We start from the raw sequence: 264,873 nt of genomic DNA, 5'->3' as shown, positions 1-264,873 counted from the left end.
GCATGGCGGGTTGCCATGTTGTACTTGGTAAGGCCTGGGTAATATGGTTATATAACCTAGAGCCTATAGATATGAAGCTGAGTGCTTGGTGGTGGTGGGTTGCCATGTACATCTGTGGCTAGTTTGCTTTGTCCGTGTGCGTGTGTGTGTGTTTGCACAATGCCATGTGTGAGCAGGTCATGGAAACAGCGTTCTCCCAAGGAGACAAACAAAGTCAAATCCCCAAGTGCGGGATGGTTTCGAAGGCCTTACCCATGGGACACTGCCAAGAGCATTAGATAAACAAAGGAGCACTCTTCTCACCAACTTTTTGAACTGGTGAATAGAAGATACACAGCTCTGGGAAAAAATAAGAGGCCACTTAAAAATGCAAATTCTTTGATTTAACCAAATCGAAAATCTCTGGAATATAATCAAGAGGAAGATGGATGATCAGAAGCCACTGAACCAAGCTGAACTGCTTGAATTTTTGCACCAGGAATGACATAAAGTTATCCAAAAGCAGTGTGTAAGACTGGTGGAGGAGAACATGCCAAGATCCAGAGCTGTACTCCAGTAGTAGTAGAGGTTTGCAAGTTTTTAAAGTGACTAAATCAAGATTAGCTCCCACATGCAACAACCCCTGCCCATCCCTCACATGTGTGAGCAAGACCTCCCACCACTGTCTGCTCCATTCTATCCAGATATTCCAAATTGAGGTAAATTTGCAATTAAATTACCAATAGATCCAATATCAGAATGGAAAAGACACTACAGTCACTTGTTGACTGCCCTCAAATAGGCTGAGGCTTGCATTTCCGCTCCTGACATCACAGAGATCAGTCTATCCTATAAGACAGTTACCCTGTGACTGGCGGGTATTCATAGCTTTGCGTGTAAACGTGTTTGCAGTGACACAGATAATTGTTTTGTCTCGCCGTATTCCACTCCCTCTGACGTACATTTATCTTCCCCTCGCTAATAAGGATGAATTAAGGGCATTATGTAAACATTGCTATTGTTCTGTTCTAACACCCCTACATTGAGAAAGTGCACAGTACAATACAGAACCTTTTCTTTATATATACTGTAGATCTAGGCAAAGATACAACAAAACAAGCCCAAACCATAAAACTACCATCACCAAGTTTCACAGATGTAAGCATAGGTATAATGTATTAGACACATATGTATATGTGCATTATGTATGAAAAATAAATATGAATTTGTGATTGATTGGTAGAAAAAGTAAATATCACTCATATATAACATATTGTCATTGTATCTTCATGTTTGTTGTTTTTTTTTTTTTCAGAATACATGATTGGTCCATGATGACTTAAATAATAAAATATTTTTACATAGACTATTAAACATATTTAGTTACAACATGTATATTTGGTATATTTAGATGTATGTCTTAAATATACCACTTTAATTTTTGAATCAGCTTCTCTGATTTTGCTATTTATAGGTATATGATTGAGTAAAAAGAACATTGTTGTTTTATTCTATAAACTACAGACAGCATTTCTCCCAAATTCCAAACAAAAGTATTCTCATTTAGAGCATTTATGTGCAGAAAATGAGAAATGACTGAAACAACAAAAAGATGCAGAGCTTTCAGACCTCAAATAATGCAAAGAAAACAAGTTCATATTCATAAAGTTTTAAAAATTCAGAAATCAATATTTGGTGGAATAATCCTGGTTTTTAATCGCAGTTTTCATGCATCTTGGCATGTTCTCCTCCACCAGTCTTACACACTGCTTTTGGATAACTTCATTTCACTCCAGGTGCAAAAATACAAGCAGTTCAGGTTGGTTTGTTGGCTTGTGATCATTCATCTTCCTCTTGATTGTTATATTCCAGAGGTTTTCAGTTTGGTAAAATCAAACAAACTCATTGTTTTTAAGTGGTCTCTTGTTTTTTTTCAGAGCTGTATGTCCCTTATATAAAAATTTTAATTTTCAATAAGTTGCCTTATATATTGGTCTATAGACGAATATACTTTGGGTATAAGGAAATCCCAAGCATTCTAACACACTGTATGTAATATATTTAAAATCTGTATATAATTGCCACGTCTCAGATTTTCCTATGGGTCAATTCAAAGCATCGCATAATTAAGTTTGACATTTTCCTCGTCCCCCTCAATCCTAACGTATACTCCTGCTCACACAAAACAAGCTGAAGTAGGACAGCATGTTGCTAAGGTTCTAATGAATGGCTTCATCTGCAGGTGACAGAGTGCTTGTGACAGTTGTAGAGGGATTGAGGAAGGAAAGCCTCTTAGCCACTGCCTGCAGCACCTACTGCACCCGAGACACAGCAAGGTTACAGCCAAGCCTCCAACCTTCAGTCAATGCACCCTCCTCTGACTCTATACTGGCCACTCATTCATGCACTGGTTTAGATTTTTGTCTCAGATATTGTTTTTGTTAAAAACATGCTCACATACACACACAAAATGTTGTATTAATAGCTGGTGGGGTATGGAAAGTATTTTAGGGCGTAGTCATGTTGAGCAATTTTGTTTCGAACAGAAAGACGGAGTAAAAACTGTCAGTTGTTCTGTCATAAAAAACAGTTGTATTGTTGGAGCTCTTATCCACCCACCACCCCAACACCAGGAGATTGAATAATGCTGCACCAGTGGAACCATCACAACTACATTATACAAACAAATGGTACCACTTTAAAATAAGACTACCTTTATAAAGGGTTTATAAATGGTTTATAATTAGTTTATTAATGGTTACTAATTAGGTTGAAAATGCCTAATACGTAGCAAGGGCAACAATGACCTGTTGTTTGCCAAATAGTGAACCCACAGCATCTATATTGTTGCCCTTTCTAATTATGTGTTATAACTGGTTATTAATGATTTTAAGGCATTTACAACATAATTAGTAACCATTAATAAACTAATTGTAAACCATTTATAAACTCTTCATAAAGGTAGTCTTATTTTAAAGTGGTACCAAACAAACAAATAACCCTTCTTAGCCTTCTACATTTGCAATCTTTATTTGAACTCTTTATTTATTATAGCCCAGCAGTTCAGAACTGATCTGAAAATTTCTGGCGAAAGTCAAAAATAGAATTTGGAAGAAAATGTTATAACATCTTCCTCTATTAGACTTCAAATGTTAGTCAACATTTTCTGGAATGTAGATGTTCAAGGGATACAGTACTATAAATCTAAGCAAATTCTTTGTAAATGTGTGTCTTAGCTGACAGTAAGCGTAAATATTTATGCTTGTGAAAACACCAGTATTTGGACATCTGATTTATTATTTCTTTTGATGTGAACAGTATAAAAACGAGGTTAAAGCTTTATAATACAGCCCACGTTTTAGAGGGTAAGTTCTCTTTATTTACGGTGTAATTTTTCTGGATGTACCAGTACATTCAAAATACTTACCGGGTCCTACAGGTACTTTAACTGTACGTATAAATAATAAAGAACAACCAGGAACAGGAGTGTAACAACTACGTAACTTTCTGAAACTTACCTTATACTTTCCCAAAACTTATGGTGTAACTGTTCTCTATGAATCAGTAAATACAAAATACTAATGGGGTCCTACTCGTACTCAAATTTAGGTACAAATCAAGCATCGAAGAACCTACAATTTCCCTAAACTTGTGGTGCAATTTTCATATAAAATAATAAATAATGATTTTGCGCTTTGTTCATGGCAGTTATGAAAGCTTCATTCCAGTCATACTCCAGGGAATTATCATTCTAATCATTTTATGAGTTTAAGTAAGAAGATGAGAATGTATTTCATGCCAGGGTGGAGCAGCTAAAAACAATCAGGGTGGAGTAGGAAGAAAATGTATAGTCTGTAAAGTTTTAATGTATTAATAGTTAATAAACCCACACCTCACCTGATTTTTTTTACTGTTCTTACTCTATAAGTACACAGGGCTGTATTATGAAGTGTTACCAAAAAAAGTTTACAGTGCTTTTGTTGGAGTTACTGTCTCTACTATCCAGAGGCAGTACTGGCTTTCTACTAGACAATGACACAAGTACACACATATTGCAGACAAATATGTAATACAAAACAAAGACTTGGGTCTAATACAATCAAGAGGAAGAACAGAAACTGGTTAAATATTCAGAGGTAGCTGAAGACATATTCCTCTCATAACTGACAGAGATTGCACTGAGCATTCAGAGCAGGATTACTGGTTGAAGCTTTTCATATTCATCCATCCATCCATTTTCCTCCGCTTATCCAGGGTCGGGTCGCGGGGGCAGCAGCCTAAGCAGGGAAACCCAGACTTCCCTCTCCCCAGCCACTTGGGCCAGCTCGTCCGGGGGAATTCCAAGGCGTTCCCAGGCCAACCGAGAGACATAGTCCCTCCAGCGTGTCCTGGGTCTTCCCCTGGGCCTCCTCCCGGTGGGACGTGCCCGAAACACCTCACCAGGGAGGCGTCCAGGAGGCATCCTAATCAGATGCCCAAGCCACCTCAACTGGCTCCTCTCGATGTGGAGAAGCAGCGGCTCTACTCTGAGTCCCTCCCGGATGACTGAGCTCCTCACCCTATCTCTAAGGGAGAGCCCAGACACCCTGCGGAGGAAACTCATTTCGGCCGCTTGTATCCGTGATCTCGTTCTTTCGGTCATGACCCAAAGTTCATGACCATAGATGAGGGTAGGAATGTAGATCGACTGGTAAACCGAGAGCTTTGCTTTTTGGCTCAGCTCTCTCTTCACCACGATGGACCCGTACAGCGCCCGCATGACTGCTGACGCAGCACCGATCCGTCTGTCGATCTCCCGCTCCATCTTTCCCTCATTCGTGAACAAGACCCCAAGATACTTAAACTCCTCCACTTGAGGCAGGACCTCCTCCCCAACCCGGAGAAAGCATTCTACCCTTTTCCGGCTCAGGACCATGGCCTCGGACTTGGAGGCGCTGATTCTCATCCCGGCCATTTCACACTCGGCTGCGAACTGCTCCAGTGCGAGTTGTAGATCACGAGCTGATGAAGCCAATAAGACCACATCATCTGCAAAAAGCAGAGATGCTATCCCAAGGCCACCAAAACGGATCCCCTCAACACCTTGGCTGCGCCTAGAAATTCTATCCGTAAAAGTTATGAACAGAATCGGTGACAGAGGGCAACCTTGGCGGAGTCCAACCCTCACTGGAAACGAGTCCGACTTACTGCCGGCAATGCGGACCAAGCTCTGACACTGGTCATACAGGGACCTGACAGCCCGTATCAAAGGGCCCGGTACCCCATACTCCCGGAGTACCCCCCACAAGACTCCCCGAGGGACACGATCGAACGCCTTCTCCAAGTCCACAAAACACATGTAGACTGGTTGGGCGAACTCCCATGACCCCTCCAAGACCCTGCTGAGGGTATAGAGCTGATCCAGTGTTCCACGGCCAGGACGAAAACCACACTGCTCCTCCTGTATCCGAGGTTCGACTATCCGACGAACCCTCCTCTCCAGGACCCCCGAATAGACCGTACCAGGGAGGCTTAAGAGTGTGATTCCCCTGTAATTGGAACACACTCTCCTGTCCCCCTTTTTGAATAAGGGGACAACCACCCCGGTCTGCCAATCCACAGGAACTGCCCCCGATGTCCACGCAATGTTGCAGAGTCGCGTTAACCAACACAACCCTACAACATCCAGAGCCTTAAGGAACTCCGGGCGGATCTCTTCCACCCCCGGTGCCTTACCACCGAGGAGCTTTTTAACCACCTCGGTGACCTCAGCATCCGAAATTGGAGAGCCCACCCCAAGGTCCCCTGGCTCTCCTTCCTCAATGGAAGGCGTGCTGGTGGGATTGAGGAGGTCTTCGAAGTACTCTGCCCACTGGCCCACAACGTCCCGAGTTGAGGTCAACAGCACACCACACCCACTATAAATAGTGTTTGTGGGATACTGCTTCCCCCCCCTGAGACGCCGTATGGTGGACCAGAATCGCCTCGAAGCCGTACGGAAGTCATTTTCCATGGCCTCTCCGAACTCCTCCCACGCCCTAGTTTTTGCCTCAGCAACCACCCGTGCCGCATCCCGCTTGGACTGCCGGTACCCGTCAGCTGCTTCCGGAGTCCCACGGGCCAGAAAGGCCCGATAGGACTCCTTCTTCAGCCTGACAGCATCCCTCACCGCCGGTGTCCACCAGCGGGTTCGAGGATTGCCGCCACGACAGGCACCGACAACCTTGCAGCCACAGCTCAGGTAGGCCGCTTCAGCAATGGAGGTGTGGAACACGGCCCACTCGGACTCAATATCCCCAACCTCCCCCGGAACGTGTTTGAAGCTCTCCCGGAGGTGGGAGTTGAAGCTCCGTCTGACAGGAGACTCTGCCAACCGTTCCCAGCAGACCCTCACAATTCGTTTAGGTCTGCCAGGTCTGACCGGCATCCTTCCCAACCATCGGAGCCAACTCACCACCAGGTAGTGGTCAGTGGAGAGCTCCACTCCCCTCTTCACCCGAGTGTCCAAGACATACGGCCGCAGATCAGATGACACAACAACAAAGTCTATCATCGAACTGCGGCCTAGGGTGTCCTGGTGCTAAGTGCACATATGGACACCCTTATGCTTGAACATGGTGTTGGTTATGGATTATCCATGACAAGCACAGAAGTCCAATAACAAAACACCACTCTGGTTACGATCGGGAGGGCCATTTCTCCCAACCACACCTCTCCAGGTCTCACTGTCATTACCCACGTGAGCGTTGAAGTCCCCCAGCAGAACAAGGGAGTCCCCTGGAGGGTGGGTAGCCTGAACTGCTGTTCGGTGCATAGGCACAAACAACAGTCAGGACCCGTCCCCCCACCCGTAGGCGAAGGGAGGCTACCCTCTCGTTCACTGCGGTGAACCCCAACGTACAGGCCCCGAGATGGGGGGCAACAAGTATGCCAACCCCAGCTCGGCGCCTCTCTCCCGGGGCAACTCCAGAGTGAAAGAGTGTCCAACCCCTCTCAAGGAGACTGGTTCCAGAGCCAGAGCCGTGCGTCGAGGTGAGCCCGACTATTTCTAGCCGGAACCTCTCTAACTCGCACACCAACTCCGGCTCCTTCCCCTCCAGAGAGGTGACATTCCACGTCCCAAGAGCCAACTTCTGCAGCCGAGGATCAGATCGCCAGGGTCCATGCCTTCGGCCGCCACCCAAATCACACTGCACCCGACCCCTTTGGCCCCTCCCACAGGTGGTGAGCCCATGGGCCCCTTTTCATATTCATTCATATATTAAATTCAGTGACACAGACTTTTAATATTACTAACATTTTGTGAAATCATGTTGGTTATATTATTAATATTATTATTATATGATATTGAAGTAACAGATTAAAATGATTCCCCTGTATTGTTCATCAAATCTCTTGCATGATTGACTGGTACTCTCAGATTAATTTAATAGCATTAAAATCAGACTAATGGTGTGTCTGCTGTATCATGCAACCTGATACCAGCATCCGTTACAAAAGACAGAATGAATCTGTACAGAAGCTGATTTTTTTATATAAAAACTGACAATCTACCAGAGGGGTTGAGATCATCAGTTCCCTCTGCTCTTGTGTGTAACAATGGTTGGAATATATCTATCAATTAAAACAAAAATGTGGATTTAATATGGCTTCACACTGAACATGTTAACTGCATGACAAACGTATTTGATGATGTTATTCTGTGGTGAAATATTAAAAAGCAGAACTTTACTTATTAATTAATTATGATGTTGTCAAGAAAAAAAAAATATTCCCAAAATGGCAAGATAACAGGAGAAAAAAAAAAGAATAATCTTTTAATGGAAGTCAATGTAAAAATAAATTGTCTAAAGTTATTTTGGAACATTTCTATTTGTCTGTTCATGACAAATAGAACTTAATATTTATGTTAAGTTAAATATATGTATATATATGTATACTGTACCAGTCAAAAGTCTCACCACGCTTTAAAAATGTAAGGAATTATATATTATATTATATATATATATATATATATTATATATATATATATGGTATATTATATATATTACCATGAAGAAAAACATATTACTGAAAACAACAGTGCGGAGACAAGAAAGTATTTTTTTAAGTTATTATTTATTAATAACGTATTTATTATTATACAAGTAGTCAATTTCACTGATATAAAAATTACAATAGAAGGAAATTCCTTATATCCAATATGTATATATATATATATATATATATATATATATATATATATATATATTTGTCACATAAAAAAATTATCACTTTTAATAAGTTAAAATTAATTATTAACCTTTCCAAAATTCACTAGTTTTAAACATGTGGCAAACGTTTTAAGACATATATAAACATATACAAACATACATGTGTATTCAACATATTTATCAATTCATGAAAGAAAAATATTAAAAAGTATGTACTTTAATGTTTATGTGTACACAATGTGTGTACATACATCTATGAGCATTGCTCATATTAAGTATTAATTATTCCATAAGTATATTATAAGGCAGATGTTCAGCCAGCACAGGGTAAAAGACACAAACAACGTCCCAAACTCCGAGACAAACAGAGGAATTGGGTTATAAATTAGGAAGCTTATCAGTCTGTCGGATAAAGATGTAAGTGACTCTGTCAGGCGAGGGGCGGATATCCCAGAGGTCTGCTGATGACGTGACCAGTCCAAACACAAACAAAACAGCCATGTGCAGTAAATGACCATCCCAGGGGGCGGAGCTATGTGACATTAAGGAACCACTGATGCCTACAATTTACCTACAATCATTTTCCAGTTCTACAGTTAATCCTGCCTGTCTCTTCAAGCAGATACAGAGCACTGCTGAAAACTTCAGGACAATGTGTGTGTGAAGACACATAATTTACAGAATGTTACTGTGCTCATGATCAAACAAATAGTTTCAGGAATCTAAGGAATTTTAATATTGAGCATTGATTAAAAGCAATGTAGACAAGCAGGGATGCAGACAAACAACAACAACAAAAAAAGGCAAAATGATAGCAATGCTAATACCACCGTCGCAATTCCAACAGCCTGGCAGCAATGCTTACAGCACAGTATCAAGACCAATAGTGTGGCAGTGATGCAAAAAGTGTAATAGTGAGGCTATTAGTGGAGTGCTAATGTTTCTGCTGTTTGTATGAGTTTATAAATATTAGGCAAACAAGCTAACATTAAGCCAGCAGGGCTATTTAAGGTGGACAGGCTTAATTCCATTTGCAAGAAATAAACAAGTCACAAATACAGTCATGTCCCATAAAATTGTCTCTTTTAGAACTACATGTTATGCAGAAAACTGTGTTTAAAATAGCATAATGGGAGAAAAGTCAAATACTGTAGACTAAAATTCATTAGTAATGAACATTTCCTCTAAACAGCAGCCTTATTTTTGTTTGTAAGCTACATTTAAAACTCACTCAGCACAGCATACTGAAGCCACATATTGCACATGTCTAAAATTCCAACAGATTTCCTTCACTTTCAGTGTAATTTGTCTCTCTGTTATTAATTCCTGTTTCCATTTTCTCTATTCATCATAACAATCATGATAATGATTATAATCAGGGATTAAAATGCAGGTTTAAAAAAGGAAAAGACGTACTGAGTGGTCCAGCAGTCTAAAGTTCTGCCACTTTGACTAGTAGATCGCTGGGAGTTCGAATCCCAGTCATGCAGCTTGCCATCAGCTGTCGGAGCCATGAGAGAGCACAATTGGCCTTGCTATTTCTGGGTGGGTAGATGGCATGCTATTTCCCTTCATCACTCCAAAGGGTGATGTCGATCATTACAAGGCATCTGTGAGCTGCGCTTTCCTCCGAAGGCACTATGATGCTACTCTGCAATGCTGCATCAGCAGCAGTTTGAAAAGAGGTGGAGACTGACTTTACATGTATCGGAGGAGGCATGTGCTAGTCTTGTGTTGTGTTGTGACATCACCAACACCAGTGATGTGGGATATATAGCTAAGTAGCAGCTGAATGAGTGTGACAATTGACCTAGCTAAGTTGGGAGAAAATGTAAAACAATTAGAAACAAATAAAACAAACTCTAACTGAATGCATGCAGATCTTCACAAGAACATTCCAAAATCTAGTGTAATACTTTCCCTGTGAAGGAAAAACGAAAGTTACTCAAACAAAGTTTAGATAAACTCCTTTTTAATGCAACAAAACAATAAATGGGCATATACTGTAGTATACCAACAAACAATTCATAAATCTGTGATGATTCTGTTTTTTTTAGATAAATGCCACATTTGCTGGTAGACATGGATTTAGCATTTAATGTGAGTTAATTGGTTAATGCATTCACATGCACACAACATCAAAAAAATCCAAATCTATACTTTTTAATCAAAACTGTACAAAACTGTAAATTGGTGTTCACCTCCAAGCATGTTTATCTGTCTTGTGGTTCTGCATTAGCAACAGTTCTAATAGAAATGTGTGACTTCTTGTCTTGTAGCTATGGGGAAACACACGCTAGCTTTCACCCTGCCAGCACTGGTAGCATCACATGATAGGAGAAGGGCAATGATTGGACATGAATTATTGTGGATCAAATTTAGCAAAAAATAATAATAAACAAAACTCTGACATAAATTAGCATACATGGTACACACCTACATACATGGTTCAACCATTGGCTCATAAAGGTGCTACACACATACAGTTACAGATAAGCCAACAGAGGTAACACTTTATTTTAAGGAACACAAATTAGGCGCTTATTCATGTCTTATTATTTGCTTAATAAAGCCTTAATTAGACATTTGTAAACTTTTTATTCACTACTTGTTAGGCTTTATTCTGTGCAAGTGTTAGTGGTGCTTAATTAGGGGTATGTTATGTGGGAATGATTAATAATGGCTGTATTAGTTCTTATAGTGCACAATATACAGTTATGTTAGCACCCTGTTAAGCAGATTATTAAGCATTAACTATTAGCTAATTCTACATGTTATTAGTGTATAATTGGCAGCAGTTTGATCTATGTGAGTTTCTATGGTAAGGTTCTGGCTGTGCTGGAGTTTATTGAGTTATTAAGTGGTTATTAAGTCACTAATAGACCAAGATGTGAACCATATTCTAAAGTGAGGTTCTGTTCATCACTAAATAGACTAACACTAACAATAACTGAATAAATATTTAATCAATCAAAGACTATGTATTAGACCCTGTAATTGCCTAATAAGAAGTGAATAAATCATTTACAAATGTCTTATTAAGGATTTATTAAGTAAATAATAAGAAATTAATAAGCACCTAATTTGTGTTCCTTAAAATAAAATGTTACCCCAACAGCCATCCCACACTATTGCTCAGTAACGGAGGTGTGCACTGGTAATATTCTCAGCGCTTCAGCAGGACAGGCATTATACAGGTATGGATAGACTGGCTCAGTGAAAGTGTGTGTAAAGGTGTGCACATGCGTGTTATCATCAGGATCAAAGAACGACACGTGTCCTCTGTCCCAGTCCAGCTGCACCCTGATCTTCCGCAGCTTCTGCTTCAGTCTGAAAGGCGTGAGCATCTCTGACAGGCCCTTTCCGTACTCACCCTTATAGTAACCCACATGCCACAGCCCGTGCTCGGACAGGTTCTCTCTGTTCTTAAACGCAGACTCTGAGATCACTCCCACAGCCCAGACTGAGCTCTCTCCAACCTCCACATCCCAGCAGTGTGTTCCTGAGTCGAAGGCCTCGGAGCCCAGCACACTAACGTAGTCATCAAATCTCTCCAGATTAACTGGAAGCTCTGTGTCACGATTACACAGAGTCATTGCAGTCAGATCGTCAGATAATTGTAGACAGGGGTGAGCGGTGTTGGGGTTGAGGATGACAGGAGCTTCAGTCAAAGAAAAATGGAGAGAAAATTAAAAAACATGAATAAACAGAACGTTATTATATACATACAGCTCTGGGAAAAAAATAAGAGACCACTTAGAAATCATGAATTCTTTGATTTTATCAAATAAAAAAATATATATATAATCAAGATAAAGATTGATAATCATAAACAATCAAAAAAAGCTTAATTTTTGCACCATAAGTAAAGGCATAAAGTTATCCAAAAGCAGTGTGTAAGACTGGTGGAGGAGAGCATGCTAAGATGCATGAAAACTGTAATTAAAAACCAGAATTATTCCAGCAAATATTGATTTCTGAACTCTTAAAACTTGTGAACTTATTAACTTATTTTCTTTGCATTATTTCATCCATTTCTCATGTTTTATTTATTCTGCAAATAAATGATCTAAATGACAATATTTTTATTTGTAATTTAGGAGAAATGTTGTCTGAATTTTGTCTTTATAAATAAAACAATGGTAATTTTACTTAAATATATACCTATAAATAGCAAGATCAGAGAAAATGATTCAGAAACTGAATTGTTTTTTTTTTCCAGAGCTGTATATTGTAATAGTGCATTTATATATATTTTTGCTTTTAGTGGTGTAAGAAGTTGTATGCACCACTGATATGGCAGGGGTTCTCATTAGCATGTGAGCATCCCTGTCTAATTTGTTTTATAAATCTAGAAAATATATATTTTTTTGGTATTGTTGTATATGGTGTAGGTTAAATAGGTATGGGAATTCATTTGTACCTGCATCTATGACATTTTTTAATTTCTAATTGATAAGTACGATCATTTATTTATTTATTTATTTATTTATTTATTTTAAGTGTTTTCTGAGTATTGTATTGATGTGTTTCTGTTGTTTTATAATTTTACCTATTTTTGTTCCTGATCAAAATGAAATAAATATTCTCTTTTATGCCTGAATAAAATTATTATGACCCCTAAGTATGATGGTCCACAAGTAAGATGTCCCTTATGTCACCCAAATGTTCCAAACGGCACTGGTGACACTACTACAACTACTACTAATAATTATAATAATAATATAATAAAAATAAATTAATATAGCCCTAATTATAATTATTATTTGAATTATGTATGCATAATGCCCCAAAATATATATATATATATTTTTACATTGATTCAAGTCCCATGACTTTTGCCAATCCCACAGAAGCTAAAAAAAATGCTGAACTACCCTGCAGGAAATGCATGTAGGGATTGTTGCATTGAATGTGGATGCAAGTTTCTTGTCTGTTCACACTGATAATTCTAACCAGATGTGACAGTATTTTCTGATCATTTATATTGCGTAGCCATAGGCACGCTGGCCAGTGTACAACCTCACTTACAGGATAGCACCTCACAACAACTTATACAGGTGTGTGTGCTCCCAAGCTGCCACCCAATCAGGTAACACTTTGTGATGAATTTACATATTGTTATCTTATGACTTTTGGCATACCAGTGTGTATATATATATAGAATGTGGCAGTTGTTCTTTTTATACATATATTATACAATTTTTTACACTGCAAATGGGATTTGGACTCACTATATTGAATGATGCTCTGCATCTTCTTCCACACTCTGAACTTCAGGTTGCCCAGATGCTTTGCTACATCGATCAGCGCTCCACAGAGAATCGGTGGATCCTTCACATTACACTCGGTTCTGCAAGAACATTTATAAATCACTGTTACTGTAGCTTTAAGCAGAAGACAGACAGAAATACTATACTGTAAATAAGGTGAATCACTTACATTTTCACAGTGGCTTTGTAGTTCTGAAACAACAACACATAACAATTTCAGATTTGTGTTTATAATATAATGAATTTATAATGAGAATTTGTTAGATATCCTGTGTATGTTAGTCACCTGCAAAAATGAGATATGGCTGGCTTGTATTCCTTCCTCCAGGCCTGTGACCTTGTCTGAAAGGGTTAAAATGTCTCTGTTAATTTGTCTAATGTTCTTCTTCACTGCTTGACTCTTCTGCTCCTCTTCCTCCCTCAGTGCTGCCCTTGTGACTGCCTCTTCCTCCCAAAGGAACTGGTGAAGCTTCTCAAACTCCTTCGTAATCAGAGCCTCGGTTTGTTGGGTCTGTCTCTGTGTTAAGTGATATTAGCAAATGTGGTTATGCAGAGGTCTAAGGCACAGTTATATAACATCATCAATCACATTTATTCTGAACTGAACTGATATCATCCCAGAACTAGATGTTACCTTAATATGCTGCTCTGTTTGGACACAGGTGCGTTTGATATTTCTAAATTGATCCAGTTTCTCCTTCAGCGGCTGCAGTTTTCTTTCCAGGTCCAACTGACAATTAGAGGAAAAAACAAGCATATCTGCATACTGTATCTCAGAACATGGTTAAGCAAGCTTCTTTCTGTAAATATAACAAATATCCAAGTTTTGCAAAGCTAGAGCCATCCATGCTACACCATCCCTGAAGCAGAGATGGCTAAAAAGCAAGGGTTTAATAGTGGCAGTTTTTTACCAGACATGGGTATTGAACCCACAACCTCATGTTCAATAATCCAGCATTTTAATCATCATTCCAGCATGAATGTAGTAGAGGGAGCTAAAGGACAGGCTCAACAGTGCCAGTGTTTAGCAGACATGGATATAAATCCCACAATACTTGCGATCAATAACCCAGCACTCTAATCCCCAATCAGGCCAAACACGCAGTAGAAAGTTAGCAGATATAGATGTAGACCCCAAAACCCTGTGACCAACAGCCCAGCTCTTTATCCACTGGGCCTGTACCCATTGAGTAGAGATTTTTTCTCATTTTCTCCCCAAATTACATGGCCAATTACCCAACCCCTTTTACAAGTGATGCCCCAACACACCAGGGGGGTAAAGACTAGCACATGCCTCCTCCGATACATTTGGAGGAGAGCGCAGCGACTCTGTTCCGATACATCAGCTCACGGACGCCTTGTGCTGTGCTCATCACCCTTTGGAGAGTACCAGATGGAAAGCTACATGAACCGGATTCGAATCGCAATCTCCTGATCATAGTGGCAGCTCTTAGCCTGCTGGACCTCTCAGGGCCCCTGAGTAGAGATGATTAAGGGCAAATTCTCAATAGTATCAAGTTAGAAAAAGTGGGTTTTGAACCCATGACCCTGCAACTTTTTTCCATGCACTTTGGGTCTCGACAGACATGGGTCTCGAACCCACAATCTGTACTCTGCTGTAGTAAATTGACCATACCAACCAATGGTCAACAGCCCAGCACTTTAGCTACTGGGTCTGTACCTTTGGAGTAGAGAAGGTTAAGGGCAAATGCCCAACAGGGGCACCTTAGAAGAATGGAAATTAAAGACACAACCCTGCAACCCTGCAAGTAAGGACATAATTGGACAACAATTTCCATTTTACACAAGATTTTAGATTTAGATTAATCTCACTATTTTTGTTTGAGTACCCTACATGTCACTCTCCAGTATAATTGTATTTTAGTTATACATATACAATCACTAATGGCTTATTAATTTAAAAAAAATTGCTCTGATGGAGCATTTAGGGGCTTTAAATGTTTGTTCCATTTGTTTCCCACTGTGAACAAGTCGGTCTAAATAAATTAATCCAGAAGAGAGCATTTTACACCAAACCCAACACGAAATCCAAACCTCAACCAGAATGTTATGTTACTACCTATGTTATCTACCTTTAGATCAACTGCTGCTTCATCCAGTAGTTTTAGGCAGCAGTTGGTGTGCGAGTCAGACGTCAGACACTCCTCACACACTGGCTGTTTGTCGTCCAGGCAGAAGTGCAGGAGTTTCTTCTTGTGCTGTCCACAGAGTACTTCAGCAGAGCCTCCTGAAGCCCCCTTGCATCTCTCCAGCATGATGGCCTCGCACAGGTTCTTCAGGGCCAGATTACATAGAGGATTTTCCATGGAGCAGCTGGTTCTACAGAGTGGACAGATCTGTCGTTCAGTGTGTGTCCAATACTGCTCCAGACAGGCTCTGCAGAAGCTGTGTGAACACAGGAGCAGCACCGGATCCCTGAACACATCCCGACACACAGGACAGCACAGATTCTCCTCGAAGAGAGAAGTACACAAGGCCATTGCTGAAGTTCAGTCTTCTCCTTACACAGCGCTAATCCTCTCTTTTCCTCTCTGAAGCTCAGGGCAGGTTTTTAAAGTAAAGGTACTGAAGGGGGCATGGCTTTCCATCAGTTTGCATAAAGCGGTTCTCGAGAAGCATTCTTCCCGATATGGTGAATGCCAGGAGCCTTCTCCAGAACCAGCAGATTCAGATCAGATTACAGATAAAGACTTCCTCTGCTTCCTTAACTGACTTGTGGAGAATATGCAACTGCACAGAAATGTGACGAACCAGCCCTTAATGAAATATAATTACTACATTACATCTTTAAAAAGAAACATCCGACCAGTTAAACCAGGTTTTTACAAGTCCCATGACAATGGGGTTAATTAACTGAGCTGTGCTTCCGTATTCATACAGGAACTCATTCGGAAATCTAAGGATAATGTAATAAGCAGTTCCAATGCCAAATATGGTAAATATAATATACAGTAGTAATATTATACTGTATTTGAACATGAGGAAAAAAAATCAGTTCAAGATCAAGTTTTGGATGGTCTAAGATGGTCTTTGATGCTGAAAATGGTTAAAATCAAGTTAGTTAAGCTTAATTTTAATGTACTAGTTGATATATCTGCATGACCAGCTTGACCAAGCTGATTGTCAGGCTGGTCATAGTGATTATCTAGTTCAGTCAAGCTGCTAAAGATGGTAAACCTCTTTGTTCCAGGAAGTCCAGGAACATTTAGAATGTATCTCACATAAAATTCCCAGCTAGATAAATAGTAACCTTATGGACATCTTACAAATAACATTCCCAAAATTAAAACATTGACACAAGTGATGTTGCAAAGACATTACAATGATGTTTAAATATGCTCTAAGAACATCCAGGAAGCTTGACAAATTGAAAGTTCTAAGCATGTTAAATAAACCTTTAGCAAATGTCCTACTAACCAAAAATTGCTACCTGGAAGATTGGTCATGCTGGCAAACTATACTAAAAAGTCCTATACAGATTTAGAGCAAAAATGAGCAACCACCAAGTAAATTTTCCAGTGTTAAATGAACAATATTGGTGTTTTTAAAAAGAAACATCATCTGCTTTATTTACATCTGTTTTATTTAGCCCAGCTAAAAGAAAAACACTATAAAAACATTTAGCAATGTTTTGAAAAGGTTCAGCATCTAATGTTATAGAAATAATGTTTTAGTTACGTTCTGAAAACATGTGACGTAATGGTTTGCATCACAACATTATTAGAACATTTCTCACATAACGATCCCAGCTAGATGAATACTAACATTAGGGAAACCTTAAAAAAAATAATCATTCAGAAAAAAATAAATAAATAAAACATTGACACAAGTGACGTTGCAGCGACATTACCATGATGTTTAAAATGTTACATAAAAATGCTCTATTTTTAGTATTTTTAAAAAGATCATCTAGGATGCTTGACAGATTGAAAAAAGTATATTAAATGTAATCTTTAGAAAACGTTCTACTAACCAAAAATTGCTACCTGGAAGACCTCATGACCTGGTCATGCTGTAAAACTACACTAAAAAGTCTAGCTAACATGAAAAACATGCCCTATCATGCCCTATACAGATTTAGAGCAAAAATGAGCATCACCAAGTACATTTTTAAAAAGAAACATCAGACCAGTTAGACTAGGTTTTTACAAGTTCCATGACAATGGGGTTTATTATGTGAGCTGTGCTTCCATTTTCATACAGGAACTCATTCAGAAACTTAAGGATTGTGTAATAAGCAGTTCCAATGCCAAATATGGTAAATATAATGTACAGTAGTAATATTATACTGTATTTAAACATATTTAAGAATCAAGACCAATTTTTAGCTGGTAGTCGGATTTTTGGATGGTCTAAGATGGTCTTTGATGCTGAAAATGGTTGAAACCAAGCTAGTTATGCATAGTTTTAATAAACTACTTGGTCTATCTGCACGACGAGCTTGACCAAGCAGATTGTCAGGCTGGTCATAGTGGTTGACTGGTTCAGTCAAGCTGCTAAAGATGGTAAACCTGTTAAGTCATATTCGTTGACTGCTTTATTCAGCCCAGCTAAAAGAAAACACATAAGAACATTGCTAAATTCCAGGAAGTTTAGCCTCTAATGTTATAGAAATAATGTTTTAGTTACGTTGGTACCAACTTTTTGTTGGTAGTCGGATTTTAGATGGTCTAAGCTTGTCTTTAATGTAAGATTAATACTAAAAGTGGTTTATTTAACATTATCAATGTTGATTTAACACTGGAAAATTTAGCTTTGGCTGCTAAAAAAAAAAATTCAGTAGGCTAAAATAACACATTGTCAGCTACTGTACTGTTTAAGATTATATAAAATTTGGTCTGGAAAGTAATATTAGAACAAACACAATTAATATTAATCTATAGTGATGATTTATACCTGGCTAAATTATGGAAAATTCTCAAGAACTTTAAATGTGATATTGCAGAAAAATATTTAAATATTTAAAACAAACATAATAACAGTTTGGCAACATGCAAATGAGCTTCATTAACTAATCAGTGCTTCCATATTCATACAGAACCTCCTACATATAACTCCCAATTTAGAATCCATCCGTAACCCAATTTTTATTATTTCATTTGCTATAAACTGTGTGTGTAAATATAGTATACAGACTGTATGCCAGACACAGAACACATCATCTGGAGTGATACCCTGCTAAATCCAGCTTAAGACCAGCTTGGTTTTATTGGTTGACAGTTTTATTAAGGCTGGTCAATAAACTCACCAAAATTAATATAAAAACCTGTTTGATGCAGGTCAGGAGCAAAGCTGACCAACCAAGTTCACCAGCTTAACTAGATTTAACTGTCCTGGCTATTTTGTTCTGTTTTTTTGTTGGGTAAAAAAGAGCTAACTGCAGTAAAATAAGTCTTAAAAATAAGTTGTAGTGGTAAGTAAAAGTAGTAAAAGCAAATGTAACAAATCTGGCCAAAGTGGTTAATTAGTTTGGATGATCTGGTCATACTTGGTTGGGCTCATCATCACCAGCCATCAAACTTAAATGAAAATATATCCTATGTAGGTCAAGAGCAAAACAAGCCAACCAGTTTAACTAGTTTTACCAGCTTCCAGCTTACCAGATTCAGAAGGATAAAAATAACAGCAAATTAGATTAAAATAAGAACATCCATACATAAATCATAACACAACATAAATCATAACACAAAAGCACATGGTACACCAGTGTGAGAAATTTAATCTTCAGACTGGACAGTAATGTTAGAATAAACACAATTAACCTTCCTTCATGTTTTTAAGATTTTTTGGTAACACTTTAAAATAAGCCTCCTTTATAAATGGTTTATAAATAGTTTGTAAAAGTGTCTTAATGCTAATAATAAGGTTATAAACCATTAATAATCAGTTATAACACATAAATAGAAAGGGCAACAGTGGACTGTTGTGAACCAAATAGTGATTCCACATTCATTTATACTGTTAAACCTCACATCTTACTAGATGCTTATCTTACTTTTTCTTTTCCATCAGCTATCATTAACATTTCTGTTAAAAACTTTATTCATTTAACTAAAATAACATATTAAGTGACTAAATATATTTTATATATTTATAGATATGTTAAAAAAGTAATTGTCACTGTTGTTCTTCTATCTATGTGTTTATCAAGTGTTTAATAATGTTTTTAAAGAATTTACAACTTAATTTATACGCATTACAAACTCCTTTATAAAATATTTATAAACCCTTTATAAAGGAGCCTTATTTTTAAGTTGTACTGATTTTTTAACCATATATATATATATATATATATATATATATATATATATATATATATATATATATATATATATATATATATATATATATATATATATATATACTGATTAACAACCACTATTTAAGTGTGCTCAGTCTTATGTGTAGTAACTTCCAAAACCAGGTTTTGTTCATTATAACTATATATAGTAAGATACATCAAGTGTGCTGCTGCTGTTGGTGGTGCTGGATTTAAACAAATTGATTCAGTAACTGGATCTACAGGTTTGATGCCCTTTTGACATTTGATGCAATAATTCATGGAAGCGAGGCATCACATTTTCCAAAGAACTTAAAAACAACAATAGCATTTATCCTTATCTGTGCTGTCATGTATTACATTGTTGTTTCATGTAATATTACAGCACTATTCGGAGGAAGTCAGAGTGGGCGTTCTGACCTTTTACATGGAAACAACAAAACTTATTCCCATTTACAACAACAAGAGCTACAAAAAAGTCTCTCCACAGTTCACTGGTAGAATTCCAAGGGCCCTGACATTTAAAATAAGGCACGGAGAACTTAGAAAGTACACAGGTGGTTTATCAAAAACACTGTTTATACATACAGTAATGCTATTGCTGAAACTATCTGGTGACTGTCAAGATGAGAATGAAGATCACCATACAACAAATGGCATAAACGTGACTTATCAGCTGTAGTTTTGTTTGTGCTCATGGGTCGACTTATCGTGACTTAATTTTAAAATGGAGTTGCCCTGAGAACTACCTCAAGGTACTGTGTGTAAAAAATACTGGTGCATTTGAGAAGTTCTCAGTGCCTTGTTTTAAGTGTGAGGCCCCTCAGAATTCTACCAATGAAGTGTAGAGCTAATTTGAGCTTGTTATTGGTGTACAAATAGCAACACTATACTCATTGTAAGACTGTTGGGAGCATCAGTTAAAAGCACTGTATTTTGAAATGCTGAGGGTGAACAGAGGTGGGAATTCGACAAAAGTTTATACTCATTATCATGTTTCACTACATCCCAAGTCCCTTTCACACCAGATTTCTTGAGTTTACGTGAAAAAAAAATTAAGGCAGACATTGGTCAATTTTATGCTTTGTCTCTTTAAAAGATCACACTCCTCTGATTGGATAAAAGTTGAATCTTTTTTTCTCAGATTTTATGCAAATGGTACTGTGTTGGTTATATTATGAAAGTTATCAGAAAATTTGATTTAAAAAAAATGTAGTGTACTGTCTGCCATACAGCTCTGGAAAAAAATGAGACCAATTAAATCAATTTGATTTTACCAAATTGAAAACCTCTGGAATATAATTAATAGGAAGATGGATGATCACAAGCCATCAAACCAAACTGAACTGCTTGAATTCTTGCACCAGGAGTGGCATAAAGTTATCCAAAAGCAGTGTGTAAGACTGGTGGAGGAGAACATGCCACGATGCATGAAATCTGTGATTTAAAACCAGGGTTATTTCACCAAATATAGATTTCTGAACTAAAAATGTCAAAATCATATAAACTGATTCAGGAACTGAAGTGGTCTCTTAATTTTTTCCAGGGCTGTATATAATAATAATAAAAAAAACTTTGGATCAATGACAAGTTCTTGTCAATACTCAGCCCTATTCATAACCATTTACCCCTAATTTGTTTCAGATATATTTAGGCTAGAGATATTGTGCGAATCCTCAGAAATTAACAATAAACAAAAGCAGAAAAATGCCTACTCGCATCTTTCTAATCTGTCTTTGCTGTTGCGGCAATTCTCCACTCGTGCACTATAAAGTGAGCAGTTATTCTCACAAAGCAGCCAGTTGTCTACCTGCACACAAAGCCAAACTCAAGTTTATCTTTAGCTTTACACTGTACTGCTGTCCTTCAGGATTAAACAAGCCCTCAATGGCAGGATTCTCAAAAAATGGCTGGAACTACCATTTGCAAAGGTGGCGTAGACTCTCTCAGTGAAGCTGTGCGTGAAGCTGTGTAGTTGTTTGTTAGTCAAAGGGTCGATGAATAAGAGCTGTCCTCCACTCCAGTCCAGAAGCACTCTGACCCTCTGGATCCTCTGCTTCACTCTAAGGGTGACGTAGCGCTTTTCAGGCGAGTCAGCCCGGTACACTCCAGAGCAATACCAAACACGCCACACACCGCTCTCCAGGAACCTCTCTCCTCTGTGGGCAGACTCTGTACACACTCCTAAAGCCCACTCTTCACACTTTCCCACCTCTACATCCCAGTAATGACACCCTGGCCCAAAGACCTCAGAGCTCAGCAGGACCTGGTAGAAGCTGAATCTCTCTGGGTTGGCAGGACAGGCCTGTTGGACAGAATTCAGACGCATGCTGCTCAAATCATGAGACACGTAGAGACTGGAGTGTGCTGTGTTGGGGTCCATAGTCACAGGATCTACAGATATTGAGACATTGAAACACATGTAAGTGTGAGACATGTTTTATTAAGTAGTATTTAAAAAAATATCTGTGAGCAGGTCAGTTGACTATATGAGGTCAAAGGGCCAATTCTTGAGTACGGATGTACAGTACATGCATGTGTATGAATTTGTGTGTGTGTGTTCAACCAAGGAATTTTACTACATTAAGCATCTTGTGACATTGACTATGTCACAAAAAAAAATCAGTCAGTATTTATTTTATTTTTCTCTATTTTTTATATATTCTGTACGTAGCTTTAAGAGCCTGTACCATCAATGACAGTGTTCCTGGTTCAATACCCAGGTTATACAAGCTCTGTGCACATGTGTCAGTATTTTCCTGGATACAAATAAAACAGTTCATGTCCTCCATACCATTAGTTTTATTATGTTTAGTTCCGTCTAGTTTTTACGTCTATTTTTTTCAAACATGCAGAATTTGAGTTGATTCCTGTTACTGATCTGGAATTATTAAGTGGAGTAGAGAGTGAACAAGCAGCTTCTCCAAGTGTCCTGTAGGAGATTTCAAAGCCCTCAATTTTTTTTTAGAATGTAAAGAACTTATTTTACTGCAGAATAAAGGGGTTTTGTATCACCTACACCTGTAGCCTGTTCATAGGACAAGGCATTTTAAAGGGTTCATCTGCTGGTTTAGCATGTCTTGAGTTCTACTGTAGAACCTATGAAATTATGTTAATAATTCAAACCTTAATATATTTGTGCATAGAGCAATTTTTTTCAGGTACCACCTTTGGATACTTCACAAACCAGCATAAGTACATTCACTACAGTTTGTGAATCACTGATCTGTGCTAATTGGGCACACCCTTGTGGCCAGGTACTAGTAGGCTTGATTGATAATCATTTATGTATTCTGACAAAAAAAAAAACAAAATTGGGGAATTTGAATAAAACAATGACAGGGTCAACAATTTAGTTGTTGCCATATAAGTGATATTAAAAGAACAGTGCAGTATGGCTTTGTGTCTTTAAATAAATTAAGTGTGCAAATTGTGCTTAGTACAGGTATCTACACCAGCACAAAGTCAAACACTCTCAATACACTTACTGTATTTAACCATATCCTTCATCTTCTCCCACACTCTGAACTTCAGGTTGCCCAGGTGCTTTGCCACATCAATCAGAGCTCCAGAGAGGGTCTCAGGATCCTTCAGGTTACACTGCGTTCTGGAAAAAAAAAAAAACATTTAGGAATGCTGCTATCGATTTGGGTGCATCAAACCAGAAGAAAATTAAAATAGAAAGGGAGCAGCTGCTTACCTTTTCAGAGTGGCTTTGTACCTCTGAGAAAATACAGGAATACACAATTACATATTACTCATAATATGCATTAAATACTTTTAATATTCCAAGCATGCAGTATTATGTCATCATATGTCTTCAAAAATGACCTGTCACTATGATTTTCCCTTAATTAGAGGAAGTGAAACATCATCGTTGTTCATATTTCAGAGATATCAATGACAGTTTGTCCAGCTGTGTTATCTTAATTAAGTTGGAACTGCCTTTACTGTCCAGAGAAGGTTTCTCCTAGATCTTGGAGCATTGCTGTGAGGATCTGATTGCAATCAGTGACGAGAGCATTAGCAAAGCCAGGATGTTGAATTACCACAACATCCCACCTCATCACCCACAACTCCCCACTCAACACATCCCAAAAGTACTGGATGGAGCATCATCATTCCAGAGAACAGTGCTACACTGCTCCACAGCTCCATGCTTGGGGGCTTTTTTCCCCTTTTTACAGCCCATGCCTGGTATTGTATTGTGGCAACAGGTTAGGTTTGTGCAATATTTTACACAATAATATCGCCAAAATGATATTGCAATATTCATAAAAGTCTATTTTGTATTGTATTGTTTGTTTGCAGTTTGCATGCACTAAACATGCTGCACTTTAGTTTTGTGATAGAATTTTGTTGTTACTTTATTTTTGTTATTTATCATTTTATTTTGTTACACTATGTTTATATTATACAAAATCAAGGTCTTGGTAAGTTACAAAAATGGAAAAACATTTATATGTTTATGTTTTGTTTCTACTTAATATATGATGCTTTTATATTTATACAAAATGAAACTTTATATTTCTTTTTTTGTGCAGTATTCTATTATTTACATGAATTAAAAGAAATATTTTTTGGTTATATCCTCAATAAAATAATTATCACAAAAATACCCTGACATATCGTAAATATATTATTATTTTTGAGATAACAATATTCTTAGGGATAATACAAAAACAAATACATTTTTAAAGTAATGTCAAGAATAATACACTGCATACATACACATATATTATTTTATCCTCTACGACAGGTTTATGTTTATCTACCCCAGAGCATCATATTTTATTGTCATTACTTTGCATGTACATCTGTGTCAGCATTGAGTTCAATGTTATGTAGCTGATTAAATGCATTCATTAGAAAGGCTGTTCATATAATGTACTTTGAGTCATTTTTGACTCTTAGGATACAGAATATTAAGATTCAGTAGGTTTTACCTGTAGGAATGAGATGTGGTCTGCTTGGATCTGCTCAGTAACAGATCTAATGGTTGCTGTAAGGCACAGTATCTCTCTGTTCATCTCCTCAATCTTTTTCTTTAACATCTGGCCTTTCTGCTCATTTTCTGCCCTCAGCACTGCTATCCTGGCTGCTTCTTCTTGTTGTAGAAACTGATGAAGCTTTGAAAAGTCCTCCTTAATCTGCTTCTCCGTCTTCTCTGCCTGAAACTTGTTACACATTAGGAGATATGAAGGGTTTAGTTGCAGAACTCTTTAATGGTAATGATTATTACTGTGACCGGCGACGTTTGGCTAAAAGTATCCATGTGATCATGGACACTGTGAACTCTGACTGAAATCACTGGAGCTGGAGGTACTTTACCTTTGTGTGTTCTGCTGTTTCAGTGCATTTTTGCAGAAAATCTTCAAATACTTTTAACTTCTCCAGTAGAGGCTTCAGTTTACGCCTGAGCTCCTCCTTTAAATACAAAGGAATTTCATGAGATGATAGACTGATATGTCACATGCAAGTGCGCCTGACTGAGGGTGTCGACAATAAACACAGATTAAATGAATAACTTTAATTATATCATGAGAACAACTCTTGCAGATCTGGTAGATGGTAACTGAAGATTTAGCTGTGGAGAACTAGACCATAGCACATTTGACAACAAGATCATGGCATTTCTGCAACAGCAAAGTTTTGTGGGTATAATATATACATTTTATTCGAGACCCTGACACTGGCCAACAAAGCCAAAATTGGACTAGTCCCTCCATTCCTGAATACCAATGATCAAGAATGGCTTTATAATCTAAAAAAGACTAGCATTACATTGTTATCTTACCTTACACCCCGTGAACAGCCTATATTCATGCCTTTCACCTGATGCTTACAAATATATCTAATATACCTACAAAAAGAGGCGTCTGGAAGTAAGGTAAGTTCAGGTGAATTTCTGGCATATTGCTATCTTGGCAATGCAAAACACAAGTGCACCATTGACTGAAAAAAACATAGACAACAGTCTACCATCATACATTCATTATGCACAAACACAAGGACAAGCAGGAGTGCACAAACCCAACTTATATAACAAAAAAAAAAAACAGAATTCAAAGTTAAATAGCATTGCTGTTCCTGGAAATGACCTGCATGTGCACCTTCACAGCGTGAACGAGCAGCTCAGTTTCATCTGCTGAGAATCGCAGAAGAGCTGCTCCAATAAAATACTGAACCACTAGAGTCACTGCGCAGCTGGCTCCTAAAAGGAATTGCCAGTGACACACTGATTTTTTTGACTGGTTTATTTCATGTTACGCCCAAAACATACCCATGATTATATAATAGAATTAGTATATGCCTTTGTGCTTTTCCTCACTGTGCAGTTGTGTTTAAACAGAGGAAATCTCTACATTTAAAAAAAAAAAAAATAAATCAATGTTTTCTGGGGGGGGGAGTTAAAAATGTAACACACAGGAAGTGATGCAAGACAGTACATGCACCTAAACAATTTTCTTAAATAATATGCTCTTCCGTGTTGCACTGTTTAATAACATCACTCTGAACAGATTTCACTTATTCAAGCAACACGAAATTGTAGTTAAAAGCTCAGTTTTAAGACTCTACTTACTAAAAAAAGAAGGCCTGGTTCCCGGACAGAACATGCACAGGCTCGGGTGGAATTTTTGGACCTGATCTAAGCTCTGCCTGCAGCCCAGTGGACCTTGTCTGGACTAATTTGATTATTATTTTGAGCACATTTTGAACAAACCTTTATGGAACCCTTGCAAGAAACACTTTCCAGCCTGTTTCTTTTGTTAAATAAGCACACAATATAGTCAGCACCACTTAGTGCACAGGGGTTACTCAGAGAAACCGCTTTAGAAATGACTTTTGACCCTGTACTTAAAACATCACAACCCTAATTTGGTTTAGTTTAATACTTTGTAATGTGTCCCCATCAGTAAATCCAACAGTTTAAAAGAAATTCTCTGTGCTAAAGGAGTCTGACGGAGTTCATAGAGGTGAATTCTGTTTCAGTGTGGGCCAAACTCTGCAGTAGCCTTACCTTGAGATCAACTGCTGCTTCATCAGCTGTGCGACAGCTGTGAGTCTGATGCTTGTTAGAGTCCCGGCACACCACACAAATCGGCTGTTGGTCAACCAGGCAGAAGAGCTTCAGCAGCTCGTTGTGGAGGTTACAGCGGATCTCAGGACCCTGTGAAGATCTCTGGCTTCGCTCTTTCAGGAAAGCTTCACAGAGGTTCTTCAGAGCAAGATTGCAAGGAGGATCTGCAATCAGTGAGATTTTTCTACAAATGGGACACTCTCGAAAGCCTTTCTCCTCCCAGGAATGAGTCAGACATGCTTTACAAATGGTGTGAGAGCACAGCAGAACTACAGGCTCAGTGAAGATCTCATAGCATACAGGACAAGCAAAGTCTTCATCAGAGAACGATTTGCCTGCCATGATCTCTGCTCCAGCTTGAACGGCAGCTTCTGCTTCCTCAGAAACGAAACTTACTAATAACAAGGAAGTTCAGATTGTTTGTTCTCCTGTTGCGCAACGTCTCTCCTTCAAAACTGTGAAGAATGCAGAGAAGAATGGTAAGAGCATGGTTATCCACTAGAGGGCACAACAGCTCTGTATTAGCGCATAGAGTGTCTTCAGGAAAACACTGGGTCACATTTTTTTCCAGTGCACACAATATACCCCGAACAACCAGAACATTTAAACCACCAGTAATCACTAGTGATGAGTGTCTGTGTTGGTATTGATTATAGAATTAATACTAATACAATGCCATGCAACACAGGGTGAGATCTACATATTAAGCTGCAAGTGAATAATCACTTCTTTTTGTATTGGATGAAGCATCCTTATACCAAAGAACACTGTTCCTGGGGTTCCCCATGGCTCGGTAATGGGACCCCTTTTCTTGTCTCTTCTTTCATATACACCACATCTCTAGGTCAGGTTATTTGCTCACATGGAATCTCCTACCATTGCTTTGCCGATGACACCCAGTCAGCTCTATCTGACATACTCGCCTGATAACCCTTTGATCTCTGCACGGATATTACAGTGTCTCTAAGACATACAGCTGCAAGAAAAAGTATGTGAATCCTTTGGGATTACTTAGTTTTCTGCATAAATTGGTCATTACATTTGTTCTGATCTTCATCTAGGTCACAACAATAGACAAACACAGTCTGCTTCAACTAATACCACACAAAAAAATGATATGTTTGCATGGTTTTATTGAACACAACATGTTAACATTCATAGTGCAGGGGGGAAAAGTATGTGAAGCCCTTGGATTATGGCTAATTGAAGCCAGGATGTGATGAGATTTGATGAGTTGGTTAAAGCTGCCCTGCCCTATAAGAAACACAGAATCGTTTTGAGTTTGCTGTTCTTAAGAAGCATTGCATGCCAACCAGTTATTAAATCTAAAAGCTCACATACTTTTTCCACCCTGCCCTGTTAATGTTAACCTGTTGTGTTTAATAAAACCATGCAAACATATATATTGTTTTGTGTGGTATTAGTTTAAGCAGACTGTGTTTGTCTATTGTTGTGACGTAGAAGAAGATCAGAACACATTTAATGACCAATTTATGCAGAAACCCAAGTAATCCCAAAGGGTTCAAATACTTTTTCTTGCAACTGTATTCGCATGGATGAAGGAGCATCAACTCCTCCAGCTACACCTTTCCAAGACTGAACTTCTGGTTATACCTGCACAGACAAACCAAGTTTCCTTGAAGCTGCGGGAGTCTCACGCATTTCTGTAGTGGCTCCCTGATGCCCGCGAGTCACATATAATCTCCCGGAACTCAGAACGAGCGCCCCAAACGCGCACACAGGCGACAGACTTTTTTTCTCTAATCGCGTGTGGGAAGGAGAGAGAGAAAACAGAGAGGGATGTGATTGGCCTGTTCTCTGCAAAGAGTCTGTGAGACAGCCAATCAGTTTTTAGTGTGGGCGGGCAGTGTTTTCCCCCCTCCCGGACGGGATTTGTTCAGTGAGTGAGAGAAAGCAGATCATGGCGGAGGCAATATTAATAATTATTGTAATATGATATGAAATGTTTTTGATGTTGTGCAATTGTGTTGTGCAAACCTGGTTGTTATGGTTGACGACCAACTGTCCTTTACAAACCATGTGGCCTCAGTTGCTCGATCCTGACGCTTTGCACTGTATAACAATAGAAAAAATGACCATTTCTAACGCAACAGGCCACCCAGCTCTTGGCACAAGCAGTGGTAATCTCAAGCCTCGACTACTGCAATGCTATACCAACAGGCCTCGTGGCCTGTGTTGAAAAAACACCTCGGCTGATCCAGAATGCAGCAGCACGCCTGGTCATCAACCAGACAAAGCAGGCACAGGTCATCCCACTCTACTGGCTACCAGTTGCTGCTCCTATTAAACTCAAAGCTCTTACAATTGCCTACAAGGTGATGACAGTAAGGGAACGTAATGTTCCTCAGCTTAAAGTATGGGGGCTTTATTCCCCTTAAGCTCATGCCTGGCATTAGGCATTGTGCCAGTTGGATAATGTTTATCTGCTCCATAAAGACCTATTCTATTGGAAACACTTCTGTACAGGGACTAGGCAGGTTGTCTCAGCAATGGGTGCAACTTAAAGTAGCTGAATGCATTTGTTTGAGAAGATGTCCACAAATATTTTGGACATATAGTGAATTATCAACTGATTGTAGGCCAATGGGTTATTGATATGGACATCCTGGACACAGTAAGCAGCAGAAATACTAAATTAAATGCTAATGGAGTTGAGATGCTACTATGCCCTTGATCAAGGCATTGTCACAGCTTAGCCCATGTCTGTCTTGTGTTTCTCCCTCATTTGGTCCCTTGTGCTCCTGCCCTCTGTTTACCTGTCATGTGTTTCCCAGCCATGTGCTACTGTTGTGTTTTGGTCCTGTCTCCGCCCTAGCCCCACCCTGTCATCAGTTATTTGTAACCCTGCCCCCTCTTGATTGATCCTCAGGTGTTTCCAGTTTCATGCTCCCTCCTCGTGTATATAAGCCCCTTTGTTTCAAGTCTTCCTTGTCTAGTCTTTTGTTGGTTTGTTTGCCGTTCGTAGTCTTGACAGGTTTGTTTCTTGTCTCATGCTGTTTGTTAGGTTCCTGTTTTCAAGTTTAAGTCTTCTGAAGTTTTGTATTCAGTGTAAGTTTGGTTTAACATGTTTGTTTGTTTGTTACTTTGTTAGTTTGTTTATTTAATAAATATAATTATATTCTGCATTTACGTCTATCCCTCTCATCTGTAACTGGCATTAAGGTGTCCATAACTATTGTATCACTGATGGATGTATTACCATCTTCACTACAAGATGCACAAAATTGTGATGAGGTGAAGGCTAAATACACACAGGGCTGCCAGTTTATTAGGGTAAACTCTACAAATATTCCACTTAGATTTCTACTTGTACTTGCTATAAAAGCCCAGAGTGTATTGTAGCATCATTAGAGCAAAGTTACAAAGTCAGGCCACGTTTTGTTCAGTAATCATTATTATTATGCAACAGGAAAGAGTGTGACTGGCACCCAAACAAACATGGCTTCTCTCCTGTAAGAGACCCTTATTCACCCTCCAACCCAACATTAGGAGGGGGAACAACTAAATCCCTTTTATTTACACATGAACACATCTATGAGAAAACATTATAGAATACACATCATAGAATATTAAAAAGGATAGGTCTACACATAATATATACTGTAATGCCGCTGTCCAAATTAAAACGATTAAATATACAGTAATCTTACAGGAGAAAGGAAAATAACCATCTTAAATTTCCTCAAAGTAAAAAAGAAATTTATAAGTGTTTTAGGAACATTTCTTTTGTGTGATACATTGTGAAGGGCAGCTGCTGTGTGCAAGTGATGTAGTAATCTAAACAAAAGTGAAGATACATGTTTTTTTTTTTGGACGATAATCCAGATTTGCTGTGGCAGTTGTTTAGGCAGAACTTCTCTGGAACATGTTGTTATTGTTTTGTTTTTTTGTAGATATTCTATTGAAATTTAAGTAGTTGTAGGAAGTAAAGCACTTCTTTAGAATCACGACCCAGCTTATTTTTTATGCTGACACAAATCTAAAGACAGTATTTAAAGCGTATGTCCATGAGCAAGAAGACATCCGCTCAGAATCTCTTCAACAGCTTACTGGATCGTCCAGACCGCAGTGGAAAACCGAAGTCTGCACAGCGCACAGGTACACTTCTGTTCTTCTGTAGAGTTTATTACCACTAGAGTTCATGCAGTAGATGGAAATGTATCTTTTTACATGTCTATGAAATATATTGTGCTCTGGGTGGGACAGGCTAATGAACCATCATGGATTTGGATGCATAAAGTGTATATATATATATATATATATATATATATATATATAGATAGATACTTTATTGATCCCCGAGGGGAAATTCTAGACATCCAGCAGCAGGTATGATACACAAAGTTACAAATTGAATACACAATATATATTCGGTTAGCACTGTAATGATTTATAAATGTTTTAATACATGTTTTTTTAATGGTTAATAATTAGCTGATACACAAGGATTCAAGGATACTTTATTGTCATTCACATCACATGTGGTACGCAGTGTTAATTTCCTTGATGAATAATTTTCGTCACAGTTTTCGTCAATTAACCTTTTTTTAATGAAAATGAGACGATAAAAAAAAAAAATCCTGAGGATTTCAGATTTTCATTAATTAATTAATATATTTAATATTTGTATAAATTTGTCCTGGTGATAATAAATGAACGCTAACATATAGCTTTATATTTCTGTGTATTTTAACACCCAGAGGCCAGGGTGACAATGTGCTTTATTTTTCAGAATAATAATAAAATAATAATAATAATAATAAAAGTGAATTTTTAGTTAAATAATAGTGAAGTGAAATAAAAAAAATATATGTTTAGTCGATTTGTCCATTATGTTTATTTTTTTTATTTCTAAAACTCCAGCATTTGAGTGAGAATAAGCATCTGTTAAAATTCTCAAACAGCAGAATGCCTGTGTCTGCTGAAATTAAGTTACAGTTATTAACTGCGTACTGAACATAAATATAAGTCCTTATAACTGTTATGCAGATTTTTAAGTATATTTTATTTTTATAGTTAATTGCTAAAGGCTCTGGGTAAGTTTTTTTTTTTTTTGTACTGTGTTAAAGAAGTGATGGTATGGGTTTTTTTTGGAGCGCAGGGCGCAGGATGATCGTGATTCAGTTTTTGGTGCGCCACTGACCATTGAATTTCGATGTCCTTCCACAGGATCAATCGCGCATATTCCAGAAGTTCATTGCTATTTTAAGGACGCGTGCGCAAGGCGTAAAAATAGACTGTTGATCGGGTGTACGATGGCAACGCGCCACACGCCTTGCGCGGGGTGTAAGATAGGGCCCCATAAAGTCTCTCAGTACATCCTGAGAGCATCTCTAGAGGACATTGTGTGAATGTATGTTTTTCGCTCATTTATAGAACATAGCGAGGTGTGCTGGGTTAGTGCTGGAGATACAACTAGCTCTTTTAAAGCTGTGTTTTTGCATCTACAGCTCTGTATTTAATCATTTAAATGCTTTAATTTAGGGTTTTACATTCCACACATCTAATTATGACTTGATTTTGAAAACTAAATTTTTAATTAAAAATATTTTAAAACAGTCACATACCTACAATAATAATATATGTATTATAAATCATATATAAATATAAATATATTTCACATCCAAACATTCAATAATATTACACAGCTGGTTAATAAATGTTTCATTTTGTATGAGTCTATAGTTAATAATTCGAGGGAACAGATGAAAAAGCATTTATACCCTTTTATACCCATTTTAGTCTAGACTAAATCTACTGTAGTTTTAGACGACTATATTCTTATGATATTAAGTCGACTAAAACTAGACTAAAACTAAAAACATTTCAGATAACTAAATTATGACTAAAACTAAATGGCATTTTCGTCACAAACTAAATCAAAATGTGTTGTCAAACTTAACACTGGTGGTGAAATGAAATTGTAAATTGTAGTTGTAAAGTTTTGTTGAGTAATCATTATTTGGAACAGGAAAGAGTGTGACTGACTACCAAACTAGCATTGCTTATCTCTCTTGAGAAGGCAGCTCACGAGCAGAGACCCTTATTCACCATCAAACCCAACATTAGGATGGTGAACAATGCTCCATCAGTGGAACTGGTGTAAAAATAATAGGTCTAAAAGGTAATAGAGTGTGACACATAATATATTTTGCTGCCATCCAAAGAAAAACATGTAAATCCAAAAAAATATTTTTACAGGAGTTAGGAAAACAACAAAAGGTTATGGCTTAAACACTGTGGCCAAGCAGTCAATCATTATATTATGAAGAACTGCATACCTCAAACTACAAGACTATACACTGCTTACTTATCAAATTGAAAGTGTTTAAACTGCCTCAATTATACAATGGAGCACAGTTCTTTTGTCTGCAAGTCATTTGAAATAAGCATCCAGATATCCTAATATCCTAATATCAGCCTAATATCATGGCTGATCATGTTCATCTGTTCAGGTTTTATGGTGATTCATCAAAAATACTGTCCTGATCTATTTCAGAAATACCAATGGCTGTCTCCAAGTTCAATAAAGCAAATCGGAGCCTCACAAAAGCCCAGGATTTTAGAGATGACTTCTCAATGTACATGCAGCCCTATTGTAACTGGGAAAGGCTTCTGGAATCAGCACCCCAGTCCATCGCATTATTTGGAGAACTGATTCGTGTTTCGAGTGAAGAAGATTTCTCCATCAATAAAAATGCACCCAAAGATGGATTCCAATTCATCAAGTACCCTGAGTCTTTCAAAGCCTGCCTCTTGCAAGTATGCAATGTTGGATGGCAAGCTTTTAATGAAGCTCACAAGAACATGGACCAGATTCGTTTGTACACCGGACAGGTCCCAGATTACATCCGACACACTGTTGACATCCTGATCCAGGAAGACAATGATCTTGTCAAAGCATTCCTACCAGCTGTGCTTCAGAATATTGAAAACATATCATCAGAATGCTTAAAACTGGTGAGCGCAACTGAGGAAAAGTTCTCAGATGTCGTAAAACTGATGCAAGAATTTGTGGAAGCTTTAGTCAACGCAAGACAAGGTTACAACGTTGAGCTAGAAGAAATAAAAAAAAAAATTCAAGCCGAAAAGTTGAGAGAGAAGTCAGCGGAGGAAGCAAAAAAGAGGGTTCAAGCTGAGTATGAGAAGGTTAAAGATCATCTCGCAGAGGACAGGAAAAGGTATGAGAAAGCACTGGATGGTTTACCAAGTGGATGGAGCCTTTTGGGACAGAAGATACTGTCAAGTTTCACTGAGCAGGCCATGTCAGTCTCAGCTGGGATAGCGATCTCAAAAGGTGCAGGAGCTGTGGATGGATATATCCATGCTGGGGTTAATGTAGTCAAAGTCATAGGTGGTGTAGTCAATACTTTTGCAGGAATGTCTACCACAAGTCAAGCCACCCCTGAAGAAAATAATAAAACAGATGAGGAAATCGCAACTACCAAAATCCTTTCTCAATCTAACTACATTCTGATACTGAGTGTAGAAATGAACAGATTCTACACAGAGGACAAGATAAACTGGGCTGAATTGTATGACCAGAAGGAAAAAGCTGCTAGGTCAGATTATCTGAAGAAGAACTTTGAGAATGCAAAAGAATCCATAAACAAGGAAGGTGAATGCAAGGTTAAAAATGAGGCCTTGGACATCTGCAACAAAGGTATTGACATTTGCACTGAACTGGCTAAATATGCCCCTAAGGGGGAATGTGATGATGCCAAGGCGAAAGAACAGATCAAGGCCATTAAGGACCTAAACACTAAAGCACTGACCTTTGACTCCAAAAGCAAGGCTTACACCGGCCGTCCAGCACTCTCTGGAGCACCACCCCACTCAAGCAGACAGCAAAATAAGGAGGTGTCTGGAAAAGATTTTATCCAGTTACAAACTGAATTAGCTTATTTCCAAATAGAACAAAGTGAAAAATTGCTGAAGCAGACGACAGAAAGGTACGACAAGTATTTGGAGAACGTTGAGAGGTCGAGTAAAGAGCTGGACAACATTGTGATAGAGTTGCAGGGTCTTATACCCAAGGAGATGGACTTCAACAAGAAAATCAAGGTGCTGGCAAAAGGCCTGGCGGCAATGGGAAACGTGAGACAACAGTGGGAGAACCTGGTGTCCTTTTTCCAGATGCTTTCAAACTTGATCAAGACTACTCTGACTGTACACCTGAAGAACTTTAATCAGACTGTTGATACAACTGTAAAGTACAACTACACCTATTCTGAGTTTGTTAAAGATCAAATCTACATGTGCGCCTTAAATGCCTCTGCAACTGCCTATATGATTAACATGATCTCCACCACCTACACTGAAGTGTCTAACTCGTACCTGATGACAGGTATTAGTACCCTGGGAAGACTGATGACCATGGATCCTAATGGACAAGAATTCATTGCAACCATTGTCACCTTAAAGGGGAATTATACTTCTGCAAAAGACAACATCAGCAAACTTGTCACAGCAAACAAGACAAATTTCAAACTCAAATGCCAGAACCGAATAACTCAAATCCAGACCGTTCTGTATGAGGTCCTGCCCCAGATTTCTGAAGAGAAGAAACTGGCAATGAAGGCAGCTGTGAAGAATGGAATTGAGCCACAAAGTGAGAAACAAGAGGAGACCAAGTCAGCAGCTGAGATTAAGCCCATGACACAGGAAGAGGAAAGTCAGTTCTACTGATGAGCCTGTTCATGAAAATTTCAGTTTGATGATATTCCATCGAGTTTGAACTGCATATTGTCCTGTCACAGAAAAAAAAAAACTTTGTATCTCTACAAGGAAAGGAAAAAAAATCTTAACATTAAAGTGGCAGTCCCCAAAGATGCTTTCTGTTAAATTTGAAAGCAGTAAAATTACTAGGAAGAAGTAAGGAGGGGGGGAATCTTTCAGTGTAATGGCACAAAACAATAAACTTAGAAACGCAGAATTTTACACAGAAATGTAATTAAATTAAATTAAAGTATTCTAAATCTTAAAATCTTAAAAAATCTTAAAAAACTTACAGACTGCTGCACAACCTAAACAGTGCTGACAGCAGATTCCCAATGGAGATGCAGGGTTTTTGTGTGATAGCGATTAAACTTTTACTACATATATTCCATTCTTTCTTTCATTAAAGGATAAACGCAATTGAATATGACAAAACTAACAATTGAGACTATTTCTTTATTTGCACTGTTTAGATTATCAATCTCTCTATCTAATCATATTAATCCTGTCAGATTTTCTAATCAGATTAAAATTTCTGTTTTCATCCTGTTAACCAATAAAATTAACTGAAGCATCAAAACTATGTGCCGCATGTTTTTGAATACATCTCTGCTCATCATTTCTTTCGGAGGGGTCTTTGGTACATCTAAAAAGCTTTATTTATGCATACACTAATGTACAGCAGTAAATAAAAATTAGAAAGGAACAAACAAAAGTGCATTTAACTGGGCCAACTGGAACTAATGTGATTGCTAACATTTAGATCACCACTATGCCAAAGGTCCCCAAAGGACCCTGGAAATATTGGATGGAGCAGCACCATCATTCCAGAGAACACAGATCCACTGCTCATTGCTGGGGGTTTTACACCTCTTTAGCCTACAGCTGGCATTAGGCATGGTGTCAATAGTGTCCAATAGGTGTGCATTTTTATCTGCTTCAAAGAGTTCTATTCTAATGAATGTACCTCTCTAAAATACTAGATAAGCGATGTGTTGTGCATCTGCACATCAATGTCAGCAATGAGTGCTACATAACGTAACTAAATGCATTGATTAAAAGGAGTGTTCTCAAGTATTTGGACATATAGAGTTTTTATGCTCAGTAAGTTAAAGAAGAATCAGACTAAAGGCAATGTGTCTTTAATTAATCACCTTCTCTCATGCTTCCTTTCTCCTGTTGTGTCACTCTACTCCTTCCTAATTAATCCAGGTTGGAGTGAGAAAAAGAGAGAGACAGACAGAGAGAGAGAGAGGAGAAAGGAGAGAGAGAAAGAGAGAGGCCAGTTTGGATATTAAGTGGTAAAAGGAGACAAGCAACAGAAAAGAAAAGAAAAAAAAAAAACAAAAAAAAAAGAAAGAAAGGTGTTTTCGGGTTTGGTTTGACCATGTCTCGTGCATGTGTGTATGTGTGGGATGGAGCCTGTAGTAGTCATCTATTGATGTGTGCAGGAAGTGTGTTACATCCCTAGAGAGACGCAGCTGTTTCCTGGCCTCTTTTTGGTGAGGAATGAGAGGAGAGACACCTTACAAACACAGACAGACAGAGAGTGGAAATGTACCCACAGCCAGACTGACCACTAACCAATACCAATACCAGCAATACAGGAACTTCAAGGGGCTCAGCAGACTACGGCTACAGATCTACTTGTTGATAACTATGCGTTTCCATACGCACAATGTTTGCCTCCTAAATACTGCATTGTGTTGGTTGTACACATCCTAGAAATCTAATGCAATGGAAATGCAAACAGCACTTTTACTCAAAATTTACTGTCCTTTTTATGGTCAAATTAGGTAATATTTTCTTAAAATCTGAGGTCAACTCTATCCAAAGTGAAGGCAAAGTGTCAATTCAAATGTATTAAGATTATATAGGCTATTTTCTACAGTCTGTAACTTAGTAAAACCTTAGAAGCTTTTCCTGCTAAAAAATTGGGTAACAGTTTTACCTGAAATACCCCACGCAGTTGCATATTGAATATTTGAATATAATTAAATATTTTTCTGTAGAAAATGAAATAATAAAGAAAATGCTTTATTATGTTGATAAATTACAGGTATTTACTGTTACTGGTTAACCAACCACATTACTCACCTGAAATAATTTACATGTGAGGTATAATTATTTACTTTACAATTATTATGAAATTTGCTATAATGAACCCCGCCTACGCGATGCGGGGAGGGGAACTGTGATGATGTTGCTTGGGGTACAGTTCAGAACAGCTTGAGACGGTTCTCAAGCCAGGTCCCCCCCGCAGCTAGGAGTAATGAAGATGAGTGATGAAGATGAGAGTGAAGATGAGGGTGGTGATGGGGTGGAGGCGGGTGCGAGGTCGAAAGTCGCGTAGGTGAGCACCTGGAAGGTATATATATATAGGACGAGGGGGAGGAGCTCGGGAAATTGAGGCGTGGTTCATATCCCAAAATTTTGTTAATTCTTAACAACACTATGATGCAGTATGATACTGTTTTAAATCCACAGCCAGTTTGCAATGCAATTAGTCAGGCATAGATTTATTGAAAACATATTTAAAACCAAAGTAATGAGCACTTATGATCCAAAGAAAGGCAACACAAACCATTCATGTCAACAAGATGTTTATGCTAATGAATGGCCATATACCAAGTACATCTCTACCCTAAAAGGATTACAAGTCATGTGACCTAATCGTTAGCAGCTAGAGCCCAAAAGAGCACACCTGGCCATGCTCTTTCAGGGTGGATAGATGGCACTTTCTCTCTCATCATCACTCAAAAGGCTGACTGGCACAGGCATCAGCTGGCTTGTGTATCAGAGCTGGAAATTTGGTGCTATATGACTAGTGATGCTGCATTGGAGACAGGTCAAAAAGATGGGGTGCTGACTTTGTGTATTGCACATGTATTGGAGGAGGCATGTGCCTATTCTTACACTCCTACACTCCATTGGAAGTGACTGGGGAGTCTAAATTACTGGCTAAATTATGGAGACAAATATATGTCAAAATTAGTAACAAAAGCATAAGCATTAGCATAGGTAATAAAATCCCACTGCATCCTCAGCTGGCTGAAAAAATCTGAACTTGACTTGATTTTCTGTGGTTTTCTTTGATCCTCCTGAAGGATGGATGTGTTCTTTCTTTTTTCTTCCTTCGTCTTTTCTCTTTCTCTCATCTCAGTGTATAATTTAAGTAAAGTGTGTTTTCTGATATTTCATAGCACATTCTGTTCTTGGCTGAAATATAAGAATATGACTTGGTTTTCTTGTGTTCTTTCTTTCTTTCTTTCTTTCTTTCTGTCTCTCCCTCTCTCCGCTCAGTGTATAATTTAAGTAATGTGTGTTTTCCGATATTTCCTATAACATTCTGTTCTTGGCTAAAAATTAAAACCTGACTTGGTCTGACTTCTGACTTGGTTCTTTCTTTCTTTCTTTCTTTCTCTCGCTCTTTCTCTCTCTAACTCTCTTTCTCTCTCTCCCTCTCTCTCTCTCTTGTGTGTCTTTTAAAACTAATATTAAAATCCCAATGCATCCTCAGTTGTCTGTTCTTGGCTAAAAAATTAGAACCTGTTTTTTTTACCCTCCTGAAAGATGGTTGTGTTCTTTCTTTCTTTCTTTCTCTTGTTTATCTCTTTCTATACCTTTCTTTCAGCTCAGTGTGTAATATAAGTAATGCGTGTTTGCTGATATTACCTAACACAGCTTCTCTGTCTCTCTCTCTCTCTCTCTCTCTCTCTCTCTCTCTCTCTCTCTCTCAGTTCAGCAGAAACACAGCCTGTGTTTGCCAGCACGATCAGACAAATTCATGAGCGAGGGTGTGTGTATCTGCTCACTCGTGAGATGCTGATCTGTGCCCTTTCTCAGTGAAGGAGTGTGTATGGGTCTGTCTGTTTGTGTGCGTGTATGAGCGAGAGAGAGGGAGATAGATAGGGAGGGAGAGAGGGAGGAAGGGAGTGTGTGAATGTGTGTGTGTAAGAAGGAGGAGGAGGAGGAGGCTTTAACCGGCTGTTTGACATCAAAGAGGCAGCAGCGTGTGTAGAGAGGAGAGGAGTGTGTGAGCTCACCGAGCTGCTGCTGCTGCTGCTGGATCCCAAAGACAAAAAGCATCCCAGTAGCCAAGGTCAGCAGAGTAGCCCAACAGAGACTGACCACTGGGGGTGGAGTCCTGCCAAGAAGCGGGCAGTGCTACCTGAGCCTTTTCTGCACTGAATCTCTGGAGCTTCTGCAGGGGGTGCGAGATTGTCTGGACGTGGCTGGACTGCCCGTGTGTGTGTGCTACCTGTCTAGAACGCTGCGCAGTGGTGAAGGTCCAGTGGAGCAGAGGGAAAGCTGTGTATCACCTGTGCTGGACGCTGAGGACCAATGGCTGTGCAGTTGATGCCTGAATCTGCCGTCTGTCTCCTTATGGTAAGCATCCCATCCCTTCTCCGTGACTCCACACATAAAAAAAAACATAGCCACATACACACTCCACACTCAGTCTCACACACACACACACACACACACACACACATATATGCATGCCACACCCAGGGGGGACAGTCTCTTCAAATGTTGTCTGTCAGTCAGGATCTCTCCAATGGATTTCACTATTGTCTTGTCTTCTCACTCTACTCACTCTTTCCTACCACACACACACACACACACTAACACACACTAACACACAGTCTCTCTCCCAGCATCAGCACTTGGAGCACGTGCACCTCTGCAGTAGGACAGCGCAGCAGAACATACAATGCAACGTCGACAATTTTAGCACAGTGCCAGCGTGTGCCTTTACCAGCAATAACTACTATACATACACTGTCTAATGCAGAACACTTTTCGGAACAGAGTTGGAACTGATTTGAACTGATGTGCTGCTCTAGAAGTCATAAGCTTATGAGCACATGATAATATAAAATTGTTATCTGAACTGAGTATAATCTGAAATAATAATCTTGTGTTAACTTTTTTTTATGTGGAATAATAATAATACGGAATGAGACAAACCTGGAAAAATAGTTTGAAGTAACACAGAGCAATATAAATACAGAATAAATAATAAGAACAAACAGGAATAAGAATGATCTGAAAATCAAAATATTCGAAATAGAAATAGAATTTGGAATAATGAAAGTATAGAATCTGGAATAAAATCTGGAATGGTAAAAATCTGGTATAATACCCATTTCATATAGTATTTAGACAAATCTAGAAACGGTAGTAATCTGGAATATCTGTAGTTATACAAATCTGGAAAAGGCATTAATAATCCATAAGTCTGGAACAATACTGTAACAATAATCAAAGTGGACTTTCATCATTTATCATTTATCATCATTTTACTTTTTTTTTAACGCAGACTTGCCACATAGGTCTCTCTCTTTCTCGATGTGTGTGTGTGTGTGTGTGTGTGTGTGTATGTGTGTGTGTGTTCGTTCAGGCAAAGTGGCCTGGAACGGTGAAAGCATGCCATTGCCGCACCCCACTACATCACCTGGAATGGCTCTGTCTCCATGGCAATGAGCCAAGCATATTTCTGAGAGAGAAATAAAAAAGGAATGTCAAAGAAAGAAAGAGAGAGATGAGAAAGAGGAGTGTAATAAGCAGCAGATACCACATTTCCCATCCCCCCCCCCCACCTCCTCCCTTTTCTCTGATCTGTACTTGCCTCTTTCCTGCTCCACCTGGCTGGACTGATAAAAGCCATGGAGCGCTGCAGCCGGACGCTCGTTTATATGTCCTTTACTACAGATACACACCAGCACGTATAAGACCCTCAATGAATCACTCCACACTCAGCTCTCTGTCCTTAGCTCACTTCCTCTCTCACTTTCCTCACAGCAGTCCTGTGTGACAGGAAATATGCTGTAAAATTCAACACACTTATTCCCTCTTGGGGGTTTAAAATACTACTTTGTACTTCAGAGGAGTCCTTTCCTGTGAATCTGCTCGAACATAAGTGCAGTAGGGCAGTAAGATAAGATGTGGTTCAGCAGGAGACGGATCCACACAAAGTGAAATAACTGTGGTAGAAACTTCCCTGATTAAAAGTCCTGGTGCTCCCAAGTGGCACAGCAGTCTAAGCGCTGACCATGTCACTTTAAACATCATAAATAAATAACACATGCACACTATAGGTACAAATGTGTCTGGACACCTCTGCTAAAAAGTTGCACCCACATCGCTGACAATGATAAAACACACACACACACACACACACACACACACACACACACACACAAGCAAGTGTTTAATCCTTGTACAGAAGTATTGTCCATAAATAAATAAAAATACTTTCTGGAGCTGATAAACAAAACACATTGGCACCATTTCTAAAGCCAGTCATGGGTTAAAGAGCTATAAACCCCCAACATTGAGCTCTGCTCTTCAGAATGATAACGTTCCATCCAATACCTCTTTAATATGTCGGAGAGTCAGGAACGAGGTGGTGGTATATAGTGATCATTCAGTCCAATATCCTGCCCCCGCTAATGCTACTGTCTCAAGTGCAATCAAATCCTTACAGCATTGATCCAAAATCTACTAGAAAGTCTTCACTGGACAGTAGAGACAGGTACTACAACAAAAGCAGGAAAACTCTCTTTAATACCATTGATTTCAAAAGAAGCAGTGAATGATGAATGAACAGGTGTTCCAATACTTTTGTCCTGGTCCACTCAACGTTTAAACACACTTTTAAATAGTCTGGGCATCCATATCCAGCAACCATTGTGCCATCATGTCCATTTCTACACATTCTTCAAATATTTGCGGTTGCATGTTGTTGTTACATAATGCAAAACTGATCTTATGATGATGATACTAAATAAGGAAATCCATTGCTTGCTTATTTATGCACATTTATCTATGATACATATTTCATATACAGCTTTGGAAAAAAATAAATAAGAAACTACTTAAAAATGATGAGTTTTTTACCAAATTGAAAACCTCTGGAATATAATCAAGAGAAAAATCAAGGATCACAACCATCAAACCAAGCTGAACTGCTTGAATCAAGTTATCCAAAAGCAGTGTGTAAGACTGGTGGAGGAGAACATGCCAATATGCATAAAAGCTGTGATTAAAAAACAGGGTTATTTCAGCAAATATTGATTTCTGAACTCTTTTTTTCAGACTTAAATACTGGATGGTTCTTGTGTTCACAAAAAAATATAATCCAGTAAAACTGCTGCAGAGGGTGACACTGTTGATAGTGTTAGAGCTTCAGTTTTAATCTGAAGAAACAGTGTTGAAACAGAAAACTTGCAGTGTACAGTGGCACACAGGCTAGTGAATGTGTGTTATTCACACTTTGAGACATTTAATATTCATAGTTGGAATAGCTCTGATAGTTAATTCAGTTGTGTTGGAATGAAAAACATTATACTCTGTATTATACTCTCTCTCTCTCTCTCTCTCTCTCGCTCTCTCACTCACTCTTTTACTACAATAACGAAATTACACAAAATCACATTGCCTGGATACGCACCATCTTTCATATTTTTCAAGCTTTTTTATATTTTTTTCCATATATTTAATTACATTTAAAGGCAGCTTAAGGCATTACAGAGCTTACTTTTACTTTTAGCGGAGACACACTGCTCACTAGGGGTGTTCCATATCGTATCGTACATGATAATATTGTCAAAATGTTTAATATCGTGAACGATATTATACCCTAAAATATCGTGCCATATCTCCCATCCCATTTACCATTATATATCTACTAGAGACAGATTATATCTGTCCAATATCATTTATTTTACTTTAATCCTGGATAGATAAAGATATTTGGAGTGCTATATTATTAGCATCATGACATCATGGATCATTGACTTCTGTTACAAATCTGATAAAATTCTTGTATTTTTTAATCACTTAGGGGTGTGCAGTATTATATTGTGTGTAATAATATATATTTTTTCTTGCCATGAAATATTGTGATATTATTTTAGGGCCAAATCGCCCACCCCTACTGCTCACACATTTTAAATATTTTAAATATAACAGAGCACACACAGTAAAAAGTTGAGGTATGATACAAATACTGCTTTGTACTCAGAGGCAACCTTTTCATAAATGTAAGCTCTAAACAGTAGATTTATAGGGTCAGATTTTATGTTCAGATTTAATTATGGCTTTAATTATTTTAACATGAAAAAGTACACATTGGTACCATTTAAACACCAAGATATATTTGTATAAGTCCTACATGCTCTTTTGTATTAAGACCAAGCTCTTTCCGCTCTTTTAACAGGCAACGATTAACTAAGTCAACACTTAGTTAACTGTTTAGCTAGATTGTATACACTGTAATTGCAATTAACTGACTTTCTGAATGTCTAAAACACAACTGTTAAGTGATATGACATCAAAATTAAATTAAAAGAAACTAGCTAGCTATTTAGGTAACATAGCTCCTGATTAGATAGGTTAGATAGTTCGCTTGATTGATTTAACTATCCAAACAGGTAAAGATCATGTTAAAATAACTTTTTTTAAGATCATAAAGCAATTACCTCTAAAGGTTTTAGCCTCCTCCATTGTTGTAGAAGTGCTTAAATCCACCAATAAAAGGTCCTCCACAGAAAGTAGCCTCAGTCCATTTCTCACACAACCTCCCACGCAGGTGAGTGACCGTTAAACTTTGACCAGAAGTTGTTTTTTGTTTTTTTTAGAGAACATATATAGAGTAGAATACCCACTTCAGAATGCGTTCCAGGTTTGTAAGATAATTGATCAAAATTATAGATTATAAATGTTTGATCTTTTGTATACTGAAAAATTTACTAATTGTCTCAACACAGAACACTATCTTTCAACAAATGTTTCAGCACTGCAGAAGTACATTTTAAAGCTTTTAAATTCCAGTTATACATTTTTTTTAACACACTCTGGTTGTAACTCCAGCATCAGCTTACCAATCAGTCAACACACAGTAGCAGTAATGCTAACTACTGCCTTAAACCTGTTTACCGTTGAAAAGGGAAACACACAGGTATGTATTTTCTAAAATGAAAGGAGTATTTCTGACTCTATTTTTAATTTGAGTTTTAAGCTATTGAGCTCCTTTCAAACTCTGTACTGTAGTATGTTACTCTTCAAGATTAAGGAAAAACATTGCATTAATAAAAGTGTAATGTAATAATGGTTTGCATCACATCATTATTAGAACATTTCTCAGCTAGACGAATACTAACATTATAAAAAGTGTTCTTCTAACCAAAAAGTTGTTAGCTGTAATGTTCATTATTCACTTTGTTTTGCAATACTGTACTGTACTTTCGAAGCAACAAGAAAGATTGTTTATTAATAGTACCTTTGCATTTTAGTATTTTTATATGTATATATAATTTTATTTTGATTTCTTTTCCCATTTTTTCCCCAATTTATACGGCAAATTACCCAACCCGCTCCCATTATTACTAGTAAGACCCCAACACCAGGAGGAAGAAAAGACTAGCACATGCCTCCTCTGATACATGTGAAGTCAGACTCCGCCTCTTTTTGAGCTGCTGCCGATGCTGCATTGCTGAGTAGAATCACAGCGCACTTGGAGGAAAACGCAGCGACTCGGTTCTGATACATCAGCTCACAGACGCCTTGTGCTGAGCACCTTCTACCCACCCAGAGAGAGCAAGGCCAATTGTGCTCTCAGGGCTCCGGCAGCTGATGGCAAGCTGCATGAACAGGATTTGAGCCGGCGATCTCCTGATAGTTTAGTGTTTAACCTTCCTGCTATCCTCAATTTTACTAACACCCTTTATTCTTGGGATCAATATAATCCAGCACTTTAAACCTCCAGATTATAATGATTATGATTAAACATGTTACTAAAGTTTATGTGCCAGTGATTGTATGATTATTTGTTTTATATTGCAGTTCTGGCATTATTATAAGTGTTATAATACTAGTATAACACTAATATAAGTATTGTGTTGTTAAGTTAGGGCCTAACGTAAAGGGAAAATTAGAAAAAGATTATAGAACTAAACAAATGTGTGTGAATATTGATATTTCGTATGCTATATACATGTAAAACAGCTTTAATAAAAACAGACATTAAAATTATATGTTATATATATATATATATATATATATATATATATATATATATATATATATATATATATATAAAATTTTATTTTTAATCAATGTCTTCATCAAATTAGGACAAATAAGATAATAAATAGGAAGCACAAAATTAAAATTACAACATTTTTAGAGACTTTAAACTTGAATGTGGCCAAATTGACCCAGAACATAATAGCAGGGTTAAGCCACAGCCACTATATGGCAGTGCTGTACCCAGTCATAATTGCATACCTTCTTTACTCAGATGTTATAAATATGATTGTTAAATATAGTACATATAGTATATAAATATGCTTTATACTATATACCTATATAGGCTTGCTTACAGTATCACAATATATCAAGCTCTTGCCAATACACATCCTTAAGATTCGCATTATATCAAAAAGTACAGGGTTTTAAGAGAACAGTGAAAATGCATAAACAGATAAGCAGTGATTTTATAGCTTTTTTATAGCTTTATGATGCAGATGATCATTTTTCCTCGAAAACAGTCTTAAACATCATCTCTGTGGGTGTATTTTTATTAATGCTGGATTCTGCAGATTCATACACAGATACATAACACACACACACACACACACACACACATACACACACACAAGCACACATGCACAGACATATCATGTTAGAGTCGCTCTGCCTCATGAAATATTAACATGAGTTTGTGCAGCTTTTGCTGGCTGATGAATATTGATGATGCGTCTGCTGTGAACATTAATATTTCAGCTGGAGTGTTAATTAAGTCACTTGACATTTGTGAGACACGGACAGACCACAGCAAATAACACATCTCCTCACCTACACACACCCTCGCCCGTAACCCGCTCCGCAGAGATCGAGGAGAAGAAACACACTCTCGAGAAAAAGCACACAAATGACAATTAACCACCAAAAACCAAACCCAACGGCCCATGAGGAATTCTCTCTCTCTCTTTCTCTCTCTCTCTCTCTCTCTCTCTTTCTCTCTCTCTCTCTCTCTCTCTCTCTCTCTTTCTCTCAGTGAGCAGGACATCTGTTGATGAGTGTGTGCCAGGCTAGAGCTGATGAAGGGCTCTTACTCCTCTACCTCTCATTAGTGTGTAGTATTTAAGTAGCAAACAGAGGGGTCCTTCATCTCCATTCATTTATCTCTCCTGCTTTCATCCCCCCCACCATCCACACACCTCCCTCCACATCCCTCCAGAAAATACATCCCCCCGAGATTTCTCTCTCTTTCTTTTTACAGCCACAATGACATCATATCAGTTAGTGCACCACTCTATTGTTAGACACAGTCCCATTCAATCCTCATGCATTTATAAAACAAAGCCGCACACATTTCATTTCAGAGGAATCACATCATGGTATATTAAATGCACAATCAATACTCCCAGTGCATTAACGTATCTAATGCAGGCTGGATAAAGAACAAATTAAACGTGAAGAGAATACCTCATATCTATAAAACTGAGCAGCTGCTGTTGGCATTAAATTTAAAATTTCATGATAAAGGGACCAAAAAGATGTAATTACTTACGTTACATTAATTTCAATTATAGCCCATATGGAAATCTAATATATATGGCAATATAATTTTATAGGAGAAATATCGATAGCACATTTCGGACTTCTAAAACTAAAAATGAATATACATGCACATACCTCATATGATAAAGAATATATAATAAATATAGGTAAACATATATTGCGTAATAATATGTAGTGTCAAATATATGGGGCACAAATTTGTGTGCATAATATACTAAACATACACATGTTTTTGGTTGGCAAGTAAATACATTCACATTTATACATGTATATATGTGTAATAAACATAAATTATATTATACATTTTAAATATTAATGGCAATACTATACAATAAGGATACATTAATTAACCATATTTATGACAAGTAATGTTTAATAATGTCTTAACTAGTGATAATTAATAATAATTAATTGGGATTTACTTAACCATTAAAAAAGTATATTATGGTTATAAGTATACTGACATGCCATGTGATAATGTTACCTCAGAGGATGGCTTGGGAACAGTTTCTAAATCAATCCCTGATTTTGCTATCTGTAGGTATATGTAAAATATCATTTAAAGCATTTATTTGCAGACAATGAGAAATGGCTGAAATAACAAAAAAGATTCAGAAGCATGTTCTCCTCCACCAGTCTTACACACTGCTTTGGCTAACTTTATGCCACTCCTGGTGCAAAACCTCGAGCAGTTTAGCTTGGTTTGATGGCTTGTGATCATCCATCTTCCTCTTGATTATATTCCAGAGGTTTTCAATTTGGTAAAATCAAGAAACTCATCATTTTAAGTGGTTTTATTTTTTTTCCAGAGCTGTATATCACATTTTCGTATGGTGTGTCATGCTAATTGACGTACGAGTGCAGCTGGCGTCCAAATATGACAAAGCTTTTGAGAGATGAGCAATAATTACATGGATCATTGGAGATATTACCTCTACTCTGTATCCGTCGTGTCTATGATTTTCCTAATGTTTCTGTCTGGGATTCACACAGTGACACGCCCTTATCCATTCACAGACACCGCGCCTGCCCATCTGTTCCATTACTATGGTTACCGCTGCATCCTGCCCCACCCTCTGTCTCCTCCCTATGAACCAGGACAGCAGCAGCAGCCTGCAACCTGTGTGTTCAAGGGTGTGTTTTAGTGTGTGCATTATATACAACCTTGAGGTGCATAAACAAGAACATAAGTTTTAGGAGTTCAGAAATCAATAAGTTTTTGAATAACCCTGTTTTTTATTCACAGTTTTCATGCATCTTGGCATGTTCTCCTCCACCAGTCTCACACACTGCTTTTGGATAACTTTATGCCTTTACTCCTAGTGTGAAAAATTCAAGCAGTTCAGTTTGGTTTGATGGCTTGTGATCATCCATCTTCCTCTTGATTATATTCCAGAGGTTTTTAATTGTTAAATCAAAGAAACTCATCATTTTTAAGTGATCTGTACATTCACTTGTGCATCAAATGAAACTATAAGACACACAGACTGCAGAAGAAAACGTGTGAATGCTATTTCTGCTATATTGGGGTTAGCGTATCTGTGCTAGGAGGGCCTAGCACATGCAGGCTAAGAGGATTACAGTCAAGCGCTGCAGGGAACCTCTCAGAATACAAAGCACCCCCCTATCTCTCTCTCACGCTTTCTCACTCTCTCTCGCTCCTGGGTGAAATTCAAACGTAACTTACATGCTCTGGTATTTCCAGTTCAGTGCCGTTCAGCTGAGGAGTGTAGATTAGCATGGTGCTGTTTTCTTCCATTATTCACACTTGTGTTGTTTGAGATGGAGTTGTTTGGCTTGTAAACTAATTAGAATTTCACACTATCGATTACATAATAAGTGATCAGATATTAGAGTGGCTCCAAACTGGCACACAAAATATTGGCTGCACTTAATGTAAAGTAATGGGACACCTGTTAATTTACTTTTTCCTAAATTAATTGCATAGTAAAAGAGTTTATCTTTTCTGCTTTTGTTGGTGTCACTGTCTCTACAGTTTTTTGTCAGTTTTTTTACTAGATTCTGGAGCATCACTCTGAGGATTTGATTGCATTTAAGTTTAAGAGCATTAGTGAGTTCCAATGCTAAACATCTCAGTGTTTGGAAAGCTTTAAACCCCTCTGGAATTAGACATTGTGCCAATCGGTTAATGTATCTATCTGCTCTAGAGATTCCTATTCTATTGGCAAGACTTCTCTAAAGGGATAACTAGGCAAGCTGTGGGTGTGCATTTGCACATATGCATCAGCAATGAGATGAACATGAAATAGCTAAATGCATTCATTACAAGGAATGTCCACAATTTAGTGAATCTTTGCAGGACAACCTGCACAATTCCTGTACTTAAGTGAAAGTGGAAGTTGTGTAGATCCCCCTCAGCCCACCAAACTAGGTCTGACCCATCAAGGTATGGATTCCTAAAGACCTCTGAAGGTGTCATGTAATATCTTGCGCTAAGACATTAGCACATTAGCAGCAGATTCTTCTATAAGACCTGTAAGTTTTAAGGTAGAGCCTTTATTAGCATCATTGAGACCTGGGAGCTAATGACTGTGTTGACCACCTTTGGAAGGTACTGATTACTACATACCAGGAACACCACACAAGACCTGTCTGCTGTTTTGGGGATGTTCTTACCCAGTCAACTAGCCATCTTAATTCGTCTCTTGTCAAAATATTGTAAGATTGTGCATTTTTAGTACTAAAAATAAGAAATGAAGATAATTCCCAGATAAAGAAGAATTCCCAGAGTGGTTCAAAATTTCAGCCTAATTCAGTAAGATAGGATAAGATAAAATAATCCTTTATTAATCCCTCAATAGGTAAATTTACAATGTTACAGCAGTACAGATGAAAGGACAGAGAAACAGGTCAGGAAAAAATATAAACAAATAATGATTAATCTATATATACAAAAAAATTACAGGAAATATATAAAAAAAGATACTTAAAAATATATATATAGTAAGAAAAATAGAGCTATGATTATGGTAGGGTGGACCAGTATTATTGCACAAAGTGTAACAGTGAATAAATATAAAATAAATAGTAGATAAAAAAGGATACTAATTTTGGATACTTCACTATATGTTATTGAAATCTGAAACATATCCAATTCACAACAGTGTGATTCAGTCTGCAGAGTCAAGGAGAAAATGGATGTCAGTAGAAGGATAAAAGTACGACAGAGTGAGTGAGGGTTTTATTGGTGAGATAATGAGGTAAGCAACCCCATAAATATGTGGGGTGATGTTTCTGCTTCAATAATATTAGAAGGCTTGTGTCACAACTGGTGTGTTTCTAATGAAATAGCGAAATTCTGGCAAAGGACACTGCCGCAGTGTCAAAGGGAAATGAAATGCGTAAAAACAAAGTTTAAAGAAACCAAGGACGAAAAAAAAAAAAAATGGTTTGTGGCTTAATAAGAGGCCTTTTTTTGCCCAGCAGTCAGGCACCTAAACTACCTAGTAGCTTCAGTAATGCTCCCCAGGATGAAACCGAAACTTACTGTGAAGCGTTGCTCTTTTGCGCATGCACATCATTTAAACAAAGGTCGAATATGGGTCACATTAGAAAGATAGCGTAAATTGCCTAAAATAATAATCAGATTTGGGCCACATTCATCTATGCATAGCCTTAGATTGGATTGGTTTAGATGGTGCATGGTAGATAACTTATTTTTCCACACATTTCAGACACTGGTGGTCAAAGAAACCAGGTCTTTTTTTATCTATAGCAGGTTCTGATAGTACTGGCAGCAAACACATGGCTGCTAAATATGTCTACTACGCCTGGCTGTAGCAGTAAAAGTGGAGTGATGATTCAGTCAGAGGTTGAGATGGTCTATAGGGAGTCGTTTGCCAGAGTGGAGGAGTGGAGTAACCTCTTTTAAGTTCTCTGTGTTTGTGTCTACCTATCTGATCTGCTTCCTCACAGCAGCGCAAAGAGCTTTACACCACAACTGATCCAGCTGGAGAGGAAGTGTCTGTTCCTGAGGGAAAACACTCCTGGAGGAAGCTAGCATGTTGAGGAAAATATCTTTCAACAAGGCAACAGATTTTGTAGGCCTACTTGGCCTTAAAAAATAGTATCTAGTCCTAGATATGAACTTCATCCATGGATCTAACACATAAGAGGAGGAGAAACATGCAAATAGGCCCTCAAAGTAATTAAAGAGCCAGATAAAAGTAATTTTTAAATATTTAATAGGACAAAATAAGTGAAAATATCAAACATTTTTTCAGTGCATGAACACCCAACACTGAATGGTGGATACAAATACATGAGGTAAGTATGAAATATGTGTCGACTGTTTCTTGTACTATTCACACTACAGATCCCATTTACTGATTGTGTGGGCTGTTTTCCAAATACACACATCTCTCTGATATAAACTTGAAGAAGAATTGAGAAAACATGTGTCATTGCAGCTACATTCAGGCAGGTTGTCTCCATTATGATGCTTCTAAATAAGAAATTAATGAATTGAAAATCTTAACCGTAATAGTAACACTGGGTTAGGATTAGAGTTAGGTTACATTTAGTTTAGGTTTAGCTTACAATTAGGCTTTGTTTAGGTTTCAGGTAATACAAATACAGTTAATAAGTTTGTAACACTGTGTTTAAATCATTCAAGTTTGCTGGTCTTGGTTGTGTCAGTAAGTTGTGCACATCACACACTGTATCAACACATTTTGAGACCAGGCTGCGTTCTGATGGTAGATGCTGTACTTTGTAGATCCTATGATGGAATTTAAGGGCTGTTTATTGCACATTTTGTGGTTTTGGGTCAAACTTGGCCATATTGTTGGATGTGTCAGTTGTAAACTGTTTTGTAGATAGCGGAAAGTCTGATTTAATAATAGTTATTTTTCTGTCTTTCTTTGCTGATATCAATGGTTTTCTTTGGGTATCCAATTGTTTTTCACAAGCACTCACATGCTTCTATGCACTGAATCTATTTGGCCTTGGATTATAACAGACGTTTGATTCTTTTGATTCCGCAAACATTAGATAGACCATAATGATCAGCTTTAGAATGTCTAGTACAAGCAATTCTGTGCTCATTCATTCAGATCTTAAGTTGTCTGGTTGCCTTAGCAACGCACAGTACCGTGAAGTAGTCCACACAGGTCACACATGATTAAGTGCATCACATAAGTGATGACCTTCTTGATTTCTTCTTCCTTTTGTGTGACGCCACTGCTAAAAACATTAGTTCTCACAGCTTCTTCACATACAGACCCAATTCTACCTGGATCATGCTTAATACTGGTGGAGTATCGGAAATTACTGTGGATCCCTGAAATCCCCATGTTTGTAGTGTTTCACTGACAATGTAATAGAAGGAGCATGTTTGTATGAGAGCAAGCTCGCTAACTTTTTATTAACTATTAACTGTCTGGGTTGAAGAAACTAAATTTAACACATCCACCCAAATGTCGGTCCATCTGCTCATACCATCCTGTGGAGGAAAACACGGTTCTGAAGCTCTGTTGAAGCAGATGCATCTGGTTCTGTGAGGCTGTCAGAGAACACGTGTTAGCTTTAAAGCTAATCTAAGTGCACTGGAGCATAGGGTGTGTATGTAGCATGTGTAGATAAACCTCACATCAAACCCCCTACTGAAACTTCAGTACTGAGAATCCATTTCTCTGGGTTAAGATGGTCTGGTGTTGGTTTGTTCTCTATGAAACACAAAGAGCAGACGGTTGAATGTGTTACATTTTGCCTGTTAATTATAGAAACAGCTCCTCTACTAGGGAAGGTGGTGGATATAAGTTTAATGGGACTCCTCATGACCATGATATTTTTGTGTTGTGTTCAAAACACTGTTATTTAAGCAAAACTTTCCTATACAATATCCCTATATTAACTGCTGCATTTGATCAGGTCTAGGTTCAGCAACAGTATGTGCTGAAAGAATGAGGTCAGCTGACTACCTGAATATACTGAATATAGACCAGGTTATTCCATCAATGGATTTTTTTTCTTCCCTGTTGACACGGCCATATTCCAAAATGACGATGCTAGGATTCTTGGGGCTGGAATTGTGAAAGAGTGATTCAGGGAGCATCTTTTTTTTTTATACATGGATTGAGAGTTCACCACATGGTCCAACAAAATATTAGAGTGTGTGACCCTTTTTTTATTGGCCAGGCAGTGTATATCTTTGTTCTGCAGCTGCACTAGAACTTTTAACACAAAGTAAACAAATATGGCCCCTTCTTTGCCATGATGCAGATTGAGGTGGATATGGAGGCTCATTTTTCCAGGGAGAGGACCACACCCAATGTACAATGTGGAAAAAAGTGGATGTCACTGTTGATAATGCTGTAACTGTAGATGTGGAAATAAAAAGCTACAATATACGAATCACAGCTTAAAAATTAAAGCTATTATATTAACCTAAACATTTTGCAAATTTTTGCCATTTTAAATCTAAATTTAATGGAATATCTAAGATATCTAAGAATTGGAAAGTGTAAAATTTAAACAATACTTTATAAATTTATAAATTATTTTCATTGCTCTTGATTTCAGAAGAAACACTGGGTGGGCAGGTTTCCCGATACTTTTGTCCATATAGTATTAGAAAGAGAAATGTGTTGTTTGAACAGGAAAGAGGTTTTTCCTCCACCTCTCTCTCTCTCTCTCTCTCTCTAACTCTGTAGCTTCAACAAAAGCTGTATTTCAAGCTCCTAATGGGATATTCAAGACAGTGTTTCTGTCTCTCATCTTGCGCCTCTTCCATCTGCACGTCTCTCAAATGAGAACAAACAGCAGATCTGCTCTGAAAGATCTGAAGAGCTGATGTGTTTCTGAATGAGCCTCGGAGCTTTGGGCCGGCAGCGCTGCTGTCATTACAGATCCACCAGCGTGCTCTGTGATGAAGTGCATATGAAAGGTAATAAGCCTTTAATTAGGGCTGCGCTGGGCACTGCATCTTCGTTACGATGCCTTATAGGCTGAGACAGTCTGTGGGCAGTAGACAGGGGGCTAATGGAGAAGAATGACTCTGCTGTCTCTCTCTCTCTCTCTCACACACACACACACACACACAAACACACACAGACACAGACACAAACATATACACACCCACTGAGATCATCCTTCTCGCCAGCCTGCCTCTGCTATAACCTTGTTGTCCACTGTGTTTGTATAGAACATGCAGGGGCCAAATTAGGTTTAGACCTTGTTTAAGACATGCGCACGCCAGGGCATACACACATACACACACATGCAGTCGTACCAACACACAGACACACACACACCAGATGTCTCTTCCTCATTCGCTCTTAATCATGTTAGAATATTATTACAGCACTGGCCTTCTGTTGCGTTGGCTTCATGTTGGCTGTTTGTATATACAGGGTGTGTGTACTGTACGTGATAGCAGTGTTATGTTTACATGTGTGTATCTGTGTATGAATGTGTGTGTTTGTGTGTGTGCAGAAATGGGGGTCCATGGAGTCTTAACACATCTTCAGCAGTCCAACGGCTTGTCCGTTTATGAAGGATTTTGTGCACATACAGCTCTGAAAAAAAAAAAATAATAAATAGACCACTTAAAAATGACGAGTTTCTTTGATTTTACCAAATTGAAAACCTCTGGAATATAATCAAGAGGAAGATGGATGATCACAAGCCATCAAACCAAGCTGAACTGCTTGATTTCTTTGCACCAGGAGTGGCATAAAGTTATCCAAAATCAAAGTGTAAGACTGGTGGAGGAGAGCATGCCAAGATGCATGAAAACTGTGATTTAAAAAAAAACAGGGTTATTCCACCAAATTGATTTCTTAACTCTTAAAACTTGATGAATATGAACTTGTTTTCTTTGCTTTATTTGAGGTCTGAAAGTTCTACATCTTTTTTTTTATTTCAGCCATTTCTCATTTTTTGCAAATAAATGCTCTAAATGACAGTATTTTTATTTGGAATTTGGGAGAAATGTTGTCAGTAGTTTATAGAATTAAACAACAATGGTCATTTTACTCAAACATATACCTATAAATAGCAAAATCAGTGAAACTAATTTAGAAACTAAAGTGGTCTCTTCTATTTTTTCTCAGAGCTGGATATTGTGCTATTGTAAAATAAGATTGTAAAAAAAACAGTCTACTCTTCCTGGAACCCTTAAAAAACTTTGCTTAATGTTGTGTTAGCTGGGATGATAATGTGAGTTATGTCACATGAGAAATTGAAGCACAGTGTAGTATATCGTACTGTCATGCTATTGTCCTGTGAGTCACCTCACAGTAGGTCATTACATTATCAGGGAGCGTGTCCTGTCTGGTCTGGTGTGTGTGTGTGTGTGTGTGTGTTGCATGATATTCTGCAGTATGACATCATGCAGAGGGTCTGAGAAGGTTTCTGGGGTGAGGGGAATATGAGCATGGTACAGCTTTCTGATCAGAGAGAGAGAGAGAGAGAGAGAGAGAGAGAGAGAGAGAGAGAGAGGTTGGGAGAGAGAGAGAGGGAGAGAGAGAGGTTGGGAGAGAGAGAGAGATGGAGGAGAGAGAAAGAGTGAGAAAGAGCAACATGGCCTTAGGAAGAGTCTGAAATTGAAATTGACAGAAATAAAACTCAAAAGCTCTCCAATACCATCCGATCTATGTTATTTATATATGGGTCAATAGCACAGACCACTTTTCACTTCTGTGTGTGTGTGTGCGTGTGTGTGTGTGCGTGTGTGTGTGTGTGTGTGTGTGTGTGTGTGTGTGTGTGTGTGTGTGTGTGTGTGTGTGTGTGTGTGATGATCAATATTAATTGTGCATATAAAGCAGCAGCAGTGCCTCTAGATTAAATATCACTAGTGGATGAGCTGATCAATGGGGTGCTGCTTCCTGCTCTGTCTATTTATAAATCTTATGGATTAATGTGTGTGTGTGAGTGTGTGTGTGTGAGAGAGAGAGAGAGAGAGAGAGAGAGAGAGACAGAGAGAGAGAAGTGAAAGAGAGAGAGGGAGAGACAGAGAGTGTACGCTTGCAATGCTTGGACCACTAAATTGCATCAGATGCTCTGCTCTTTGAAGCTTTTTCAAAAGCGTAAATGTAAAAAAGGGCCAGCTGCTTTCCACTGTAGAGCTCCACTGCATTTCCCTACATTAGTCTGATTAGTACTGGCTGGACTGCAGGGCCACATTGTGTACATCTGTGTATAGGTTTTTATCCGGTATATTAGAAAATGTATTGGGACACCTATTTTATTGTTATTATTATTATTGTTTTTTTTTTAAGAAACAGTGTTGATCCTGCTTTTGCTGTGGCAACTGTCTCTAATGTCCATGGATGGCTTTCTACTGTTTTTTTTGGGCATTGCCGTATAGATTTGACAGCATTTATTGACCAGAGAGTCACCCACCATATTACCAATTCTTCTAATTTGTCCCATTTTCAATTAACCAACCCACTTGTTAGGACTCCCCCTATCACTAGTAATGCCACAACACACCAGGAGGGTGAAGACTAACACATGCTTTCTCCGATATATGTGAAGTTAGCCACCACAAGTGATGTTGGTAGAGAGCGCCATCTACCCACCCGGAGGAAGCAGGACCAATTTTGCTCCCTCTGAGCGCCGGCAGCTTGATGGTAAAGCTGCATGAGCGGGGGTTCGAACCTGCAACCTCCCGGTGATAGTCGCAGCACTTTAGACCGCTGGACCACTCGCCGCCCACTCTTCCCCAATTGAACCCAAAAAAATATTTGAAAAGAGAAAACACAGTTCCATTACTGCATAGCTCAGTGCTTATAAGTAGTATTCCCCTATACAGGGGTATAATAGGCATGCTTCCAATAGTTACATGCTTATCTGCTCCAGATATTCCTATTCAATTGTTAATACTTTTATACAGGGTCTATTCTGTATGCCATAAGCTGTGAGTGTGTTAGCAATGGTTGCAACTTCAGGTATTAGAAGGTCTATCCACAAGCATCTGGACATTGTTCTCAGTGCAGTCACTGTCATAAAGAACGGCTTTCATAAACAGCGGAGATATCTTTCTTTAAAGCTGGCTTCTCCCTCATCCAACACGTGTCTGATCATAATCAGCCCCCACTGTTTGCTATGCAGCGTTTAATCCTCTCACAACAACGCGCTCTGAATTGGTCACAGTGAATTGCTGCATTACAGTAAACGGTCTGGAGAGAATCGTCTTTCTTCTCTCTGAAGCTTCTGCTCTACTGATCTAAATGCTATAAATAACCCCCCTCGACTACACACCAGCCAAACTGAGCAGCCTCCCCGCCAAGGCTGTGATTTCATCTCCACACACATCCCTCCATTTCATTTACTCTACTCTCTACAAAACCTATTACAGCACGCAAACACACAAACACACATACACTCTAAGAAAGGGATGGGCTGAATTGACGCAATATAAAAAAAGTATTAAAGTATTTGACTCTGTTTGTGTGTGTGTGTCTTCAGGACCATTAGTTAAGGCACTGAGTTTCCATGTAACAGCATATATTTTTGTCCCATAGGAATTATTAGGAAACAAAGGTTTGTCACATTGATAAGAAAAAAAAAACATTAGCAACACATTTAGCAATAGATCATTCACTACATTATAGCAACTACTCTAAATACCTAAAAACCAGTAACACATTTCATAGTAATTTTGCATGGCTTGTTCCAGGGAACAAATATGTTCCTGTATGTTATATTTTAAACTACAAATTAGCATACATATAGTATACATTATATATATATATATATATATATATATATATATATATATATATATATATATATATATATACAATATACACAGTATTTAAATGGTGTAGTGGAACTGTGTTCCTTGCAATGATGGTGCTTCATTCAGTACCCTTGGGATGAGGTGGGTTTGTGTTCATTCAGCATTTTAACCTCTCTAATGCTCTTGTTGCTAAATGTATAGTGAACCATCTATTAAAACAGGATACACTCTTTTTTTAATTCTCTTGATTTCAGAATTTTTGAGTCCTAATAGGTTAGTCTGTATAGTGTATGGTTGCACACAAGTGAAATGTAAGTATCAGTGTAGCTGCTGCATTTAATATTGCTTCATCTGCCCACTGCAGTGCTGAAGTGACTCTGTGCACACTTTAATTATATGGAGTGTTTTAATTCATTTAATTAAAAACATTGTTTTTAAGTGTATTGCAATCCCACAAAGGTGTGTGTGTGTGTGTGTGTGCACGGCTAGGAGGGGTGGTGTGGAGTCTCTTTGTGTGGGAAGGCTTAATGCCTGAATGACAGCTGGGTTCAAGGTTTCCTATTTACATTCAGAAAGACGAGAGGTGAAGTCACGAAGACGAGCCAATTAAAATCAAAATATTTCACACACAGTTGACAGGAGAGAAAACAACACACACACACACACAGCAATCACGGAGCACTCACAATTTCTCAAATTGTACATGCATTTCGCTGACAACCCTTAATCAAACCTGCAAGGGGAAGGTGTGTGTGCGTGTGTGTGTGTGTGCGTGTGTGTGTGTGTGTGTGTGTGTGTGAGAGAGAGAGAGAGAGAGAGAGAGAGAAAGAGAGAGAGAGAGGCAGATGAGAAAGAAAGAAAGAAAGAAAGAAAGAAAGAAAGAAAGAAAGAAAGAAAGAAAGAAAGAAAGAAAGAAAGAAAGATAGAGATAAACATCTATAAAATCTGTGTTAGAGATACGTGAGATAAAAAAGAGAAAGAAGAGAGGGAGAAGAGAGAGTGCAAGTGAGATAGAAGGACAGAGAAAAAGAAAAAAGGGAATACAGAGAAAGAATATAAAAAATACGACACAAATAGAGAAAGAGAGAGAGAGAGACAACACAGTGATTGAGATGAGAGAAGAATAAAAAATATCTATATTTTTTAACCTCAAGCAAAAGACCAGCACAAATCATCATCTCCTGCACCAAACTCACAATCTGAAACGCTCTATCCTGGAGGCAGAGACATTGCTTCCTTTTTACATTCACTCCCCAACTCACTCGACCCCCACAGCTCACTCTCTTGCTTGCTGATTAACGTCTGTACTTCACTTCCACATTAAAAAATATTACATCAGTATTACATCATTTTAATTAAACTAAGTGAACCAGAAATGCTATATATTTATGAAATAAAACCAATAATAAGACAAATAATCAGGACAGACTATGTGCTTAAGTTTTATATGCACACAAGTCTGCACTTACAAACACAAATCAACCAATACCAGTAGGTATGAAGTAGTTTTTTCATTTATGGTTGAATGGTGTACATTAATATTTTTTTTATAACTACGTACTACTGGCATTTTATTTGAAAAGCAGTAGTATTACACTGACATGCCATATATCATGGGACAAGAACTGGTATAATTTCCAGTTACTTTTGCAGGATAAGTTTGTGGATTATCCTGGATTAAATGTGGATGTGATTTTGGCCAGAGGTGTCTTTCTGTATCAACAGTTCTAGCCAAACACTGCTGGTCACAATCCAGAAATGGAATGTACCATCCATCTTCTATCTGGCACCCACTATCACACCTCACTCTAACTCCAATAGTTCACATCACTCATCGGATAACACCTCAGTAATTAATGCTGTTCCCAAGCTGTCCCCTGAGGTAATACTTCATATCCAATTTATATACTGTCCCGTCACTAAAACAATTGCACCTTGGTGGCGCATGTCAGTATATATGTGTAATCAAAACCTTTATATACTTTTGGAAATATATTATGACTCTACAGTAGGTGGTATATGGAGTCTGTAAGGAGGCTGGCTCTGACAGAGGCACCAGCAGCAGAAGCAGCAGTAATAGTACAGTAGGGGGGAGTGCATGCGGAAATGACTCACGCAGGGTTAACAGCAGTAGGATGCATCGGGGGCATGAAGGTTGCACCAGTGTGTACACGAGAGGACCCATCTGCCTCCCCCACACAGCAGATGTCTCAGAAAGAACACACCCACCTGCTGTGTGTGTGCGTGTTGGTTTTTGTGCATTTTCAGGACCTAAAAAAAGTTCTGACTCCATTGTAAAACTAGAGTTTTACAGTAATACAGTTAACATATGTGGTCAAAAGTTTGTGGACTCCTGTTTCATCCAGAGTGAAGGATCTTATCTGTCTGGCCTTTGTAACAGTGTGCATGCGTTTCAGAGACAACCCATAATCAAACCTGCAAGGGAAAGGATAGAGGGAGAGAGAGTAAATGAGGTAGAAAGAGAAGATAGAGAGCAGGGAAAGAAAGAAAGAAAGAAAGAAAGAAAGAAAGAAAGAAAGAAAGAAAGAAAGAAAGAAAGAAAGAAAGAAAGAAAGAAAGAAAGAAAGAAAGAAAAGAATGTGATAAAAAATATAAAAAAAGAAATTGAAAATAAGATTTTAGAGACATTCATTTACAGAAAAAGAGTAAAATAGATAAAGATGAAAAAGAGAACGCAGAAGGGAGAAGAGAGATAGACAGAAAATGAAAGTGAAATAAAAGGGAAGAGAAAGAGAAAAGGAAAAGAAAGAGAGAAAAGAGACAGAGAAGACAAGAGAAACAGAAAGAAAAGAGAGATAATTTAGAGATGATATAAATGTACATATATAAAAAGGGTATGTGAGAAGTGTGAGATGAAAAAGAGAAAGAAGGGAGAAGAGAACGAGTGCAAGTGAGATAGAAGAAGAGAGAAAGTAATAGAGGGAAGAAATATATAGAAAATTATGACAATAATGATAAAAAAGAGAGAGAGAGAGAGAGAGAGAGAGAGAGAGAGAGAGAGAGAGAGAGAGAGAGAGAGAGAGAGAGAGAGAGAAAGGGAGACAGAAAACAGTGAGAGGGAAAAAAAGAAGAATACGAATAATAGAGTGTGATATAAAAGAGAAAAAAGAAGAGAGAAATTGAAAGAAAAGAGAAATAATATAAAGATTTTAGAGATATACATACAGTACACAGAAAAAGTGTGAAATAAAGAGAGAGATGAAAAAGAAAGTGAACGTGAGTTAAAAGAGGAGAGAAAGAGAAAAGAAAATAGACAGTAAGAATACCATCTACTGTAGGTGCTGTCATATCAAGTGGAAAACTATAGAGAAGTGGGGATAATTAATGTGGCTAACTCAAGTTTGTGGACACCTGTTTATTACATTTTTAATCCAGAATAAATGATCTCATCTATCCAGCTTTTGCTGCAGTAACTGCCTTTACTCTTTGAGGAAGCCTTTCCACTAGATTTTTAGTTTAGGACTGTATTGTATTGTATTGCATTAATAAGTTAATGTTAGATGATTAGTTCTAGATAACAAAGACTCAAATGAACTGTCCAGTGTTGGGGTCTTTATACCCCTCTAGCCACTTAACATTTGGCATGGAGACTTTCCCTGATGGTGTTTTAACATCAATGATGCCTGAATTCGGGCCACAGCTGGCATTTACTAGTGCCCCACATTCCACTTGGAGTGATGGCTCAGAAGTGGGCCAGATGTGGTTGCCAATCATTTTAAAATGGGCCTAGTTGTTGAATTTGTTGCTCAGTTCTGACAGTGTTGAATTAAAGATGGATGAGATGTTGTCCTTTCACAATTAACAACTATATTGTTTAAATATTTTAATTTTAATAGACAGCAACTTATCAACCAACCATTTACCAGAGCAATTCTGTAGAAGTTGTGTGATGGAATTTGAATGGATTATTATAGTTGAATTCACTCACTGGAAAGAGAGTCAATTAACTTTTGGACATGTGTTGTATTGTATGTGGGTGTGTACATTGTAGTATGTATTGTTGGGAAGTGTGAATTTGCTATTGAATTGAATGAAAACAAGCTTCAGCAGGATTTTCTGGCAGGGAGCAGAATTCATTGTTCCATCTGTTATAGCAAGTCTCACAGCCCCTAAAAAAATAAAGCAGCCCAACAAAATAACACTACCACCACCATGTTTGACAGTTTGTATGATTTATATTTGTGGAGTGCTCTGTTAGCTGTACATCTGATTTTACTTCGGTGTTCTTGCTGAAAATAGCTTTTTAAATATGTGTAGGGGTATATCATTACTATGAAGCATTCCTATGGTTTGATCCATTTATTAAGAAATTATACAGAAAAGAGAGGACAATGCAAAAGAAACAACTGCCAATCAAATTCAAGTGATATCAAAAGTAAAGTAAAGTAAAAAATATAAAAACACAAAAAAGGACAGAAGATATTTGCATGAAGGGGGCAGTTAATTTTATCCGCAGTGAGTAAGTGCGCATGGTTACACAGGGAAAATGTGAGAAAGTGTGTGATGGTTGTGCAGGACCTGAGCTGGACATCTGCCGGGGGCTGCGGGTGCTGCACTGTCAATCAGGATTAATACTGTTCAGAGTCATTTAAATGAAGGAGCACCGGGAGTCCATACTTAATACATCACACACACACACACACACACACACACACTGCTCATTTTTCTAGTTTCTTTAGTCCAGTATATTCATATAATTTATTCATTTTTGTACCCCTTTTGTGCTGATATGTTAATTTTTTTTTTAAAAAAGTTGTATAAATCCACATTTCACTGGTATGGAATGTCCATTACAGTGTCATTTTTACATTCTCCTCATGGAGACCGTCCCCTCCCCCTCCTCTTCTTAACACACACACACACACACACACACAATATGTATGCCGACAGCATTACCTGCCAAACCAGGAATGTGAAGAAAGACTGTCTGGCAGGCATGCTTGTGGGCTTGTGGCAAATAGCCTGCATTTAATCACGCAGACACAGACACACACATACTATCTCTATTCTTCTCTCTCTCTCACTCTGTTAGCGTAACAGCTAGTTCTGCCTTAGCAGCTCCCACACACTCAAACACAGTTATTGTACCTTTTACTGGTAGTTACCTCCATAACAGGAAGGATTTGTGTGATTGTCTGATATTACACCACTAAATCTTGAGGATTTTTATTCAAGTATTACATAAAAAGCTTTCATGTTTGATAAGGAACATTACTGGAAAGCATAATTGTAATTGTAATAGAAAATACAGAAAAAGATTTAATTCAATCTGCAAAATGTCAAAATATAATGAATAAAATCATAAAATTGTCTCTTTTCTGGACTACATTTTAAAATCAATATTTTCCTGAATATAAATCAAACAGTTCATGTCCTCCAAACCTTTAGTTTCGTTATGTTTGTCTAGTTTTTAGGTCAATTTTCAAACATGCAGAATTTGGGTTGATTCCTGTTACTGATCTGGATTATTAAGTGGATCAGAGAGTGATCAGGCAGCTTCTCCAAGTGTCCTGTAGGAGATTTCAAAGCCCTCATTTTTCAGAATGTAAATAAGTTATTTCACTGTAGAAAAACGGTTTTGTATCACCTACACATGTAGCCCGCATACAGGTCAAGGCATTTTAAGGGGTTTATTTAATGATCCAGACAGGTTTCCAAGACTGTGATCCTGATTACACCTGGTCACTTTAAGCCAGATTACACATGGCATTACCAGGCATTTTTGGTGTTAAATTAGCTTCAGATTTTCTTTTTCTGCATCACAAGCCAAGTGTGAACACACCAATATACATTAAAATCAGGTTAAATTTGGATGACTTAAACCACCTTCTGATTTGGTTAATCCCAATTCACATTTAATACAAGTATAAACAGTATGAGTACTCAGATACTATCCAGATACTATCTAGATACAAAGTGCATGTTAATGCCAAGTATAGAGAGGTCCTCTATGCATCTTGAGGATCAGGATTATGTTGAATGTTGGGTAAGGCCAAGCCACAGAAAAATGCAAGTATAAATGCACTCAAGACTCATTTCATTTCCATTCATTCAGGAGGTAGTCTGAACGCATTAACACATGGTCAAATGTGTGAAATTCAACTGCTGTGTGGGATGGAACATGCATATTCGCTTACTGCATGCCAATTATTACTGGTGTTTCAGTTGTACTGGGAGGAGTCTTGGTTGTAGGATGTGAATTGGAGAGGTGGATGAATTTATAAACTTTTGGATTCGAAGATCCATAACCATATATGTGAACATAAAAAATAGAGGGGTAAAAGTGTTAGGGTCAAGAGTTGAAATTAGCTTGGGCCTAAGTGATCAGGTGTAAATGGGGTCAAATAGTTTTTGAGCCATTAACTGGAGGAGCTGTATGTCTAAATATAAATGTCTAAATCAGTTGTACCAGACAATACCTGGAATGTTTCCTGTCTATCCCTTAGTCTAGGTAAAGTCCAAGTCTCTACATACTGACAATATAACTTACTATATCTTCACCAAGTTGATGTGTAGTTGTGCCTGTCTCCTCTAGAGGGAGCTGGAGGATAAGAAGAGAGCAGACTTTACCCATAAATGGAGATCCTTATTGTGTCTGGATCTTCTCCAGCATAAGGGTCAGTGTAGTTTTGAGGTGTATTACTAATGATAAAAAGTAGGATCACCTCACAAGCATCTGCTTCTGGGAAAGGCATTTAGTGTAAATCTACTTTTTATTGGTTATTATGGAATTTAGTAAAATTACAATAAAATAGTTCAGCAAAACAAAAATAATGATAACTGAACGTTTAAGGAATCAAATAATTTATTTAATGTGAATAAAACCTGTACAGTACAATACAAACAAAAAATAACAGGCTGTTCCTATTACTCCACCTTTAAATATATTATAAGATGAAAGATCTCTTCTGGGATATGTTTTGAATCTTTGAAACATTACATATTATGCTATTCTTTTCAAGATAGTAATATATTAAATGAATAAAATACAAATATTTTAGTACAGTGATCCATAAGGGTGTTAAACAAAATTGATATATCAAAGTTCATCCAATATCATGAGCTCTCTAAAGCTCTTGTTCTCACAACAACGCTCCAAAAATCTAGTAAAAATCCTTTCCTGGACGGACAAGACAGTTGTTCTAATAAAAGCAGAATAAACAATAAACAGGTTTTGTCTGAAATATTGTTCAAATGTACATATCTTCTGGTGCTGATATACGTATGTGTCAAAAAGCATATTTCTCCTGATATCAGACAACATCATGCATCCATATACTGTGAAATCCATTTTTAGGTTGGTTATTGTTTTTTTCTAGTTTGAGGGAAAAGCTTTCTTCCCACTGTTTCCACCACTGTTGGCCTTGCCTGGAAATGCATTTGCATGTGTCAGAACACGCATGCATGCATGCACTGTATGTGTGTGCAGACGTGTGTGTGTGTGTGTGTGTGTGTGTGTGTGTGTGTGTGCAGTCCCTCCTCTTGACAGTAATGATTATATGATAGGACCAGTGGGGCCAGCTGCCTGTATGATATCTTCCAGCTGTAGTCTATATGTGCTGGCCTATTTCAATATGAGTGCTTACATGTAAAAGATGTGTGTGTGTGGGGGTGTGTGTGTGGGTGTGTTAAGACAGGTTGTTTGCTTGTTACTGATTAATATGCTTGTGCTTGTAATTATAATTGCTTTATGCAAATCAGTTAGCGTTTGTTACAAATTCATTGCACATTGATTGCGTACCTGGACCTGAGAACCCTTTTATTAAGCTTTATTTATTTAACTACCTTGCAACAATGATTGCTGGTTCAAATCCCGTTTATGTAGCTTGCCATCGGCTGCCGGAGCCCTGAGGGAGCATCATAAGTGATCTTGCTCTCTCTGGGTGGATAGATGGTGCTCTTTCCCGTCATCACTCCAAAGGGTGATGTCGATCAGCACAAGGCGTCTGTGAGCTGATGTATAGGAACTGAGTCACTGCGTTTTTCTCCGAGTGCACTGTGATCCTACTCAGTAATGCTGCATCAGCAGCAGTTCAAAAAGAGGTGGTGGCTGACTTCACATGTGTTGGAGAAGGCATGTGCCAGTCTTCAGTCTCCTGGTATTGGGGCATCACTAGTGATAGGGGGAGTCCTAATGAGTGGATTGTGTAATTGGCCTTGTAAATTGGGGAGGAAATTATAAATAATATAATTCTAATCACCTTAGTCACCTCTTTGTTTGCTTTTGCTGTTGTTTTCAATAAAAAGAGCAGCTTTGTGCTAATAAAGGTTTTCAAATGTCAGAATGCCCAAAGAAAACTGGTTAGCTTGATTAAAATAAAGAGACTGGTAGGCCAAAGAAGCTCTCTAAACCTAAATACAGAATAATTCTCATTATAATGAAGAAAGATCCCAGTGCAGCTGTTCCAATAGATCTGAAGCACTCTTCAGGAGATGTGCTTCCTCCAGCTGTAGAGCAATTAGCTTATGCAAATAAGCTTGTGTTGGATAGAAACCCACTGTAGACTGCAAACATAGAGTACCTGAACCCGAGAAGCTTCTAGTTACAAAATGTTCACCCCAATACTGGGTTGAATACAGATACACAGTTTGTACACACATGTTGGAGTGTGAGTGTACAGGTGTGTGTGAATGTGTGTATTTGTCCATTTGATTAAAAACAATCCATCCCACCAAATACAGTCTCTTCGAAGCTGGAAGATCAGGGGTCACCAGGCCAAATGGATTGTTTTTTCTTCTCCGATTCTAAAGGTCATTCCATCTCTGGCCCTGCCCTGAGGGAGTGGAACCAAAGGACACATCAAACATGAAAATCACTCACATTATACACCCAATACACTCTTAGTGCTGTGTATTACAATGTCCATGAGGGATGGGCTTAATAAGGTTGAAGGGAAAAGCGAAGCGTGTTTGCACACGTAAGCCTCCGGGGGTCTGCACGTAAGAGGAATCCAGATAAGTACAAAAACACACACACACACACACCCCACCAGAGCCATTTCCATTAGAAGGAACATGCACCTTCAAGACCACTTTTCATTTCTCGTTACACAGATTCATTCACTGCTCAGCCTTTGTTCTGCCTCTGTCCTAGGCTTGCTGCCGGCTTCTGCTGAGTGTGTGCAATAGTGGCAGAAACATTTTATGGCATAATGGCCGTCTGACTTACGATGGAATGATGGGTGCTGAGGAGGAAAGTGCTTTCTGTTGATGGCAGCAAATCTCCTCTCCAAATGGCCAGAAATGGCTTCGTAAAAATGATATGTTGGGAATGGGCCTCACTGAAGGGGCTTTGGGCTGATGTGGGTTTGACCATTTAGTTTCATGTCTTTTTCTTTCCGTCTTTCCTCTATTTAGATGTTATACACTTGCTCTCTGGCCCTACAGTGAAGTCAATTATGCCAGCCAGTTACTCTTGATATTATTATATATCTACATCTTATCTATATTCTGATAAATGAGATTGATTAGCTTCTAGTGTTTCTTATAATATTAGAAGGTGTCAAGTATTAAAGTACAAATGCAGAAATGTTGGTTATCTTTACATTACTGGAATACTTATTTTTCAGACTACTTTTACTCATATTTTTACTCGAATATCTTTACATTCGACTCCTTGTGTTTAAAAAAAATAGTCCTGTTTTCATTCTGGCTTCTCAGAATGAAAATCCAGATAAATCTCTGCATGCCAGAGTGAATCTGATTGTGATTGGATGAGAAGTATAAACATATACCATTCCAAAACCCTATTGGTTCATATGATCCATCACACCTGCACACGTCACCCCCCTCCCCCACATACAATCCAGCAAGAACATAGCAGACGTATGTAGTCCAGTATGAAAATGATCTGTGCAGAGACTCAAGAGAACTCAAGATCTCTAACTAAGCATATCTGCAGCTGAAACAGGGAACAGCCTAGTGCATCCCAAATTTATCAACATTAACATTTTAATATAACATTATAGTTATTATGTCTTTTAGAACAATGTATTTTGGGAGGGGGGCGGGGAGTTGAAACCTAGGCTGTTATCCTTAATAACATTTTTTTACTTAAATAACTTTTACTTTTATACTTTAAGTAGTTTTTAAACCAGTACTTTTACACTTTTACTTTTTTGCTATCTTTTAAAGTATCTATACTTCTACCTGAATAATGAATGTGAATGAAATGAATGAAAATACTTTTCACAGCTTTGCATGCTGCTAAATGTAGAAATCAGTGTCTTTACTTTTTTAAAAACAACAAAAAAAGAATATTTAAGACAGTTAATAAATATAGATGTATAAATGAGAAAACACAAGAAACTAAGAATGTGTTTAATATCAAATTGTGGAACAAAATGAGGTACAATATGATGTACCCCTACAAAAATCTTTAATAGATCACATATTGGCTAATTTAAGGTCATTCCAGTCCTGATCCTTTGTTTTTACTGCTGTGTTCTGCAAGAGTTCCCTCTGGCATCTTCTTAACACCATTAACCACAATATTCCAAGCTGTGAGGAATATTCTTAGAAGATATTGGAATAGTTTAAAGTCTGGAATATATAACTAGTCTAGAATGGAATATAAAAAAAACCAAACCTGATATTTGTTCTGCTTAGGCTGAGTTTGGGCTGCTTTTCCACATCTTAACTAAATAATGGGACTGTTTTATACATAGAAAGAATAAAACAGTCCCATGATTTGGGTTGGATTAGTATTGGTTGATAATTAGCTATAAGATACTATAAGATATCAAATCAGGGCGTAAAAACCTGCATTAGGACATCCTTATCCCCAACACAATGTCAGCCCAGTCTATAAACAACAAAAAGAGCAGGCCAGATATTACCTATATGCAGGGCAGTGTGCCTCCAGAACCATGAACCTAGAATACAGAGCGAGGGATGGTCAGATATGATCTACTACTGCTTAGTAGTCAAACACAGATACAGAGTATGTTCCGTGTATGACGTAGTCACTAGGTTTGTGTGTGAAAGTGTGTGTGTGTTTGTGTGAAAGCGTGTGTGTGTTACAGAGAGAGTGGTTGGCAGAGAGGAATGAATTGCTGTGGCTCTGTGTAAGACAGACAGACCTCGGCATCCTCCATCCTTTCCCTGCGTCCCCCCCACTGTCCGCCCTGGCCAAAAATAGAGGGCCAGAAAAGACAAGAAACACAGATGCTGCCATCACCACTCGCCGTCTGGAGAGCCAGGCGGGGGTTGTCCCTGACGACGGTTGCTAGGAGACAGCACAGCAAGTGACTTCATGCAACCGTATTTGCAGGGTCTCCACTGAGAAAGAGAGGCAGTGTGTGTGTGTGTGTGTGTGTGTGTGTGTGTGTGTGTGTGTGTGTGTGTGAGAGAGAGTGAGTTTTTAGCATGTAGGACTATAAAAATATTAAAAAAATAAACATTCATCTAAAAGCTACTTTAAAGACAGTTTATAATTATTACCTATGACATTTCTGTAGTACTACTAGCAATATGTTCATGAACTGTTCATGAAGTTTTACCCCATGGTAGAGGTTGTGAGGTGTTATCTTGTGGGTGAGGGTAAACATTGGCTAGTATGCTCATGGCAAGGAAATTCGAATGATCAAAAATCGAGCATGGCCTGATAGTGGGTAACAGACGGATTGGAAAGTCTATTTTCTTTAATGTTTAGGCATCTAACATTCCTCAATCCACGAGTGAACCAAGAACATGTCATAGTAGACAGCACAGGGGGTGATAATGATCGTGACCAGCATCATCTGGCTTGAATTGTCCATGCATATAGAAATCAGGCAGGTCAGTGTAGTGTTTCTTAACTAAAGTGTTCTTTAGCTACATGTAAGTGTTCTGTAAAACTATTTTAATTAAACATTTTGTCTTTTTTGTTGTTTTTGTGGTTTATTTAAGTTTGATGTGTATAAATAAGCACTAATCTCATTGGCTGTCGTGTTTTTTCTATTTGTCATGTTTGCTTATTCAAAACGCAGTCAGGTGTAATACATACGTTATAACACCAGTCTAAATGGGTGGAGCTAAACTGCTGTAGGCTGAGTAGGTGTATGCATGTCAATGTCATCTTGGGTTTTGCAGCATAAACGGAACAATGAATTTTGTTTTGTTTCCCAATATGGATTGAACATTCATATATGCAATACATTAAACACATACTTCACAAAAAAATGAGAAATGTCTATAATATGTGTCATTTGAAGTTATTAGCTTTGATTTTTAGAGAAAGCAATATTATGATGTACTGTTTCCTTTAAGTATCAGCTTCAGAATCATGTAATGGTTTGGTACTTTGGTACTCTACTTTGGTAGAGCTGCACAAACCACTGGCCAGAAGTGTGAAAAACTGTGTAGTGAAAGGGGCAAGTGAATTACACTTCTCTGAACTGTAGGAGGAGCCCAAGAGTGAAGCATTACCAATTGTTGCATAAACTGTAGCTTGAATCACTGTTAACTAAACAGGCTCTGAGTATTAAAATGTGGTGAGAGTATGGTGAGAGTATGGTGCCTGCTGCTCTAACTCTCCCTGTCCCTTTGAGTGTGTGTGTGTGTGTGTGTGTATGTGTAAAGCTGATTGAAAATGCTTGCGGGCAGCACTGCCCAGTGTGTGACTGACGGAGCGCAATGTGGCAAAGCTCTGCAGGGAACACTGGATAATGAACTTTAGATTGAATAGTCTGCATGTTCCGACTCCCTGGGCTGATCATGTGTGTTTGTATGTTTGTTCCTGTGTGTGTGTGTGTGTGTGTGTGTGGGTATGTGAGAGAGAGAGTGAAAGAGTGAGTGAGAGTAAGCAGGACACATGTTCTTACTATCGTCCAACCCCTACAGGTTAAAAACAACGCCATCATCAACCAATCCTGCACACTGCCATCAGATCAATAACCTCCCACCCCACACACCAGCACAGCCCACCGAGCTCATTAAGCTGTGTTCGAAGCATGAGCAGGTCCCTGTTCATGTGGCGCTCATGTGCTGATCATTGATCATCAGTTGTCAATCAGCATTGATTCCTTTCCACTGTCAGCCCAACAGCTTTTCACATTACCTGATCAGAGGCTCGAACGAATGGCTTGTTTTATTGGGTCTTTAGGAAATTCTGAGTTCTCCAGAGGCCATGACTTATAATAATGGAGTATTGTGTATCAGAGCACTGCTATAAAGAATGATAAATAAATAAATAAAAGTTAGCATTTGTTTGTTTAGCAAAAGCATATTTGCAATTTTTTTACTGTGTAAATTTAATTACATTAAGTTACATGTGGTCTACTGTGACTTTCTGTGGTCTCAATATGGCTTTAATAGAATGCAGACAGTCTAAATGCTACATGATGCCCCTGAGAAATGTATGTACTGAAACACTGATTTTTGAATATTAATCTTGAACCATTTCAGACCCTGCATCCATTACAATTGGCATTACATAAACACTATTAACACTATTTGAATGCTGTTGTCTATCAGAATAGACCATGAACCAGAAAATGAACAAGTTTATAAACCAATGAAACAGTAGCTTGGCTCTGCCAAGCTATTGATGATTTGCTATATAGATTTTACAATAGAAAACAGACAGAAAACCACATTCCTTATCTTTTACATCACTGGAGATAATTCAGGTTAAAAAAAACTGAAAGGGTTAAATATGTTCAAAAAGATAAAGAAAAGGAGTCTGGCTGGGCTGCATAATATATTGTTTAAGCTTTGGTATCACAATGTGCACATGCTCAATGGTCACATTGCAGGGTATGCAATGTTATGTCTTGTGCGATGTCAAATAAAGTTTTGGCTACATAATATAAAATGGAAATGCAAATTATTCTAATTTTCCATGAAATATCTACCAGAGGTACATTATATCTGCCCAACAACATTTATTTGACCTATTTGGATACATAGAGTGCATCACTACTATTATGACATGTCGCATAATTAAAATTATTAAAATTTGTATATATTTTCAAAGTTGCAATATTTATATAAAAGTTGCAGAAATATATACAGCTCTGGAAAAAAAATAAGAGACTCTTTGATTTTATCAAATTGAAAAACTCTGGAAAAGAATCAAGAGGAAGATGGATGATCACAAGCCACTAAAGCAAGCTGAACTGCTTGAATTTTTGCACCAGGAGTGCAGGCATAAAGGTATCCAAAAGCAGTGTGTAAGACTGGTGGAGGAGAACATGCCAAGATGCATGAAAACTGTGATTAAAAACCAGGGTTATTCCACCAAATATTGATTTCTGAGCTCTGAACTTTATGAATATGAACTTGTTTTCTTTGCATTATTTGAGGTCTGAAAGCTCTGCATTTCTCATTTTCTGCAAATAAATGCTCTAAATGACAATATAGTTATTTAATATTTGAGAGGAATATTGTTTGTAGTTTATAGAATAATAAAACAACAATGTTAATTTTACTCAAACATATCCCTATACATAGCAAAATCTGAGAAACCTGAACACACTTAAGCGTGCATGTGTAACTTACAGTATAAAAAGAGAGATATTATGTTCTGGGGAGATTTGTAATTTAGATGAAATCCGCTTTAAGTGATTGGGCTCCTGCCGACTCCTTAATTGTTCTGTTTAGGGTTTCTGCATTAATGACAACTAATTAATGATTACTGGTATTAGAGTGGAGCCTTCCCATGGCGGAAGCTTTCAGATTCCCTGTTGTTGCCAGTCGCATACGGCTAATAGCGTGTGTTCTTTAGGTTCTAATTAAAGGTCTTTCGCTGCTCTACTTACAGCAAATTACACTCCTCTGGGTTAAGCAAGCTGGGCATCGCGGGAAACACTTTCAGACATTCAGCCCTCTAGCGCCAGGCCAGCCAATCAGCAGGCTTCATATGCAGCGTTATGGTTAGTGGGTTTTTGGTGCAGTGGTGTGTAGTGAAGTAGGTGTGATGGAAAAGCAGGAGAGTGAAATTTCTGTTATGTTATGTGTAATGGCTTACCAATTACCACCGCTGTCTGGTGCCTGAGTTGGACTGGAGTGTGTTTGGAGTGTGTGTACAGAGTGTGTATTGGCCTAGAAGAGAGGTTGTTTGTGTGTGTGTGTGTGTGTGTGTGTGTGTTTGTTCTTGGTTTTCCATCTTCTTTTTATGAGAGGACATGTTTCTGTGACACTTTAACACTTGCTGTCAGCACTTACACATTACCAGGATGGATGAGTCTGCTATAGAGCACACACACACACGTGCGCACACACACACATGCACACACACACACACACACACACACACACAGCCTTGCGATACAAATAATGTGCTGAAATGATGGAAGACAGGAATCCTGCTATTATTTTAAACAATGAATGCAATTTTCCTTATGTTTAATGTAATATGAATATTTAATGCCTTGTATTGTGTAAACCTACAGTATATAAAGGGATAACAAGCCATTACATTAAAACCACTAACAAATGACATGAATAACACTAATTCTCTGGTTCCAGTCAAGCTAACACAACTAAATGTAAAGGGGTGGAATCTACACACAGCATGGTGATTTAAGCAGTTATTCAAGTTTATGTGTTAAGTAAAGCTGAGTATAAGGATCTGAGATACTTTAGCGAGAACAATATACCAGTGATGCTCATAGACAGGGTCAGAACATTTGGAGTTTGGAGTGTTTTGGAGTGTTCCCAGTATTTAGTGATCAGTACCTACCAAACAATCAAAAGGGTTCCATGGAAGACTCATTGATACAGTATTGAGGCTGAACCCCACAATTTACAGGGCATAAATTATCTGCTACTAATGTTAATCTTGGTGCCAGATACCACAGGACACCTTCAGAGGTTTTATGGCGTCTATGCTTTATTGGTTCAGTGTTGTTTTGGTGGCACAAGACAGAGGTACACAGTTTTAGGTACAGTAGGTGGTTATAATATTCTGAATGATTAATGCCTATGTCTATGTATATGGAAACTAAGGCGCTATGAAAACAAGCACATTTACACACAGAATATCTACAGTATCTGCCTGTTTCCCAAAATGTTCTTAGCACTAAGATTAATCTTAAATGGTTGAACCAGCTTCACACTGAGCACTCTCTCTCCACAGATGTTAGCATTAATAGATCATTGATCATCATATTAATCAACAGCTGGTTTGGTAAATTGATCAATTTGGTAAATCAGGTGAGCTGCTGATGGAACTGAACATATACACATGCTGGCTGAGGGCATCCAGGAGAAATCTGGAACTAGAATTTGTTCTTCAGCTTGGATCACAGGATATAACATACTTAGTTAAAAATGAGAAAATTCCTTGTTACGTTTTTCTGTACTGTATGTTTATTTGCAATTATTCCATCAAAAGCAGATTAACTCATTTTTAATACCAATACAAGCATTGTGCAAGATACAATGCCTTAGCAGGTGTCCCAATACTTTTGTCCATATAGTGTACACTGTATAGAGATCTACAGTCAGAAAAGAAAAGTTGAAGGGAGATGGAGAGTGAGTAAGAGAGATAGAGAGAATAAAAGAGGGAGAGATGTATAATTGGACTGAACTCCAATCCCACAGTAACTCCAGCCTCAGGAAGCTCTAATGAGAGCAGCGGTTCACTGAAAAGCGGAGTTTTCCTTGAGCTGGAGTGGAGTTAGGGAAGTAGGTCAGCCCACAGAAAAGAGCAGCACTCCACTCACTCACTCACACACACACACACACACACACACACACACACACACGTGCTGTGGGAATGACACACAACAAACACACACCTCAAACAACCTGCACACAGCATGCACACACTCACACTCTCCACAGACCAGATAGAAGAACAGATCAGCCTGTTAAGCATGGGGGGGGGGGGGAGGTGCTATGACACCGTCGTCAAAACCATGTAAGAAATGCTGAACACAGCACTGACACCATCAGCTGCAGCAGAGCTGGAGTGTAAGGTGTAAGGTGTGCTGCTGCAGTGTTTTCTCAGAGGAGGTGCATGATCAGTGTGTCTCTGCTGTTGCTATGGTTACTGACACGCTGATCAGAAAAAGAAAAAAAAAAATATATATATATATATATATAGAGAGAGAGAGAGAGAGAGAGAGAGAGAGAGAGAGAAGATTTACGAGATAAACGAGAAAACTTGTGACAGTATGGAAATCTCTCAGTTATCTAAGAATCAGGGCTGCAGCTTAAGGGATGGTGATGAGAGATGGTGAAAGAGTGTGTGTGTGTGTGTGCTTGTTTATGTTTGTGTGTGTGTGTCTGAGCATGCTTGTTTAAGAGAAGACACATGGAGATAATAACTCAGAAAAGAATTGTTAATTTACAGTTGTAGACAGTGCATTTTCAACTAAGCAATTAATAATTAAGAAAATGATGCGTTAAAGCAGTTCAACCAAACACAACAGTAATGAAGAGACCAGCCACTGGTTGAAATATGACTGAGAGCTCTCGTACCGCCCCCTTCAAACAAAAAATATCCGATCAGCTTGCTGCTAATGCTGCAATTGGAGTAGCCTCAGGATGCTAATTGAGAAGCTCCCTCTTGATAAGGAGATCTGTGCAATCGCAGTAGCCAGAATGAGCCGAAAAATCACTTTTTTATGCATTATGGAGACAAGCGTTATAAACAAATCATAAGGTTTAAGTCAGATTTGATCAGTGATGTAAAATAAGTTGTTCCAATGATTAATAGGTTTAGTGTATTTCAGTCTCTCCCTATTTAAAACAGATAGGATGCAGGACTGAGAGGATACAATTACCCAACTGCATTAGAACTGACTTGCTTATAAAGACTTTGGTTCTACTCAGAGACTTGCATGCTAAACCAAAATGTGGAAGATGTTTAATAATGTAAAAACAAATGTGCAAATTAAATGTCCAAATATTTGTGGCCACCTGTGGCTAGCACAGGTGTGCAAATGCACACATATAGCTTGACTCATCCTTGTAGAAAAGTATTAATAATAGAATGAATAAAGTGATGTGTGTGGAGCACCTGGCAGACCCACTTAGTGCCCCAAGGTTAAAAATGTGTTACTTAAAGTGTCCTATTAACTGCATTTTTTCTGAGGAAAATGTTGATCTTGCTTATTGCAATAAATTCTGATAAGGTGCCCTCTATAAGTGCATTTCTGACCTTCTAGTAGAAGGTGCCCTTTCAAGTGGAGAGTGCTGATTTAATGAATGAAGTTTCCCATCAGTAAATAAAATGTGATGTGATGCACTATATAGGTGAATGGAGTGGAATAGATGCATGCATACAAATAAGAATGAACCCACAGTGGGTTAAAATGTTTTTTAATTCATTCTTATTTGTATGCATGCATCTATTCCACTCCAAGTCATGCAGAGGATATTAAAATTGTATTATTTTCTATAAACACAGAGTAGTGTCAATTAATAGTTTGACAGTTTGATTTAGAATAGTGACTATAACTCCCAGCACTGCAGGTGGCATTATTAATATTAGTATTTATTGGAAAAATCCACTAGTTGAAGTACTACTGGGATACCTGTATGCTGTAAAGTACCAATTCCCCAATATAAAGCCTTGTTATGTGGTGTGGTATTGGTGTGGTAATGCCACTGCCATCTGCCTGGGAGTATGGAGAAAAAAATATCCACACACATAAAGAATTCATTAATTTGGATGTTGTGTCCTGATGTTGCCCAGCCTGACTCTCCACTGCCTTGCTTGTTTTCAGCACTTACTCATACTCGTAATGACCTGTTTCTACATTAACTATGGCTGCCCGTTATCTTTCTGTACAGTTGTTGTTGTGTTGTTATGTTATTATTTGTGCTGGCTGGGTCGACCAGAGGAGGATGGGTTCCTCTTATTGTTGCCACCATCACCTTGCCACTGTTGCCACTATCAGTGTGGTGTTTACTCATAAGTGGTTTGGACCTGTATCTCTGTAAAGCCACTTTGTGACAACATTTGTTGTAAAAAAAAAAAGGTCTATATAAATACATTTGAATTGAATTGAATTAATGAATGAATGTAGACTGTGCCCCTCTACTGGTCACTGCATGGTGACCAAGCCTGTGGCCAGCAGTGATTCAGTCATGTTCTACACTCAAGCTCTACTCATTTAATGCTTATTATTAGCATTATTCAGATGCATGTATGCTGATGTGTGTGTGTTCGTGTGTGCGTGTGTGTGTGTGTGTGTGTATGTTTGTGTATGTGTGTGTGTGTACAGGGTCAGTGGGAGGAGTGCTAGATAGAGTGAGTCATTCTGAGTTAAAGGAGAGCGGAGGCAGATCAGGTTGCTAAGCAGTAAAGTAGCTCCTTTTGTCCTCACTAACAACTGAGCCACAAACACACACACACACACATTCACACACACATTCACACACACACATATTCACACACACACACTTAGAGGGTCAGTGGGATGGTGTGTGTACCTGTGTGTGTTATCATGAGAGAAGCAAAGGAAGACACATTGGGAAAAAAAAGGAATGATGGGGAGACAGAAAGTTTGCAATAAAGCAGACAAAAGAGAAAGAGAGAGGAAAGAAGAGATAGGGGTGAGAGAAAAGGAGGATAGATAGAAAGAGAGAGAATAGAAGGTGAGAGAAGAAAAGCAGTAGGAGACACATTAGAAGAGGAAGAGAATGAGGACTTGGAAAGAGTGGCTGCAATAGCAAGAAGAGGAAAAAGAAGAAGCAAAAGAAGTGATTAATGATGTGAGAAAGAAACAAGAGAAACAGATAGAAAGAGAAAGATAAAAAAGAGAGGATGAGAGTGGGAAGGAAGAAAGAGGAGGAAAGAGAAAGAGAGAGGGGAATAAGGAAGGGGAGACACATTGGGAAATAGAAGGAGTGAATGAGAGACAGAAAGGAGAGAGAGAGTGAGAGAGAGGGGGGACAGAAAGGATGAGAGATAGAGAGAAAAGGGAAAGAAAGAGAAAGGGGTTGGTAAATGGTGATAGAAAAGGAGAAAATAGAGGAAGAGAAAAAGAGGAGGATATGGAAGGGGAGAGGAAGAGGGAGACATTGATAAAGAGAAATTGGTAAAAAATATGATGAGAGAGAGAGAGAAAGAGAGAGATTGCAATAGAGCACGAAGGAAAGAGAATAGGAGAGAGAAAATAGATAATCAGGAAAAGAGAAAGAGAGAGGGAAAGAGAGGATGAAGGAGAGAAAGAGAGAGAGTTATAGTATGAAAGAGGAAAGAAGAAAAAATAGAAAGAGAAAGGGTTGGATGAAAGGGGTGAAGAAAGAGAGACTGAGAGGATGAGAAGGGGAAAGAAGGGAAAAGATAGAGAGATGGTTGAATTCGGGGTAAGAGAAAGAGAGGGAGAGGATGAGAAGGGAAAGAAGAGAAAAAGATAGAGAGATGGTTGAATTTGGGGTAAGAGAGAGGGAGAACATGGGAAGGGGAAAGAAGAGAAAAAGATAGAGAGATGGTTGAATTTGGGGTAAGAGAGAGGGAGAACATGGGAAGGGGAAAGAAGAGAAAAAGATAGAGAGATGGTTGAATTCGGGGTAAGAGAGAGGGAGAGGATGAGAAGGGAAAGAAGAGAAAAGAGAGAGAGAGAGAGAGAGAGAGAGAGGGAGAGAGGGAGGTAGGGTAAGGTGCTGTGATTCAGGCTGGGGGACTAAAAACCCCACTGATCGTTTGTCAGGCAGAGTGAACAAACATCGCTGCAGGCACACACACACACACACACACACACACACACACACACACACACACACACACACACACACACACACATATATATATAGGGGGAAACAATTGCCCCTTTTTTCTCACAAACAAACACACACACACACACATTGAGTCAACAATCAACACAATGCAATACATTTAACATCAATAGACAACCTACACATGTACACACACACACACACACACACACACACACACACACTCATATATACAGATGCTTGCAGTGAGGCTCCCCGGCGGGGGTGACGTGCTGACGTTGCTGAGAGTGTGTGTGTGTGCGTGTGTGCGTGTGTGCGCGCTCAGAGGCGTGTGTGTCCGGAGCAGCCGGGCTCATCCCTTGCTCTTTCTCTCTCCCTCTCTCTCTGTGAGTGTGTGAGTGAGTGAGTGAGTGAGTGTGAGTGTGTGTGTGGACTGTGCACTGTGCACTGTGGACTGGGAGAGGTACGGGGCGATGACACAGTGAAGGATTTTAGGAGAGGACTGTGGATAAAAAGAGGAAGACATGGAAGGACTGCTGTCTCCCATGCGCACACGGGTAAGTCCTGCGGTTGCCAAGGGAAACGGATAAAATGCTGAAAAGAGTGAGAGAGAGAGAGAGAGAGAGAGAGAGAGAGAGAGTAGGAGAGACAGTGTGTGGATGAGAGTGATAGTATAGTGTGCTTACACAATCCCCTTCTGCCTAGAGACAACACTACAGTAAGGGATGATAGAGACAGAGATGATGGTGAGGATGGTACTGATGAGGAAGATGATGAGGATGATGAGGAGGAAGATGATGAGGATGAGGACAATTATGGAACAAACATGATGCTCAATGTTATTTAATTTTTTCCTGCAGTGTTTTCTTGCTTTAGGAGATAACTGTCAACTTGGCCATCTGATCATCTCTTCTCTTATCTGTGTGTGTGTGTGTGTGTGTGTGTGTGTGTGTGTGTGTGTGTGTGTGTGTGTGTGTGTGTGTGTGTGTGTGTGTGTGTGTGTGTGTGTGGATAAGGATCTCTTCTCCTCTCCCTTTCTTGGCCTGTCTTGGCAGTGTGTTGCATTTTGGGGTACAGTAATGTATACAAGTGTATAATGTATGTAAATATATGCATGTATATATGTAGATATATTGTATTCTGTTAAGTACATAATGAAATATATTTTTGGGGGGTGGGAAATAGGACCACCAGAACCACTGTCAAATCCTGCCAGCTGGAATTGGAATTGAATGTGCAGTATACTATGAAATATATTGTAAATATAAAGACTATGTATAATGTATATTGAAAGTAAGAATTGTAACTAGAAAAGTATACAGTAAGTTATTATAATATTCAGTATATAAATAGATCATGAACTATATTGACATTACAGGAGTGTACAATACACAATTAAGTACTATGTATAAAGACATATACAAATATGTATATGTACACATACAAAAAAATCATATACTAATTGAATTAAATCTTTTAAGTTTTTTTTTATTAGTAGTGTGCACTAACACAAATAAGCACATAATGAATTACAATTACTTATTGCAAGTATAAGAATATATAAAAAAGAAGTATATGATGGAAAAATAATGATTAAGATTATTAAGAAATACATAATTTATGTATATTACACATTATCTATATTACACATTACAGACATTAAATATTTCTTGAAATATTTGTAAATATAAGAATGTATGAAAAATAAATACAAAAGTATAACATTTTGCAAATATATGAATCTGTATGAAGATGTACTGTATATAATAGAAATATAAGAATAAATCAAGATCTATATCCAAAGTATATATTAAAATAAAATATATATATGACCAGTAGCATATGTACATGGTATATGTTTGAATTGTATTATAAGCAGAATTTGAAATAAGAGCATAAGAGCGTATAAAATATAAGAATTACACACATACATGTGTTCTTAGATGTATAAATATATGTACATTTGTGCACATTTAATAAAGTTATATATTGATAATCTGTGGTACACTCAATGTATATTAATGTGGGGAGGGGAATGGGACCACTGAAACCAGTGTCAGACCCTGGCTGCTAGCTGATAAGCTGTAGCTGTAACAGGAATTGGCTGCTTTATGAAGACTGTGTGTGACAGCAGTATTGATTTTATAATGTGTTTATTGAGCTGAGAATGTGGTGGAGGGAGAGACACCTGCAACACCTCCATCACTGAACTGCTCTGACAACAACATGATGTATTGAATTTACTCCATTCAGATATCTACAGCATAGCTACATTTGTTAGATGAATTACTGTAACATAGAATAGTTTGGCTGGGTGAGGGCTGTTAATGTAATAGAATTTGTTCATAGTGAGGATGTTTCACATTGCCCATTATCTGCTGTTCTCTGCTGAAGACAGTGGTTATACAGTATATTGAACTATTGCAACTCAAAGAACCCTTTGTATAAGCTTCAGTTGTTTAATGGGTTTTTAGAATGTTAGAGAGCAGTGTACAACAATGTGGTTCTATTATAGTACCTTTAAATAATGGTTTTATTGACAAGTCAAATAACTCTAACTTGCATGATTTAATGGGTGTATGTCTGGTTAAAGGGTTCTTTAGATTGGTGGACAAACTTCGTTCGTACATTGTTCTAGATCAGGGGTTCTCAACTGGTCTCGGTATATTCAGATAAAGTTAGTAAAAAAAAACTCTCTCTCTTTTTTACCCTAATATAAAAGACGAGTACAAAATCAAATGAACGTTAATTTTCTAAATTTCTATTTTTTTAATGTATTTATTTTTTACTTTTTTATTTTATTTTTGGGTCCCGAACCACCAGTTGAAAAATGCTGTTCTAGATGGTTCTAATCAAATAACCATTTTTACTACTATATAAAACTGGTTCTTTATAGAACTATGGAACATCAATAAACTCTTTGTATGATTCGATGGTTCTTTGCCTGGTTAAAGTTTTTTTTCAGACTGGTGGAATACATATCTCTGCATAGTATCATATTTATAGAGTGATACTTTATTACATGTAAAAAACAAAACTATATACAGCTTAAAGAACAATTTGTATGCTTAAAATGTTCATTGCCTGGTTAAATGCTAATCCTTCAGATTAGTGGACAAAGAGTTATAGAGAGAAATATGGTTTTATAGTGTAGATTTACTAAATTGTTCCATATAGTGGCAAAAATGGTTCCACAGTCATTCAAGTCAAAGAACAATTTTGACTGTACTATACTATAATATCTGACTGTAACTACTATACAGCACACTTTTTGCTTACATATGGATGTAGGGGATTGAGAAGAAATTGAAATGTTTGAGTGCACCCTGTATATAGTATTAGGAGAGCAGCATACATATATATATATATATATATATATATATATATATATCTGTGCAGTTCACCCAGTCCAGAGTATTGGACACGGCAGCAGTGAGTGAGGCTTCAAACTTTAATGCCTAAATAAATATGTATGGAAAATATATATGCAATTGTGTGTGAAAGAGAGAGAGAGAGTGAAAGGTAGTGAGAGGCATCGAGAAAGAGAAAGAGAGGCAACAAGGCTGAAAGTGATTGGACTGATTAATGACCAAGGGGTGCAATTGTATTTCCACAGAGAAATTACCTTTTCCAACACACACCCACACAATACACACACTCTCACACAGATGGAATGTGCTACACTACACTCTGTCTCTCCTCCTCAAGTCCAAGTGTTACCTCATAATTATGCTAAATGATACTCACTGGCACAAATGTCCATAAGCATAGACCTGGAAAAGCTTTTGGCAAGGCGGTGGAGCTGTTTTCTATCAATTCAACCTGCACTGAAAGGGAAGTGATGCATTAAAATTACATTAAATGGCATTATATAGTCACCGCTACAAATTCTTGAAAAGAAATCAGTTTTTTTTAAAGCAACAGTCCATATATTTTAGGTATTTAGAGACATATCTGGTAAGACTGTATAAATTTACAGAGCATGTGGAAAAGAAGAGGTTACGTAAAAATTATATTAGACATTGCAGCAATGGTCGTGCCATCACACTGAAACCATTAATTAAAATATTATGCTTCCTTCTAACTCAAAAATACTACTTATTTCGATTTAAAATGAACCTTAGAGACTGCTGCTTTAAGTGCTCTCATTAAAGATATGAAACTCTGTCAAAAGAGCTGGAGTGATGGTTATTATCTAGAGCTGATCACTGAACATCAATACCATCATTAGCTATTTTAGCAACAGTGGTATCAAGTGTCAGTTCAGCATTTTTATTCTAATCCGTATTTCCCACCTGTACACTGTCCTTGTGCAAAGATACATGCGTACAAGTTTTAAGGTGTTATCTTGTGAGTAAGATTGTTTCTGTTATTTGTTTGTTGTTTGTTGTTTGTCATTTGTTTGTCGGATCAACCCGAGTAGGATGGGTTCCTCTGACTGAGTCTTGGTTCCTTCCAAGGTTTCTTCCTCTTAAAGGGTTTTTTTCCTTGCCACTGTGTCACCACAATAATTGGCATCTCTGTGGTGCTGCCCATAAGAGGCGTCGACCTGTTCTTTTTCTGTTAAGCTGCTTTGTGACGACTTTATAATAAAATAAGAAATAAGGGAGTTTGATTGAGGACTGATAGACATTACATTTCTAAATTAGTTCAGGCATTTAACACACCTCGATCCACAGTGTTACATATGAAGCAGGAATATGTCATAAAAAGATGAAATTAGTAATAAAAAAGTTAGAACTGGCTAGGATTGACCATGTATAAAGACAAATGACTATGGCAGAAATTACATCCACATCCACACGCATATCTTGCTGGTTGGTACAGCATTACTTAGCTTTCATGAGGCATGGCAAATGTCATGAGACACAATACTGATTCTGTTTCACAGCATGTAATTACGACATGTAATATCAGATGATTAGAACATGGTCAGAGAGGATTTTGGAGGAGCCTGTCTTATTTAAACTTTAAGACATTTACTTTGGTTTGCTCTTGATTGGTGAAATGAGTGGATCACCATGGACAGATCCAAAGAGCTCACAGCTCTTAAAAAAAACATGGCTTAAATACTGGAATCTGTACTTGAGATACTGCTGGGATGGAGGAGTGTGTGCATGCATGTGTTAAGAAGAAGAAATCCTCTGCCTTATCCTTTTGCTGATGCAGCACTTGTCAGTGACAGGTCTTCATGTGGAGTCCAGCCAAGCATGAAAGAGATAAAAGAGGAAGAGAGCGATCACTTCTGTGCTGCTTTGTCTTCTGGCACGTAAACATATATCAGAATAATGTAATATTTGTCTTCAGCCATGGCCCAGCGGGGCCAGAAAGCATTCAGCAAGCAAAAAGCTGAATTTAATATTCCGTCTTTTCCCACAGGCTATAAGAACAGCACGATTCTCTGCATAAATAGAGACATTCCTACATAGCTGATGCTAGCTCTTGAAGTTGATGTGTAAGAGTTTGAGCCACTTTGACAGGAGACAGTTTGTGACAGATGCTAATCGAAGTCAAACTCAAACTTAAAAGACATAAATTATTTAATGCTAATGTTTGTTTTGGTGCCAGATATCACAGAAAACCTTCAGAGCTCTTGTGGGGTCCATGCCTCAACAAGTTAAGAGCTTTTTTGCAGCCTCTTAATATTAGCCAAGTGGTTTTAATGATATGGCTGAGTCTAAATTATCGCTGTCCAATGGAATACAAGTATCTCCATTTTTGTCGATTTTCAGTTTACTACATATTTTTAACAAACAAACTGTCCCTTACACAATGGACCAATGGAAACACTTAAAAACTACCTGAAATAAACTCTTTTAACATTGAAAGTTTAGAAGATTTTTTCTCTCTCCTGTAAAGTTGCTGTTTTGGTGATTTGGAGAGGTTTTTGAGTTTTGTTCTTTAATGGACAGCAAAGAAATATTGTATGTATTATCTGTGTTGATGCTTTGAAGAAAAAAAGATCTTGCAAAACCATTTTTAAAACCATATTTTAGTGATTATTGACCTTATTAGGACAAATATATAGTATACACAGCTGGATTCGAATGTTTGTTTTTGTGATGTCAATTGCAAATAAAGCTATATACTGTCTATAGAGTACAGCGTTTCAGCCTAAAGCTGAATCAATCACTCTTTATTTAACCTCAGCCACGACAATACATATACTGTACAGTATATTGCAACCTATAAAAGTAATAAAATGATACATTTAGTAACTTAAATAAATAATAAAATAATAAAATGGATGTTTAACTCAGTCCATTCATATTAAAGTTAAATGAATGCTAAACATTGTTTATATGAGATGCAATACATAATAAAAGATGCCAATTCAGACATAATGACAATGTAATGAGTAATGATAATTAATGATAATGACATAATGATAATGAGTAAAAAGCAATGAAACCCTACTCAAACATTCAATGAACTGCAGGGAAAAGAGCACATTTATGTATAATGTGAAGAAAATATGTGTCCTCTAAGAACATAGTGTTTATAATTCTATATAAGAATATAGAATCACTTCTGTCATTCAGGAGCCTCCAAAATGTCCAATCTGCATAACCTTTAAAGCAAGTCAGCATAAAATTGAATTAAGGAGCATTTCTATTGGTCCATTCAACATGAAAATGTGACATATTGCAAAGAAAGCCAGCCAGATTCACATTATGACAAAATGTGGAATTACAAAATAGGAGATATAAGATTTTTGTGTGAAAGCATCAATATCACTGTCCGAACAGTGGCCTTATTCAGTATGTGTACGAGTGAGAATATATATATATATATATATAGCCAGCCTTGCTCACACTCACACTCTCATATAGTAATGTATGGATATAGGTCACTGGATCACAAACATGCCAGCAGGAACCTCTTGGTACTAGCCTACATATACACGTGCTCTGGCTCCTACATACACACACAAACATACACACACATACATGTGTATATACACACGTGTACGGTCTCTTTCTGCTCTTTCTGTGGAGGGAGTAGAAAGAGGTTGATTCCTATCAGTTCCTTTAGTCTCAGTGTAGATCAATGAGTGTTATCTAGGATTATGAATGTCAGAGCCTTTGAGACAGCGAATGAGGAACAGAAAGAGTGTGTGTGTGCGTGTGTGTGTGTGTGTGATTGGAGCTGATCGTTATCTGAGATTAGGGATGGCAGTGTTATCTGTCCGATTCTAATTCTTTTCGATCATTACTGCAGCCCAGGGTTCTGTCTGACACATCAATGCAATCAACTCTACTGAGCTACCTGTGTTCCTCACCATGAGAGTGTGTGTGTGTGTGTGTGTTTATGTGCGGTTAAGAGGGTGGGTGGGTGGATGTGTGTGTGTGTGTGTGTGGACTCCAGCATCATTAGTGTGAGGGTCTCAGTGGTGAGCTGTCCTGCAGCTGTCCACGCTAACTCTAGCAGATGGACCCATTAACTCAGACAGAGAGAGCCAGGCGCACTCAGCCAGACTACCAACCCCTACCTCTCTTTCGCTTGCTCTCTCTTTTCCTCTCTCTCTCTCTCTCTTCGCTTTATACTTTTTACCTCTCTTTTTCCATTGCCCCTTTTCTATCTTTCTATCCTTTTTTTCTTTTAGCTTTGTAGTATTTCACTCTTATTTTCCTCTCTTTCTCTCTCTCTTCTCTACTTTGACTATCTATTTATATACTTTTCTTTCTTTTTCTACATTTTTTCTAAATAACTGCATATTTCTGTCACTTTTTTTATCCCTTCAGTCTTCCTTTCTCTATTTCCATCTGTTTTCTGTCTTTTTCTCTACCTATGACTTTCTTTTCTAACTTTTTCATTTTTAATCCACTTTCTTTTTACCCCTCTCTCTTTCACATTCTCTATTTTCATCTACATTTCTTGTTGCCACCCCTTTATTTCTTTAACTGTAATTCACACAGTTTTTACTTCTCCTTTTTTTAAAGTAATTATCCCTCTACTTCCATTTATACTCCTTTCTTTCATTTCTAGCTCATTTTCTCTTTTGGTTTTATCCAAGTATCTATTTTTACCCTTTCCTTTTTCATTCTTTCTCAGTTCCCATTAAACTCATTTATCATATTTTTTTAACTCTAATTCTAGTTACCTTTCTATCTTTAAATGTTTATTCTCTCTGCTTTCCCTTATAACTATACCTCTCTTTTTACCTCATGTCTTTTTTGAATCTTTATTTGCCTCTCTTTTCTGTATTTTGTATTAGTCTCTCTTATTGTTTCCTTTTTTTAAACCCACACCTCTTTGGGCCTTCCTTGCTTTATATGCACACTTTTGACTCTTTTTTCTTCTTTTACAAATTTTTCTCTGTTAACTGTATACCACTCTCTCTCTCTCTTTTGTCGCATCGCATCCCCCTCCCTCTGGCACGGCTGTCTGTTAATTAACCGTAAAGAAAACAGTTGTTGTTATGATGGTAGTCCAGGTCAAGACAAGAGCAAACCCTCAGCGAAGTCAGGACCTGCTGATTAAATTAGCAAATAATGAAAAATTACCTCCTCCAATCTCCTCTCTCTCTCTCTCTCTCTCTCTCACTCTCTCTCTCTCTCTCTCTCAAGTGAAGCATGGCTGGCAGGTGGTTGCCATATTGGCTGCAGGATTGGTGAACTGCATCTCCCAGCTGTCCCAGCTTGTTCCAGTGATGAATATTTGAACAGATTAGAGGCCGGGGTCAGTCAGCAGCCCCATCACAGGGCAGCAATCAGAAAGTGTTTATTAGGTCAGATAACAGGAACACCAGGGATTACCGGGAGCACGAGCAGGAGGGATCTACTGTAATTGTGTGTTTATGAGGGGGATGTCTGTAAAAACCATCAGGTCATAACCTGTCTTCCAGTCTGTTCCAGCTTTTTTCTATAAACCGAAGAAATGCTGCCACACTGCTGCATCTTTCATGATCCAGTTTTTGAAGTGTTGTTAATGACCTTCAGTGAATTCCGTCCCAGCCACATTACATCAATCACTACAAAGTCATAAAGACCAAGCCAAAAACATGGCTAGCTTTCACGTATTTTGCATATTAAACACCCGGCAGATGTACATCCTATGTCCAAATATTTGTGGAAACCTCTTCTAAAGAGCTCATTTAGCTACATTAATTTGCAACCATTGCCGGCACAGATGCACAAATGCACACACAGCTTGCCTAGTACATGCATTGAAGCACTGCCAACGGAAAAGGACTTTCTGTAGCAGACAAATATGAACCTATTATTTTCATCATGTTTAATGGCAGGCATGGGCTAGATGGGCATAAAGCCCCAAGCATTGAGCCATGGAGCTGTGGAACTGTGTTCTCTGGAATGATGGTGCTTCATCCAATACTTTTGGGATTGGTTGGGAATTTGGGGAGAAGATGGGGTGGTGATCATCCAACATCCTGATATAACTAATGCACCTGTCACCAAATGCAGTCAGAGCTTCTCAGCAGTGCTATAAAATCCAGTAGACAGCCTACCCTGTATAGTAGATACATGTACTCAGACAAAAGCAGTATTAAGTAATTTATAATTTCCTTGATTCCTTGATTGAACCTTATAATAATAACTTTAAAGAGCCACAAATGAGGTTATGACCCAAATCTGGTAGATTGGTAGTTTCAAAAAGCACAGTTTTTCAGTTAGCCATCTAAATTAAGTCCAAATTTGAGGACTGTCCAATAGCAACATGTCTCACTTTTTTGACAGGGGTGGGGTCTACATATTAAGCAGCAAGTAAACAGTCAATTATTGAAGTGAATATTTTGAAAGCAGGAAAAATAAGAACGTAAGAATCTGAGACACTTTGACAAGAACCTGTTTGGACCATTATCTAGTCGACTGTGTCAGAAGAACATCTTCAAAACATAAGACGGGTCTTGTTTGTGAAGTTTCCCCAATATGCAGTGGTCAGCACCTACCAAAATTGCTTCAAGAAGGTACAAACAAGTGATTCTGCTTGGGACAAGGTTGTGGTTGAGCATCCAAGGCTCACCACTGATGCTTATGAAGATCCTAGATACTACCTCACAACTTATAGAAGGTAAAGGATCTAGTGTTAAACTTATTCTTGGTGTCAGATACCACAGAACATCTTCAATACCTCTTGTGGGTCGATGCCTAGATAGGCCAGAGCCAACCTCCACCCTGGCTTGTTCAGTAGCTCCTTTTAGAAAGTCACCATGGTGTTACCATGGTGATAATGAGAAGCATTCAAATAGCGACCAGGCACATAGTCAGCCAAGCAACAGGGGGTCCTGACAGATTGCTTGCAATGAGGGCAATTTACCTACCACCTTCCTGGAGGGCTTTAACTCACACCGGAGGTGGAGATGAGGTCAGAGCATGAGAGAGTGAGGCTTCTGCAGAGCTGCAGTGCTGAGTACTGTGGTGTTTAGAAAGAGCATGGTATTATTTGCCACACTGATTCTCCAGGTATCATTATAATGAATGCATTTGGCTATAAATCTATCTATTACCCTATCTATTTACACCTTGCCTACAGCATTCAGCATTGAGCTGTGAAACAGAAGAGGTGTGCTCTGCTCTCTGGAATGATGGTGCTCCATCCAATACATTTGGGATGATGTAAGGAGTTGAAGATGAGGTGGGGTCATGATCATCCAACATCCTTTCCTCATTAACACTCTTGTTGCTGAATGTAATCAATACTTTTGTCCATAAAGTGTAATCTGTTCTACTCTCAATTAGGGCTGCAATGATTAATCAATATAATCGTCAACGTTTATTTTTTTAATTTGTCGACTACCAATTTAATTGTCGACTAATCTTTCATTTGTAACAGTCCTGCATTACACAAATTGCTGGGGACACAAACGCAATGGGAGATGGGTAAATGGCTCACTCACACAGATTACAATCAACTCAATTTTTGTCTCCAAAAGTGCCCAAACACAACAGCTTACATATTCCCATGTTCCCACATGTTTTTTTCCATGTTTAAACAACAACTAGACATTTACATGCTGTTTAAATCTCATGTTCAGTTGTCTATTGTGTTTAGAGATGGAGAACATGGTAGAAATAATCAATGACTTATCGACTCGAAAAGTAATTATCAGATTAGTCGACTACCAGAATAATAATTGGTTACAGCTCTAGTCTCACTGAATCAAACTATTATGATCAAGAAACCAAAACATCTGGAAAAAGAGACGAACCTAAGAATCTGATTGACTTTGACAAGGGGCCCAATGTTACACGGCAACACCACTTCAGCTATGTGGGAAAAGTCTTGTGGCCAGTGTGCTAATGCTGCTGATGCAATGTGGTTCGACTTATTTTACTAGCATGCTAACACAGTATTAGCATTGTGGGACAAGCTAGTATGCTTGTTGCTATGTTGGATGAGCCCAGTTGGCACCATCCTAACACAGCAGTAGCAATTAGCGGTGGGCAGATTGATTTAAAATATTGATAGTATTGATACTAATGTTGGTATTTATGGGTATTTATCGATACTTGTGGGATGAGATCGATTCTTAGCCTCTTAGACTTTCACTGTAACTGAAAAATAGATATGCTACCTACAAAAAGATATTGTTATGCCTCAAACCTGAAATATGAATATAGGTGAATAAATATTTTATGTCAACTGTCAAAGGAACATTAGGGATTTTTTTTTTGTTAAATGCAAATGAAGATTACGACCCCAAAAGGGAAATTTAAGTTTTAAGTTTTCTATAAACATTTCTAAGTTACCTTATAAAAGTATTTGTATGTGCCTGAAAACTATGTCCTGTTTTATTATCATCAAAAGCGTGATTATTTAAAGGAAACTATTCACTTAATAAATTATGGTACATTGTTCTCCCCTTCACAAAGGTAGATGGGGGTAGTAAAATGTATCAGTATTGTTATCAGTATCGGCAATACTGGCCCTGTATTTACTTGGTATTGGATTGATACCAAATTTCAGACAGCTCTAGTAACAATACTGAACTAGACCGGTAGCTGACATGCTATGTAAGCCACAAGGCTGGTAGCTGGCATTAAAACTCACATATTTTCATTTAATAAGTATGCTCTGTTTGCTTCATAGAAAAACACAAAATATAAAAGTAGCACAAGGTTACAGCAAAGTGCAGCACACCAGCATGTGCAGATTCCAGCAGTGTGAAAATGAAAATGTAGTCATGTTATTTATTTATTTATATTTTTGTCATATTGCTTACCCGTAAGGTGTGCTGCCTGATTTGGCTGTTACCGGCTCTTTCTGGACCTCGCACACTCACTCACCCCCTACAGCAATGCTCTGCTGATGCTGGCGGTTGCCATGGGAACGCAGGGATTCCGTCATCGCCTCAGCTGAGACAGTTTCACGCTGGGACGTGATGATTTAACTGCCGTGTCTTCACTGACGCCCCTCACTTCATCACCTCCTCATGTGTGCATAAGTGCGCACAGGCCAATCAGATCACCCAACACTGTGGGGGGATTTTGGGGTCTGTATCATAGAAAGGTCAAGAGCATCTGCACTTAGAGGCACAGGACAGATTTTAGATGTTAGCTGTTAGTGTTTGTATGTGTGTGTGTGTGTGTGTGTGTGTGTGTTAGTTATGTTAAGAATGCAGGCCTTGCTTCAGGGTGAGGGAATGCGGTGTGTCTGTCACTAGCAATGATGCGTTCTATCAAGCACAGAGACAGAGGACACGGTGTACCGACCCATGAGACACCCATTAAAGGAACCAGGAGTGTTTCATCACTCACAGTGCTTATCAGAATACACACACACTTACACACACACACACACACACACACACACACACACACACACACACACACACATACTAATGTCACCTTATGCAGCTTTCCTCCTTTCCTCCCTTTTTATTAGACTCTACTGGATTTTTATTATTATGGTTGCACATTGCAAAGCAACACCCAAGTAACATCAAACTATCCACACGAGATACTACAGAAACTGCCTGGCAACCACCTAACAACTATTGAATGCAACATATCAACACCTTTGCGTACTACAGCATCCACTTTGCAACACAATAGAACACCATAGCAACCACTTAGGAAACCATAGCAATTGTCTAGCTACTTCCTAGCAATACCCTAGCAACCATCAAGCAGCACCATAGCTACTACCTTGCATCACGATTGCATCCATCTTAGATGCATCTATTAACACCATAACAACAAACTACTGTCACCACAGTGACCACCTATCAACAATTTAGCAACTACCTGGTATTTCCTAGCAAGTTTCTAGCAACAACCTTGCAACACCCTCGCAGTCACTAAGCAACACCATGGCAACCTCTTGGGATATACAGTAATAGTATCCACTTAGCAATACTTCTGGAATACAGAGGATGCAACACACCTATCTCATTTAGCCCAATCCTATGGCCTTTTCAGCTAGGTTTCAACCAAAATGAAAGGTGTCAAACAGCGTGAACCATGGTTCTGACCAAAATTTGATTCAATTGAAACAAATCAATTGAAACATAGTCTGGTTTATTTGCTGTGTAAAAAAATCTATCTTTGTTGGTTCAGACTTTTAAACCAGTTGCAGGATGTTATGGACGGAAATTGTTATCACTTAAACAATAGAAGAAGAAAAAGAAACCAGTGTAATGCTGCAATCTGTTATGCTGTGCACACATCACACAGCACTGTGGGTGCAATAAATTATGGTGGTGATTCTGTATCTACTGTAACTGTAGATTAATCATTATTTATAAACAGAAATGAAAAGGAATACATGGGTAATCTGCTATGCTCCTTCTGCTGCATGATGCGCAGGCACATGAAGGAGATCAGTCTCTGGCAGGGAGGCCGAATGCGTCACAACACCTCGGAAGGCAACTTGCTGAACTGACAACATGCTGATGTCCTGTGCACGCACATCTACAGACCAATCAAGATCAAATATATACATAACAAAATGCTTCTTTAGTACATTTACTGCTAAGTGCAGTGTGAAACCAAAATAAACCAAATCTAATATGGAATGTATACAGTGTTAACTAACACATGAGCCTTGGTTCAGACTTTAGTTCACACTTTCAGGATTGAAACCGACCCCTAACATTCTAACTTAACCATAATGTGACCACCAAGCAACACTGCAGCAACCTCCTGGGATACCACAGTGCTTAAACAGCACAACCATGCACACCCTTTTCCTTTAGGAATTGCAATTTTCTAGTTTAAATCTATCCTGTTTTACACAGGCAATGCCACAGCCTTTAGTATACATTTACACCCCTTTTGCAATAAATAACATTTACTCACATATTTAGCTGTGATTACATCAGCTCCACAGTTCTATAGGAGCTGGTTATGATGCTAGCTGGTTAATACATATTTAATAGACCTAACTGTGTATTCATTGAAATGCAGCAGTGTGAGTCAGGGTGTGTGTTGTCCTTTCTGTGCGCTCTGAACACCCCTTTAATTTCTGCAGTCTGTTTGTGTGCATTCCGCACATTTACAGCCGTTCAGCTCAGATGAACACATGAGTAATTGAGGCTTTCATTTAAGGGACAAGATGCATCTCTCTCTCTCTCTCTCTCTCTCTCTCTCTCTCTCTTTCTTATCTGTAATATAAATAAATATGTAAATGTTTCCTTTTTGTGTTTTTAGGTGATTGTGTGTGTGAGGTTCTGTTGGTGGCTATTTTTGGTCACAGAAAAAAACTGGATTTAATATGTCATATCCACATACCTCATATCATAACATCTTATCACATCTAGGGCTGTGTATTGGCAAAAACTTGACAATATAACATGTATTATAATAATAAAGTGGTTACAATTTCATATATTACAATATATTATGATACTTTAAGCAATACAGTATATTGCGATTTTTTTATTTAAAAAATCTATTTTAAATGTGGTTACTGATATGAAGATGTAATTAGTACTGCAATATTATTTATTAATAGAGTGTATTATTCAGAATAGTACAGTGTCTTTTATTAGTTTCTTTAATTCCTTTAATTACATCACCATACCAGCAGCCACAAACATAAATCACAACTCAAATCTTATATGTGGCAAAAAAGTTGTAATAAATAAAACAGATCTGTTGACACAACATCAATTTGTGATATATTGATACATCGTATAGACTGTTTCTTGTTGGAGTAAATGACTCTACTCTCCAACTTGAATTGGAGAATTATTATAAACTGGCTATTTTTGAGTACGGGACAAATTATTTCACTCATTTATCAACATATAGTATTGTGTTTGTGTATGTGTGTGTGTGTGTGTGTGTGTGTGACACATAAAATGTACAATATGCAATGCTGTCGCAAAATATGTATATATTATATTTATCTCATATCTGTAAAATTACAATTTAACAAGAGAAGGAAAAACCCTTACAAACATTCAATGGAAATCATTTTTACTCTAAATCAAGTTGGGCCATTTCTATTAGTCCTTATATTGGTTCTATTGTTTCATTAGTCATTTAAAAGCAGCACTTATGTAATTGTTTCATATCAGGCTCAGAGTTTAGTCCAGCTTCTTAGTATCTATTCACATTGCTCATATTGAGTCTCGGTCTTCTGAGTATACTCAATATTGTGGTCAATGCACCGATTGGTTAAAGGCGGAGGCTAAATTCCATCTGTGCCCAGCACGAGTATAGTGTATATGGTTGTCTTGTCTTTCAGCTGTTTATCTGTTTAGTTTATACTCTTTCGCTGCACTCTACTGCAGAGAGTGTTTGTGTGTTTACTCTTACATAAGGTTGGGTTTGTGGTGCTGTGACCTCTCTGGCTTCAAGTCATTTTTATTCAGAGACAGGAAGAAGGCCCATTAGGCCCAGAAGAAGTGGGTCAGCTCGGTCAGGGGCAGCAGAATTCTTCTGAAACCACAGAGCAGCCCTGCATTTACCCATCCTCTTCATGCCATCATATAATGAGATTCACATTGACATTACACTTAACTAGGCCTCAAGTGTACAAGTGTGTGTGTTTGTGTGTGTGTGTGTGTTTGTGTGTGTATGTGTGTGTATTGCCTGCTACTTCCTTCATTAATTCACTGCATACTGGTTGAAGATCAAATGAAGGGCACCATCTTTGGGACACTGTGGCACACACACACACACACACAAACACACACTAACACACAGAATACAGAAAAAAGTTTTCCTTTTTTTAAAGGGCAGCTGAAGTCCAAACACAGACCACGGTCTATTAGGATTACTATTACTACTGCTACTCCTATTATCACTACCATTGCAACTACACTAGGATACAACTACTACTAATCCTACTATCCCTACTAACACTACTAACATCACCACTATTTACAATAATACTGCAACTACCACCACTAGCATTTTGACAATTACTACTATTGTGGTATTACTACAGCTGCTACTCCAGCTACTTTTTCTAACACTGCCACTACTATTATTAGTATTAATGTTTATACCTCCACCACTATTACTACTACCACCACTACTGGTACTACCACTAATATTACTATTATTACTACCACCACCACCAATACTACTACTTTTGCTACTACCACTAATATTACTAATAGTATCATCACCACTACTATTATAATACTGTAATACTAATACTACCATTGTTGTTACTACTACCATTACTGTAATGACTGTTACTGAAATTCCCCCTGGTATAATTACTGACTATTACTACTTTTACTACTACCACTAATATTACTAATACTATCATCTCCGCTACTTTTATAATACTATAATACTAATACTACCATTGTCGTAGGTACTACCACTACTGTAATGACTGTTACTGAAATTCCCCCTGGTATTACTACTAATTACTATTACTTTTACTACTGCCACTAATATTACTAATAGTATCATCACCACTACTATTATAATACTATAATACTAATACTACCATTGTTGTTACTACTACCATTACTGCAATGACTGTTACTTATATTACGATTGGTATTACTACTGATTACTACTTTTACTACTACCACAAATATTATTACTACTACCACCACCACCAATACTACTACTATTACTACTATCACCACTACTAATAATAATACCACCATGCTGTTACTACTACCACTACTGCAATGACTGTTACTGATATTCCTCCTGGTATTATTACTATCACCACCACTCTACTACTTTAACTACTACCATTAAAATACTAATACTATTATCACCACTACTTATAATACTATAATACTAATACTACCATTGTTGTTACTACTACCACTGACTGTTACTTATATTACCACTGGTATTACTACTGACTACTAATTTCACTACTACCACTAATATTACTACTACTAGTACCTCTATCATCACCACTACTACTAATAAAAATACCACAGTGATGTTACTACTACCACTACTGCAATGACTGTTACTGATATTCCCACTGGTATTATTACTGACTATTACCACTACTACTACTTTTGCTACTATCACTAATATTACTACTATTACTACCACCACCACCTACTGCTATTACTATTACCATGAAAATACTAAATACTATCATCACCACTACTAATAATACTTATACCACCACTACTGCAATAACTGGAATGGTTCTGGAAGAACCTAATTTACACTGTGTACCTGTACTCAGATGTAATGACAATAAAAGCCTCTTGACTTGACTTGACTCTTGACTTTGCTACAGATATTCCCACTGGTTATAGTACTGCTGCCTCTACTATTGCTACTACCATTAATATTACTAATACTAACATTGCTTTTACTACTACTACTACTACCACCAGTACTACTACATTTATAACTCCCTTCAGACTGATGCACAACAACACACTGATCATCAGCCTCAGCATTCACAGAGTGTAAGTGTGTGTCAGATGGGTTGTGTGGGAGAGTGAGGACGTGGCCTTTAGTCTTTAAAAAGCTTTAATCCTAATCCATAATCCCTGCTCGCATCTGTAACCGAACACAGGCAGGTACTCTACTGTCGTGTGTGATCAAAGTCTGATATTCCTCTCCGCAGCGTAATAGAGGGATTTACAGCTTTAAACTGATTACTTTATGAGGTAGAAAGAAAAGAGAGAGAGAGGTCAGCATAAATGAATCTCTTGGCTTGCTGTTTACATGAACTGGTTAAAGAACACCTACTTCCACACTAACCTACAACTGGAGCTACACTGTAATCCTGAATGGGATCACACTCCAGTCCAAGCACATGCCAACACACACACACACACATAAATACACCCACATACACATACATGCACGATGCAGGACAGGGTGAACTGTTGCACAGATGGATACACACAACAGAAACATGTGTACTGTATACTGTAGGTCACTGGGATTTTATCTGTCTATCTAATGCATGTGTGTGTTTGTGTTTGTTATATTTAACAAAATATAGTATACATTTAAATATATTAGATATATAGCTCAGGAAAAAATGAAGAAGTAAAATTAACATTGTCATAAAATTATTGTCATTTAGAGCATTTATTTGCAGAAAATGTGAAATGGCTGAAATAACAAAAAGATGCAGAGCTTTCAGACCCGAAGTAATGCAAAGAAAACAAATTCATATTCATAATGTTTTAAGAGCTAAGAGTTCAGAAATCAATATTTGGTGGAATAATCCTGGTTTTCAATCACAGGTTTTCATGCATCTTGGCATGTTCTCCTCCACCAGTCTTACACGCTGCTTTTGGATAACTTTACGCCACTCCTGGTGCAAAAATACAGTTCAACAGTTCAGTTTGGTTTGATGGCTAGTGATCATCCATCTTCCTCTTGATTATATTCCAGAGGTTTTCAATTTGGTAAACTCAAAGAAACTCATCATTTTTAAGTGGCTGTATTTTCTTTCTTTCTTGGTGTTACAAATGTATCAGTCACTAAAATTTAAAGCTGTTCATCTCTGAAATGTTTAAATGTTTTATAAAAATAGATAAATTGAGTGGAGTGGTCAGTACAGGCTTTAATAGTCCACTGTGTGACCTACATTCAGTTTGTTAGGTCCAATGGCCAGGAGAGGGTGCTGCAGGGTGCTGCCAGAGTGCAGCCAGTCTTACACTGGCACACACTGGCACCACAAGAGGAAAGAGAGGACCATTACATCACACACAATTTACTTACACACAAAGAGAGAGAGAGAGAGAGAGAGAGAGAGAGAGAGAGAGAGAGAGAGAATCAATTTAACCAATTCAATCAATTCAGCTCTTCATTATACTGAACACTGGAGATCCACCATACAGCAGAACTGTGCTGAAGCATGTTCTGCTTGACTGGATCTGGGGTCAGCATCAGGGTCACAGGCAGCGGTCAGGGTCAGGGGTGAACAATGATCCCAGTGAGGTTGAAGCCTTCAGAGAAAGAGAGATGAAGCACATGAGCTAATGTGAGCCTGTGCGTGTGTGTGTGTAGGTGCATATTTATATATTTGTGTAGAACAACGGTAAGCCAGATTCCAGTCACCTGTGACATCTTCAAAGCTGTGTGTGTGTGTAAATAATATAGAGAGAGAAACACAGAGAGAGAGAGAGAGAGAGAGAGAGAGAGACAGAGAGAGAGACAGAGAGACAGGGAGAGAGAGAGAGTAGGGGGACAGAGGAATGGATGGAGGAAGAGCGATAGAGGGCCAGATGAGATGCAGGAAAAATGTGTAAAGTGTGTGAAGATTAATTTTCGGTGACCCTTAAAGTGGAGCACAGTGCAAGGCTTACCCTCAGACCCCTGCTCATCATTTATACCAGTCTCTCTGTCTGTGTGTGTGTGTGTCTGAGAGAGAGAAAGAGAGAGAGAGAGGGAGTAATTGATGCTCTCTGTCCTGGTGCAGCTGTCAGGGTGCAGCATATGTTAGTGAGGTGCTGTGAGATTAATAATTACTGCTGCTGCCCGGCCTACTGCACTACAAGAGGCTATTACAAAGAAAATCCCACCTTACCTCATCTCTCTCTCTCTATCTCTCTCTCTTTATTTCTGTCTGTCTCTCTCTTACATTAAATAAAGTGCCTATAAAATATCTGTGGACACGGTGCTTTAGACGCATTGTTTTCAAAACAAGCGGTTTAGTTTAAGGCAATTACTTACATATCATGGAAAACTGAATGGAAAACTGATTTCTTGTGTCGTATGTAAACACAACAACAGTTTCAAAAGGTACCAATAATTTTCCAATACATTTGACAGTCCAACGAAACTACAAAATTACAAAAACAGCTTCGGATTTATTGTTTTTGTGATCTCACAAGAACAGGACATAAAAACTTTATGGTTTATGCAGCCAATTCTGCCTATTTACACTTAACTCTGTATGTTTTTTTTATCTCGAAAATGGAAAAATACAGGCCCAACAATGTACTGATCAGTCTTAAAGACACAGAAAAAAATGCACATATTGGCACATTTATCCAATAACATTTTTTATAATACATTTATAACTGCCAATATTGTTGATAGTCAACACAAGTCAGCCATAACATTAAAACCACTCATAGGGAAAGTAAATTACATTGGTATCAATGCAATAGTCCCTTTTAAGAGGTGGATCTAATTATATAAGGCAGCAAATGAACAATATATTCTTGAAGTTGATGCTTCAAGAACTGGGTCAGATCATCACCAAAAGTGCTTTTATATAATATAAGCAGTGAACCGGAGACCCAAAGCACATTAATGTAAATATGAAAAGCTGGACGTAACACAACTAAACACATAAAACTGAAGAAATGTCTTTTAAAAATGAATAATCAGGTGCAGCACATCAGCAGCAGATGATAAAGAATATGGTTAGAGAGGATGTTGGAGGAGCCTGTCTTATTTAAACCTCAGACATTTAGTTTGAATTGGTTAGATATATTGATTGTTAAAGTGACAGGTTTCACCATAGCCAGATCCAGCTGTATAAGTCAGGCTGTCCTGACAAGTTCAGCCCAGAGCAGACCATTGGAGTGTAGGTGCTGGCAGTGGGGGTGGGGGTGGTGGTGGGAGGTTGTAGCTGGTCTATTGGGAAGACCATCTTCTCCTCAGTTCATTCTTTGTGTGTAGGAGTGGGGGGTTAATTTTGTGTTAAGGGAGGGATGGCTCTGGTTCATTGCTCATTACTCTGTACACCCCTTTGTGTGTGTGTGTGTGTGTGTGTGTGTGTGTGTGTGTGTTCGTATGCATCTGCCTATGGCAGTGGCAGTGCACTACTCTGATACAGAGTGTCTGGAGAGTTGATTGGCAGGTCCCTGGAGGGATCATTTATTGATGGGACACCCTGCTGATATACATGCATATGCAGAGAGAGAGAGAGAGGGAGAGAGAGAAAGAGAGATAGAGCATCTTTGATTCTTTTAAAAGTGAGGGAAGAGAGGAAGAGGGAAAAAATAGGAAAAAATAGCAGAAAGAGAGAACGAGAGAGCGAGAGAGAGAGAGAGAGAGAGAGAGAGAGAGAGAGAGAGTGGTACTGCAGTATAGTAATGAAAGTCATGGCATTGAGTACAAAGCCACAACAGACAGCTAGAACATTTTCCATCCGTCTGTCTGTCTTGGTTTTGTATGTTCTGGTGAAGGTGAGCACAGTCATGGAGGAGGGGTTTATGTAATTCCTTGTACACAGCCTAAGAAGTCTTTTTAGATTCAATTAATAAGCATGTACAATGTCTTGAAAAAGCTGCATTGACAATTCATTAAAACTGTGATATCAGGCTGGTTCGAATCCTGTTCATGTAGCTTCGGCCATCGGCTATCGGAGCCCTGAGAGAACACAATTGGCCTTGCTCTCTCTGGGTGGGTAGATGGCGCTCTCTCCCAACATCACTCCAAAGGGTAATGTTGATCAGCACAAGGCATCTGTGAGCTGATGTATCGGAACCGAGTCGCTGCACTTTTCTACAAATGCACTGTGATGTTATTCGGCAATTCTACATTAGCAGCAGTTCGAAAAGAGGCAGAGTCTGACTTCACATGTATCGGAGGAGGCATGTGCTAGTCTTCACCCTCCTTGTGTTAGGGCATAACTAGTGATAGGGGAAGTCCTAACGAGTGGGTTGGGTAATTGGCTGTGCAAATAGAAAAATGGGAAAAATCTAAAGTAGGGGTGTGCCATATCATATCGTACGTGATAATATCGCCAACATTTTTGAATATCATGAACGATATTATACTCTAAAAATATCGTGCCATATCACCCACCCCCACTTATTACATCAGGGTACTACTTTTTTACACTGTTTTCATTTTCCATTATATATCTACTAAAGATCATGTCTGTCCAATATAATTTATTTTACTTTAATCCTGGTTACATGGAGATATTTAGAGTGCATTGTAAGTCATCATGACATTCTGGATCAATTGACTTCTGTTACAAATCTGATCAAATTCTTGTATTTTTTTATATCTCAGGTAGGGGTGTGACATAAATCGTATGCAATAATAAAATGAAATTTTCATTTTGTTGCAGTAGTGTATTGTTGAAAAAAAAAAAAAAAAAAAAAAAAAAAATATATATATATATATATATATATATATATATATATATATATATATATATATATATATATATATATATATATATATATAACGCCAAGAGTATCGTTATGGTTATAATACCATGAAATATCGTGATATTATTTTAGTGCCATATCGCCCACCCCTAATCTAAAGTCAATTTCTCAATATACAAAATTTATTGTGATATGTTATAGTGTAGAATGTGCTGTTTAAATATGATCCCAAATCTAATACAGTGATTTCATTATTTGAAAATAAATACTAAATAATAGTAAATAACAGTCCATACTTGCATTCTTATTTACAGTGGGTGGGATAAAGACAGTGGGTGGTGTAAAGGCAGTGGGTGGGGTAAAGCCAGTGTTTAACAGTGGGTGGAATTTAACAAAAGTGGGTGGGGTACACATGTCCCTCATGCCATAAGATGAAGCAAATTTGTAATTTATGAGTTTAGGTCACAATTTTCATCTATTCAGCCAGGCTGTGGTCACTGAGTCAGTCTCTCACACTCTCTCTCTCTCTCTCTCTCTGCCAGGCCGGAGGGTGTGTAGTTGTGCTGATGGTGTGTGTAGGTGTTTGATGTGGTGTGTGCTCTTTTATTAGCCGGTTTAAAGGATCTCGGTAGGAAATATTAAAGCCCACCTTCCCCCTCAGCCCGACCCCCACCTGACCCCCTTCATTAAAACACAGACAGACAGATGGAAAGAGGAGTGTTCAGCTCTGATAATGAGAGGGTGAGGGAGGAGAAAGACCTTACCTGTCCCCCCCTCTCTCTCTCTCTTTGTTTCTCTATCGCTCTTATTTCTGTTTTGCTCTCTTGCTCATTAATTCTCTATTTTTACATTTTTCTCTTTCTTTTAACCTATTTTCTTTTATGTTTCCCTATTTTTCTTCGTTCTCTTTTGCTGTTTTGCTTATGCAATCTGTTTTTACCGCATTTTTATTTAAGCTCCCCTGTCTCTTTTATTCTCTGTTTCACTGTTTTTAACTCTACCTCCTTTTTCCCTATGCTCTCTCAATGTTTCTCTTTTGCTATATCTTTAGAACTCACTCTTTTTATCTTTCTTTTGCTTTCTCTCCCTTTTCTTCTTTCCTTTATAGAGTTTTTTTCTTTTCCTGTCTCTCTATTTCTCTTCTATCTTTTTTACTCTCCCTATTTTACATTATTTTTTCCTATCTATTGTATTCCTCCCTATCTAAGGGTATCTTACCCTATTTCTTTATGTCCTGCTCTTTACTCTTTTTTCTTATTTGCTCTGTGTCACTTTATTCCTCCCACTCTCACTTTTTTCTTTCTTTCTTTAATTCTCTCTAACTATCTCTCGCTCTCGTAGGATTAGGATTAGGATTAAAACACTCAGAAATTATTATTTTTACATATATTATTAGCCAGAAAGACAAAATCAGGTTTTTTTTGAAGGCCCGTCAAGTAGCAGTGCAGACTTCAAACTTCGCTCTGAAAGCAAATGAAAAGATTCTCTTCTGAATCCAAACCACAGAAAACACCAGAGGGACAGATGGATCCACCCATTTGCTCACACAACACTTCCAGTTAGTACTATCACTTACGCAAGAGCTGAAATCTCTTTGAAGAAGTACCGAACACTCACGCCGACCGGTAGCCTGATAGCCACAGCAGCATGTGAACACATGATTGTATTGTCAGAGCAATCTGAAACATGGGAGAATGCTGCAGGGCCAAGTTCAGTTTAGAGTTTATAATAGAGGAGGGAGGAGATCACCTCTGTTCTCACAAAATGCTCTCAAAAAAAAAACACCTGGATAATTACCAGTGCTGAAGGATAACCTGAACAACACAGAACAGGCATGGTTTCCTAATAAACACACAACAGATTTAGAGTATACAGCTTTTATACCGTTTCAGTTATAGTATTTACAAGTCAGGAAATTTAGAGTATAAGAGTAACCTATAGTGCATAGGTAAATTGCGTATCATGCAGCTGTATTTAAGGTATGTCGGTGTGTCTTTGGTGTCGTGAGGGTGCAAAAAATACGCCTTGCGCAGCTCAAAACGCGTTAAAGACACGTACTAATTCTCTTATTTAGTTATGAGTGTGTTCTGGGTACATCATGAAATAAACCAATCAGTGTGCCAGTTGTTATACCCTTGAAGAGCCTGGTGCACTCTGACTTTGGCGTAGCGCTCCTGCATGGCTAAGATATAATTGGGATAAACTGTTGACTGTTGTCATGGTTCAAATCAGTCAGTGGTGCACCTGTATTTACCGCTGCCAAGATAGAAACACACCAGATTTGACCTGAACCACCTCACCTACAGACCACCACACCCATCAGTGTAAATATACAGTATTCCTAAACTCTGACGGGATTTTAACATTGTGAAAATAGACTGTTGAGCAGTGTAGTATTGCCTAGTATTGTTCATGTTGCTGAATTCAATCAAATCCTCACAGCAGCGATTTTCCAAAGAAATTCTTGTAAAGAAAAGGACCTAGACAGTAGAAACAGTTACACCTACAAAAGCAGGATAAAGTCTTTATTTAATACCCTTAATTTAAGACAAAACAGACAATCAACAGGTGTCCCAATACATTTGACCATATAGTGTTTTTTTTTTTGTATTTACAGACTGTTTATGTTTTTTTTTTGTTTTTTTTTTTAAGTTCTTTTATTCTCATGTTGGACAGGAAACAGTATTTCCTAAACAGACTGGTTTTCTCAGGCTCACTATTTGCTCTAAGGTCCCTGGTGGCTAAACTGCCACAGCGATGAGACACAACATTGTCACTTATCTGTAATCGCTGATTGTAAACAAATATTTATGCAAATATGCTTTGCCATGTGACCTCAGCTGTTGACATAGACAGATTCTTGAAGTGCCAGCAGCTCTAACTCTAACTCTCTCTCTCTCTCTCTCTCTCTCTCTCTCTTTCTGTCTTTCTGTATTTCTCATGCTCTGTATTTATCTATCCATCTCTCGATCATGTGTTCTGTGTTCTTTGTTCTCAGTCATTTCCTTCTGCCTACAAATAGTCTTGTTATTCTTTTCAGCAGCTCCCTGAGGCTCTCTGCGCTTCAAAGTGACGGCTGAAAGGTTTGGAATGTCAGAAGGTCATGAAAAAAGAAAAAGAAACTGATACATACTGGTTTAAATGAGCGCAATATGGCTTTCCATTTCGGAATCAAATTAGTTAATGTTTAAAGGTCCTACACTTGTCAATATATTTATTACATGACATGACGTATGTGTGTGTGTGTGTGCATGGTGTGTGTGACCACTAGGTGATTATGTATGCTGGAGTGGCTCCCCGTGTCGCCTCATGCGTGAAATTGGTTTACGTGGTTAAAGGAAGGATGAAGCACACACACACACACACATACACACAGACTACACACTAACACTCATATGTCCTCTTGTGGGAGGAGGGAATGGGGAGGATACGGAGACGTTGGCCACATCTGACGGTCTTCAGTAGCGTCTCAGCACCCCATGGTGTCCTCAGAAATGCTGACATCACATCTTTCAGCTCTCTCTGTCTCTGACTCCAAGAGACAGCAGGTCATATATTAGCACTGACATATGCAAACTAGACAGATTTAAGCGTGAGGGTCTTGCCTCGCCGCTGTATTTGTCCTCTGTTAAGGTTTGTTGGGTTTATGTGAAGTCTCAGGAGATGAAAGAATAGCTGAGATCAGCAGCACATGGCTTAAGTTAGAGTTGGACCCCTTATCTCTATGGAATTCTTGTATAAGGCAATATATTGAGATTTCATCTATATGATTTTTATAAGAACATATGCAATTCTCTTATGTATTAGACTCTATACTCTACTGACTAATGTGTTGGGACACACTGCTTACTAGTTGTTCTTCTACAACTCCAGGGTATTCCTACTTTTGAGTTTGTCCTACTTTTGTTAGAGTAACTGTCTTCACTGTCTGTGAGGATTTAATAGCACTCAGCAGCAAGAGTATTAGTGTGGTCAGGATGTTGGATAATCACTCATTCCAAAAGTACTGGATGGAGCACCATCATTCCAGGGACCACAGTTCCGCTGCTCCGCAGGCTCAACCCTGGGGGGGCTTTATACTCCTCTAGTCTGTGCCTAGCATGTGTATCTCCAAAGAGTCCTAATCTTTTGGGAATACTTCTATTTATGGACTAGACATGCTGTAAGTGTGCATTTCCACATCTGTGTCAACAAGAGGTGCAACTCACAGTACTGTAGTTGAAGAAATGCCTTCATTAGAAACATTTGGATAAATGGTGTACATACATCACATTTTAAAAATATGTGGGGCATATTCTGTATGTTTTTTTTATATCTTAAAATGCCCATTTCCGAATTAGTAGACATACAGTATATTTCAGCCATATATCATCATATACAAACTGTATTACAAACAAAGTGTATTACAAATATTTAACAATGTAAATCAAATGTATGTGTATACAGTACAGTATAATACATGTACTACAATTGATATTTAACAACCAATCAGAAACATATGCATGATCCATATGTTGAAATGAAGGCCCAGTCCTTAATGATATATGTGTATATCGTCGCTGTCCAATGAAAACAAGTATCTCCATTTTTGTTGATTTTTATATTACTATATAATTTAAACAAACTGTCCCTTACACTGTGCCAACATTTCTTGATGAAGGGACCAATAGAAACTCTTCAAAATTACATGAAATAAACCCAATAGAAACTCTTTTACATTGACTTCCATTGAAAGATTTAAAGTTTTTTCACTCCTGTAAAGTTGCTGTTTTGGAGATACTTGTTAATTATTGGACAGCAATTATATATGACCATGTATCAGATTTTTTAATAGGATATGCTGGTTAATAATAATTACGATTGATAGAAAAGGCCCTAATTAATTTATAGGCAATCAATGAGATCAGTAATTTCAATGTAGACAGTAAAACAATGAGTGGGCTTATTAAGAACACCCATTACATCCCAGTTTAGACTTTTCTTCTTTCTAATTGTGTTAAAATAAAAAAAAATAAATGTGCATCATTATTTTAAAACAACTATTAATGAAAATAACAATATAAAGTTGTGAAACCCATATATAAAAAAGTGTTTACTTTGATTAAGCTGAGTTTTCGGGACATTGTCCTCTATATTACACTGTATTTGTTTTGTGGTTGGTGGTGGTTGCTGTTTTACAGTAGAGCACTGGGTAACAGCAGCACTTTCCCCTGATGAGGACTAGGGTTCAGTCTCTAGATGGGAGTGTCAGTCATATGCTGTGAATGTAAATGCAGTGTTTCGGTGTTTGTGTCATTAGCACTATTGGGAGGGGATTAGATTTACAGTAACAGGATTAGTTTTAGATGGGGAAATGTAATTATTACTGGTGTTACTAAGTGGCTAAAAAGTATAAGCCAGTTTCCTGGGCATGAATGATTCTTAGCATTGACTTAAAATGAATTGCCATTAGTGCATGACAGTGCATGAGATTCTCTCTGGTCTAAGAAGAGGGTTAATCTTGGTTGGAATGATAACATGCTTAAAAGGGAGTCTATTATAGTGTTTTTACTCAGTTAAATCCAGAGCAGCACCTGTAAGAAATTTAAAAGCATGAGAAAGGTAGATCTACATATTTTTTTCCATATTTTGCCTCAATGTAAGTATAGAATAACTGGCATAGCTGAATAAGAAAAGTTTGGTACATAAAACTGACAAACTGCCAAAAGCATCTGAAAGATAATGATATCTGACACTAGCTTTTACCATTTCTTTTCTTCATCATCATTTGCTCCCTCGAAAACAAACTGGAAAGCCTCAGATGAACAGAACTTGAGCACAAATCACATTAGAAGGAAAAGCACCTTGGGAAATAAGTTGAGGCAAGGCTAAAAGCTAACCATGCTACAATTTCTTCTGGAATGATTATAGTGTTTTGTTACAGTGCTATAATATGCCATGTTTATGAATTCATGTCCTCTGTAAGAGAAAAATCAGCATGTCTCATTCTGATGCAAAATAACAGGGTGGTAAATAAGCTTGTCAATAGACATCTGAGCATTTGTACTACTTAAAGTGTAAAACTGACCTTTGGTGTAATAAAACATGATCAAAAGTACTTACATTTGATGAATAGCACACCTCCGTTCTCCCACAGCTTTCCGAGATCCAGAAATTTTAACAGTTTTTTAACACCCTTCAGACTGGGTGACACGGGGCATAATTTGCCCAGATAAATCACTTTTTCCACCGTTATCCAGCTCAAAGTAGCTCCACATGTCCTTGCTAGAATCTGGAGAGCCCTGACATTTAAAACAAGGCTTTAATAACTAAATAAGTACACAAGAAGCTTGTTAAAAACCTCTTTTTACATCCTATAACGCTAGCTTCAGCTCCGAGCGCCGCCATTACTCCTGGTGCCGGCTGCTACACTATGTGGAGTCTATGTAGACTACAGAGGGCTGAGGTGGGCTATTCATTAAAGGTAAATACTTTTTTTATCATGTTTTACTACACCAAAAGTACATTTTACACCAGAGTTCACCTTTAAGCATCAAGAACAGCTTAAAAAATACTAAATATAGTCATCATTAGTTTCACAAATTCAGTTTTAGGCTTGTGTTTGATACCTTACATTTGGGTCTGTGCAAATGTGTGTGAATTTATACACGTGTACAGATACTGTCCCTCTAAAATCCCCTTTGTGCAGTGTGTGCATGTGATGTGTATGTTTATGTGTTAATACATATGACAGCATGTCTGGACAGACAAACATATGCGATAGAGGACACGCAAGGTTTCCTTGAAGCCACAGAGATTCAGAATACATGAGTAAAAGTAAAAGTGCAAGAGTGACATCTCCGCCTTCACTTTTGACTCATCAGCTTTCCTACTTCTCTTTTTCACTCTCGCTCATCTGTCAGGGCTTGCAGTCTTCATGACGACGATAATGATGTCCTTGAGTTGATCCTCGTCCGCTGGCTGTAATTCGCTGGCATATTCTGGGCTCTTGCACTCTCCCAGGATCCAACCCGATGAAATATGTAGTGTGTTCATGAAACATTCACCTAGCCTGCAGAGGCAGCCCCTGAGAGAGAGAGAGAGAGAGAGAGAGAGAGAGAGAGAGAGAGAGAGAGGGGGAGATGCTGAATCTTGCTGAAGTATAGTGGTATTCTCTCAGCAGCGTAAAGTGGGCTAAGTTTAGTAGGGCAGAAAATGCTGAGTCGTGACTCGCTGTAGTGCCTCTTTATGAGAAGAAGGGAATTGCACACACAGGCTTGCTATGCCTCTTTCCCTCTCTTTCTCTTTCTCTCTCTCGCTCGCTCTCTCTCTCTTTCTCTCTGTATTTAGGGCATGGTGAACAGTCTGAATGTAAGTCAGGATTCAGGTGGATAAGTACACATATGTGAGGCAGTGATCTGGAGTATTATGGGATTAAAATGATTAAAGATTATGTCTTTCTAGCTTGTCAAACTTAACAGCTTCTAGCCAGCTTTCTATTTTTGTTTTACTGTGTTTGGTGTTTGGTGTAGGTGGTTTAAACACAGCAGTTCTGGTGCAGTTTTATTATATTCTCAGTGTCACTGCTGGATTGAAAATAGTTCATCAACAGTGTCCTGTGAGCAGCATCTTGTGAGCACTAATGAAAGGCCTAGAGCAGGGGTCGGCAATAGGTGGCTCTCAGGCCAGATTTGGCCTCAAGCATGAAACATCTGGCCAGTGAGTTTATTTTAACTATAAAAACCGATAATGAAAAAAAAAAAAAAGCTTCTCTGGCATGCTTTTGTTTACATTCCCCTCCCCCCGTCTCTCTGTCGTGCTCGGCATGACTTTAGTTTCCACCCGTTTTTGGGCTCCTGGCCGTGCCCCAATTCACTAGCCGGGGCAGCAGTAGTGTATTGAACCGCGACCCTGACGACACTGGTTCGATCCCGTGTGAGGACAGTGCGTTTGTATATATATTTTTTCCTTTCGTCTTGGGTTTACTTGCTTTGAAGTCAACTGTTCTGCAATTGGGTTCAACAACCCTCTGGGCTGGAGAGCTACTAGTCTGTAGCACTCCATCCCATTACACTTCACTTTCCAAAACAGATTCTCTTTTTTGGTGTGTAAAATATCAAAGAATGAACAGAAACAGCAGCAAATACTGTGATATTTAATCCTATATAATCAGTAGAGCTGAAAAATAAAATCTAACTTATTTATTTATTTTTAACTAAAGTGCCTTCAAGGGCTCATCAGGGTTTGCAGATGTGGACTGTTGCTCATTTATGGCAGAATAACTTGATTAGCATGATTAATATGCAGATTTTCTGATTAATGGAGCGAGACACATGATGTTAGCGAATGCTTGGAGCTGAACAGCAGCAGGCAGTGCTGATGTGACCTTCAGAGCATAGAAATACGAATTGGGAAGAAGATTCTAGAGACTTCAGCATTGACTAAACCCTGTGGTAATGTACTTTTGAAATGTCTGACAGACAGAAATGTCTGTTAAAATGTATGTATGACTACCCAGAAAGTCACACAAGCCCATCATGTTTAGCTTTATAATTTTCTTGCTTTAAAGAGATATATTATTAAAACATTATTAAAATATATTTTTTATGTCAGAGGTACGGTATGTCTGATTCATCTCTATGAAAAGGATCAATGCTTATGGATTATATTTCCTGGCATGACTAAGTGATTGAGTGAGGGAGTTAAATACCAGGGATATGAGGTTCTCCACATCTAATTAGCCCCAGAAGAGAGAAGAGGTAAAAGTAAAAAAATAAAGAGAAAGTGAAAAATTAGTACAGAAATACAGGGTGTGTTTTATTTAGAGAGGAGACAGACAGAGAGACAGTAATATTTCTGCACTTTTTACTGCAGTAGAAGGTCACCTTTATGCAGCCACATACACACATGCACAGTCTTTCATCACACACACACACACACACACACACACACACACACACACACACACACACACACACACACACACACACACACACACACACACACTCAGACATTCAGACAGTGTGTCCTAGAAAGAACTAATCCGTGCAGAGAATGAGTCAGCAGAAGGACAGATGCATTTCGGCATCATTATTTCTGATGATTCTTCTCATCAGAAGTCTAATCATCTTTTAATGCAGAGAATCAACCCAGAAACATTTTAGCTCTTCCAAACAGGCACACACACACACACACACACACACACACACACACACATACACATACTCACACACACACCTCAGCTTTGGGAACATGCAAATGTTGTGGTTTGAATTCCAGTACTGCAGGTTAATGAGTGCAAGTGAGAAATGTAATGTAAAATGTAAAATAGCCTGAGGGTTAACTGAATGTGTGTGTGTTTGTATGTGTGTTTGCATGTACACAATATGGACAAAAATTCGTTGTCTACACTTTTGCTGGAGGAACTTTCTCTACTATCCAGGGAAGACTTTCTACTAGATTTTTCTAGAGCATCCCTGTCAGGATTTAATTGCATTTGTATATGTTTACTAGTGCTGGGTACCACTACTGATTTACTGAATCGTAATTTCCATTTTAATTTGATTCAATTTGATATATCGATTAATTTAGGATTGTGTCAGTTATAATTACTATTCTGGGATGTAGGAGGGGTTTAACAAGTAATAAAAAATAAAGTATTTTTAGTCCTCCGAAGAGGGGGGTGGTGGCGGGGCAAAAAAAAAATGTGTCCATAAAACGAATGTGTCCATAAAAAAATAATGTGTCCATAAAACAACAACAGTGTATGTAAACACTTAATTTTTCTGCTGCATTTAAGGTGGAACGGAAAAGTGAGAAACAAATAAATTTACTCACTGTGTTAAATTAAGTTACTCCCTGTACAAATGAGACACATCTTGTTTAACTTCTCTAGCATGCCTTAATGGTTTTGAGGGAGAAAAAATACTTGTCTGCAACACATTTTGGAACTGCTGGTCTGAAACTGCTGGTCTATAGCTGCAGCTGGCTCTCTGGCTCTGCAGCTGGATGATGCTGACACACTGGAAAAATAGGCTAATTTTAATTTTAATAGGCTAATTTTAAGTTCCTCACTGCATGCACACAAACTTAACTGTGTTCAACTGGGAAAAAAGCCTGTAGAACTTAAAGTAGCTGAATGCATTCTTCAGAAGCGGTGCCCACAATTATACATATACTGTACATACATATACATATACATATACATATACATATGATGTATATTTATGTATTGTGAGACCTGAAACCTCTTGTGAAAACGAGTTTTGTTTTTTGTATCTGAGCTCTATTCTAAAGCCAGTGAGGATTTGAATATTTAAACATTTATTCACAGACCAGAGGGAGGAGTTTATATAAGATATGACCATATAAAATATGTCTGAAAAGAAATTCATGTCTGTTTTTATTTTTATTAAATAAAAAAGTCTGCTGCTTTTATGGAAAGGGGAACAGGAGAACATTTATTTAAACAGCATAATTAATTCATTTAAAATTCAACAAAATGTGCATATTATACTGTATTATATTCTTGCTGCTGTTATATTAGTTCAGAAATCTGTAATTCCTAAACAAATCCATTTAGTCTGACCTGAAGGAAGGAAACTCCACTTCAGCTAATCCACTTCAACTATAGAGGGAAGGAAGCACCATTTAAACTAATCAATGCTTTTGTCACTAAATGGGTAAGACGAGAATGCCCCCCCTCCTGTCTTTTTACACTTTTTGTTTTTCCCCATGCGTAGTCTCGCACCTGCTTCCTTTTGTTAACTCTTTCATTTCTTTAACTTCTTCTTTTTAACTTTTTGTCAGAGTCACTCTATCTGACTGAAGAAGGTATTAAACTGAACTCATCTTGATTGTACCATCTCTACCAACTGGCACATATTTTTTCACTGGTACACATATTATTTTCAACATATTATAGTTTTAAAGGTTTTGATTGTTGTTTTTCTGTGTTTGTCTGCACAACTTCCATTACACAGACACTAAATTACTCTTTTTTATACTTTATATTGTATCTTTAAATTTTCTGTATTATTCTGTGTTGTTCTTCTTTTGTAACTTCTGCGCACTATTTGGATCTGCTACTGGATATCTAGATTATTCCTCTGGGATTATTAAAATATTCATCCATCCATTTATCTATTTATTAGTAAAATCTTTATTTATTAGTGAAATTAGTGAAACTTTATCCAACATACATTTTTTTTATTATTATAAATTTGCATTTGTGGTTTTGTACCACATCATTTAAAATATATTATAAAGGCGTATATTTCAAAGAATGGGGTATTCAAAAAGAAAATAAATTACTAATTATTTTTATTACATTCCTAAGTAAAGAAACCCAATAAAAATAATGAAAATGTTAAAAAGTTTAATATATATATATATATATATATATATATATATATATATATATATATATATATATATATATATATATATATATATATATATATACGTATGAATCAAAACCTACATTTACACTGTGGTTAAACTGCATGGACCAGAACAGAGATTATAACACTGAGCACAGTGAGGCAGTGTAGGTGTAATACCCTTAATGACCTCAGTTTTACTGTTTACTGTGATGTATATGAACTAGCCATTCACTCCCACACCGGATTACTCCTCTCACAAATCCCACAGCTGACTGATGATTTTTGATTGGCTCTTGTGTTTTACACACACACACATACACACTCCCAGACATATGCACACATACACACACACACACACACACACACACACACACACATACACACGCAGACTTCAGTACAGTGGATTAGCCTAAAGAGGCTTTGGGTCAGGAGACTAAGATGTATTGTCAGTAAGAAGTCGGCCTGGCTTTACTTTCTCTGTTCTCTTTTTATTACTGTTATCTGTTCTTAAGGCTCATTTACAGTATACTCCCTTTATGTAGGAAAATAATTTGTTATGTAGGAAAATAATCTGTTACAAACATTGTAATTGCCTCTGTCCACATACTTCTATGCCATCTTTACACTGACATGGATGTTAAGCTATATATCCACTAGTGGGCAGTTCAGAGTCAAAGGTTTCAGACAACAAGAAATATGCTGAGGGTGGAAGAGGTCATAGTAATAAAATATATTTACTACAGCAAAGGTTAATTGGTAGTGATGTAAACAGCTGTGAAGGCTTTTCTGCCAGAATTTTTGTGTGTTGTGTCCATATGACAGTAGTCATTTTTTACACATTTTCTACACTGTTCCCATTATTATCTAGTGATACTGCTCCACTCCGCATCAGCACTCCAGAGTCTGTTAAATCTTTAGCAGTTAAACAATAGTATTGACTGATTTCACTGATTATGTTAACTACTTTTTTAATCACACTGTGAATAAGTGATTATGTAAAAACAATTGACTTCTTATATCTCTTTATAACATTTTCCTGCTGTGTTTGTCCTGTTATTTTAATTTATTAAGGTGCTAGGCAGCTTCCTAGAGGAGCCCATTGCTACTAAATGTTGGGGCAAGGTTTGGTTAAAGTACTGTATTTATAAAGCTTGGAATTTGCTTTGCCTTCCCATGCTAAATTTATTAAGGTCTAAGACATAGGTAGAAGCTATATGAGATATTAAATACCTTGCAGTGCCCAAACATTTGCATGGGTCTGTCTTCCACTGCAGGAGAAAAAGTGTGTGTGTGTGTGTGTGTGTGTGTGATGGTGGTTTTTATAGCCACAATATAATTTAGCTCCTCTAGGGAGGATGTTTAAAACAGTAATATCACTTAAAATGTTCAAATGTTGAATGTTCTCTCTTTAACTTTATGGATTCTGGAAATCAGTTCATCTTCTACTCACTCAGCTATTCACAATAACATGTTTTCACCAGAAGCCTTATTTGTGAGTTTTGCAGGTTGGCTCTTCAAATAGGCAGGGATGATTGGATGTCTGCGTAAACAACACAACCTGAAGCTATTATAAGTGGATAAGAGCTTCATTTGGCTGTCGAAAAAATGTCTTCTTAAGAGTCAGCACTCCAGATGCAGGCAGTGTGCGTGATGGCGAAGTTGTTTAGACACAGAGTTTAGTTCCTCCGGGCAGGATGTTCATGTTTAAGGTAAGAGGATGTTTAGAGAAAGTTTTAGAGTCATACTCTGCAGAGACACAGAGATGTGTAGCTACTTGCTGAGGGAATGTGCTCAGAATGTTGTTTTTACTCTAAAATATCTTGAAAATAGTGGTGGGCTTGTTTTGGTTCCCAAAACTCCAGTTTGAGTGATAAAATGAAAACTGACAAGATGATGATATGTGGGATGTCTACCAATATTCCCAGTGTAGTACACACACACACTATTAGAAATAAAGGTTTTTATTATTATCATTATTTTGGAATAACAATTACAGGTGAGGTCTGGTCTGATTAGACATTTGGTCTTGCCACAAAATTGCATAAAATAGTTTTCCCTCTGCTCCACAAAAAAGCTCTTAAAGGCTACTTCTGGGTAGTGTACGTCTTGGTGAGAGTGTGTTGACTACTACACATGCCTCCACAGTGTACTCAAAGACATTTGCCCAGTTGATGGACATTGAGGGGGTACATCATTGGACAAGGGGAAAAGATATGTTGCCTCTCGTGGCAGGGCTTCTGCACCAGCTGCTGGTGTGATGATCTAGTAGTGATATGACGGACAATAAAAGCTAAACATGTGTTTCCTTTCAGGCAGGGATTCTGACTGGCATTTTCCAGCAGGATGATGCTCACCCAAACACAGCAAGGGTTTCTTAGTTATTTCTCTGCCAGATTACAACACTTTCTTGGCCTGCACACTCACCAGATTTATCACTATTTGAGTGATTATGGGACTAGCTAGGATAGCAGCTTCACCAATCAACAAGTGTGCAGGTTCTACAGGCCCAGCTGCAACTACGAGAAATTACGAGAAAAGGTTCCTCTATGTTTCCATTTCCAACAGAATACTAGAGCCTCCTTAAAATTGTATAGTTTGTACAAACTTATGCTTTGCTCTACTGTACCTCACCTCTTTTTGGTTAATTTGTTAATAGCCCTATCCAGACGGGATTATTTTTAGGAGGACCAGTGAGTTTTTGGGTGAGTAGGGCTTTCTCGATCACAATGACATCGCGTTCAGTAGCTCCTCCATTTCCACTTGCTGTTTTGTTTACATGGATCTCCATGGAAAAGCATGCTCAAAGTGTAATTACGGTGCATGGCAGTGGACAAATAGCTGTTTTATTAAACGCGAGGTGACGAGATGTGCATTAGTTCAGCGCAAAACAGTAGGTAAAGGCTCTCAATGCAGTTTAAACTACAAGCATATTAGTATTAGAGAGTGTCACCAGCAGGCTTAGAGAACATTATGATGCAGGCTGACTCTGAGAGTCAAGAGGTCAATGTCACATCTGTGTGTGTGTGTGTGTGTGCCTCAGAATGACAGCCCTTTATGATAGTAGAGGTCAGTCGCTAGCCCCCTGTCAGTCATGTTATCTTGACAGTCATCTCTTAATGACCTGCATTCCATATGAGCTCTTGTGTTGTTCGTAATAAGTTGAGTTCCAAACTGAGTTACCATTCATTCTGAGAGATATACTGCACATAACTTACATCATTTGCTTACATTTTTGTGGGATTTTTCACTGAAATTAATTATATAATAATTTGTATTATAATAAAAAAGTCTTCCAAACTATGAAGAAAAATATATATGTAATTATTTAGTAAACAAAAAGTGTTAAACAAACCAGAATATATTTTAGAGTTTATATTATTTAAAAGTAGACACCTCTTGCTTAGATGACAGCTTTGCACATCTTGGCTGGATTTTTTTCAGTCAGCTTTATGAAGTAGAGTCACCTGGAATTCAGGCTTTCAGGGGTTAAATACTTGAATTTCTTGCCTCTTAATGTGTTTGAGAGCATCAGTTGTAAAGTTGTGAAGAGGTAGAGTTGGAATACAGTGAATAACTCTATTTGAGTAATGTTCTAATCCATATTATGGCAAGAACAACTCAACTAAGTACAGAAAAAAAATACTTTAAGAAATTAAGGTCAATCAATCTGAAAAAAAAAAAAACATAAATTTGAGAGTATCCTTACGTGCATTCGCAAAGACCATCAAAAATGTTATGATGAAACTGGCTCTCGTAAGGACCGCCCCAAGAAGGGAAGATCAACACTTAGCTCTATTGGACAGGATAAGTTGATCAGAGTTATCAGCCACAGAAGCCTCAGAGTATGTTGGTTGGATTCCTGCTATTTTGGGAATATTGGAATGTCTGTATATGATGACAAATATATGCTATATAAAAAGGAATAACATATATTTGAATATATGATATGCATGGGTTGTTTGTTTAATCTCACACTTTGCTACACCCACATATGCACCTGGCTTTGCCTCCATCTGTAAGGGGAACACAGCTACAGAGTAATCCTTGAGCTAATGCTTATAATGACCCTCATTAAAGGGCTGGCCTGCAGGGCATTCAGCCAGGTAGGAGTTAAAGGTGTGTGTGTGTGTGTGTGTACATGTTTGTGCGAGTAGGCGGCCTACCATATGGGCTGCTTTACTAGCAGATGTGATGCTAACAGGGTTGTAGCACAGAATGTGTCTGAGCAGTATGTTAGCACTTTATCTTGCTGCACAGTCCTCATTTGTTTTAACATAACATATTTGATTCAATATATGTATTAATGGAGAAATATATGTATGTATATGTCCAAATGTTTGTGAAATCCACCTGAGCATGCATTCAGATTCTCTAAATTACACAGATTGCTGAAACAGATGTGCAAATCCACACACACAGCTTGTCCTGTCTCTGTTGAGAAGTATTGGCAATAGAATAGGACTCCCTGGAACAGATAAACATGAACCTATTGGCACCATGCCTAACACCCTGGGGTGTCAATATGTTATATGTTTATATTCACAGTAAGAACAGCATTAAATGATAGTAAAGTGTCTTTTATGGTAATATTTGCCTTTAGATCTGTAGCGCTTGGTGTTTATGTATTCTGTGTGTATCTAACAGTGTGTACTGAAATCTGAAGTTGCCCAATATTCACACATCCCAGAGAGATGAAGCTGGAGAGGTTCTGCATCTTTAAAGACTCCCTGGAAAACAGCGAGGACAGTGTGTTTTTTACATTATGCATAGTGGTGTTTTGGGAGTATAAAATATGAATGCGTACCGGGTTGATATTTGTTCGCTAAATTACCATGTGGATTCCACAGGAACCAGATCAACTTTGCTCATAGTTTTTTAGTGTGTAAACACACACACACACACACACACACACACACACAAGCAGGTGTGGATGCAGATGCGCTCACAGGATGAGGCCTGTGTGTTTGGGTTTATGATCATTCCTCAGCTCTGAGATACAGTAATGAATGCCAGCAGATGGAAAAGATTGGCGTCAAACCATTACTTAACCGGAGTCATAGCCTAGCATTACCACTGCTCTTTCTCTCTCTCTTACTCTCTTTCATTATCTCTCCCTCTTTCATTCTCTCTCTCTCTCTCTCTCTCTCTCTCTCTCTCTCTCTTTTTTCTCTTTCATTCTCTTTCTCTCTTTATCTCTCATTCTCTCTCTCTGTCTGTCTCATATTATTCAGACAGGATCTGTTTTAGTTGTTAGGATGAGTGAGTGGTAATGTAATTTCAGATCTAGTCCCATCTGGTTTATGCCCTGTCCTTTTGACATAATCTGAGTCTGACAGATGAGGGTTTTATTTTTGCATTACTTTAATATAGGAATGGACTAGACTAATAGAAATACTCCATAATAACTAACTCAGACTGGTTTGTTCTTCTCTTGTAAAGTTGTTGTTTTAGAGATATTAGATTTTTGTGATAAAACACATTGATATATTTGCGTGTCATGAAACCAGCATCATGTATTGTTTTAAAGTGCACAGTGCCAAACATTACAAGACATAAGATATTTAAAATAAATAAAAGAAAACAAGCATGCAGTAGTAAAGGGGCCTATAGGAAGACTATAAGGTAAAAGCTTATCATTACTTTTTCCCTAAGGTTTAGTTTGATTTCTTCATCTGGGTTCGATGAAAGTATCAGTGTGAAAAACTCAATGTTTCTCAATATTTCTTTGAAAACATTTGCAATAATACAGCGCAGTTGACAAACATGTAGTTGCTGGATATGTGAGCAGTGGACATGTAAAAACTCTTAGAGTGATGTGGGGAGAGAGCGCCATCTACCCACCCAGAGAGAGCAAGGCCAACTGTGCTCTCTCAGGGCTCCAGCAGCGTATGGCAAGCTGCATGAACGGGACTCGAACCAGTGATCTCTCAATCATAGTTGCAGCATAGTTGCTGGACCACTCAGAGCCCCAACACACAGAAACTCACTAAGGACATTACAGGACTGGCTGCAGTTGCAAAGCTATGATAGCAATGGTAATACCACAGTCATGATGCAGCTCAGTAAAAATTGGTAGATTGGTAGTGATGCTAACAGTGTGGTAGAAATATTATCATGTTGTAGCAATGCTATTGGCATAGTAACAACAGTGTGGTAACAGTGTGGCATTGAGGTTAACTGTGCAGTAGCAGTGCTTAAGATATGGGAGACATACTGTAGTAATGGTGCGGTAGTGATAATGGTAGTGATAAAACAACCCAACAGTAGCCATTCTAGTAAAAACACTGTCTCTTGTCATTAAAGCTTGGTGGAAAAAGCCAGTCAGTTACTAACTCGGTAGGTCAGTTAGCGAAATTGTCTCTTGTAGGCTGGCCCACTAGTTGTTATGGCAGTAAGTCTTTATACACTATACATTTTCTCAAAGTTTGAGCACTTTAACTGAATATTAAGCACATATACATGTCAATATATGAGCTACAATGTAATAGATCATGTGTAAATCACTGTATACATTGTGTACATTGTAAAAATGTATACAACTTTTATTTAAAGGGTGTTAATTTGATGTTTTGACTAATTTAACACTGTTTTTAAGTGTGTATACAGTGTATTCCTCTTCTCAGAGCTGGCTACACCACGTACAGCACCTTCAATTACCCCCTTCACCACTAATCTCAATCACAGTGAAGAAAGAAGAAATAAAGCCCTGCCAAATCTGCTGCATACTGGACAGGACAATAACAAAAACAGCGCCCCTTCCCCTCCCTCTCCCCTCTTACGTAATGACAGAGGGACGGCACGTTGCCTTGTTTTGCAGGGGGACCATCATAGAGACGCCCAACACAACGCAGCATTGAAGATCTGGCCTGTGTGAACGGGATGGACGTTACACCACAGACACACTAACGGCTTCTCTGAAGCCTCGCGGCCCCAAACACACAAAGAGCTCCAGTGTGACTGCTCAGGCCCCAGGAAGAGACATGCACTCACACACACACACACACACACACACACACACTGAGAGACACAGACACATAATCAGATAATAGGCATCCCCAGTAATAAAGCTATAAAATTATGTGTGTGCCTGTGCTGGGGACCACTCTGTCCTTCCTGTCCCAGAGACACCCGGTGTTTATGTGTGCGTGTCTATGTGTGTGTGTCTATGTGTGTTTGTCTCTATTTGTATGGAAAAGAATGGAAGCATGGGTGTAGCCCGAGAGTAAATAAGGTGAGTGAGGTGGTGAGTGGAAGTGAGGGGTGTGTGTTTGTGTGTGTGTGGACACTGAAGAGGATTAAAGCAGAGGATGGCTGAGCGTAACCGAAGTGGACACACTCACACGCTCGCACACAGAGGGCTGGTCACCCTCTGAAGCAATTACCATCTCACACGCAGTTGGACCGAAGCTGGACCGACTACTGAGACCCACTGACAAAAGGGACTCTGTCCGTCCATGTCTGGACTTGGGAGAAGAGGATGTTCCAGTTTCTGCTTCTAGGAGACTTTTCTGCAGTCTGTAGAGATATGTAAGTCATCGATAACTGGGAATCTTGGACAACTGGACAGAAAAGCAGGTGTGAGGACAGAAAACTAGAAGGGAATGAGAATATTCCTCTTTCTGTCTTTATAAACAAGAAGACAAGAGGACTCTTTCTGTAAACAGCTGGATTCTAAAGAAGAGGATGTTCTAGTGCTGCCTCAACAACACCACATTCCACCAACATCAGCCAGTAGAGACATTTGATAACTTGTATAACTAGAGACAGATAACTTGGACATTTTTGGACACTTAGCAGGTTTAAATACAGACAACTAGAAGGACTTTTATGTTCCTGTCTCCACAACTGACTATGGAGACTCTGTGGCTCTCTGAAGAAAAGGATGTTCTTGTGCTCCTGCAATAAGACCAGATTGTTTCAGCCAATTGAGACATTTACCAGAGATAACTTATAAAAAAATGGGGACCTTTTGGAGAGCAAGTGTAAGGACAGACAACTAAGAGAATATTCATCTTCTTGTCTCTACAAACAAGAAGACGACGAGAGGAATCATTCTGTCTACAAAGAGGATGTTCCAGTGCTTCAAGAACACTTGATTCCACATATGACTTGGAAATCTGGACACTGAGCAGGTGTAAGGACAGACAACTAGATAAGTAGACATCTTCTTGTCTTCACAATTTCTACAAAGAAGTTGGACTGACTACTGAGGCTCGGTGACTCTACAAATGACTGTATGGAACCCTGAAAAAAAAGGACATTCTAGAACAGATTCCTGTTGTCTGTAGAGAGAGATCTTTCACGTCCAACTTGGAAACTCATGGGCAAGGGGACTCTTTCTGTAACAATACATATTTACATATTTGGATAACTTCAAAATGTTGACATTTAGTCACAGAGAAGGTATGAGGACAAAAAAAACTAGAGAAATAATAATCTTTTTCTCTTTGGACACTGAAAAAAGGACGTGCTAGTCTTGTTAAAGAAGGCCAGATTCCTACAGCCTGTAGAGAGAGATCTCCAATAGATAATGTTGGACACAAGATAAGTGTGAGGACAGTCAATTAGAAGATTATTCATCTTCCTGCAGAGCAGTTGGACTGATTACTGAGACTCTGTGCCAAAGGAACTCTTTGTGTCCATGGCTGGACTCTCTGGAGAAGAAGAGGTTCTACTGCAAATCCTCAAATGAGTTTCCACAGCACGTAGAGAGAAAGTGTCCACAGATAACTTTTAAATTTGGACATAAAACACAATTTCATCTTTGTATGCTGGAGTTTAGTCTCCAGAATTACTCCCTACAAGCTTACCTGAGTCAAACTGAGCCCTAGATTTCACATTCACGGTTAGGGTGGTGTGAACTCAAGACTTGATCTAGCTGGGAGATTTACTGTAGTGCACATTAAGGTGTGTGTAGTTTATTTAAGGGTTAGGCCTGGGCTACATGAGACATCATGACTCTGGCAGGTCGACTGGACGAGCTGGAGGCTACACTGGAGCACATGCTAATGGATGTGTTTGTAAGTCAGATCTTTCTATCTATATTTCTTTCTTCTCTATATCTCTATATTTAGGGTAAAGTTCTTGAACCTTTAAAAGGTGGTTCTTTAGACTTGAACATCTCTATTCCAAACATAGTTCTTGGCATCTATGGCATTAATTCACAGAACCAATTGAAGCACATTCATTTGCTTTTATTTTATTACTGCTGCTGTTGATGATGGTGCCTGTAAAGAAGAAGATGATGATGATGATGATGATGATGATGATAAGGATGATGAGGTTACTGCTTCATTACTGTGAACCATTAAATCTTTTCACCCCAGTAACTCACCCTAAGCTAACATACACATGCATACAAATGCACGCACACTGACACACCTTCTGGAAGTGATGTGTGCTGAGGGGGAATTTCAGATTAGTTAAATAGCTTTTAGAATTATACAGCACTTTCATTCACTTTTATTGTGTCCAAATATTTGTAGACACCCATTTTAATAAATTTCTTTAGTTTGGTTTGGTTTGGTTTGGTCCATTTAACACCCCTGTAAACAGTTTTCATTTGGTAGGTTTCTCTAGAAGCCCAACCACACTGACACGTGCATGATTAAGTCACTGAATGATTATCTTAAGTGTTATTATTTATTTATAAATTTATTATAACTATTTAAAAAAATGGAAATTTTAAAATTGGCAATGAAATGCATTTATTGACTCAGGACATCCTCAAATGCTCAAATGCTAAGCTGATTTATAACAATGTTATTTTACCTCAGAATAGCTGATCCAGTTTACAGCACTATGACAAGTGTAACTTTCAATATGGTGTAGCTGTTCTCACATTGCAATACCCTATTAAAAAAGCAAAAGAGATTGAAACCATTTAGCTTTTAGACTTCTAGTCTTAATAAAAAGATTCTTTAGTATTGCCAGTAAAAAAAAGGCAGGGCTTTTCTTTCTGTCGAGTTTAGCATTAGCTAGCCAACCCTGTTTACTTCCTGTTTGATACTTGTTTGCACCCAATATTCTTGCAGACATTGGCAGAGGAAAAACTGTGTTCAAAGTCGGGAGGTGATAAGTGTTCTCTAGTGGGTGTTGTTAATGTAAAATTTGGGACTGTTATGTAATCGTTTCTGAGGCTTCTGATTGGCCCAATGTTTGGATTCTGCTGGATTTACATTTGAAGGAGTTCAGAGTCTGTCTGGGATTCTTAAGGTGCAGAACCTTTTTGTGTGTATTGCCACTTTTCCACTACATGGTACACATGGTACTTAACTCTACTCACTTTTTGGTACCTGGTACTTGGTTCGCTTTCCAGTACCACATAGAAAAACACCATCACTACGATAGAGATGGAAATATCAGATCATATCCATGCATTAAGGCTTACAGCTCCACTGTGCAAATTCTACAGAGTTTTTTTTTTTATATTGTTGATCTTAAAAAGTATGCGACAGTGAATGACACATTACTAAAGCCCTGTATGGAAATGCATTATCAAGTGCCTGGAAACATTAATGTGGCATCTGGCCCCACCCTCGATATTTGTGATTGGCCGATCAAGTTAAAAGACGATTGGCCCCAAAACACTGACCGTTTCATCTTTACCCTAAAAATGTTAGGGGTCATGTTCCATACTTCCAGTGTTATAATAAATATATAACGTCCAGTGAGCAAATACTAAAGAATACATATTCCTAGGTAGCTGGTACCAAATCTGCCTAAAGGAAAATTAAAATAGCAGAAAAGAAACAGATAGTTTAGATACTGTGCTGTGGAAAAGTTGCATCAATTTACATTATAATCACTCTGCTCTTCACTTTAATATTCAGCTAAGCTACGGATACATTATCACTCTATGAAAATGTGTTTGTGCTTATATTATAAACTACCTTCCCCATGTGAATACAAACACAGAGCTTGTCTCGCTTTAATAGCATCCTTAATGAGTTTAATCATTAAAGCGCAATTTTTATAAAGAATAAAAGGCAAACTGTATCTGGAGAAAAACAGCTACGTCTTGTCTTAGAAAGACTTGGCGAGTCTGCATGGCCCACAGGAGGATTATGGGCAGGAGGTTGCCTTATTTTTCCTCTGTTCAACCCCAATACTTCATTATTCGCTGTCTTCTCTCCTGGTTCTGATGATATTTTGGGAGATAATTTAGTTCTGCTCTGAAACGCGTTCTTCTATTTCTGTGGTTTGCCTGTCAGATGAAGCGCAGGCGGAAGCGATGGCTATGTTTAGCCTGATTTTTTGATCCTCGCGCTCGCTGTTTGTGGTGAGAGGTGAGGAGAAGTGATTGTTTTAGGGGAGCAGGTTGTCCTAAATTTGAGCGCAGTGTGCGCGTTTGTTAGCCTAGCTTGAGGCTAATGGGCTGAAGCAGCAGCTGCTGCTATTAGCATCTGATTGCTCATGCTTTTTGTACAGAGCGATAAAACCTACATAGACCTTAAACACCCGAAACTGTGGATAGGGTAAATTAATGATTGTTAGGGGTGAAAGAAAATATCAATATTATATAAGATTTGCGAAATTTTGAGTTGCAATATTACGTATATTGGTTTTCAAAAGCACATTTTGTGTTGTGTTTAAACTAGGGCTGCAGCAATTAATTGACTTACAGTGGCTTGCAAATAAATGTATTCATACCCCGTGAACTTTTTCAAATTTTGTCACCTTACAACCACAAACTTGATAAAATACACCAAAATGTATTTTATTGCAATTTTATATGTTAGACCAACAGAAATTATCACATAATTGTGAGGTGGAACAAAAAATATGTAGATTTAAAAAAATTTAATCAAATAAAAATCTGAAAAAGTAAAAGTATTCAGCCCCCCTATACCAATACTTTGTAGAGCCAAATTCACTTTGCAATTACAGATGCAAGTCTTTTGGGGTATGTCTCTACCAGCTTTGCGCATCTAGAGACTGAGATTTTAACTCATTCTTCTTTACAAAACAGCTCAAATTCAGCCATTCTAACACATGAATATTCTCTGATTTAACCATTCCACTGTAGCTCTGATTGTATGTTTAAAGTCATTGTCTTGAATCTCCTTTCCAGTCTCAAGTCTTTTACAGCCTCCACCAGGTTTTCTTTCAGGATTGCGCTGTATTTAGCCACATCCATCTTTTCATCATCTCTGACCAACTTTCCTGTCCCTGCTGAAGGATTTCCCTTCCTTGTCCCCACAGCATGATGCTGCCACCACCATGTTTCACTTTGGGGATGGTGTGTTCAACTGTAGCTCTGACTGTATGTTTAGAGTCGTTGTCTTGAATCTCCTTCCCAGTATCAAGTCTTTTGAAGGTTCAATGGGTACGAATACTTTTGCAAGCCATTGTCATAGACAGTGTGGATTATAAAAACACAGAGAGCTCAAAATTCCATTGTGACTAACCGTTAATTTGTTAATGCAATACACTACACAAATTGCTGGGGACAGAAACACAATGGGGTGGATAAAGTTCTGATCACTAACCCAACTTGGTTACTTGGCAACTGTTTCTATAGTTTTGAAGTGATAGAGAAAGCCAGGAACAGGTGTCGTATCTGCAGGAAGCAGAGATTGAGGGCATGGCAGAAATCATCATGGACTATTCGATTAATTGGAGAAATATTCGTCATATTAATCGACTACCAAAATAATCAATAGTTGCAGCCCTAGTTGAAGCCCTGCCCTGCATTGTAGCAGTGTTGTACTCTGGTGTAAGAGACCACTGTTTTAAAAGGATTAAACATAAACTTTTATTTTCCAAAGATTTCATTTTAAATGATAATAATTTGATTTACACAATGACAATATATATAGCTTTGTGTACAGTACTGTAATATTTAGCGATATAATGATTCGTAACCCCTGCCAATACACAGCCCTAGTGTGTGTGTGTGTGTGTGTGTGTGTGTGTGTGTGTTGAGATTCATTGGGTGGCTGGCAGAGGGCATGGATGGCTGTTTGTCACTTGTCGCCATGGGAACGGCAGGGTGGGAATGGCCAGTGCTGGCCATGACTCCATTTTATTACCCCTCCATCTCTCTCCCTCACACACATATATACACCCAGGCCACGAAAGAAAAGACAGAGAGAGTGTGTGTGTGTGCCTTTGTGTCTTCGTGTTTGGCTTGCTCACTTGGCAGTATCACCGTGTTCCCACTGTATGGAAAGTGCCGTCTATTGTGAACACACCTATTTGGAAGGCAGGGCATTGTTGCTGTGTGAGGTGGGGGAAAGTGGTGGTGGGTGGGAGGGGGTGGGTGGGTGAGGAAGGGGTGGGTATGTGTGTGTTTTCTTTGGGGGAGAGAAACTGAAGCTGTATAATTATTTTTTTTCAAATCACTCTTATAAAGCAAGTATTCACTACAATTACAGCTTCAGTTTCTACATCAGTTTCTCTGATTTTGCCATTTATAGGTTTCTTTTTTTTAAAACAACATCTCCCAAATTAAAATCCAAAATCCAAATAAAAATATTGTCATTTAGAGTATTTATTTGCAGAAAATTAGAAATAGCTGAAATAACAAAAAAGATGCAGAGCTTTTAGAGCTCAAATAATGCAAAGAAAACAGGTTCATATTCATAAAGTTTTAAGCATTTGATGGAATAACCCTGGTTTTAATCACAGTTTTCATGCATCATGGCATGTTCTCCTCCACCAGTCTTACACAATGCTTTTAGATAACTTTATACCACTCCTGGTGCAAAGATTCAAGCAGTTCAGATTGGTTTGATGGCTTGTATATATATAGGCCTGTCACGATAATTACATTCTAGACTTAGTGTTCAATACATGATCTCAGTAATTTGAGCCTGTTAACATAGCATGTGTGTAGAGTGGACAGTGAGTTGACAGAGAGTTTAAAAACTCCAGCAGAACTGCTGTATCTGGTCCACTCATACACACACAGCAAAACACACAGTAACACACCCCTACAATCCTAGTGTGTCTATCAGTGACATAAAATCTTAGAGTCTTAAAGTCTTAAAATGGCAATAAAATAGTTTGTTGTAATAATTGTTTGGGAAGCATACCGTCCAAACATATAAAATAAGCATTGTGAAGACAGGTGTAGTTATAAAGCACAAACAGCACAGTAAGTATCCATCACTGGATCCTCACTGTGGGTTCAATTGCAAAGCATACAGTTCCCAATGTGTATAACGTGTATGCGTGTAAACACACAATAACGTCTCTCACTCACAAAGTCTCTCACTCACTCTCTCACTCTCTGCCTCGTATGTTTGCTGCTCTCTGCAGGAGAATAGGCCATTTTCTCATTGTTGACTCAGATGGCAGTGTGCATTGATGGAGCGTTACGCAAGGCCTCTTTTTCGGGACGTTTTGTATTTGGGGAAAAGGGAACTCCCTGTTTTCAAAGAAGTTCTCTCATCGAATGCCTATTCATGATACTGTATTTTCCATGCTCATTTTTGTATCCAGAAATGTCTTCACCTTATTGTTCTATTTTTCGGTTCTGTTTTTTCGGTCTAACTCAAGCAGTAACAACATTAGCCTCTCTAGAAATACTTCTAAGCTTTTTTTTGATAGACTAATGCTAGCTTTTAGAATACTGTACATGGCATCAGTGTCATCCAAAAAGCATCAAACACTATGGACAGGGAATAAGCCTATTTGTAGACTAAATTTTCCTTTTAATAGGAACGTTTCATCCAAAATGCTAAGTATTCTAAGACTAGGAAACTTCCCCAAATTACACATAAGATTAATTGGAATATACATCTCTACTGTCCAGGAAAGGCATTGCTGTAATTTGATTACATTCACAGTTACCCCTAGAACACTAACGTTACATTTAGTAACACTATCACTAATGTTGGGTTTACACTGTATGACAAGATTTGGAACCCTTCTTTAATTTCACAACATACAACATCACATAAAATAAAGAAAAGGTACCATGGTTGACCCTTTAAAAAAGCAAAAAAAAAAAAAAAGGAAAATCAGGTAATCCTTAACAGGTAATGTTCTAACAAAATAAAATAATGCTGCTGGGAACTTGGTCTTTGGTCCACCCATTCCTGGGACACATGAACTATGGAGGCATTCCTCAAAAAATATATATATATTGAGGTGCGACACAAGCCATTTATTGTTATTATTTGAACAGAAAGATCAGCCCAATCTGTTATCTCACTACCTCATCACTGAAACTCCCACTCACTACTGGTGTCCATTTTCCTGTATACTAGTGTCTATTTTTTGTTCTCCACACAGCCGTTTTTCCTCTTCTTTAGCATAAAAAAGGTTCATGAATTCCGATTCAGACTTCTAATTATAAATGTCAGATTTAATGTTAATCTGCCACACAAATGACACATCTGTGTCACATATGACAAAAAAAGAGATTTGGTCCACTTTTACCCATGTGAACATAGCCTTAGTTTTGACCTAACGGGCTTAACTTCTACAGTACATGCAGAATGGATTGAAGTAGGTGGTGTTCTACATGGGTTTGTGCTTACTTCAGTTTCAGTAGTGTCTTTAGGGGCTACACAAACTTCACTCCACCGAGTGAATTATTCAGAACTGCTCCAGAAACCATCTCAGATATCCTTCTCCTTCTATCTGTCTGCTAAGATATCTTCTCCCACACTATCTCTCTCTAACATCACCCTCCTTTCCCCCTTTTCCGTCTCTTCATCTATCACACTGTGCTTGTGTTCTCCACCCAACATGACTAATATGTGGTAAATGTGTGTTTGATTATACTGTGTATGATCTTTTGCATGACGTAGTGTGCCATAGTCAGGGTTTAACATTCACTCATGGAGCCTTAGAGCAGCTGAAAGACAGACAGACAGATATATTAGCAGACAGACAGACAGACAGATATATTAGCAGACAGACAGACAAATAGATAGATATACAGAGACAAAGTAAAGCTGCTGAGTTTTTACAGCAGATAGGTTAATTTATGGATGATCATTATGGAAGGCAGCCATCGCTAAGAGTCCAGCATAAACAGAAAACGCACACACACACACACACACACACACACACACACACACACACATAGCCATGGGCAAAGATTGTGGAGAGCTGTGTGAATAGGAGAGGTCTCTGGGTCTCAGAGCAGAGGCAATGCTCCAGTTCTCCATTAAAACAGTTCAGCTACAGCCATTGTACCAACTCAATTAGTCTACACTATTGCCTACAGTACTCCCCTCTCTTCCAGCCTCCCTCCCTCCCTCCTTCCTCATTTTGTGTTCAGAGCTTGCTGTTGTGCTACTGTGAGGGACTCGTGGGGGTATTGTGTTGGTTGGGAAACATAAATTCATTTAACCAAGCTTCGAGTGTGTGACAGGTTCATTTACTGAGGATCACAAGAGTTTTGTGGACCACAGGCCCAGTGGTACAAATGGCTTGTGTTTGTGTGTATATGTGTGAGGTGTATGCGTGTTGAATTTAAGTCGAAAATCTGAGCCATACAAATGTACCTTAGAAGGAATGTTATTATTACTTTATTATTATTCAGCCTGAACAATTCAACTACATAAAGCTTTGGAAAAAAACAAGAGACCACTTAAAAATGATGAGTTTCTTTGATTTTAGCAAATTAAAAACCTCTGGAACATAGTCAAGAGAAAGCTGAATGATCATAAGCCATCACACCAAGTTGAACTGCTTGAATTTTTGCACCAGGAGTAGCATAAAGTTGTCCAAAGCAGTGTGTAAGACTGGTGGAGGAAAACATGCCAAGATGCATGAAACATGTGATTAAAAACCAGGGTTATTCCACCAAATATTGATTTCTGAACTCTTAAAACTTTATGAAAGAAGCTCTGCATCTTTTTTGTTATTTCAGCCATTTCTCATTTTTTTGCAAATAAATGCTCTAAATTACAATATTTTTATTTGTAATTTGGAAGAAATGTTTATAGAGTTTATAGAATAAAACCACAATGGTCATTTTATTTAAACATATACATATGAAAACCAAAATCAGAGAAACTGGTTCAGAAACTGAAGTGGTATCTTTTTCCAGAGCTATAGTTAGATTTGGCAGCTAGTAACAGTCAGCTCTTGAAGTTGATGAGTTTGATCAGAAAAAAATAGGCAAGTGTACGAATCTACGCCACTTTAACAAGCACAAAACTGTGATGGCTAAACAAATTGACTGGGTCAGAACATCTCCAAAACATCAGGCAGCTCTTGTTCATGGGGTTTTCCTGGTATGCAGTGGTCAGCAGCTTCCAAAAGTGCTCCAGGGCAAGACAATCACTGAACTAGCAACAGGATCATGGACACCCATGGTTTAATGATGCTCACTGAGGTCCTATTTCCTATTAAGTACATGACATAAAAGATATGATGCTAGCATTAGTTTTGATGTCATATGTGACAGAGTACTTTAGAGGTCTTGTGGATTCAATGCATTAATAAATCAGAGTTGCTTCTTTCTTTGCTCTATTTATTTAGAAAAGAAGCAGAGCTGCTTTGGAGGCACAAGATGTTCCATGTTGTAGGACTAGCTGGTTTCATATACAAAATATGGCCTGAAAAAAAAGGTTAGGAGCAGCACTGTAGCAAGCAAAATGGAGGTATAGCTCTCTTCTTTTAGCAGTATGATCTTAACAGCCATGTACTGTCTTCCTTTATGTATGTCACCAGGCAGTACAAGCATAGGCCCACCAGATGAGGGCTGAAATCTCTGTGCCACACTAAAAACATCAAACACACAAACTGGGAGCACAAACTCACCAGACAGTTAATTTGTGTTGGGCTTTGGGTTCAGCAATTCAGAATATCAAAAGCAACCTTTAAAAAGCTGTATGTCATGATCGGACCATCAAAGGAAACCTTTGGCGTAAGCACAACAGAGATTTATAGTAATATATATAGTAACTATTAACTGTCTGATATGTCATCAAATGCATTTTTTAAATCTTTTTTGCCATTTAACTTTATGAATTTTCTGACCTTTCCAAATCACTTTAGTATCAAAATAATTAGCAATATTTGCGATTACTATTTAAATTGCTTAAAAACTTGGTGAATGGATTGTAGCTTGGGGACCACAAGTTGGAATTACAGGTCAGGTAAATGATGCTCTCTTTTAACATCATTCCCATTATATTGCCAGTAAGCACAGGCCTCTGTTGGCTGATTTAGCAGAGCTGGGCATGGGCGGATAAACGCACAGGCTTCCCTAGGCTGCAGCCTTAGGGTCCATGCAATGATTAGGGCCCACGGATTGGCCACATTTTTTTTATTAATTTTTTTTTCACCCAACCACCCCGCCTCATCTTGCCCTGCCTCACCTAGCTTCGTGCTTCAGTCAGAGACTTTATTAATGATGGTAATGTTGAGCTTGTCTGTGTGAGTGTGCTCCTGGCCACTCGCCATGTCGCACTGTTTATCGTGTGCCTGGTTAACAGTAACGCTAATCCAGCAAGCTACCTATGGAACTATGTCCCTGTGTTGAAGATTCTCAGACGCTTTCTCTCTCTCTTTTGCATGCAAACACACACACTCAGTCCTTTGGTGGCACTTGGAAAAGATAACCTGCAACTTTTGAAAACTCACTACTGTGTACTACAGATGGTATTACATTAAATAATAACAGTTTGAGCAAATATTTGGAAAAACAAATCCTAATATAATTCTATAATAAATCCTATATGAAGTTCTTCACACTCTTGCACATCTCTACTACAAACCTGGTTCCCATGGAACCAAAAGTGTCTCTTTTATGACATCACTCTAGGAATCTTTTGAACATCTTAACCACTTTGAGGGTGTACATCATGATTACTGAAACCAGTACTTTCTTTATGGTTAAACATCTTGACCTGAAAGCACCACATCCTTGTTTTCAAACACGACTTTAAAAGCAGCCACCTCCCCGCCTCCTCAGTTAGACCTGGAATAGGGAATTGAGAAGCTGCAGCGTGCCAAGCAGAGTCATATCACAGCCCTGACTGACTCTGACTACAGCAGCCACCCACCAGGGCAAAAATAGCAAGCGTTTTAATATTGCTAATCTAGGCCAACTACTGAATAAATGATGCTTAGCGGGGGATTAGGAGAAGACACGACTCTCCTGCTCTCTTTCTCTCTCTCTCTCTCTCTCTCTCTCTCTCTCTCTCTCTCTCTCTCCCCCTCTCTTTCTCTATTCTGAGAGAGTTGTTCATTTTAGGCTCTTCTTAATCTGGCACACAATGAAGAAACCGAATCATCCAATCAGAAACCATTCCATTCCCACACAAGCTCAGACCTCATATGACTAACAGGGGATGAACCTGGGGGGGGTTTCATTGTGGAGTGTGTCGGAAGGCGTAGAAAACTCCCCAGGTAGTCTTTTGTCTCCCCCTAAATATACCATTGTGCGTATGGTAGACGTTTATAATGTCACTTCAGTGTGAAAATCCTTCAGGCATTTGCTGTGTGGTGTAGACTTAAAGAGCGATAGACAAAAGATGACAAAAGCAGGGCTCTAGATGTTCTAGGAGCTATTTTGGGCTTCTTTCTTTGCTCTCTTTATTTGGAAATGGGAGATACAATGTTTTCTCTCAGGCGACATTAGAAAAATATTAGGACACTTAATAAAAACCCTTATTTTTTTTAAAAACATATTTAAATATCAAAAACATTTTATCAGTTTGGGGAGAAAAACATTAGCTGCAGATGATAATAACATGGTTAGATAGTGGGTTTTTTTTTTTATTAATAAGTGAGATTGGTTGGGTACATACTAGAATATATTAGAGTCTTAAGGGTATTGGCCTATGACAGAGTGACAATCCATATCTGGAAATACAGAAATACACACATACTGTACATCTGGACTGTGAGAGGATACTGAAGTCCCTGAAGGAATCCCACAGGGACACAGGTAGAACATAGAACCCAGATAGGGACTTGAACCCAAGACCCCAGCACTGAAAATGTATGTGTTAATCACCAAGCCACCATGCGGCCACCAATTTCAGAGGAGCCTGATTAATTTAAACCTCAGACAAACCTCAGATTGTTGAAGTGAGTGTATCACCTTGACCAGATTCAAAGAGCCCTCTGAGGCCTTAAAAAAGAATAATGTAGATGCAGATGAGTTTGGAAAAGGATTTAAAAAGATCTAAGAACAAAAATCCAACTTGTTTGGTCTCTTTCGGTTGGTAGGTGCTGTAATATATTGATGCTAACTGATATTAAGACATTGCAATAGGTGGAATGATGACAGTTAGGCTAGTTTACTACTTTTCTTGTGGTCCACTTATGGGCTAAACTTTTCTAGGGACAGCCCAATCGGCCTATGTTGGCAATTGTTCCATTTTGTGGACAGATTTCTAATTGTTTTAGTATCTTTTTAAACAGTTTTTCAGACTCACCTGCATGTACCTTCTTTCTAAAGGTCTCAGAAAACAACTTTTTGGATCTAGCCATGGCGATCCACACACTTTAACAATCAAGAGCAATCCAAACTAATGCATGAGGTTTAAATAAGACAGGCTCCTCCAACAACCTCTCTTATGTTTTAATCCTTTGCAACTGATGTGCAGCACTTGATTCTAAATTTAGACATCTAAAGCAATAATAACAGTGAGGTGATCTTGCTTTTTCTTCACTAGGAAATTGTATTTTTATTAAATACAATTTACAAATTATTTTTTAAAAGAAATGTCTTCAGATTTATGTGTTTAGTTACATTACCTCCATCAATCAAGACTGTTTAAATGAAGACCAAATGTTCATATGTTTAAATATGTTCAAATATATGAAGATAAAGGTTTTCATTAGTTTTTTCTGTATAATAATCAGTCCAGGCTTGATAAAAAAAAAGAGAGAGAGACACAAAGCAAAGCCATGTTTCAGCAGTTCTGGCGAGATTCTGCCCTTTGTTACAGCAGTGCAGGATGGGCTAGGACGTCACACACACATGCATGCAGTGATCCCCTGTGTGTAATCTTGTTGGCAGCTTGGGGCATTTTCCTTTTATGTGTGTGTGTGTGTGTGTATGTGTGTGTGTGTGAGGAGTGTCTGGTGAAAGCGACCATGGGATTTAAAGCTAATCTGAACAGCAGATGGCAAAACATCAGATATTCTGTTTGAGAAGGAGCATGGACTGTATGCAATAACACATACACATATATACATGTATACACACAAACACACACACTGACAAAAATTAGATAAGAGCCCATACGGAAATCATATTTAGCCATATATGCAGACACATCATATTAGAATTGGGCTTCTAATTCAGAATATATGTACCTATATAGTATTTGCATATACGTAAGCATCATATTATATGCATCATATATGGATCACACATATCTCTACGACTACAAACATTTAAAAATACACATTTAAATGTAATTATATACTGCTAAATATGTATATTTCCTATGTGCTTTTATACAGTATGTTTATGTATATATGGCTAAATATATATTTGCAATCTCATATTCGATAAAAATGGTCAATTTCACAATCTGACATATTTTGCATATAAGACAGTTTCATTTATTCAAATTTACAGTATGTCACATATACATATATAAAATCAATATATTACAATATTTCATTATTGGAATTTTGCATGGGCAGATGTGTGTGTGTGTGTGTGTGTGTTTCCAAGTAATAACAATGTAATTAAATTCTTTCATACATTAACAAAGCAACACACACACACACACACACGCATTCTTGTGTGTGGTCACATGACCGTGCTGTGTGTGTGATAATAATACTCATATTAATCCAGTGACCTGGATTAAGCCTGACTGGAGAAGCACGGCTGACGTATTTAGAGCACTGTAGCCAAGAGCGAGAGAGAGAGAGCGAGGAAAATAGAGAGAGGAAGAGAGAGAGAGAGAGAGAGAGAGAGAGAGAGAGAGAGAGAGAGAGAGACTCCCTCCCTCTTACTCCCTCACACACTTACAGACTGAGAAAGAAAGAAACGAACACACACACACACACACCTCGTAGAGAAGTGTGGTGGAGCTGCTGGAAAATATGGGCTGAGAGAACAGCACACTGAAGATTACAGGAGACTGAGAGACAGAGAGATAGAAAGAGAGGGAGAGAGAGAGAGATAAAAGAATAAAGATTAGAGTAACACAGAGATAGAGAGAGAGAAAGAGAGAGGGAGATTTAGAGTGGTAGAGCGAGGCAGGTTGGAGGAGTAAAGCAGTGTGTAACTGAAGGGAGCCGTGGAGACGCACCGAGCGAGGGAGAGAGTGTGTGTGTCTGTGGCGGGACAGCGGACACATTCCGCTCGTGCTGGACTGACCACTCACACACACTCTCCCAGCCAGACACAGAGCACCATGGTGGTCCAGGCGGCAGTGACCCCCGGCAGGACCCGCAGGCTGCTGCTCAAACTGCCTGTTGGGACCCTCAGGAGGAACAGTGAGGAGAGGGTAAGAGACACTGAGATACTGACAGAGAGAGAGAGAAAGAGAGAGAGTGTGTTTATTATAGACAATGTAACTGTATTGTAGTCAAGAAGCGTGAGTGTGTGTGTGTGTGTCTGCATACAGAGTACAGTGACACTGTACTCAAGACAATTGGGGGTATATTTCTGTGTGTGTTGCTACAGTGTAAATGTACAATGTATAATGTACTCAAGAATGTTCATGATGTGTGTATGTGTGTATTCCTGCATACAGTGTTACTGTACTTAATACAGTTGATGGTGTAAACCTCTGTGTAGTATACGTGTGTGTGTGTGTGTGTGTGTGTGTGTGTAAACACATATTAATGAATGCTTAATTATTATATAGTAGATAAATTATAAAAAAAAAAAAAATCAATACAACCATTACATGGTACCACTTCAAAATAAGGCCTCTTTATAAAGGGTTTATAAATAGTTTATAAAGGAGTTTATGTTATTAATTAGGTTATAAACCATTAATAAGCAGATACATAAAGACATAAATAAGAAGGGCAACAGTGGCCTGTCGTGTATCAAATAGTGATTCCACATTCGTATATATCAGTCATCATTAATACTTCTGTTAATAAATGTATTAATTTAACTATAATAACATATTAAAAAATGTATGTGCTTATTAATGGTTAATCAAAGTATTTACAACTTAATTTATAACCATTAATAAACTCCTTTATAAACTATTTATAAACCCTTCTTAAAGGAGCCTTATTTTAAAGTGGTAGCCATAACATTAAAACAAACCACTGACAGATTTCATGCTAGTCTGGAACCAGTGGTCCCTGTCAAAGGATACATTTTTATTTATTTGGCAGCAAGTGAACAATTAGTTCTTGAAATTCTTGAAAACTCTGAATCACTTTGAGTAGAGCCAAATTGTGATGGCTAAACGAGTCAAGTGGTTCAGAACATCTCCAAAACTTTTGGCAGATCCATCTGGGATGTTCCCAGTGTGAAGTGGCTGGTACCTACCAAAAAATCAGGGTCATGGGTGTCAAAGGCTCTTATATTCGATCCATACTTGCAGGACTTAAAGTAGAACTATGGTGAGAAATGGACTTGGATTGTACTGAAACAGAATAAAGAGTACAAACTTTTGTCTAATAGCCAACTTCCATTCTCCCCAGCATTCTGGAAAACAGTGCTTTTAGAGGATGCTCCCAACAGGCTTACAATGCTAGCAATAGGGCCATAGAGTAGCACATGCAATGTGGAAATGCATGAATTCCAGCTGGTTTTAGGTGTCAGGGCCTACTTTGAGCTACGTGAGCTTGTTAATGGTCTAAAATAGTGATTTCTAGAATGGGGAACACTATATATACAAACCAGTATTGTAAGCCTGTTGGGAGCATTGGCTAAAAGCACCATATTTCGATATAATGGGGGAGAACAGAAAACACAAAAGTTTGTACTTATTATCATGTTTGACTTCACCCCAAGTCCATTTTACACTGGATTTCTCCTTTAAAGGATCTGCTCCTAACTTTAGGAGAACACCTTCATTGGTCTTGACAAAGCCATCTTGGCATGTTCTCCTCCACCAGTCTTGCACACTGCTTTAGGATAATGTTATGCCACTCCTGGTGCAAAAATTCAAGCAGTTCAGTTTGGTTTGATGGCTTGTGATCATCCATCTTCCTCTTGATTATATTCCAGAGGATTTTTAATTAGGTAAAATCAAAGAAACTTATTTTTTTCTAGAGCTGTATGTAGCTTTAAAGTTATGGTTATCAGTGTATGTCTCCTGGTATGCGTGTCAAATTGAAAAATATCAGCTGGAAGCATCATTTTTTCACTTACATAATCCAGCCTCGCTCCCTGGATTCTTCACGAGAGGAATTTCGGGTGGCAGCTGAACATCAGAGTGCGATTAGACAGGGCAGGCTGATACCTGCTGAGTTATGTGAATTATTTTCCACAATCCAAGCTTGCAACATCCACACATCCTTACTCACTGGCATTTTGTGGAACTAGGCCAAGTCTCTGGCATGTGTTGCCTTTATTTATTACATCAAAAGGGGTTTTCTGAAAGCAGTGAGCACTTGCCTCAGCTTAGAAACACGAAAATGATCAGAACAACAGGAACTGAGGGCTATAATTGAACAAGCCAAGCAGATGCCTGTGTACGGTTCGCTGTTGAAGAATGTTCCTTGCGAAAGTGATGTAGGCAGTTGCTTACGAGATTTTAGCTTTTAACAGAACTGTAAAATGTGTATGAAAATACTTAAAAAATACACGACTTACTGCGTTAAGTGAACAGCTGAGATACGTGGTGTAAGTTCTTTAGTTGATGTTAGCTTAATGTTAACTCTTCTATAAATGATTAGCTAGATGGTAACTACTCATATACAGAATGTTAGTGCTACATGTTAACCATTCTAGCTGATGTTAGCTTCATGTTAACTTCTCTAGAGAATGTGAGCTTGATGTTTACTACACTAATTGATGTTAGCTTGATGTTAGCTTGAACTTTAGCTAATGTTAACTTCTTTAGAAATTGTAAACAAGATGTTTACCACACAAGCTGATGTTACCTCTTCTAGAGACTATTACTTAGGTGTTTGGAACTGCAGCTAATGTTAGCTTGATGTTAACTTCTCTAGAGAATGTGAGCTAAATGTTTACCACACTAACTAATGTTAGCTTGATCTTAAATACTCTAGCTAGAAATGCTGGCTAGGTAACCACTCTAGATAATGTTGCTCTATGTTTATGACTATAGCTGATGTTAGGTTGAGGCTATTATAAATTACATGCTAGCTAATGTTATAGCTATATGTTTACCACACTAGTCAGTGTTAGCTTGATGTTAAAGAGAATGTTAGTGACATTAATAAATTTAGCTAATGTTAACTCCTTTAGAAAATGTTCACAAGATGTTTACCACAATAGCTGATGTTACCATTTCTAAAGACTATTACTTAGGTGTTTGGAACAGTAGCTAATGTTAGCTTGATGTTAACTTCTCTAGAGAATGTGAGCTAAATGTTTACCACACTAACTGATGTTAGCTTGATGTTAAATACTCTAGCTAGAAATGCTGGCTAGATAACCACTCTAGATAATGTTGCTCTTTGTTTACGACTAGCTGATGTTAGGTTGAGGCTATTATAAATTGCATGCTAGCTAATGTAATAGCTATATTTTTACCACACCAGTCAATGTTAGCTTGATGTTAACGTTCAGACAATGTTAATGACATATTCATAGCTTCAGCTAATGTTAACAAGATGTGCTTGGTATTAACTATTTTAAAGACTATTACTTAGATGTTTGGAACTGTAGCTAATGTTAGGTAATAATAGGTAACTCAGAATGTGAGTTAGATGTTTACCACAGTATCTATAAGGTTAGCTTGATGTTTACTCTTTTAGTTAATGTTATGTAGATGTTAATCACTAACTAATATTAGCTTATATTCACTCCTCTATAGAATGGTACAGTTAGATGTTTAACACACTGGCCAGTGTTAGCTGGATGTTAACCTCTATTCAGCATGTTATAGCTAGATGTTAACCACTCCAATTGATTGATGTTACTTTGATGTTTACTCTTCCATATCAGCTTGCTGTGATAAAATAACACATTGTAATATTTTTTGAGTTGAGAAAATGTAGATAATTTAATGTAGAACAAAAATGAATAGTAGTTCAAATGTGCTTACTAAATGTGTAGTAAGTATTATTAATGCATTAAATATAATATAATAACGATAGGTGAGGTATCAAATGATAAGAAATGGCCTTAATTGTAATATATTGTACTCAGATTACACTTGTCTCTTGTAGCTTGTAAAATGTAATGTTTAAACTCCTACATTCTGACAACTTGATTGTAGTAGCTCTTTTAATATTTTAACAGTCCCCCAACTCCTTTTCTTTCTTTCTTTCTTTCTTTCTTTCTCTCTCTCTTTCTCTCTGTCTGTTTCTCTCTCTGAGGCAGATGTATGTAATTACAGCAGTATGAATTATTGATCAGAGGATTTCCTCATGCACATTATGACTACTCTTCCCCTGCTGAGTTCTCCTCCTCTTCCTCCCTCTCTCCTCCATCTTTCTCTGGCCCAGGGCAGTGTTCGCTAAGCCTGGTCCCCTAGGTTCAGTAAGCCGCTTGGTTAATAACCATGTTTGCATGCACGCTGCACCAATACAGACACATGCAGACACTGTCTGAACATCTGAGAGACTTTCTGCTATTTTGATATTTTGTGCACTCGTGGCAGCTGATCTCTCAGTAGATATCGCTAGACAATATTAGATGTTATAGAAAGTTATAGATGTATAGAATGTAATAGCTAAGGTTAACTACACTAGCTGGTGTTAAGCTAGATGTTAAATATTGTAAAGAATGTGAGTTAGTTGCTTACCACACTAGCTGTTGTTGAATTGATGTTAACTCCAATAGAGAATGTTATCTAGATGTTTACAGTTGTAGCTGATGTTAGCTTGTGGTTACCTTTGCTAGATAACAGTATCTAAATGTTTACAGTTGTAGCTGATGTTAGCTTGATGTTAATTCAACTAGGAAAAATTAGCTCAATGTTTACAATTGTAACTAATATAAACTTGTTTTCTGTTCATGGGAATGTCAGCTAGATGTTTAGCATAGCATGTTTTCTCCACTATGGAAAATTATCTAGACATTTACAGTTGAAGCTGATTTTAGCTTAATGTTAACTCTGCTAGGGAACAATTATATAGATGTTTACAGTTGTAGCTGGCATTAGCTTGATGTTAACTTTGCTAGACAACATTATCTAGATGTTTACAGTTGACGCTGATGTTAGCTTGTGGTTAACTTTTGCTAGATAACATTATCTAGATGTTTACAGTTGTAGCTGATGTTAGCTCCACTAGAAAACAATTAGCTCTATGTTTACAACTGTAGCTGATATAAACTTCGTAACAGTTTGTGGAATGTGAGCTAGATGTTTACCATACTAGGTGTTGTTGGATTGATGTTAACTCGTCTACGGAACATTATCAAGATGTTTACAGTTATAGCTGATGTTAGCTTGACGTTAACTCCACTAGGGAATATTATCTAGATATTTACAGTTGTAGCTAATGTAAGCTTGATGTTAACTTTTGCTTTGTTGTTTGTTTGCTTGAGGTTACTTTTGCTAGACAACATTACCTAGATGTTTGAAGTTGTACCTGATGTTAGCTTGATATTAACTCAACTAGGAAAAAATAGCTCAATGTTTACAACTGTAGCTGATATAAATTTGGTAACAGTTTGTGGAAACATGGGCTAGATATTTACCAGTCTAGCTCGTATTAGCTTGAACTTGCTTGATCTTTTATACATTCATGGCACCTGATCTCTACAAAACTAATATGGTGGTAGACTGTGAGCTAGATGTTTTACCACACTAGATGATGTTAGCTAGATGTTAACAATATGAATATGAGTTAGATGTTTACAACTGTAGCTGATTTTAGCGCTGATGTAAGTTTGATGCTAATCAAGCCAGCTGATAACACCTGCTCCTAATGCTGTCTGAACATCTGAGACAGTTTTAGCTTGATCTTTAGTGCAATCATGGCCGGTTGATCTGTGCAGAGCTGATATGGTGGGAGACAGTTCCAGATGCTATTGGTCTGAGTGTTCTTCCATCAAAAATCCATTCTCCTACCTTTGCCCAGGTGGGCCTTTGATTGGAATATGTTAGCTTTCTGTTCTTCTCTAATCCTTCTCTATAGGAAAGCTCTTCTGAGTTCAAGCCTTAATCACCATCACAGCATGATCAGGTCAGGCTGTGCGCACAGTTTGTCATGCGTGTGTGCCTCTGTGAGTGTGTGTGTGTGCAGTCTCTTGATAGCAAATTACATTAAGGGCAGATTTAGTGTGCTCTTTTTTCTGAACACTCAGCAACGCTACATCTGACCCGCTGCTCAGCAGCAGTGTCTATCAGGCTAATTGGGCAAATGGCATTAACGCTCCCTACTAAACTGTGATGTGAAGGATGTGTGATGTGGAAAACCCATGTTAAGGTGCAGCGCTGTGTAGTGTGTGTGTGTGTGTGTGTGTGTTTGCTGGAGCATGCTTTAATGAAGTTGGTGCAGGAGCTGAGGCACTTAAGCTCTCTCTCAGAACAGAGGCTGAAGCTAGAGCTGCTCTCAGACAGACTGATGCTTTAGCCTAGTTTACAGAAGACTTGGAGTAAAACTGAATAAATAGATTAAAAATTAAATTGTAAATGCATGAGATCAGGAACAGAGATGTGATAAGGTGTTCAGCTGTGGAAAACTGACATATCTATCAGAGATATCAGACACCCCTTTTATTATTAATGCTACAACTACTAATAATATTTAGGAATTCTTGCTAATACTTTTTTCACTAATATTGATTGCAGCTGTTACTACTATTAGCCCCACTACTGCTGCCACTACTATTACTTAGATGTATACTACATTTCTACTACAATAATCTACAATCACTGGTGCTTTTCACTGGTTACTTTTAGCCCCAACTGTTGAAACAATTACTGTTTTTTCTTTCATCTACTTCTGTTACCACTATTGCAACTAAAACCAAACTATTTCAGCTATTATCACATCAAGCACAAGCACTTCTACCATTACTACAACATCCTACCATATATACTACAACTCCTACAACCATTCCACTACAACAACCACAACCGTATCTACCTCAACCACTAATACAACATCCAACAAAATTTACTACAATCCTTCACTACTACTGCAACATCTCTACCAATTTTTCAACAACCACTAATTATCCCACAACATCCACAACCACATTTGTTACATCTACTTTCACACCAGTCATAACCACTTGCAACCATTGTAAATCACTTCTACTTTATCCACCGCTACTACTACCAACCACTTCTATTTCAATCAAACCAAATACCTCTACTTTAACAAATCTTCAACAACCACAATCACAATAACTGCTACAACCAACCACTTCTACTTCAACCACAACCACTACTACAACCAGTGGCGGACTTAGCAATTTGGGGGCTCAAGGCGAATTTAGCTAGGGGGCCCATCAACATTAATATGCCAGAAATAGGGTTGTGCCGATGGATGATATCATCGTCCATCCTCATTTATGACCCAACATCGTGATGGATGGTAACCATCATGATGCCACACCCACTGTTTTTTTTTCCAGAAACTTTAGGTCTCCTTCACCTAAAACTTTAGCAGGGATTGTACAAAAAAGATCAAATCAGGTATATAACTTAAATGAATTAGAGTCAGGGATGAAAATTAAAATACCCTACTGCTACAAATATGCCTAATTGGCATATTATTCTATTATTTATTATTATTCTATTATTATTCTATTATTATTATACTATTATTATTTATATCTAGGTTACAGCTTGTCTTCGTCTTCGTTTTTCTACATGTCTGTATTAATTTTTAACTTTTCATGTCATTTATGCTGGTTGTGCCAGGAAACTCGCTCATTGTCAGCCAGTGTTGGGCACGGTACTTTGAAAATAAATTATGTAAATTCTATTATTATTAGAAAAATAACAAACGAAAATAAACCCAAAATGTTGACAAAAATATAATATAACGAATTTCAAAACATAGAAACGAAAAACGTTAAAATGGTATTAATATAATATAATATAACAACTGGATCAAACAGTTTAGCATCAGTCATAAGGAACGCGCGCCTCAGTCAAAAGGAAAGTGCGCGCGGCATTGCGATTTAAAAAAAAAAGTTTTAATAAATAAGGTCCTATCAAGTGAATTAAAATATATGGTATTAAAAGTTATTTAATTCACATGTTTCTTGATATTTAATCAAGAGAAATCAGGCAAAATGAGCCGCGCTGCGCCGCTGCGCTCTCTCTCTCCCCCTCCCTCCCTCCCGCAGCATGGAGCTAAATTCATCGCGAGGCTAAAAATAATATAACAACTAAAATTAAGATGAGTGAGGACCTGTAAAGTAATCAAATATTGTCAAATATAAAGGATAGGTAGAGGTTTTGGTGAGCTGTTTCATTTATTTGAAACTGAAACTAACTCAAACTGAAATTATTCTGTGCACTAGCCTATTAGATAGCTTTTGATTGTGTTTTAAATGAGTTTTTATTTTATATTAATTACTTTTTATTCATTTTAAATATTTTTAGTATTTTATTGATAAAAAAAAGCTTATCAGTTTTGGAAGAGCATCTGTTTTTAGTTTAGCCTCTTCCTCCTTTTTTCTTTTTGTAGCAAGTGCTTTATGGCTTCGCTCACAACCCACTTGTACACTTAATTTCACCTTAATTCCCCGCATTAGCGGTTCACGGCATGGCCACATGGCATGAATGGAATATTCCATTTTAACGCGAAAGAGAGGGGGTGTGGACTGAACTGTATTTCTTTGTAATTTATTGTGTTGTCTTTGTTTCCATTTTAAACATACAAGAATCACCGTTTCTGAACGCACTGTGAATTACTGAAATCTGTGAATTACTGTACAAAGGGCCCCAATTACCAGCTGTAGGCCTATGGGAAGTTTGCAACTAGTCAGGCTGCAGTGGGAGGGGCCCAAGGCAGTTGCCTAGCAATGCCTCTATGCAAAGACCGCCTCTGACTACAACCAAATAACTCTACTTCAACAAGTCTTAAACGACCACAATCACAATCACTGCTACAACCAACCACTTCTATTTCAACCACTACTACAACCAAATACCTCTACTTCAGCAAGTCTTTAGCAACCACAATCACTGCTACAACCAACCAATTCTACTTCAACCACAACTACAACCAAATACTTCTACTTTAACAAGTCTCCAGCAACCGCAATCACAATCACTGCTACAACCAACCACTTCTACTTCAACCACTACTACAACCAAATACCTCTACTTCAACAAGTCTTTAACAACCAATTCTCCAACAACCACAATTTGTGCTACAACCAACCACTTCTACCTCAACCACAACCACTACTACAACCAAATATCTCTACTTCAACAAGTCTTCAACAAGCAATTTACCATAATCCAAAAACCATAATCACAATCACTGTTACAACCAACCACTTCTACCTCAACCACAACCACTATTACAACCAAATACACCTACTTCCATAAGTCTTCAACAACCAGTTCTGCAACAACCACAATCAAAATCACTGCTACAACCAACCACTTCTACCTCAACCACAACCACATACCTCTACTTAACCAACTCTTCAACAAGCAATTCACCAACAACCATAATCACAATCACTGCAACAACCAGCCACAAGTACGCCCAACCCCTTTTACTTAAATAACCACAACCATTTATTCTATAAACACTACTACATCATCCAACCACTTCTACTTTAACAACAACCATGCTATACTTTAACAAGCACACTCACATTTGCAATAACCATTTGCACCACTACCACAATTATTCAACAGCTGCAACAACTTACTACTACTACTTTTTTTTTCTACTACTACTACTACTACCACAAGAACCAATTGGTGGCACAATTACCTCTGCTATAAATGCTTTTATTATTAATTATTATTACTTATGTTTTTAACTTCAGTCATACAGTCACAGCACAGGGCTAGTCTCCATGGAAAAATTGTCATTCTTTTATTGTCCACTTGTCATTTGTCAGACCAAGTCGAGTCTGCCCCTGGTCTTTTGCAGCCTATAAATACATTTCCATGCAACTTATGGAAGCTAAATCTGTCAGATGGACACACAGGTCACTCCTAGGTTACATATGTGACCATTTTCTGCAATCATCATATATGAGCCATCAGTCAGCAGACAGGCCTGGAGTGTGTATGTGTGTGTGTGTGTGTGTGGGGGGAGCTGAAATCCCTCTGTCTGATGAGTAAAGTCATGTGAAGCTGCCTCACCCAGAGTGAATGCTCTGTGTCTTCCCTGCAGCGGCTGATGGCGGCGGTCATTGTTATCTATACCTCCATATTTGAGGGTCTTTTAATACCGCAGCGCAGCTGTTCCCCATGTTAAGCGAATGATTAGCAGAGTGTTATGGTTTTGTCTCTGCTGGAATGTGCGTTGTGGGTCAGTTTGGGGTTCGCAGGCTTTGCTGTGAGTGTGTGTCGTGCTGTGTCTGGATGATTGGCTTCTTTGAAATGCAGCAGTAATTTCAGGCTTTCCTGCGATGGCACGGGATGGGAAATGGGGGGAAGCAGCCAATGATAAGGCATCATTATCATCATCAGCAGACAAAGAGATTTAATCAAATGAGCGTGGGCTTTTCTCTCTCCCTGATTACCAACTGCTCAAGCCAACCCCACTGCTTTTCCTCCCTCTCTTCCATCCCTTCTTCTTTTTGTTTTCCTCCGTCTCTTGTTTGCTATCTGTATGTGAAATTGAGAGTGGGCTCAGCAGCAGCAGCTGATGTGATGGACTGCTTGTTTCTGAGTATGATTTAAAATATAGTTTAATACAATATACACAGATACTGTGATGGTGAGTCAAAATAGTATGTATTATACTAGTTTTAACCCCTTGAACCTCAAACTTATTTTGTTTCAATGTTAAAACCCACTGTTTATTGACTACTATAATTTTTTCTTTGTTGTATATTAGGAATTATGCGATATCTAAAATAAGTTATTTAGTATATACAATAGATGATTAATTGTCTGCTGTAAATAAGTTAACCTCTACAATAAATGATTCAGTGTCGACTATAAATTATTCAATTTCTACAACAAATGATTTTGTTTCTACAGTAAAATATTCATTTATTCATATAAATGATTTTGTGTTTATTCCATATCTACTATACAAATATATTTCTTTAATATTTTCTGCTATGAATAATGTAATAACAATTAAAATGATTGAGTATGTATATTAAATGGTTCTTTATCTACAATAAATGATTACTTTTTTCTACAGTACATTATTATGTATGGAAAAAATATGCTAACTAATATAATTGGTTTAGTATCTACTATAACTGATGCAATATCTGCTATAACGTATTTATTATTTACAGTGACTAAAATTAGCCATTATATCTTATAAATTATTTGATATCTATTGTAAATAATTTATTATATTTAATATATTATTCAGTAACTATTAAAATCATTCAATATCAATATATACTAGTAATGGTTCCAAATTTATTAGAAATGATTCAGAATCTACCATAACTGATTCAGTATCAATTCCAAATGATTCAGGATATAAAGTAAATGATTCAGTAACTTACACTGATTCATTATCTACAATAATGAATACAAAAATTATTCCATTGCCCCAATAATTTATTTATATGTTTCTACAGTTAACAATGAAGAACAATTTACAAACAGGTCTTTATGGTTTAAAAAGTTAAAACAATTATACATTCTTCAAATGGCTGTTTGAGTGATGTCACAGAAGAACAATTATTGGTTCCATAAAGAACCATGTTTGTAAATAAAGATAGTCTGAAGTCTGAGTCTGAAGAATATTTAAATTGACCTTTAACATGTTCGTCACATACATTATTTAAATTTGATGGATCCCAGAATGGACTGTACCCAGCATACCAGGGTTGTGTTAGTGTCACTGTGTTGAGTGTGTGCTGTTCTAAAACATTGTGTAGATGTTGTGGTAATGAGACAGTCAACGCTGATGATACAGACATGTTCTGCTTCATTAGGCAAAGACACAGCGTCCTCCAACCCCTCGCTCTCCCTCCCTCTGTCTCTCATTGTCTCAGAGCTTCTGGCCTGTTACAGATCATTAGAGTTTATGTATTGTTACTCATAGCATTATAGTTGAGTACTTGTTTACAGTATTGGTTCAATTGCGAACCATTTTAAAATAATTTTAAGTACAGCTCTAAGCATTATATCATCACTGCATGGAAATAGCTTACATCCCAATTTTTACAGCTTTACATTTTGTTGACGTAATGTGAATCTGACAGCTGTATACTTTTCAAAATTTCATTTTTGAAATGCCCCAACATTTTATTTTCCTGTAAAGTGGATGTTTTGGAGATTTTATAGATTTTATGGATTTTATGCAAGACAGCACTGATATGCAGGTATAATCCTGAATGCGTGGCTTAATAAAAATATCATTCTGCTTTTATGTGGTGACAGTTTAGAAAAGGTTAGGTTGTTTTTCAGTTTATTGCTGGATGTGCATCCAAGAAATGCATAAACACGGAATACTGGTACAACCAGTTTGATGAACACACAAACAGACTTGATAGATATGTAAGACTTTATAAGAGGAAGATCATTTATTTTAATAATTATGATATCGTCCATTTTTTTTGCATTTACAAAATGTACTTATACATATATTGTGATGTCACACCTGGGGATAGGGGCATGTTCCCCGAGACCCTGTAATGCAGAAGTACTGATAGACAAATTCACAGGGAGTGAATGAACTTAAAATGAACCTTTATCAGGAAAAATGCACTCCATCAACACCCAAAACAAACTGAAAGAAACATAGTAACGGCCCACTGTGGCTCTATTCTCTTAACTTTAGTGTCTCTTTGGTTCGTGTTGCCTTAGCCTCCCTCTCACCTCTAGCATCTCTCTCGAATGAAAGCTAAGGCAGGGTCTTCATGCCGGTCCAATGCGGGCCAGCTGGGACAGAACAGGGCTGCAAGTAATGGTGTGGGGCAGAGTATTTTATTGCTTCATTGATTATGACTCCATACACGCGGTTAGCCCTTTTCATCTAAACAGCTCTTGTTTTGCACTGAAGAACCTACTATGACCTACTTTGGTTCCAGCAAGGAACTGTTTTGGGTTCCAAAATTAGGTGCCCAAACAGGAATGGAAAGTTTATTGCTTTAAAAGGGTTTAATTTCTTTGTTAGGACTTAATGTTATTATTATATTAGTGCCATTTAATGCTCTTAAAAAACAACAATATATTGTTTATTGCAAGGATTTCTGGGACAAAATATAATTTGCAAAAAATATATATATATTTTTTTTTCGTGAGGGGCCTACTTGGCACTGACCACGTTGCCTCCACACATCGATTTTTTGGTTGTCTCCATTGAGAAAAGTGGGACTTCTCAAAAAAGAACAAATTTGTTTTGTTTTTTTTTCGTCTTGAATATGAAAACAAGGCAGTGTTCTGCCCCATAACATTATTAAAAAGTATAAATATTGACCCAGAAAATCTATTTCAGTGCATCCCTAAACCTATCACTCTTTTACTTCGTCCCCAATCCCTGTTTCCCACCGCCTCGTTCTTTCTTTCTGTCACCGCATGCTTCCTCAGGCTGACTCATCCCCCAGCAGCCTATGACTCCCTCCCAGAGCGAGTACACGTGCTATAATGCAGCGTTACCTCCTCCAGTTGTTGTCCTGCTATCAGACTAAGCTCTGCTGCTAACCCACAGCTCCTCGGCTAATCAGCAGAACGCTAGGAGCCTCTGCTGCTTTGGTAAACAGCTTCCTCCTGCCTCCATGCCTGGTGGGCCAGCGGAGCTCTCCTTGGAGACTCATTGTTGTGTTATATGGCATGAAATACAGAGAGAGACTGCGAGAGAGAGAGAGAGAGAGAGAGAGAGAAAGAGAAAGTTGGGGGGCAAGAGAGGGGTTTAATTGGATCTGGGCTGCATGCTAACTCTCAGCTTGGTTAAAGCAGAATGCTAATTGAGGCTCATTAAATCTAAACGTTCTGTCATCTCCTGTTAGAAACCAGGTCAGCTGTGATCCAGACAATATGTGGGTTTATGTAGGATTGGGTGTGAGGGTGAGGGATCAGCTGTGATTTTATCACTGTCCACACACATTTAGGCTAACCATGTACATGCTAACTAGCCTGCTGCGCTAAAAAAAAAAACTGCCAAGTATGTATTTGTCATTTAAGTTTCAGTCCAAAGGTATGCATTGATATTGTAATAACATTGTGCCTTTGTTCAGACTGCCAGCAACAAGGCACTGACATTGTATCTAAATCGTATTCACATAGATTTTTTATAATCTGGACAGGCAGAAAGCACATTAAATAAATTTTTTGCTAACCGGATCCAGACCACATGTAGACGTGGTCTAAATGTGACTACAATTGATACCTTGGTACAGATGAGTTTCAGTCTGGATGCTCTGGTCATTCAAATCGAACAGAAGAGTGTCTTTTGCTTCACTCCTAAAACAATGACCTCATTAAATACAGAGTAACAAAAATGTGAAAACACCAAAGGTTTGTTACTGAGGCTGACCTCATTACCACAGCAACCCATGCAATTAGGTTTGTGTTTCCAAAATTCCAAAAGTCAAATCTGACCTGATCATTTGTTCAACAATAAGTGTGGACTATCATCTCAATAGATCTTCTCTGACTTACATAGACTTACATAGACAGCACTAGACTGTGAACTGGCCTTGTTAGTTAAGGCTATAGAGACAATCCATAAAATCTTCCCTCTTTTCCCATCATAAACACTCATCCACCATACCATTCCTAGACTCCAACACCATCAGCATCCTCTCTATTTTTTTTTTTTTCCCATTTTCTCCCCAATTTACACGGCCAATTACCCAACCCATTCATTAGGACTCCCCCTATCACTAGTGATACCTCAACACACCAGGAGGGTGAAGACTAACACATGCTTCCTCCGATACATGTGAAGTCAGGAACCGCTTCTTTTCGAGCTGCTTGCTGATGCAGCATTGCCGAGCAGCTAGCGCGCTTGGAGGAAAGCACAGCGGCTCGGCTCCGGTCATCAGCTCACAGACGCCCTGTGCTGCAGACATCACCATAGGAGTGATGTGGGGAAAGAGCGCCATCTACCCACCCAGAGGGAGCAGGGCCAATTTTGCTCCCTCTAACGCCGGCAGCTTGATGGCAAAGCTGCATGAGCTGGGGTTCGAACCGGCGACCTCCTGCTCATAGTGGCAGCGCTTTAGACCGCTGGACCACTCGGCGCCCTATCCTCTCTATTTTTACTCACAAATTTAGACACCCCTCTAGCATAGCATGACCTTTCAGATATAGTAGCTATCCAGTGCCTTTTTGCACATGAACATACACTCACACACACACACACGTTTTTTCTTTATACTGTTTAGTTATCTGTTTTTCTATTTGGTGTCAAACGGAGGATTGGTTCCCATAAAAGTTGCTTTCATTGGCCAAATGATTTTTTTTTTCATTGCAAATGTTAGACATCCCACCTCTCTTGTGGCTTACAGTATTTTCCGGCATTTTTGATAAAGACTCCCAGATGCCCTCGAATCCTATATAATACCCCTAATAAGATCAGAAAAATTGTGCATCAGGCGTGCATGCAGTTTTGGTGAGTTATCAAGGAATACCAAACAAGTGATTGACTAATGAGGTGAAAGTGTGATAAAGACAGCATCCTTATTGGTCTCCCCTTGTGTTCAGTAGATCTGTTCTCTGATTGGTCTGGCTTTGTGTTCAGTAGACCTATCAGTGTTCTCAGTATGTAGATTTACACTCAACCTCTCTCTTTCATAATGCATCGGTCCAGTTTAGAGTTTCAGAGTTCAAAACAAGCTTTAGTTGTGAAAAGTGCTATATAAATAAATCTAAATTGAATTAAACTGAATGGAATATAAGTTAGGTACTCTAGAACCAGCAGGGGGTGCTAAGAATTTAAGTTGTTGGGATTCTGTTGTTCTGTCACTGTGACACGGTAATCTAGGAGTCATACTTTTCATTGTGAATGGTGGTCAGTTTAGCGATTGTGACCTCCAGGCGACCCTACCGTCTGCAGTACTGATTAATTGGACGTTGGGTATTGTCTGCTCGCAGTTGTTAAATTCTTTTAAAATTCTTTAAAGAGTCATTAATAAACAATGCCACCATTCATCCTGAGACAGTGAGGCCCTGTTGGATGGCCTCAGTAAGTTCCAGGCTCAAACTTGTACTCGTCTTAAAAATGGTGTCTGAGTGCTCTGTCTCTCTTTCTCTCTCTCTTTCTCTGACTCTTTCTCTCTCTCTTTCAGTTCAAATGAGTTCAGTTCAGTAAGCTTTAATTCTGTGACCATATTTAGCATTGCCATTGTAAGTAAGTAAGTGCCATTGAAGCAATACGAATAAACATTTACACAGTTACAGTTTCTCTCTCTCTCTCTCTCTCTCTCTCTCTCTCACACACACACACACACACACACACACACACAATTTGTAGTATGAAACCCACTCTATCTTTAAACAACTGCACTATTTCTTTTTCTTTCCCTCCTTTTATCACTATATGTCCAAAATGGCAAGACTTTACAGGAAAAGGCAAAACACTTTAAACTACACTAAAAAAAAAAAAGAAAACGCATGCACACACATGCATACACATGTTTTTTTTATTTTATTTTATTGGAGAGCAGCGATATGCCTGTAAACACAAAACAGAATTGAAATTAAAACCACTGAGAAGTGAAGTAAATAACATTAAATATCTGGATCCACTGGCACCTGCCAATGGGTGGGATCTACATATTAGGCAGCAAGTGAACAGTCAGCTCTTGAAGTTGATTTGCTGAACGCAAGAATAACAGGCAAGCACAAGAATCCGAGACGCTTTGTCAAGAGACAGATTAACTGTAAAGGCTTTTCCTGGTTTGCAGTGGTCAGTATCTATCAATAGTTCTGCAAGGAAGAACAGCCAATGAACTGGCTTGAGACATTGCCTGCATTTTTTTTTCTTTTTTTGCTTTAATGTGACAGATCTGTTTTTTAAAGCTGTGCATATGTGTTTAATACAGTCTTTTCAAGTATTGATTTATGGCACTTTTAATGTAAACAAAGGCAGAGTAACTTTGTCCACACGTCCCTAAAGAAAATCATTTTGGTCTCAATGAGGCAAAAGTCTGATTTCAGCCACTTCAGCCTGGTAATGTGAACTTGGCAGAGGTGTCCAATATTATTTGCAAAGGTCTTTATCTGGTGTGGCTGCAGGTTTTTATTTTGAATATCAAGCTGAAAATCTGATTCCAATTGTTTAATTAATTAGGCAGCTTTCAAATAAGGATCATAGGTCCTTCTGCTTGGCTGGAATAGAAACCTGGAGCCATACTGAATAAGCCCTTTGTGGAGAAGACTAGACACCTCTGACTTGAATTAAGCATCTGTTGTTAATATTAGTGTTGATGCTAGATGCCACATGTCATTCTTTAATGATAAACATAGCTAAAGAGCTACGGATATGAGGGGAGTAACAGCAAACTCAAATTGCATTACCCAGAGTAAGCTTTTTACACTGCACACTGTGCTCACGCACAAGACTGTACACTAAACTGGAGGCAGAGTGAGGTAGAGGTCCACAGTGAACACATACCAAACTACTTTAATTAGCCTGGGAAAAATTAGTGCAGCCAAACCAAGTGCCAAAATATCTTTGATGATCTTAAATGAGTTGAGTATCATATTGTACACCCCTAGCACTTTTAGAGGTCTCGTGGAGTCCATGCCTCTACTGGCCAGAGCGGTTTTGGTGGCACTATAGGGAAATCGGTTTTAACGATATGGCTGATTGATGTCTCTGTTTAAATGGCTCAAAACCGGGAATTAGCTGATTTAATTAGATGTCATTCCCAGTCTGTGTTCCCAGAAGTCCCAGCTTAGAGAATGGGGTTCCGAGGGGTTAGAGTGTTCCTCCAAAAACAGGATATGTCTCCCGAAAAAGAACCAGGAATGTTCCTAGGCCAAGAACATACAGAGCTTTGTGTAAGGAGATAAGAGAAGAGAATGAATCATTTCACACACACTCACACACACACTGGAACAGACCAGTCATAGAACATAAAATGACACAAACTCACACACACACACACACACACTGACTCATCCTGGGGTTTCAATAGTCTATTCATGGCATGGGGGTGTGGGGGTGTGTGGGTGGCCGAGTGAGTTGGAGAGAGGGAAGAAGCGTGTGTGAATATTTTGCGCGGCTGTGTTATATTTTGCTGTGTATTAGAAGCATTAAAATGCCACGCATCCCCTAGTGCTCCCCTATTTCATCATAACGATGTGTGTGTGTGTGTGTGTGTGTGTGTGTTTGTGTGTGTGTGGCTGCCTCCTCCACACTCCTGTGGGTTTGCGCTTTTATACCATAATCCTCATACATATTTATGCTCACGGAGGAAATCAGGAGCAGAGGCTGATTAGCCTATATGCAAAGTGAAGTAGGTCAGTGTGCACATATGCACACACACACACATGCACACACATACACACACATACACACACCACACACACTTCAAACACTTCTGAAGCTCACAGCTGCTACGAAAGCCTCCCCTCCACCTCTGTGTCTTCACTATATCTATGTGTGTCTCCAAGCCTATGTACAGTCTTATATGTCATACGCTTTAAGGACAAAAGTATTGGGACCCCTGCTTGTTGTTCATTGTTTCTTCTGAAATTTTGAGAGTTTATCTTGCTTTTTTTAGATTAACTACTAGATCTTGCAGCATTGCTGTGCGGATTTGATTGCAGGATTTGATAAAATGAGGTTTAGATGTTGGATGATCACCATCCAATCTCCTTATCATACTCAACTTCTCAACTTATCCCAAGTATACTGTAGTCTGTAGCACCATCATCGGTCCACAGAACACAGTCCCAGTGCATCATAGTTCACTGATGGGTTGACTTTATATGTCTCTTACTTTCACATCTGGCATTAGAACTATCAATATATAGGTTATATATGTTTACCTGCTATGCTACACTCTAAAAAACAGAGGTACGATATGAGTACTTTTTTGTACTCAAAGGTACATTCTTTATAATTGTACCCTCAATGGTACAATACTGGTCTTTACAGGGTTAGATTTGTCATTTCTAACAGCAATAAGTACAGATTTGTACCATTTAATCAGACAAAAGGAACATTCTGTATTCTGTATCACTGTACTAATAAACAATATATATTTTAATTGCACATTCTTCATTTGAAAGCCAGACAATTTTGGATCATCACGTTTTTGACATATATTTAGTTGATGATAATGTTTAAAATCTTTAAAATCTTTACTGGCACACAAATATGGGTACAAAAAAGGACTTTCACTGAAAGCTAAGTTTTTGTACCTCAATATAAGGTACAGCCCCAGTGACAAGCTTTGTACTCATTAAGGTACTAATCTGTACTTACTTTTCTTAGTGTGTATAGAAGGTCCAGTTGTATTGGTAATGCTTTTTTAAACACACTAGACGAGCTGTGTGTGTGTGGAAGCAACTTAAAGTAGCTGAATGCATCCATTAAAGGTTTTCGGACATGTAGTGTATATCTTATCTAGACCAGATAGCTTAAACTGTGGGTATATTCACTGTTAATGTTTAAGTGAGAGTGTGTATGTACAGCAGAGTGTGTGTATGTGTCTGTGTGCGTGCACATGCTTGACCTATTTACCTCTATTGCCTCCATAAGAAGGGAGGAGTGGGCGTCTGTAGAACATTTGGCAGTATATGAACATGTCAGTGTGATTATTCTGGTTCATGATGAAAGTCTGTAATGTGTGTGTGTGTGTGTCTCCATCTCTCTATGTGTGTTCGTATGAGTCAGTGTGTAAGGTCATTGAATACCAAGGCATTTCCCAGGGTCCCTCAGAGCAGTCTGCTCTCTCTATACACACACACACACACACACACACACATACATCACACACTCAAACCTGGGAACAGTCTCTAAGTTTCCAAATATTTGAACTTCTCGTTCTCTCACACACACATTCGACACTTCCAAACAACAGTCAGATAGAATTGTGGCCCATAGGAAGTAGTGAAGGGGAAGGAATCCAAAAGCATTCCACGGTAGGCCAACTTTCAGAACAATGGTGCAGCATGGTGTGTGTTCGGCTCTTGAGTTTGGGTTTGGTTTAGATGTTAAATGTTTGATGTTGGCAGAAAAGTATCTGAAACCACAGCAAAGTTGTATAATCTTGCTGTTACCAATCTTTCCTTTGTCAAAGAATTATACATTTGGAAAAAAAATATTTTGGTAACTTTTGGTTATGGTCATAGAGCTACACAGTAGTGTGCAACAAAAGTGTAACACATGCAATGCAACACACCATACATTTTTGCATGGAGATGTAGAGGTTCCTAATGGTGTTGGAACATTAATGCAGGTTCACTGAAGTCTGCCAATCTGAACCACAGCAATCTGGCACAACTATCCACTGCTATAATTGTATTTACTGCAGTGGTGTAAAAGTGAGGTACACTCCACAACTGTAGAGGTAGCCCAGGATTAAAAAAAAAATCCAATTCTTACCTAAAGTAAGGCTAATTTATTGGCTATTTTAAAAGAGGCATTGCACCTATAAATGTGATGCTTAGGTAATGTAAGTATTTCTGAAATCGGGGATCAAATGACATTAACACATGCAGTACACTCCAAAACTTGCTTTAAAGCTTGATTTGTCAAATATGTTCAGCTAATTTGTCTGTACTAATTTGTCTCTTTTTCCCTTTTTCTCTCCCTCTACCTTCCCCTTGCCTCTCCCCTCACGTCGACTACATGCACCATCATGCCTGGTCTCTTGTGTAGGTGAGTACCTGTTCCATATTAATATAATGCTCTGATGGTCGTTTGCTTGGATGGCTGTGTGAATGAATAGGCACTGAAAGCCTGGCTGGTTGAACCGCTGTGTGAATGCCTCCGTATGCAGTGTTAGCAGCTCTGTATGTAAGCCCTCCATGGTACCGAGCACCGCCTGAGCACCACTGGCTCTCATTAGCTTCCAGCTGCAGGAGCAGCCAACATAGGCTCAGGGCCTGGGCGGTGGAGTCACTGAGTTTGCGTTTGAGAGTCATATAAAGACTACAGCCGTGCGTGTGTGTGTGTGTGTGTGTGTGTGGTTTTGAGCCTTGCCAGCATCTATCCCTTCAAATCAATTAGAGTGCACTCACTGACTCTAGGCAGCATCTTAATCAGCCTCATAAAGATTCAATTCAATTGCAGTTCTTTAGGAAATGATTCTGTTCATAATGCAGTTTGATTTAATTTGTTGGATTGCATTCATTTGTAATCTATCAATTACAATAAATAACATTAAAACACCTGCCTAATATCATGCACAAATGTAAAAATAAAGGTGCTACAAAGCATTTTTGAGTGATGCCTTCCTTGGAATGAGGACAACTTTTATGGGTGATTCGATTTGTGAGTCTACAGTGGAGACTCATGCAGAACTACTCTTTATGGAACCAAAAATGGTTCTTCAATTGAATCAGTTAAAGAACCTACTAAAAGCACTTCCTGTGCTCCCCTATTATACATTTTCTCAGCAGATATTTTGGGGGATGTACCTCTTGGTAAAGGATTGCTGGTCTATCTGGTCTATGATGTGATAAAGTACATTTGGCCTAGATGACAGTCTTTAAGATTTTGAGAGGGGGTGCATCATTGGATTGGACTAGAGGAGATCGGTAGGCTGGTCGTTTTGCCAAACTGACTACCATCTAGACCACCTGTCATCTTGCCTTTGTTTGCAGTAACATCATGCAAGAAACCTGGACTGCTATCAACTGGAATTTGGCATGCAGTTATGTTTCAGGCGGGTATGCCAATGATTATAAGTGTGGTCTGATTAGACTTTTTTTCCCCATGAGAAGTGCTTCCCCTGCTGCCCTATTAAAAGGCTACTTTTGGGTGATGTACCTCTTGGTGAGAGATCATTGTCTGCTAGATGTGCCTCTGTGATGCACCTAAAGACATGTAGCCTAGTTGACAGACTTTAAGACTTTAAGAGAGGGTGCATCAATGCACTGACATAAAAATACCTCATTTTTTTTATTTTTCTTGATGAATTGCCCCCCATCTAGGCTATCTGTAAGCCAGTCACCGTTGCCTTAGTTTGAAATGGTGCCAAAAACGAGAAACCAAGACTGCCATGGACTAGAACTGTATCATCTTTAGCAGCAACTTCAGGTTCTGTTGTTTGGTATCCAAATATGGTCTAGTTCTAGTGAGCAAAGTCATGTTTGTTGCCACGATATGTCAGATGTATCATGTACATTCACTGTGTATTCACTCTCTGGCTTCTTCATGCCCCCACTCTACTATATTCAGCATCCACTGCTCATCTAAGATCTCGCCCAGAGTGATTTTGATGAAGTATGTAGGGTCGAGTCTTGCATCATTATATGCGACCCCAGCATCAATATGCTCTATGAATCTCTCTCCAGACAGGAAGGGCTTTTAATTAGGGCGCAGAGAGTTGCCGACAGTAGCCGGCTTCCTGCCTCATCGATTGAGGCTTTCTGTTGGATTGCAGCTCGAGAAATGAAAGTAGCGCACTCAGAATAAACAGTAATGGAAATCAGTGAGATCTGGGAACAGGAACGGGAGCTTGCTTATTACTTGCATATTGAAGAGGTGCACTAGAGAACTACTACTGACCTTCCCTCAACAGAACAAGTATGAAGTGAAATATTATTTTTCTGATCAGATGCAGATTAACTTACTGTAACTGTACTCAACTACGCAGCATGCTGTTACAGCTCTCCACATTATAGAAACTATATGTGGATAATTGTAGACACCTCTAATAATGAAATTAATGTATTTGGTTACTTTAATCTATACAACCATTGATGATGCAAATGTATAAATGCACAGAACATATCTGGTCCATGTAGAAAAGTACTGCCAAAACAATAAGACTGTAGGTTAGAAGAGTAGAAAGCTGCCAGAACTGAGCTCTGGAGCAGTGGAACTGTGTTCTCTGGGATGATAATCCGCATCCAGTACTTTTGGATTGAATTGGAAAGTAGAGGATAAAGTAAACTATTTTAATTCAATCAAATCCTTACAGCAATGTTCCAAAATCTAGTAGAAAGCCCTCCCTAGACAGTAAAAACATTTATTCCAATATTTTAATATATTTATTTGAGAAGAATCAATGCATGAGTAGGTGTCCCAATACTTTTGTCTATTTAGTGTATGTGCTCCACTGACACTGCACCTCATCAGATAACAGCCTCATGTTACGGTTAAACACTTGTACAGTTTAATGAAATATTACACCAAAGGTCACGTTTCTATTCTCAGTGTCAAAGTCATTAGCAGCATCAATTAAGTTACTTTATCTGTCCTATTGTGTGTGTGTGCATGTTTTGCACAGTGACCAGAAATAGGCTTACTGTTACTGAAGTCCATTCTACAGACTTTTTTTATCCAGTTGATTGTCTGTGGAAAAATGCTGTCTTGAAGCAATAATAGGATTCAACATATACAGAAGTGTACAGATATAACAAAGGCTAGGTTAAAGTAGCTAACAAGTAATGGAACTATTTATATCACGGATTAGCATGATGTTAACTGCAGGTTTAAACTTGTGGTCCTAACATACTTTTCGTTATGGTACTGGAGAGAAATCAGTTGATTGTGGTGGATCTTGATTGGAGGAGGTAAAGTCATGTTAACTATTTGGCTGGCTAAAAAGACTGCAATAATGCAGCAATAATTAGCAGTTTCTCTGTCTTGTTTGTCCATTTGTTGTGCAGACAGATTTTCTATTGGCTCACATTTTATTCACATATATGAACTCAGTTCAAGGCAAATTAACAAATTACTTTCTCATGTTGTCACACACTTGAATTTTTTTTCTGGTCCAATGAAACATTTTTTTGCCAGGTGGATTTTTTTGCCAATTTGTGCTACACTTAGTAACTAGAATGCTAGCAATGCAGGAGTGGCATAAAGTTATACAAAAGCAGTGTATAAGACTGGTGGAGGAGAACATGCATGAAAACTGGAATTAAAAACCAGGGTTATTGCACCAAATATTGATTTCTTAAAACTTTATGAACTCTTAAAACTTTATGAATATGAACTTGTTTTCTTTGCATTATTTGAGATCTGAAAGTTCTGCATTTTTTGTTATTTCAACTATTTCTCCTTTTCTGCAAATAAGTGCTATAAATGATATTTTTTTTTTTGGTATTTGTTCATTTTATTCAAACTTATACATATAAATAGCAAAATATTTTAGAAACTGATGTTTCCCCAATAGAAAAGAGTGCTGTTATGAAGTGTCTTCTATGCTACCCTTTACTAGTCCCAAATGACTAGTTTCCATTAGAGAAAATTTGGTAAGATGCAGTTAGGTACCCAACCATTGGATTAATGGTAAAGAGATGTGCCCTTTAGGTGCCCTCGCAATGGAGTAAACTCTATTTGAGTAAAAACTATTTGATGGTACAACGCAGAGTAAATTGTTGTCAGTAAAAAAAAAAAAAACACTCATTCCCAAACTTAAATTAGCATCTATTCCATCCATTTATGTTTTAAGTTTTAGCCACGTCCCCTTCAGAATGCACAGGCCCTCTGTTGTGCATTGGGATCCCATTTAGTGTTTTTGCCCATACGCCTTTAAACAGCCGAAGTCCCCTAGTCTCCACATCCTCATACTTGACACAATGCCACAAATAAAAAACATACAGATGTTCTCTGTTGTGTTCTCTATAACTGTCTCCATAAATACACCGCATGGCTAAAAATGGTGGTACACTCTCAAAACATACTGCGAGCTCTCCATCTCCACTGGGACAGCATGGACTCTGAAGCAGAGGTCCTCCTGAAGGACCTTTTAAATGGCTACACTACCAAGAATCCATCCTCATGAGAGTTCAGGGCATCTTGTGCCCTGGTCCACGTGAGGTCTTCTGCTCCTCATATGGACCTGTGAGGCTCTGGAAACTCTAAAGCGACTGAAGTGGCTGTAGCTTTAAAACCAACAGGCAGGCTGAGGAGGCGGGGGGAGACAGAGCTGGTACTTTTCGAATGTGGGAATGTTTGTGTTGGGAGCTGTTACTCTGGGAATTCAGCAGCAATCTGAGTGAGGGGGAGAGAGAGAGAGTCTAGAGGGACAGAAGTGCAGGAGAGAGTGACACAGAGGCTTCATCACTCTCCCAGGGGGCGATTAGAGGAGTGAGGGGAAGTATGAAGAACATGAAAGGAGGAGAAAGCGTAGGCCGCGATGCCTGAGGAGCAATACCTGCGAATACACACCTGGACTTGAGAGGGATTACCTGTCCACAGCACCTGTGGGGTTGTGTGTGTGTGTGTGTGTGTGTGTGTGTATATGCGTTGGTGTGTGTAAGTTATGGAGGCTGTGCTTTTGAGTTTGGAGGAGAGTGTGTGTGTGAGGCAGAGTGTGTTATGGGACCTGACATCAGCCGCTCTGAGGAGACTGAGGCACGCACCTCTACTGTATAATGCCGTCTACCAGGTATGACCTTCCTGTGGGCAAGATTGAATCTGTTTTTATATTGTGTTTTTAATTTTTTTTCAATACAGTTAAGTTAAAAAAGTAGTACACTCCGTTAAAAAAATAGAAAAGTGAATAAATGTTTTTTTTTTTTTTTTTTTTTTAAACTATGTGTAAAATATATTTCATAGAAATGGGAAAAAGTTGAGCACCCTTAACTTTTTTTTACACTAAATTCAAAAACAAAATAAAGAAATAAAATGATAAAATATGTATGTTGAGAATGCAAAACAGAAACAATACATCAAATATTTATATATATTTTAAATAATTGTCATTTTATTACTATTTGTAGTTATTTGTTCTTGGTGTTTGATTAAACGTATTTGTCGAATTTGATCAAACGGCTTTTGTTTTTTGTACATTTTGATGTTCAAACAATCAAAATTTAAACAAATATCAAATAACTACAAAGAGCAATAGTGATCATGTATGATAGATTTTTTTAAATATTTGTATTGTTTTGCATTTACAACATATACTATATTACATTTTTTTATTTTGTCTGCAGATTTTATTTTGTATTAAACTTTTTTCACAAAATTAAGCATATATAATATTCTTAAGACAAAACAAAACAAAAAAGTTGCACCTATTGAATTCTATATCAGATGTGCTGTGCAAATGCACACACAGACTCAGGTTGTCTAGTCCCTTGAGAGAAAATAGTATTGCCAATAGAATAGGTCTCTTGGAAGCAAATAAATATGGTGAACCCATGTTGCCTATATAAGAGGCCACTTCTGTTTCTGAATCAGTTTCTCTGATTTTGCTATTTATAGGTTTACGTTTGAGTAAAATGAACATTGTTGTTTTATTCTATAACCTACAGACAACATAAAACATAAAAATATTTTTATTTAGAGCATTTATTTGCAAAAAAAAGGCTGAAATAACAAAAATCAAGCAGAGCCTTCACATCACAAATAATGCAAAGAAAACAATTTCATATTCATAAAGTTTTAAGAGCTCAGAAATCAATATTTGGTGGAATATTCCGTTTTATTAATCACAGTTTTCATGCATTTTGGCATGCTCTCCTCCACCAGTCTTACACACTGCTTTTGGATAACTTTATGCCACTCCTGGAGCAAAAATTCCAGAAGTTCAGCTTGGCTTGATGGCTTGTGATCATCCTGTTGAATATAATCCAGAGGTTTTTAATTTGGTAAAATCAAAGAAACTCATCTTTTTTAAGTGGTCTTTTTTATATATATATATAATAAAATAAATAAAGGATTTGGCTGTCCAAATCACTGTTCCAGAATTCCTGGTCCTTGTCTAGGTATTCTCTGGCCCTTATGTGTTTTCACATGACTGTAAATACACATATTTGCTGTAGAAATGATGTTTTCTCAGCGTTAGGTGGTGAATGAGTTTGGCTGCGAGCCGTAAATCTCTTTCATGTGGGGAATAAATGCAGCTTTAGGCTGTTGTTGTTTGCTCGCACTGAGAGCTTTAAAATCGGCTAATAGTTAGAATTCAGGTCGTCCTTAGGACGTTTTGTGAGCTTTACAGAGTATTAGCGTTGCTATGGTGGTTTCTAAGGGTCTGTCTCACGCACATAAACAGCTCTCCCCAGGAGCCTTCAACTCCATCTACCATAGATCCGTGTGTGTGTGTATGTGTGTGTGTGTGTGTGTGTGTGTGAGAGAGAGAGACAGAGATCAGTATTCAGTCTATGTCTCTCCTCTACCTTCTCACAGTGTGAGCAGAACTCAGCAGAACTGACCGTATTAAACAGTCCCAGTGTTCCGCAGTTCAGGATGGACAGGCCTGGGCAAATGATACAATTACAGAGGAAAGATGGTGATGTCCCACTGGGATGTTTCAGCTGACTGATGCTGAGGTTCACCCAGCACTCAGACAAGGCAGACATCGCAAATCCAGCTGAGATATATAGATCCTGGCAGCAGGATGGCATGCTTTTTTTTTAGTGTCTTAAAATAAACACTTGTTTACTCAGAAATTTAAACTACTATTTTAAACGGATGACATTTGTTTAATGATGTATGACAAAGAATTTTAAACTAATGACTTATTTTAATTATTGTTTCTTGTATGTTTAACCTCTTTTCTCAAATAAATGGCCTAACTTAAACATTTAACATGTTCTCAAAATGGTGCCATATTTTCTCAAATGTTCTCAAGCATTTTGACTTCTCAGATATCAAAATAACAACTTATTTTCCCAAATATTTTGACTTTTTAACCTTGTAATAACATGTTTTTCTGACATGCTAAGTCACAGTGTTGTGGTATTATGTTAATATTTTAAGTAACTAAATCATATTTTTTATTTATTAAGTCCTGATAACAATTATTTGTGGATGATATCTCAGAACTTATTGCAATAAAAAATATTATTGTCATTTTAACATCATTAAATGCCGCTTACAAAAACGATAATATAATAGCATAACAAAGCAATTATGCCCTTTCAAAGATAACATGATTTTAATTGATCACAGTTTGAGAAACACATACTTTTATCTTCACTTACTGCAATTCATACCGTGTGTATAGAGTCGCAGTTATTGAAGCACTAATTGGTCATTGCGCGGCTGTCTAAAATATTGTTCACTGATATATACAGCTCTGGAAAAAATTAAGAGACCACTTCAGTTTCTGAATCAGTTTCTCTAATTATACTATTCATAGGTATATGTTTGAGCACCACCAGTCCTCCACCAGTCTTACACACTGCTTTTAGATAACTTTATGCCACTCCTGGTGCAGAACATCAAGCAGTTCAGCTTGGTTTGATGGCTTGTGATCATCCATCTCCCTTTTGATTATATTCTAGTGGTTTTCAATTTGATAAAATCAAAGAAACTCATCATTTTATATTGGTCTCTTATTTTTTTTCCAGAGCTGTATGTGTGATCAAACATACAAATAAGCTAAATAGATATTTCCATGATTATCAAATATTATTGAGGTCACATCCATTTATTGTATGAAGTTGATATAAGGTTTATATGTCATTATCATGACAGGCCTAAGGCCAATTATAGGATCTTTATATCAAGATACTAATACAAATGTGACATAGAAATAGGAAAGGAGGAATTTAGGCTTCTACATCAGCCAATGCATTTACAATGTATAGATATTTTATGATAAATAAACCAAATGAAATAAACCAAAACTGTTTGGATTAAAACACTGTCATATAAAATTAAATAAAGGTTTAAGAAAGATGTGGTTTAGTTTGTACATCAGTAATGCATTTAGTGCATTTAGTGCATGCTTAGTGTGGGGCAGAAAGGTGCATACAATGAGAGGAAACAGTCCCCATCCCCCAACCTCTCTCAAGATGAAGTGAACTTTGACCACTCAAAGACGGCAGGTTGGGCCGAGATACATAAACACTGGTAATGACATTTAGATCTGTCCTCAGAACTGACTGTATACATAGACTATATGGACAAATACTTCCCAAAATTGTTGGATGGAGCACCATCATTCCAGAGAACACAGTTTCACTGCTCCACAGCTTAAAGCTGAGGGGCTTTATACTCCTCAAGACCACATCTTGCATTAGGCATGGTGCCAGTAGGTAGGTTGATGTTTATCTGCTCCAATTCAGAATCCATTCGTCTGAAAGAAGCTGAAAGCATTGATTAGAAGGGGTTTCCAGAAACATGTATCTTTGTTTTCTTTCAAATTGTTATGAACAGTGATTAATGTCTGCTTTTATACACTCTACACACACAAATGTACAGACACCTCTGGATGGCAGCACAGTTTGAATCAGCAGGTGCTTCTTCCCAGGAAAGCAACTTTCTACAGCTTCATTCATCTCTTTTTTTTCTTTTTCTTTCCTCAAACAACTCTATCTACTCTGCCTCTCTCTCTCTTTCCTTTCTCCAGATTAATCGGTTTATTGGTCTCTAAAGTGCAGCTCGGCCTAGTAAAGCCTATTCACTTTCCCTCAGCTCCACAATCCACACCCATAGAGACGCTTTTGTTGTGTGTGTGGTGTGTGTGTATCCTAATGACAGATTTCTGTGTGTGTTTGTGAAAGAGAAAAAGAGAGAGAGAGAGTGCTCTTACTATCACTCATCACTTCATGAACGCATGTACTGTGCATTCCAGCTTCCCTACCAACACCTGTTCACCTCACCTCACCTGCAAGTACTAAGTGTCTGTGTGTGTGTGTGCGTGTGTGTGAGATCCGTTTGATGTGCTGAAAGCTTTAGAGTTGGAGAGATAATGCTAATGATGGTCTCCTTTCACTGCTTCACTTGCTTTAATGCAGCTTCCTTTCAGACTGCTACAATAAGAGCAGAGGCCCTCCTGTAACTGTGAGGTTGCTCTGAATGTGTGTGTGTGTGTGTGTGTGTCTGCATGCATCCAATAAGCCTGTTTCATAATGTACACTAATCAGCCATAACATTAAAACCACCGAGAGCTGAAAAAATTTACTGGTTGACATCAGTCCGGGAGCTTTTCCTGATGCACTCAATTTTCTGTCTATTTTCTTCAATTGCGATGGGAGTAGAAGAACAGTTTCACATGCAGCATGCATATGCATCTCAGAGTGACCTATTGTATTTTAAAAAGAGCTAGAAAGTACTGAATAAATACTTGCGAAATGACACCTTTACAGGCAGCCCACTTCACTGAGCCCTCTTAAAATTTTTCAATTGCTTCAATGGCTTTTAAGTTCTTTAACTGTATAACATGCACAATAGGGGGATGTTATACAGTATAGTCCATCAGGTAGATAGATATCAGAAGGTGCAACTATTTGATGATAATTGTATAATACATTTAAAGTGGCAGTCTGTATTATTTTGTTTCTAAACTGAAACAGAAGCATTTCTGTGTGGAGAAAGGAAAAAAATATTCATTCTTTAAAAAAAATGGGGTGTCAGGTATCATTTTGCGGGAGTTTTAGCCACGTCATTTGTCTTTATATACTTACGTCACATGTACAGCCTCTAAAAGAAGATCCGGCTCAGTTTTACTGAACGCGAGCGCTTGGTGGAGCAATGGAGACTTCAGAAGGAAACTCAGACTTTAGTAGCTCATTCACTAACAGTAAAAACAAAGTGTTCAGTTGAAGTTAATCTCTCTTTCTCTGACTGAACATAACCTGGAATCGGATTCATCCGCTCTGAAAGGAGACCGAATCAGGCCGTCCAGTTTAAAATGATTCTTCCGCATGCTTGGTGCAATTACTCATTCTCACCAGAGAGGGTCCTAAATCCCCAAACTTACGGACATCTGCTTTAATACAACAGAGAGTTGTAGTGTTTAATAGAGATGGCTTTAACTAGAGGAAATTCCGTTCATTTGACCAGCCAGTCGAACTGACACCCCCTGAGCTGGCTTGGGATTGCACTGCTCCACTACAGAGTGTGTAGTAGAGTGCGTCCCTGGTTGACAGCACATACCTACAGTTCAGGTTCCCACAGGCTGCTTGCTGCTCTTCACTCTGTTCCTGCTTGGCTCCTTCACTGCTGCGCTTTTATTCTGGGCTGTCTGGCATGAACACTCTCCCAGAACACACCGTCTGCCTGGAGAATACTGACTGGAATGCTGGAGAACGTTTTAGTTTTTTCGTCCACATTGGAAAGTTACACACATTCTCACACACACTTACACAACACAGCTGTATTTATCAGCCATGGGATTTTCCCAGAACATTAGCCAGTGTGAGAGAGGCTGAGAGAAAGTGCAGTTTTTTCTTTGTTTTCTCTCTAATTTTCTTTATTGCACTTAATGTGCTTGTGTGTTCAAGTGTGTGAGAGTGTGAGTGAGTTCAAGTGTTTCTGTGTGCGTCTGTGTTTTTGATTGGTAGATAATGGATTCAGATTCAGAGCCTGTGCTCCCCTGGGACTGGTTGATGTTTGCATGCACGTCTGGAACACTTTTTTTTTTCTACTACTTAATTTCACGTTTCATCAAGTCTCGCTTCTGTGATACGACATCTTAAAGAAAAACAATGTTCCTAAAGGAATGGGCTTAAATGGTGGAAAATCAAAGGAACGTTATTGATCACTGATCCCAGATACAATTGATCAGCTAAGACATGTTAGTTAAGAATGTGAGATGCTAGGCTTATGTTGCTAACAAACAGAGTTGGATTTATTTTGGGTTTCATTCAAAACTGTAGTTGGAGCATGGTTAAAGCAGACATTTTCAACTTGGAACTCCCACACAAGTGAGATTTTCTACTCGGAAAGACAAATAGAAACCCCTGGTTTCAGAATCCAAGATGGCTGCACCACAGAACAACAGTACTCTCCAACTGTTTCAACATCTGTGGACATGTTTCATGGTGTCTAAACATGCAAAACACTGTTTAAATGCCATATTATCAATTGCTAACAATGCTAGCCTTTGACTGTGCTAACAATGCTCATCAGATATACTGTACTTTGTTTGGATTCACTCTAAAACACTGCAAAATGATTCAAAAACTATTTTTGTTCAAATATTTCGAAATTGGGAACACCTTAAATATTGTAATATTTAAGTAAAATGGCATCAACTTAGGTGTGCCCAGTCATTCCCAGTTTCAATATATGATTTCCGAAGTAAATAGAACTCAGCATCAGACTGTTACCAATCTTATTTCTACAAATAAACACCCTACACACATCAATATCAGTGCAGGTTAGAACTCAATATGATTTACACCAATCAACCATAACATTAAAACCACTGTCAGGTGAAGTAAATAACATTGATTACCTGGTTCCAATAGTACCTGGTACCAGATAATCTAAAGGGGGTGGGATCTACATATTAGGCAGCAAGTTAACAATCAGTTCTAGACCTGTCACAATCTTGTGTTATTGACATAACATTCAATATATGGATATGACCTCAATCATTTTTGCTGACCTCAATATTGTCCATTGTGTTAACTTAATAAGGAGAGTCCATTGACATAATTGAGCCATTGTGTCAACTTTTGTTTTTGCAATAGTAAGTTTCCGTATATTATAAAGGGCAAAAATTACATGATATGGGCAAAAGTATTGGGACACCTGCTCATTCATTATTTCTTTGAAGCAATGAATTAAACCAAGGTTATTAAAATGTATCATTTTATTTGGATGGTCCATTACAGATGTCTTATAGATGTTTATCTGAGATTCAACTAACATTCAACTGCATATGTATTAAATGCAACTGAACTCTCAGCTAAATGTCAAGGTTAAGGTTAGGGTTTCATTCAATAGAGTATGATTTACATTCAACTTAGAATTCAGTTGCATTTAATGGACATTTAGTTTAATGTTAGATAAGCATATAAGCATATATGATGCATCTACAATGGAGCATCCAAGTAAAGTGTTACCAAAAAGAGTTTATCCTGCTTTTGTTGGAGTTACTGTCTCTACTGTTAAGAGAAAGCTGTCTAATAGATATGAAAGCACTGATGTGAGGATGTGCATTCAGTGACAAGAGCGTTAATGATCACCCCAGAACACACAATTCCCAAAAACACAGCTTCAGTACTTCTCTACATTGACTAGACAAGCAGAATGTGTGTTTGCACACTTGTGTCAAGATGTATCCACAAGCATGTGCACATATAGTGTATTTTCAAATCATTTATTTAAAAAAAAAATACAATTTAAAGATTTGATATGACAGCACTTTCTCTCACTCTGTCTCTGGGTGTGTCTGCTGATGTCAGTAAGGTACGAGAATAGTAGCTTATCAATAGCGTATTGATGGAGCTGTTTTGATGCATGAATATTTATGAAAGAAGACCAGCAGCAGAGCAGCTCTGCGTTTTAGTGAAAAGAAGAGATAAGCGAAAAGGCAGAACTCCTTCTATCTGCATGTATTGCAGTCTGTCGGACAGTAAAAAAGTAGCTTATAAGCTTCTTTGCTGCTGCTGAAATCTAATTTCACCAGTAATGTGAGAATATTTCATGCTTTAGCAGTGAGCTAAATTCCCCAAAATGAAGCCACACATTCTCACAAACAGACACATCTGTGCTAGGCTGAGATGTTCTACAGTTTTAACAGTGCCTTAAATGTGTTTATTTGTGGCATATGTATTATGGTTTCCGTCTATATATTAATTTTTATCCCATTTTCTCCCTAATTTACACAGCCAATTACCCAACCCACTCATTAGGACTCACCCTATCACTAGTGATGCCCCAACACCAGGAGGGTGAAGACTAGCACATGCCTCCTCCAATACAAACTGCTGCTGATAGCATTGCCGAGTAGCATTACAGCGCATTTGGAAGAAAGCACTGCCAGTCTTGATAAATTAGCTCACAGACGCCTTGTGCTCATCGATATCACTCTTTGGAGGGATGTAGGGAGAGAGTGCCATCTAGCCACCCAGAGAAAGCAAGACCAATTGTGTTCTCTCAGGGCTTCGGCAGATAATGGCAAGCTACATGAACAGGATTCGAACCGGTGATCTCCTGATCATAGTGGCGGCGCCTTAGCACCTAAATATGGCCATTGTTAACTCACTGCCTACTCTTTATATGTACCTTTAGAACCTGATAATTAATGTTATTGACTTAAGCCATCGGTTGTTTTAATGTTTTGGCTCATCAGTGCATATTCTGTAGAGTTCATCAGAGTCATATAATAGAATGATATAAGTCATATGGATTGTTTTCTTGCTTTTCCACTGGGCATAATGGAATTCAGAGTACCAATATTATAGTCTCTGTGCATTACAGCAGATTAGTGTACACATACACTCAAAATCCAGCAGTTTTGCGAGCTGAGAGTGTGGCATGTTTGTGTATGTGTGTGTGTGTGTGTGTGTGTGTAGTGAGAGTAAGTAATCTGCAGGGATTATAGTCAATGCCATGTGATTAGAGTGTATCCCACACACACATACAGGAAATCCCCTGAGTTGATATTATGACCCTGAATATGTAATATGGCTGATACTTGTATGTGTTTATGTAACATGATTAAATGTCTAGACTTTAATTTTGTAAAGGTGGGGATAATTTTACAGTGCATTCTAATACAAAAAAGCTAAAAACTATATGACCAATAAGTGTGGGCATCCCTTTTAAAGAATGCATTCTGCTGACACAGATGTACAAATACACACATAGCTTGTCTAGTCACTAGAGAAGTACTGCCAATAGAATAGGACTCTCTGGAACCTATTGGTGCCATGCCTGTTGCCAGGCCTGAGGAAGAGGGGTATATAGCCCCCAACATTGTGCTGTGGAGCAGTGGGACGGTTTTCTGTGACATTATAATGGTCTGTTCCATTATTTTGGGACAAGTTATGGATAAGGTGGGGTTCTGATTATCTTAAATCAAACCTCACTAATGTTCTTGTTGTTGAATGCAATCAGATCCCACAACAATGCTCCAAAATCATTCCCTGGACAGTATAGGCAGTTACTCCAACAAAAGTGAGATAAACTTCTTTCTAATTCTTTCTAATGAATGTGCCATGTAGATCTGTGTACTGAGCCATTCTATCCATTTAGTAAATGCAATGTAAGATGGTAAAATATATTTTGTACTGTTCTATTTTTATTTTTATATTATAGGTCATGTTTGTGCCATATTTAGTGCATTTCTAATCATGATAATCTGGATAATAATAAACTAAATTAAATAGTGGATCAAAATTTCCTAAACAATGTACAGTAATTAAATATATTTCTTATACAGCTGAAAACGGAAAGCCATGGAATGTGTGTATCTCTTTTAACTAGAACAAAGTTTATTTACCCTTAAAATCCATGAGAGTCCACTAGAGTTCACATTTTTTATGTTTGCTCAGTAAAAGCCATGTTTGGTCATGAGGCTGAGCTCATCCCTGACCGCTCCTGATTACTGAGAGAGCAGGAGAGGAAGTGACTGTTAATAAATGTTCCTGTTTTATTTGGAAAATTAAAGCATTTGCTTAGCTGACCTGTCCCAGGACCCAGCATGCACTGCTCTCCATCCACACACACACACACACACACACACACACATGAAAAATACAACTTACCAGCCCTCATTACACACAATTACACAATTACACTGTTTCTGAAACCCACATCCCCTGAAACCCACCATGTCACATCAGGTTAAATACCAAATCATTACACATTTATTTATTTATATTTATTTAAATATTTAATCGAAACACATTTCACTCCATTTCCTCCCTGCAGGAGCGCAAAGCAAAAAAAAATCAGTTTGTGTGAATTATTCACACTGCTCACATGATAAATGCAGCGATACAGGGTTCTTGGGGTTCAACGTCAGCAGGAAAGCTTGTTCACTTGACGCAGATGATCAGAAACTAATCTTAGGGGAATCTGCCAAACCTACAATGCAACAAGCGATTTAAGCTTAAATTTAAGGCAGTTGGGATCAACAGGGATCCATTGAAATTACCACAAAACCGAGGGTTAGTGATCAATAATATGTGGCCAGAAATCAGGTTTCCTGATATTTTTAAATGCCCAATTTTATTGCAGGTGCCAGTGGTTCTTAAAGTGGTGTTTGGGTACCAATGCTATGCTTGTTTGAACATTTTCCTGATGTAACACAGAGTACAATAGCTTATCAGTTCGTTCATTAGTTGGATCAGGTGTAATATAACTAATATAAACTCTTAAAACTTGCATGGCTGTGGTACTACAGGACCAGGATTGAAACCACAGCTCCAAGCTGAATTTTCTCTAAACAGCTCTTTCCAATTTTGTGATTACGCTGCGGCTCAGTCTGTCTTTTTTCCTCTCAATTGCTATTATTAAGTGGATACCATGGTTTTGCTATAGTGTTACTAGGTGGTTGCTGTTACTAGATGGCTACTGGCTGCTGTGCATAATGCACTAAAAAGTTAGGGATGTAATGATTTCAATGCAGTGTTTAATAGTCCAGAAAAAGAATATTTATAGTGTAAAGAAATACTTCTGAGGGTCTCTGCAGATTTTGTGGAGACCACCATTGATTATTAAAACTGATCCAATCAGAGTAACATGCATCCAATCAGAGTAAAGTTACTGCTTTACTTAGTCTTAGTCTTAAGTTATTCTGTTACTGTGCCAGTTATCACAGGAACCCTTTAGAGGTCTTGTAGTGTCCATTCCTCTATAGGTCAGAGCTGTTTTTGCGACACAAGGGGGAGCTAGACAATACTATGCAGGTGGTTCTAATGTTATGGCTGATAGATGTACAGTATATACAGTACAAGTAAATCTCAGCAGCCACAGTGCTGCTTTGAATATTTGGAAATTTTCCATGCAAAACTGCCAGAGTGTGATCAGTGCAGAGCTGCCCAAGCCAGTATCTCTCTCTAACAAATCCATATTCAAATTCTAACTCTAACTCAAACACAAACCTCACTCTCTCTCTTTTTCTAAAATTCTCCTTCTGAAGAACAGACATTTCAGACTTTATACATCGTAGCTCTGAACATCCCTGTGAACGCTGAGCGGGAGCAGTTCAGTCAGAGTTCAGCCTCAGCCAGCAGGTCGAGAAATGCACCAATCAGAAAACATTGTTTAATAACAGAGGGGCTGGTGGCCAATCACAGCAGAGTGTGTGTGGAGAGCTGGGTAAATGTATTCATGAGACAAAGGCCTTCTCCTCAGAGAGAATGAAGGTCTGCTTGATTTACACTTGTTTAATTATGAATGAGTGCAGGATGAGAGAAGCGAAATGGATCTCCTAAAACTGCCCTGTCAGCTTGTTACAGTGACTATTGTGACAGACTCCAATGAGCAATTATACCGGTTCGGTGTGTGTGTGTGTGTGTGTGTGTGTGTGTGTATGTGTGTGTTTAGCCCTTATCCAAATGTCCTTATGAATACAGAAAATCATCACGATCTTAAGGAAATGAGGACAAAACTGCTGTTTTTGGTGTGCATAAAGTTGCTATAGACAAAGCTATAGACTATAGCTGGATTGCAGCTCACTAGGACTGTCCTCTAAAGACTCCTTCTTAGTAGCCTGTTGGTCACACATATGAAACAGTCTAACAAGGCTGGTGACATTACACACGAAATTTACGTGGTGACATTGCGGCAGTAAATTTAAAAGGTTTTGTTTTCCGCCATTTTGTCAGTTTTCCTTCTTCCCTTCATTTTTCTAGAGCAGCCACATTTAAGGTGGAACAGAAAACTCTAACAGAAAATGCTAACTTGTTTCCTGATTCATACACTTTTTAACCAATAAATTTCCATTATTTTTTCATGATTTTCCATGCCTTTAAGGCAAATTGTCATGACCATACAATTTTTTAAAACATGCAGACATGGACAATAAAACAAAAAAAAAAAATCAACTAAAACTGTAATTACAATTGATATATTATAGTAGGTAAAATAAAATAAATCAGATAAAATGTTTACACACAATCTTTAATAATAAACTGTGTGTCAGATCCTAAAAGAGCTCCATTGTGTAGCTCTAAATTACTGAAGTATTTGTTAGCTCAAAATAGATTTTCTCAGTCGATAAACTGAAACACAAGGATTTGTAGAGCAAATTTTTCATGACTTTTTCAAAACTTTTCGGGTGTTTTATTTTTCCAAAACTTATCCAGTCCTGGAAATTGCTATTTTCAAATTCCATGACTTTTCCAGTTTTTTTATGCCTGTAAGAAACATGTTATTTGTAAGATGCAAGCGAGACACATCTTGTTTAACTGCTTTAGCAGGGTCTTTTAATTCTGAGATGAGAAAAAAAAATACAAATACTACAGCATTTTTTGGAGCTGCTGGTCTAAAGCTGCTGGACTAAAGCTGCAACTGGCTCTCTATGGATGGCGATGACACTTGAAAAATAGGCTAATTTAAAAGACTGATCTCAGCTTTATATGAATCGATATTAGATCATTTAAATAGATTACAATTATTTTTGAAACCCACCCCCTACAGCTTATATGTCTGAATATTTGTGGACACCCATTTTAATGCATGTATACATTAAGCTACTTTAAGCCGCACCCATTCCTGACACAGATGTGCAAATGAACACACACACACTGCGTCTAATGTCAGTAGACGCAGTTACCCCCAGCAAAAGCAAGATAGCCCTAAATTCTTTATTCATACAATATATGTGTGTGTGAGAGAGCAAGGTGGGGGGTGGGCTGTGTGACCTCTTAGGCCACCATTGCTCCTTTCACATGCAGTGCCAGAAGCAAGTATAGAATGTCATACCCACAAGGAAAGCATGCGTTCGTACAAACTGTCCGATCGAATTCTGTTTGAAAGCCCAGCTGTGTGTGTGGGAGGTCCTTAATATCAGTGAGAACCTTCAAAAAGAAGCCTCCATCAACAGCTCAGGTTCACTTTAACGCACTACAGATGTGTGAGTGTGGGTGGGTTTAGAGGGGGTGCTTTTTTTTAAAATGTTTTGATCAACAAACTCCAGAGCTCACCAGTTCCCCAGGAATTCCAGGAATTTGGGACTGAGGTAAAGAAGCTTTCCCCTCTGCAGTCTGAGCCAAGCGCTAAACATTCCTGTACTACACACCCGCCGTCTACACAGCCTGGGAAAATGACCCACTGACTCAGAGAGAGAGAGAGAGAGAAAGACAGAGAGAAAGAGAGAGAGAAAAATGAGCCAAATTTTACACAGTGATTGAAGATTAAAGCCTGCTGTCTCATAGATAAGGCATTCTTTTGCAGTGGAGCTGACCATCAGTCTCCAGAGAGGACATTATCAAACACAGGCATATTCACATGGTGCATATGAGTAATAGAAGAATCAGAGGGTGTGCTAAGCCTAAAATGGAGTGAGGAGTAATGTGTGATCACTAATCAGCAGTGTTGGGAAGTAACGGATTACATGTAACGGCGTTACGTAATCAGATTACAAATTATGAGTAACTGTAATCCGTTACAGTTACTGCTTCAGTAAGTGGTAATCAGATTACAGTTACTCTGCTAAAATAAAAGGGTTACATTGCGGTACTTTCCTATTTTTTTGCTCTTCCAATCCAACACCGACAAAACGCAAATAACATTTTGGTGTGAATACGCTCTGATATGACAGGGAACTGTCTGCCCCTCCTCCCGTCTCGCTGCACACACACACATACAGGGAGGAGGGGCAGACAGCGGCTCCGCACACACGAAGAGACGAAATTAACTGACATTTTGGTCAACGAATAAAAACGAGACGAAAATGTTTGGCAGGGACGAAATCCAATCAGACTGATTTAGTTCTGTGAAAGGTAGGGACCAGTTAGGAAGAGATCCAATCACTGCTACTTTAGCGGAGGCGCGCGCGCTCAGTTACAAAGCCGGGAATTAACCTGTCGTTACGGAGCTCGACTGGAAGTTAACTCGACAGTGTTCAGCAGGAAGAGAGAGAGAGGGGAGAGGCGATATATTTCTCCTTTGACGTCGTGAAAAACAAGATAATGTGTAAACAGAGACTCCATCTCCGGTAAAAACACCACTAATCTTTCAGCTTCTGCAGACCAGAGTCACAGATCTCCCTTCAGAGATCAGAGTTTTAATGCTGATGTTATTTCATGAGCTGATGGGGTGTTTAACTCAGCAGTGCACTAAAACACAGAACTGATACAGAACTCACTCATTAAGATCAGATCATCTGTTTAGTCTCACAGTGGGAAAGATATAGCTAGTGTTAAAGCAGCAGCAGGTCAGAAAGAAACTCAATAATATAACGAAAATAAAACAATAAAATAAGTGAATCTATGAACCCAAAAGTCTGTGTAAAGTTCCTTACAGCACTTTCTCATAAGTTTCTCACTTTAACTCATGAAGTCTCTCAGTACATCCTGAGAGCACCTCTACAGGACAGTGTGTGAATGTTTGTTTTGATCTCGTTTATAGACTGTAGCTCCAGTAGATGTGCTGGAGATAAAACTAGATCCTTTAAAAGTTGTTTTTGCATCTACAGCTCTGTTTAAACTTTAATTTAACTATTCAGATGTTTTATGACCTGATTTCTAGAGCAAAATTTTAAATGTAACATATGTATAGTCACACACCTACAATAATAATAATAATATACATTAAATCATATATAAATATATTTCACTTTCAAACATTAACAATATTACTCAAGTGGTTATTAAACGTTTCATTCCGTATACGTGTAGAGTTAATAATTCAAGGAAACTGATGAAAAATCATTTACATTTACACCCTTTACATTTTAGTCGACTAAATTTACTGTAATTTTAGTAGACTATATTCTTATGACATTAAGTCGACTAAAACTAAAAACATTTCAGATGACTAAATTGTGACTAAAACTAAATACTATTTTCGTCACAAAACTATGACTAAGACTAAATCAAAATTTGTTGTCAAAATTAACACTGGTGGCAAACCTGCAAATAGATAGCTTACAGTTATTATTGTTTTATTGTTATTGTTATTATTGTCTTATTGTTTGGTTTTAAATGGTTTTATCAATTTATAGAAGTGTTTCATAAAATTGTTTGATGAAATGGTTTCATAAGTATTTTTATAGAGTGATTGAAAAGGCTGTTTTATTTGTTTATCTATTTGTTAACTGGAAAGAAAAATAAAAGAATAATATGCAATATGTGGTTGCTACATTCATTCAGGCTTAAAAAAATGACAATATTTAAAGTAATCCAAAGTAATCAGATTACGTTACTCACCTGAAGTAATGTAAGTGATTACGTTACAAATTACATTTTGAGTGATGTAATCAGTAATCTGTAAGGGATTACATTTTAAAAGTAACCTTCCCAACACTGCTAATCAGTGTCTGTGTGTGTGTGTGTGTGTGTGTGTGTGTGTGTGTGTGTGTGTGTGCACAACAGCTTCCTTAGATCTTCATACAAGACATGTTGCCATAGTTGGAAACTGTACAGGCCCAGTCCATGTTGCTGTGGTGCCCCCTGATGGCTTGGAGGACTTACTTATGTATTTGCATTCCATAGCACCATCTTAGCAGCTGCCTTGCAACCCCTTTGCAGCCAATAACTATACCATAGCAACACCTTAGCAACCCCATAGAAAGTCTTTAGCTGCATCTTAGAAACACCTTAGCAACCACCTAGCAAAACCTTAGGTATCACCCAGCAACCTCGTAGCAACCACCTAGCAATACCTTAGCAACTGACAGCTAATAAATAGTTATACAACATCTTAGCAGCCACCTAGCACGTCTTTAGCAACAACCTAGCAACACATTAATAATAATGGCTATACCATTAGAAACACCCTAGAAACCACCTAGCAACTCTTTAGCAACCAATTTCTAAATAATAGTTTGTATTCTTTGATACTGTATTTGTTTGCACCTGCACCTGTTCTAATGTGATCTGGAGTTTTGACAGTAAAACTCTGTTATTAGGTAGATAAATTATTTTAAATAATGTGATTAGGTATATAAAACATCTGCAAAATATTGTATGTATAGCACCAAATCCTGACAGTGTATAAAAACATGCATGTGTGTGGGTGTGTGTCTGTGATGCAGTTTGTACTTCCTCTTTCTGAGATGGATGGGTATGTGAGTGTGCTGCTCTGCTGCTCCGCTGACTCACACAGGCTTAGACAGGTTTATCCCTCGGCCTCACCCACACACACACACACACATACACACAGAGAAGAGAGGACAGCAGAGGATTCATTGATTCGCATAGTGCACCTTGAGTCAGCACTCTCTTTATGTTACACTCTTTTTCTCTTCTCTCTCTCTGTCTCTCTCTCTCTCTCGCTCTCTCTCTCTTTTCCTAACCCCATGGCGATGGTGACTAGTGTGCTCTGAAAGGCTTTTGTATCTGTGAAAGCAATGCAGAGAGACACTGGCCTTGGCTGTGTTCTACAGCATGCTGCATTAAATAGAACTCCAGGCCCAGCGAGTGTGTGTGTAAGACCGTGTATGTGTAAGTGTGTGTGGTGTGTGTGAGTGTGACCCAGTTATTGCAGTTACAATAGTGCTTTTACATGGAGAGAAAAGAGAGTTGTCTCTGGATGGCAGGTATTAAAGAAGCACTTTATGTTCTGGCATCTACTCTATGTAGACGTTGTACTCCTTTACCCACGCCTGGCACAAGGCATGGTGCCAACAGGTTTTTGAATACAGTATCTGCTCTTATGAGTCCTATTCTATTGGCAATATTATACTACAGAGACAAGACATGTGTGTGTGTGTGCATTTGCACATTTGTATCAGAAATGGCTGCAAATTAAAATACCTGTTAAGTTATGTTAACTTACTTTAACTTAGTTTAGATAAAAGAATACAGCAATACTTTGATTAAATGAATTGCTGCTAATCTGATCAAATATTATTATTAATATTATAAGATAAGTACTCCGTGGGTTCTTCCCCTCAATTTGCTTACTGTTTTTTCCCAACTCCTTGATAGAGAGGCTTTAAAATTTTGAAATTACTGTCCATGAGGACTTTGGTGTTGAGGAGATTCCCAATTTAAGATCTCAGTCAGTGAGACAGCTATACATATTAAGAAATAATAGTACATTGGGAGAGAAGGAGCCACATACTAAACAAAATGAAATCCATTTCTGCTACAGCTTATTTTTCTAATGCTCAGCTTAACCCTGGTTTTTAATCACAGCTTTCATGCATCTTGACATGTTCTCCTCCACCAGTCTTACACACTGCTTTTGGATAACTTTATGCCTTCACTCCTGGTGCAAAAATTCAAGCAGTTCAGCTTCGTTTGATGGCTTGTGATCATCCATGTTCCTTTTGATTATATTCCAGAGGTTTTCAAAAACTCATTTCAAAAATAAAAAAGCATAAAAAAATCATAAAAAAGGATAATATGGTTACAGTCGAAGGGGTTCATTCATTCATGTGTGTGTTTATGTGTGTGTGTGTCGTGCAAGCCAGATGGGAACTGAAGTATGTAGTGAAATTACAGAAGGAGAGATTTTCACCCGCGTTTGAAGTGCTCACATGTGGGTGTGTGTTATTTTTCCACAGACATAACTACAAACACATTTTCTCTCACGAGAGAGAGAGAGAGAGAGAGAGAGAGAGAGAGAGAGAAGGAATGAGAGAGGTGTATATGTTGACTATTCCCAGTGTTTTGCGGTCTCCAAGCATGTGAAGTCCGACCAGCTTTTTTTACTGCTTCATACAGAATGTGGCGATGAGTTACGGCTCTCTGTAGTCCCCTCAATAACCCACCCACACACGCACACGTACACACACACACTCATACAGAACTGGGCGCACAACATATAGAGCAAGAGGAGTAATAGTTCTCAGTGGTCCCATTCAACACGCACCAGAACCAGCAGTGTGATGATGATGATGGTCTGTCTTCATTTGAAACACTTTCTACAGTGCTGTCCAGTTAAATAAAAACTACTTATACTCAGTACCTTCATATTGATTACAATAATTATCACAATTACTACTAACAGCCATTTAAGACAACAGGCCATTATCCTACCACATCTCCCACCGTACACTGCGCCCCAGGCCCATCTCCCCACACCTGGTCCTACTTACAAAGCTCCAGCATATAGAATTACACTTTCGCACACACTCCTAAGGCTGAATTCAGAGGCTGTGTGGGATCTTTGATGTGATGTGTGATTTAAAGGATGTCTGTAACCACCAAGACTAAGACTGTCCTCGGAAAACCCTCACACACGCCACACCCACCTTACATTCATCTCTGCCAAGGCAGGCCTCCCACAGGCCTCGCACCGCTGCCCTTTTCAACCCACAGCATGGCTGGTGAACCCGCAGCGTAGACGGATGGGGGTGAAGCCTTCAGGCTTGGGTAATATGAATCTCACATGTTGCATGATTGAGATCAGACCTGGAACAGAGAAGGAAACTGATGAAATGATGAAATAAAGCATTTAGATTCGTACCATTTGTCTGACACACTTATTCAGAGTAACGTATGATATATATGTCCAAATGTATGGGAAAATGCACAAAGGCAGCTTGTATAGTATCTGTAGAGAGGTACTGCCAATAAAATGGGACTCTCTGGAATAAAAAATGCATGAACCAATTGGAACCATATAACCAGTCATTGCGCTGTGGAGCAGTGGAACTTTTCTGGAATTATGGAGTTGCATTCAATACATTTGGTGGGGCGTTAGGGATGAAGGTAGGAGATGATCATCAAAAATCCTGACTTTTCTAACACCTCTGTTGTTGATTGCAGTCAAATCTCTATAGCAATCCTCCAACATCTTGCAGAAAGAAAAAGAAATAATGCTTTTGTCTATACAATATACATTTGAATGATGTAATGTTAGGAGTCTTTACTGTATAATGTAGGAAATTTATGTGAGGAAATGTTATTTACTACACTACACCACCCATAGTTGGGTATTATCCAAAAAGGCATTATATAAAGAAATTGAAAGGACACAAGTAATCGTTATACATTTTCTGAATAAACCTTATTCACCAGTATCTTTTCCACAATTTTCTGTGTAACATGATTTAAACAGTGTAACATGATTCCAACAGACATTGCTCTGGATAAGTTGTGGTTGTGGTCTAATGTGGCTAATAATGGAAGCCTATACTGTTTGGTCAAGATAATATACAGTATGCAGTGAAAAAGGTAAGGGGCATATTTGGAGAGCTTATTATTTTTTATGTCTAAAACATTTAAGACTTTTGGACAGAATTGCTCGCATAGCCTTTATGTGGTTACTGACTCTGTGTAGCATAATGTGAGTTATGTGGAAAATAAATATTTTGCCATCTACATAAATGGTTCTTTATGGAACCAAAAATGGTTCTTCTATGGCATTAATCACAGAACCATTTGTAGCACCTTTATTTTTATCTTTGTATCACAAAACTTTACATATTAACCATGTCTTGATTGATCCTTTACCTTTAAGGTAACAGGGGAGTGCTGAACCATCATTTTAACATTTAACATCATCCTAAAATAGTTATCAGGGCTCTAGAGATATTACGAACCCTTTCCCATACTTTCTCATAGTTCCTCTGGCCTACAGGTCTACCGGCTGCCTCCAGCTTGCATCAATTAAAGGGCCTGCTGCTGCTCTGTTTATATCCAGTCCCAGCAATGTGGGTCACATTCCCCCGATTCGTACACACACATTTTGAACTCTGCACATCATACCCCACTCTCCTTCTCCCAACTCCACCTTTCCTCCAAATGATTTTGGTTTACATTGACCCCACAACCTGTCCAGCCATTCTCCCACGGAGTCCCCCCTAAAAACAACACCGGCCTTCCCCCCCAAGCACACATCCACCCAACTCTGACTGCCAGCCTGAGGCAACACGACAGAAATAACCAAACTCAGCAGCCTCTAACAAGAACCATATTTCCGTTAAGAGACAGGGAGTGAGGGAGGGTGGGGGAAAGAACCAAAAAGAGAGAGGGAAAGAAAATGGGAGCGTGTGAGCTCATTTTTGTCATTGAAACCAGCAGTAGATGTTGGGAACATCTCACACACAAGCTCACATGTAAACTATACCCATATCTAGTGTTTCCAAATTAAGCCTATCCATGTTTCTTCAGTTCCTCCTTTGGCTGCAAAGGAACATTAAAGACATGAAAAGTGTTGAAGTTAAACTGTATCCATTGGAATAATGGTTGTTCCATTCAGTATTTTTTTAGTTGATTTGGGAAGACTTGGAAAGAAGTGTGGTGATAATCATCCAACATCCTGACTTCACTAAGGCTCTTATTGCTGAATGCAAATCAAAAATAGATCAACCTTTGGATTGTAGGTAACCTGTTTCCTGACTCAGTATAGCAGGTTATCTATAGAAATGGACCAACTCGACTCTCGACTCTCGACATTAGGCAAATTTGTTTCCTGGTACCTGGAAACAGGTACTTGTTCAGTACCTGCTCACTCTTTGTTTTGCTTGTTCTTTTCTTAAGGAACTAACAAAGAAGAGAAAGAAAGAGAGGGAGAATGAGAGAGTATGAGCTCATTTTTGTCATTAAAACCAGCAGTAGATGTTGGGAACATCTCACACACAGCTTGCATGTAAACAATACCCCTATCTAGTGACTCTGTATGAAGTGTATCCCTTTTTCTTTGGTTCCTCCTTGAGGCGCTTTGGCTGCACAAGAACATTAAATGACATTTTGCATTTAGCTCTGAGGGGAGGAGGGACTGGGTCTTTTGAAGTTTATTTTAGAAGGCCGCTCCTCCAATCAGATTCATGTGAGCTTGGCCGTTCCCATCCATTCCACACTGCCTCCAGTGCATCCTGGGCTTCATTGGTTAAAATGTTCGGATTCCTGTGTTCTCTGTCTCTCACTCTCTCTCTCTCGTTCTTGCTCGCTTGCTCTCCCGCTCTCTCAAACAACAGGCTCTTGTGACCGAGTGTTCGGACCTGGGCCCAGAGGAAGCAGCCAATAAAGCTAAAATATGTAGAATCGAGAGCAGAGATCATGAGGGACTGTTTGAATTGGACAGGCCAGTTTCCGCTGTGGCCTCGCTGCCAGAGAGAGACAGTGCTGAGGCTGACAACTCTAACGGCTGTGACACTTATGCACCTCACACTAAATTCAGTTAATCCAACTGAAAATAGCTGCAGTCTTCACATCCATCAAGAAGCCTCACAGACTCCTCCTGGAAGCAGCTTTTGAAACATCTTTTTATTTTTTGTTGTTTATGCTTCACCAATTAACAGAATACTAAATAACAATTTGTGTGATGATTTACACATTTTTTTTTAAACAAGAATTCTTTCAATGGGTTTGTCTGCTGACTTACAACATTTATAGGCCTGTCGTTCAAACTCTCGCTCAGTTTGTCTCAGTGTGTTTGGGGGTAAAAAAAGAAAAGGCTGGAAGAAAATCCATCCAGTGTCCATCAGTGTGGTTGTTCTCTTTGTAATTACAACGTAGTAAGAGCAGGGTATAAAATAAACCCGTGTTTGTTCTAAGAAGGGGTTATAAATGGAAAATTCAGCCTTGCACCAGTTTGTCTTCAGCTTGGAAAGAAGCTTCAGATCCCACCACGTGTCCTTGTTTGATGTGGTGAGGAGCGCTTGTGTAGAGTTTGGAGTACTGTGGGCTACTGTGCAAGAGGTTAGACCATTCAGTCTTTGGAGTTTTGCACAGATGTCATGTCACTTCTTTGTGATTTTTGTAGAAACCAATATCGGAGATCAAAGATCAAAGCTAGGCATTTTTATGCATTCAGAGTGAAGTGGGAGGGGAAAGGGATGGGCTTACAGTAGGTACACACCTCCACTCTTTGAATGATGACTTCAGATTTAAAAATCATCTGAAAACATACACAATTTGTTTTCATTCTGTTTCATTGCCACAGGAGTATTAAGCACTTATTCATGTACTCAGTCTGTGAAATAATTAGTGAAAGAATAGGTGGCACTGTAGCATATCTATATACCTAGATATCCTATCACCAACTAAGTGGTTTTATTAAAAAGCAAAAGCTTTTAGAAACCACACAGACACAAAGTGTCTGACCACGTTATGTTGCTCTACCTCAATAACAACAGCATTTAGAATAGTATATTATGAAAATGTATGTAGATGTTCCAATACCATTACCAATATAGTGTATTTGTTTTGTTACACCCAGGCTCAAAATATCCAGCAGAATGTGCTGAACTCATGCAAAGCGTAAACCTACACAGCTTGTCATATGCTAGTATAAATATACTGTCGGTTCATTCTGTAGCACAGAGGCCTAACCACCCCTCCTCCTGAAGTGCTACCACCTGCAGGTTTCAGCCTAACTCCAACCCAACTCTAACCCCCACATTTAGTCAATCAAGGACTTAAATCAGGTTGGGCAGATTAAGCTAGGACCCAAAGGGTGAGTTTCCCAGACAGGGATTATGCCTAATCAGAGAATATTTTCTCCATTCAAAATGCTGTGTTGTTAATCCCCGTCTAGTCTGTGGGAAACTGCCCCAAAGCCTGTGAGAAAGTAGCTCTCCAGGAGCAGGTTGGGTGGATTAAGCTAGAACTCAAATCTGCTGAAAGGTAGCTCTATAGCACTGATGCAAAAGACCCTTACTTGCCTCACATCCAAGCAGTTTAATCGTCCAAACATTTTCTAGTTCGGCAGAGCATTCAACATCTCAGCGTGGAATTTGTAGGCTGCATTCATCTGTGGGGCTGCATTCATCTGTGGTTAGGTGACCGTTGGAGAAGGATGTGGGTGTGAGTGTGCACACAAATATGGTCACTCATAATTCTTGGTCTCCAACCTTTTTACCCTGCGTTGGTCAACGGGCCAACCCAAACAGATAAAACAGGGCAGCTGGGAAAGCGGGAAGTCTGAAATAGAAAGGGAGGGAGTACTGTAGAAGAAAAGAAGCAGAAGAGTGGAGAAGGAGTTTGAGAGGAAAGAGAGAGTTTGGGTTTGGGTTAGAGAGTTAGAGAGAGGGTAAAGCTTTGCTTGCCCACATGTTATGTTTTTTGTTTGTTTGTTTGTTTGTTTTTTTAGATTTTGCTGGGCAGGGCCAGATGTAGGCCTGTTAAGGCCTTCTTCTTTCTGGACGTTGGTTTGTTTCTTGAAGCAGTGCACACACCCCGTCTGAGCGTTCACATGACTGTGGGGTCTCTGCAGTTTACTCTCCCCTCCCACTCTCTCCCTCCATACTCCCTCCTCCACCATTCAGGCTCATTCTCCTCCTAGCTGTAGCTGCCTGTGTGTATTGAAGGCTGTCCGGTGCTGAAGGTGATAGTTAGCTAGCAAGACACATACACAGATTCCCAGGATCTCCTGGATGTTCTGCCTCCTTTCTTTCTGCTTTGGCTGGACGATAGCAACGTTTCTGCTGCTGCTATTGCTATTCAAGAAGAAGGAGGTGGTGGAGGAGGAGTGGGAGAGGGAGAGGGCAGGCTGTGGAGCTGCTGAGAAGAGAAGGAAGACAGGAGAAGAGGAGAGGAGAGAGGAGAAGAGGAGAAGAGGGGAGGGGCGCTTAGCTGCTCTCTCCTCTGATGAATAGCGCGGAGCTGCTCGCTGGAAGAAGGCCAACGTGCCGGGGAAAAAGAGCGCGTCGGGCGGCTACATGCGATGGGATGTCTTGGCACTGTTGTCAGTGAACGGGGGAGAGCAGCTAGCTACACCGGCCACAATGGAGCGGATGCTGTCGGTGATTTAGGCCGGGAAAAACAAACCTCCGGAGCTTGCTATCGCTTTCTAACCGCGCTTGGATTAACGCTAACACACTAAAGGACGTATATTTAAGCGAGTCACGGGAATTCATGACCGCGAATCCGTGATATTTTCAAGGTAAGCCGTAACGAATCCCTCCATGTCTCATGCATCAATCAGGGGGGGGGGGGGGTTAGCTGGCTGGTTAGCTAACTGGCTAGCAGGCTAGCTAACTTGCTTGTTTGATTGCTTTTAAGCGCTGTTTTAGCAAAATTATGAGCTGTTGCGTGAGCTACAGTCACATACGAAGCTAAAACAGAGGTTTGCGATGTAAAAACGACTAAAGCTGGAGAGTAACGTTAACCTACAGACATTGTGTGTCTCCTCACAGCCAGAAGAGGCAGTCAAAACTAGCGCTAACCCCACACTTGTGTAAACTGATGGGGAGAGTTTGATTCAGTAAACCTGAATCGATTCCCTCTGAACTATTTTTATTTATCTATTTTGTACAAACCAGGAAAGGGAGCAGAAGTGTACATAGGTTAAATGTGAGAGCAAAAACAATAATTCTCGGAAGCTTTCCAGTGTACAATACAGTACATTATCAGCAAATAAAAAAATATATATATAAACAAAATTAAACAAGTAGGTAATAATCATCCTTTAGGCTAGGGGTGGGCAATATTATATCGTATACAATATATCGTGACACAGAAATATCATGATATTAAAAATCCATATCGTGATAATAGGGCTGTTCTGTCTTAAAAGTAGTCTATTATTTACTGTGAAGCTTTAGGTGTAATTTATTGTATAATTGTTTTAGTTTGCAGTGTATATTTATGCACTAAATATTCTGCAATATTTTTTGCTGCATTATATTATTTTATGCTGTATTATTTATTTTGCCACATTATGATTATACTGTTATACTATTATACTATATTCCTGAAATGAATGAATTATTTTAGTTTTCCTATGTCGCCAAGTATATCGTTATCGCAAAAAATACCCTGAAATATTGTGACATTATTTTAGAGCCATATCGCCCACCCCTACTTTAGGCATGATTTTTTTGTTTTTCTATTCAATCTCTTAAAAATGTTCTAGTGACTTGAAAACATTGGCAAAATCATGTATAATCCCATCTGAACTATGCTGTCTCCAGCTATTCCGTCAGCTGTTTATTTTTTCAGTAGTCAACATTGTTTTAGTTCGTGTTTTGAAGGTGACATTTTTTTGTATAGCTTGTTTATGTAACATATCTTATTTATCCATTAGTTTGCTTATATGCTGCAAAAACACAGCTTGAGTCAGTTCACTTGAGTCGATTCTCGTGAGGCAGTTGTGTTTGTGCAGAAGAAAAAATAAAAAATAAATCATTAACATTGAGTCTTAATGAAATGTCTGTCTACATTAATGCACATATCTATGTATTTTGCTGCACACTAGCCAGGTCATTGAATTTAAGCATGTTTGTTGTTTTCTGAATCTTTTGCATTAATTTAATATAAAAAAAGACATGACTAGAGTTTGCACCCCAACTTTTTTCTGGTTACCTGATTACATGTTCTAGCTATGTACTGTAGTTAGCTATATGATCCTCACTTGTTCTTGTTTACCATCTAAATCAGCGGGCTAAATCTAATGGCAAGTGTTATAAGCTTAACAGATTGGCTTTATTTGACTAATGCCTAAGGATTTGGAGTGGGAAATCTTAAAAGATTTTGTTGGTGTCTCAATACCTTTGCCCATACAGTACATTTGTATTGTTACTAATATCCATCAGAATATGCTGAACTGGTGTATTTTACTGTCTATTGGTTCTATAGCACAGAGCTTTAATTTCTTAATCTTGTATCTATATAAATCTTATCTAAAAAGAATTTGGATCTTTCTAGAACTAAGAGTTTCCACCAAAACATTTGCTGATTAACTAACCTACATGTTCTAGCTATTTACTGTAGTTAGCTATATGATCCTCACTTGATCTGGGTTAACCATCTAAATCAGTGGCCCTATATCTGAGGGCAAAGGATATGAGCTAAACAGATTGGCTTGGCTAGGATATTTTTCTATCTTTCTTTCTATGATCAACTGTAAGTGGTATTATTGAAAAGTGGATGCATTTAGAAACCACAGCAGCTTGGCCACAAAGTGTCTAACTACTTTACATTGCTCTGCACACTCAATAACAGCAGAGTTAGTTTTATTTTTTTTTTGTAGGTGTGCCAATACCTTTGCCCATACAATATATTTGTATTGTTACATCTTGGCTCAAAATATTCAGCAGAATGTGACAAATTCATGCAAATCATAAGCCTACACAGCTTGTCATATTCTAGTATAAATATTTTGTTCATTCATTCTGTAGCACAGAGGTCTAAATGCTTAGTCTTTTATCTATCTAAATCTTATCCAGAAAGAATTTGGATTTTTCTAGAACTAAGAGTTTGCACGCCAACATTTGCTGGTTGCCTAACCTACTGTTCTGCGTTAACCATCTAAATCAGTGGCCTGATATCTGAGGGCAAAAGATAGGAGCTAAACGGGTTGGCTTGGCTTATATCCGGTCCTAGACAATGCATGTGTCTGTTTATGCTTATTAGATTTCAGACACTGTAATGGAGCCTTAGAGACACAGGCTCTTTTTTGTTCAGAGGTACACATTTAGCAGCTTCATGATTAAACAGTAAAAAGCAGCTGTAGCTCTGGTATTTGGAATAGTGTGCTTGTAGTACTAGCAGTTATGTCCTTTTTGTGCTGCAGTCTGGTTTCTCCAGCTCTGCACTGCAGGGCAGCAGTGTCAGCAGCTTAGTGCCAGCCATGCCTATTACCTGTCCTGAATACTGACACTGGTGTGGCCTGCCTACTACACAATAAGCCTGGGAGATAATGTAATTGTTTGGATGAATTGTTATTGTCTGCAGAATTACGAGCATTTGAAGCATCTCATATAGGCTGTAGCAGCCGTTCAGCTGTTTCAGTGCTCTGAAGTTTTATGACCTTCTGTTCAGCGATTTCTCTGTGCTAAAGCAATGAAGAATTAGAAAAGAAAGAATGTTAAATCCACACATGAACATATGCTTTATTCAGACGTGAAAATACTGCCATAAGTTCCCAAGAAAACACCAAGATTAGAAGATTCCACATGCTACTGAGTCTGACCTACCATCATGAGTTACTGGTACTGTAGAAGCCACCATCTGCTTAAACCGTAAACACGCTGTTTACAGCTTTTATATTTAGTGTGCAATCTATCCCTGAGCTCTAGTGAACATTTGCAGACATGTGTAGGTTGACTGGTTGTGTCACTGGACTGTATGTAAATAAAATGGCTTTATTTGTGTTGTAGTCATGGCAACCCCATGGTTCCCATCACCACCTCTGTAAAGAAATCTAAGGCAATAGGATTCTGTTGAATACAGCATTTCACACCAAATGCTCTAAATCAGTTTAAGAGGGTTGGCTTTTGCAGTCAGAAAAATCAGTGAAATTCCCTGTTAACCATACAGTTTTGTGTTGATGCTGTATTGATTGTAGTTTCTGGTAATTTTTAGTTTACCACATCATTTGAATACAGGAGCTACCCTTCACATTGTCTCTCCAAAATGACTTGGAATAAAAACCTCTTTACATTAGCTTACATTTGTGAAGTAGTTAAGAATGTTTATGCATTTTCCTGTACAGTAAAGTTAACATTCTGGAGATGCATGTTTTGCTTTGGACAGTGCTGATATGTCCAAATGTTTTTAAACATCTCTTTTAATGAATCCATTTAGCTACTTTAAGTTGCGCCTATTGCTAACACACTACGGACAACATTTCTCCCAAATTTCAAATAAAAATATAGTCACTTAGAGCATTTATTTGCAGAAAATGAGAAATGGCTGAAATAACATAAAATATGAAGAGCTTTCAGACCTCAAATAATGCAAAGAAAACAAGTTCATATTAATAAAGTTTTAAGAGATCAAAATCCATGTTTGTGGGAACAACCCTGGTTTTTAATCACAGTTTTTATGCATTTTGGCATGTTCTCCTCCACCAGTCTTACACGCTGCTTTTGGATAACTTTATGCCACTCCTTGTGCAAAAATTCAAGCAGTTCGGCTTGGTTTGATGGCTTGATCATCCATCTTCCTCTTGATTATATTGCAGAGGTTTTCTATTTGATAAAATCAAGAAAAACATTGTCATTAAGTGGCCTTGTATAATCCAAGCTGTATTAACTGCATTAGCTAAACTACTCTATTTACTAATAACAAAGATGAATGTAAACTCACTATTTAGCAAGGAATAGGTCAATATGAGCATTTGTATGTGTACTAGAATTGCTTATTAATGCTCTGTAAGGTGATTATGAGACCATCCATAAATCTTTGTGTGTAGTCTTAAATTATAAGTGGCATCATTTAAAATTTTATAGGAGACATTCCTGCAAGCTTCTGCATTAAATACTCAGGGTCTTTATTTTCTGATGTTTAGCAGGCCTATTCCATGTCAGCTAACCCAGACTATCCCTATCAGTGCAGGATTTAGTGTAGTGATCCCCTGATGATGCCTTTAATAGGGCGTCGAGGTCAGCATTAAATCTCTATCAGAGAGTGGGCTTATCAATGGCTCAGATTAGGCTAAGCTTACATGGGCCGCAAGCCTAGTTCAGCCACTCTCGATTGCAATCCAAATGCACTGCAAATGCACTCTGTGTTAGCAGATCTAGCTGCTAACACACTGCTTGCTGTCTGAGCTCCACCAGGTTGTGTGTTGGTACAGTGTTTCTCAGATTAGATGCACCATAGAGAGGATTTGCCATGCCCAGGTTTAATGCCCAGTTGGTGTTAAATATCGAGTAGCAGGGTGGGCCAAGACACTTGTGAAACACTTCCACCTCTGGAGTGCTGTGGGTTTCTTTGCCAGTGTAAGCTTCTCAGATAGATAAGTATGTTCCTTTTAGCCATAACTTTAAAACTGTGAGTATAAAAACAGTGTGTTGGCCCACCAAAACTCCACCAAAGCTCTGACCCATTGAAGCATGGTGTCTTGTGTTGTCTGGCACCAAGACCGTGGATCTGCTGCTAACATTAATACCTCAAAGGATCACATCAGTAAACATGTGAACCCATGAATTTGATGCCAGTTCACAGGTTCACTGGTTGTACTTTCTTGAACCACTTTTAGTAGGTACTGTCCATTGCTTTTAAGGAACAGCCCACAGTTTCTGACCCAGTCAACTTGTCTAACCATTACGATCAAACTCTTGTCAAAGTGTTTCAAAATCTTTAAATCTGACAGCACGGTCAGCTTCATGGACTGACTGTTTACTTGATATGGTTTTATTGTTATGGCTGACCAGTGTAGCGTCACTCTTAATTTTAAGAGTAGACTTGATTTTAGTGGTTCAGCGATTAATAAGTTGAAACATCTTGACCACAAAGCAAAGGGTTGGCCTGATGCTCCTGCCTTGAAGCTAATTTAGTATCTTGAATATACTGGTAGTCAATTGCAAAGCATGGTCTGCTTTTTTATGCTAATGTGCACTATATAGTTTAAGCTATTAGAAGAGTTTATCTTGCTTTTAATGGAGTAACTGTGGCTACTGTTTAAGGAAGGCATTTCTACAAGATTTTGGAGGCATTGCTATGAGGATTTGATTGCACTTCTGTTCATTAAGTACAATCAAGTGCAATCAGGCTGTTCATTAGTGAGGTCAGGATGTTAGATGATTACCACCACACCTTATCCTAAACTGCCCACCCAACCAATCCCAAAAGTGTTTAATAGAGCAAGATAATCAATGTTGGGGTCTTTGTACCTCTTATACCTGCCTGGCATTATGCATGGTGCCAACATGTTCAAGTTGATCTACTTCAGGGAGTCTTATTTTACTGGCAAATACTTCTTTACATGGACTAGGTGTTTTTTACACCAATGGGTATGACACAATGCATTCATTATAAGGGATGTGCAAAAGCTTTGACTTAAACTTAAGCTTAAACGTTGAATTAATTATGGACTTGTGAGTACCAGGAAAAAAAAGAGACAGTACATAAGAGACTATTTCAAACGTTTTCGGGGAAAAAAAGCAAAGGGGACAGCAGGTCGGCCTCGCTTAGCTTCATAAACTCCAGGCTCAAGTTGTCAGAGAGTTTGGCTTGGCCTGGTGAGCACCACTCAGTCCAAAATGCGGTTGCAGTCTCAGCCTTTGCTCCTATTTTAGTTCTCATAAATTAGTATGTTTAAGCTTAGAGGAGACAGCTGGAAGGGTCATGCACTCAGAGCTTTAGCAAAGGAAAGAAACTGCTGTGTTGATGAATAAAGAAATATATATGTGCAGGCGCAGTTTTTGGGGCAAAGGGTGTCTGGTTGTGCCTCTTTAAAAGCAAGGCTCTCAGACATACTCTGGATTGAGTGGAGGTACACTGAACAGATAAAAGTATTGAAGAGACCTACACCTAGGTCTGTTACAATAATTATGTTAGTGACTTATCATACAATAAAGAAACCTCAATTACCTATTCTGTTTGCTTATTGTGTTCACGTAGTATGGAGATCCCATTAGATCCCAAAAGTATTGGATGGAGCACCATCATTCTGAGAACACAGTTCCACTGCTCCACAGCTCAAGCCCACTCGTGGCATTAGGCTTGGTGCCAATAGGTTCATGTAGGCCTTTCGGACAATATAGTGTGCCTAAAAAAACAGTTTTATTGTCATTTTAGAATTATTTGATGCAACTGAAGACTGATAGTTACACTATTTTAAAGAACAATGATCGGAATATCCAGATATAGAAATTTGGAAAATGAACATAAACATTATCTAGGGAAGCGATTATAATTGATTTATTGTCCATACATTTTATAAGAAGTTTGTGATGTAATGATGGTGTGTGTGTGTGTGTGTTTGTGTGTGTGCGCATTTTCACAGTGGGTTCTTAACATAAAGTAGTTGAATGCCTTCATTACAAGGGTTGTCCACAAACATTTGGACATGTAATGTGATTAAGTGAAGAACTTCACAGGTCAATATGAAACTCACACAGCGATGCTGAGGTCGAGGTTCTAATAATACAGGTGAAGGGAACACTCTGGAAAGCACAAAACGCAAAATTGCACACACACACTCACACACAAAGTACTAGGCCTCTATAATAATATCACAGCCCTGTAATAATACTGGTCACACCCATGTGTGTATGTGTGTGTGTAGTCTTCAGCTGCACTGTTTAGACGGACGTGTTTAGAGCCTGGGAGAAGAAGCAGGAAGAAAAGAATGAAGGGATGTGTTTTGTCCTCTGATGCCCCCCCCCCCTCCTCCACCTCCCCATCCCCTCTCCTCCCCCCACCCCCCAGTCTTCCTCATTGTGGAGGAAACGTGAGCCGTCCTGCTTTTATCAGGCCTATTGTTTGAGTTCCTCAGGGACAGGGCTTCCTGAAGGAGGCCAGAGAGTTCTCCGCATGTTCCCGAGCCCCGTTCGCTTCATTTGCGACCCTCAACCACGCTGAGATGTTTAAGAAAGCTTGTTCTTTTTCCTTTCCCTCTCACGCTTTTTTCCTTTTGAACTTGGCCTACATATGGCGAGAGTAGGAGGGAGAGAAAGGGAGAGGGGTGAGATGAGTGAGTGTGTGTGGCAGCGAGTGGCTCTCCGCCGATACATCCGCATGAGACACGAGAGGAAGCGGATGGGAATGAAGGAAGAAAGACAGAAGGAACGCCATATTTCATGCTGAAAGATGAGTAAGAGGAAGATGAGAGTGCGGTTCTGCCAGAATAAAATTCACATTACAGGAACCAGGTCGACAGTGTCAGCATACGTTTGAATTTTTTGCATGTGTGTATAAATGTGTGTGTGTGTGTGTGTGAGAGTCTAGGCTACCCGAGCTGATTTGCCAAACAAAGCAATATTCAGCTGGTCCTGTTTTTTTAATGACATCGCAGTGAGTGTTCCTTCCCTCAGGCTCAGCGCAGATGTGTGTGTCCCCTACGCCCACTCTCTCTGAGTAGGATGTTTACTATACCACAACTTGGCACAGCTGTAGTGGTGTGCAAACATACAAATATTTACTTGGGAAGTGGGGAATGGACAGTAAGATAAGATGTTTTCTACTTAGTCTAAGACTAAAATTAAGGGTGCTTTCAAACTTAACTTGTTTGATCCAAACTTTCAGACTGTTCAGTTTGATCTGGAACAAAGAAGCAGGTGTAAAAGAGACTGAGAATTACAGTCTGGAACAAAGGAGCAGAGGTTGGTCCAACCAAAAGAGATGGTCTCTGTCCGGATCTATTTTGAACCATGGTTCAATTCATTTGTGGTGTAAAAACACTTTTTTGGATGATTCAGATTCTTGGAACAATTACAGGATGTTTAGGCAGTCTTTAAACAAACCAAAGGAAAAATAATTGGTGTTGTGCCGAAATCCAACTCCCCTTGGCGTGCAGGTGCACCACACAGCAGTATGAACACAAACGTTTAGACTGTGAATTTATTTGTTTACTGTAACAGTAGATTAACTTTTTTGTATAAACAGAAATTCGACTTCAACTTTAAAAACAGACCGTTCTTGTCGCCTAATATGTTGATCTGACCATTTAACAGAAGTTATTGAAACCAGATCATCAATTAACCACTTTATCTCTGAGTTGATCTAAAGTTATTATGATTTATTATAAGTTATTATTATGTACTTTTTTAAATATACATTTTTCACACTTCATTGTGCTTAGAGGAGAACCATAATTGCCTGTTTGACTGTTTGGCATAAATATATATATATATATATATATATATAGCTCTGGAAAAAAATTAAGAGACCGCTTCAGTTTCTGAATCAGTTTCTCTGAGTTTGCTATTTATAGGTATATGTTTGAGTACATTCCGAGGTTTTCATTTTGGTAAAATTAAAGAAACTGGTTCCAGAGCTGTAGATGGTTTCATTAATTGGAAGCCCATTTAAAACCATATTAATCAACTCAAGTCAATCTAAAAAACTACTATTGTTGCTTTTGGACAAAAACCTTAAAAAAATAATCCAACAGTTGTTCTTTACATTGTTTTGATAAATCATGACCAGTGGACCAATAAAAATGCTCCAGAACGACTTGGAATACAATTGTTTTTGCATGACATAAACCCTGTGTCTATTGAACACTAGCTAGTCGTTAAGTCCTGCCGTTGCTTCTCCTAATAGATAATGAATAGTCTGCACCCATCTGTTTCTAAAGCTTGCAACCCGTAGCAGGCCTGCACAGTGTAGTCAATCTATTGACAGTTAAGCCCTAAACAATCTATGCTGGTGTTTAGTTCTGTAGTTTTGGCACTGGGACGTCCTCCCTGGTCAACAGCAGTGGAGGCCTCTAAAATCAGTGGTAACATCCAGGTGGAGCTGGATTGAGCTTAAGAGCTGCAAGATCTCCAAGCTTAGTTTACAGATGGTTAGCATTATAGCACATGGCTGACTACGCTGATATTCTGTGTGTGTGTGTTTTATAGCTGAGCGGGCAGTTGAGAGCTTGTTTCTGGGTGAATGGTCTGTAGTTGAATATTATTGATGGGTGTAAACTAGCCCCTCTGAACCCTGGGGGTCCGCAGTGTTGATGGGGCCAGCAGCCACGTGAACATGCTGGGCCAGAGCCTGTTAAAGCCACAGCCATTTTCAATCACTTTCAGTGCTGCACTTGTCGAACAGTGGTGGTTTACAGCTCCAGTCTGGACTGGCTGCATGTTGCAGTGCACATTTTTTAGGACTGTGAAAACAAAGGTTTTGGAATGCCCCTGCTGAATAGTACAGTAGTCCTGTTTACTACACTCTTTGTTATGAAACTTGTTGTGAAATGTCCTGGAATGACCACAGCTTTTGCTTTTTTTTTTTAAGGCTTAGTGCTGAAAGCACAGTTATTTTGATGCAGATAGGCCTGTGACAATAATTATGATTTTGACTTGATTGTACAATGTATGGACATGACCTCAATATTTTTTGTTGACCTCGAATGTAAATGAGCATGTTTGTAATATTGTTTTTAAAAAGTGCTTTTAATGTATTTATGTAATATTTATTAAGAAATTGAAACTTTTTATATTACTATTTAAATCTCAGAATATTACTAATAAATAGTTCATTGCTCTTTTATCAATATTGTCATGAAATTGCAATAATGTTATTTATCGCAATTATTTCTAGGACAGTATTCAGCTCTGGAAATAATTCATAGACCACTTCAGTTTCTGAATAAGTTTCTCTGGTTTTGCTAATTCTAGGTGTATGTTTGAGTAAAATAAATATAGTGGTTTTATTCTATAAACTACAGACAACATTTTCTACTGTCATTTTATTTGCAGAAAAAGATGCAGAGCTTTCAGACCTCTAATAATGCAAAGAAAACAAGTTCATATTCATGAAGTCACAGCTTTCATGCATCTTGGCATGTTCTCCTCCACCGGTCTTACACACTGCTTTTGGATAACTTTATTCCACTCCTGGTGCAAAAATTCAAGCAGTTCAGCTTGGTTTGATGGCTTGTGATCATCCATCTTCCTCTTGATTATATTCCAGAGGTTTTTAATTAGGTAAAATCAAAGAAACTCATAATTTTAAGGGGTCTTTCATTTTTTCCCAGAGCTGTATCTCCCATAAAATATTGGATATTGTGTCAGGACTAGATGTAACAAAATGTAAAAAAAAAAATCAGAATCTGACATCATTTTAAAACCCCTAAAGACTTGACATGTCAAGACGTGGGATGTACATGTATTAGGCAGCAAGTGAACAATCAGTCGTTGAAGTTGTTGTGTTGGAAAAAGGAAAAATGGGCAAGGGTAAGACTCTGAGACTCTAAACTCTGAGACTGTAATTAACAAGAACTGAATTGTGTAAGAGCATTTACAAAACAGTCAAATCAGGAAGGACTTGTGAGGTGTTCCCTGTGGCTCCAAGACAGGATAACAAGGCAACCTGCAAATGGCTCACTCACACAGGTTACACTCAGTCTGTGTCTCCAGAAGTGCCCAAACACAACAGCTTACATATTGACTCACTAAATATCAGTGCTTTACACATTTAAACAACATCTAGACAGTTAAATGCCTTTTAAATCTCATGTTCAGCTGTTTTATATCGTTTTTAGCGATGAAGAAAATGGCAGAATTAATCGTTGACTAATCGACTAACGACTAATCTAAAAAATAATCAGATTAGACAACTGCCAAAATAATCATTAGTTAAAGCCCTAGTCAGTAATGCAACCAGAGAGACCAGATGGGATGTTAGTAATGAGACCAAAAGGCTTTAAACATGGGCTACTTTACACAAAATCCCACCTATGTGAGATGTGACCCCCACTTCAGAGAGTTGGATGGGGTTAGAGATGTTTGTTCTTTGCATCATAGGAAGAATCGTCATTGCATTGTGATGATTGCGCTTCATGGCGTATGAATCTGTCTGTGCCCCAAACCCTTACATGTCAGTGGATCTATTAGAGAGACATGTATACAATTAGAAAAGGAGAAATGGAGCACTTCTGCGTTGGAGAAGTTGGAGGCTGTCATGACAGCATATATTATTATTCTGTCTGTAAGAGAAAGACGGCGTAGATAATAGCATGCTTTCGTCATGTTGAATGTGGTTACTTTTAGAGTGTGTGTGATTGAAAGCCTAGTGAACTGAGCCAAAAGAAGGCCAGTCTGCTTAGCATTAGCATTAGCATCAGCATCTGCACTGATGTGGGGCAGTGTAAAGGGAGAATGTGCTGTGCAACACGAGCTTGTGAGGTGCAGTGTGAATGAGATTGGATTCTTCTGCTCGAGTGGGAATCACTCTACATGCGTGTGTGTGCACGCATGGGTGCACATGCACGTGCGAGTGTGTGTGTATGTGTAAGAAGAGTTTCTATTTCTGTCTTGTCACGATGACCCAGTATTTACAGTTGATTTAATTAATCTCTCTCTCTTTCTCTCTCTCTGTTTCTCTGTTTCCCTCTCTCTATCTCTCTCTCTCTCTAGATGACAGAGGGGCGGAGATGTCAGGTCCATCTCCTGGACGACAGGAAATTGGAGCTGCTTGTGCAGGTGAGTCACTGGCAATCATACCGGGGTTTAAGAAAACGCCCAGTTTCGGCTTTGCAGACTTGGACCGCTGTGCTGGAAATAGCCACAGTGCAGAAGGAGCAGTCGCACTGGGGATTCTGGGCCCTCTGATTCTTGACTTTATTGGACCTCTTTTATTGGACTACTTTTGCAATTTTACATTGAGACAGCACTTTCTGTTTCTTGTACTAAAAACTGTGAGCATCAAAATGAGCTGTTTTAATTGAAGTTCTTTGCTTAAAACAACCATTTATGCAGTAAATTTACCTTAAAAAATAAAATAGCAGCTTCAGGATAATATTGATAGTACATTGACTGTACGTCTCAGGCAGATATATAAATAATTTCGGGCATGGTTTGATTAAACACTGGATCTTGCCACAAAAGGGTGTAAACCTGCTTTCCCTAGCTCCCCTATTAAAAGGGTAGTGTACCTTTTGGTGAGAGAATGTTATTGGCTAGTCATTCTGCACAATATGGGCAGCTACATGCCATTATTCTAAGTTTTATATCTTAGGATCAGGATAACCTAGACATTTATCATATGATACATATATCATACTAACCAACAAGACTCAGCCTATCTAAACAGACAAATAGAAATCCTCATTTTTTAGACATTAAATCACAGTTTAAATCCAATATCAGTAATCAGTGGTATTAGTGAGTCCATGTAACCTTCCAAAACAAACAGGTCTGTTGTTAAATTGATTAACCACATTTATTTATTATACTCAAAGATTAAATATCTGTATTGGTTTCATCAAAGCATTTGTAGATTAAATGGCATCTTTAATTTTACACCCTACTGCTTTAGTTAAATGGAGCATAGCGAAACGTTTAGATCTTATATTAAGGGAGCAAAATCCTATTTACATCACTGCTTACTGTAGTAGTAATATATGAATGCAGTCTCAGTGCAGTGATTTAACAATGGCGTGTTTGAACTCACTCACACTTTGAGAGTATTACAGAGTAGCGTTCTGGAGGTGTGATTGCAGAGTCTGTTTTAATGATCACTATCTCAGACTTCCTCTCGCTCGTCTGAGAAGGGAAATCCTCACTACTCCTCTGAGAGTTAATTACCATCTGCTGGAGAGAGGGGGTTCCTTTGTATCTGTATATGTGTGTGTGTGTGTGTTTGAGAGTGAGAGAGAGAGAGAAAGAAAGAGAGTGATATTAAAGTTCTTTTTTAGCAAGTAATTCAACAACAGCACCATTTTTGACTTTCTTTTGTACTCTAGCAAACTGAAATGAGGTTAAAGTGCAGAGTGACAGAGTATTAGAGATTATTTTGATAAAGAGAAGATATATATATATATATATATATATATATATATATATATATATATATATAGAACTATACAGATGCTAAATTTTTAGCTAAAATTGATTTAATTTAATTAATGAATAGCGCAAATGTGATTTGCCCAACATACTGTAGGGTATATACACCAGTCCACCATAACATTAAAACAACTTATTATAGTGTGGCCTCTCTGAAGCGCTACCACTTTGATCCAAGGATGTGAGAATTACTGGTTCGAATCCCAGATTATGCTGCTTTGCATCAGCAGCCAGAGTCCGAGAGAGTACAATTGATCCTTGCTTCTTTTTAAGTAGTTTGGTGGTATTTCACCCCCACATCAGTCCTAATGTGATGTTGGTCATCACAGCAGTCTGTTGGGTGATTTTTCAGAGCTGGGAGTGAAGCTTTCATTTTGCAGTTTGAATAGAGACGGCTGGTTGGCTTCTATTGCTGGGGGTATGAATTCTAGGGAATTGGGTATGAGTTTGAGTTTGGGTAATTGACCTTTCAAGGTATACAGAGAGATGTAGTGGTTACAGTGGGTCAGAGCTGTTTTTGTGGTCTGAGGAGGGGCTCTTCAAATTAGGCAGATTGTTTTGATGTTGTATGTGTGTGTTCATGCTCCAGTGTGAAGAAAGGCCTGTCAGGCCTGTTAAACTGCAGCCTCTTCAGCAGTTATTCTGGCACATGTGTTTCCATGACAACCCCGGTCGGCATCCCCCTCACTGACCTCAGCACCAATCGGAGCTCGGTCTCTCGACTGGCCATGCCCACCAAAATTCAATCAGCTCAGTTTCCATAACAACACAAATGCTTCAGGCTCTTAGGTCACATATCGCCATGCAAACATAAACATCCCTGCAACACACTCTGTCTCCTTAACAAGCGCTCTTTCCTCACACTGTCCTCACCCCCAAACACACACACACACATTCTTGCACACTAAAACTCAGGAAATCCCCATTCATGGGACAGACACAGTGTTTCCTATACAGACAGAAGAATGCTCATGCCCATATTACACACTAAACACCCAAATGTTTGCGGACACCCCTTCTAATATGAAAATGCACCCACAAGGCTTATATAAGTCCATGTAGAAAAGTATTACCAATAGAATTGGACTCTTTGGAGCACATAACCACGAAGATATTGACACCATACCTAATGTCAGATGTGGGCTAGAGGGTTATATAGCCACCCCCTAGTTCATTGAGCTGTAGAGCAGTGGAATTGTGTTTTCTGGAATGATGGTGCCCCATCCAATACTTTTGCACTGAATGCAATTAAATCCTTACAGCAGTGTTCCTAGTAAATTGTAGTACAAAGCCCTCCCTGGACCTTAGACACATATTTCAATGAAAGCAGAATGAACTGTTTGTAATACCCTAGACAATAACAATGAATGTCCCAATACTTGTTGTCTATTTAGTGTATAATCTTTTTTAAAAAGCACATAAAACAATTTTTTGAATAATGCTACAGAAGAACCACTTTTGTGTTTTTAATAAAAATGTGTAAAGATCCCGTACATAGGTAAAAAACTTTATATCAAATAGGCCCTTACATTTGTTTTAGAGCCAAGTGTTTTTCTATGACATTTAAAAAAAAACATTTGAAGCAGTCTTATTTCTAAGAAGGTGTTCTGTATCTGTATCGCTCTTGCTATCTCTCTGTTTCTCACTCTGTTTCTCTTCCTCTTTCTCTCTCTCATACACACACACACACACACATCTGTCAGTTTTGATTCTCTAAGCTGAGCTGATCCCTCTATTCTCCAATCTGGTTTAAACTTGCTGAAATCATTCTCTCATCTTTGGAGATATATCATTTCATATATTGGAGCTTTTTCCCAGCAGTTCTCTTCTTCCAGCATTCCTCTGAGTGCTGTGTTTGATGTGCTGCATGGCTGAGTTTGATTTGGGATCTGGTTTTGGTCTGATGAGCAGAAAGATTTAGGGAGGAGAGAAACCGTTTAGAAGTTGAAATAGCTCAAGTGACAGTGAGCAGCAGTGGCAGAAGAACTTGAAGAACTCGAGAAGTGAGCATGAGAGGAAATATGATATTTTAATAGTATTAAGATAATATTAAGATAAGATAATTCTTTATTAATCCCACTGCAGGGAAATTTTAATTGTTAGAGCAGCTCAGAGGACAGAACAGAAGAGACTTTAGAAAATACTATAAAAGTACTATATAAAATCTATAAATAGAAAAAGAAAATCTAGAGTACTAAAAATATGTAAATCTACAAAAACTAAGATTAGAGGAAACATGGTTCCCCAGTACATATGACCAGTGATATTGCACATAGGTTTATGGCAAATAAATAGTAATTAAGTGATAATATTGCACATAGTGATGGTGATGGTAAAAAGGCTTACCTGGCTGTTAAAGTTGTGTTAGTAATTGTATAATGTCTCAATAACAAACATGCTTTAGTTTAATTATTAACACAGCTCTGGGGAAAAAATGAAAGAAACCACTTCAGTTTTTAAATGACTTTCTCTGATTTTGCTATTTATAGGTATATGTTTGAGTAAAATGAACATTGTTGTTTTATTCTATATATTGCGGACAACATTTCTCCCAAATTCCAAAAAGAAACTATTGTAATTTAGAGCATTTATTAGCAGAAAATAAGAAATGTCTGAAATAACAAAAAGATGCAGAGCTTTCAGACCTCAAATAATGCAAAGAGAACAAGTTCATACAATTAAAGTTTATGAAGAGTTCAGAAATTAATATTTGGTTAAATAACCCTGGTTATTTTTTATTCCACAAAAATTTAAGCAGTTCGTCTTGGTTTGATGGCTTGTGATAATCTGCCTTCCTCTTGATTATATCCAGAGTTTTTTTAATTTGGTAAAATCAAAGAAGCTTATCATTTTTCAGTGGTCTTTAATTTTTTTTCCCCAGACCTGTATGTGCTTCTTATGTGACAGATGCTGAACTTGGTGCTTTACTTTCTGACACTATTGCGTTTAGTATTGGGACACCTGCACAATCATGGCAGAATCAAGAGTATTATAAAAGAGACAGTCTCTACTGTCCAGAAAAAGCTCCAAAAGATTTGGAGCATTGCTGTGAGGATTTTACAGCATATTAAAAACCTACACAATTTTGGAAATGGAATGGCCTCACTCAAAATGTTGATAATTCACATTGCCTTGTCATGAACATGCTGGCCATTGGCCTTTGGCATGTCAGAGGCGTTAAATTAAATGAGAAACGGGATTGTTTATTAAACCATCTTGATGAACTGTAGATTGGTATTCACACTTGGCAGTGTGGTGTTCTCACTTTTTGTTTTCTTTAAGTACATCTCCTGTGATCCCCCACTGAGGTAGGCCTTTCTTTATGGGCCATAAACGAGCAGGAACATTACCACTTCCGTCCCTACCCACTTTCTCTCCTGTTCCCCGCTGATTCTTTATGGAGCTGTGGACGAAGGGAGGTGCTGTCCACATTCATCAGTTTAATTCCCTCAGTTCATATTCACTAAGCAAAGCAGATGCAAGCTGAGTTTTTTTTTCTCTCACTCTCTATTTCTCTCTCTTTCTGTCTCTCTCTCTACCTCTCTGTTCCTGTGTGGGTGGAACCTCCAAGAGTGGTAGCCAGGTTAATCAGGCCATTGGGGATATTAATATTCCAAGTTCCTTGAGGAACGCCTCTTCCTCTCTTTCTGGATGGGGTATTTCTGAGGGTCCTAGGAGACCTAGACTTGCAGGATGTTCTCATAACTTTCTTTAAAGGTCAGAAACAGCAAAGCAATGTGGCTCGTCCAGCGCTGCAGAGAGCACCAGCTTCAGTTCCAGCTTTGTTCTGCAGAGCTGTTTTGGCTGAGCTGTATAGAAGAAGCATCCAAGGACAGTTGCCGATATTACACCCCTCAATGGAAGACGTGGTTACACCCAGAAGGAAGTTTAGGCTTGGAATGTTATTGGAAGGAACCAAGAACAACAAATTTTAGAAAAGTTTAGACAAATGTATGGGCAACTTTGTCCCATCCATCCCATGCAGCTTTGAAGTTAACGTATGTGTTGATGAGTGTTTATGGCACATCCAATAGTATCCTATTCATTTTCAATAAGGATAGGTGATGGCATAATATCTGGATCTTCAAGGCAAGCATTTGAGACTGCAGCAGTATGTGGACAAGTATTGTCCTGTTGGAATAGCACACTGGAGTTTGCGTTCAAAAAAAGCTCAGGCCATTGGTTTTAGGACCTTATTAATATAATTTTGGGCTGCCAAAGTGCCTGAAATGAAGGTAGTCTGGCTTTGTCCCAAATGGTTCTTTTTGGAACCAAAAGTGAGTCTTCTATGACTTCAATCAAATAACCTTTTTGTCGAACCTATATTTTTGAGAGTGTTTAAAATGTGTACCCTTTTGGAGTGACATTTGGGTACAGATCATTACAGCAATGTCCTAACATAACTGTATTGTTCTAGCCAGTGAATCCGTAATTCTGAACTCTGAAGAACTTCTTGAAGAATCAGGAGGGAATGGCAGTTGGTTTCAGGATCTAACAGTCAGATATAGAGACAGACAGACAGAGAGACAGACACACACACACACACTCACACACACACACACCCAAGCTGCTAGCTCTGTTTTACTGATTGGCTGCTGCTCTCTGGAGTCTCATTTGACTGCTTCCTCTTCCTCCTGCTCTTTCTCGCCTCATTAAAGACACCCTGCCAGTCTGACATTTATAGTGGATGGTCTTCGACTCTGCAGCAGAAGCGTCTGAGCTGAACAGTCTGGCCTGCAGTTCTGAAGAGCTAATGGTGAATAAACTGCCCTGTAGTTCTTTAGTGGTAATAGAGACTTCCACAGACTCCAGAGTTGGATTGTGCTCAGCTGTGTCATGTATAATCAATAAAGCTGATCTCAGGTGAGCTTTTACTGAATTTCAGGAATATGGGTTTATCTATGCAGCCTTTAGGGCCAGGTGCTTTTGCATAGGCCTGAAATATTGTAGTGCAGTATTTAAAAGACTCTTTATGTGAGTTTTGTAGTTCTGTCAGTCTAACGCATATTTTGCCTAATAATCCCACAGGATCAATAAAGAATCTATCTATATATGTTTTTTTTTTTAATGGTACTTATAACAGTTAACTTATAATTGAAAATATGTGTTCAAAGTTGAAGAGATATGATTAAACAAGCACTTGTATATAAATAAAATCCCATTGTGTTGATCTTTACATAATTTTTTTTACATAAAAAATAAAATATTATACAGATTTAATGCTGACCTCGACGCCCTATTAAAGGCATCATCAGGGGATCACTACACTAAATCCTGCACTGATAGGGATAGTCTGGGTTAGCTGACATGGAATAGGCCTGCTAAACATCAGAAAATAAAGACCCTGAGAATTTAATGCAGAAGCTTGCAGGAATGTCTCCTATAAAATTTTAAAAGGTGCCACTTATAATTTAAGACTACACACAAAGATTTATGGATGGTCTCATAATCACCTTACAGAGCATTAATAAGCAAATCTTGTACACATACAAATGCTCATATTGACCTCTTCCTTGCTAAATAGTGATTTTACATTCATCTTTGCTATTAAACATTGCTGTCAGAAATGGAAAGTTGGATTTATACAATATTTAACGACATTTTACTTTTTGTAATGAAACATGCAGTTCGGGAGTATTGTATAAGTACTAATGATATTTTCAGCAGTCTAAGAAAAAGTGTATTGTCATGTGTATCTGAAGTTGAAACTCTGTCTGAAGTTTGTGTGGAAGGCTGTAATTTTCACATGCTGTAATTTGGGCTGATGGTGGCCTCTGTATGTTGGTGCAGATCTGAGGGAAACTCCCCGCTAGAAAAACTCTGAACCATGGGTTCTCTTATGTCCTGAAATTGTCAAGTTTTTTGCTTTGTTTGATTGTTTCTTCGTCAATGTCAATTCTCTGAACTGTGATTAAGTCTGTGTGTATGTGTGAGAGAAAGTATAGTGTAGGCTCAGTTACATGCAGTAGTGTAGCAAAAAAAAAAAATCCTCACCTCAGACGTATTTGATTATTTAAGTGTGCAGAAAAAGACCATTTCTATAATTGATTAGTTGGTCCATGAATCATATTCAATCTAAAATATCATTATTACCATATGTGCATTATAGGAATGGTCATCACATTTTTGGAGGAGACAGCAGTGTATAAATAGAGTAGCTACTCCCATCTCAGTCATTTATGCTGAGATTTCATATGCTGTGCAAATCTGTCTTATATTTTCCTGACGTCCTGTAGTAAAAATTCATTACCCCATCTTGAATCTCATTTGATTAGGGATTACATCATATTTGCAAAACAAAAAGAACTTCCCTCAAGAGCACCTTAAAATACCATATCTGCTTGGCCTCTGAAAATACTGCTTGACTCAAAGAAAACACAGGGATCGGTTAAACAGCTTATGCAGTGATGTCATGTACTAAAACATCACTGAGTACAGAAACAGAGGTTATCAGCCATGACACATAACACAGTCCTAAAGCCTTCTCACACATAACGAACAGCCATAGCTTTTTCACAACCTTTTAAAAAAATGATTGTTTGATTGTTTGCATCAGAGCTCAGTAGTATATGCCATGTCTACTTGTGATGTAATTTTTTTTATTTTATTATAATTATATTTTTTATAGAATAGTCGTTGCAGTTCTTGACCTTTTGACATTTTTAAGGTAGAAGATTAAGGTAGAATTAACAATTTTTTAAAATATTTTTATTTCTAATTTTTATCCCATTTTCTCCCCAATTCTCCAAGGCCAATTACCAACCCACTCATTAGGACTCAATTCACTAGTGATGCCCCACCAACAGGAGAGTGAACGCTAGCACATGCCTCCTCCAATACATGTGAAGTCAACCACCACCTCTTTCTGAACTGCTGCTGATGCAGCATTTCCGAGTAGCATCACAGCACGCTCGGAGAAAAGCACAGCGACTCGGTTCTGATACATCAGCTCACAGACGCAGCCTTGTGCTGATCCACATCACCCTAAGAGTGATGTGGGGAGAGGAGCCATCAACCCACCCAGAGAGAGCAAGACCAATTGTGCTCCTTCAGGGCTCCGGTAGCTGATGACTAGGTACATGAACAGGATTCGAACCAGTGATCTCCTTTATGCAGGAAATTTAAGCTGGCTGTTACTCACCTTTGGCTAAGATATCCAAGACTCGATTGACTTTTGATCTTTCCATCTCTAGTGAAACTTTTTACAGCCAGTAAGTGGATTGTGCACTTTGGGACAACACTAAAAGATACTATTTTCACATGCATTTGTTGACAAGCTAAAAGATACAGAAGCAACATCTCAAGTGCCGAAGCATAGAAGCATGTAGACTGAGGCAATAGAGTTATTATTTATTAATATTATGGGATTTGAAACTAATATGACAAAAAATGACAAAATATATTGAGTTTCTGGTGTGCCGAGTCCCGAATTATCAGTGATGGCAGTGCTTTTCTTCCTTTTACAGGTCAGTGCATTTTTACTAATATTATTCCACACGTGCTGCTATTTTCACTACAACAAGTAGGCTGTTTAAAGCCCCTGTGTGTAGCAGCACTGTGCATTCTGTAATCCAGATCTTCTGCTAGATTGTCAACATTTCAGCGAGCAGACGTCTTCATAACTGATGGCCGTCCTTGACACTGCTGTCAAAGAAATGAGAAAATGATGCAGCCGAGCCCTGTAGTCTGCCGCCACTCTCCTGGCTGTCTGTAATTGTACTATCTGATGCATACTGTACTTACAGCATCTCTGTGTTATTAAATCATGGCACGCTCCTGCATGCCACACATGAGCATCAATTATAGGAAAAACTCTCCAAACCAGGAAAGTCCACATCAGTCCTGAATCTGATCAGTTTAGGCTGCTAAGGATAAGAGCACCACCTGCCCAGAGTGATAGTGTAGCTATAATCTCTAGATCACAATGTAATGTTCCTCTCATCATGGTAGCAGGATATTAACGCCTCATTATCACGGCCATCTCTACATCTCTGATATTGTTAGCTGTCTCTGCTTTAAATTAGCTGGAAGAGGGAGTGATAAATAGAGGTTCCCATGCTGCTGCTGACCTGACTGTCTGATACAGGGACATTGTCTTGATTAAAACGTGTACATCAGTGCAGAGATAGATCTGTTGTGGTAGTGAAGTTGGAGTCTGTCAGTTGGATGCATTTAATATTTGGCAACCAAAAATATTTTCTCTGTTTGGTGGAATTAGTGAAGAGAGAGAATTTTCATACCAAACAGTTACTCTCTTATTTTAAGTGTTATTTCAGTAGGGCCGCAACTAATCACTATTTTAGTTGTCGACTAATCTGCTGATTATTTGTTTGATTAGTCAATTAATCGCAATTATTTTTTTGTCATGCCCTTTACTTGTACTTTCTACTGGTGAGAAAAGCTAAACATTTAGGCCCCAAGACCAATTTTGCAGTATGTTTTGATAGTTTGGCGTACCTATATTAAACAAAAAATTACAAAGTATATTATAGTAAGCATTCACACAGGCTGGATGATATTTTCAGGAGATTCGAGGATCCTTTTAGTATTTTTTTTCTTACTGTTTGTCCAAGGAGATACCTCCCTGAAATCATTGTTTGTCTAAGAAAATTAAGTTGTGTGTACATTTTATTTACATGTAACTTGAATGGCACTACTGAGGTAGTTCATAATAAAATAGCATTACTGAAGTATATTTACTATGATACTAGACTAGAGTAGCACTGCTAAAGTAAATCCATGATTCAAACAGCACTGCTGAGGTAATTGTGTTCTGCTTTATTAGTTTGTCTGCTGGGATATTTAAAAGTGTTAAATGTGTTTATATTGTAGTTGTATTATTGCTTTTGCTTTTAAAGGCAAAAATACGCCCTATTTAATTTATTGAGTGGTGGCTACATAAGTTAAACCTGCAATATGTAAAAAATTGTTAAAACATTTTAGTTAATCTCTAACCGTCAGTAACCTTCTAGCCGCTTTTCAACCGTACTTCACTTTTGGATGTACTGAACTTTTTTTTTTTTTTCAGTTTCGTTATAACCAAGATAGAAAGACCACAATACTTGATTTGGTCCAGCCTAAAAAAAATGGTATTTATCCGGATCAACTGTACCATGATCCACTTCACTTGCAGTGTAAAAACCCTTACTAGATGCTTCAAATTTTGGACCGATTACAGAAAGTTGAGATAAGCTATTGTCACCCCATAAACAATAGAAGAAGAAACAGGCACGTGTTGTGCCGGTATCCATGCTATTCATGTTGCTATGATGGACACTTTTGAATGAAGTAAATTCAGAACATTACTTGGTTTATTGTAGCTGAGGGCTGGGTGTGTATGAACATATTGTCTTTTCAGGTTTTTAACCACACAAGTACACACATCGCCACAAGCAGTCAGTGATTGAGGGCTGTGGTTACATTAAAACCACTTCCTCAGTCTCTCTCTCTCACACACACACACTCACACACACTAATTGAGGAAATGAATTGTCTATTACACATGTGCTCAAAAGCTGACGGACACAAACACTCTCATAAAAATGTTTCTGAATTGTTGGGAACATTTTGGACTTTCCATTTAAAATGGGTTATGGTAGGATACTTGATCATTCAATAACAGTAGCAAAACTTCTTAACTTGTCCAGTGTGGTCAGTTATAGACCTCTGTGGACAGTAGCCAGCACAAACCAACACCACACTTCAGCAGTGTGCATGTTTTGCACCACAACCCCAAATCTGGACTTTTTAGTACATTAAAGAGCAGCTAAATTAAATTGTGACTTTAGTATTGTTGGGTGTTGTTTACTCGTGTATTGTTTAGGGCTGTGTATTGGCAATAACTTGTCAATACGATACGCGTCATGATTATAGGGCTTATAATTCAGTATATCACAGTATATTGCAATACTGTAATCAAGGACAAATAATGCGATTGTTTAAATCAAATTTCTGAACAAAACCGTTGTATCGTATTTATCCAGTCTGAGTAAAAGTTTACTGATCTTTAGATAGAGTACAACACTAATATTTAATGGTTGGGGTTTAAACAAAGCTTATTGATTCTACACCTATTGGTTTCCTGATAATTATTGTTAATGACCTTGAGTTGAAACCAAGTTATATGACTTTGATCTATTCATTCTGCAAAAAAGGAGGCAATATTGAAAACTTAAAGAACTTTTACCAAAGGAAACTGCTGGGTTTTTTTTATCATTTATAACAACATTTATCCATTCATCGTTATTGAGGTAAAATGTTCAATTAATTAATCCTGATTTAAGGTAATATCACCCACAACTACGTTCCAAATGTGCTATGATCTTTTTTTCTTTAATCTATATATATACATATAGTGTGTGATCTATATTCTTTTCTTCCTCTTCTTTTTTTTCTCTTCTTCTGTCTCTCTTTCTTCCTTTCTTTCTTGGCAGTTGCTGTAATTGTATATCTGTTCCAGGTTTCTATGGGTTATTTTTAGTGTGTGTGGGCATGTTGGCTCTCTTAAATGATTATTGTGTGTGTGTTTGTGTGTGTGTGCCATATGTGTATATGTCTGTGGGGTGTGTGTAGAGTTAATTGAAAGCGGCCTGTGTGAAACAGAAACAATAATTAGGGCATTTAAACACAGGCCTGTGGACAACACATGGCATACCCCCACATACAGCATGGCTTTAGTGTGTGTATATGACTGTGTGTATGTGAGCGTGCGTGAGTGCGTGTGTGTGTTCGTTAGGGCACAAGCAGGCAATCATTGACAGTAGAAAGAACAGAGAAGTCACAGTTTGATGTTCTGGAATGTGCTTGATGTTCTACATTATGTTTAAAACCAAAACGATATTCTGGAAGGAATTTGACGTTCTAGAATAATTCTGAGCAGGAATGACTGGCATTGCAGAATTAGTTTGATTATCTAGAATTAATTTGATCTAAATAGCTTATAATATTCTGACATGACTTTGATATTCTGGAATGAGTTTGATATTTTAGAATAAGTTTGAGCAGGAATCACTGACAATTTAGAATGATTTAATATTCTGAAATGACTTTGATATTCTGGAATGACTGATATTTTAGAATACGTTTGAGCAGGAATCACAGACAATTTAGAATGACTGATATTCTGGAATGACTTTGATATTCTGAAATGACTTTAATATTCTGAAATGTCTTTAATAGTCTAGAATAAGTTTAAGCAGGAATCGCTGACAATTTAGAATGAGTTTTATTTTGTAAAATAACTTTGATATTCTGGAATGACTTTGATATTCTGAAATGACTTTGATATTCTGAAATGACTTTGATATACTGGAATGACTTTGATATTCTGAAATGACTTTGATATACTGGAATGACTTTGATATTCTGAAATGACTTTGATATTCTGGAATGACTGATATTCTGGAACGACTTTGATATTCTGAAATGACTTTGATATTCTGGAATGACTGATATTCTGGAACGACTTTGATATTCTGAAATGACTTTGATTTTCTGAAATGACTTTGATTTTCTGAAATGACTTTGATATTCTGGAATGACTTTGATATTCTGGAACGACTTGTATATTCTGAAATGACTTTAATAATTTAAAGTGATTGTAATATTCCATAATCAGTTTTATGTTCCAGGATGAGTTCTGGTAGAAGGTGCATGTTCCAGAATGAATGTTTTTGGAAGGACTTTGATATTTTTAAATTAGTTAGATGTTTAATTATGAGTTTGGTGTTCCAGAATGACTTTCATCTACAATATGTTTGTTTTTTCATAATGAGTTTGAAAAATCAGGAATGAGTTTAAAATTCTGGAATGACTTTTGTATTCCAGAATGAGTTTTTTGTTCTGTAATAAGTTTGACGATTAATAATAAGTTGATGTTCCACAATGACTTTAAAATTCCATAAAAGAATTTAAAAGAGTTCTGCAATATATTTGTTTTTCCAGAACGACTTTGGTGTTCCAGATGTTGAAGCAGACATGTTTTCTAGCTGTGTGGGATTTGCTGTGAGGTCTGCTGGTTTAGTTAGTAGAGATGAATGTAGAATGAACTGGGACGTGGGTTTCCAGTGATCTCAGTGTCTTTACACATCGCTGATGACACATATACGGTTAACCACACACACACACACACACACACACTACACACATATATAATTCTCTTATGGTTGGTTCTCACATGAATCATAATAGTAGTGTTTGGGTGTGTGTATGTGTGCACATATACAAATGTGGGTAAGGTCTGGATCAAAAGGTCCATATTTCATGAAATGATTTACAGCTGTGTGTGTGTGTGTCTGTGTTTGGTAACAACACAGACATGTTTCCATTACTGTATTCTGATGACTGTAGATACAGTACAGTCTGTGTGTGTATTCAGAGATGTGGGTGATCTGTATATTTGGCTTTTTAGCCTCTGAATCGGACATGGAACTGTATTAAGTTATATTGATCTGTTTAATCTGTGGTCTTAATTTTCCTGGTTCTCTCTCTCTCCCTTAGCCCAAGCTGATGGCGAAGGATCTCCTGGACCTGGTAGCATCCCACTTCAATCTGAAGGAGAAGGAGTATTTTGGAATCTCCTACACAGATGACACGTGAGTTTGTCTTTAACATTAGAGCTAGTAAAACACAAGCCCCTCCACTTTAATTTGAAGAAAAACTCACATAGTATTAATTCATCATTACAGTTGAATTGAACTATTTTGCATTAAGAGCTGGGTAAATAATTGGAAATTAATCAAAACCAACATTCAGATCTTCCATCCAAATGAATCTTGCACATATCGGTTATATCTTTAAAAATGTCAGTTAAACATTTTGAGCAGCTTGTACCAAATTACCAAAATATGCCTTGTCCATCGTTGTTTGAAATGATCTTTAGTAATTGTAATTAAGGTCAAATTAATTGTGATATTGATTTGAGAACGTGTCACAAGGCCCTACATTAATTTATTACATTAAAGGTTTATTTTGTATCTTAAAACAGTAGAATTTACTCTGTATATTGTAGGTTATTTTATAATGCAAGTGACTTACTTGGACTATTTGTCTGAAATTATAGTTAATTTATTAATAAATCATATTATTTTGGGAAAATCTTAGTCCCTCAAAACACTGATTTTTTATTCATGAATTACTTTGTTTACTTTTTATCAAAATAATGACTATTATTAATAATCTTAATTTATTTGATCAAGATAATGGATTATTTATGGATACCATGACTTATGAGCTTGATGATTATTTTTATTGGTTGTTTTTTGTTCAGACACCTTTTTTTTTTGGAGATATGGACTTATTTTTGTCAGAAATAATTCTGCATAGTGACTGTTTCTCTATTAAATAATAAATCCCCACTGACAGTAGTCCAGACAAAAGAACAGGAAGCCGGTTGACTTGAAACATAAAGGTCAGGTAGTGCAGCAGCTCTGGGGGCAGGTGCTGAAGCTGCTCTCTGGAGTACATGAAGGTGATTTTTGTACTTTAAAAGGCTCAGGCCTGAATGCATACATACATATAAACTACATACACTGAGCCACCCACACACACTTTCCTCCGGCTGTATCGCCCTGCAGTAAAGCCCTGCAGGCGCACTCTGGGGGACCGTGGTATTTGTAGTTTTGAAACATGTCAGAATATAGTCGGGTGACCTTTGACCTCAACTGCAGAACAATCTCCGATTTCTAAGAGAGCATTCCACCAGGGATATGCTAATAAAGACACGGCTGCATCCTCTGCTGTGTTTTGTCTCACTTTTTAACACACACAAACACGCACACAGACACACACTTTTTCTCTGTATTGCTCTCCTTATCCCTCTCTCTGTCCCTCTCTCTCTCTCTCTCTCTCTCTCAGTAAGTAACCTGTATGTAGGTCATTGTGGTATAATATCATGTATTTAATATTGCTTTTCTTTAGTACATAAATCGCAGATTGGGTATATACAGTACAAGTGCATCTAAAAAAAATAAGTAATTAAAAAGTTACTTTATTTCAGGTAATTCAGTTCAAACCATCATTATTTGTGGAAACTTTACATTAGACCTCAAACAGTTTGGACTGTGTGTCTCTCCACTCTTCCTCCAGACTCTGATCCCTTGATTTTCTAATGAAATACAAAATTTACTGATGGTCAGTGATGGTTTGGAGAGACATGTCATCTGCTGGTGTTGATCCACTGTGTTTTATTATCAAGTCTAAAGTCAGTGCAGTGGTTTCCCAAAAAATCTTACAGCACTTCATGCTTGCCTCTGCTGACAACTTTTATGGAGATGTGGATTTCATTTTCCAGCAGGACTCTGCCCACTGCCCACACTGCCAAAAGTACCAATTGGTCTTATATAATATTCACATTTTCTGAGACACTGATTTTTGGGTTATCATTGGCTGTAAGCCATAATCATCAACAATAAAATATATAAATAATTCTGTGTGTAATACATCTATATACTTTATGCATTTTTAAGTGAATTACTGAAATAAATTTACTTTTCAGTGATATATTAACATTTTTTGGGATGCACTAATGTATTGTGTGTGCTGTTTCTTAAAATAAGCTGGTTGTTGGTATAGTTATTAAGGAACGCTCATCTTTCGTATCTTCTCTTCTCTACAGGGGGCACTTCAGCTGGCTGCAGTTGGACAGACGTGTTCTGGAACACGAATTCCCCAAAAAATCCGGCCCCATCGTTCTCTATTTCTGCGTTAGGTAAGTCCTACTTTAGTTACCATTGAAGCTAAATCTTAAAGCAGTAGTCCCTAACATTTTCTTTTAAATTCAAAGCTGTACTATTGTTTATTTGGGAGGGGACAAAATATTCAAATTAATGGTATCGCTGTCATGGCACAACCATCGCCATAACATCTTATATATTATTTCTCAAAAACAGAATGAAGAGTGGTCTGGTAGGTTTGTTGGATGTACAATGTTGTACAATTGTTGTATACCTTTCATAAAAAAAAAAAACATAAAAATGAATAAAACTGTACGAACAGAATTTCACACAGTTTTTTTTACAATAATCTGCATTAAAACTACTCTTCCACACACTTTGTGCAATTACACTTTCTCTTACCAGAAAGTTCAGAAAGGTGTAATTAATGCATTCAGCTACTTTTAAGTCACACACTTGACTTCAAAACATATCCAGTACCAGATATAAGTTTGGACACACATTCTCTTTTAATATTTGTTCTTTATTTATATACTAATAATGAAGGAACACATATTCAATTAGGTAGTAGACAAAAAAGTGTTTGACCTTCACAAACACCTGACATAAAAACCCAACCCAGGTGTTTTGGGATGGGTTGGAGAGCAGAGTGAAAAAAAGGCAGATAATAAGAGCTCAGCACCTCTAGAACTCCTTTAAGACAGCTGGAGAACTGTTCCAGGTTCTACCTCATTAATCCGACTAAGAGAATAAAGGCCAAGAGTTGGTAAATTTGGCATTAAAGCAAAATGTGCTAATTTGAAGAATCTATAAAACAGTATAAAACATATTTTGAATTGTTTAACACTTCTTAAATTCATGATCGCATCTGCATTCCTTCATAATTTTGATGTCTTTTAATGTTAATCTACAATGTAGAAAATAATAATAAAAAATACAAAAACATGAAATGAGAGAGGGTGTGTCCAACCTTTTGTCTTGGTACTGTTTTTTTGTCCATATAGTATAGACGGTAATTATTGTAGCTAGATAGATTAGAATTTAGGTAGATGTTCAGACTTCAGAAAGTGGTACCTTGGGCTTTGAGACGCTGAGACCAAAGGATCTGGGGTCACGTTGCTTGTTGTTTCGGCATCAGCAGCCAGACCCAGAGAGAGCACAGTTGACCTTACTCTCTCTGGGTGGGTAGATGGTGCTCTTTCTCCTCATCACCCCTTTTGTAATGCGGGCTGGCATTGGTTAACTAATGTATTGGCTGATGTTCCTTTGGAGTGTCAAGGCTGCCTAGCGAAGCAGCCTGTATAGGAGGAGGCATTTTCTTGTTATCATGCTCCTTGTGTTGGGAGCATTGCAAGTTTGTGTTTGTTATGTTTGTGTGTGTGTCATTCGTGACAACACGATAACACACTACGTACTTCCTACTGTGTAAACAAACACCGTAACGTGGTGTTTCTCTCGAAGTCTGACGACTCTGAGAGGTGATGAAAAACACAAAAAGGGAAGAATACAGTTTGAGTTAATTGGCGTAAGATGAGATACAGCGGCGTGGAAACACTTCACACTCTGGCAGTGAAGTGGTCCACTGGGGTGTGTGCGTGTGTGTGTATGTGTGTTTGCATGTTTATGTTTTTTGTTGTCACAGATTAACAGGGTCAATTACTACAGACTTAAACATGAGCGAGTATAAAATGGCTTTGACCCTCCGAGTTAACTGGTCGCTGTGGGAGACGTCAGCCAATCATGAGCTGCTGTTCCTCTCATTAACACTCTCATTAATCTCAGCATCATGGCAACGGCAGGATTTCGTTCAGACTGTATTCACGGATTAGACAGACAAGGCAGAGGTATGCTAATGAGCTTTAGGCAGAGCTTATCTTAGGCAGATCTGTATAACTGTACATATCATAAATATATTAGTGCTGTTTATAGACTATGCAATGTGAGAGTGTGTGTGTGCGCGTGTGCGAGTGTGCGAGTAGGAGAATGTGTGTTTGCACTGGGCGTAAGACTGCTCCTATTGTGTTTGGTTTGTTTTTATTGTGTAGATTGCTCAGATCCACACAAACACTTTAATGTACACACACACAAACACACACACACACCTGCTACCAGTCATATATAAAAGTTTTTGTGTTTATATTAGTGCAGTTCATACTGTTAGCACTACTATTCAACTCTACACTACTTGTGTGTGTCTGTGTGTGTTTAGAGACTCTAGGGGTCCTTGGATGCACAATATAATGCTCTTTTTTCTGTATGAGAGCATGAGACAACACACACTGCAGTTCAAATACACACAATATTATTTCATTCACATTGTAGACAGGAAGTATTCTGTGTTACATTGAAAAAGCCTGAAGCCTGCATTGAGCCGAAAGATACATACTGGTTTTCTAAGCTTCATATCTGAAGACCAGAGTAAAGTACAAACATAATATATAGTTCATATTAAGCAGCAGGACTTGCCCTATCTAAACCGTGCAGTGCCATCAAACTGTAATCAACTATCTGCAAGTAATCCACCCCAGAAAATCAGTTTACTTCATGGCTAACACACACTCCAAGCCTGCTCAGACTACATATATGTTATGTTAATACAATTTAAATAAGCCTTAAATCAGTCCTTCATAGAGTGATCCTCCAACCAAAAGTCCATCTTCTGTGGCATCACTCAAAAACAGTGTAGCATCTTTATCTATTTTTAAGTGTAGCTGTGTAGAGAAGCATTTCCTTTACTGGCAGTAACACAGTTAAATGTGTATGTGTGAAGTGTGTTAGTGGTTTGTGTGTGTGTGTGTGTGTGTAATCCTGATCTCAGCTCTTGATTGGGATATTGATTAAGAGGAGCTTAAGCCTTTGAAGCGTGTAAAAGACTCTCTTTGCCTCTCACTCACATCTGCAATTAAAGCAGCTGCCAATACACTTTTAATCATCTCTCTCTTCTCTCTCTCTCTCTCTCTCTCTCTCTCTCTCTCTCTCTCTCTCTCTCTCTGCATGTCTCTCTCTCTCTCTCCTTTTTTCTTTCTCTCTTGCTCACTCTCTCACTGTGTCTCTCTCTCTCTCTTTCTGTTTTTTTGCTCTCTCTTTAGCTTACTCTTCTAATAAAAAACGCCTCATCAGTGTCCTCAGTCTCAGTTTCTGTGGTTTGTGGCAATATTTGAATTCCCCCAGTCAAATTACATGTGTCATTTTATTAAGTAAAAATAACTTTTTTATTGGATTATTTTAAATGTATTTTATTGAATATGGCATGCATTATCTCAGGAACAATAATAATAGTAATAAAGGACACAACTTTTTAACTTTTGAAGCATTTTGAGTTGTTAATTAATTATTATTTTATAAAAAAAAGTCCTGAAATTTGTATCTCCACATCCCATATTTTATTCTTTCTGAATAAGAGAAAGTGATGACCCCTGGTGGTCAGTATAGGTAATAAATGTGATAGCATAGCATTGAGATTGATTGAACTGTGCTATATGACATGTCAGTAACTAGGATTTCTTTGTGTTTTGTTTTTTGCTCTTTACAGGTTTTATATAGAGAGTATTTCATACTTGAAGGACAATGCCACCATCGAGCTGTTCTTTCTCAATGCCAAATCATGCATTTATAAGGTAATCTCTATTCATTTATATTATTCTGCTATTATTCTGTTTTTTTTTTTCAGTTCTGTTATGTTCTAAGTTTAAACTGTATTGTAGAGATGCATTCTAAAATATTTTTTCTTTGTTTTAACACTGAACAAAATTAAACATTTGGTTGAAGGCTTAATACAGAACATGTTTTCTGAGGTTGTCATTAATTTTAAGTTGTTTTTTATGACTAAATAAATTAGCCTAAACAGCCTAAATGTATATATTTTTCATTTCTAAGAAAATGCAGTTACTAAACTATAGTTTTAAATATTTAATGAACACTGAACATTTTTACTATCATAGTAGACAAACCAACATAGCACTATACCAAAGCACAGCAGTGCCATTCTAATCATAGCTTTACTTAAGCAGTGCTACACTTTCAGCTACCTCAGCAGTGCAATTTTATTCATATGAGTATTACAACAGTGCTGTTTTTATTCATTAACTATCTCAACAGTGCTACCTTACTGATACATTTACCTCAGCAATGCTGCATAAGCCATATGTTTGTAAAATATACACAGAGAAAGGCAGACAGTCTCTTTTTGTTGCCATCTTTTTGGCCTAAACATTTTGGTTGCCAAGTATTCAGTGCATTTCTGCTATACATGTTATCTTTTAAGTAGTGCTCTGTCTCACACAGTCCAGTCTCAGGTAGAATTGCAGTATGATTGTTCAGCCTCTAGAGGGCAGTCTGGGCAATAGCCCCTGGGGTGGAACACTTTGTAAGAAAGTGTTTTAGTTATATTTGTATAGCTTTATTTATCCTTTATGGCTAAAATTGACTGTCTGTATATAAGGCATTTGAGCTGAGGCTGAAAATGTGTTTGAGTTTACTCTTAGTGTGTGTGTGTGACATTCCTGACATTTCTAACCCCCTGGGTGGAGTTATCTCTGTATTGTTTCTGGCATCTGGCATGTGAAGTGGGGTGATTAGCACCCCTGTGTGTGTGTGCGTGTGTGTGTGTGTACTCAGCAAAACAGTAAACAGAGCTAAATGATGAAGTAAGCAGACACAAATAAACAACATCGCAATACAAGACAAATACTGATCAGAACTGAAATAGTTTTTATTTGTTTGCTGTTAGGGCTAGGGTTCTATATTCTGGTTTCACTGTATTGTGCTTTATGGATGTTTTATGGATGTTTTGTATGTCCTAAGTGTTCTCACCTGTTCTCACATGTTCTTACTCTAACTTATTCTCTTTCTTATAGGAGCTCATAGAGGTGGACAGTGAAGTAGTGTTTGAACTGGCCTCCTACATATTGCAGGTAAGACTGTGTGTGTGTGTATGTGTGTGTGTGTGTGTGTGTGTGTGTGTGTGCGCGTGTGTGTGTGAGAAAGTTACAAGTATTGTAAAATATAGGCATGTTAGAATTATTACATTATCGACCTACAGGCATGACCTCAATCATATTGGCTGACCTTAGGGTTGCTTTTACTTAGCTAGAAAAGCCCGTTAACATTAATAAGCTGATAGGTCAATCTTGGTTTGAAAACATTTTGTTTTATTTGATGTATGTTTTATTGGATAGTTAAACATTTTATTTTTTATAAATATAAACTAGTTGAATAATAATTGTTTGCTCTTTTTATTGCTTTTAAAGGGTAAAACTGCATTATTATGCCACTATTTACACGTGTGTGTGATATGCACACGTATATTCTAAGCAGTAATAAGTACATTTAGAAAACCTAAACTCTCAAAAATCTGTATAGAATATTTACAGTTTTGTTAAATTCCAATTTGTAGGCTAATAAAATTTCTCAAATATAAAAAAAAAATGTAAAAATAATGATACAGGTTTGTTAGTTTTTTGTGGGACAATGATTTTGCAAGTCTTATGCACGTTAGACAAATAATTAAATAGGCACATATAAATAAAAATAATACTTATAGGATAATAATTATACTCTAAGTTGTAGTTGTAGTGTGGATAAATTGTATCGTGTCACACCTCATCAGTACTTAAGGAAGTTTCAAACAGATCAGTGTAAAGACTCGCTCGTATTCTTCTTGTTCCTTTAAGTGAAAAAGTACTGTTTTGACATGAAAATAAACATTTCTAAAGTTCTCTATGTACTTTCTCACACACAAACACACACACACTCACACACAAAAACCTGTGTGTAACCCTTCTACTATATTGTTACCACTAAGCACAGATCTGATTCTTTTGTCTAACTGAAGTTCTCTGTTCTCTTTTCAGGAAGCCAAAGGAGACTTCACGAGGTACACACTGTGTTCATGTGAACAGCCTCAAATAACACACACACACGCTACCCCAGTATCAGAGTGTCACTGAACAGTAAGAGCGGAGGAAGAGAGAGAGAGAAAAGGAGTGAATGAACGAGGTTGGGGGCGAGAGTCCTGGGAACAGACGCAGATGGGAGGAAATGGAATGCAGAGAATAAACAATATTATGTTACACATACTGACCCCATCTCTCTCTCTCACTTTCTTTCACTCTCTCACTCACTCTCCTCCTCTGTATTATTTCAGTATGTCCTACTGTTGTCCTCTGTTGACACACACACATAAGTACATCATTGTATTAAAACATCTGGATATCAGTTTCTAAAATCTGGCACTAGTAGTACATTTTTGTCTGCCTGCCAAAATGTCTCAGAATATTGCAGTAAATATTATATATTGTAAAATGTCTTTAAATATTGTGACATATTATATTATTTTTAACATATTGTACTGTCCTACTCTGATCCCTGGGGGTTTTATACTGGTCATTGAGGTTTTTATACAACTTACTGGGGTTTTTCCACTGGTAACATCTTGTGTTTTGTTGTTGCAGTAATGAAGCCACACACTCTGACCTAAAGAAGCTGCCTGCCCTGCCTACACAGGCACTGAAGGAGCATCCGTCACTCGCTTACTGGTAAGATGCACGCACACACACAAACACACACAGAGGTTGACTGGTGACGGGTTATAATCTTTGATAGTCCTGTCATGTTAATTAGTTATCTAATCATTGTACAAATATATGGATATACCCATATTTTTTTTAGAAATGTATCGTTCTCTCAGAGGGTGTAAATTGCATTAATATACTAATATATTATAATTATATCAGTAGGATTGAGAGAGAATAATATAATAACTTTGAATTATTAGTTCTGAGAAAGTATATAGTGAAAATAGTTATCACAAAGGCCTAGTCTTTGATTAGAAATGATTTTAAACTGTGTTGTGATTAAACTGAATGATTGGGTTGAATTAACTGAGAGAAATTACAGTTTTATTCACTATACACACACACACACACACACAGAGACATTTACTCTCACAGACACACACACAGTCACGCACAGTGTCACACACAGGCAGTAATTCGCACACACACACTCGCACACAGCAATCCTTCAGACATCTCTTTGAGCATTTGAACTTATCTCCATTCCTCGGATCTGGTTTCACTTCTCTTCCCAGCATCTGTGTGCTGTTTCTGCCTGCTGTGGAATTTAAACAGGCTGACAGCCATGTTCCCATGATCCTCCTGCCACAAAACTGTCATCTATAACCCCAGTGCAACTCTTTATATATATATGTGTGTGTGTGTGTGTTTTATTTTACAGTGAGGAACGAGTCATTGAGCACTATAAGAAGCTGAGCGGGCAGTCCAGAGGCCAGGCTATTGTCAAGTAAGACCTTCATAAACAAAGCAATAAATGAAGTGCAGTAAACTGGAGTATGTAAATGAGCCACACTGTAAAGATTTGTATGGATTGGAATAGTTTATCAGGGGAACGATGGCAATAAAATAATCCACATTGGACAAATTGGTTACGAGATGCTGGCTCTTATTTTAGCAGTTAGAAGTTCCAAGTTCCAATATGATTTAGTTTTTGCTTTGTGCTTGGAAAAGTTTTCACTTTGTGATTTGTAATGTCCATTTGCAAAAATGTCCATTTTGCAGTTCATAATATTAATTTACATCTTTAGTTTAGTTTGCAGTTTTGTTATGATTTGGTAATGGACCTCAGATAAGGGCACACAGGTAAATACTGCAAATAAGATGCGGATCCAGATGGGAATAAAATGATCAGTGAAAAACAACAAGTAATTGGCCAATAGTTTGCTCAAAGGAAGAGGGAAAAGACCACAGAAATAAAAGCACAGAGGATACTAGGAAAGACAGAATTATCGAGAACGGTGTACCTACAGTATAATCTTGAAAATGGAAAAGTGAAATGTGCTGATTATGTATATGACCTTCTGTCTGTAGTACAAACCGTTTGGAATTTGTGTTACTGGCTTAATATTGCTTATTTTTAACTTGATATAATAAGTATACTTAGATTACATTAGATTAAATTAGATTTAATGTATGATAATACTGCTCCATGTCCAACCATTCCTGTTGGTACATACATTGCAGAACATTTACAGAGAAAGAAAAGCCACTGAATTACAGATAAAAGGCTAACAAGCATATGGCATGATGGCGACCATGAAAGGTTTCTGTGTGCTGTAAGAAGTCTTATTATAACTAACTTATTATATTCTTATTATAACTTTCTATCTTTCTCTTTTTCAGTTATATGAGTATAGTGGAGTCATTGCCTACATATGGAGTGCATTACTACGCGGTTAAGGTAGGTCTCTCTGCCTCATAAGAGTATGTAAATTTATCTACATTAGCTTCAGCCTGCACACACACACGCACACACACACCATACACGAGCACCAAACACATCATTTATCATGGCCCTGTTTGGCATTCATGTTCTAAGAGTGTGAGAAGGCGTTTGGTGATAATGTCGATCTGGCCTGCATGATGTTCCTTTTTATCAAGCACTAACATAGATTTTGCTCTCCACTCTTTCTCTCTCTCTCTCTCTCTCTCTCTCTCTCTCTCTCTCAGGATAAGCAGGGGATCCCGTGGTGGTTGGGGTTAAGTTATAAGGGCATCTTTCAGTATGACTACCAAGACAAAGTGAAACCCAGGAAGGTAAGGAATCTTCTGATCTTTTTCATTTTAAACTCCTTTTTATTCTATTATTGATTATCTGTCTTTCTCTTCAGAATAGGCTAGACTTGATGAAACATGTTTACAACACCACATTATAAGAGCTGATATGATTCTTCGATTAAACCAATAGTGTACATATAGTGTATGTGTATGTGCATTTTTTGCCAATATTAAAAAATAACATAAATAATAAGGCTTAAAAAATGTTTCCATACATTTTCCATTACCATAAATTAGCTTTCAGAATCTGTCAGTTAAAATTTGATAAAATATTCAATTTATCATTTTTGCTGCTTGGCCTTTTTAAGCACGTTGGGAGTGTGTTTACATGCTCTTCATAATCTGAGTTTAAATGAGGCAGTAATCAGATTTTTTTATTCATATTTTTGAACACACCTTGCAGCAATATGAACATTCAATTATTTCTAGATCAGATTTGTAGACCTTAGTCTGATTTAAGAAATCAGAGTATTCTGTTTATGTGACTACATGAATGGATTACTGCAGTTATATGATAAAACATGAGTTTGTCCAGGTTAGACGTGCATGTAAAAACTCATTCAATTTTGGATTGACTTGTTTTTTTCCTCATATTTCAGGAAATTAGCTTGTTTCATTTTGAGGCAAAACAACAGGGTGGTAAATAGGCTTGTAAATCACATCTAAGAACTTTTGGCCCAATCGGAGTCATGCACTTACTATTTAGTAATCAGTTGTGAACACTTGTGTCCTATAATGAGCCTCTTCTTACCGGAGAGGTCTGCTGACAGGGTTATTCTGGGAAATCGTCTGGGCGTCTGTCTTGACTTGAGAAATCAGAACCTTCACTTCTCTCTCGAAACTCTCAACACTGCTGAAAATGTTGTCTGCATCAGCAAGCTCTTCACTTGTCTGCTGTCATGAGCAGTTTGTTTTTTTAGAGTGGGATTGTGTGCATGTGTGTGTTTATGTGCGTGTCTGTGGGGTTTAAGGGAATGAGTGGAGGCCATCATATGACATTTGTCCAAGAAGTCATGAGCCGGGCCCCTGGGGGTGTCATAACCTCCGCCCTCTGCCTGACCCCTGTGAGGTAATGACCTCTGTGTTTTGACCCTGGGGCAAGGTGGACCAGAACATGAGAGAAACACAAACTGTCAGACAGACGGTGCCCCATAACTCACGCAATCAACCCCACCGTGCTGTGTGTGTGTGTGTGTGAGTGAGTGTGGGTATGCATGTGTTTGGTTACACTGCAGCTCTCATGCTCCTCCTGAAGCTCCGCTAAAGCAGCGGTAGACGGTGGATTTACAGAGTTTGTGTGTGGTGGTGGAAAAATGTGTTTGTGCACTTTTCTCCAAAACCACTGGCTAAAAATAGTGTTCAAAGCCTAGCTTCTTCCAGCCAAGCGTGAGGGCAAATGGACAGGCCTATTTAGAGAGATCTGTTACATAGAGAGAAAAAAGCAGAGGGAGAGAAAGAGAGAGAGAGAGCGGAGACAGGAAAGGAGAGGAGAAAAAGCAGAAAGGAAAAGAAAAAGAGAAGTGTTTGCAGAAATTTTATACCCAGGGTGCAAGCGAAGCAAAACGCACAATCATCGCTTGTTGCTGAAAAATCAGTTCACATAATAGAGGTGCGTTTTTCCCCGGAATCATTAATAGCCGAGGTTTACTTCCCCCCCCCCCCCCCCCCCTGCCCATTTGATCTCTCTCCACTGTGCAATTCCAGTGTCTGAGAGTGTTCACAGATTGTACTGTTCAGGCCTGCAGTGAGGAATACACAGCCTGAGGAATGTCTAGGGACACTGAGTTATCCTTTCAGATTTAGGTTTTCACGATTTTCTCACTTTTTTTATACTGTACAGTATATTCTGTATTCCGTATATCTCAGTTGGGTTTAGGTCAGGAGATTGTTAAAGCCAAACACTTTTATGTTTACCATATTTTTTGCACTATAAGGCCCACCGGATTATAAGGTGAACTATCAATAAACGTCTATTTCCTGGTCTATGAGGCACACCGGATTATAAGGCGCATTTATTTTAAATCTTCACAGATTTCTCTTCTGAAAACTGTTTATTTGGCTGAGTAACGCGCTTCTGTTTATTCACAGTAAGCTGAAAAAAAGTGTAACCCAGAGCAATAATAGCTACCGGATCGTATACATAGCTTATTTTAACACAGTAACAGGAAGGCTACAGCCTGAAATACTTACCTCTGAATGGCAAAAGACCTAACTAGCGCTTAGCGCAGTTAGTGGGTATTGCTAATGCTGCTCCAGCAATGCTACCCAGGGTTAGCAGCAGGCAACAGACCAATAATACTCACCTCTGAACGGCAAAAGAGCTAGCATTGTCCCAATACTTTTGTCCATAGAGTGTCTCTAATTCAGCTGACAATCAGGCCTACTTTGGGTATATTCTCCCTTCTCAATGTAAAACTAATTGTTCCCGTGTCTTACGGGATAGTGTTTGCTTTTAGCTTCAATATTTTCCTGCTTTTTTTTTAGATTATATTCCATTTTGAGGAGCACACTACTAGGAAAAGTCTGGAAACATTGTGCCATTTCTTTATATATTAAATATAGCTGTAAAGGCTTTGTTCATATTAAACAGCTGGAGATATTCTATGACCTGAACTACAAACCGTCCAATTCCAAGAACGCCAAAACAGAACCCTACTCCTAACAGTAATACTCATTGCATACTGTATATACACGATTATACACTGTCCACTAAATCACTTCAAGGCTAAACAGAGCTAAGAACTATGGTAAAATATGACAAAAAAATGGCTAAAAAGTATCGCTCCCTGTTAAGATTTTGGGATAATTACAGATACGTTTTTGTTACACTGTTAGCTAGAATGCTATGCTAATGTGGGAAGATTTCAGGGCTGTACATCAGCCACTCTAAACCCATTTTGGCATCTTTTTTTATTTTTTTTTCAGCCTTCTGTATAAGGACATGATAGATAAATACTCAAAAATCAGCTTTCAATGAGCTAAAATTGATTGGTTGATTGGTAGTATGTCATTACTATGCATCTAATAGGGTCTGTATCATCTTATTCAATTTTAGGAAAATTAGCTAAGATGAAGAATAGTGTAACAATTGATTCCTGCTAATCCTGGAAAACCTAATGAAAAATAAGCTTAACCCTGGGAAATAAAGTATATCTCAATTATGCCACTGAGAATGTTAAGATTAATGTTAAATATTTTCATTAAAAAAAAAAACATGCAACAAAAAATGATTGATACAGTAACAGTTTGTTTGAGCTTTTGTATCTGTTTAGTATCAATTAGTAAAGAGATGAGACTGCCCTCAGTTGTTTGCCGTATTAAGCTGACCTTGGTTTTGTGATCAGTTTCAGATACAGTGTTTCCAACTGTATTATTGTATTGGCCATGTTGCCGCCCAAAGGGATATGATGTGTAGGCTATGGTAGTGTTCTCTATCTTATCTTATCTATCTTATGTTTGAAAACATGGTAGAAGCGAATAGGTGTCCCCAAACATTTGATGGCTGGTGTGCTTGTTTACACAGCCTTGCTGTGTGTGATTCTGTGATTCTGCAGAAGACTGTACATTGTTTCTGCTGCCAGCTCTGTCCCGACCTCAGCAGCAGCTTCAGCAGCAAGTTCAGCAGCACTCAGGGATCTTCAAAGAGCTCTCCAGTGGTTTGGCCGAGTTTGCAGAAATCCTCCGCTGACCGCCAAACACACACATCCTCTGAGAGTGCAGTGAGCCAGAAGCTGATCCATTGTTCTACAGAGTGATATCTTACCTTAATGAAAACCAAGCGCACGGTCAGCGTGCTGTATTTAGCCCTGGCTGGATGGATCTGCGGAGGTCCCTCTTGTTTCTTTTCTCCTGTTTGTCCAACTGTCGCTGTTCTTTTTCTCAGACAATGACGTAGAAGAGCTCTGAAGCAGCAAACCCACAGATATGCATTAACGTTTCATTAAATCACTGTTTTCCTCACATATGCTAATGGTTATGGGTTGTTAACCACCCATAGCGGGCAGTTTGTGTGAAGGCAGGGGTTTGAGTTAAATAAGCCGCATAGTAAAGCTGCAGACTGAGGTGGCGATTTAACTCTTTCCTGATGTTAGGTTGTGTAGTAAGATGGTGTGTGTGTGTGTTTGGGAGAATCGTCTGTTTACGGTTTGCAGAGCTGCATAAAACGTAAGTGCCGACACATTTATTACGTAATGCTGTCCTCCACCCTAAAATCCCCTCCTGCCTGCAGACAAAAAAGAAAAAAAAGAGACACACCCATAAGCCCACAGGCCAAGGTCAGCAACTCGGGATCCCATGCAGCAGACATGAGCAGATCCTGCAGGTTGCCTGCATGATTCACTACATACTGGAAGTGTTAGAGGGTCAGAGGTAGAGGGTGTGGGGGCAGGAGAGGGTTAATTGGATTGGCTGAGGAATTTGGTAGAATCACACCACTTCAAAACTCTACAGCAGGTTTAGTTTACACAAATGAGTGATCCAGTGCTTTCATTGCCAAAAGTACTGAGAAAATAATAAATGAGGAAACGATTAGTGAGGATAAAGGGTGTAACAATGTGTTGTAAAAATAGAAATATCACACAGATTTTAAAATGTGAGAATACATCATGAAAAATAACCATTAAGTTAAATAGAGCAATTATATAATTGCAACATAATAACAATTTGCAAACAACACCATGGATACAGTATTTACATCTGTTCATTTAAATTTTATCCAGTACATTTTGAAAATATTGAATCAGGAACCCAGGTTTGTGATTGGATTTGTTGACTGAGTGTATCCCTCTATTTATTATTATTTCTTTTTTATTGCAAACTTTAACATGTGACATTGTAGAAGTAAATGTAATTGCATTGTTTAAACAAACACCATGGATACAATATTAATTTTCCTTTACTTAAATGTGTGATTCCAATTGTGTGCATAGTGGGCAATTGAGTGTATTGTCACACCCATGTGATGTGTCACATTTTTGGGTCTTCTGTTTACCTCAATTAACTCTACATGGGATGCACTACACATCCCATGATTCCATTCTTCTGAAGGACTCTGTTACATGCAACGGGTCAGAAACTCTTCTTATGTTCATAGTCACCTGAGTACTGAATGCCTGTTACTGTGAATCTTTAGCTTGATCTGTATACATACCTTTATCCTTAGACTTGTTCTTTGCGAAGTATTGCCAACATCACCTGTTATTTACCAGGCTCTCTGTAGTTATGAGACTCTTTTTGTCCTGCTTTCCTCTTTTCTAGTTCTTTGGTTTTGTTTACATGGTTTGTTTAGATCTGTTGTTTTAGGACCATTGGAAGTGATGACACCCATTTAGAACCTCTAGTGATGACACCTAGATTAAAAGAAGCATAGTACCTGATTTCTACTGACGAACAAGCCACATATCAGAGATTAGACGTGTAAGAAGTGCTCTCACTAAGCCTTTAATGTAAGTAAGATTAGTGTTTAGTTAAGTGCTCCTGAAAGAGATGGGCCTACAGTCGGCACTTCAGTTCATAGGAGACTGACTGCTCTTAGGACTCTGAAGGGGAAGTGAATATACAGACTAGCATTTCCCCTTGCTCTGACCCTCAGATTAGGTCCCTAAGTGATTCAGTGGTGAGTGTGTGTGTATGTGTGTGGGCTCTGTCTGCCACTAGACTGACCTGTGCCCTATCTGTCTTCGTCCTGAGCAGCACTCACTATAGCTCACACTGTCTAAACACAGCACTCATACTCACCCTTCCTGCACGTTGTATGTATGTGTGTACGTGTGTGTGTGTGTGTGTGTGTGTGTGTGCGCACATCTTTTTTAACGTCTTTGTGCAATTCCTCCAGAGAGTATCTTGTGTATGGAGTCTCATTGTATGAGTCGACTCAATGGCGGGCACTTTGTGTTTTGTGAAAGTTAATAATAGTGTGTGTGATAGTCATAATAATGACACACCCATGACATTTCTGTAGAGCACTTCTGGCAGACTCTTGGCTCCATACTCCCTCTAGTCTACAGGAAGCTTCTGGAAGACTAGACGTTTTATTATTTCTCGATTTGATTTTCTGAAGGCCAAAATGTGTCCGTGACCTTAAGAAAGAGCCTAAGAAAACAATACATCTTATATAGTACTGTAGGAGTGAATGAATGCATTCGCCTACTTCCTTTAATTAGTACTTATTGCTGACACAGATGTATGTGCAGATGCACACACACACACAGCCTGTGTAGCCGCTGAAGCACTTTACCAAAATATCCAAATAAATCCCACTTCCGGCATTGAAATATGGAGGGTTGCATTTGGGTTCTCTGGAATGATGGTGCTCCATCCAATTCTTTTGGAATTAGTTGGGGGAGTTAGGGTTGGTGATAAGATGCTCACCCAACATCCTCTACTAGAGCCAGATTATATCTGTTCAGTATGTTTTCTTTTACTTTAATCCTGGATATATGGAGATATTCGGAGTGTATTATTAGTATTATGACATTCTGGATCATTGACTTTTGTTACAAATCTGATAGAATAATTTAATTTTTTTATATCTCAGTTAGGGGTGTGCCACATCATATCGTATGCAATAGTAGAATTTAATTTTCATTTTGTTGCAGTGGTATATTCTTAAAATATTTTTTTAGTTCAGTATTTAGTCAATTTTTAGTCACCTTGAAATATTGTGATATTATTTTACAGCCATAACATCCACCCCTAGTCACCAGTGAATCATTAGCCTAATCTAAATAAGTACCAGTTACCATGCCCATGTACAAAGTATTGCCAACCTATAGCAACCCAGTATATAACCCAGTATAGCAACCATCAGCACAGCAATGATTCAACGATTCATCTAGAAAATAGCCTTCCCTGGAAACTCAAGACATTTTTTCCAATAAAAGCAGAATTTTAGAAAAAAACATCTAATGAGCAGTGATCCTTATACTTTTCCATATTTTTTTGAGTATTTTCTTCATGATTTTATATTTTACCATACAGCCTTTATTCAGTGCTGGATTGGCTCAGTAGGCAGTAATGCCAGGCCATAATTGATGGGGGTGCAGGGCACTGGGCCCAAACCCTTTAATTCACTTTCACTTTCTAGGCTGTATTTACCATAATGAGGGGCATTACAGTCTGGGCAAACCTTAAGATTAGACACACGCACACCCACACGCACATCAGATTTGTCATCATCCATAACAATGCTTGAACTCCGTGGCCCACCTTGTTGTACCCAGAAGGCCTTTGGCATTACTAATGGTCTCCGGCTCATTGGCCAATGCTAGAACTAAGAGCATGAAAGTGTTTAGGTGTTCCGGATCATTGTAGACTTTCAGATGATTGTAGCTCTCTCTAACAGTCTCTTTCTCTCTCACTAACTCACGCTCTCTCTTTCCATCTGAAGAAAAGGGAAAGTAGTGTGAAGGAGCGATAGAATCTGCTAGATGAAAGCTGGTGAGAAAGTGTTGAGGTCAGATTTGTTCTCCGTCCCTCGAGAGCAGCAGGGCCCCTCAGAAGGCACATTAACTTTAAACACCACTATCTATCTGTTCTGTGCTTTAGCACCAGCATCTGAATGATGTATGGGGAACACATTTGTGTGTGTGTGTGTGTGTATTAGTTTGTGTGTATTAGTGTGCATGTGTGTGTGGTATGTGTTTGACATTGTACCCTTCCTCCCTACTTCCCTCATCTGTCCATTGTTTTCCCAGGCTGTTAAAATTCTTAAGCTTTTTTTTTTAAAGCCAGCTCTCCCTCCCCACTTTCTCTGCCCTTTTTTCCTCCTTCTTTCTCACCCTTTCCTTTTATTCACTCTGTTTGATCACTCTCTCACTTTCTCACTCTTTTCCTATACATCTCAGTTGTGTGATTGTGTACAAGAGCTTCATAAATAAAAAAAAAATAGGATAGGTAATGGACATGATAGTTTTTTTGGTTTAGAACTATGTTAACAAAAAAGTGATTCATTGGGAAACAGGGTTTTAGAACTGACTGATATCAAAGTTCAGCATCTGTCATCAGAAAGAGACCAAACAAGAGGAAATCCTTTCAGACAAGGACAGATGAATCAGTCTTGCTGGATTGATTAAGTTTTTTAAGTTGGTAAGTTTTTTTTTTTTTTTGAGATTTCATGGGGTGTCCTTATTTTTTCACATGACTATATATTCTGCAGATCATGTGTATGTATGTTATGTTTGGGCAGTATAACAGTAATGCCCTATACTATGGTATTTACAAATGTTAATATTATCTCCTAATGACTACTGTGTTTTAAAATGTGTCCAATTTATGTTCTGTGTCTGTTTAGTGTGCATCCAAAACAGCAGTTGCAATTTTAGTGACGTGCTTTTTAATCAAAAGCTTCAAAACAGTTAAAAATACACCTAAGACCCTGCACTCGACTGTGTGCTCTCAGATATGAGGCTTTATCCTCTAAACCTGTGTGATTTGAGACTCAGTTAGCTGGAACACAATCTGTCCTGTGGCTTTTGGCCTGGCTGACTAGCCATTTTATCTAAGCTTAGATGGCAGGTTATGAGTCCAAACTCAAAAAAAAAAGAAACCTGTCAGATTTCGCCTTTCTGTCACTCCAGCACCAGTCACTTGGCTTTGCTCTCTCAGACACACATTTTAACCTTTAATATATATTCCGTAGTTAGTCAGCACCAGCTGCGCTGAGCTATTTAATACTCAGTGGATCTGTTGCTAGTTGAACTAACTAAGTAAAGGCTAGCTTTGAGATTGGGTTGCAGAACCTACACACCACAAACAACAGTCAATTGATTGAGTCATTTTTGACAAAGTTTAAAATCAGGGTTTCAGTCCAAAAGTGTTCTGTGGTAAAAATGCTATTAATGTAGCTAGCTAATGCTAACTAGTTTCTCTCTGAAGATTAAAAGTATTTTTTTCTTCCCAATTTAATTACCCAACCCACTCATTAGGACTCTCCCTATCACTAGTCATGCCCCAACACCAAGAAGGTGAAGACTAGCACATGCGACATCACCCTTTAGAGTTGTGCACTCTCAGGGCTCCAGTAGACGATGGCAAGCTGCATGAACAGGATTCGAGCCGGCGATCTCCTGATCATAGTGGCAGCGCTTAGCCTGTCGGACCACTCGGAGCCCTGGCAAAAACTTTTTGGCCTAAATCATCTCATAAATTTTTGGATTTTATTTTTATTGTTTCCTAGAAAAGTTGGAAAAATGAGTAAATGATAATCATGTTTTGAGTGCTTGATTTAAAAGTGTTCACTTTTTATAAATGGGACTTCAAATATACACTTTTTATAATGGGACTTATAAATGGGATTTCATCACTTTCTGTGTTAAACAATATTCACAGCAATTAAATATTTGTAACTGGTAGTTTAACATTCATTAAATGATTAAGTGTATGAAGTGTGCACTTAGCTTGTGAGCCTGTAAACAAACTGAGGTATGTATTTGATCATTTTTTGCTTTTGAAATATTGCAGGATTAGATTTTACAGAAGCCATGAAATCGCAGAACTGTATGCGCTAGCTTCACGTTCAGTTTATACTAATCTCTGCTCTCTCCAATAATATTTTTCAGACAGTATGATGATATGAAAAAATGAATACCACCCAGCCCGTGTGTGTGTGTGTGTGTGTGTGTGTGTTTTCTGAAGCAGATTACTGTTTAGTCTGAGGGAAAGTGAGCTCTGGAAGTGAACAGAAGACCACTTTAATCAGAACTCGTTGTTTTTAGTTGTGGAATATTTATTCCTCTTTCTCTTTGTCTCATCTGGTAAGAGCTGATGGCTACAGCAGTTCTATGCGTGTGTGTTATACACAAAACCGTATTGTGTGTGTGTGTGTGTGTGTGTGTAATGAGAAACAGAACCTGGCTTTATGAGTGAATGAAGAGAAAGGGGGGAGTGGAACAAAGCGCTGGAGAGTACAATATGGACACACTCACACACATACACGTCACTCTGAACCCTCTGTAGACCCCGCCCACACTCAGGCCACGGTGGGAGCAGGAAGTGTGTGTCCCAGAGGGAGGGCGGGATAGAGGGAGGGGGCTGGGGAGGGGGCTAAACTCCTCCCTCTCCTCCCTTCTGCACTCTCTGGCTCATTCCCCTTCCAAATACAGTTCTCTTAACTTTTGACACACACACACACACATACTCATGCAGTGAGTGCACAGTGTAGAACTCTTAAGGAGGATCTTCTACTCGCCCACACACTGGTTGCGTTCCCTGGGATGAGTGTGAAGAGCAGCACACAACTTTAAAAGGACAAAGAGGAGAGCGTTCAGCTTGGGGCCTGTGTAGTGGATTCTGTGTAGGAATTCTGGCCGTACTTGGCGGTGGTACTGTTGCTGGTGGCGATGAGTGTGTGTAGGAGTGTGTTGGGACACTGTCTTCCAGCGTGGATGGAGATTATGCTTTGAAGATCACAGGTCGAGGAACGCTGATAGATCTCTGGAGGAACGCTGATAGATCTCTGGAGGAACACTGTTGAAGCATCACGCCGTTCTTTCCGATCTGTTCTCTCCTCAGGTGTTTCAATGGAGGCAGCTGGAGAACCTGTACTTCAGAGAGAAGAAGTTCTCAGTGGAAGTTCATGACCCTAGAAGGTAAATTTATATTACAGACAGCACACACTAATTCACTCACTCACTCAGTACTACCTGTTACATCATAGTAAGTCACTACAATGGGTTTTCTGCATGGAAAATGTATTTAACTTTAGAATTAATACAAATAAACATGATCAGTGGTCAGAATATGCTGCTGGTCAACAATGCTAATGATTACTGGTTAGATGAACACAGAAAAGCACAGGTTTGGTTTCTCAGCACTGTGGACATGAATTCAAACATTGAATTGTGGAATTGTTTCATTACATCAAGTATTAATTGATTTGATTCAATAGCCATTGGATGGGAACAATTTTGGCTATATCATCCAGCCAGGTCAGATAAATACATCCATATGCACCAAGAAGTTTTATGCACTCTTGTTCATATTACAAGAGTATTACAGGTCTGCACATTTTAATTTTTTCATCATATCAACGTTTGGGGTTTATTTAGCCTAGTCCTGAACATTTTTTTTTTCGAATGAAGAATCTCCATTCAGAATGCTGGGTAGTCCAGGAGAAGGCTTATTTCCTGCCAAGAAACCGTCTTAAAAGGAATCCTGTACAAAGAATATGTGTTAATTTTGTGTTATTATATTATTAATATGTTAAACTCAGCACATAAAACATAAAATGCTCATAAAATCCTTGATTGAACATGTCATTCATCACCAAAAAAGTGTCCAAACTTTTGCACACTACTGTGAGAAAATATGTAAAGTCACAGTATAGTAAGTGACCTCAGTTCATGACCTCATATCCTACAGTAAATCACTCCACCACAGGCTGTAGGATGTGGTCAGAACCTTCACCCACGCTGTGCAGGAGTTCAGTGAATCAGATGGAGCAGTCTTGGCTCTTGTTGTTCTTGTTGTTTTGGCGATGGCCACGGTTGAGATTACTTATTCTGAGATTTATAACGTTAATAAATCGCAACAAGATCACAGAAACCTCCGATTCCCTCCAGGCCGGGTCAGCTTTAAGCTCGTACTGTACGTACAGTAAATACAGAGCCAGCCCTGCTAATGCAGTTCCGCTATTACAGTAATAACTGTATAATACAGTAATCTGCTCATAATGTGGGGAATGTTGATTGAAAAATGTTACACATGTTGGATGGTGAACTTTTGAACTTTTTACGAGTGATCTTCTCAGCTGGAGGAGAGCTGGAGCTGCGCTTACGTTCAGCTGTTTGTTATTTAATGGACGTCCTTTACATCCTGCGTTTCCTGTGTTCACTCGACCTAAATGGGGAAAAAAATATATAGGATCACAGCAGGAGCACATGAGCACTCTCTCTCTCTCTCCCTCTCTCTCTCCCTCTCTATCTCTCCTTTTCTCTTTCATTCCTCTCTCCTCTCTCCATTCTTTTCTTGTGCCATATTTTTTTATTTCACTTATTTCTTATTTTAATCTCTGTCACACTATTTTTCTTTCTTTTTCTCTCCATCACTCTTTCTCCCTTATTCATCCCATTTACCCCTTTTAATTTTACTTTTATCTTCTATTTATCTGATTTTTATTTTATATTTATTTTACTGTTTCCCTTCTTTCTCTTCCATCTCTTCTTTTCTTCTGTTCTTTCTATTTTCCTCTTATTTATTCTCTCTTCTTTCTCACCTCTCTTATATCTCTGTACCTCTTTCTATACCTTTTTTTTCCTCCTTATCTTTTTTCTGTCACTTCCCATTTTCTCTCTCTCTCTCTTACACTCACTCTCTCTTTTTCTTTTCTGTTTCTGATTCTCTCTTCTTCTTTCTCACATCTTTCTTCCTTTTTCTCTCTTGTATCTTTCCCCATACACTCTCTTTCTATCCTTCTTTCTCACCATCTCTGCCTTTCACTTTCTCTTCCCATTCTCCCTTCCTCTCTTTTCTACTTTATCACATTCTCTGTCTCCCCACTTTCTATTCCTCATTTCTTATCATTTTCTTTCACTTTCTCCCTCTTGTTTTCTCACCTCTTTCTATGTTCCATTTTCTCTTCCCCCACATTTACTTTCTCTTTGCCTCTCTGTTTCTCTTTTTCTCTATTTGTCTCCTGCCCTTCTCTATTCCACTTTCTACTTATCCCCTCTACCTATTCCTCTTTTCCCATCTCTGTCCTCCCTCTCTCTTTCTATTCCTCTTTCTAACCCCCCCCCTCTCTCTCTCTCTCTGTAGAGGAGGGTTTGGGTTCAGTCTGGTTTATATGAGCTCATCAGTGTTTTGGGGGCTGGTTAGTCTCTTTAGGAAAGCAGGCTGAGCCAAAAGCCACAGCGCACAGCCGGAGATGCTGACAGATAAACGGACTCAGACGCAGTGCTCAAACAGCCTCGTCTGCAGCGAGGAGGCCGGTGTGAGAAAGCGTATAGGTCTGGGGCTGGACACTGAAAGAGCAGTGAAAGATCAGTAATTATAGAGCAGCCATAAAAGTGACCAAGGCCTGGATTAACTGAATACATGTCGACATTATATACACTGCTTTTATAGTGTGGGAACAAACCCTGACTGACTAAAAGGAAATGTGTTACATAATACTGAATTTAAGAACAGTTCGATTTCTTTATTCTTTTTTATAATATGTATCATCACTATAGTGCAAAAAGCTTGTATCAACCTTTTAACAGTTTTCACATTTTGACATATAGGGAATCTGTTCTTTATTTGTGTCAAAATTGCATAATAAAAGGACAAATAGAAATGCTCCAAAATATTTTGTACTCTGTAGTTTTTTAATTCTTCAAGATGTCAGTTGACATTTTGGAGATACTAGGTATTTGTCTGACAGTGACAATATAAGTTTTGTTAATAGAGTGGTAATCATCTTGTTCACTCAGTCACACAGTTGTCCGCACATGGTGAGGAGTGGGGGCACAGGCTTCTGATAAAAGCAGCAGGCCGCAGCTCTTTATGTTTATCTTAGTTCTGTGTGTGTGTGCGTGCGTGTGTGTATTTATAGAGTGCTTAGGTCTTTTTTTAAACTTCAAATAGCACCAGACAGGAGCAGGACCATCTCTGACACAGAACACACACACGCCCACAAGTACATCTGCTCCAGACTGTAAATGGTGTGGGTATGTGGCCTGCGCTGTGTGTGGTATAGTGCTTACTTCCCGAAGTGGTCTTTCTTCTCTGGACTAAATAATCTAGTGCTGCTTAGAGTTGAGTGGTCTGGAGGCTTAGACCGAGTTTAGATAACCATAACCATCCACTGCACTGTCCACTGTGGGTGGTAATGCCTACTATGATGTAACAAAGAATGTTAAATGCCCACACAACTTTGGAAATGGAATGCTCCATCCATCTGGCACCTTCTATTAGGTCTGCTTAGACTCTAATAATTCAAATCTCCTTGCTATGAGCACACAAGCCATTATTCGTCCCCACTCACAAGATAACACCTCACATCTTATACAGTTGTGGTCGTAATGAACTTACATACTGCTGTCCCATGACTTCCCATGTCTGGACACACTTCTTGCATACTTCTCTTCACATGTTTCAGCTTAGAAAGCCAGGGTCAGAGATCAGAATCAGTCGTGCTACAGCGTATTTCAAGTATAGAAGGTCAAGTGCAATGCTGCTAGTATCAAGGGCCCGATACTAGCAGCATAGCAGACAGGTGCGGATAGTGAACCCGTAACCCTGTGATCCATAACCTAGTAATCTCCCCACTGCTTCAAAATAGTAACTGGTTTAAAAGATGGTTCATATTGTATTACAATTGCAGTGGATATAAGAAATGAGCATCTCAATCAGTCATTAGTGAAATAAAGTCATAATGCTAAACTGCTAAGCTAAGCTGCTGTCCTAAACACTGCGCTGACAGTGTAACTGTATTCAGTGAATATAAAGTCGGTTTGTGTTTGCTCCAACTGCAGGGCGTCGGTAACGCGAAGGACGTTTGGTCACAGCGGCATCGCCGTGCACACCTGGTACGCCTGCCCTGCCCTCATCAAATCCATCTGGGCCATGGCCATCAGCCAGCACCAGTTCTACCTGGACCGCAAACAGAGCAAGGTGTGTTTTATAAATTGCATCATGCACATTTTATTACTGTCCATGTCTCAGTTTTTCATTTTAAAGAGCCACTAAACTGTAAATCTAAAATTTGTTCCTTTAAAGTAATGAAGCATACCTGCTAAGTCCTGCTTAAATTTATTTTATAAACATTTCCTAACCTTTTAAAAACGCTTTTATTATGGTAATTTCCAACTCTGCAGTGCCCTCTCAGGTTCAACTGTGCTATAGGCGAGGATGTTGTGTTCGTGTACTTTGCTACGCAGACACATCACAATATGCACTTATCAGCTAATCAATAGTACCGTAGTATACTATTAGTATATATATATTATTACTAATAGTAATAATCAATAGACACACTGCTGCTGCTGCAGCTCAGCCAATCAGCTCCCCTGCCCTGCCCCGCCTCTAAACCCATACATCACCTAGTGCCCCTCCCAAAATACCCCTCCCATTTTTCTAAGCCTTTCAAATTTGAGCTGAAGGTGGAGTCAGCAAAAATTAGGGGATTTAGTGCCACTTAAAGCTTTTTTACATAATTTGAATCAAGAGCTGATTGATATAGCACAAATATTATATAATATTTAAAATAGATTTCCACAAAATGCACAATATTTATCGCAGTGCTTTGACACACATACAGTGACAAGTGCAGTGGCAGATGAAATTAGTCTATTTATAAATTTGAATGGACTATTTGGCTAGTTTAATATGCATATTTGCGCATAGTACAGTTTCAGTTTATTCCATTTTTGCTGCACAACATCTAATTAAACAGGCTTTTTTATGCTCCCTGTAGTGAAACATACAATTGAGTCCTAATGATATCCTTGGTATACTTAAAAAAGCACATTGCTGTCAAATAGAACAAATAGAAATGCTTCAAAAATTCTTTTACACTGATTGAAAAGGTTTTTTCCTTCTCCTGCAAAGCTGCAGTACTGGAGATTGGAGACAGACAGTATTAGCACAACAGTCACAATACCTGCAATATGTTCAAATAATTCACTAATGATCATTTCCTTTTCTTTGATTCTCTATTTGTCTAGACTAATGCAGATACACTCACTCAAATACCGATACACACTAATACACACTAATACACACATGCTGCTCTATGACTTTGCTCCGAGTGAGTACGAGGATTGAGTTACACTTTTAAAAGCTGTGGAATGTTCATCTCTCGGAAAATCCTGTCACACACTATATGCAGCTGGCTCGCCCGTTCACTGTCTGTCTTTTTAACTGTCTCTTTCCCTCCCTTTCTGTCTGCCTGTCCCAGTCTAAGATCCACGCTGCCCGCAGTCTCAACGAGATAGCCATCGACCTTACAGAGACGGGCACTCTGAAGACATCCAAGCTTGCCAACATGGGCAGCAAGGGCAAAATCATCAGTGGCAGCAGCGGAAGTCTTCTGTCCTCAGGTTAGTACACACACACACCATGTACACACACACAGAATTTTAATCAGTTTGTGTCTGACGGCACTTAATTTTCCAAATAGCGATGATGTCATTTGCTGAGAGGATGACATTGAAGCTTGTGTTGCTGGCAGGGGGTGAGGTGGGCATAGTGGGGGGTGGGGTGTATGCGTGTTTATTTCCCTCCCTTTATGTGGATGAAAGAGTGAGAACAACTCATCACACTGTTGTTTTTGGCAGCTCTCAGTGCTATCACTGTTCACATCCACACACACACTCACAGAGACAGAAAGAGAGGGGGGGGGGTAACTGGAGTTTATCACTCTTTCTCTCTTCATCTTCTTATTTGACATTATTTCAAATAAGAAGAAAAAATATGAGATCACTTAAAAATGACTTTATGAAATGAAAGTTTCTTTGATTTTACCAAATTGAAAACCTCCGGAATATAATCAAGATTAAGATGGATGATCACAAGCCATCAAACTAAGCTGAACTGCTTGTTAATTGCTTGTTAAGTTTTGCACCAGGAGTGGCATTAAGGTATCCAAAAGCAGTGTGTAAGGCTGGGGGTGGAGAACATGACAAGATGCATGAAAACTGTGATTAAAAACCAGGGTGATTCCACCAAATATTGATTTTTTAACTTTTAAAACTTTATGAATATAAACTTTTCTTTGCATTATTTGAGGTCTGAAAGCTCAGCATCTTTTCTGTTATTTCAGGCGTTTCTCAATTTTGCAAATAAATGCTCTAAATGACAATGGCGAATGATTTTTATTTGTAATTTGGTAGAAATGTTGTGAATAGTTTCTAGAATGAAACAACAATGTTTATTTTATTCAAACATATACCTGTAAATAGCAAAATCAGAGAAACTTCGGAACATTGCTGTGAGTATTTGATAAAAAATAAACTTTATCAGTATTGGTTAGAGGCTGGAGTTTTGGCTTCAGTTATAACTGTAAATTCACACAGTGAGAGGACAATGCTGATTTAGTGCTGTTTGTCTTCATTCAGACACATATAAGGCAGAGACATGGAAACTATGCAGAAATGTTATTCAGTTAGTAAAACGTGACATTTAAAAGTGTTTAAAATTAATTTTAGGTGAGAGAGAGGCCTACTATAACCAGTTTTGACATGGATTTTAGTTTTTTTTTTTTTTTGCCATGTCTTTACTGATATTTTAAAGATCGAAAATGCATGAAAATGACATGAAAATTTATTGGATTTATTGGTTAAAAAGTGTAGGAACCCTGACTATAAATAATAGGATATATATATATACAGTCTTCACAGCTTTCCTCTCTTAGATGCTCTTTTTATACCCTGTCATGTTAGTAAATTGCAAATTGCAGCCTGTTTTTGAGTTGCTGACTGGATACATAGAGCAAGATATGTGAGATGAGCTCACTAATGTGAATGCAGTGAGTCATCCTTAACGCTGTACTGTTAATTAGAGCAGATCGTCTGCACCCTAAAATGACCCAAAACAGTGTTGCACTGGATGCCAGAGAGGGTCCTTTGGAATTATGCCATGGAAGAGCAGTTTGGCAGTTTATTTGAAGGATTTTACAGTGGCTGGTTCTGTGAAACTCAATTGAAGCCGCTCAGTTAAAAGGTTCTTTAATGTGTGGTTCTTCTAACAGCACTTTTTGGCCCCTTTATCTACTGTACTCCACATTACACCCACAGATGTTGCAGCTATAATCCCAGCTATTCCCAGAGCGGCCTCGGTGCAGGGGAGTGGGCTTGAGGCCACTCCTCTATATTTAGTGTCTGTAAGGATGGACAGATTTAGGAGAGATGGATGGATAGAGGGAGGGAGAGAGAGAGAGACTGTTAGGGAGTGAGGGATAGAAAAGGGTGGAGGAGGCTGCCAGCTTTGTCCCTGCTTTCTAGAACAATACCCCTCTGTTCCACTGACAGAATTAGGCTGTGTGGGAGCAGTGGGTTCTTTCTTACTCGTATATTCATGCATACTAACACTAACACACACCCACACACATTTACACACACACACACACACACACACACACACAGCTTACACTTTAGAAGTTCACTGAAGGACATGGTTCTGTAGCTCTAGTGAACTTCGCCCAGTAATAGTCGCAGTGCATTTATCTGTGTTATGCTTAGGTACATAAAACTTGTGCACAGTGCTGTATATAGGGAGTTAATGTACTGTACATAGAGAATGGAAGAGAAGTTTCCATAGACGAGAAGAGTCCTTAAGGCCTTTCCTTTAAAGCAGCAGTCCTTATTTTTGGAAAGTGTGGAAAGGACAAAATTTTGCAATTAATTGGATCAGTGTGCCACTTTCAGCTACACTGATCATATAGGAGCGCTTAATAGTCCTGTTTCTCTGCATACTAAGGGTGGGCGATATGGTTAATATTATTACGATATTTCATTGAATTTTCATGATAACGATACTCTTGGCAATATGACAAAACACTGAATTAAAAAAAATGGATCAAAAAATGATTCTGAATGTCATGATACTAATAACGCACTCTATATATCTTCATATATGCAGGGTTAAGGTAAAATGAATGATACTGAAAAGATATGATCTGTTTCTAGTAGATATATAATTGGAAATGAGAATAGTGTGCTTTTTTTGTTGCTAAAAACAGCTAAAAAGTAGTACGCTAATGTGATAATTAGGAGTGGGTGATATAATGCAATATTATTGCATACGATACGATATGGCACACCCCTACTGCATACTTTATTAGTTACCACTTTAAAATAAGACTACCTTTATACAGGGTTTATAAATGGTTTAGTTTATTAATGGTTACTAATTAAGTTGTAAATGCCTTAAAAATCATTAATAATCAGTTATAACACATACGTAGAAATGTACGTAGACCTGTTGATTGCCAAATAGTGAACCCACAGCCACATAACTGATTATTAATGATTTTTAAGACATTTACAACCTAATTAGTAACCATTTATAAACCCTTAATAAAGGTAGGCTTATTTTAAAGTGGTACTCTTTATTATTCTCATTTCACCCTGTTGACAACTCTATTGGGTGACTATTTTCAGTTCAGCATGGATACTGTTGCGTTTAAAAACTCCAGCAGCACTGCTGTATCTGATTCACTCATACCAGCACTCCAACAACATGTACTCCAACAATACACCACCACCATGTCACTGTTACTGCAGTGTTCAGAATGATCCACCCAATGAACCACGCAAATAATACTGTGCTACTCTATGATATTCTATCCTATGGGGTCCTAAGCATTGAAGAACTGTGTAAAAGTAAATAAAGCAAATAAAGTATGCAGAGAAACAGATACAGAATAGCAACATGCTATTCTATATTCTTTATGGTCAGTGGAGCTCAAAATGTTGCAGATACAAGAAATATTGTGAAAATTGAGACATCAAAACGCAAACTCAGTCTTAAGCCTCTCATTTATGCAATGATAAACCAAAGAAATGCGGAATTAAAATACTGATTAGAGCTGTTGAGCTGAGAATCACCAGTTTCATTCTTATCACACTGCACCTGTTCCACACCACACTGCGCGTTTTAAAAGTACCTTTCTGCATGCAGGTTTAATTCTCTTTATCCTATGGACTTTCTCTTTAACTGGCAGAAAAGTGGATCCTTATCCAGCTCAGTGGAAACTCTATTACCATTCTCTTCCCTCTCTCTCTCTCTCTCTCTCTTGCTTTCTCTAACACTCATGCAAGCCTTAGAACTCCTCAGGATTCTTTTATTCCCCCACTTCTGAATGTCTATGGGAACACCCTGCCGCTTCTGAGTTTTCACCGATGATTAATGAGCCGTTGGCTTGAGGGACCAGGCCATTCATTTACATTTCCTGCAGATTTGAGAACATACTTTAGATTAAAGCTGAACAAGTATTTCAGAATGTCAGCAACAAATTCCATTTATCTACACACACATACATACACACACACACACTCTCTGTCTGGACTCTAGTGACCGAGGTCATGGCCACTCATTTATAAGCTGACCCGTCACTAATTCTCAGACAACTCCCTTGTCTACAGCTCTTTCCACACACAAACAGACACTCACGCTCTGTTGACCCCTAAGCCCTGTCTGCAGCCCTGAAAAAATGACCCTGTGACCCCTCACTGCCACACACACACACGCACACACATGCCCAAACACACACATACACTGATATATATGCAGCTGTGCTGTGCTGGTCAGCAAGTCTGCCCCAACGGAGGGCAGGAAATTGTCCGTCACGCATAACAGCTTCTTCTGATAGGACTGAAAGCTTTCACACCACACACACAAACACACACACACACACACACACACATTCACACCCACCGATACTCTGAAACTGTATTGTTTTCCTTTTGAACTTTTGTGTAATTACTTTCTCAGTTAACACTCAGTTATTAGTTAGTGACTAATTAATTTGCAGGTGGGATAGTGTAGTGAATAACATCACCATACCTTGCACATGCTAGACTGATGCCACTCTACAACAGGGCTGAATTTTGGTTTTCTTGCATGCATACACAGTTGTTCTCATTTAATGTTTTCTTTATTTTTTACACTGTACATTTAATATTTAAGACTATATTATTAAGACTATATACACACAGGCACACACACTCTCAGACACACACTACCATACTCTACTACTTACTCCCCAGCCCACATGGGGCCTCTTTTAAACAATGTACCCTTGTTGAACTTCTTCAGTCCGGAACTGCTACTAAACACATCGGTACACTCTGTTCACTCTGTACAGTGTGTCCAATAGGTGCGGGTGGAAGAATGGCCACACAAACACACACAAACACAGTTCCACTGAGAAAAGGTCAGACTCATTGTTCAGTACTCGTCTGAAGTTGTTAGGTTTGTTTGCCCTTTAGAATATTCCCAATCTCTGACCTTTCTGTTTCTATGACCTATTCTTGCACATACACACACACACACTAAATGGAGGGTGGAATTATACCCGTCTTGCCCTCGTCTGGCATTAGATTAGACATGGTGCTAATATGTTTAGGCTTATCTTCTTCAGAGTCCTTTTCTATTGGCAGTACTTCTCTGCAATGACTAAACAGCAGTGGGTACAACTTACTGTAGCTGTGCAGAGTATCTGAATTCATTCAGTGCAGTGGGTGTCCACAAACACATGGAGACGCAGGAGATTTGTAGTGTGAGACTATGAGATTATGTATATGTATATATGTGTGTGTTCTTGTGTATGCAGGTTCTCAGGAATCGGACAGTTCTCAGACCGCTAAGAAGGACATGCTGGCAGCTCTGCGTGCCAGGCAGGAGGCTCTGGAGGAGACACTGAGGCAGAGGATAGAGGAGCTGAAGAACATCTGCATCAGAGAAGCGGTGAGACACATTGATTTTTACGTATTTGACACTTCCTTACAATATACACTCATATCTGCACATGAGGGCTGAACGATTAATCGTTTTTAATTGGAATCGCGATTTGAAAGGATGTGATTTTTCAATCGCAAAAGCTGCGATTGGATTTAGCCAATAGCCTGCAAGTAAGTGTGTAAAAAAGACGCAGCCTGCTCTTCAGGAGATGCATTTGTATTCCGTAGAGTGCTAGGGAATTGTAGTCTTTGGGCTCATATTCACTCCCGTGCTCAGTGGGAATGAAAGGAGGTGCAGAATGAGCCATGGTTGGCGTGACAATGTCTTAATATTTATGTCTTATCATTTAGTTATGTCCAGTAATAAATAAAAGCTGTAACACAGTGATAAATGTGGTTTGAAGAGAAAAAAATAAAGATTACTACATAAATGTATATAATGTATATACACACACACACTCACACACACACACATGTATATATTTGTTCCCCTTTTTTTTTTTTGTTGTTCCTTAAAATTTTTAAATAAAACTGACAACCGCATTTAATCTGAGAACCCTGGGAATATTTTATGTGGAAAGAAGTTTATAATTATGGTTGATAGATATGTTAACCACTAATACAGGTTTAGTGTTTAATAGGTTAAACATAATCTCAATTTAAATCGCAAAATTCAGTGGAAAAATCGCAATTAGATATTTTTTGTCCAAATCGTGCAGCCCTACTTCACATACACAAACTCTAGGTTCAGATCCATAATGTGTAGCCTCTTCACAAGGCAGATTGAGGTTGGACACTGTATGTTTTGTATTTTAGGAGCTGACAGGAAAGCTGCCTAAAGAGTATCCTCTAGATCCAGGAGAGGAGGCCCCCACAGTACGACGCAAAATCGGCACAGCCTTCAAGCTGGATGAGCAGAAGATCCTTCCCAAAGGCGAGGTGAGATATCTCCCCTGTATCCCCTGAACTGTAACATCACTGGGAATTCACAGCAGGTAAACTGGGAGTTTACACAGCAGGTAAAAGTGACCTAAATTTTGATCAGATCTGGTGTATTTTAGGCTGTTCGCTTTATCTTTTAATGTGACCTATATCAGCTGTATCATTTGTCGAAACAGTCTATATTGATGTGCATGTGCAAAAGGGCATGTGCTTCATGTGAAGTTTTGATTTTGCAGTCTCCAGCATCACAGGAGCTATCAGAGAGGTCCAGAACTGTGCATAATACAGAGAATGCACAGCATGCAAAGAATGTTAGCTGTTGTGAGGTTGTTATTCCACCACTGAACACTCACTGCTCACTCACTGCTGTCATCCATTTTTCTTTTCTTTATGACCATTTTTTTTTACCCTTTTCCTAGAGTATAAATTCAAATCTGACTGTTAAGACTAGTCAGATATGTAACTGATTTCAGTACAATGTATATTAAAGTGTCCCTGATTGGAATTGACACTGTCAAATTCAGTGTGTTGTTTTCCATTCACACTGCCACAAAAATTGGACATCTGTGTCGCATATGGCGAAAATATCCGATTTGGGCCTCTTTTACCTGCTGTGTAAACATGGCCACAATTACCCACTTTCCACTGGACTGCTTTTACTGTGCTGTAGGTGCTGCAAAAATATCTCCTCCTTTTATATTCTTCCCTTTTTACCGGAATCAGACTTTCCACAGACTTTGTAAGCGTGTGTGTGTCTATAAATAGCACTACAGTCCCCTGTCTGGCATGATTCAGAGGAAGTGGTGATAGTGAGCGCGTTGATTCTGAGCCAGTAGAGCAGAGTTACCATGTTGGGCAGTGTGCAGGATGAGTGTGTGGATGAGAACCTGTGACGCAAGTAAAAATAAAAGTGGAGGCAAGTCTAGGCAGATGTTGGTTGATATAACGGACCAGTGTCTCAAAGGCTTACCACATGTTTCATATACAAATAGTGTACTATATGCCATATCCTGAAAAGATAAACATGAACCTGTTAACACCAATGCCAGATATGGACTATGCAGCAGTAGACCTGTATTTTCTGGCATAATGGTGCTCCAATATCTAGTAGAAAGCCATCTCTGTGCAGTAGAGACAGTTACTTCAACAAAAGCCGCATAAACTCTGAATGAGCAGGTGACCCAGTATCATGTTGTGAATCTAGCGAACAGGGTTTAAACACAGTTTAAAATGTACCACTCTCTGCCACGAATTCATAAAGTATTATCAGCCTGTAGCCTGCTGCTAAAGCCGACCGGCACTACTGGAGCAGCATTAGCATTAGCCACTAACCGTGCTAAGCACCAGCTCTTTCACCATTCAGAGGTAATATATTTGACTGTAGTCTGCATTAGTGTTGCAGCGGTAACCGGTTTCACGGTATACCATGGTATTAAAATGCACGGTTATCATACCGTGTGTGTTTGCTTATTACCGGTAAAACGCAAGCCAGCGGAGAAACTCACCCGCGCATGCGCAATTCTGCTCCGCTTCAGCTGCTCAGCACACAGCGGTGAGAACAGCAGAAAGTGCATCTGACTAAACAAATCTCCGTCCGCCTAAAAAAAAGGCTAAACTAAAATCAGCAGTGTGGGACTATTTCAGATATCCGCCGAACGCACCCGAGGATGGTTATCCGATTTGTAATCAATGTCACAGCTAAAGGTGGACATACGTCAAACCTGTTCTCCCATCTCCGAGAACACCACCCCGCTGTGCAGCGCAAAGTATGTGTTTAGTTTATAATTTTAATCTGAACCTAAATAAACCTCTTTGTAGTCGTGCACAACCCATGAGTTATCCGAAATTTGGGCACGCAGGTACAGGCGTGAAGTGCGTGCTACGACGGATTCACGTGTCCGTGTAAAGGTGCTCGCCGGACTGGATGTGAAAGATGCCATTCATTTACATGCGTTCATTTTCAATTCTGACGTGCCTGTTTTTCATATGTTAAAACCAGACTCGGTGTGAAAGCCTTAAAATAGAAATCTCTATTGTGAGGATCATGTCAGAAATAAATCCCCTCTTTCTGCAGTATCTGGTTATATACCAACTTGGCAGTAAAACGAACGTTTACAACAGTTGTTGATCAGACACTGACCCAGGCTCAGTATACCAGATATTAAATAATTTAAACTTAAATAATTGTACTGAATATTTTAAATACAGGATCTTTACTTCTTAGAGGACATGTAGTGTGTGTATGTATGTATATATATATATAATTTTTTATTTTTTTTATATATACAATCTTAATGCCCTTAAGAGTAGTGGAAAAACCTGGTTTCCTTCACCTGATGGTGTACAGCTTATTTTTTTTAAGGAGACATTAAAATTATAATTGTTCCAGGTTTCTACAATAAATAGTTAATTGAACAAAAAAACTTTGTTGTAATTTCTTTAAGGGTCAGTTTAATAATATATGTAACAAACCGTGATACCGTGATAACCGCGATACCGCAGTATTTTCTGAGACGGTTATCATACCGTGAAAATCTCATACCGTTGCAACCCTAGTCTGCATGTTTACTGTGTTGAAACAGCAGCTGTTAGCAGCTAATGCAAATGCTGCTGCACCCAGCTTTAGTTGAAAGCTTTTACTCACCCAAATAAACAGTTTTCAGGAGAGAAATCTGGGTAGATTAACATCCAGTGCTCGTTTAACTTTAAAAGAAAATTTTATTTTTAGAAGTTTTTACAGTTTTGTTTATTTAGTCACACTGCAACAAGACCTGCTGAATTATAAGGAACACATGGCAGCACCCCTGTTCCTTACTAGTTTCTCTTAAAATGTGCCCTATAATCCAGTGCATCTTATGCATAAAAATAGACCAGAAAATAGATGTTCATTGATAGTGTGCCTTAAAATGTGAAAAAATATGTTACTGTGTTTTTTGAGAACTGCTGTCATATTTCTAAACATAATATTACAGTACTTGAATAAATGTATTTGTTTGAGTTGTTTATGGGATTCGATGCTAATCCAATCACAATATGGCCTGGGGATGTTTACGTCTTGATTTTCATGTTTTTCAGGGAGATTCAAACAAGACCTAATCACCATAAATAGACATTAATTTTACGGTTTAAACAGGCTCTCCGTTTCCTCCCCTTTGAAACAATGGTAGACAGTGGGGTGCCTTAAGCGTGTGTGTGTTATTATGTCTATGGGGTGTTCCTTTCCTGAACTTGCTGTGTTGTTGTCGCTCTGAAAGTGGTTTGGCTGAGTTCTAGAGAAAGATAAGAAAGACTAAGTGTTTGTTTTGGCCCATTTGGCTGCCTTTTTATGGTTTTATGGGTGTTAATGTGTGTTCTTATCTATCTGTATTTTTCTCTGTGTGTGTGGGGGGGGGTGTTAGGAGGAGGAACTGGAGCGCTTGGAGAGAGAGTTCGCTATCCAGTCTCAGATCACGGAGGCGGCACGTCGCTTGGCCAGCGATCCTCACGTGAGCAGCAAGAAGCTGAAGAAGCAGAGGAAGACCTCGTACCTCAACGCACTGAAGAAGCTGCAGGATATTGAGAACGGCATCAACGAGTACCGCGTCCGCTCTGGAAAGAAGCCCACCCAGCGAGCCTCACTCATCATAGAGGGTAGGTGACTGTGTGTGTGTGAGTGTGTGTTGGGCCTGGGTACGGGATGTCATTAAGCGAGCTAATGAAGTCCTGCCCTGTGGAAGCCCTCCCACAGCTCTGTACTACGAGTTGTAAAACAGCATGAATGAAACCTCCACTGAGGTCAGAGCTGGGTGTGAAATTCATTTAACACACACACAAACAAGTGTGTTCACCCCTGGAATACCAGGATAAAGACATGTTAGCCTGATCATTAGCAGCCTACCTGAAGTGTGTGGAGAGGTGAGAATGTGCTGAATAAAGCTGAGCGCTGTGTGTTCTTTCTCTCTCCTGCAGAAGCTAATATTGGCTCAGAGGACAGCTCCCTGTCTGACGCTCTGGTGCTTGATGATGGTGAGTTATCTGCACCCCAGTAGAGTTCGACAAATACACACACACACACTTACACACGCATTTGTTTGTTTTCTGTCTATGTCAAGCTGATGCTCTTCGTTTAACACAGTGAATTAAGCATGTCATAATAGTTACATTATTGATCTATTGATCATAAAATATTTGGACATGCTGAACTCAATATCGCTCAGAATATGTTTTGAAGCAAGGAAAGCTCATTAACACGAATGAGCCAATATGCTGATGTTTTTATTTTATTTAGAATATTTAGTAGTATATACAGTACATTCCAATTAAATTGTCTGAATATCCCAAATAGTTACAATAATTGCTATTATATCAGTGTCGTAGAATGTCTTAAATTGTCTTAAATATATTACTTAAGTTATTTCTAGGAAAATCTATCATCCAAACAAAAATACTTGTAATGACAGGCCCAGGAAGATGCTTCAATGGTGCATGGTGTAATTTTTGAGATTACTATGGTATTTCAGGTGGTTACAATGGTGTTGCTTAGTGGTTGCTTTGGTATTGCAGGTGGTTGCTATGATGTTATGCTCTTGCTATAGGGGTGCTATAGTGTTTTATAGTGGTTGTCATAGTATTTCAGACAGTTGTAGTGGTGTTGCGTAGTGGTTGCTTTGGTATAGCATCTATCTATCTATCTATCTGTCTCTCTGTCTGTCTGTCTGTCTGTCTGTCTCTCTGTCTGTCTCTCTGTCCATCTGTCTGTCTCTCTGTCTGTCTCTCTGTCTATCTATCTATCTATCTATCTATCTATCTATCTATCTGTGACAGTTGCTATGTGTGCTTTGCAGTGCGCAATCATAATAAGTAATAAATGCAACCACATATAATCATTCCAGCCTGTAGGTACAGTGCACACACTCTTTTCTCACTATTTTCACTCTTTTCCAGATGACCCCCAGGTGACAGGAACCCCCAACTTCTCTCCAGTCGCCTCCCCCCATAAAGGCCTCCCTCCTCGGCCACCCTCCCACAGCAGGCCCCCTCCTCCGCAGTCTCTGGAAGGACTGAGGCACCTGCACTACCAGCGCAGTGACTACGACAAGTCTCCAATCAAACCTCGCATGTGGAGTGAGAGTTCACTGGATGAGCCCTACGAGAGGGTGAAGAAACGCTCCTCCCACTCCAGGTGCGGACCAATCACAGTGAAGTGATAGGCAACCATAGTGACTGTACTTGTTCTAGAAGCACAGATGGAATTTAGCCTCCTCATTTAACCCATCTGTGCTGTAAATACACACATACAGTACCAGTCAGTCAAAGGTTTGAACACACTTTTTCTTTCAGTGTTTTGATTTTTTTTTTCTGCATTATAAATGAATACTGAAGTCATCCAGACTATGAAGGAACACGTTAGGGATCATGTAGAAAATTAAATGTGTTAAACAAACCAAAATAGCATTTAGGTGCTCTTATCTGGGGGCTGTTAACTTGCGGTTTCTGAGGCTGGTAACTCTGATTAACTTATCCTGTTCAACAGACGAAACTCTTGGTCTTTCCCCTTTTCTGGGGCGGTCCTGATGAGAGCCAGTTTCATCATGGACTTTTGATGGTCTTTGGGCTGTACTTGAGGATAATTTCAAAGTCCTTGAAATGTTTCAGACTAACTGACCTTCATTTCTTAAAGTATTTATTCCTTTACTTAGTTGAGTAGTTTTTGCCATAATATGGATTAGAGCATTATTCAAATAGAGATATTTACTGTATACCAACTCTACCTCTCCACAACTTTACAACCGATGCTCTCAAACACATTAAGAGATCAAGCAATTCCAAGTAATTAACTCTTGACGAATTCAGCACAGCTGTTAACTGAAAGCCTGAATTCCAGGTGACTCGCCCTCATAAAGCTGACTGAGAAAATATCAAGAAAGCTGTCATCTAAGAAGGAGGTGCCTGCCTTGAAGAATCTAAAATATAAAACATATTCTAGTTTGTATAACATCTTTTTATTTACTAAATAGTGAAGCGTTTGGGGAAACATTTTAAAATAATGAAAAACCACTGAATTAAAAAGTGTCCAAACTTTTTTTTGGTACTGTAGACCCCACACAGTGAGTCAGTGAGCACACATGCCTGGTATAAGAGAGTGTACAGTAGTATCAATAGAGAGGTACTACAGTGTCTTTTCTCTTTGTTGTCTGTGTGCAGCAGTCACAGGCGGTTCCCCAGCACAGGGAGCTGTGAGGCTGGAGGGAGTAACTCTCTGCAAAACAGTCCAGTGCGCAACCTGCCCCACTGGAACAGCCAATCCAGCATGCCCTCTACTCCTGACCTGAGAACCAGGAGCTACGTCCACTCATCCAGGTAAACACACAGAGGAACAGAAGCAGTTATCTGGGAACACATAGTATAATAATAATAAACAATACTACACAATAGGCAAAATAGAAATATTTTATCATATTGTGATATATATTTTTGTGATAAATTATATGCATCTCTGAATATCGAGGACTTTGTTCTTTTATTGTGCACATTTCATAACAGAAGGTAGTGCAGCATATTTTGAATTGTAGTCACAGTTTTTACCATATCATCCATCTCCACTAAATAATATTCACACATACTAATACAGTATAATATTAATAATAAATATTATTATTATTATTATTATTATTATTAATATTATGCATAAAAGTGTTTCTATTAAGCAGGGACTAATAAGGATTTCCTTTTGTTTAATGTCTTCCTTTATAAACCAGTCAAATATTTTGGAAATTGGTCTTGTTCATTTTTGCCCAGTGGATTTAATTGTATTATATTTTGCAATCTGTTTCTTATACTTAATTATCTAGTTTTATACCTTTTTTTTAATTTGCAAATTAAACTGTTTTTTTTATTAAGTGAACAAATTATCTTGAACAGATAAACCTTTGTACATTACCCTGTTCATTTGCAGAGTTTAACATACTGAATAAATAAATAAATGAATGAAAAACAAAATGGAAAAATTTTAGAGTATATTCAAACTTTTGTATGTCCAAATATGAATATTTGAATATGACTATAAAAATAATTGTAAGTAATATTTTCACATTTCTATCTTATTTTTACAACTCAAACTTATCTGTTTCTCCTCTTCTTTCTCTCAGCTTGACTCAGCCCTTCCGTGGGCGGAGCTCCAGTCTGGAGTCTCAGGGGAAGCTGCTGAGTTTGGAGGCGGAGTCAGAAGCAGGGCTCAGCCCGGACCTCTTCCTGTCAGGTCCTCAGCGGACAGGAAGCAACGGCTCGGTGGCCCCGGATGACTGCTCGTCCTGCACCAGCCACTCCAGCTCGGAGCACTACTACCCTTCGTCTGGCTCCAACCCCAACTACTGCACGCTGGCCGAGGACTCGCCCTCTAAAGCCCGGCAGAGGCAGCGGCAGCGCCACAAGTCCGCCGGACACCTGGGCACCTCCAGCTCAGGCAGCATGCCCAACCTGGCTGCTCGGAACGGCGGGGGCAGCACTCACGGCAACGGCGGAGTGTGTGGCAGCCACCAGGGCGTTTACCTGCACAGCCAGAGCCAGCCGTCCTCGCAGTACCGCATCAAGGAGTACCCGCTGTACACGGAGGGCAGCAGCCCCGGCGCAGTGGTGGTCCGCAGCCTGGAGAATGACCAGGAGGGTCACTACAGCGTCAAGGCCCAGTTCAAAACGTCTAACTCGTACACGGCCGGCGGCCTCTACAAGGAGGGCTGGGGGTCCGGGGAGGACGGCGAGGGGGGCAGCGGTAGCGGCAGGCTCACCCCCTCCAGGTCTCAGATAGTCAGGACTCCATCACTGGGGAGGGAAGGGGGTGGAGGGGGGAGAGTAGCCGTGTCTGAGGAGCTCAGGTGTTGGTACCAGCGCTCGTCCGGATCACTGAAGGAACACTCACGCGTCACACACACCAGCTCCAACGCATCAGACGGCCGCGGAGGAAGAGTGGGGACACTAGTGAAGGGCTCACCAGGTAAGAACGCTTATTTTACATATATATATTACTTCTTATTGGAGAGTCCCTGTCATTCAAAACCTTCTTAAAAATGGCAACAGGAGAAAGATAAATATTAACAAGTCATTTTGGGGCATCATAAGTTAGTCTAGAGGTCAGAATCATTTCAAAAAGTTAAAACAGCAAAAATAGATGCACTTTACCATGAAAATACAATTTCTTAAAGCCTTTAGAAAAAACATTAAGATTAAATGTACATTTTACTGTGTTTATTTAAATCTGTTCATTAAACCAAAAACCTATTAATAAAAGGACGCACGTTAAGCTTAGAATTATATTGGTATCGGATGATGATTCCTTTTTTAGAAATAATCGGTACAAGAAAAGGACCAAGTGACACTGGTCACGCTGCTACAGTTGGTGGACATTGACCAAAACAATTTAAGGAGAAACCTTTTATTTTATTGTTGACATCCAGCTGGTTAAAATCTAAAATAAAAGGCATATAAATGTTACATTTGTTTCTAAATGTATACCGGGGTGTCTAGTTTCTCTTCATATTATATATGTGTATATGGGCATTGACATCGGCAGATATATACATATGTAATATCGGCATTGACCCAGAATTCCAAGTGGTGTATCCCTAATGAATAATAAAACATGGAAGGAATCTTAATAAAATATAAAATTTACAAGAATGTAGTAGCAGTTCTTTTTGACTCAAAAAATAAATGAAAGTAAGCAAAATATGGAGAAATAATGTGTTGAATGTGTTGTTTTTGTAGAAAATAGCTTATTATTGTAAAAAAACAAGCCAATTATGCAAATAATAGTTTATACAAAATTATAATTTATTTAGTGTTTATTAAGCTATACACAATGTTTATTGGATTTTATTTAATTGTTTTTATTTGGGTAAACATGCAGTGTTAAGTCAATCTGACCTGAGGGTATTATTAAAGTCTCTTACTGTTTAACATAACAGATGAGTTTAATTAGGTTTAAGGAGTCCCCCATGCTTTTTTACTCCTTGTATCCCCAAAAAGCGAGTCCATTTAGTCCAGCTATTTTCTCAGTGACCTACAGCAGTAATCTGATGTAGGGTTATGAATCTTTTTAAAGGACTCGCTGATTTATTGGTCAGTATATCTGTAGTGGTCTGGCCTTGACAGGGACCTGAACCACTGCTGTGCGGTGACTTGTTATCCTTTTCATACTGTGTTGCTTTATTTTTTATTTCTTATTCATTTTTTAAAATATAGACACTTTCTTGTAGTGGAGTGTGTAAATATGCATTCATCTTCAATGCAGTGACAGCAGTGCAATTGTGTGTGTGTGTCCATGTGTGTGTCTGTGTCCATGTCTTGGGGTGTGTGTGTGTGTAGGGAGGGGGTGAATTAGGGGCAGGTTGATAAATTGTGTTGATTTAATGTAGGTGGTCAGTCCTGTTACTACAGTGTAGCTAAGTGCATTCCTATGGATTGTGTTAGGGAGTGGGATACTGTCAGGGTGGTCTGTGCTGTGTATGTGTTAGTGTGTGGGGGTGTGTGTGTGTGAGGTGGGTGTGTTGAGGGGAGTGGAATAATTGCCCTCTTTTGGCGGGCAGAAATACTCTGGGAGTGAAAACTCTGCCACGTTGAAGTGTCAGTAACGAGCTGGTCTTCTCATTGACGGCCTGCTCTCCATGAGAACGAGAGCATGTTTATAATGTGTGTGTGTGTGTGTGTGTGTGTGTGTTTCTAGCTGCCTCTCCACACAGCCAGAGAAGTGGAACTCCATGTAGTGAGTCTGCAGCCACGCCCCCCTGCAGTCCCCAGCACATACTCAACTGGCAGAGCGGGTAAGAACGGCTGCCCAGTGTGTGATTTATTCAGCACGTGTGCAGCTCATACACCGTTATGTGAAAAATCACCCTATAAAAACCTTTGTCTTTTTGAACATATTTAAAGATTTGATGTTCATTTTAATTTCAATACTGAGAAATGTAAAATAGGTAATATTGAGGCTATATAACTAAACACATACAACTAATAAAATGTATTTTTAAAAACCGTTGTATATGCAAAAAGTAGAACACCCCCACATTTATTACTACTTAAAATGTGTAAAATCTGAATGAGTTCGGCACATCAGCTACAGATGTTTAGAACATAGTTGTTGGAGGAGTCTGTATTATTTAAACCTCAGACATATAAGTAGTCACCATGAACAGATCCTAAGAGCTCTCTGGAGCATTCAGAATAAATGTTAAAGTGAAAAGATTTAAAGAGATCTAAGAACAGTTAGAAATCAGCCATTCCACTGCCTGCAAAATTATTGATCAGATCAGGCCACCTTAGACCATTTTATTCTGAAGGCCTGTATAATGATCAGTAGAAATCTATATGTCTAATAAAACATTGTATTTTAGATTACAGAAAGCATTTGTTTTATTGGATGTATTCTTGGATGTATGCTTAAATATGTTCAAAAAGACAAATATTTTTTTCTCATGACTGAATATAGCTGAGCTTTATTTACAGTTTTATTTGTGTTATAATGCAGTTTCTGTTTGTTAAACAAAAAAAACATTTGCCATGTTTTTTTGCAAATGTTATTTTTTTGATAGCTAAATGACAAAAACTATGCTTTGTAGAGCACTAAAACTAAACTAGAAGAGTATACTGTGTAGTGAGCACGCTAGTGAACTCTCACCACTGTGGCTATGACATCTGACTGCTCTTCAGCAGAGCCTTTTATGTAGAGGACCTTAAACCTCTACAACAGACCCAATACATATCAGTGGCTAGAAACCTATAGAAAGATAAACTATGACCAATCTACTAGTCATTACCCAAATGAGTGCATGTACAGTAGTATATATATACGTTCTTATTCATCAGGCCTGTCTCCAAGTCCTAAATTAAAGCAGAATACACTCAAATTTCTTTCCATTCATCCAGTTATATATTCTGTATGCTTTTCTCACAGTACAATTACATGCTAAAGATAAAGACTGAACATGCAAACTGTTTTAGATTATGCAACATTGCCCATTTTTATAGACAACAATGCAGTCCAAGGTGTCTGTATATTCCCAAAAATAGCAATTTGACTCCTCATAACCTTTTGGGTGTTTTTTCTTTTGCTATATAGAACCATTATTTTCATATACAGCTCTGGAAAAAAATAAAATACCGCAATTAAAAAAGACCAAATTGAAATAGTGTCATTTAGAGTGTTTATTTGCAGAAAATGAGAAATGGCTGAAATAACCAAAAAGATGCAGAGCTTTCAGACCCCAAACAGAAAAAAACAAATTCATGTTCATAAAGTTTTAGGAGTTCAGAAATCAATATTTGGTGGAATAACTCTGGTTTTTAATCACAGTTTTAATGCATCTTGGCATGTTCTCCTCCACCAGTCTTACACACTGCTTTTGGATAACTTTATGCCACTCTTGGTGCAAAAAAGCAAGCAGTTCAGCTTGGTTTGATGGCTTGTGATCATCCATCTTCCTCTGGATTATTATATTTCAGAGTTTTTCAATTTGATAAAATCAAAGAAACTCGTCATTTTAAGTGGTTTCTTATTTCTTATTTCTATTCCTTTACCATGGTGGGTTGGTCAGAGTTGTTGAAGCAGTAGAAATACTGGTACTAGGTGTAGGGATATACTTAAAACAGTGGCGTTTAGGTGTAGTGATGTTCTTGCGCAGAGCTTTGCTTGATGCCGTACTAATGGACTCTAACTGCAGCTTAATTCTGTAACAGCAGCACTTCTATGACTGACATCTCTTAAGCTTACACTGCTTCTTTCACCTGCTAACTTCTGTCAGTGTTCACACAGCTGCTAACCTTTCTCTCTCACTCTTCTCTCTGTCTCTCTCTCTCTCTCTCTCTCTCTGTCTTTCTCTCTTTGTCCGTCTCTCTCTCTCTCCCTCTCTCTCTTATGTTTTCCCCTAACCAACATCTGCTTGACTGCTCTGGTGTGGTCTGGGTGTGTGTGGTGTTTTTTCTTGGGGCAGTGATACAGCTGAAAGCTCTCCTACTGAAGACCGCTCTCCCTCTCACCAAAGCACTGACCAGTAGAGAGGTACTCTCTCTCTCTCTCTCTCTCTCTCTCTCTCTCTCTCTCTCTCACTCTCTCTCTTATTTTGTCTCTCTCTCTCTCACTCTCTCTGTGCATGTTGATTCTGCCTGTCTAGCTCTATATACAGTCATTATTAAAGAAAAAATACATCCGGAAGGAAATGTCGGATTGTAATGCTGTTCAGGGGGACAATAAAGATGACCAAAAATAATAAATGATTCAAGCTTAGATTGATATGGGTGACTCTTGGTCATATTTATTAAGCTAGACATACAAAAGTAATGTGTAACACATGTGTAACACTTGCATGGTGTCTTTCGTTAATCCATCCTATGCAGCTTGCTAAATTCTTATACCTAAAAATTTGGCTTCCCACGCTATTTTTAATCAGGGATCGGCCTGGCAATACATCTGGCCATGGCATAGCCTCTATATCTCTAAAGCAAGCTCTTGAGATGGCTGCAGTATGTGGATGAGCATTATCATGCTGGAATAAAGCACTGAAGTGTGTGTTCAGAAAAGGTAGGTCCACTGGTTGCAGGAACTTATTAATTCAAGTTAAATTGGGTTGTTGAAGTGTCTGTAATCAAGACAAAGGGTGATCTGGCATTGTACGAATTGGCACCCCATACCATGTCACCATAACTGTGGACCACATTGCCTCCACACACAGATTGGGTGGTCTTGTCAGATTGTCTTAATGGAGATGACCAATAAATTTGTGTGTGGAGATGCTGTGGTCAGCTCCAAACTCAATCAAGGTTTTATTGACACATCACACGTCCAGTAGGCCTTGTATTGTTAGCCTAGTGTTATGTTTTGGGATATCATATGATGTCAGATCACATTTGATCTTCGTTACAGGCACATTAACAGCCACAAGTCACGATAAGCAGAAGCCCTACAGTAGGTTTTCTGAACACATAACAGTGCTTGAGAGCTCGCCTTAAAAAACACAGACACTATGCCATGACCAGCCAAATTCACAGGAACATTGAAGCTGCTTGTGATAGAATATCAAAAGGCATCCTTAGGAACCTCTACAACTCCGTGACTAGACTTCTCTGTAACTCTATGATAGTGCTGGGCGGTATATTGGTTCATACAGTATACCAGAGGGGAATTTAGAACCAGTTTTTCACATACTGCTAGAGGTGCTGCGGAGCACTGTGTACTTCCAATAAAGCTCAGTAGCAGAGCTCACTAGCTAATGCTATCCAGTTAGCATAACAAGCTAAGGCACTATAGTTCAGTTCAGTTCTGTGGAGCCTCATACTTTATCCTGCCTGGAGAAACATGAGAACAGAACTCCTGAGAGCTCCTTCAGCTTCTGCTGCTGCTGCTCCTTGCAATATGAGTAACTTTAGCCCTTTTAAATATTTAAATACTGTAGCTTAAAGGATAATAATGCACACTGAACTAAATTTATTTGTTAACTGGAGAACCAAGGGAATTGTAATAAAATGATAAGCATCTACTTAAATACTTTAATGCCTCTAATGGCTTCATTAAAACATATTGTAAACTGATATTAAACTAGTGTCTTACTTGTTACTTGTGCAGTAGTGTAATTTTGTGGGACAAAGTAAACCCAATAGTAATTAAAGCCATAATTTAAAGCGTTGGTGTTTTATATGTACTCCTAACAGTACAGTAAGTCGCAAACATATATTTAAGCCCAGACGTGTAAAAACAATCAAATAAATCATATTAATAATAAAAAAAGTACTGTGATACACTCTTAAACCATCAGAATCTTGCAAAATACTGTGATATGTGGCATTTTTGGTCATACCGCCCAGCACTACTCTATAAATATTGTCTGTGTCAGTGTACTTTTTTTTAATGATTTATTATTCCTGGTAACCTTTAGATTCCTTCCAAAAAGCAATGCAATCCAACAAATCCTTCTTTCAATATTTTTTGGTGATGAGTGTTATTATTCCAGTGTGAATTTTCTGTAATGTTGAAATCCTAACTTATAACAGTGTGATCACAGATGGTCACCAAATGCTTACTAGTGTGTGTATGTATGTATGTATGTGTGTGTGGGTGTGTGTCCTCTATCACAGGTCATTCAGCGATAGCTGTTTCCTGAGCAGTCCCCTGTGCTCCGAGCTAGCAGATGTGCAGTGGTATGGACACGAGAAGGCCAAGCCAGGAACACTCGTCTAAACCCACCCCTCCGTCCTCTCCTTCGTCCCCTTCTTCGTCCATCCCTCCCCTCCCTCTCTCTGTGGAACAGTGTTCTCCAGGAAGGTCTGTCCACAGGCTGGACCTCAACACATCTTAAAGACAAACCTACAGCTGGAGCAAATGCCCACCTCAAATGTCTCTACTTCCTCTCCCCTCAACCCTCACTCCCTCTCTCTCCGTCTGTGCATATCCAGCGGTACAGTGGCTCTGGAACTGTAAGATTAGAGGGGTCAGACCGAACTGGACTAAACTGAGCGAAAGTTGACCTTTCTGACCTTTCTCCCACTGCTTACCTGTTGAACTCTGAACTGTGACCCAGTTAGCTGCCAGCCAGTTGCTCCGTATGCACAAAAAAAAGTAATTAAAGACCCTCGTCGTCCGATCCCGTCGCTGGAGTGATGCGCAAAGGTGCGTGGTCTCTCCGATTCGGAGAGATATGTGTAAATGTACGTGTCTGCATTTCAGTAAACAACTCCCTTCCCACATATGCATACTCAAACACGCACACACACATCTGTCCCCCATGCTGTGGCGTGTGTGTATGTATGTGTGTGTGTGTGTATTTCTGCACTGAAGATTGGATTGAGAGATTGGATATCTCTCTCGCCCTCTCTCACTCTAAAACAAACTTATTTCTTCAAAACATGTTGCTGTCAGCCTTCTCGTTCTCAGAGCTACCACGATTCACAAGCCCCGCCCATCCGTATTCTGTAAGAGTGGGCCGTGAGCCCCTGTTTCTGCCTGTGGACTTTTTGTTTTTGTTAATTAAGTTCTATGAAAGAAACTGTAAAAAAAAAGAAGCAGTGTATGTATGCCTAAATATACATATATACATCTAAAGACCACACGTAAGCAGCAGCAGGATGAAAAGAACAAAAAAAACGTTCTTCACATTTAGGAGTGTTCTATCTTGTTAGGAAAACTGGACAATTGGATTATTCTCCAGGTTTCCTCAGGTGTGAGAACTTCCCAGAAGCTAGGCTATCCACACTTAGCACCTCAGTGACAACCATAGCTCAATTATGGTATTCTAGTCTATTAAGTAATGAGTAATGCTCATTATTTCCATATGAATAAAATGCATGTAATGACAGCCTCTATAGATATATACATATTATATTTTGTGGAAACCGCTGTCAACCTTTAATAGTAAAGTGAAGGAGAAATCAGAGGAGCTAATGTTAAAGCCTGTAGGGCTTGTTATTATACTGTGGGGGTTGTAATTTTTGCGTTTTATTGTATTCCAACAGGACAATGCTCGTCCACATACTGGCACCATCTCAAGAGGCTGCTCTGGAGACACAGATGTAATGCAATCTGTCTAGAATGCTATCCCTGTATAGAATTAAAGCTGCCATAGAAAATACATTCAAAAATATCTTGTAAATGAAAATTGTATCTGCAATATATTGTACAGAATTTGAAATTGAAATTTACATTTTGTTGTACCATTACACGCCTAATTACAACAACACAGTTGTTGCTATTAATTAACTATTAAGGTTACTGTAAGTAAGCAAGACAGATGTTTATGATGTATTTTATTCATGTGGAAATTATGAATATATTTTCAGTATACAATAATCTCCAAAATTTCTAATTTGTGTATTACCCAGTACCTTTTCAGATTCTTCGGCCAAATGTTGGTTGTCATTGTAGGCCTGTGTGTGGAAGAACTTCCTATTATCACAACCACTAGTGAAATTTTGAGGGCTTGTGGTCTCTGTCTGTGTGTACTTTTATATCTCTCTGTTTATCATTTCTCCATCTGTGACAGTCCATTTGTCTTGAGTTACCTTTCCAAGGCATTTGGACAGCTGAAGTTTAGCCTGAGGCTACTGCTGGAATGTGGAGCTGGGTGCAGTTTCCCTCTAAAACACTGCAGTCTGGAGATCAGCATTATTCAGAGTGTTCAGAGTGCTGGATCTGCTGCGTTAGAGCGAGTGGTCTTTGTTCTGGCAGACCTCCATGAATGTTAGCTGGAGGTTTGCTGGGATAATTTAGTGCTGTGGCCCTTACCTTGCGTTTAGACACAAATCCACCGAGTACTGTATGTGCCGCTTACTCTCTCAGGCAGCAACCAGTGTACTTTCAGCTATGGCAGCCTGCCAGCCACTATGGTGCTCTTGAGCCTGTACTGTACACAGATAGTGGATATGTGGATGTCCTACAGTGATGCCCTGCTGTGAGCCTTGAACACCTGCAAGTCCTACTACAAGTCCTGCAAGTCATCTTCTCCATACCTGCCATCAATGTGAAGGTCAAGAGCTTCGTTTTTTCCTATTTGTAAAATTTTGGGATCTGAACAGAGCCTTACCGATGGATTTTTTTTGTAACTGCCATTCAGAATTCCGAAACGGATCGGCATACATAGTCAGCACTGTGCTGCTCGTGAAGCCACAGGATTGGAAGTTGGAAGAGCACAACCTACAGAGACACTGACCAACCGTTTTTCCTCGTTCTTAACCTGGTTTTTACCTCTCTCTCTCTGCCATTGCCTGGGAAGTAGTTCAGGAGATAAGCATTCCAGCATTCCAAGAGCAAAACTCAGACCCGGTCTTCAGTTACTTCAGAGCAGAAGAAAACCTCCACACTCACAACGAGGTGTTCTACCACACGCTCACTTCAGGTTCTCAGAAAAGCTGAGCCGAAAACAGGGTGTTCATGTTGTTTTTCTAGCGTCACGCAGTCAGCGAGATTTTAACCCAAACCGCTGGTGCCCTTCTCCTCCTGTCTGTCTCCCTGCGACGGGGAAACACGCCAAGCCATACAGCAACGACCACACTCTTTACTCCTTACTCTTTTCTACCGCACTCTCTGCATGGTCCCTCAAATACAAGAAAGAAAGACCCCCAGCGTACACAGATACATACACACTCTATCACACATGGACATTTAGCAACAAAGGACTTTGTTCTAGTAAATAGATAAATAAATCTAAAAGCACACATTTAATCATTTATTTTTTGAAGAAAAATAACAAAAACAAATCTTTATTTCCACTCGTTTGGTTTTCGAACATGCCAGCAGACAGACATGCATTTTCTATCGAAGTGTTTTCAGCACCATGGCAATATTACCCCTACATCTCCAATGTTAACAATGTCAGATCTGGCCTGTCTCCCAAATGGAATAACGGTATAAATGGTTTTCTGCCTGTATTTTCCTTAAACTGCCTCTCCGCCGTCCCTGAGATCAGATGGTGGATTGGACGTTCACTAATAGAAATTGAACTTTGGAACGTTCCAGGCCATGTTTACCTTGCATGCTCAACCACTCTCCACTGTGTAGCATCCTTTTTAACAGCAAAGCTCTATAGACACATCCCGAAGAAAAAGAACCTCTCATTCCCATTCCCAACAATGCTGTGGTTCGGGCCTTGTGGTTATCCACCCACTCCGACTTACAAAGGAAAAAGTGTATTATTCTCTTCTCCTCATCCTCTCATTCCTACCTGTATTTAATAACAAGCCTAAACCTTTTATAACAAAAAGATTAAACTAACACATTTATCAACATATATGGAAAAGACTATGGACGCCTGTCTGGGTTATTTTAAAAAGAAAAAGAAGAAGAAGAAAACATGTTCAAATGTTTTAATTTCTTGTTTTTATTGTTTTTACAGATCTGTATTCATTTCCTTTTTATTTCTCACTAAGTTGGGACATAGTAACGACCCTTTCAGGTGCTACAGGATGACCAGTTACTGCATCGTTTCCTAGCTGTAGACTTTTCCTAACTGTTGTCAATAGTTTTAATACAAGTTGTGCAAAAATGAAGGATGCTAGTTACTAAACTGTGTCGCTCACTCCCTTATCCTGACAATAGAGCATGTTTCATAAGTTTATGGAGTTCAGTTCAGACATAACCGGACACATTATAACGGTGTTGTAGAAAAAAAAAAACAATGTGGAGTTGTTTGGGTGGGGGTTGGGGGGGAAATAACCAGATTCCACAGTTAATTTATTCTTTTTCTATTAAGAATTTGTATAGTAACTTTACATTTTTCAAAAACCGTGTTGTTGGCAACTGATACTGAATTTTCCAGATGAGAAATGTGGTGGTTCTTGAGATTATGAAAAATAAATTATTGCTGAATGTTCTCTAAACTGAACGTGTGGTGATTATTTTTTTTATTAAGAAAGCCTAATCAGATTATATGACAGTGATGGAAAAGAAATGATAGCATCCTTTTGTGATGCTGCTGTGTCTTTGGAGAGCTCAACGCGCAAGGAGGAGAACATTAACACTAAAGTTCAGTTACATTAGCTAGCCAACAGTAGCTATAGCTAAACACAAGAACAGTGATTGGGTGGACGGATGGCCACCCTACCCACCTGGAGTTAAAACCAATGCACTCTTGACACAACTACAGAATAGTGTTCAATCATCAATTGTTATTTTATCCCAGACTCCTACCAGAGGCATCCACTGGCCACATAGGAAAGAACACATCATACAGATGCCATATTGATGCTACTGAATTACTGAGTGCCAACTGTACTACACCTTATGTTAATCTCAAAGGACATGCACAACTGATATACAGAATGGAAATGCATAGTTTTAATCGAGTACATGTTTAGCCAAGGGTCTGAAACATACTTCATGCAAGGAGGCAAATGCAGATGCAGACTACACTGGCTGGGATTCATGCATTTTGGCATTGTAGGCTGCATTCTGAGCACTGTCCAGTTAATGGTCATGGTGCTGTTATTTGTCCTATAGTTACCCCCATGATTACTGTGTGTTTTATCTGCCACAGTAACATAAGAACGTACAGCAGAACGTGCAGAGCATTCGCTGGAAATTGGATCTTAACATGAATGCATGTTCTGGGCCTTTAAGGCTTATTTAAGAGTGTCTTTAAACAATAGAATTGTCTGATTTTCAGCAGCTTCTTTGTGCTTTCAGGAACAACTTGAATATTTAAAGCATTTACAACTCTGGAAAAATTAAGAGACCACTTTAGTTTATCTGATTTTGTTATTTATAGGTATATGTTTGAGTAAAACGAACATTGTTGTTTTTGTTTTAATACAGAGCTCAAATGATGCTAAAAAAAAACAAGTTCATATTATAAAGTTTTAAGAGTTCAGAAATCAATATTTGGTGGAATAACTCTGGTTTTTAATCACAGTTTTAATGCATCTTGACATGTTCTCCTCCACCAGTCTTACACACTGCTTTTGGATAACTTCATGCCACTCCTGGTGCAAAAATTCAAGCAGTTTAGCTTGGTTTGGTGGCTTGTGATCATCCATCTTCCTCTTGATTATATTCCAGAGGTTTTCGATAAATGTAAATGGTCTCTTATTTTTTTTCCAAAGCTGTACATATACATTTCAAACCTGACTTAAAAAATATGAAAAAATAGTGATTGTTAAATATAGGTCCAAACTGAAATGAAATGAGCGAATGTGTGATTAAGTTCACTTGGTGAGCAGCCGAGTGAGAGCAGGAGGGAAACTGTAGATTTTGGCAGTGCCTTGGTTCAACAGCTGCAGGCGACACACATACGCAAACACACACACACCACGGCTGGACGAGGAACAGAGTAGGCAGAGCAAATATCCTGCGGCTCCAGACCATCAAGGAGTCGCAAATAATTGTGGTTAGAATGTTCTAATATTACATTTGGAGTGTTTCAGCCATGTTCTACTAATAAGAGGCTCCTGATCCTCACTGTAAACTGATATGATCATCCCAGACTTCTCCTAATGACCTCATGCCTTTACCTCGTAACCTGCTGGGCTGGAGGGGTATAAAGCCCCCCAGGACTGAGCTGTAGAGCTGTGGAAGAACAGTGTTCTCTGGAATGATGATGGTGCTCCATCCAATGCTCTGTAAAAGAAGAGGTGGAAATCATGGGTAGTAAGAAGAGACAGTTACTCCAACAAAAGCAGGAAACACTTGATGTCCCAATACTTTTGTTTGTCCATATAATGTATTTATACTACATGAGTACATCATAATACAAGACATTCACATTTGCTGAAAGTTTGTTATACAACATAATTTTAGGAAAGCTCTCTCATCACAGCATGCCGCCCTTCTTCCAACAGCAGAACATCACACATTAGCAGCAGCAGATCCACACACACCAGTTTCTCCCTACAGTAGAGCTCATTACATATTCATCTGTAGACTTTCTCAGATTAACATTCATGAGGAGTGTAATTTCAATATGACCTTAGAGAACACACTGAAGAGGGTGAAGAACACAAGCAATCACTGTCAGCTACCACTTAGTGCCCAGTTATGAATAATAATGACTCGAGCATTAGGCATTCATATGATTCTGTTCATCAGCATGCAGCAGGTTAATGAAGTTTTGGTATTGATGACTTTCGCAAACAGAAGAGGGTCGACCTCAAGAAGTGAAAATTTGAACAAATGCAGTGCCTGAGGACGTGCATACAGAGTGGCACAGTGATCCGAGGGTAGGCCGTAGAAGCACCAGTGGTTTGCTGGTTCTATTCCCAGTGATGCCACAGATGATCACAGTTCCAAAGAGCATAACTGACATAACATAACAGTACCAGTCAAAAGTTTGGACACATCTTAAATTGAGTGGTTTTTCATTATTTAAAAAAACTGATTTTTTTTTTCTTTTCAAAGTAGGCACCACTTGCTTAGATGACAGCTTTGCACATCTTGGCTGGATTTTCTCAGTTAGCTTTATGAAGTAGAGTCACTTGGAATCTCAAATATTTCAGTTAACAGCTGTGCTGAACTTTCTTTCCTCTTAATGTGTTTGACAGCATCAGTTGTAAAGTTGTGGAGACATAGACTTGGTATACAGTGCGTAGCTCTATTTGTTTAATGTTCTAATCCATATTATGCCAAGAACTACTCAATATTAAAGAAGTAAAGATATAGATTAAATAAATACTTGAATGAAAGATCAGTCAATCTGGAAAAAAATCAAGAAATTGAAGGTATGAAAGTATTCTCAACTTAGTCGCAAAGACCATCAAAAATGAAAAAGATGAAACTGGCACTCATCAGGACCACACCAGGAGAGGAAAAAGTCCAATTGAATAAACATGCCACAACTGAGGGAGTGCATACTGAGTGACACAACTCGTAAGTGTTGGCTGTAGCATCAGAGGTTTTGGTTCTTCGATCCCTGGGTAGGGCCTCTTATTAGCACTCAAAACTTTAGTGCTTTAGTGCTTCATGGAATTTTTACCACAGATGATCATGCAGGCAGATGTTCAAGCATTATGGCCGGGTCAGACTACACGAATTTAACCTGATTTTGACTCGATTTTGTCGGATCCGAATTTCAGTGTCAAGGGTCAAAGGTCCGTGTAGTATGACATAGCCAAAGAGCAGTAATTTGACGTGAGCGGCACCGTCGGAGCGTCCGATGAAACGAGTAGCATGTTAGAATTTGTTGTATTTTATCGCCTAGTTTGACATGGTCAGCGACGTGCTCCCTGACGCTGACCAATAGGAAGACAGAGCATTCTGTGGCGCACACTTTTAAACATGTTGAAAGCGAAACAGAAGAAGAAAAGTTTGTTGAGCTGTGGCAACAATACCCCTGCCTTTATTCTGTTTAATCTTTATTTTTTTTATATGCACTGAAACCTGGCTAAAGTAGCTACATCTTTACCTCAAATTCTC

General features: G+C 38.4%; 4 protein-coding genes across 13 annotated transcripts; 2 read left to right on the top strand and 2 right to left on the bottom strand.

Annotated features, from left to right (window-relative positions):
- Positions 1–10,126: 10,126 nt before the first annotated feature.
- LOC103043520 (E3 ubiquitin-protein ligase TRIM35-like) lies at positions 10,127–16,563 on the bottom strand. The gene is made up of 6 exons (XM_022679407.2): positions 15,538–16,563; positions 14,079–14,174; positions 13,731–13,961; positions 13,614–13,636; positions 13,406–13,524; positions 10,127–11,832 (listed from the first exon to the last, which is right to left on the bottom strand). The coding sequence occupies exons 1-6, from the start codon at positions 15,943–15,945 to the stop codon at positions 11,300–11,302; spliced, it is 1,410 nt and encodes a 469-aa protein (XP_022535128.1). The 5' UTR covers positions 15,946–16,563; the 3' UTR covers positions 10,127–11,299.
- Positions 16,564–17,030: 467 nt separating this feature from the next.
- On the bottom strand, positions 17,031–27,806 carry LOC111194761 (E3 ubiquitin-protein ligase TRIM35). The gene is made up of 6 exons (XM_022679569.2): positions 26,767–27,806; positions 25,077–25,172; positions 24,692–24,922; positions 23,446–23,468; positions 23,234–23,352; positions 17,031–22,139 (listed from the first exon to the last, which is right to left on the bottom strand). The coding sequence occupies exons 1-6, from the start codon at positions 27,166–27,168 to the stop codon at positions 21,592–21,594; spliced, it is 1,419 nt and encodes a 472-aa protein (XP_022535290.2). The 5' UTR covers positions 27,169–27,806; the 3' UTR covers positions 17,031–21,591.
- A 3,027-nt stretch (positions 27,807–30,833) lies between these two features.
- On the top strand, positions 30,834–36,145 carry LOC103029820 (uncharacterized). The gene is made up of 2 exons (XM_007250926.4): positions 30,834–30,945; positions 33,347–36,145. Exons 1-2 carry the CDS (start codon positions 30,849–30,851, stop codon positions 35,533–35,535), a joined length of 2,286 nt encoding a protein of 761 aa, XP_007250988.3. The 5' UTR covers positions 30,834–30,848; the 3' UTR covers positions 35,536–36,145.
- A 3,421-nt stretch (positions 36,146–39,566) lies between these two features.
- Positions 39,567–261,347, top strand: frmd4a (FERM domain containing 4A). 10 transcript variants are annotated; one of them, XM_022679565.2, is made up of 24 exons: positions 159,565–159,905; positions 195,960–196,025; positions 209,889–209,983; positions 212,005–212,097; positions 215,595–215,679; positions 216,919–216,975; positions 217,915–217,937; positions 218,515–218,598; positions 219,299–219,364; positions 220,261–220,318; positions 220,588–220,674; positions 231,205–231,281; positions 235,149–235,287; positions 236,573–236,714; positions 241,949–242,082; positions 242,892–243,014; positions 246,416–246,647; positions 246,966–247,022; positions 247,941–248,178; positions 249,201–249,356; positions 250,145–250,986; positions 252,715–252,811; positions 254,978–255,045; positions 257,115–257,250. In XM_022679565.2, exons 1-23 carry the CDS (start codon positions 159,780–159,782, stop codon positions 255,039–255,041), a joined length of 3,141 nt encoding a protein of 1,046 aa, XP_022535286.1. In that variant the 5' UTR covers positions 159,565–159,779; the 3' UTR covers positions 255,042–255,045; positions 257,115–257,250. The 10 variants fall into 10 exon arrangements, with proteins under 10 accessions (XP_049339612.1, XP_022535288.1, XP_022535287.1 ...); XM_022679563.2 differs by having other exon boundaries at positions 159,576–159,905; positions 235,146–235,287; XM_049483655.1 differs by lacking the exons at positions 159,565–159,905; positions 254,978–255,045 and adding an exon at positions 39,567–39,954 and having other exon boundaries at positions 235,146–235,287; positions 257,115–261,347.
- The last annotated feature ends 3,526 nt before the right edge of the window (positions 261,348–264,873 follow it).

Source organism: Astyanax mexicanus, chromosome 9 (genome assembly GCF_023375975.1).
Source record: "Astyanax mexicanus isolate ESR-SI-001 chromosome 9, AstMex3_surface, whole genome shotgun sequence".
In the NCBI taxonomy this organism is placed as follows: Eukaryota; Metazoa; Chordata; class Actinopteri; order Characiformes; family Acestrorhamphidae; genus Astyanax; species Astyanax mexicanus.
The sequence above is the reverse complement of the archived record's forward strand: the minus strand, read 5'-3'. Positions and strand labels throughout refer to the sequence as shown.

Coding starts and splice junctions, on each gene's coding strand:
- frmd4a (XM_022679559.2), top strand. CDS start 159,780: ATGGAGGCTGTGCTTTTGAGTTTGGAGGAGAGTGTGTGTGTGAGGCAG. Junction 243,015..246,415: donor AGATCCTTCCCAAAGGCGAG/GTGAGATATCTC, acceptor GGGGGGTGTTAG/GAGGAGGAACTGGAGCGCTT. Junction 250,987..252,714: donor ACTAGTGAAGGGCTCACCAG/GTAAGAACGCTT, acceptor GTGTGTTTCTAG/CTGCCTCTCCACACAGCCAG.
- LOC111194761 (XM_022679569.2), bottom strand. CDS start 27,168: ATGGCAGGCAAATCGTTCTCTGATGAAGACTTTGCTTGTCCTGTATGC. Junction 25,173..26,766: donor AAGCAGCAGTTGATCTCAAG/GTAAGGCTACTG, acceptor TTGTATTTAAAG/GAGGAGCTCAGGCGTAAACT. Junction 24,923..25,076: donor AAACAGCAGAACACACAAAG/GTAAAGTACCTC, acceptor ATGTGTAACAAG/TTTCAGGCAGAGAAGACGGA.
- LOC103029820 (XM_007250926.4), top strand. CDS start 30,849: ATGTCCATGAGCAAGAAGACATCCGCTCAGAATCTCTTCAACAGCTTA. Junction 30,946..33,346: donor GAAGTCTGCACAGCGCACAG/GTACACTTCTGT, acceptor GATCTATTTCAG/AAATACCAATGGCTGTCTCC.
- LOC103043520 (XM_022679407.2), bottom strand. CDS start 15,945: ATGGCCTTGTGTACTTCTCTCTTCGAGGAGAATCTGTGCTGTCCTGTG. Junction 14,175..15,537: donor AAGCAGCAGTTGATCTAAAG/GTAGATAACATA, acceptor TCTAATTGTCAG/TTGGACCTGGAAAGAAAACT. Junction 13,525..13,613: donor TACAAAGCCACTGTGAAAAT/GTAAGTGATTCA, acceptor ATGTTCTTGCAG/AACCGAGTGTAATGTGAAGG.